Raw genomic sequence first — 288358 nt, forward strand, 5'->3', positions numbered from 1 at the left:
GAACACACCTCCATGGAAATATCTCATCAGAGTTATCACCTACAGTTGGATGGGGTGAATTTCCATGCAAACAACCTAATCCAAACATTCTAACTTAATCCCCACAAGATTGCATCAAAGAATATGGCTTTTTCTGGGGGACATAATACATTCAAAACAGCACAATCCATATTTCAGCCAACCACACAGGCAAACTGTTAACATCCATTGTAACTGCTTGAGCTACAATTATGAATGCAGAATCCCTGCTTAGTGGGCCCATATCAATAAATTCAGCCTGATCCACCTTTATTGTCCTTCCACCATTGTCCCACACCCTTAATGCCTATTCCCACATACATTTCCCTGGTTTCTGTCTATATAAATTGGAAAACTCATGCAGTTCTTTTGTGGTATATTGTACTTCCTCATGAGTCACACTATGTACCTCACCCTTCAGGGCCTGTTGAGACTTTAGTCTAGTTATAGGTCTTGAAGCAAAGACTGATGGTAAGGGTGGGTCATAAAAAGAATTAGAATTATCCCTCAAGCCATTTACCTCAGGACATCCAATTGCAGTTTCATCTCATGAAACTGGATTAATCTCTCCAGACAAAGGAGGTAGGGCTGATTCCTCAGGGGAGGTGACTATAGGTTTAGCAAGGAATTGAAGGGCTAACCATTTAGATGGAGGTTGTATGGAAGGCTCCTCAGGGCAGACTGGAGTTCAGGAAGCTGTTTACTCAAGGCAGGCTTGAGGTTAAGTATCTCTACTCAGGACAGACTGGAGGTTGGTTGGCTGTTTCCTCAGGGCAGACCACTACAGGTATATGTAACAAAGACACAGCAGAATCCAGGGTTTCAGTGAGCTCACAGCCATTATTATGAATCCATATTTCCCCATCCCAAGTTTCAGGATCCCACTCTTTTCCAATCAATACCTTTACTTTAACAGAAGACACCTTGTGAGGTTGAGATTATAGTTTTCACTGTAAATCTGCTATAGGCACAATGAGACTCTGGCTCTAGTTTTCAAAAATCTCAAATCTGCAGCCACAGGAAATAAGATTTTCTTTCAGGGCACATATAGGAACTTTTACATCTGTCAAATGCCACTTAAGTTTCAAATTTGAAGACTTTAACTCATCCCTTTCTCTTATAACTTTATCCAGCATATCCAAGACTAACCAGCCAACATCATTATACCTCTTAACTCTGCAAATATCTGTTATAGTGTCAAAAACACTGTCACCTAGAGCCTTGCTTCAAACAAGAGTATGATAAAGAGAATCAAATGGTGTTATTTTGCATATCTCCATTGCCAACTCATGTCATGGACTTTCAGTGCCATCTCAGTTATTGGAAATGGAGTCATTAGTGCCTTTGAATCCAATCAGAGTAGAAAACCGATAGTAAAAGCCCATTTTAAGATTCTATTTCTCAAGAACTACCCCCAGTACCAAGCTGTATGAGTTAGCATTCTCTAAGTAAACAATCAAAAAGTGATATCTTTAAACATAAGATTTTATAAAAGTGACACACAGCTGTGGGGATGCACAAGTCCAAATTCCATAGAGCAGGCAGCAATCTGGCAATTCTGATGAAAGTGTTTGATGAGCTCCTCAGGAATCACTTCACTGGCTAGCCAAAGAAGAACTGTGTGTCCCCTCTTTGTCTTCTTTAAAAGTCATTGTTCTAGTTTGCTAATGCTGCCAGAATACAAAACACCAGAAATTGCTTGGCTTTTATAAAGGGGGTTTATTTGGTTACAAAGTTGCAGACAATGCAATAAAGTGTCCAAGGTAAGTCATCAAAAACTGGGTAACTTCACTGGAGGATGGTCAATGGTGTCTGGAAAACCTCTGTTAGCTGGGAAGGCACGTGGCTGGTATCTCCTCCAAAGTTCTGGTTTCAAAATGGCTTTCACCCAGGATGTTCTTCTCTAGGCTGCATTTCCTCAAAAATTTCACTCTTAGTTGCTCTTGTGGTGTTTTCCCTTTCTTAGCTTCTCTGGAACAAGAGTCTTCTTTCAATGGCCATCTTCAAACTGCCTCTCATCTACAGCTACTCTCAGCTTCTGTGCATTCTTCAGTGTCCCTCTTGGCTGTAACTCCTCTTCAAAATGTCACTCTCAGCTGCACTGAGTTCCTTCTGTTTGTCAGCTCATTTATATGGCTCCAGTGATTTAATTTAGACCCACCCTGAATGGGTGGGGTAATACCTCTATGGAAATTATCCAATCAGAGTCATCACCCACTAGTTGGGCAGGGAGCATCTCCATGAAAACACTCAAAGAATTACAATCTAATCAACACTGATACATCTGCCCACACAAGACTACATCAAAGACAGTGGCATTTTGGGGGACATAATACATTCAAGCTGGCACAATCATCAACTGATTGGACTATATCCAGCTGCTTGAAGTCTCTCATTGAAATGCACTTAATTGATGTAGTCAGTCACAGTTTCAGTCAATTGACTGATGATTTAATAAACCAGTCTTCTGGTTTATTAACAGCCACAAATACCCTTGCACTAATGGCTAGGGCAGTGCTTTCTTGAGCAGAGACCTGGACACCATCACCTGACCAAGTTGACACATAAACTTAACCATCAGAAGGCCCTTCAACAAAGCATAAGGTAGCTCTGTTAGGAAGCTTTGGGGAAAGAGCCCTCTGCACCCCACACAGTCCTCTCTGCTGAGGAGTCTCAGCCCCAAAGGAGAAGAGAGAGCCAGCACAGGGTGTGGGAATTCTTAACCACCATATACAAAGTGAAATTGATGAGGTGGTTGGAGTTGCTGGTGCCAATCCCTGCAGATTCTGTCAGAAAGGCAAGGCATGGAAGGGACAATGCCTCATTTTTTATGCTCTTGCACAGAAAATGGGAGAAAGACACCTGGTCTTTTAAATGCTGCTGCTTACTCAGAAGCAATAAGGACACAGGGCAACCAGTCAGCTTGGATTCTGGGTCAGTGCCAGTGGAAGATCTCAGGGGACAATTGCTGGTGGGAACTGCCTCTGACCAATATTGTGTCACTTCTTTTGTCATTGTCCCACAGTTCTTGTATATTCTGGTGTGTTTTCTTTTTCACTTTCTTTTTCTCCCTTTGCATTTCAGTTTGGGAGGTTTCTATTGACATATTTTTCCTCAGCTATGTCCAGTATACTGATGAGGCCACAAAAGTCATTCTTCCTTTCTGTTATAGTAGTTCATGGAGAGAATGGTCATTCCTGGTTGCTTGTTTTAACAGGCATTTGACCTGGTCAGGGTAAGGCCCAATCTCAGACCCACACTCCATGAGAGTTCATTTCACAATGCCTATGTGGACCCAGTGCCCAGTCTGAGACCTGGGCAGTGGTCTCTCTCAGTGCTGAGCTCTAGGAAAAGAGATAAAACAAAATGGAATTACTAGGGCTAAGAGAATTAAAATGGAATTGGGTGACCTTTCAGGAAGTTACTCTTATGCACATCTCAGCCAGACATCACAAACCCCAAAGGTAGGCAAAACTCAAAGCAAAAATGTTTCTGAGTATATCTGGACACATGAGACAACTTCAGGATAAAGAAATCAGCAGACCATCTAACTCAAAGCACATTTGGAAAGCACCAAATATCTAACAGTCATAATTCCTCACAAGCAAATTATGTAGTCCTCTTTTTCTCTAAAAAAAGCTTGAAAGCTCCAAGTGGGGCATAGTTTGTATTGCTACTTGAGTCTGTTCTCCTTGAATTGCAATTCTAAGACCCTCAAAATATTTTTTTTGCCTTGTAGGTCAGTTTGTAATTTCTCAGTTGGCAGCTCTAGAAGCCATTATGTGATGCTTTGGGTCAGAGCCACATTACCAATGCAGAGGTGAGCATGGAGGTCCATCTGCAGATTTATGAAGTCACTCTGTGATGTGCCCAACACTTTCCTGCTCACTTGGGTCCCTTTCCTTGTCCTCCAGCAGAAAGACCTGATACCTGCTCCATGCACTCTTGACAGGATTCAGAGTTTCATTTAGTGGAAAACACACAGAGCTATGGTGGCTTTGCCTTGCCTGGAAGTGGAGCCAACCTGCATGAATAATGGGGGAAGTTTACTCACATTAGTCTTTTGGGAAATCATGCTCTTGATTATAGTCTCCAGCCTGCCACAAACTGTGACAAAGCAGAGGTTGCTCTTGCTTTTCCTTCAGGCCCCCATGAAAACACCACCTCTTCCAGGAAGAATTCTTTACCCCCACAGCTTGCCTCCCCTTCCTCAAGTATCCCCCTGACCTACCAGTCAATTCATCCTCCTCTCATGTAGTCGCCTATTGAGTGTGTTATTTTCACCATTGGGCCCTCTCCTCACACAGGTTCACATGATGCAACAAACATTCACAACCACAGATACATTCTCACACATGTGTGCAAAACTCAACTCACACACGCACATGCAACAAACACACACACAACTGGCACACATGCAACACACATACACCACATACCTATGCACACAGATGCACAAAACATATGCACACACATACTTAAAACATGCACATACACACTCACACTTACATACATTTGCTTAAAACACATGCACACTTGCACACATATGTGTGCAACATACATTCATTTACACATGCATCACACACCTTCAAGGCAGATTGAGAGCTATGTATAGGCTGAGAATATGCATGCTGATTCTTGATGTTCTGTCACACAAAGCCAGTTTACAGACTCCAACTAACAGATTTATAGAGATGTTGAATGGAAATGGGAAAGGATACTGCTGAAAAGGTGGCTGAGACCCAAACACAGGATTCTGCTCTTCAGTTGGCTCACTGTGTGAATGGGCCAGCTAATTTCCTCCTTGGCAGTCCTTGTTTCCTTAGCTTTGTTATAGATACACAGTATGTACATTATGGCCAGCAGATCACCAGTACTTTGAGGACTGCTAATAATTGTTTCAGTAAAAAAAAAACAAAAAACTTTCTGCAATAAAGAAAGTTCAGGTACCCCTAGGTCAAGGAATTGATTACTGCAGGAGTTAACAGAGCCTTTGACATGAAATTGTAGGCTGTGAATCTCCACAGGGGTGGTAGAGTTGGGAGAATGTCCAAAACTTATTTGCCATTGTAACTCTTTTCCATGAAACAACTTGGATTCTGTCCAACATGGTAAGGAAAAGGCAACATTCTAGGGTCCTTTACCTTGTCACCCTTTCATAGGTAGGTCTTATATCTTAGTTTTATTCCATGTTTCCAGCCCCTACAACAGAGTCAGAGACCCAGTTGGGGCCCAGGACATGCATATTGACCATGAGTTCAGAAAATGAGAAATGAGTAAGTTATGGAAATAGTTGGGTCCCAGGTTTGACTCAGGCAAGAGCTCATAGAAAGTGACAAATTTGGCTAATTCCTGGCTCTCATAACCCAGGCAGTGTGGAGCAGCTAGTTTGCCAGTCTGAAGAGCTGAGGAGTAGTTTCCATCTGCATGTTTGGACCTGGGTGCTGCTAAGGTCAGATTCCCATCCAGCTGAGGCTGCAACATCAGGAAGTGGGGAAGTTCCATATTGAGAAAGTCCATGGAGACCTGATGTTTCTCTGTCGTGAGACCCCAGACCTGAGTCTAGACTTTAAGAATGTGGCCAAACTAGTAGAATTTCCCTCAAAGCCACTTGTATTCACTTCTATCTCCATGAGGGCACTTGCTTGGAAACCCTTATCCAAGCACCAGAAAGGGAAAGAGGAGTCCATAGAGGCAGGGCCAAGTGGTGGTGGTGAGGTAGCCCCAACACATCTCATGCCTGAGGCCTGTGATAACAGGGGGAAGCATCTTGGTAGATGAGGCCCCTCAGCTTCTCTCACAGGCTCTTCTGAATGGGACCAGCTGAATCCCAAGAACTGACTTTTTCCAGCCATGAGAAGGCTGAACCATGTAGGGCAGAGACTCTCAGTTCCATTCTGTCCCCAGACCCAGGGCTTCAGTGGTTGGAATATGCACAGGAGTCATTCATTAACTCAGCAATGTTGGTCTTCTGACATGGCTATAAAGGGATCATTTTTCAAGGGGCTGCTATTTCTATCACCCAAGGTGGCAGGCATTTGCTTTCAATGGGTATAGTGGGCCTCACTGTGGTTTCAGTGAACACAGTGGACTAGGGAGCTCCTTTTCTGGCTGGCCCATCTCTCCTGGACAACTTCAAGGCTATTAGAGGTAAGGTGAGTCTAGTCATTGAATGCTCCATCTATTGAAGTGTGAACATGCCCATGCTCGGCAGTAAGACTGCATGTACTGAGCCCTTAAATCTTATAAGGATCCATGGGATAGGTCTTATTCTTCTTACCACTGTAAAATGGGACTCAGAGCAGAGTTCATACCAGAGTGGGATTCAAACTCAGCCCTCTGAACCTCAAGGGCTGGCCCTTAAACATGGCACTAAAACCTGCCCACCACTAACCAACTCTGCCTGCAGGACATTCCAGTGTTTTGATAGAATCACCAATAACCCACAGCAGTGGGGCATACTCATGATTTCCCTAAAATTTTAGGTCACAACTACCATTGAAAATTCCATGAAAGTAACTTTGGGCCATCTCTCCACAAAAGCCATCAGCACAGGAACCTCATTGACATGCAGGCTATGCTGTTGGGGACCACATGCACATAGCAAGGACATCCCTTCTCTGAGTCCAAGGGCTCCCCCTTAAAAGCCCTGCTCCATCAGACCATTTGCATCTAGGGAAATCCTGGCATCCTGGCAAGACCCAGTCCAGCACTGGCTCTCCCAGGAAGCACCCAGGCCTTCCTCCAGCAGTGTCCACCTCTTTTCCCCTCTCTTCCCTGTGCTGTCATGGGGATTGCCATGACATCTTCCCAAAGTTTCCACAGCTGACTCCTCCATGGATTTGTGACCCTGGATGCCTGGGATGTGTGTAAGCTGTCATTTCTATGCTGAGCCTCATTGAAGTAGGCTCAGAGTAAAATGCTGAGTGAGTGGAAGTGCTGTCCAGAGCACATTTCTGAGGACTCTGATTGATTATTCACCACTTACTCTGGAAGACTGAAACAAAAGTGGACTAAATGCATTTAGACAAGGATGGGTCCTAAGAGCACAGACTCTAACCTGAAAGGCCAAGGTGTGGAAAGTGTGGAAATCCAGCTCCCCATCCAGGTCTCCAATGTCCAGGCAACCACTCATTCATTCATTCAACAAAGGCCCACTGGGGGCCCCACAGAAGGGAGTAACAGAGATATGGCTGCCTTCTGAACTAGGAATGCAGTGATAGAAAGACAGGCCACCTAGGCAATCAATGACCTGGCCCAGCCAATGTCCCTGTCATTTGTCTCTGGGACCACCCAAGGCTGCAAGGCTCCCCAAGGCCCCAACTACCTCCAGAAACCTCCCCTTACATGTACCCTTACATGTACCATGCTTCTGCTGTTTCAATTTAAGGATCTGTGGCATGAAACTGAACTCCACAGGCATTTGTATAATTTAATCATCTTTTTCTCTTCTTGGCTGGATGTCTGCAGCTAATAATGGGTGTTAGAGTAAAGAAATAGAAAATGAAAAGGGAGCCAAGGCTGAGTTAGAAAGGAGAGAAGGATGGGAGCTGCAGGCTGAGTTATGTTCATCCCCATATGTTTCTGTTGCTCTTGAAGTTTAAAGTGCATTCTCCTGAAAGATATATTGAAGTCCTAACCCTCAGTATCTCAGAATGTGACATTATTTGGAAATAGGGTCATTGCAGATGGATTTAGTTAAGATGAGGTAAATCCAATGACAGATGTCCTTACAAGAGTGAGGCAGAGGGAAATTTGAGACACCCAAGGAGAAGATGGGAAGATGAAGACAGAGACTGGAGTGCTGTGGCCACAAGACAAGGAATGCCTGGGGCCACAGGAGCTAGAAGAGGCAAAGAAGGATCATCCCTGGAACCTTCAGAGAGAGGATGACTGGACCAATTGACACGTAGACTTTTGCCTTCTGTTCTCCAGAGTGACCGAATACATTTCTGTTGCTTTAAGCCACTGGGGTGGTGGTGATTTGCTATGGCAGACCTGGAAGTTGACACAGTTTCTCTCTGCTGCCTCTGGGGTTCCTCTTCTCAGACCCTGTGCTGCCTTGGATCATAACCCTGTGCCCATTTCCTTGACAATGGATAGAGAAGTACCCTCTGTGGCTCACTGGTGAAGTGGCATGGGGTTCTGATTGCTGGCTGTAGCACCCCACTGGGAAGGACCCCAACTGGTCATGCTCTGGGTTGTGGTTGGTGTGAAAGCTTCCCACTGGTTCACTTTCTGCTCCCATTCACCAAGGTGCATTTGAGCTAGCAGCTAGATTAAGTGGAATTTAAAGAGAAAATCTGGCTTACATTAGGTTGTCATCAATTTTTTTGCTATTCCTAAAAGTTCTTCCCATGCTGTGCATGTGAAGTATCCCTGTGGACATACATGCTGCAGTGTTCCAGGGCAGACCCCAAAGAGGGGTTGCTGGGTCTGGGTGTGCACATCCTTAATTCCACTGAGGTGAGATGGGGCAGATCTCTCCTTGAGAGGACACAGGGCTTTCACCCACTGCAGAGTGAAAGGGAAGCTCTTGAAGGTGTAGCAGTTTTACATTTTTTGGCTCTGCTATTGTTTTAGAATATGTACTTTTCTGGAAAGGAGATGAGACATCCAGATTGCTTCATCTGTGAATAGTCTCCTTATCAATTTGGTTGGGGATGATTTTTCCTTTTGTCCACATAATAATTTTTCACCAAATCTCTGTAGGTTTTTTCAATTTTATTGAGATATATTCCCATAACAAACAAACCATCCAAAGTATACAATCACTGGTGAACAACATCATCACATAGTTGTGCATACAACCCCATAATCAATTTTAGAACATTTTCATTACTCCAGAACAGAAATAAGAATAAAAAATAAAATGCAAATCCTCTTATATCCCTTATCCCCCTTATTGTTGAACCATAGTATTGGGGTAGTAAATTTGTTACTGCTGATGTAGGGATATTAAAATGTTACTGTTAAAGGAAAGGATTCAAAAATTGATTCTGGTGATGAACACACAACTGTATGATGGTGCTGTGAATAATTGATTGTACATTGTGGATGACTGTAGGGTGTGCAAATATGTCTCAATTAAAAAGTAAGTAAACAATGGTGGAGAAGTGTACTGGGATGTTTTGGATGTTCTTTGTTATTTTTTAATTTTTATTTAATTTTTTGGAGTAATGGAAAGTTTCAGTTTGATTGTCTTGATGGAAGTGCAACTCTATGACAATAATGTGAACAACTGATTGTACACTTTGAATGATTGTATGTTATGTGATTATATCTCAAAAGTTGAGTTAAATATAAATATTTATGTACAATATAATTTTAAATGTATTTAGTTCTCTTTGACAATGTCATTGCAATAAAAATTTATAAAGAGGGAAAAAGATGACTATTAACTATAGTCCATAGCTTGCAATAGCTATGCTTTTCCCCATATACACCTCTTATTCTTTTTAATTTGAAGCAGTTCATGCAAGAGCTTATTTATATTTGTAGTGTTAATCAGTGACATACATGACTTTAAACAACCACTTTCAAATTCATCTACAATCCAGCACTATTACTTATAATCCCAATAATGAGCTACAGTCACCTCTATCCATTCCCAAACATTTAAGTTCAATCTCATTAACAACTCTGTGCATACTAGGTAGCCACTTCCCCGTCTCTAGCTGCTGCCCATCACTACATATCCTATATTCTAAATTTTAAGATTCTGAGTTTACATCATCTAGTTAGTTCATATTAGTGAAGTCATAACATATCTGTCCTTTTGTGTCTAGCTTATTTCATCCAGCATTATGCCCTCAAGTTTTATCCATGTTTTTACATGATTCAGGACCTCATTCCTTATTAATGCTGCATAATATTCCACCATATCTATATAACACAATTTGTTTGTCCACTCATCTGTTGATGAACTCTTGAATTCTTTCCATCTTTTGGCAATTGTGAATAATGCTACCATGAATATTAGTGTGAAAATGTCTGTTCATGTCCCTACTTTCAGATCTTCTGGGTATATACTGAGTAGAATAGCTGAGTCATAGGACAACGGTTCTAGTTTGCTACCATTGTCAGTAATGCAACATACAAGAAACGGATTGGCTTTTATGAAATGGATTTATTAGTTCAGAAATATAATCTTTTAATTCCAGTGGCTTTTTCTTTAAGTGTCTGTGGGTTCTTACCTAACCTCTTTGGAACAAACTCTGGCTTTCATCTCTTAACTTAACATCTCCAAATGCTTTCTGTCTGCATCGTCAATCATGTATGAGATCTTTCAGCTCCTGTACCTCTCCTGGGGACAAAATCTGAATTTCCTTTTCCAGCTCCTCTTGTCTCTTTTAAAAAAAGTCTTCAGCTGATTGGATTCTTTCCTTGTGCAAGACACTACCTTAATTGATCACAGATGCAATCAACCACAAATGCAGTCAACTGAATATTCAATAAACCAGCCCTCTGGCTCATCAACCAGCCATGAAATGTTCTTGAAGTAATGGTTGGGCCAGTTCTTGCTTGACCCAGACAGCTGAGCACCATCACCTGGCCAAGTTGACATATGAAACTAGCCACTACAGCAACTCACTTGTTAGTTTTCTGAGAAACTGTCAAGCTCTCTTCCACAGTGTCTTAGCAGATTTTAAACTTAGTATTCCTCACATTTTTTGTTCAAATATCAGAAATCTCACCCAAAATTAAAAACTGTCCTTTTTTTCTGTGGTATAGAAGCATAAAGCATAAAGGTAGTTTCCATGTAAAAATACATGCCTTACCAATTCAAAACACATTTAAGCATGTGATAGGGACCAAGACTATTGGTTCCTAAGTTTATTTCTGCTTGTTTGATGGAGGTGAGATGGGGCTCTTCCCCAATATAAAGGGCAACCCAGTGTGCATTGGGATCACCCCAGAAGTTTAATGAAAATCCTGTTGGCTCATTCTGTCTCCCATGGACACAGTCTCAGTCAGTGATCCTGATAATTTTCTGTGGACTGTCCTTTGTGGGTCACAACAGAGGCCAGTCTGGAAAGGGTGGGTGAGAGACACAAAAGGCACCCATGGCATTGTTCTATTTATAGAGAATGTCCAGGATACACAAATCGAAAGAGAGAGGGCAGATTGCTTGTTGGTCAGAGATGACATGAAGGGAAAGAGGAATGATTATAATGTGTGCTTCTGGTGTGATGAATATGTTCTGGAAATAGATAGTGGGGGTGGTTGCACAATTGTATGGTGCACTTCAGATGGTTTGTTTTATGTGATGTAACTTTTACCCCAATTAGAAAACAAAGATCAAAAAGGGTGGGTGATCCAGGGTAAGTTCAAGTTCATGGCTGGGGAAAAAGTTAATGCCAGCTGAAAGAGGTGACTCTGGGTGCATGTAGATCAGCACATGACACCCCTGTGGGCATGGCCTCAACAGGGGCTTCCTTCTCAGCCACAAAAAATGAATGGGGACATGGCCTTCTGCACCCTCATGACCTCTCTGTAGCTCATGTCCTGGGCACAGTCTCAGCAAGGACATCCATGGAACCTCAGTCATATCTGCTGGAGCTCACCAGATAATCCAAATTTTCCAGTGATTAAATGTAATTTGAGAGCTTGTGTCAAACTCTGCCCTTGGATGTGGAGTGAAAGGCCCAAGCTTTGTGCTTATCACAGCATCTTCTCTGAGATGTGAGGCACATTCTTAAATGTGCCTTCCCTATTTGCCTCCATGTCTTTATTCTGATTAACCCTTGAAAGCTTGAGGGAGGCTTCCAGTGAAACTTGTTTGTGTTCCTTATAAAAGACAAGGCCATCTCTCATGACTCCAGCTGCATCAGTCAAGTTGCTGGCCACAGCAAGCCAGCAGAGGAGTGGGGCCCAGAATAGGGAAGCTTCATGGGATAGGGGGCAGTTGGCTCTTCCCAAAAAGATAGGGCTTAGTGAACCTGCAGGTGAAAGGCTTCCTATTGAAGACAGGAATTTTTTCCAGAATCATCAACCCTCTTTTCTTTAGCAGTGAGTGAAAGCAGCATGCTGGGATGTGGACTTGCAGAGACTTGGGGGTGGTGAAGTTTCTGTTCCAGGGAATTCTCTGTGGTCCAAGGGTCCCAGTCCTCCTAGGGTCCCTCCATCAGCTTTTCATTTACTCTGAGATGCTTTCCAGATGATTTCCTGGCTTATAGAACAATATCTTAGACCAGCAATGGTGAATCAATCTGTGCCTCCTTTGGGCTCTATCCCATTTCCCCAAATGTCCAAGATGAGGGGCCCTAAGCCCTCATTTAAAGATGGGGAAACTGAGGTTCTGAAAGGGGAGGGGCAAAGCCAAGACCCATAAAGCTTGAGTGGTGAGGAAGGACCAGGGCCAGCTGTCTGCTCTCTGGGGCCTTCAGGTTCCCTGCTCAGTCTGACCATAAGAGGCTAATGGATGGGGGGCCTAGGAGGAGAACAGCCCCAACTCTGACCTGGCCTGAGGGTCCCAGCTTCAGGCCCAAGTGAGCAAATCCTAGTGGGAGAACATGTCCTGCAGAGTTAGATGGTATGTGGGGGGAAAAGGGGTGCTTATTGAACAATCACACACAACCCAGCTCCTCAGCTTTTAAAATATTTGATTACATTGAGAAAATTTATCCAGTTGTATCAGGTACCGGAAATCATTGTGCAAACTGGGAGATGTAAAATTCTGTGACTGAAAAATTGCCATTCATTCATCAATAAGGTGACAGATACTGTCAAATAGCAGTGAAACTTCCTTTGCTTTCCCCACTATCTGGTCTTGGGGTCCCTGCACAAAGTCCTTTCTGATATCTGCATCATGCAAGGCCTGGCACACCTGCCATTTCTCACAGACCCATCCTCCTTTCCCTAGCCCTCCCCTCTCCTTTCCTTCTTCCCTTCACTGAATCTTTTCTTATAAAAATGACAGGGGCTTATTATAAGGAATTCAATCAATAAAACATAACAAAAGAAAAAAGTAACCCACCCAACTTTCCACAAAATGGAAATAAATCAGCATTAGCATTGATCAGAGGAACCTCTGACCAGCTCCCTTCCTACACTTATATGGCAATGGAAGAATAGAAAGTTGACAGATAGAATGAGTATTTGTAAAGATGAATTCAGATGGATATAGCAATATCCAGATGCTGTGCTAGATAAGTACCTTTGCATAAAAATACTTTGTTGAGATATATGTTACTTTTCAGTTTAACATAAATCTCATATCTTCTGGACCTCATGGAAAGTGAGGAGAGGGGTGTGGTTTTCTGTCCTGGCATTGCTGTGCAGTGCTAGAGGCTAACCTAATGGTCCCCTGACTCATGTGTGACTTTGCTCCTGCCATAGTAGCCTGAACTACTGCCTCTTTCTCTGTGAAGCTGAGTCACTTAATGAGGGCATGCTGGGACAGTCATGGACCCCTTTATGTTTCTAAGGAACACTGTGGACCCTGTGAAGACATAGCTCTTTCCTTTCAATGCTAATTTCATTGTTTCATCTGTGAAACAATTTTCCCATTTCACTTATGGGTTCTCTACATCAAAGAAAATAAATTGTCTGTATGTCAAGTGGTTTCGTCCTGTCATCCGTTCTTTTCTACCATTGTTCTAATTTGCTTGGCTTTATCTTTTATCTGTATTACTGTGATTTTCCCAAACTTTTCCTCCATCCTGCTAATTTGACTTCCAGCCATGGTCTATCATGCTGTACATAGTACATTTATGTATTCATTTTGTAGTAGTTTCCTCATAGGTAATCACCATTTCTGTGTCATTTTGGGGTTCCATCTGCAGGTCCTGAAGATGCTTCATGAAGAGTTACCCTGAGAGGATGAATCATATCTTCTTTCCTGATGCTGATGTCTTTGGGGGGTGGCAGTCATCTGGGGAGGGGCCTGGCTCCCCTTTGAGCTACTTTCGTTGGAGGTCTCAGGCTCTTCTCTGTCAAAGAACATGGGAGTATTTTCACATGATGTCTACCCATGGGGGTCATTTCTACTTGTCATGCTGAGCTCTATATGGACATTAAGAATTTCTTCATCCTGGGAAAGTCTTGGACACTGATCTCAAAGCCCATCTCATCAGCATTCCCTCTCTCTTCTTCTCCAACTCTGATCACACTTATTCTGGAGACTGATGTCATGTAGTATTGTATGTAGGATTCAATACACTGAAAACTGTAGGGAATAATAGAAAGAGAGAAAGAGAAAGCCACAGAAATAAGAAACTGAAAGCAATGAAATCCAAAAGAGAAGGGAGAGAAAAGCAGACAACCCCACATGCCTTGCCATGTGTCAGAGGAGCCAAACATTGCCAGCAGCCAGTCTTTGGGAAGAAAGCATTGCCTTGATAATGCTTTGATTGGAACATACTTCTGGCCTCAAACTCTAAGCTAATTAATTCCCATCATTTAAGCCAACCCATTTCATGGTATCTGTTTTGAACAGCCTTAGAAACTAAAACAGGTCCCATCCTCCTTATAAAGATATCATATTTTTCAAATTTGGTTTAACTATTTTCAGAGAAATAAATCTCTACAGAACCATGGAAGACCCCATTCCCCATCTCCATCACAGAGCTAACCACTTTCCTTGATTTGGTGCTTATCATTTCCAGGCATTTTATTATGATTACAAAGCTATTCATATGCAAAGAAATATAGGGGCTATCACACAGTCATGGGACCATGTCCTGGCTTCCTTACCAGCATTGTCAATACAACTGAAGTTTCCATTGTGTGCCTCCATGCCCAGTAACCACGATCCTAAAAGTTCTCCTTGTATCCATATCTAAGTATTTCTCTATGGTATATTTCTAGGAATGGAAGTGGTAGGTTGTAGTACATGCACATTTTACTAAATATTGTCAAACTGATTGCTAGAGCAGTTATAGTGATTTATATTTAAATTACCATTGAGATCTCATTGAATGGTACACTTTAAATGGAGTAGTTTATTGCACATAAATGATAACTCAACAAAGTTCAGTGAATTACAAATATAACAATGAATGTCTTTTTCCCTATATACTCATCAATATTTGGTATTATGAGCTATTAATTTGTGATAACCTAATGCTTTTGAAATGGAGCTGTATTCTTAATTAAATTTTCCTTTTTAGCTGGGTGTTTTGCTGTCTTCTCTAGTTTGTTGGCCATTCCATTTCCTTCCCATTATTAATTAAATTTTTCTTTTTAGCTGTGAGTCTGGGTGTTTTTGCTGGCTTATTGGCCTTTCCATTTCCTTCCCATGGGTTGCCCATGAACATCCCTGGTCTGTGTTGATCTGCTGTCTTTTATCCCCCTCCAATCCTAGCCAAATGTCCCAGGCTGTGTTGCTAAGTGTTAGCTGATGGTTCACAAGAGTGTTAGAATATTCCAGTTATCCTTCTAGAATCAACAACAAGAGCATTGCAAGTATCTTCTCCCCTCTGTGGTTTTTCATTACAGTTTGTTGGTGGCTTTGTCTCTCTGTTTTATTGTACAGAACTTTTAATTTTAATGTATTTATAATTATGACTTTTTGCCTGTATGGTTTGGTTCTGTATGCCATATTCAATAAATCTTCCTCAAATGAGATTACATAGGAGCTTCCCCTATATTCTCTTCTAAGTCCTTTATAATTTGGCTTCCCCATCTTCAGTGCACACAGTGGACACAGATGCACTGAGTTGGGCTCAGGCCCACATAGATGTGCCTCAGTCAACCCTTATATGTCTACAAATCTTTGCCTGCACAGACATGCATGCTTCCCCACATACAGGCCTGCATGCACCTGCAACACACAGACAGATCAATGAAAGCTTGATCTATCCATCTTCAATCTCAGTATTTCTTTGTCATCTACTGAAACAATTTTCAATAATGCATGATGTCCCTTTTTCCTTCATTATGGCATTTCCAATAAACTCCAGGACAAACCCTTGAACAATGACACTCTGGAAGAGAAGCCTCCCCATCCTTTCTCTTTGATAACTGACCCAACATTTTGGAGAGACATTTTGTGTTCTGGTTCATGGACTCTGCAATGAGCACCAGCCTCAGCACTTTCAGATTTGTTGCATTGTTCAAGCTGGTGAAATACACATGCCCCAGTGATCACATATTTTTCTGCTACCTGTCTAAGATGGATATGGTCTCATTCTCTCTCCTGGGGAATGAGCTTCACTGGAGGGAGCAAATCCATGCCAAGCAAAGGAAACTGGCATCAGCTGAGTCCCAGAGCATCTGTTTTACATCCAGAGGAGTGTTCTTTTGCAGGCTCTCATGGAATAGAAGGCTGCTCTGTAAGGTGGCAACCCCTCTGCAGCCTGAAATCTGTGGTCCCTAATTCTTCTTAAGGGTTATGGGAGCATCAGCATCTTCCTTGGTCTTCTCACAAAATAATCACCCCAGATGGGTGACTCAGAATCTCCCTGAGGTGGGAGATTACCAGAACTTTCTCTTCATCTCTGAAGAAGCATTAATTTCCTCAGAAAAGACAGAAAATGAAGAAGTGTGTTTGGCACCATAGAAAAGCAGTTGGGTTGTTTTGGCCGGGTGTTGATCCTTCAAGAAGATGGGCAAGCCCTCATGACTGCCTGCCATGATGGGACTTTAGCTCTGGATGTTTGGATGGAAGCTCCTGTTAAGTTTAGCCCTGGACCCTTAACCAATCTCCACCCTTAGGAATTTTGTGATAGAGCCACCAACCCTCACCCTGTCCTAGGAACCCTGTGGGTTTGCAATAAAACACCACCCTCACCCTTAGGATTCCTGAATATTAAAATTTTAAACATTCACACTTTCAAGCTCCTGCTTTCAAACCAGCCAATGGATACTTGCCAGCTACCCCCTTTCCCCAAAGTATCCACTGAGAAACTGCAAACTGAGACCTGCCAGCCTCCTCTTCCCTGGACAAAGAACTCCCTGCCAACCATCCTGTATAAGCCCTACTGTTACCTTGGCTTGGGGCTGTCACCATTTTCTTAGGCTTCAGCCCAGATGCACATAGCCAGACAATAAAACTCCTTTTGATTGAGTTTTTGTCTTTTCTTTTCTTGATTGAAAACCTAACAGCTCCCACTTTGGGAAGTTCTGAGAAATGTTGCAAACAAAACATAAGTAGCTGAGCTGTATAGCACAGCTACCTGATCAAATGGAATGTGGGGAGCTCAGAACTCATTAACTCCTTGAAGCCAAATATAATTGATACAGACTTGAATTAATACCCAGTTCACACATTTTTATATTTAATAATCCACATGGGAAAAATAAGACAAGTACTTTCCTCCAAAGAATGCACAGCAATAGTGTGAATGACTGAATCCTTCCAGTGTATGATATGGACCTTGAGCTCCAGCTCCTGCTGGAGGGTTGTCCTTCGGCTCTCTGAGCTTGACCTTGTGCAGACCTCCTTCTCTCCAGCCCAGACCAGTGTAAAAAGGGAGGGGCTTCATTTTCTGCCTTCCTGCTTCTGTTTTGTTCAATAGGGAAAAGAAATGCCACAGGGAAAGCTAGTATGGGCCATTAAGGAGATGAGAGTGTTTTCACTGGGGCAAGTCACGGCCAGGAGGGCCCATGAGGGCCTTTAATGGGGGACAGGTGATGTTCCAATCCTGGATCTGGACATGGGTCACATGGGTGTGCTTGGCTTGTGACAACCCACTTATGCTTTCATGAAAATTCTGTAGAAATTTTCTGAAGCTGAAGCCAAACTTGACTGGTACACACTGGTTTTCAGGGCCCATTTTATTGCCATCATTAACTTTTTCTTGACAGTTCCTCCTCTTTTCTACCTGGAAAAAGGAAACTCTCTGCAAACGCTCTGCACTGTCAATTTTTTTGTTTCTCTTTTATGTCTTTGAAGATGATAAATATAATTACTCCATATTCTTCATCTAATATTCCAACATCTAGATTTCCCAAGTTGTGGTTTTGTCACTTCACACTTATATTGCCTTAGTTCTTTTTTACCCACTCATTTTTTTATGATGTATTGGACATTATATTTCAAAACTGTAGAAATGATGTGAGACCTAGACTAAGCTCCTTCAGAGGAGACTTTATATTGCTCCTTGTAGGCCCTGTGAACATCAACATTCCAGGATCAAGTTCACCTAATTTGAAGACTTGAGCTTTTAAGAACCACTTTAACTTTTGTTTTACACATAAACCCAGAGAGCAGTCTTTCAAAGTCTTAATAAAAGCAGTGGATGATTTACCAAATTTTTCACTCTTGGTGAACCCAGACTTGGCATTCATGTCAATAAGGTCTTGATGTTGTCAAGTGAAATGGTCAGCCTCTCTGCTTAGTTTTTAATGAGACAGACAGAGGGTATAAGCAACCCTGAACACTGGCTCATATCTCTGGATTTCTGTTTTTTTCTAGAACTTGGCCAAGTAATTCCTCACTTTATTAAACAAAAACAAACAGGAAGTAAGATTTGTCATGCTTATGGGAAAAATGAAAAGAAAGAAAAGGCTTTGCTGAGATTTGTTTACTGCCACAATGGAAACCACAGTTTGTGGACATGGGACAAGGCTTCAGATAGGTAGAATACAGGCAGTGGAGGAGGCAAGATTTTACAACAACCTATGCTTAAGAAGACACCCTGACAGTCTAAGGAGAACCTTCCTGATACCTGTGCTCTGGAGTAGGAACACTGGTTTGGAGATCTTTTCTGTTACCAAATGGCAGTGTGATGATGATGCCCAACAAATTCACCTACAAACAGAATAGGTAATGACCACAGATGGGTGAGTGTCAGTGAGATGGAGGAGGGAGTGCTCTTGGTGGGTAAGGACTTCCAGGCAGGGAATTAGGCAGGGACTCACCTGGTTTGGGGACAAATGTGTAGTCACAGAAGTACCATTGTAGTGTACCCCAAATCTCATGCAAAGATTGGCTAGGCAGGGGGTGGGGAACCCAGTATCTGAGGCATGCAGAGGAGTCTAGACACAGAGAAGAGACTCTCACTCCTGTTCCTTCTGCTGGTCACCCCTTCCCTTAGCCATCAATGCCAACCCTGCTGAGGAGACTGCTTTTACTGTGCCTTTTCTGGGTATCAGGCATAGATTTTAGTCTCCTGCTTCCAACCTATATCCAAATTCTCTACTCTTGGGCAGGTAAAGGAAGAGAAATGCCTTGCTGAACCCTATTAGTTTCAGAAAGGAAATGTCAAATTTCATATGCTCACAGCAGTGCCAACAGAGGGAGCATCCATAGAATAAGCAACATCAGGAACTAATGATCCTAACAGTCTGGGAATGCTAGAAGGTCCTGGGACCTCAGGCTGAGAAGAAGAGTATTAAGGTTATGAGACAGTGCACTTTGCAGTGTAATCTGTTTGCAGAACATGGGCTTAAATAGAAAACCTCAGAAAGTGCAGATGGAAATAATGCAGAACTTTTCAATCTCAAAAGAAAACAGAAGTGTCAAATGGGAAGAATCTGATGAACATTCAAGGAAGTTGAAATGTCATGTGTTCACTGCAGTTGGCACAAACCTGAAAGGAAATGTGGTTTGTTTTGGAATAAAACTGAGAGCCCCAATAAAAACCATCATCATAAGTTCTGAATCTGCAAAAGGAGGACAGAGAGAAAGGCATGTTCAGCTTTAATTAGTTCATTTTCTTCAGGCACATCTGAGTAAACACTAATGGTTTATTCACATGAAAGTGACCAGAAGGAAGTCTCACTTCTCCTGTGGTACTAACAATTACCCAAACCAGGCACACACACAGTGTCATTCACAATCTCAGGTCAATGCTCCTTGTGCTCTGTGGTTCCCTCTGATCTGTATAAGGGATATCTCCACCTTTCCAGGCAGCTGGGGAGTGGGGCAGGGAGGGAACACTGTGGTCAGCTGGCCTTCTAGTCTCTAAAGCAATCTGAAATCCTTGGGAATGTTCCAAAATTTTATTGGTCAATCTTTTAACAGACATCTTCCCCATTTGTCTTGTGATCCCAACAGATTATTTTCCCTGAACCTTCATATTTATTTTTTTAAGGACTTCCACAAAATATGAATGTAGGAAGGGACTCATAAAGGTTTTGCTTTCCAACATGTAGTCAAGAAAAATTCAAAAATAATAAAAACCTGAAAGAATTCTACAGTTATAGCCCACAAAAGAGATTCTATCATTAACATTTGAATGTCCATGCTTTATCTCATAACTGATTGATAAAATGAACCAAATTATTTTTATTAATTTCAAATAAAGTTGCAGACATCAATAAACTGTTACCTAAATAATTCAGAATGAATATCTTTAGAGTTCAATATTTAATTTATTCATATTTTGCTTAATATTTACATTCAATGAAATACACATATCTTTAGTGATGAGTTTTAACACACATGTTCTTAGGCACCTATGTAACCAAACTCCTATCAAGATATAGACCATTAACATTACTGCCACAAATTACTCTCATGTCAATCCCTTCCTGGTCAATCCAACCTCTAATCCTACAGAGGCAACCAGTGTTCTCATTTTGTATTCCACCATGGGTAAGTTTTTCATCTTCTAGGAGTTCATATTTATCAAATATTACCTTATGATCTCTGTTTCGTAAGGCTATAACTCACTGTTAGAAAGTTGTATAACAGTGTAGTTAATTTTTAAAAATATTTTGTAATTTTCAATTATATGAATTAACACCAATTGTTTACATATTCTTCTATTGATATAAAACTGGACTGTTTCCAATTCAGGGCTAATATGAATATATATGTTGTGACCATACTTGTATCATTTCTTAGCATTCTTACAGCACTTGGAGATAAATACTGTCATTTATAGGGAGACTAAGCACCATAGGAGGAAACTTTCCCATGGCCAGACATGTTCAAGCAGACTCAGGTACATCTCTGTTATCAGTGTTTTGTGCTTTGCTATGGCCCTACTCTGGCCAAGGCCCAGAGGGAATCAGGGTTTCTCCACTTTCTTACCCTGTCTCCACTGTTTCCCCTTATGACTTTCATATTGTAGAGATTAGAGCCCAAACTCCTGTGGGATGGAAAATGGGGACAAGATTTCCTATTTCAGCTCTAGCCTGGGCTTAGGCTCTGAACAGGCTTGAGAGAGGAACTAGGTTAAATTTCTCACTTGCTTTGTAAACATTGAAACACTCTTCTCCTCTGAGCCTAAATTTCCTCATGTGCAAATAAAGGGATTACCTTCAGAATCAGGGATACATTAAGGGATGCATGGATATCATCACTCCTTTCTGCTATCTCCAGTCACTAGTTTGGACCCCTGTAGCCCCAGAGGCACCCCTCCTTGCAGACTCCAGACAAGATCCACACACTCCTTCCCACCAGTACCAGCTTCAAAGAGCCCTTCATGGTCAGAGAGGGACCAGGTACCTGGACAGGGAGCTCAAGTACCCTCTCTCCTCCTGAAGATTCTCCTAATTCCTGCTCCACCTCACCAGCCTTTTGATGGAAATGGCTCCTGGAGCACACCCACTGGTTAACTCCTCCTCCAGGTTTATCCCTTGGTATTTAGGGAGATTAAGCAGTTGTGTTTGTGTGTCTGTGTGTATAAGTGACTTTATGTGTGTGTGTGTGTGCACATTATTTTTACAAAAAACTCTCATTCATGAAGGGCCCACAGTGTTCTATGCATGATCAATGGCCTGTTATACCCCACTCATCCTTAGTAATGACAGTACATATTTCTGAGTAAACCCTGTGGGTCTGGGGAGCCTTGTTATGCTGGCTGCCTCTAATCTCTCCCTCACATTTATGGAGAAGCTGTAGAGAAGCTCCCAGGATGAGGACATTGTGCTGGTTTGGAGCAGTCATGGGTCCTAGAATGCCATTTTTGTTTATTCCAGTTTTGTGGGGTGGGAAATTTGATTAGATTATTCCATGAAGACCTGACCCCACCCACTGAAGGTGGGTCTTAATTATATCACTGGATTCCTTAAGAGAGCTGGGAACCAGCTGATTGGACATGCTGGGAGATGCAGACAGAAAGACATTTTGAGATGCTAAGCTAAGAGATGGAGCCCAGAATTTGCCCTTGAGAAGCTATGAGAAGGTTCCCAGGTGCTTAGAGAGGAATGCTTCAGGAGAACAAAGCAGAGAAATGACAGAAGATAAGAAAGACAGAAGTCCAGAGACATTTTGGAGGAAGCCATTTTGAAACCAGAACCCACAGCTGCCAACCACATATCTTCCCAGCTGACAGCTGTTCCAGATGCCTTCAGCCTTTCTTTAGTGAAGGTATCCTCTTGTTGATGCCTTAGCCTGGACACTTTTAAGACCTTAGAATTGTAAATTTGTAACCTAATAAATCACATTTATAAAAGCCAATCCATTTTTGATATTTTGCATAAAGGCAGGTTTAGTCAACCAGAACAGATGCCCAGAGCAGGTTATTGAGGGAGGTCATGTTGCCAGGACACCAGGTAAAATCTTTGCCATTGTTGAGTTCCTCCTGAGTGTTTCCCATGGGACATGGGCAGAGAGCTTAGGGGCTGAGCCAAGCACCCTATCAACTTAATGCTTGAAATTAATGTAGTTGTTCCCTCATCTGTGACCCCCTGCCTAGCACTTCACATCTAATTAAATATTGATGGGAGTAATAAACTCAGGGCCCTAAACCCTGACTGCCACTCTAGTGCTCTTTGCCCCACAGCACACTGCTCCTATAGCTCTGAGCTTGTCCTGTCCATGTGATGAGCAGCAAACAGTGCTTTTGGAGGGTTGCTCTAATATTTCCCAGTCAGTTTTGCATTTTATTTGTGAACATCTCTTGAATTTCTAAGTGTAATCCCTGACTCAAGAAGTTCCATTTAGGAAAATCTCCCATGATGTGTATTTGTGTGACAAACAGTGGGAATTCCAACACTCAAGAAGATGGGACTGCAGTTCAGCCTAGAATGTCAGGATAGAGAGGTTTAATAGTGTTCCATGGGGAACAGCATACCTAGGAAACAGGGAAAGTGCTGGGAAATAGAGGCAATGTTGGAGACGGAAGGTGAGTCCAGTTAGTGACCCTGAAAATCAAATTGAGGAATCAAGAGTTTAATGTGGAATCAAGAGGTTCCCTGGATGGGCCTCTTAGACATAATTATAGGAGGCCTTAGCCTCTTCTTTACAGCCCTAAGTTTCACAAGACCAAGCCTGAAATTGAGGGCTTGATTTATGAAGTAGTGGGTTCCTAAATTCGCTTAATATATATTCCATCCCAACATAAATGGACAGTTTCTTACATTTTCTTCACTTAGTTGTGCAATCACCATCAATCTCAAGTTTAAACAATTATCATGACATAATACACCCCAGAGCTCTTATCAGCTGCTAATTATTCATATCTAGTATTAATGTAGATTTGGTAAGGGGACTAGCTTGAAGTAAATACCTGAAACTACCAAACTCCAGCCCAGTTGCCTTGACTCTTGAAGACAGTTGTATAGCAATGTAGATTACAAGGGGTGAAAGTGTGATTGTTAAAACCTTGTGAATCGCACTCCTTTTATCCAGTGTATGGATGGATGAGTAGAAAAATGGGGACAAAAACTAAATGAAAAATAGGGTGGGATGTGGGGGATGATTCTGGTGTTATTTTATGTTTATTTTTTATTCTTATTCTGATTATTTCTGGTGTAAGGTAAATGTTCAAAATTAGATTGGGGCGATGAATTCACAACTATATGATGGTACTGTGAACAGCTGATTGTACACCATGGATGATTGTATGATATGTGAATATATCTCAATAAAACTGAGTTAAAAATTAGGCAGAAATATCCAAGTATGGAGAAGATGTGGAGAGAGATACACCTATTCAATGTTGGTAGGGAAGTAGAATGGTGCAGCCCCCCCCCCCCGGATGGGTGTTATGGTTCCACAGGTGGCTAAGTATAGGGCTGCCAAATGATCCCCCAACCCCTTTATTTGGTATATACTTGGAAGAACTGAAATCAGGGACATGAATAGATATTTGCACACTAGTGTATATGGTGGCACTGGATGGAGGTGCCTTGAGGGTTCATTGGTGAATGTGAGAGCAGATTGTGGTGCATACATACAATGGAATATTGAGCCACTTCAAGAAGGAATGAAGTTGTTAGGCACACAACTAGGTGAATAAACCTTGATAATAGTATGTTTAGTGAAATAAGCCAGAAATGAAAGGACAAATGTTGTAAGACCTCACCAATGTAAACTAAATATAATGAGCAAATGCTGAGAACTGAATTCAAGAATATAAGTTACTGGGATATAACATGGGCATATATTGGACAATTGCAGTAGTACAGAGGATTCAATAAGAATTACTGTAAAGGTTCCTACATTGTATGCTCTTATAGCAGTCATATCTATTCTTGAATTTTAACTGCTTTTTAAGAGATGTTTGTTTAGTACAATATTTATATTCTCTGTAGTACACTCTCTAATTTAACCTGTATAGTCAATTTATTTGAACAATTTAATTACATGGAAACTAGAATAGGGAATGAGATCTGGTTATTCTGTATGGGTTAACGTGATACTCCAGATACATCCCAGGGTACTTTAGGCAGAAAATTAAAAAAATAAAATATGCCAAGTTACCTTGAGGGACTGGGGAACAATGTGGAAGTATTAAGCTTCCACACTTAGAGAATCCCTGATGTTCTCACAAGCATTAGGGACTTACAATATTAAAAGCCAAGCCCTTAATTTTAATATTTGCCTTTATGAACCTTATTCTTGAAATAAAGAAGGTACACCAACTTATAATTATGTCTAAGCCACCCCCAAAGACCCTCTTTTGTTATTCAGATGTGGCCTCTCTCTCAGCTTACTCTGCAAATAAAGATACTACCCTCTCCTCTAAATAGGACGTGACTCCCAGGTTTGTAAGTCTCCATGGCAAAGTGGGACATGACACCCAGGGAGGAGTCTGTCCCTGGTATCATGGGATTGAGAATGCCTACTTGACCAAAGGGGGAAAGAACTGAAAGAATATAAAATTTCAGTGGCTATGAGTTTTCAAATAGGGTCAAGCAGTCAATTCTGGGGGTTACTGTTATGCAATATATATATATATATATATATATATATATATATATATATTATATATATATTATATATATAATATATATTCCTTTTTAGTTCCTAGTGTTTTAGAATAGCTAGAAGGAAATACATGAATCTGTTGAAATGTAATACAGTAGTCATGATTCATGTAAAACCATATAGCTTTTATCATGTGACCATGTGATTGTGAAAACCTGTTACTGACACTCCCTTTATGCAGTGTAAGGGCAGTTGAGTAGTAAAATAGAAACACACACACACACACATGCACACACACACACATATATATAAAAGGCTAATACAATAACAAAGTGCATTTTATTCCAGGTATGCAAGGGTAGTTCAACACAAATCAATTAATATAACACACCACATTAATGAATTAAAAGAGAAAAAGCACATGATCATCTTGGTTGATGCAGAAAAGTCATCTGACAAATTCAGCATACTATATTGATAAAAGAAACTTTGAAAGGTCAGAATCAAAGGAAACTTCCTCAACATGATAAAGGGCATATATGAAAAATACATGGCTAACATTGCACTCAAAAGTGAGAGACTGAAAGCTTTCCCTGTAAAATCAGGAAAAAGTCAAGAATACTCTCATCAGTGTTATTCAACATTGAATTAGAAAGGCATCTGAATCAGAAAGGTAGAAGGAAAACTTTCACTATTTGCAGATGATACACCACAGTTTTTAATTCATTCATCTGCTGATGAACCTTTGGGTTATTTCTATCTTTTGATTATTATGAGTAATGCTGCTTTAAATGTTTGTTATCAAGATTTGTATGGACCTAAATTTTCATTTCTCTTCAGGAATATACCTAGAAATGGAATTTCTGGGTCATATGGTTGTTCTATATTTGATTATTAGAGGAAATGCTATACAGTTTTCAAAAGTGTCCACATCACTTTACATTCTGAGCAGCAGTGTATATGTGTTCTGATTTCTTCACATTGTGAACAACTATATTTTATTATCTATGTTTTATTTTAGCCTTCCTAGTGAGTGTAGAGTAGCATCACATCATAGTTTTGATTTGTATTTCCTTGTTGACATAATTTGAGGCATACTTTTCTTTTCTTAGAGGCCATTTGTTAATCTTCCTTTGATAAATGTTTATTCATATTCTCTGCCAATTTGTTAATTGTCTATATATTCTAAATTCATATCCCATATCATATATATGACTTGCATAGGTCTTGTCCCATTCTGTGTGTAGTCATTTCACATTACTAATGGTCACTTCAAAGCACAAAAATTTAAATTTTTGATCATCTTAATTGTATATTTTGTTCTTTTCTTCCTCATCTTTTTGGTGTCATATCAAATAATCCTTTTCCAAATCTTTTCCAAAGGTGACAGAGATTTCTTCCTGTGCTTTTTTTGTAAGGGTTTTATAGTTTTAGTCTTACATTTAGGTCTTTGATCCATTTTGAGTTTTTATCTCTATATGTTGTGAAGTATGGGTCAAAAATCACTGTTTTGCATGTGGCTATACAATTGTTCCACAACCATTTGTTGAATAGACTATTTTTTCCTCATAGAATTGTTTTGGTTTTCTTTTCAAGCACAATTGAACATAGATTTGTGAGTTTATATTTGATTTTCAATTATACTCTGCTTTTCCTATTCATTGCATTCTCCTATTTCAATTGTCCTAACATTCATTTTTTTTTGCATTTATTTAATATACTTTGTCATTTCTTAAACTCTGAAGTTTACTGTCAACATTTTATCTTTTATGTCATTGAGTTTTATAAGTACAGGTGTTTTACAATCTCTATCTAATACATCTAACATCTAGAGTCCCTGAAATTATGATTTTCTATTGCTTTTCCTCCTTATTGCATTGTTTCCTTGTTTTTCTGGTCAGTTTTTATTGCAACTCAGAATGATCAGAAACCTAAGGTAAGATTAAAACTAGAAAACTAAGTATAGAAGGACTATTCCTCAATATGATACAGGTCATTTAAGAAAACCCCAAAGTTCATGTCAAATTCAATGGTAAAAGACTGAAAACTTTCCCTCTAAGATCAAAAAAAACACAAGGATGCCCACTGGCACCACTATTATTCAACATTTTATAGGAAATTCTAGTTAGAGTAATTAGACAAGAGAAAGAAATAAATGGGAATGAAATTGGGAAGGAAGAAGTGAAATTTTCCATATTTGCACAACCTGATCCTTTATACAGAAAATCCCCAAAATCCATAATAAATTTTCTAGAACTAATAAATTCAGCAAGGTGTCAGGGTACAAGATCACCAAGGTTAAACAGTAGTGTCTTTGCACACAATTAATGAGCAATCTGAGGAGGAAATCAAGAAAAAATCCATTTATAATTGAAACTAAAAGAATCAAATACCTAGGAATAAATTTAGACAAGGATGCAAAAGTCTTATACATGAAAAACTACAAAACTGTGCTACAAGAAATCAAAGAATATCTAGGAAATGGAAGGATATTCCTTGCCCATGGATTGGAAGACTAAATATTGTTAAAGATGACAATTGTACCCAAAATTATTTACAGATTTAACACAATACTAATTAAAATTTGAATAGCATTCTTTGCAGAGAAGGAAAAGCTAATCATCAAATTCACTTGGAATAAGTGGCCCCAAATAGACATTTTGAAAAAGAATGAAGTTGAAGGACTCAAACTTCCTGACTTTTAACCATACTACAAAGCTATGGTGCACAAAACAGCATGGTACTGGTACAAGGATAGATATATAGTCCAAAAGTATTGCATTAAGAGTTCAGAAATAGAAGGTCATAACAATTGCCAATACATTTTTCACAAGGCTGCCAAATCCACTCAATTTGGAAAGAATAATCTCTTTAACGCATGGTGCTGGGAGAAATAGATATCTCTATGCAAAAGAAAGAAGGGAACCTCTATCTCACACCATACAAAATTAACTCAAAATGGATCAAAGGACAAAATATAAGAATCAGGAATATAAAACTCCTTGGAAAAAATATTAGGAAGCATCCTTAGTATGTTGTGTTGGCAATAGTTTCTTAGATTTCACCCCAAATCACAAAAAAAAACAAAAGAAAAAAGATAAATGTGACCTTATCAAAATTTTTTTAAAAATTGTGCTTTGAAGGAGTTTATGGTGAAAATGAAAGGCAACATTATCAGTGAAAGAAATATTTTGAAAGCACATTTACTCTAAGGGATTAATATCCAGAATATATAAAGAAATCTTACAACTCAACAAAAAGATGTTTGTTACTCACCCTCCATGTGGGACATGACTTTCAGTGGAGTGAGTCTCCATGGTGATGTGGGACCTGAACCCAGGAATGAACAGGGCCCTGGCATCAAGGGAATGGAAATGCCTTCTTGACCAAAAGGGCAAAAGATATGAAACAAAGTAAGTTTACAGTGGCTAAGAGATATCAAATAATGTTGAGAGGTTATCCTGGAGGTTTCTGTTATGCAAACTCCAAATAGATATCACATATGACCACAGTAAGTCACACCATTTCCAACAGTAGTCCCCAAATTATTAGATCTCTATCTGAGATATTATAAAATATTCACTAAGGCTTATCTCTCAGAAACTTAAATCCACCAGAGTGTTCCTATGACAGACAAGTTCTAAAACCCAGAGTCAACAGCCTCTTTAAGAACAGCCCCCTACCCCGTAATGTTGACCCATCTTTCAATATGAACAAGATACAGTGGTCAATAGATAGACATCCCTGAAGATCAAGAAAGTGATTAAACAAGAGGAAGGGGTAGAAACAGACAAGATAGGTTTTAACAAAGGATTATGAATATTGAATCTTTTTTTAAAATTCAGTTTTATTGAGATATGTTCACATACAATACAACCATCCATGGCATACAATTAACTGCTCACAGTATGAATACTGAATCTTTATATGAATATATATAAAACCTTAGCATCTAAATATATATATATATTTTTATATATATATATATATTTATATATATATATTTAGATGCTAGGGTATATATATTTAGATGCTAGGGTATTAGGATAGGTAGAAGGAAATAACTGAAATGCTGGAACTGTAGCCTATAATATTTTTTGAAATTTGCTCTATAGCTACTTGATGAATTGTGCTTTGAAAGTTATCACTTTTCTGTATGTATCCTATATTTCACAATAAGGAAAGGGCTGAAACTTTGGAAATGTAACCCATAATATTCTTTGAAATTTGCTCTCTAACTACTTGTTCAATGGTACTTTGAAAATTATTGCTGTTCTGTGTATATGTTAAAGTTCACAATAAATTACAAAAATGATAGTTGTCAAAAAATTGGGGGAAGGAACCAAGATGGCAGATTAGGAGAGACAAAGCAAATTCACTTCCATGAAAAACACTAGTTAAAAGATAGAAAGTGCTCCAGAGTAGCAGTTTCAGTGTTCCACTACCTGGGCAGGGACTTCTACATCCACAGTGACTGTATACTTGGAGAAACTGAGAGACTGCATTTGGAGTTGTGTGAGTGTTTGGTCCAGATTGCTTCCAGGGAAACAGGTGCCAGAGTCACATTCAAGTGCAGAGAGGAGAAACTGAGGGACCATATTTGGAGATAATTGAGTGCTCAGTCAGGAAAGCTTCCAGAGAAATGGTAGCCGGAGTCACAGATGAGTATGGTGAGGAGAAGGTGAGCATCTGTGATTGGAGGTGGGTTGGTGTCTGACCCAGAAAGCCATGGGGGAGCTTGCAGCAGGAGCTGCAGTCAAGCATGGTGAGGCATGCCTCCCATGACCTGGGCACCTGACTCAGTATCTGGGATGGGTGATAGTCATTTGCACACCCACAGCTAAGATCCCCCAAGCCAGGGATGGGTTGCTGCCACAGGCAGATTATCAAAGAAGTGGGTAGTTTCCATGCCCCAAGTGGCTTTCTTTGCTGGCTGAGTGATGACTGTTCATTCTGCCATGGCCAAGAGCTTCTTTGAAGAAATTTGGGATTCAGCTGACTTGTGATGTTGCACACTCCTCCTCCATGGAAGCCTGCAGTGTGTGAAGCCAAGAGTCAGGGTTGCCACATGGAAGTGCCAGTAGCTGTACATCAATCCCAGGGTCTTGTGGGCCCACAAAAGAGAGGGACTCTGGGGAACCTGAGATCAAGGGTTAGATGTGTTTTGCAGCCCTAGAGTGTTCCAGCCACAACCCCAGGAATGACTTGGAGTACTGGGTCTTAGAGCCATCTTCCCTGAAAAGCTGAACAGGGAATGACCCCAACCACAGAGCTGGCAGTTCCCACTGCACAGGGAAAACTGGTGTAGTGATTGGACCTCCACATGGTTTTGTCCCCCAACTGATGCATAGAAAATTTGGGGGAGAATTGGCTTGAGGGTAATAGGTGGCTTGAGAGTGTCATTTGCTGGTAGATCAGGGAAACTGCACTCCACCAAGCTGTAGCTCTGTCAAATTATAGATAATTGTTTAAATAGGCCTGCATATCCTAAAAGAACCCTATCAAAATAAGCAAATGCCAAGAGCCAAAAACAACAAAAAATTATAAAGCATATGAAGAAATAAGAAGATATGGATAACACAAATGCCCAAATTTAAAAACCAGAGGAGGCACAGAACTTGGAACATTTAATCAAAGAAGTAATCAAAAACCTCAATATAATGGCTCAGGATATAAAGAATGTCAAGAAGACCCTTGAGGAGCATAATGAGGAATTTGCAAGAGTAAATAAAAGATAGAAGACCTCATGGAAATAAAAGAAAATGTTGACCAAATTAAAAAGATTCTTGAGACACACAACACCAGATTTGAAGAAGTAGAGCAATGAATAAGCAAATTCAAAGATATTGTGTTGGAAAGTGGAAGTACAAAAGAAAAAATGGTGAAAAAAATCTAAAAATTGGAAATGGATCTCAGAGAAATGATGGACAACATGAGGTGCATAAATATAAGAATCACTGGTTTCCAGAAAGGGAAAAGAAGGGTAAAGGACTAGGAGGAGTATACAAAGACATTGTTAGGGAAAACTTCCAAACCCTTCTAAATGACATAAATATACCTATCATAGATGACAAACAAACTCCAAATAGAATAAATCCAAATAAACCCACTCCAAGACATATTCTGATCAAATTGTCAAATGCTGAAGAGGAGAAAATTCTGCAAACAGCAAGAGGGAACAATTCACCACATACAAGGGAAGCAACATAAGACTAAATAGTGACTTCTCAGCAGCCACCATGGAGGTAAGAAGGCATTGGTATGGCATATTTAAAATGCTGAAGGAGAAAAAATGCCAACCAGGAAAACTTTATCCAGCAAATCTCTCCTCCAAATTTGAGGGAGAGCATAAAACTTTCACAGACAAACAAATGCCAAGATAATTTGCTGAGAAGAGACCAGTCATACATGAAATACTAAAGGGAGCACTAATGGCTGAGAAAAGAAACAAAGAAGAGAGAGGTCTGGAGAAGAGCACAGAAATAAAGAGTTTTAGTAGAGGTACATTAAAGGAAATAGACAGGAAAAAATAATATCTGACAAATAAAAAGCAGAGGATATGATAGCTTATTCAAGAGATGTCTTCCCAGTAATAACATTGAATGTGAAAGGGTTATACTCTCCAATTAAAGATATTGATTGGCAGAATGGATAAAAAATATGAACCATCAATATGTAGCTTACAAGAGCCTCATTTTAGACCCAGAGATACAAAGAAATTAAAAGTGAAACATGGAAAATATTTCATGCAAGCTATAGCCAAAAGAAAGCAGGGGTAGCAATATTAATCTCAGATAAACTAGACTTTAAATGCAAGGATGTCATAAGAGACAAAGAAGGATACAACATACTAATAAAAGGGTCAATTAACAAGAAGAAATAGCAATCATAAGTGTGTATACATGAAATCCAGGTGCCCCAAAGTACATGAAACAAACATTGGCAAAACTGAAGGAAGCAATAGATGTTTCCACAGTAATTATGAGACTTCAATACAACAGTTAACAAAAGTTTTCCAGGCACCATTGGCCTTTCTCCAGTGAAGTTACCCTTTTTGATGCCTTGTCTTGGAAACTTTATGGCCTTAACCCTGTAACTTTGTAACCAGATAAACCCTCTTTATAATGATCAATCCATTTCTGGTGTTTTGCAAAAGGGCAACATTAGCAAACTGGAACAGCTCTTATGATTTGTTTTTATTTCTTTGGGTTCCATGATGATGGCCCCCTCATATTCCTGATTTTCTTTATTAGTATCTTCTCTTTTTGACTGTCAGTCTAGCTAAGGGTTTGTCCATCTTGTCAATCTTTTCAAAGAACAAAGTTTTGTTTAATTTATTCTATTATTTTTTGTTTGCCAGTTCATTTATTTCTGCTTTAATCTTTGCTATTTATTTTCCTCTACATGCCTTAGGGTTATTTTGCTGACCATTCTCTAGCTTCTTCAAGTATACAATTGGGTCTTTGGTTTTAGCTCTTTCTTCTTTTTTAGTATACATGTTTAAAGCTACAAATTTCCATATATTTATGAAAATTCTGTTTCAATGGTGGTTATTGATTTCCAGTTTCATTCCATTATGATCAGAGGAAGAAATTTGAATAATTTCATCCTTTTTTAATTCTTTAGATCTGCTTTATGCTGTAGCATATGCTCTATCCTGAAGAACATCCCATGAGCACTAGAGAAGAATGAATATTTGGTGTTTGGGGATGCAACAATCTACAAAGATATCTGTTAGATCTAATTGATTTATTACATTGCTAAGGTTCTCTATTTTCCAAATAATCCTGTGGCTGGTTTTTCTATCTATAGAAGGGAGTGGTGTACTGAAGTCTCCCACTATTATTGTAGACACTTCTATTGTTCCCTTCAGCTTGGCCATTGCTTGCCTCATGTACTTTGGGGCTCACTGATTGAGTGCATAAATGCTTTTGATTGTTATTTCTTCTTGGTGGATTTTCCCACCAATTAATATATAGTGTCCTTCCTTGTATCTTATGACATCTTTGTATTTAATGTCTATTTTTATGATATTAGCATGGCTACTTCTGCTTTCTTTTGTTTACAGCTTGTGTGGAATATTTTTTTTTTCCATCCTTTCACTTTCCATCTATTTGTATTCTTTGGTCTAGGAAGAGTCTCTTTTAAGCAGCATGTTGATGGATCATACTTTTAATCTATTCTGCTACTCTGCATCTTTTAATTGGAGTGTTTACTCCATTCACATACAAAGTTATTGCTCTAAAGGCAGTTCTTGAATCATCCATCTTATCCTTTGTTTTTTATTTGTCAAATCTATATTCCCCTCTTTTTCACTTTTTATCTTTTAAGTTACCCTTACTAATACTCTACAATTTTGTGCCCATCTCCTGACCTCTCTTCTGTCTTTTTTTTTTTGACTGAGAGGGCTCTGTTAAATATTTCTTGCAGGACACATCTCTTGTGAAAAAATTCTCTCTGTATTTGTTTGTCTGTGAAAGTTTTAAAATCTCCATCACTTTTTTGACTGTTTATAAACATTTGGAATTTTATTTAAAAAAATTATAACCATGAACATTGTTACAGTTAGAGACCCTCTTGATTTTTTCACAATGATACTGAGCATGCTCACAAGGGGTTCCATTGGTTTAGCCTTAAACAACCATCTTTAAAAGAAGAAGAAAAAACAAACAATAAAACAAACTAAGCACACTACCATTTAACTTATTTTAATATTTCTTCAAAAATGGTGAAAAATACTAAAGTACAGGCAATGAATAATCATAACGTTTTTGGACAACATTATAAATATGGAACTATAAATTTAAAACATTTTCTGGTTTAAAATAAAAATCTGGTAGTCAATGCAGCTCTGCAGGGTCTCTGTGTCTAGTAGGGCTGGTCTCTGTATTCCTGATGGTGCTCGCCTTTATCCATTTTTCCAGGTCCTTCATGGCCACCTCTTCTTCCTCCCATCTCTTCCATCAAAGGTCCAGGAGGCCTCCCAGGGCCACCTCATCTTCCTCCACCAAAGCCACCTCAGTCCATGCCCCAGCCACCATGGAAGCCACCTCTGTCTCTACCACAGCCACCTCAACATTCCACCAGGACTGCCATGGGCCATGAGATCACCTCTTTCTCCCTTCATGCCACCAGGTCCACCTCTGCCATGGTTACCACCTGGAGGTGGAAAGGATGGCAGGAGGAAGCCTTCAGGCTTTGGGAACTTACACTGGTTACATTCTGTCCTCCAGGTGAAATTCTGGTTTCCACATGCCAGATTGGGGCACTGCCAGTCTCCAGCTCAGTATTGGACATTTCCTCCTCCAGATAAGTTGCCTCAAGAACCCCAGGGCCCTCTTGGGGGGAATCCTCCTCTTTCTCCTCCATGGCCCCCCATGCAACCCATTGGTCCTCCAGGACTTCCTGGCCCCCCTGGACCTCCACGAAGTAGGGGTGGCATTCTTCTACCCTCATGGGGTGGCATACCACCTTGCATGTTATTCATTGGAGGCTTCTTCCATGCAAGAGAGACTTTAAGTTTTCTCCCTTGAAAATCTTCCCCATCAAACCACTCTACAGTGGCCTTGGCAGTCAGTGGGTCCTCATATGACACTGTGGCATCACCTTTGGGCTTTCCTCTTTTCTTGTCCAGGTAGATGTGGATCATAGGTTGCCCAGGCCTCTTGTTCATCTCCACAACCCCACACTGCTTAAAGAAGTCCACCAAGTCATCTAGAGTCATGTTATCATTTAATCCTTACACATAAATTGCAGTGTTGTCAGAGTCTTCTTCTGGATCTACAGGCAGGCCTAGATCAAGATCTGGTCCTTCATCCATGGGTCCATCAAGATTATTGGTGCCACCTTGCCTTCCAGCACCCATTCCACCATGTCCTCTCCCATGCCCACCTCTGTTCATGCCTCCATGATCAAATCCCCCTCTTCCCCTGCCCCAGTTATCAAGGACACTCATGCTCTGGTTCTCTTCTGGTCCAGAAAACCCTCCAGACTCCTACCCATAAACACCCGTGCTACTAGGGTAGTCCTTTTGGAATGAATTCTTCTGCCCTTAGCTGCTGCTCTGTTGGCTATATTGACTTGGAGTCTGGTTGTAGGATCCGGTTTGGGTGGGGCTAACTAGTGGGAGGCTGCTGCCCATAGCCGCTCTGTTGACCATAGCTACTCTGCTGTCCATAGCTGCTTGGCTGCCCATAGGTGTTCTGTTGAGAATAACTGCTCTGATCATAACTAGTCAGCTGTGTAGAGGACTAGTTAGTAGGAGGATAAGATGGAGGTGCAGTGACTGGCTGCATGGGGTAGCTCCCAGGTACCTGATAATAACTGTAGTTACTCTATCCATATCCTAGGCTGGGCTGGTTGTAACCCCTGTGCTAGACTGAGGTTGACTAGCCTCACTAGGCTTGCTACCATCCTGTGGTCTTGCAGGTCTGGAGGCTACTGGCTGCTTCCCATAGGTTGGGTAAGCAGGCTGAGTGCCATATGCAGACTGAGCTGCATAGGAGTCCTGGGTTGTGGTGAACAGTAGCAGTGGAGGTATTGTAAGCACAAGTGCTGTACCCCTGGACAGGCTGGTTGTAAGCCTGGGTGGTGGTAAGAGTAGAAAAACCAGTAGGAGGCTGTCCATAAGAAAATGCATAGGCCATCTGCCCATAGTTTGCAGTGGTCTGAGCCTGGGTATAGCTGACATCTGTGGGCTGTCCATAGGTTCCATAACTTTGTTGCCCATATGCCTGGGTGGTCTGTGTGTATCCTTGAGTGGTCTGGGCAGAATATGCACTGTAGCCCTGCTGGCCTGCAGCTTGGCTGTAGGTGCTGTAATCTATGGGTGCCATTTTCTTTCCTTCCTCCTCTCTCCCTCACTTTTGAAGTACAACTTTGCTGGATAAAGAATTCTTGGCTGGCAATTTTTCTGTTTCAGGGACACCAATTATATATATATATATATAACCTTCTGCCCTCATTTCCCTGAGATCCAATTCAAATGTTTCCACCATTTTCACCATTTGTTCTTTTGTTCATGTGCATGCAATTGCCTTGTTCTCTCGTTCACTTATGCTTTCTTCTGCCCCCTTCAAATCTGCTGTTGTGTGTCTGTAGCATGTTTTTAATTTGGTCTAAAATATCATTCATTTTCATAAAATCTGCTATTTTTCTATTTATTCTTTCACATTCTTCTTTATGCTCTTCTAGAGCCTTTTTGATGTCCTTTATGTCTTTACCTAACCCATTGAAGTTGCTTTGGAGACTTGTATGTACTTCTTGAATTGGTTGTTGCAAATTCTGTGTCTCCTCTGGCTTTTTAATTGGTCATTTGGCTTAGCTGTATCTTCTTTCATCTTCATGTGCTTTGTGATTTTCTGCTGACTTCTTGTCATTCAATTATCTTGATAAGGATATTTTAGGAAATGCAAATCTATTTGGACATCCATACAATGTTTGGCAGAAGACTGATTTTCCAGAGTGCACTTTCCTGTCTTCTCATCATATGGTGCTCTTGGACCACCACTTCTTCTCAATCCTGCTTTTCCCACTGTGTTTTGTCCAGATCAAATGAAAGTCCAGCCCATGGTAGGGGGTGGGCACTATGCCCCTCTGTGGAGAATCTGCTTGAGAGCATGATCAGTGTGGTGATTCCCAGGCATCTGAGTGTATTAACATTGTGTTGTAGGCTGACAGCTTCACCTTCATCATCCATTAGCCAGATAAGAGGTGCCCTGCTTTTTGTTAGTAAGATCCCTGTGTGTTGTGCCCACCAGAGCCTCTAGGGTGGGGGAAGGGCCCTTGATGTTTCTGTATGGCTCTCTCCCTTGTCCCCAACTCTGTGCCCAGGCAGGCTGTGGGTGCCACAGTCCTCCATGGAGAAAGGGTAAAGGCAGTGGAACAGAGAATGCCTCTCTCACCTGCTAATTGATGGAGTGGTTCTGCATCCTCTCTCTTCCTGAGGGGCTAGACCCCAGTCCTCCACAAATTCATACACCCACAGTTGCCTCTCTCAGAGTTGAGGTGTAGGCACTGTGCACTGCAGCATGGTCTCTGTGTGTGACTAAGACAAGTGTATTTTTCCACTAATTCCCTCACAGAAACTTCTGGCTGTGGGAAATTCTTAATACTCTCTCAAGCACTAGGAACACATAACTTAATAAGCCAAGCTCTTGAGCATGAGTCTTGTTCTCATTGAACTTATTTCTCTAGTGGAGAATCTAAGCCTACCTATATTTATGCCTGAGTGACTTCCAGAGGACCTCTTTTGTTGCTTAGATGTGGCCTTTCTCTAAGCTCAACTCTGCAAATAAATTCATTACCATCCCCCACAACATGGGACATGATTCCCAGGGATGAGCCGAAACTTGGCATCATTGGATCAACAGTGCCCTCCTGACCAAAAGTGGGGGGAAATGCAACAAAATAAAGTTTCAGTGGCTGAGATTTCAAATAGAATCTGGAGGCTGTTCTTGAGGTTACTACTATGCAAGCTTCAGCCAGATATTGCAGGTTGCCACACTATGCTGAGCTTCAACCAACAGCATTCCTGAGAACTCTAAAGAATACCCAGGGCCTACTTATGTGATTTTATAAAGGTTTTCAGTCACTAAGTTCATTTTTCAAAAGCTTAAAACTCAGATTTTTCCTATGTCAGATAAGCCCTGATACTCAGAGATACCAGTCTCTCCATGGACAACAAACAGTTGCATCCCCTACTGCCTAATGCCAACACTTCTGTCCAAATTGAAGAAGCTATTATAGACATTGCCCAAATACCTCTGAAAATTGGGAGGATGATAAAATGTGTGGAAGGAGAAGTAACAGAGAAGATAGGATTTTTCAAATGATTGTGACTGCTGTAACATTATATGGATGTTTCTTTTTAGTCTCTGGGATATTAGAAAAGCCAGAAGGAAATAAATGAAATTTTGGAACTGTAACCCATATCATATTTTGACATTTTCTCTATAACTACTTCTTAAAACATACTTTGGAAGTTATTTTTCTGCAATATGTTATGTTTCACAACAAAAATGCTTAAAAATTAATGATAAATCTATGGCTTTGGACATACAATTACAAAGATGCAATTTGTAACATATAGCCAAAAAGGTAAGGTGTGGGGGTATAAAAAGAGTTTATGTATATACTGTTGAGATAAGTTTGATATAAAATCAAATATAATTTGTTATAGATTTCGGAGGCTAAATTTGAACCCTGTGGTAATTGTTTTAGCTTGCAAATCTGATCAAAGTAGGTACCATAAATTGATTGACTTTTCAGAGTGAGAACTTATTAGCTTACGAGCTTACAGTTTTGAGGCTGAGAAAAATTTCCAAATCAAGACATCATCAAGGTGATGCTTTCTTCCCAAAGACTGTATCCTGAAGGCCCTGGGTTCCTCTGCTACATGGCAAGGCATATGGTAGCATTTGTTGCCCTCCCAATTCTTTTTCAAATTGTGTTGCTTGCAATTACATGCTTCATTGGCTTTCTGTGTGTGTGTGTCTGTGTGTATTCATCCCATAATAAATCAGTCCAGTAAGAACATTATGACCCACACTCTTACATTAATGTAGTCATGTTCAAAAGTTCCTGTTTACAATAGGTTAGCAACCACAGAAATGGATTTGCTTTAAGAATATTATTTTCTGGTATACACAGAGTTGCAAACCACCACAGTAACAAGTAAATTATATGAAAAAATTATCCAAATAGAAATGTCAAGGAACTTAATATTGCTCAAAAATATGAATGAAGACATAAGGGAAGAACTGAAGGGCAAAAAGAACAAGGTTTACAAAGACTAACTAGCAAAATTCAGAAGAAAGTCCTCCATTATCACTAATGACTTTGCAGGTAAGTGAAATAAAATCTCCAGTCAAAAGGCAGAGATTGGTAGAATGGATAAAAAATAACCTAAATATATTTTGTCTACAAGAGACTCATCTAAAATTCAAAGATATAAGTAGGTTGAAAGTGAAAGGATGGAAACAATTCACCATTGAAGGAGCAAACAAAAGAGACCTGGGGTTGAAGTAGAATGGTGCAGCTCATCTGGAAGTAGGTTATTGGCATGTAGGACACAAGAAGGAAATATTGAGGATAAAGAGTGGAACTGTATAACTTAGTGAAAACAAGAGAGGTCAATTGTGGTGATTAAATGTACAAATAGAATGTTTTTACATGAGGGGAAAGAAATGAACATCAACTTTGCAAGATATTGAGAATGGGATGGTATTGGGGATAACTTGATCAATGCAAACTAGAGTCAACAGTTAACAGTAACATTGTAGTTTTCCTCCACTAATTGTAACAAAGGCAAAGAGCAAAGCTAAATTTCCATAAGATGGTGATATAATGGAGTAGTATGGAATTCTTTGTTGTGGTGTTATTGTTTGAACTTTTAAACATATTTTATTTTTTTCTTTTACAATTTTATTCACCATTTTTTCTCTTGATTTTTTTTAATTTTTATACTCTTCCTATTTTTTTGTGGAGGAAATGGAAATGTCCACATATAGGTTTTGTTGGTGAATGCATACCTTTGTGATTATAAAAGGAACCACTGAATGTTTATGTAGGATTGAATGTTTGAAAAATAAACAGAGTGAAACAAGAGCTGGAGAAAACATGAAGAGAGGGATGTACCTAATCATTGCTGGTGCAAAAGTAGAATAGTGCAACCCATCTGGAGGGCTGTGTGGTTTTTCCACAGGAAGCTAAGAATATGGTTGCCATATGGTCCTGCAACCCTGTTATTGGGAATAGACTTGGAGAACTGAGAGCAGGAACACAAATGGATATTTGCACACTGGTGTTATGGTGGAAATATTCATGATTTTCAATGAATGGAAGTGGCATAAGGATACATAGACTGATAAACAGAACAGTGAACAGTAGTAGTGGAATATTAAATGGCAGCAAAATGAATGAAGTTGTGGGGTATGCAGCTAGGTGAATGGACTTTGAGGACAGTGTGTTAAGTGAAATAAGCCAGAAATGAAAATACAAACATTATAATACCTCACTAATATGGACTAACTATAATTTTCAAACTCTGAAAATTGAATCTAAGAGCATAGTTTATCAAGGAAGATTTATTGTAAAGGTCCCTAGACTGTAAATCTTATGGCATACACATCTATTCATGAGTTGTAATGGTTATTTCTAAATTCTGAGATGCTGAACTTTGTATAACCTGGTTGGTCCCTGGAATTTTGAGTATCTGAGTGAAACATGAAAATCAGAGCTAGAGTCTAGCAGCTATGAATTTCAGCATTACCCATAGAGCGAATGTTATAGAAACTGAAAAAAGAGATCAGATTTCAATTTGATCAATCAAGGAAATGTAAATGGGAACATCACTACAGGACTCACTGAAATAAAAAGGACTGTAAAAGAATATTGTGAACAGCTGTACAACCACAAATTAGATAACCTAGATGAAAAAGACAAATCCCTAGAAGCAATGTACACTGACAAGAAGAAATAGAAGATCTCAACAAAACAATTAATCATAAAGAGATTGATTCAGTAATCAGAAACCTCCCAAACAGAGAACCAAGGACAAGATAGCTTCACAGGGGAATTTTACCATACATTCTAAGACTTAACACCAATCCTCATCAAGCTCTTCCAAAAATTGAAGAGAAGGGAACACTCCCTAAATTATTGAATGAGACCAACATCACCCTCATACAAAAACCAGATAAAATACTAGAAGTGATAACAAAGACCATATTTTCTATGAATATGATACAAAAATCCTCATAAAATACTAGCAACCCAATTCCAACAGCACTTTAAAAGAATTATACAGCATAGTCAACTGGGATTTATCCCAGATATACAAGTGTTGATAAGAAAGTCAAGAAATGTAATACATTACATTAACAGAACGAAGTAAAAAAAAAAACAAAAATGGATGATCATCTCAATTGGTGCAAAAAAAAGGCATTTGACTAAATCCAACACTACTTTTTGATAAAAATGCTTAATCTATGAATAGAAGGAAACTTTGTGAAAATGATTGCATGTAAGAAAACCCCACAAACAACATAATATTCAATGGTGGAAGACTGAAAGCTTTCTAAGATCAGGAACAAAACAAGGATGCCCACTGTCACTACTGCTATCCAAGATTACAATGGGAGTTCTAGCTAGTGAAATGATGCAAGAAATAGAAATAAAATAATCCAAATTGTGAAGGAAGAAGTAAGTCTTTCTGTATTTGCATAAGGCATGATCTTATATAGTGAAAATCCTTTAGAAAATCCACAAAAGCTACTATAGGTAATAAACTAATTCAGTGAAGTAGTGGGATACCAATTCAACATGGAAAAGTCAGTAGATTTCTGTACGCTCGTAACAAACAATGTTAAGAGAAATGAAAATACATTTCATTTACAGTAGCTAATTGTATCAAATATCTAAGAATAAATTTAACCAAGTTTGTAAAGGACTTGTTCACAGAAAACTACATAAAATTGCTAAAAGAAATCAAAGGAAACCTAAATCAATGGAAGGAAATTTCATGTTCATAAATTTGAAGACAAAATATTATCAAGATATAAATTATACCCAAAGATATTTACTGATGTAACACAATCCCAATCAAAATTCCAACAGCCTTCTCTGTGGAAATGGGAAAGTGATTTACAAAGTTTATATAAAAAGGTAAGGGGCCCTGAATAGCCAAAACCAATTTGAAGGAAAACAAAGTTGGAGAACTCTCATTTCCCAATTTTAAAGATTATTACAAATCCACTGTAATAAAAAGAGCATGGTATAGTCACAGCGACCCACATATCAGCCAATAGACCACTAGAATCAAATCAAGAGTTCAGAAATAAACCATCATGTCTATGGCCAATTGATTTTTTAAATTCAATTTTATTGAGATATATATACACATACCATACAATCATCCAAAGTGTATAACCAATTGTTCACAGTACCATTATATAGTTGTTCATTCATCACTACAATTTATTTTTGAGTATTTTCATTATTGCAAAAAAAAGAATAAAATTAAAAGCAAAAAAGAATACCCAAAACATATCCCACATCCCTTCCTATTATTCATGTATCTTTTGTTTCCAATTTTCTACTCATCTGTCCATACACAGGATAAAGGGGGTGTGACTCACAAGATTTTACAATCATATAGTCACACAGGACAAACTATATAGTTTACACAATCATCTTCAAGATTCAAGACTACTGGGATTTAGTTCAACAGTTTCAGGTATTTCCTTCTAGGTATTCCAACACCTTAAAAACTAAAAAGGAAATCTATATAATACATAAGAATAATCTCAGAATGTCCCCTTGACTCCATTTGAAATCTCTCTGCCACTGGCAAATTGATTTTTCACAGGTATGCTTCGCCAGTTTGAATGTATTGTCTCCCAAAATGCCATGTTCTTTGATACAATGTTGTGGACAAGATGAATTTAGTGTTGATTATGTTGGAACCTATTGATTGAGTGTCTCCATGTAGATATGACTCAATCATCTGCGGGCAAGACATTTGAATGGATAATTTCCATGGAAGTGTTACCACACCCATACAAGATGGGTCTTAATTAAATCACTGGACCCATGTAAAAGAGCTAAAAAGAGAAGGAACTCAGAGCAACTTACAGAGACATTTTGGGGAACACAACCTAGGAGAAAGCAGATGCCTAGAGAGGAGCTTCTTGGGAGAAAGCTATTTTGAAACCAGAACTCTGGAGCAGATGGCAGCCATGTGCCTTCCCAGCTAGACAGTTTTTCTGGACACAACTGGCCATCCTTGCTGGAGGTACCTGTTCTGGTTTGCTAATGCTGCCATTTGCAAAATACAAGAAATGGATTGGCTTTTATAAAGGGGGTTATTTGTTTACAATGTTACAGCATTAAGGCCATGAAGTGTTCAAGGTAAGGCATCAACAATGGGGTACCTTCACTGAAGAAAGGCCATTGGCATCTCTGTTAGCTGGGAAGGCTTGTGGCTGGCAACTGCTTGCTCCCAGGTTGTGTTTCAACTCCTCTCTCAGCACCTGTGCGTTCTTCAAAGTTTTTCTCTTAGGGGTCTCTGGTCCTCTCTTAGTTTCTCCAGAGCAAAGTGTTAGCAAAAGTCTGTTTCAATGGCCATCTTCAAAATATTTCTCTGTTGCAACTTCTCTGAAGTTCTTTTTTCTGGCTTTTATAGGGCTTAGTAATTAAACCAAGACCCAAGCTCAATGGGCAGGGCCACACCTCCATGGAAACAATCCCATCAGCAGATCACACCCTAATCATAGGAATTACTGGTTGCATCTCCATGGAAACAATCAAAAGAGTCCAACCTAATCAACACTGATATATTTACACCCACAAGATTGCATCAAAGAACATGGAGTTTTGTGGGACATAATACATCCAAACAGGCATGGTACCCTATTGTTGATGTCTTACATTGGACACTTTATGGCCTTAAGACTGGAAGTTTGTAACCAAATAATCCCCCTTTATAAAAGCCAATCCATCTCATCTGTTTTGCAAAAATGATGGCATTAGCAAACCAGAACACATGCCAAATCCACCCAATTGGAAGCAAAAGCCATTTTACCAAATGATTCTGGGGAGCCTGGATATCTATGTGTAAAAGAATTAAGGTGGAACCGTATCTCATACCATAGACAAAAGTCAACTCAAAATGAAACAATGAGCTTAATATGAACTATGCCAAAACTATAAAACTCCTCAATGAAAACAGGGAAATATCTTCAGGACTTTGTCATAGGTAAGGTTTCTTAGGAGTTACACAAAAACAGAAGAAATGATAGAAAAAATAAATAAATGAGGCACCAAAAAATTAGAATCTTTTGTTCCTCAAAAGACATCATAATGAAGGTAGAAAGATGTACCAGTTTGAATGTGTCATGTCCCCCAAAAAGCCATATTCTTTAATGCAATCTTGTGTGGGCAGACATATTGGTATTGATTTGATTGTAATTATTTGAGTGTTTCCATGGAGATGTGACTCATCCAACTGTGGGTGATAACTCTGATTAGATAATTTCCATGAATGTGTGGCCATGCCCATTCAGTGTGGGCCTTGATTAGTTCACTACAGCACTATATAGGCTCAGACAGAAGGAGCTCATAGCAAGCTGGAGCTGAGGCAGACATTTTGAAGATGGCCATTGGAAGCTGATGTGGTCATTTTGGAGAATGCCATTTTGAAATTCAACCTAGGAGCAAGAAGATGCCAGTCACATGTCTTCCCAGCTAGCAGAGGTTTTCCAGATGCCAATGGCCTTTCTCCAGTGAAGGTACCCTTTGTTGATGGACAATTTATGACCTTAAGACTGTAACTGTGTAACAAAATAAACCTTCTCTTATAAAAGCCAACCCATTTCTGGTGTTTTGCATTCTAGCAGCATTAGCAAACCAGAACAAAAGATAACATACAAAACAGGAGAAAATATTTGGAAATCACATGCTGATTGGGGTATAATATCCAGAATATATAAAGTAATTCTACAACTCAACAACCAAAGGCCAAGCAACATACTTGGGAAAAGACTTCAATAGATATTTCTTCAAAGGAAATAAGCAAATAGCCAAGAAGCTCATGAAAAGATGCTCAACATCATTAGCCTTTAGTGAAATGAATGTCAATATGATGAGATACCATTTTACACCAATTTGAATGGACATTTTTTAAAAAAAGAAAGATATGTGCTGGAGAGGTTGTGGCAATATAGTAACTTCCACTTTTGATGCTAACATTGACCCAGATTTGTCTGGTAGTATCCCCTCAAAGATGACTCAGTCAGGCCCCAAGTAAATCATCTGCTCTTGGTCCAGGTAGTATCTGAGATGGGAAGTCTCAATTATTCCTGACTCCTCAAATAACACTTTCAGTCAGAGATCCCATTCCTTTCACCAAGCCATGGACAATCATCAATGAACATCTAAAATTTACCAATTTTTCTTCAGATATGTTCTCTAGTTCATACTTCAAAGCATTCTGTACCTAAAAAGCCCTCTTAACAAATGTAAATCTAACCACATCAGGGTTTGACTTTGTCAATGGGTTCCTACTGTTATTAGAACAAGGATAATAGGAATTACAATGGCCTTAGGATATTGAAATTTCCAACCTGCTGTCCTCTTCTGTCCAGACAAGCCAAATTATCTTCTGTGCAGTCTGCTTTCATTTTGGGGAATTGCATTCTCATGTTCCCATTAAACAAATTCCAGTTCCAAGCTACTTTTCTAAGATGGCTTTACTTATCTAAATCATTAAGGTCACAGCTAATGTATTGTTCCCTCCAAAGGGTTAATCTCATATCCACAAATGAAGTCCTTTTGGACTATGTACTCAAATTAAACATATTATTACTTTAAATGATCTCTTCTACCATAACCCATGTTTCCATAGGGCAGATGGTCTAGTTGTTTTCTTTGTGAGTATGACACTGACACAGGTCTGGCTCAGAATATACCACTAAAACACATTCATTCTTAGAAACAACGTGATCTGACCATCACTTTCCCCAAGAATGTTTCAGTGTGTTGAAAAGATCAGTAAAATGAGAGGTGGGATTGATTTTTGGAAAATGGGTAAACTGGTGCAAGAATATTGTCTTTGGAAAGACAAAATAACATATATATGAGTTACATTAGAGTAACTTAAAAATTCAATACACGGTTCCCTAAAATAACTGCTATTTAATTATTACATGCTGTGAATTTTTTAGAATTTTTTATTGTTGTGTGTTCAAGAATAATTTTGTTTTAAAAAGCCAAGGTTAAAAAGTTAGTCTTTTGGGAAAAAATGTTTGTACCTCAGTTAGACATTTTTTCTTAAAGAGTTTATTCTTTTCTAGTGCAAGTGATATCCTGAGATATTTAAAAGCTAAATATATTTATTTAAATCAGCTAAAACATATCCTACTTATGGTCAACTGTGCTATAAAACCTGGATGGTTTATTCAGAGAACACCAAATATTTTAAATCTTTGTATGAAATGAGTCTTACTACTCTTTAAGGTTCATTGTGGAGGTTAAGAAAGACCTTGTAAGATAACAATAAATAAATAAATAAATAAATAAATAGGTTCGGATTAGGATTTATTTCAAAAACATATGTATTGAATGAGAGTAAATGATAAAGGGATAGATGGGGAAGTGATGAAGAGACATCTGTAAAAGGAGATTAAATTTATAATACATAATATGAAGTCCTTGAAAGAGAAGTATAGAAAGGGACAAAAGGGCAGAAATTGGATTTAGACAAGAATAGAAATAACATGTAGATTTTAGCAGCTCAGGGATCACTGATGGGTAAGAATGCAGGCATATTACAATTATTATGGCAAAGAGATGAATATTTATTCAAATTAAATAATTCATTTCATAGTGGGAGGGCATCCTGTTTGTGAAAAATGAGGGAAAATTTATAATTAGTGAGACTCAAAAGGCATGGAGATGGAGGTGGGGAAATATGACAACATAGGGAGGTGTGGAATTAGTTAGTCCCTAGAGCAACTAGTAAATAGCCAGGAACAACTAGGAAATAGTCTGGAACACTTGATGGGGGGACAACAATGACTGGACAACATCATACAACCATCAGGAATGGGTGGAATGGCTGAGATTGCCACATAGAACTGTAAGCAAATTTCCCCAAACTGCAGAGTGGCACATTTACCCACTGCAGGCTGAGTTGAAAACTTCCTATGGAAAAAAGAAGCAGTCCCTGCTGGTAGAAAGGGAATGTAGCCCAACCAAGCTCCAATTTTTGGTCTAATTAACAAATTTGCATGACTGAATAAGTGCTATGAGCAGAGATCAACCTGGAGCAAGCAGAAAAGGAAACCAGGGGTTTATTTTGGCAGAGAGAAGGCAGGGCTGATGGAGAAAATACATAAATAAATTAAAACAGAGGATTTTGAGGTCCACTGAGCTCTGAGTACTAGAAAAAGGATGTGTTCTAAGAGAAGGTGCAAATAGAACTGGGTACCAACACTGCTTCTTGCCTGGTGGACTGGAGGGTTGGGGATAGGCTCTGAAAAGCTGACCTCTTGCTTTTATCCCTTTTTCCTCTTATTTAGTTTAGCTCAATTGAGAAAGCCTCAGGCATTTTCAATTGTCAGAATTGACCCAGGCAAAGGTGGAGTTAAGATAGAGATTGAAAGGAAAAACTCAAGCGCAGGAGACAATTCCCTAAAGGGCTTACCTTACTTAAGTAAAGGGAGGAGGGGCCCAGCTCAAGTGACAACCCTCTCTCAGACAACTCAGACCCTAGGGCCTTGGGGAAAAAATCAGAAACAGCTTAACTTTGCTTCTCATAACCTCAGTCTCTGTCTGGGACAGGGTCCACTGAGGATTAAATACTCCACAACTCTTTACACTGGTGGGGAGATGTAGGCTAAAAATTGTCTCCTACTGGGCAGGATAGGAAAAGCACAGAGGCTAGAGGCCTCAGAGGAAAGTCTGACAAGCTGCTGGGTCTCACCCTCAGACCAACCTGATACTGAATACAGCCTCCTCCTGAGAACTGGGCCCATCTAGTCTGGGAAAATATGATTGGAGTAATCAAGGGAACCAGATGCCTAGACAACAAAATATTATGAGGCACACTAGGAAAAACAAAGATACAGCCCAGTCAAAGGAGCAAACTTACACTTGAACTCTGATACAGGAATCAAAACAATGACATTATCAAACAAACCTAATTTAATGCAAAAATCAAATGAAAGCATTGAGGAAAGATATGGCAAAAGAGATGAAGCCTATAAAGAAGATATTGGGCAAATATAAGAGAGAACTTGAAAGTCTGAAAAAATTGGCAGAACTTATGGGAATGGAAGGCACAATGAAAGAGGTGAAAAACACAATGGGGACATAAAACTGCAAACTTGAAGATGAAGAAGAAAGGATTCATGAACTGGAGGACATGACATTTGAAATCCTACACTCAAAAGAACAGACAGGGAAAAGAATGGAAAAAATATGAGCAGGGTCCCTGGGAATTGAATGACAATATGAAGCACATGAATATGCATGTCATGAGTGTCTCAGAGTGAGAAGAGAAGGGAAAGGGGGCAGAAAGAATAATGGAGGAAATAGTCCCTGAAAATTTCCCATCTTTTATGAAAGACATAACATTACAGATCCAAGAAGCACAATGTACCCCAAACAGAATAGATCTAGTAATCTGACTCCAAGATTATTATCCAATAATCAGACTATCAAATGTCAAAGACAAAGAGAGAATTCTGAAAGCAGCAAGAGAAAAGTGATCCATCACATACAAAGGAAGCTCAATAAGACCATGTGTGGATTTCTCATCAGAAACCATGGAGGCAAGAAGGCAATGGTATGATATATTTAATATACTTAAGGAGAAAAACTACCAACCAAGAATTCTATATCCAGCAAAACTGTCCTTCAAAACTGAGGGAGAATTTAAAATATTTTCAGACAGACACAGAGTTTGTGATACCTGCTCTACAAGAAATATTAAAGTGATCACTACAGACAGATAGAAAAAGACAGAAGAGAGAGGTTTGGAGAAGAGTGTAGAAATGAAGACTATCAGTAAGGGTAAAATTAAATACAGAGTAAAAATAAAAATAAAATAATGTATGCCATATAAAATCCAAAAGACAAAATGGTAAACACTAGATATCACATTGAGTGAAGTCAGCATGAAACAAAAGAACAGATAATGTATGGTCTCACAAATATGGACTAACATTGATGAGCAAAATTTGAGAGTTGGGAACACAGATTATCAGGAGATAGAAAGAGGATAGGGATTGGGGATTTGATGCTGAATGAGTATAGAAGGTTCAACAGGAATGATAGTATAGATCTAGAAATGGGAAGGATAGCATAATAGTGTGTGATGCTGACAGAATATTGTAAGTACTCTGAAAAAGATGAGTGTGGCTATGTTTAAAAGAGGAAGGCTAAGGGCATGCATGGCACCAGAAGGAAAGATAGAAGAAAAATATGTGGATTGTATAACTTAGACAAATTTAGAATGGTCAATGATGGTGACTAAATGTACAAACATAAGGACGTTTTTACATGAGGGAGAACAAATGAATGTCAACATTGCAAGGTGTTAAAAATTGGATGGTATAAGGAAAAAATACAGTCAATGCAAACTAGACTCTACAGTTAGTGGTAACATTGTAGGATGCTTCCATTAATTGTAAAAAGTACAATACACCAAAGCTAAATGTCTATAACTGGGGTATATCAGTGATATGGTGTTCTTCATGGTGGTGATGTTGTCTGAACATTCATTGTATTTTATTTCTATTTTTTCTTCTAGCTATTGTATTTTTTCTCCTTTTCCTCTTTCTTTGGTGAAGAGATGGAAATGTACTCATATAGATTGTGGAGGAGAATACATAATTATGTTATACTGGGAATCATTGTTCACTTAGGGTGATTGTATGGTGTGTTAATAAAACTGTTAAAAATAAACAGAGGGTTACAAGTCCTGGAGAAAATATGGAGAGACGGATTACTTATTCCCTGTTGTTAGGGCAGTAGAATGATGCAGCCCAGCAGGAGGGCAGTGTGGTTGTTCCACAGGAAGCTAACTACGTGGTTGCCATATGGTCCTTCAACCCCAATATAGGGTATATACTTGGAAAAACTTAGAGCAGTGACATGAGTGGACATTGTACACTGGTGTTTGTGGCAGTCATATTCATGATTCACAATTCATGGAGTTGACCTCAGGGTACCTCAAATGAAAAACAGAATGGTGAATTGTGGTATACAATACAATGGAATATCAACTGGTGGTATGAAAGAAATGAAGTTGTGAGCTATGCACCTAAGTTAATGGACTTTAAGGACAGTATATTGAGTGAAGTAAGACAAACATTATAACACCTCATTAAAATGGATTAACCATTATTTGCAAACTCTCAGAATTGAATCTGAGAGTACAGGTTGTCAGGGGAAGGCTTATGATAAAGGTTCCTAGATAGTAATCTCTTACAGCAGTCACTTCTGTTCATGAGTTGTAATGGTTATCTCTAAGTTCTAAGATGCTGAGCTGTTTGTGTATTATCTGGTCAGTTCCTGTAACTTTGGGTATTTGTGTGACACCTGTGACTCAGAGACTGAGCTCATCAGCTATGAATGTCAGCATTACTGTATAAAGAAAATGTTCAAAATACTGAAAAAGAGATTGGGATTCTTTAGAAATATGAATGAAATGGACTTGATTGTAACTAAGGTAAACCAGACTAGGGAAAAGGATGATACTGACTGTGTTTTAAAACCTCAGCTTCTGTGTGAGACCAAAATAAGAGATGTTTATTTGGTGCAAAATCTATACTTTCTGTGGCATGCTATATAATTTAACCTGTATGGTCAGTTTATTTAAACACCATAACTACAAGGAACTTTGAATAGGGGGTGAGATCTGGTTGGTTTGTACAGGTTAGAATGAAGCCCTGATATATTCTAGAGTAATTGGGCAGAGAATAAAAAAGAATTTGCAAAGCCCCCTTGAGGGCCTGAGAAAAATGAGGGAACATTAAACTTCCCCACCTGGGGAATTCCTGATATTCTCACAAGTACTGGGGACTAATATTGTTTTAGTCTAAGTCCTCAAAATTGGGGCTTTCCCTTATGAAACTTGTTACTTCAAAGGAGAGGTTAAGCCTACTTATAGTTGTGCCCAAGGGTCACCACCAGAGAACTTGTCTTGTTGCTCAGATGCGGCCTGTCTCTCTCTAAGCCCACATGGCAGGTAAACACACTGCCATCCCTGTATGTGGGACATGACCCCCTGGGTTGTAAATCTCCCTGATAGGAGGTTCTCTTGGGGTGACTCAGGCAAAACTGTAGGTAGGCTTAGCCTCTCCTTTGCAATAAAAATCTTCATAAGAGCAAGCCCCAGGATTCAGAGCTTGGCTTTCTAAATAGGTAGCCCCCAATGTTTGTGAGAATATCAGTGACACCTCATGTAGGGAAGTTTAATATTTCCACATTTCTACCAATTCCTCAAGGGGCATTGCAAATACTTTTTATTCTCCACCCAAATTACTCTGGGATGCATTGGGGCTTCACATTAAGCTGTACAAGCCAACCAATTTCACTCCCTATTCAAAGTTCCATGTATTTATGGTGTTTGAATAAACTGACCATACAAGTTCAAAAAAATCTCCCTAGCAATGTGGGACATGACTTCCAGAGAGAAGCCTGGACCTGGCATCATGGGATTGAGAAAGACTTCCTGACCAAAATGGGGAAGCAAAATTCAACAAAATAAAATTTCAGTGGCTGAGAGATCTCAAATGGAGTCGGTAGGCCATTCTGGAGGTTATTTTTATGCATTTTGTGGATATTCCTTTTTAGTTTTTAGTGTACTAGAATAGGTAGGAGGAAATGCCTGAACTGTTGAACTGCAATCCAGTATCATTTGTTCTTGAAGTTTATCATATAACTAAATAGCTTATATGGTGTAACTGGGTGACTGTGAAACCTTGTGGCTCACACTCCCTTTACCCAATGTATGGGCAGATGAGTAGAAAAAGGTTGACAAAAAGTAAATGAATAGTAGGGGGTTGAAAGGAGTATGAGATGTTTTGGATGTTGTATTTTTACTTTTATTTTTATTCTTTTCTTATTCTTATTTTTTTAGTAATGAAAATGGCAAAATATTGATTTTGGTGATGAATGCATAACAATGTCATGGTACTATGAATAATTGTACACTTTGGATGATTTTATTGTATGTGAATAAAACCTATCCAAATTTCATTAAGAGAAAAAGGCATGGAAGTGTTCCAAAATATTTTTGAAAGATGGAAGAATAGTTTAATTTTCAAGGCTTACTTGTATGTACGATATTTATTTTAAAATGCATTGGGAAATTTATGAGGCTTTAGTACATCAGTGCCAGTAATCTCTGTGCTGGATGAAGCCATGGAAATGGGAAAATATTCTGAGTCATCTTCAGATTGAGCCTTGATTAATACTTGTGGTTAAGGTCTCAGAGACATTGGATTTGTAGGTCTTTGTGTGTATATGTTGAAACGAGTAAGTATGGGTTAAAAAGATCAATGAAATGAGAGGTGTGGTCTAATGCTTGGGAACTGGGGTCAACTGTGGTAGGAATACTAAGTTTAAATTTCATCTTGTCATTTTCATAGTTGTGTATTCATCACCACAATCAATTTTAGAACACTTTTGTTACTAAAAAAATAAAAATAAAAATCCAAAACATCCCATCCTGGTTATTGAGCCCTATTATTGAACCCTAGCATTGGTGTGGTATATTTGAAACTCTTGATGAAGGAATATAAAAAGTATTACTGTTAACTACAGTTGATAGTCTGTAATAGGTGCATTTTTCTCATATAAAATTCTACAATCAACTCCTTGCAATGTGACACAGATTTATTCCAGTTCATGAAAGAGTTTTTTAATATTTGTACTGCCAATCATAGTCATCATCCACAAGATCCACTGTGTTTTACAGTCCTATGTTTTAACCTTTATCTTTCCTTCTAGTGACATACATGAACTTCCCCTTGCAAATCTTAAACACATATTTCAGTGCTGTTTTAATTACATTCACCATAATGTGGTACTATCATCTCATTCCACTTCCAAACATTTATATTCAACCCAGTGAAAAATTCTGCACATGTAAGCATACACTCACAATTCTCTAGCCTCATTCTATCTCCTGGAAAGCTATATTCTAGATTTTCTCTCTAGGAATTTTAATATTAATAGATCATACATTATTTGTCTTTTTGTGTGTCTCATTTATTTAACAAAACATAATGTTCTCAAAGATTGCCCATGTTGTCACAGGCTCCAGGAATTCATTCCTTCTCACTGCCACTGCTGAATAATATTCCATCACACACACACACACACACACACACACACACACACACACACACACACACACACACACACATATATATATATATACTACATTTTGTTTATTCATTCATAGGCTCATGGACAATTAGATTGTTCCATCTTTTGGCCATTGTGAAGAATGCTGTGATGAATATCTGTGGGCAAGTGTCTGTTCATGTCCTTGATTTTGGTCCCTCAGGGTATATTCTGAGTAGAGGGATCACCAGATCTTAAAGCAACTCTATACTTATCTTTCTGAAGGGCAACAAACCATCTTCAACAGTGGCTGTACAATTTTACATTCCCACGAACAGTAAATAAGTATCCTTTTTTCTCCACATCTTCTGCAACACTTTTGATTTCCTGCTTGTTTAATAGCAACAATTCTAGTAGGTGTGAAATGAAATCTCATTTACGTTTTGATTTGCATTTTCCTAATACCTAGTGAAGTTCAGCATGTTTTCATGAGCATTTTAACAATCTGTATTTCCTCTTTGGAATAATGTCTATTCCTGTCTTTTGCCCATTTTTAAATTGGGTTGTTTGCATTTATGTTGTGGAGTTATAGGAGTTCTTTATATATTCTGGATATTAAAACCTTATCGGGGGAGAACCTAAGATGGCAGCTAGGTGAGACGGCAAAAAAAACACCTCCATGAAAAATACTAGATAAAAACCAGAAGGTGACCCAGAATACCAGTTTCAGCAATGCACCAGCTGGACAAGGTCTGCTAGAACAACAGGGGCCATACACTTGGTGAAACCAGGAGTCTGCATTCTGAAATGAGTAAGCTGGCTAAAAGACCCACAGCTGTGCTGCAGTGTGCAGAAGCCAGGGGTTGGCATTTGAAGATGGACTGGTTCTTTTTTTAAAAAAGGGAAAAACCCAGGAGCAGCTGCAGTTGTGATGGTGGGAACCATGCAGTGAAGCACAGCAGGAACAGGCTGAGCCAGACTCTCAGTGTTTGGTGTGGAGGACAGCCCACTGCAGATTCCCTCAGGGTGAGGGGAGCAGAGGGGAGAGCCAGAAGGAGAAAGAAACCCCATGGCTTGCAGCTGGCCCCCAGTGGGCTGGAGACACTCCAGCCTGGGGCTGTGCCCACAGCTCAAAGCCATGCCAGTTGTCCCAGAGCTGGGAAGGAGGAACTGTGTGAGGAGGGGGTGTTGAGATGCCCCATTCAGCCATCTTTGCATCAGACTCAGAGCACCTCTGCAAGGCCTGGTGGCCTGGGGCTTCCCTTGAGGTACAGCATGCACTTGTTATGTAGCTCATCCTCCCCTCTGCAGAGGTCCTGGAAGATCACAGCTGAGAAGGGGGACCTGTTCAGAAAACCCAGGGATGCTATGTCAGTGCTGGTGGTTTGTGGGTCAGTGACAAAGAGGATCTGGGGCAGAACTGAAATGAAGGCTTAGACTCTTGCAGTGGCCTTGAATCTCTGGGAACACTTGGGGGTGTGAATATTAAAGCTGCCCTGCCTCCCTAGCCACCCAGACACATGTCCCACATTCAGGGCAGACAGCTCCAGCAACACACCCAAACTGAGTTCACCAACTGAACCCCACAAGAATCATTTCCCCACACACCACAAGGACAAAGTTGAGAAGAAATGACTTGAGTGGTATAGGTGACTTGCAGATGCCATCTGCTGGTTAGTTAGAGAAAGTGCATGCCACCAACTTGTAGTTCTGAAAAATTAGATTGGTATTTTTTTTTTTACAACTTGAAAGAAACATATCAAGCAAAGCAAATGCCAAGAGGCTAAAACAACAGAAAATCTTAATGCATATCATAAAACCAGATGATATGGGGAACCCAATTCCAAACACCCAAATCAAAAGATCACAAGAGACACAGTACTTGGCACAATTAATCAAAGAACTACAATCAAGGAATGAAAACATGGCAAAGGATATAAAGGACATGAAGAAGACCATGACTCAGGATATAAGGGACATAAGACCCTAGAAGAGCATAAAGAAGAAATTGCAAGAGTAAATAAAAAAATAGAAGATCTTATGGAAATAAAATATTGGCCAAATTAAAAAGACTCTGGATACCCATAATACAAGATTAGAGGAAGCTGAGAAATGACTCAGTGTCCTAGAATTCCACAGAACAGAAAATGAAAGAACAAAAGAAAGAATGGAGAAAAAATAAAAAAAATTGAAATGGATCTCAAGGATACAATAGTTATAAACATCCAAACTTAAGATTCATTTGTGTCCTGGAAGGGGAAGAGAAGGGTAAAGTTCTAGAAAGAGTATTCAAAGAAATTTGGGGGGAAAACTTCCTTAACCTTCTACACAATATGAATACACAAAGCATAAATGCCCAGCAAACTCCAAATAGAATAAATCCAAATAAACCCTCTCTGAGACATATTCTGATCAGACTCTCAAATACTGAAGAGATGGAGCAAGTTCTGAAAGCAGCAAGAGAAAAGCAATTCACCACATATAAAGGAAACAACATAAGACTAAGTTGTGACTACTCAGCATCCACCATGGAGAGGCAAGAAGGCAGTGGCATGACATATTTAAAATTCTGAGAGAGAAAAATTTCCAACCAAGAATACTTTATCTGGCAAAACTCTCCTTCAAATTTGAGGGAGAGCTTAAATTTTTCACAGACAAACAAATGCTGAGAGATTTTGCTAATAAAAGACCTGCCCTACTTCAGATACTAAAGGAAGCCCTACCAACAGAGAAACAAAGAAAGGAGAAAGAGATATAGAGAATTTTAACAGACATATATAGAACCTTACATCCCAAATCACCAGGACACTCATTTTTCTCTAGTGATCACAGATCTCTCTCCAAAAGGGACCATAAGCTGGAACATAAAACAAGCCTCAATAAATTAAAAAAATGAATATACTCATAGCACATTCTCCAACCACAATGGAATACAAATAAAAGTCAATAATTTTTGAATTGTAACTCTACTATTTACTTCCTACATGATGTAAAATACACAAACTCTAATGACAAATCAGTGGTTTTGAACTCAATGTAAAATATGTAATTTTAGACAACTATACAAAGGTGAGGGGATGGAGGAGTATAGGAACATAGTTTATGTGTCCTATTGAATTGAAGGTGGTATCAAAGAAAAACAAGATTGTTATGGATTTAAGAGGTTAATTTTAAGCCCCACAGTAAACACAAAGAAATTATCAGAGAATATGACCATAGAGATGAAAAGTAGAGTATTGGTTAAGAGAAATGGGGGAAGGGACAATGGGGAGTTAAGAAATGAGTGTAGGGTTGCTGTTTGAAGTGAAGGGAAATTTCTAGTAATGGATGGTGGGAAAGAGATAGCATTACAACATTCTAATGTGATTAATCCCACTAATGGAATGCTAGGGAGGGGGTGGAATGGGAAGGTTTAGGCTGTATATATGTTTCCACAATTGAGGAAAAAACAGACACTCTAAATAGGTGACAATTGAATGCCAAGGATGACCCTGGAAGGGATCTGAGGATGGAGGACAGGATGCTCAAAGGGACATAGTTGAGACATAAGGGGGAAAAAAAAGGATATATAGAATGTAAGCTTTGTATCAATGTTGAATCTCTTGTACTTCTTAGCTGCATTTAATGGGATTGCATAAAATAATATTCTTGTAAATGGGAATTGTATATGTGAATTATAGTGTTTGTTCAAGGATGTGTGCAGCTAGCTCTCATATGTTCAGAAGACAGAGCAATAGATGATGGAATGTAGATAGGGAAGGAGAGAGAGAGGGAGGGAAAGAAAGAGTGGTGTGAGAGCATGTTAAATTTGGTGGATTGGGGTATCAGGGGAGGGCGTCAGGGTATGCTGGAGTTCTGTGTATGGGGTTTGTGTTGTTTTTGCAACTGTTACTATAACTTTGAATTTATTTCAAAATAAAAGAAAACCTTATCAGATATGTGATTTCCAAATATTTTCTCCCACTGATTCAGCTGCCTTTTTTTTTTTTTTTTTTTTTTTTTTTTTTTTTTTTTTTTTTTTTTTAATCATCATTTTATTGAGATATATTCACATACCACGCAGTCATACAAAACAAATTGTACTTTCGATTGTTTACAGTACCATTACATAGTTGTACATTCATCACCTAAATCAATCCCTGACACCTTCATTAGCACACACACAAAAATAACAAGAATAATAATTAGAGTGAAAAAGAGCAATTGAAGTAAAAAAGAACACTGGGTACCTTTGTCTGTTTGTTTCCTTCCCCTACTTTTCTACACATCCATCCATAAACTAGACAAAGTGGTGTTTGGTCCTTATGGCTTTCCCAATCCCATTGTCACCCCTCATAAGCTACATTTTTATACAACTGTCTTCGAGATTCATGGGTTCTGGGTTGTAGTTTGATAGTTTCAGGTATCCACCACCAGCTACCCCAATTCTTTAGAACCTAAAAAGGGTTGTCTAAAGTGTGCATAAGAGTGCCCACCAGAGTGACCTCTCGGCTCCTTTTGGAATCTCTCTGCCACTGAAGCTTATTTCATTTCCTTTCACATCCCCCTTTTGGTCAAGAAGATGTTCTCCGTCCCACGGTGCCAGGTCTACATTCCTCCCTGGGAGTCATATTCCACGTTGCCAGGGAGATTCACTTCCCTGGGTGTCTGATCCCACGTAGGGGGGAGGGCAGTGATTTCACCTTTCAAGTTGGCTTAGCCAGAGAGAGAGGGCCACATCTGAGCAACAAAGAGGCATTCAGGAGGAGATTCTTAGGCACAAATACAGGGAGGCCTAGCCTCTCCTTTGCAGCAACCGTCTTCCCAAGGGTAAAACTTATGGTAGAGGGCTCAATCCATCAAACCACCAGTCCCCTATGTCTGTGGTCATGTTAGCAACCATGGAGGTGGGGTAGGCGAATACCCCTGCATTCTCCACAGGCTCCTCAAGGGGGCACTACATCTTTTTTTTTTTCCCTTGTTTGTCTTTTTTCTTTTTTTTTTTTTTTTTTTAACTTTCCCTTCTTTTTTCAAATCACCTGTATGAAAAAAAAGTTAAAAAGAAAACAAACATACAATAAAAGAGCATTTCAAAGAGACCATAGCAAGGGAGTAAGAAAAAGACAACTAACCTAAGATAACTGCTTAACTTCCAACATGTTCCTACTTTACCCCAAGAAAGTTACATAATATAGCAACATTTCAGTGAACTTGTTCCTACTACAACCATCAGAAATTAACAGACCATAGTCATTTCTGGGCATCCCCAGAACGTTAAATAGCTTATCTGTTCTTCCTGGATTATTGTTCCCCCTTCCTTAATTGCTCTCTACTGCTAGTTCCCCTACATTCTACATTATAAACCATTTGTTTTACATTTTTCAAAGTTCACATTAGTGGTAGCATATAATATTTCTCTTTTTGTGCCTGGCTTATTTCGCTCAGCATTATGTCTTCAAGGTTCATCCATGTTGTCATATGTTTCACCAGATCGTTCCTTCTTACTGCCGCGTAGTATTCCATCGTGTGTATATACCACATTTTATTTATCCACTCATCTGTTGAAGGACATTTGGGTTGTTTCCATCTCTTGGCAATTGTGAATAATGCTGCTATGAACATTGGCGTGCAGATATCTGTTCGTGTCACTGCTTTCCGATCTTCCGGGTATATACCGAGGAGTGCAATCGCTGGATCGAATGGTAGCTCTATATCTAGTTTTCTAAGGAACTGCCAGACTGACTTCCAGAGTGGCTGAACCATTATACAGTCCCACCAACAATGAATAAGAGTTCCAATTTCTCCACATCCCCTCCAGCATTTGTAGTTTCCTGTTTGTTTAATGGCAGCCATTCTAACCGGTGTTAGATGGTATCTCATTGTGGTCTTAATTTGCATCTCTCTAATAGCTAGTGAAGCTGAACATTTTTTCATGTGTTTCTTGGTCATTTGTATTTCCTCTTCAGAGAACTGTCTTTTCATATCTTTTGCCCATTTTATAATTGGGCTGTCTGTACTATTGTCATTGAGTTGTAGGATTTCTTTGTATATGCAAGATATCAGTCTTTTGTCAGATACATGCTTTCCAAAAATTTTTTCCCATTGAGTTGGCTGCCTCTTTACCTTTTTGAGAAATTCCTTTGAGGTGCAGAAACTTCTAAGCTTGAGGAGTTCCCATTTATCTATTTTCTCTTTTGTTGCTTGTGCTTTGGGTGTAAAGTCTAGGAAGTGGCCTCCTAATACAAGGTCTTGAAGATGTTTTCCTACATTATCTTCTAGGAGTTTTATGGTACTTTCTTTTATATTGAGATCTTTGGTCCATTTTGAGTTAATTTTTGTGTAGGGGGTGAGGTAGGGGTCCTCTTTCATTCTTTTGGATATGGATATCCAACTCTCCCAGCCCCATTTGTTGAAAAGACCATTATGGCTCAGTTCGGTGACTTTGGGGGCCTTATCAAAGATCAGTCGGCCATAGATCTGAGGGTCTATCTCTGAATTCTCAATTCGATTCCATTGATCTATATGTCTATCTTTGTGCCAGTACCATGCTGTCTTGGCAACTGTGGCTTTATAATAAGCTTCAAAGTCAGGGAGTGTAAGTCCTCCCACTTCGTTTTTCTTTTTTAGAGTGTCTTTAGCAATTCGAGGCATCTTCCCTTTCCAAATAAATTTGATAACTAGCTTTTCCAAGTCTGCAAAGTAGGTTGTTGGAATTTTGATTGGGATTGCATTGAATCTGTAGATGAGTTTGGGTAGAATTGACATCTTAATGACATTTAGCCTTCCTATCCATGAACATGGAATATTTTTCCATCTTTTAAGGTCCCCTTCTATTTCTTTTAGTAGAGTTATGTAGTTTTCTTTGTATAGGTCTTTTACATCTTTGGTTAAGTTGATTCCTAGGTACTTGATTTTTTTAGTTGCTATTGAAAATGGTATCTTTTTCTTGAGTGTCTCTTCAGTTTGTTCATTTCTAGCATATAGAAACATTACTGACTTATGTGCATTAATCTTGTATCCCGCTACTTTGCTAAATTTGTTTATTAGCTCTAGTAGGTGTATCGTTGATTTCTCAGGGTTTTCTAGATATAAGATCATATCATCAGCAAACAATGACAGTTTTACTTCTTCTTTTCCAATTTGGATGCCTTTTATTTCTTTGTCTTGCCGGATTGCCCTGGCTAGCACTTCCAGCACAATGTTGAATAACAGTGGTGACAGCGGGCATCCTTGTCTTGTTCCTGATCTTAGAGGGAAGGCTTTCAGTCTCTCACCATTGAGTACTATGCTGGCTGTGGGTTTTTCATATATGCTCTTTATCATGTTGAGGAAGTTTCCTTCAATTCCTACCTTTTGAAGTGTTTTTATCAAAAAGGGATGTTGGATTTTGTCAAATGCTTTTTCAGCATCTATTGAGATGATCAATTGATTTTTCCCTTTCGAGTTTTTAATGTGTTGTAATACATTGATTGTTTTTCTGATGTTGAACCATCCTTGCATGCCTGGAATGAACCCCACTTGGTCATGGTGTATGATTTTTTTAATGTGTCTTTGGATTCGATTTGCAAGTATTTTGTTGAGGATTTTTGCATCTATATTCATGAGGGAGATTGGCCGGTAGTTTTCCTTTTTTGTAGCATCTTTGCCTGGTTTTGGTATTAGATTGATGTTAGCTTCATAAAATGAGTTAGGTAGTGTTCCATTTTTTTCAATGTTTTGAAAGAGTTTGAGTAAGATTGGTGTCAGTTCTTTCTGGAAAGTTTGGTAGAATTCCCCTGTGAAGCCATCTGGCCCTGGGCATTTATTTGTGGGAAGATTTTTGATGACTGATTGGATCTCTTTGCTTGTGATGGGTTGGTTGAGGTCTTCTATTTCTTCTCTGGTCAGTCTAGGTTGTTCATATGTTTCCAGGAAATTGTCCATTTCTTCTACATTATCCAGTTTGTTGCCATACAGTTGTTCATAATATCCTCTTATAATTTTTTTAATTTCTTCAGGATCTGCAGTTATGTCACCTTTTTCATTCATTATTTTGTTTATATGGGTCTTCTCTCTTTTTGATTTTGTCAGTCTAGCTAGGGGCTTGTCAATCTTGTTGATCTTCTCAAAGAACCAACTTTTGGTGATATTTATCCTTTCTATTGTTTTTTTGTTCTCTATGTCATTTATTTCTGCTTTAATCCTTGTTATTTCTTTTCTTCTACTTGGTTTAGGATTGGTTTGCTGTTCATTTTCTAGCTTCTTCAGTTGATCCATTAGTTCTTTGATTTTGGCTCTTTCTTCCTTTTTAATATATGCGTTTAGTGCTATAAATTTCCCCCTTAGCACTGCTTTTGCTGCATCCCATAGGTTTTGGTATGTTGTGTTCTCATTTTCATTCGTCTCTATATATTTAGCAATTTCTCTTGCTATTTCTTCTTTAACCCACTGATTGTTTAGAAGTGTGTTGTTTAACCTCCAGGTATTTGTGAATTTTCTAAGTCTCTGATGGTTATTGACTTCTAATTGTATTCCATTGTGGTCAGAGAATGTGCTTTGAATAATTTCAATCTTTTTAAATTTATTGAGGCTTGTTTTATGTCCCAGCATATGATCTATTCTGGAGAAAGTTCCGTGAGCACTAGAAAAGTATGTGTATCCTGGTGATTTGGGATGTAATGTCCTGTAGATGTCTGTTAAATCTAATTCATTTATCAGATTGTTTAGGTTTTCAATTTCCTTATTGGTCTTCTGTCTGGTTGATCTATCTATAGGAGAGAGTGATGTGTTGAAGTCTCCCACAATTATTGTGGAAACATCAATTGCTTCCTTTAGTTTTGCCAATGTTTCTCTCATGTATTTTGTGGCACCTTGATTGGGTGCATAGACATTTACGATTGTTATTTCTTCTTGCTGAATTGCCCCTTTTATTAGTATGTAGTGGCCTTCTTTGTCTCTCAAAACATCCCTGCATTTGAAGTCTATTTTATCTGAGATTAATATTGCTACACCTGCTTTCTTTTGGCTGTAGCTTGCATGAAATATTTTTTTCCATCCTTTCACTTTCAATTTCTTTGTGTCCCTGTGTCTAAGATGAGTCTCTTGTATGCAACATATTGATGGTTCATTTTTTTTGATCCATTCTGCGAATCTATATCTTTTAATTGGGGAGTTTAATCCATTTACATTCAACGTTAAAACCGTGAAGGCATTTCTTGAATCGGCCATCTTATCCTTTGGATTATGTTTGTCATATTTTTCCCTCTCTCTATTAATATCCTTTATTGTACCCATACCGAATCTCTTTAGTACTGAACCTTTCTCCAAGTCTCTCTGTCCTGTCTTTGTTTCTCTGTCTGTAGGGCTCCCTTTAGTATCTCCAGTAGGGCAGGTCTCTTGTTAGCAAATTCTCTCAGCATTTCTTTGTCTGTGAAAAATTTAAGCTCTCCCTCAAATTTGAAGGAGAGCTTTGCTGGATAAAGTATTCTTGGCTGGAAATTCCTCTCTCTCAGAATTTTAAATATATCGTGCCATTGCCTTCTCGCCTCCATGGTGGCTGCTGAGTAGTCACTACTTAGTCTTATGCTGTTTCCTTTGTATGTGGTGAATTGCTTTTCTCTTGCTGCTTTCAGAACTTGCTCCTTCTCTTCTATGTTTGACAGTGTGATCAGTATATGTCTCGGAGTGGGTTTTTTTGGATTTATTCTATTTGGAGTTCGCTGAGCATTTATGATTTGTGTATTTATGTTGTTTAGAAGATTTGGGAAGTTTTCCCCAACAATTTCTTTGAATACTCTTCCTAGACCTTTACCCTTTTCTTCCCCTTCTGGGACACCAATGAGTCTTATATTCGGACGCTTCATATTATCTATCATATCCCTGAGGTCCATTTCGAGTTTTTCAATTTTTTTCCCCATTCTTTCTTTTATGCTTTCATTTTCCATTCTGTCATCTTCCAGGTCACTGATTCGTTGTTCAACTTCCTCTAGTCTTGTACTATGAGTGTCCAGAATCTTTTTAATTTGGTCAACAGTTTCTTTAATTTCCATAAGATCATCCATTTTTTTATTTAGTCTTGCAATGTCTTCTTTATGCTCTTCTAGGGTCTTCTTGATTTCCTTCATATCCCGTACTAGGGTCTCATTGTTCATCTTTAGTTCTTTGAGTAGCTGCTCTAGGTGTGTCTCTTCTGGTCTTTTGATTTGGGTGCTTGGGCTTGGGTTATCCATATCGTCTGGTTTTTTCATATGCTTTATAATTTTCTGTTGTTTTTGGCCTCGTGGCATTTGCTGTCCTTGATAGGGTTCTTTTAGGGTTTGTAGACCAGTTGAAGTCCTTATCTCTAATTTATCAGATCTACAGCTTCGTGGAGTACACTTTCTCTAACTAACCAGCAGGTGGCGTCCACGAGCCACCTGTTCTCCACAAGCCAGATCTCCCCTGCTTAGCCTTTTTGGTGAGTGGGGGAGTGAGTCTTGTGGGGCCCAATTGGTGTCCCAAGCTTGCGTGTGTAGTTGGTGTTGCCTGCCCTGTATGTGGGGCGTGTTTCTGGGCAGTCGGGGAGGGGGGGTGGCCCTAACAATCAAATCTCCCTGATGATCCTAGAGTTTTAAAGCTACTGCAATAGTCTAATCCTTCAGTTCAGTCCTGCCACAGTTTGTCTCTGCCACTGACCCACAAGTCTTTGGTATTGGCGTATGGCTCCTGAGACTTGCAAGTGGGCCCCTCTTCCAGGCTGTGCACCCCGGGTCCTCTGTTGAGGGATGACTGTGCTATGTCACAGGTGAGTGCCGTCCCCCCAGGGCAGTTCTGGGCTGCTGGGCTGTGTTGGGAGGCTCCCAGTCTGCTCAAATGATGGCTGAATGGGGCTCTGTTAATTCACACTGCTCCCCCTTCCCAGCTCTGGGACATTCAGCTGAGGTTGCAGGGAAGGCTAATGTCCACGCCCAGTTTTGTGGTGTGTGCCTGTTATTTGAAGCACTTCCGTCACACTGGGTTGTCTGGGGCAGCTCTGGGCTATGGGGCTGGCGATGGGCAGGAGTGTTTCCTGTCCACCAGGATGGTGGCTGTGAGCGGACACCCCCCTTTTCTTGGGAAGTTGTGTTGTTTAGTGAATTTTCTCAGCCACTGGATTATTGCCTTTTGTCTCAGAGCTCTCTTATTTCTGCTCTTGACTTGACGTGCCCAAATTTCAATTCTTTGAAGCTTTCGGTATTGAGCTTCTTAGAGTAATTGTTTTAGAAAAAGCAAAAAGGATTTAAAAAAAAAAAAAAAAAAAAAAAAAAAAAAAAAAAAAAAAAAACGGCCCTCCTCAGAGATCTAATGGGTTATTGAAATGCTAATAGACAAAGCAACCAGGGCCATTAAGGAAAGGTGCCCTGGGCAGAGAGATCAGCCTTGCTTCGGGATTTGCATATGCGCCTCAAGGCCTGATCTCCGCCCTTCCCCTTTCTGTGTTCACCAGAACTCCAAAAATCCTCTGCTTTTACTTTGGAGCTTCTCGTGTTGTTTTCCTTCTATGCCCGTCTCCTCTCTGCTGGGCTGGCTGCTCTCAGAGTCTCTGGTGTCTGGCCTCAGTCTATCTATGGTTGGAGTTTGAATCAGTAGAATGAGTTTCCGATGAGAGCAGCCACTGCAATTCTCCCTTCTCCTTCCTGGAGCTGACAGCCCCTCCTCCCCCGGGACTGAGCCTGGCAGGGAGGGGCGCGGGTCCCCTGGCCGCAAAAACTTACAGATTTCGCTGATCTCAGCAGTTCCACGTTTTCATGAGTGTTGTATGAAGTATGCCCAAAGACAGATTGCTCTGTGGTGTCCAGTCCACGCAGTTCCTGGCTTTTTACCTACTTTCCTGGAGGAGTAACTAAAACATACAGCTCACCAGTCTGCCATCTTGCCCCGCCTCTCAGCTGCCTTTTAAGCCTTCTTACACACTTATTTGAAGCATAGACATGCTCAATTTTAAGTATATCCCATTTTTGTCGCTTTTGTTCCATTACTTGGTGATTGGGTTTTAGGTCTAACAAACAGCCATCTATCACTTAATCTTGAAGAAGCTTCCATACATTTTCTTATGGGAGTTTTATGGTCCTGGATCTAATGTTTAAGTCCTTGATTCATTTTGAGTTAATTTTTGTACAGGATGTGAGATAGACATTCTCTTTCATTACTTTGGATATGAATGGCCAGTTCTCCCAACACCATATATTGAAGAGACCCTTCAGACCTAGTTGATTGGACTTAATATGCTTGTCTAAAATCAATTGAACATATATGTGAGTGTCTATTTATGAACTTTTAATTTGATTCCATTGACAAATATGTCTATCTTTATACCAGTGGCATGCTATTTTGACCTTTGTAGCTTTATAATTTGCTTTCAAGTCAGGAAGTGTGAAACTTCCAATTTCATTCTTTTTCAAGATATTTTTAGATTTTCAAGACCTTGTACCATTCCAAGTAAATTTGATAATTAGCTTTTCCATTACTCCAAAGTTGGCTGTTGAAATTTTAATTGATATTGCATTGAATCTGTGGATCAATTTGGGTAGAATTGACATCATAATGATATTTAACCTTCCAATCCATGGAATGTTCTTTCATGTATTTTGGCCTTCTTTGGTTTCTTTTATCTAATTTATCTGTTTTATAATTTTCTGAATATAAGTCCTTTACATCCTTGGTTAAATTTATTCTTAGATATTTGATCCTTTTATTTGCTTTTGCAAATGGAAGTTTTTTATTGTCTTCTTGAATAAATAATTACTTGTGGATAGAAACATTACTGATTTTTATATGTTGATCTTGTATTCCACAATTTTGCTGAAATCATTTATTAACTCTAGTAGCTTTGTCACTGTTTTTCTCAGAAATTTCTAAATATAGGATCATTTTGTCTACAAAATTGAACATTTTACTTCTTCCTTTCTATTTGGATGACTTATATTTCTTTCCTAATTTCTCTAGAGAGAACTTTTAATATTTGGCAACAATGGAGACAATGGCATCTTTGTCTTGTTCCTGATGTTAGCGGGAAATTTTTCTGTTTCACTGTTGAATATAATGTTCGCTGTGAGGTTTTCTTATATGCCCCTATAATGTTGAGAAAGTTTATTTTGATTCATATATTTTGGGGTGTTTTTATCAAGAAAGTATCCTGAATTTTGTCATATGCCTTTTCTGCATCAATGGATGTGAGCTTGTGTTTTTATCCTTTTTTTAAAAAAATTGGACAATGTGTTTATAATTTGATTTTTTAAATTTTATTTTGAAGTACATTCAAACTTACAGGAACAGTTGCAAAAACAATATAAACCCCATACACAGAACACCAGCATACCCGGACCTCCCTCCCCCAATACCCCAATCCACCAATTTTTACATTCTGTCACACCACCATTTCTTTCTTTCCCTCCCTTCCTCCATCTGTCCCTCCCTATCATCCATCATCTATTACTCTGTCTTCTGAACATATGAGAGCAAGCTGAACACATCCTTGAACAAACACTATAATTCACCTATACATTTCCCATGAACAAGAACATTCTTTTATGCAATCCCATTAAGTGCAGCTAAGTTCAAGAAATTCAACATTGATACAAAGTTTGCATTCTATATTTCCTTTTTATTAAATTTTATGTCCCATCTATATCCCTTTGAGCCTCCTCACCTCCTTCCTCAGATCCCATCCAGGACCATCCTTGGCATTTAATTGTCATCTATTTAGACTGTCTTTTCTTTTTTTCTATTGTGGAAACATACATACAGCCTAAATCTTCCCATTCCAACCCTTCCCTAGCACCCCATTAGTGGGATTAATCACTTTTAGAAGGTTGCAATGCTATCACCTTCCCATCATCCATTACTAGAAACTTCCCTTCACCCCAAACAGAAACCCTACACTCATTTGTTATTGACTCCCCATTGCCCCTTCCCCCAATTCTCATAACCCATATTCTACTTTTCATCTCTATGGTCATATTCTCTGATACTTTCTTTGTACTTACCATGGGGCTTATGTTTAACCTCTTAAATCTATAACAATCTTGTTTTTCTTTGAGACCAACTTAACTTCAATAGGTCACATAAACTATGTTCCAATACTCCTTCATTTCCTCACCTTTATGTAAATCTTATCAAAAATTATATATTTTACATTGAGTCCAAAACCATTGATTTATCATTACAGTTTATGTATTTTAGATCCTGTAGGAAGTAAATAGTGGAGTTACAAATAAAAAATACAGTAGTATTTGTATTTATATTAACCATGTGATCTATACTGGAAATATTTACTTCTTCATGTAGTTTCAGTCAATTGTGTAGTGTCCCTTCCTTTCAATCTGCTCAACTCCCTTTCACATTTCTTATAGGACTGATCTACTGGTGATGAAGTCCCTCAGCTTTTGATTATCTGGGAATGTTTTAATCTCCCCCTCATTTTTACCCTCCAGGTGTTTGTGAGTTCTCCAAGTCTCTGATGGTTATTGACTTCTATTTGTATTCCATTGTGGTCAGAGACTTAAAAATTTATTCAGGCTTGTTGTATGTCCCAGCATACAGTCCATTCTGGAGAAAGATCCATGATCATTAGAGAAGAATGTGTTTCCCAGTGACATGGAATGTAATGTTCTGTATATGTCTGTTAAATTTCTCTATATCTCTTTCTCCTTTCTTTGTTTCTCTGTTGGTAGGGCTCCCTTTAGTATCTGAAGTAGGGCAGGTCTTTTATTAGCAAAATCTCTCAGCATTTGTTTGTCTGTGAAAAATTTAAGATCTCCCTCAAATTTGAAGGAGAGTTTTCCTGGATAAAGTATTCTTGGTAGGAAATTTTCCTCTCTCAGAATTTTAAATATGTCATGCCACTGCCTTCTCACCTCCATGGTGGCTACTGTGTAGTCATTACTTAGTCTTATGTTGTTTCCTTTGTATGTGGTGAATTGCTTTTCTCTTGCTTCTTTCAGAAATTGCTCCTTCTCTTCAGTATTTGACAGTCTGATCAGAAAATGCCTTGGAGTGGGTTTATTTGGATTTATTCTATTTGGAGTTCACTGGGCATTTATACTTTGTGTGTTTATATTGTGTAGAAGGTTTGGGAAGTTTTCCCCAACAATTTCTTTAATACTCTTTCTAGACCTTTACCTTTCTCTTTCCCTTCTGGGACACCAGTGAGCCTTAAATTTGGATGTTTTATTTTATCTATCATATCCCTGAGATCCGTTTTGATTTTTTTGACTTTTTTTCCCATCCTTTCTTTTGTTCTTTCATTTTCTGTTCTGTGGTCCTCTAGGACACTGAGTCATTGTTCAACTTCATCTAATCTTGTATCATGAGTATCCAGGGTCTTTTTAATTGGGCCAACAGTTTCTTTTGTTTCCATAAAATCTTCTATTTTTTTATTTACTCTTTCCATTTCTTCTTTATGCTCTTCTAGGGTCTTCTTTATGTCCTTTATATCCTGTGCCATGCTCTCATTTGACTTTAGCTCTTTGATTAATTGCACCAAGTACTGTGTCTCTTCTGATCTTTTGATTTGGGTGTTTGGGATTGGCTTCTCCATATCATCTGGTTTTATCATATGCTTTAAGATTTTCTGTTGTTTTTGGCATCTTGGCATTTGCTTTACTTGATACATTTCTTTCAAGTTATAAAAAATACCAACCTCTAATTTTTCAGATCTACAGCTTGATGGCATACCCTTTCTCTAACAAACCAGCAGATGGCATCTGCAAGTCACCTATTCCCCTCAAGTCAGTTCTCCCAAACTTTGTCTTTGTGTTGTGTGGGGATCTGATTCTTGTGGGGTTCAATTGATGCATTATGTTTGGGTGTGTTGGAGCTGTCTGCCCTGAATGTGGGGTGTGTGTCTGGGTGGTTAGGGAGTCAGGGTAGCTTTAATAATCAAACCTCCCAGGTGTTCCTGGAGATTCAAGGCTGTTGCAAGGGTCTAAGCCTTCATTTCAGCCTTGCCACAGATTGTCTCTGCTGCTGACCCACAATCCTTGGTATCGGCATAGGGTCCCTGGGATTTCTGAGCAGGTCCCCTTTCTTGTCCATGCTCTTCCAAGACCTCTGCTGAGGGAAGGCTGTGCTACATCACAAGTGCATGCCATCCCTCAAGGGAAGCCCCAGGCTGCCTGGCCATGCAGGGATGCTCTCAGCCTGATGCAAAGATGGCTAAATGGGGTGTGTCAACCCCCCTTTTTCACACAGCTCCACCTTCCCAGCCCTGGGACAGCTAGCTGTGGGTGCACCAAAGGCCACTATCCATGACTGATATTGTGGCATGTGTGCGGTGCTGTGGGATACACTTCCAGTCACACTGAGTTTCCTGGTGCAGCTCTGGGCTGTGTGTCCAGCCCCAGGCAGGAATGTCCCCAGCCCACTGGGGAGACTGCAGCAAGGATCTCAGTTTCTTTCTCCTTTTGGTTCCCCTCTGCCACCCTGGCCCTGAGGCAATCAGCAGCAGGCTATCCTCCACACCAGACACTGAGAGGTTGGCACAGCCCACTCCTGCCATGCTTCACTGCACGGTTCTTAACTCTCATAACTGTAGCTGCTCCTATTTTTTTTTGTTTTTAAAGAACTAGTCTGTCTCCAACTGCCAACCCCCAGTTTCCCCACACTGCAACATGGCCACCAGAATTTCAGCTGGCTGACTCACCCATTTCAGAATACAGACTCCTGGTTTCACCAAATGCATGGTCCCTGTGGATTTAGCAGGCTTTGTCCAGCTGGTGCATCACTGGAACAGGTGTTCTGGGTCACTTTCTGATGTTTATCTTGTATTTTTCATGGGGGTGTTTTTTCACCTTGTCTCACCTAGCTGTCATCTTAATTTCTTAGTTTTATCCTTTTTATTCATTAATATGGTGTGATATATAAAATGATTTTGTTGTGTTGAACCATGCTTGTCTACCTGGAATAAAACCTGCTTGGTCATGATGTGTAATTCTTTTATTGTGTTGTTGAATTCAATTTGCAAGTATGTTTTTGAGGATTTTGCATCTATATTAGAGACATTGGTCTGTAATTTTCTTTCTTGAAGTATCTTTATTAGGCTTTACTATTAGGGTGATTTTGGCTACATAGAATGAGCTAGGTAGTGTTCCCTCTTCAATTTTTGATAATATTTTGAGCAGTATTGGTATCAATTCTTCTTGGAATGATTGGCAAAATTCACTTCTGAAGCCATCTGGTCTGGGGCTTTTTTGGGAGAAGTTTTTAATGAATGACTCAATCTCTTTACTTGTGTGCTTTTGTTTTTTTTTTTTTTTTTTGAGGTTTTCTATTTCTTCTTGAGTCAGTGTAGGTTGTTTGAGTGTTTCTAGGAAATTAGCCATTTCATCTAAGTTGATTAGTTTGCTGGCCTACAGTTGATCATAGTATCCTATTATGATCTTTAATATTTCTATGGGGTTCTCAGCAATGATCCCCCTCTCATTTCTGATTTTGTTTATTTGCATCTGCTCTCTTTTTGTCTTTGACATTCTAGCTAAGTTTTGTCACTTTTATTGATCTAATAAAACAAATTCTGGCTTTATTCTCTCTATGGATTTTTTGGTTCTCAATTTCATTTAGTTCCACTGCCTTAGGACAACCTACACCTGTAACTGAATTTGATGACTTTGTACTTACCTATATTGTGATGGAATGAATGTAGCTTTGAGTTTGGAAAGACTTATCTTCCTCAGATCCATGGGGAGGGGCATAGGATGTGTTGGTTTTAAACTTTTATGGACCCCAGAGGAGCCATGATCTTATATTCCAATCTTGTTGGGTAAAATGTTTTCATTGAATGTTTCCACAGAGATGTGACCCTCCCAACTGTGGTTGAGATCTTTGATTAGGTCATTTTCATGGTGGTGTGACCCCATTCATTCCAGACAGGTCTTAGTTAGATCACTGGAGTCCTTTATGAAAGCTCACAGAGAGAAGGAGGTCAGAGAAGCTCAGAGAGACATTTTGGAAAGAAGCTAAGATATGTAATCCAGATTGCCCCCAGGAGAAGCTAAGATCCAACACAGACACAGACACTTGGAGATGCTGAGAGAAATGCCCTGGGAGAACAGGCAAAGATTCACAGATGCTGAGAGAGAAAAGCTAAGAGAGACAGAAGCCCAGAGACATTTTGGAGAAAGCCATCTTGAAACCAGGAGCAAAGTACAAGCAGATACCATCCACGTGCCTTCACAGATGACAGAAGTGTTTCAGATGACTTTAGTCTTTCTTCAGTGAAGGTATCCTCTTGTTTATGTCTTAGTTTGGACACTTTTATGGACTTTGAACTGTAAATTTGTAAACTAATAAATCCCCTTTATAAAAACAAATCCATAATTGCAACTTTAGCAACCTGGAACATCCACTCTATTCTTTGTCATTTCTTTCCTCCTGTTTGCTTTAGGATTATTTTTCTGTTCCATTTCTAGTTTGCCCAGGTGTCCAATTAGGTCTTTGATTTTTAGCATTTTCTTGGTTTTTAATATAGGCATTTAGTGCTATATATTTATCTCTCAGCACTGCCTTCACTGCATCCCTTATTTAGATATGTTGTTTCCTCATTTTCAATCATCTTGAGATATTTACCTTCTCTTGCAATTTCTCCTTTGACCTTCTGATTGTTTAAGGGCTTGTCATTTAACCTCCATATATTTGTGAGTTTTCCACTTCTACAGATGTTATTGATTTCCAACTATATTCCATTCTGATAAAAGAAATGCCTTGTAACATGTCAATATTTTTAGTTTATTAAGACATGGTTTTTGCCTCAGCATGTGTTCTATACTGGAGAATATTCCATGAGCACTTGTGAAGATTATATTTACTGTTCTTTGGGGTAAAGTGTTCTATATATATTTTTTTACTTTGAAATAAATTCAAAGTTACATGAATAGTTGTAAAAACAATACTAGCCCCATACACAGAATTTCATCATACCCTGACCCTCCTCTCCTGATAGCTCACTGCACCAACTTTAACATGCTGTCACATCACTATTTCTTTCCCTGCCTCCCTCCTTATCTATCATCCGTCATATTTCTCTGTCTTCTAAACATATGAGAGATCACTGCACACCTCCTTGAATATACACTATAATACATGTATGTACTTCCCATGAACAAGAACATTCTTTTATGTAATTCCATTAAGCAAAGCTAAGAGGTATAAGACATTCAACAATGATACAATGCTTACATTCTATATTTCCTTTTCCTTATGTCTCAACTGTGTCCCTTCTAGCCACCTGTCCTCCACCTTCCAATCCCATCCAATTTCATCCTTAACATTCAACTGTAGTCTAGACTGTTTTTTTCTCTTTTTTCAATTGTGGAAACATAGATACAGCCTAAATCTTCCCATTCCACCCCTCCTTAGCCTTCCATTAGTGGGATTAATCACATTTAGAATGATGTTATGCTCTTTCCCAACATCCATTACTAGAAATTTCCCTTCACCTCAAACAGCAACCCTACACTCCTTTCTTAACTCCCCATTGCCCCTTCCCCCATTTCTCTTAACACAAACTCTACTTTTCATCTCTATGGTTATATTCTCTGATAATTTCTTTGTGTTTACTGTGGGGCTTAAAATTAACCTCTTAAATCCCTATCAATCTTGTTTTTCTTTTATATCATCTTCACTTCAATAGGGCACATAAACTATGTTCCTATACTTCTTCATTCCCCTACCTTTATATACTTGTGTAAAATTACATATTTTACATTGAGTTCAAAACCACTGATTTGTCCTTAGAGTTTGTGTATTCTTTATCATGTAGAAAGTAAATAGTGTAGTTATAGATCAAAAATTATTGACTTCTATTTGTATTCCATTGTGTTTGGAGAATGATCTTTGAGTATATTCAATTTTTTTTTTTTTTTAATTTCTTGAGGCTTGTTTTATGTCCCAGCTTATGGTCCCTTCTGGAGAAATATCTGTGATCACTAGAGAAAAATGAGTGTCCTGGTGAATTGGGATGTAAGGTACTATATATGTCTGTTAAAATTCTCCTTTCTTTGTCTCTCTGTTGGTAGGGCTTCCTTTAGAATCTGAAGTAGGGCAGGTCTTTTATTGGCAAACTCTCTCAGCATTTGTTTGTCTGTGAAAAATTTAAGCTCTTCCTCAAATTTGAAGGAGAGTTTTACTGGATAAAGTATTCTTGGTTGGAAATTTTTCTCTCTCAGAATTTTAAATACGTCATGCCACTGCCTTCTCACTTCCATAGTGGCCACTGAGTAGTCACTACTTAGTCTTATATTGTTTCTTTTGTATGTGGTGAATTGCTTTTCCCTTGCTGCTGTCAGAACTTGCTCCTTCTCTTCAGTATTTGAGAGTTGTGGAAAGCCGCCTCCCGAATCGGGCCTAGCGTATGCGCTGCAGCCTGCTCTAGAGTTACCCCCGCCCATCGAGTGAGCCAAGATGGCGCCTGCATCCTGTTTCCGCATAGTGACGCATGTATCCGCCACCCGCTCCTACCAATCGAAATCCTGTATACGCGATACTAGCCTAGAAGCTTATTGGTTGTTAATTGTGTATAAAAGGTCTTACCCGGACGGGGTAGGGTGAGACAGCCCACAAGGAGCCGTGCCTGACGGCCACATCGAGGCTGCTCTCCCACGAGGCGCCGTGCCCCGTGTGGGAACCAGTAACACAGAATGTTCATCTAGCTGTAGTAAAGGGCTTGCTTTCACAACTGCCGTGTGGTTCGAGTCGTGATTCATGACCAGGTTAGTTCGCGCAGTCTGCATCTCTCTCTCTCCTTCCCTGTTTCCCCTCGCCGGCCGGGAACCGGGGACCGAGCGGGGCAGCGCCGGACAAGTGGTGGCCCGTACGGGGAAGCTCCTCCTCCTGCCTCGCTCTCGACGGTCCCTCTGTGAGGAGAGCAGCGCTGCGCGTCGAGCTTACGGCGGACTTCCCGCGCCTGATCAAAGCGAGAAGGTGAGTGCGTCTTATTACATGATAGTTAGGGCCCGTGGGTTTTCAGGTGACCCCGGGGGACTCGGAAGAGCTCTCCGAGTGACTGAAGTATAGTGCCGACTGCAATCATGGGGCAGTCCGGAAGTTCACCTCTCTTAGCTCCCTTAAAGAACCTTTTGAAACAACGGGGTATCTCGGTCAGGAAAAGCTCCCTTCAGCGTTTTCTTGATGATGTTGATACTTTTGCCCCTTGGTTTGCCTGCACCGGCAGCCTTAGCCTACCCTCTTGGATGAAGCTCGGTCGCGACATAGACCGAGCGCGCCAGACGGGCGTGTGTATGGACCCGATTCTAGTACCCATATGGGAGACCGTCCGTGCGGTCCTTGAACTAGAATCGGCTACCGGCCTAAGCCCGTCCTCTGTCTTGCAAGAAGCACGGTGTGCGCTCCAAGAAACCCAGTCAGTTTCGTCAGCGGACGGCTCCTGTAAGGGCAAACCGCCGGAGTCCAGTGACTCTGACTCAGAGTCAGATAGCGATACTGACGAGAAGGCGGAAGCATCCCCGCTAATTGAGTGGGAGGAGCCTCCCGCCACACCCGTGCGGCCTTCCGCCCCGCCAATGTCTACCGCTGCACCCCCAGGGACACCCCAGCTCCCAACTGACGCCTTGGGCGGTCCCACCAAAGGACCTTGCCGAGAGCTCCCTCTAGTGGCCATGCCCAGTAAATGTAATTATCCTTTGCTGCCAGACCCGGAAACCCCGATGGGTCGGTCAGGGGAGGGGCAACCTTTGCCGTACCCCCCGCCCGAGTACACAGGCCCTCAGGACCCTTTGCCATTAGGTAGTGGTGGGAGACATTTCTGGAGATGGAACCCTTTCACAACATTTAGACCTTTTGGCATGCTGGGTGGCTACCAGCCACTTGAGCCGCAGCCAGTCTCAGAAATGTACCCGGTTATTATCAATCCCCAAGGTGGCAATCGGCACGAATCATATGATTACAAACTATTGAGGGAATTGAGGCAGGCCGTCCATCAGTATGGCCCCAATGCCCCTTATACCTTGAACATGATCGAGAACCTCTCTGCTCTAAATCATACACCCGCAGATATTTTTCAGCTAGCCCGTGCTTGCTTGCCGTCAGGCCGATTCATAGATTGGAAAGCATGGTTTGAGGAGTTAGCTGAAGAGCAGGCCGCAAGGAATGCGGCGGGGAGACGTGGCGGGTGGAATGCTGACATGCTGTTGGGGAGAGGCGCCCATGCCCAGAACCAAACGGGTTTCCCACAAGAGGTCTATGCCCAGATCTTCCGCTGTTTTGTGGGTGCCTGGAAAAAGCTAACAGGTGAGGGAGAGGCTCAGGCCTCACTCAGCAATATACACCAAGGCCCCACAGAACCATTTGCGGATTTTGTAGCCAGGATGCAAACCGCAGCTGAGAGAATCTTCTCAGATCCAGGAGTAGCAGAGACTGTGGTTAAGCAAATGATTTTTGAGCAGTGCAACAAGGAGTGCAAAGTTATCCTGGCACAAAACAGAGCAAAAAATTTGACAGAGTGGGTCAGGCTCTGTAGAGATGCTGGCAGCCCTTTAACTAATGCAGGTCTAGCTGCCATGCTAGCCAGCTCCCTACAGGTGGCTACAAAAAGCCCGAGAACCTTAGGGGCAAAGTCTAACGGGTGCTATGGCTGTGGCCAATCAGGGCACTTTAAGAGAGATTGTCCCAATAGACGTCAACCCCCTGCCACTCAACGGTTTGGCGAACCAGGTGTAGCAACCAGGCCGTGTGGCCGTTGCCACAAAGGCCCCCACCGCGCAGAAGACTGTAAATCGGTTTTCGATGCGCAGGGTAGACGCCTCTCTGGCCGCCCCGAGCAGATTCCAAAAAACGGGAAGAGGGGGTCCGCCCTTTCGACAGACCCCCTTGCATGCCATTCGACAACACAGGATCCGATCAAATTCGTGCGTCCCCCGGCTCAGCAGGACTGGACCTCTGTGCCACCTCCAGACTCGTACTAACCCCCTCCATGGGTGTCCAGTTAGTAGGGACCTCCTTCAAGGGGCCCTTACCGGCTGGTACTGTAGGGCTCATATTGGGAAGAGCATCCACGGCCCTGAAAGGATTAACAGTTATACCAGGACTTGTAGATTCAGATTTCACAGGCCGTGCCCAAGTTATGGTTCAATCTCAGCGGGGCACCTTAGTCATTGCAGAAGGTGATAAGCTGGCGCAGCTCCTGCTCTTACCCAGCTTACATGCAGTCTTTCCAAGCAGAATCAGACAGAGAGGGGAAAAAGGGTTCGGATCCAGTGGAGCGATTTTTGAGGGACTCCATATGTCCCTGGAGTCTCGACCTATGCTAACCATTAAGGTGCAAGGCAGATCTTTCTTGGGCCTGCTCGATACAGGGGCCGATCGGTCTATCATAAGACAACAAGAATGGCCCCCCACCTGGCCAACGAGCAGGGCGGAAGAGCCCATTAGAGGAATAGGCCAAATTTCAGCGCCCATGCTCAGTGCAGCTGCCCTTCATTGGGCCGATGAAGAAGGACACCAAGGCAGTTTCCAGCCTTATGTATTAGCCCTGCCTGTGTCTTTGTGGGGAAGAGACATTCTGACCCAAATGGACGTTACTTTAATTAGCGGCTACTCCCCAACCTCTAAGCGACTGCTAAAAGAAATGGGGTATACCCCCGGCAAGGGTTTAGGAGCTTCACTGCACGGACGTGCGGAGCCTATACAAGCTGCCCCCAAGTCTGACAGACGAGGCTTGGGTTTTTCATAGGGGCCACTGAGGAGAGATTCCCACCCACACCTATAAAACTAAAATGGAAAACCGAGGCTCCGGTGTGGGTGCCTCAGTGGCCCTTGACACAGGAAAAACTTGCAGCGTTGCACGCCCTAGTATCAGAACAACTAGAAAAGGGCCATATCGCCCCTTCCACGTCACCGTGGAACACCCCTATATTCGTAATAAAAAAGAAATCTGGTAAATGGAGACTGCTACATGATCTAAGAGCTATTAACGATTGCATGGAGCCTTTAGGGCCCGTTCAGATGGGACTGCCCCTCCTCTCGGCATTACCGGAGCACTGGTCGATTTTCATCATAGATCTGAAAGATTGCTTCTTTTCTATTCCGCTCCACCCTGAAGACACCCCTAAGTTTGCCTTTACTGTGCCCTCTAGTAATCAAGAGGAGCCCTGTCAACGCTTTGAATGGACAGTCCTGCCCCAAGGCATGGCTAATAGTCCTACCATGTGCCAGCTGTATGTCGCTGCGAAGCTAGCTAGCACTCGGCAGCAGTTCCCTCAAGTGAAAATCATCCATTATATGGATGACATTCTCTTAGCCCATAGAGACACAGATCTTCTTAAAACAGTTTTGTCACATTTAGTCCTTAGTCTTAGAGAAGCTAACCTAGAGATTGCCCCTGAAAAAATCCAAATGACTGACATTACCACTTTCCTGGGGGCGAAAGTTGCACCCACTCATGTTTCCCCCCAAAAGGTGTCTCTCAGGCTAGACAATATACACACTCTCAATGATCTACAAAAACTCATGGGGGATATCAATTGGATCCGTCCATACCTAAAAATACCCAATGTCAAACTAACACCTTTGTTCGACCTGTTGAAGGGGGATTCTAATATAAACTCACCTCGAAGCTTCACTCCAGAGGCAAGGCGAGCACTATGCCAGGTGGAACAGGCGCTCAGTGGCGCTGCATTGAAGAGAATAGACCCTGATGAGCCTTTTGAAGCCTGCGTGCTGCCGACAGAATTACAGCCCACTGCGGTACTGTGGCAGCGGGGGCCGCTGCTCTGGGTCCACCCTGGAGTTTCCCCCAAAAAAGTCCTAGAGCACTATCCTACAGCGGTTGCAGACTTGGCCCTAGAATGCATTAAAAGGGCTGTGCAGCATTTCGGTCAGCAGCCCAAAAATCTCAGGGTGCCTTATTCTTCCCAGCAGCTTGAGATACTCACCGGATGCATAGATCAATGGGCCATTCTCCGGTGTACATTTCTTGGTCCCATTAACAATCAGTTCCCTAAGGCTCCTCTCTTGCAGTTTGTCACCCAGCACCCAGTGATTTTTCCCAAAGTAACCTCTCCTAGGCCACTAGCAGGCGCCCCCACCGTATACACGGACGGCTCCAGCTCTGGAACAGGGGCGTATTGTGTGGAGGGGGACACTCCTAAAACAGTGCTCTTCCCACCACAAAAGCCTCAATGGGTAGAACTGCAGGTTATCATTGCAGTCCTGGAAAGCCTTTCCGAGCCCTTAAATGTCGTCTCGGATTCTGCTTATGTTGTGAACTCTGTACAAATTTTAGAAACGGTGGGCATTGTTAAACATTCCTCTACAGTAAGGACGTTCTTTGCCAAACTACAGGAGGTTATATGGACCAGGCAACACCCTTTTTACATAACCCATATTAGAGCCCACACAGGTTTGCCTGGCCCTATGGCCCAGAGGAACCATAGCGCAGATGTAGCCACTCGACAGCTGCACATCTTTCCGACGCTGGTACCGTATCAACAAGCCCGAGAATTCCATGCCAAGTTTCACATCAATGCAGGTACCCTAGCTAAGCGGTTCAGCATACCACGTGCAGCTGCTCGAGATATTGTCCGAGCCTGCAACAATTGTGCAGAGCAGAGAGCAGTCCCCTCGGTTGGGGTCAACCCTAGGGGTCTCACCCCAGGGGATACTTGGCAGATGGATGTCACTCATCATTCAGAGTATGGTAAGATCAAGTACTTACATGTGTCGGTGGACACATGCTCCCAAGTTTTATTTGCCTCTGCTGAACCAGGAGAAAGAGTCTCCCACGTCATTGCACACTGCCTTGCTGCATGGGCAGCTTGGGGTAAGCCAAAGACGTTAAAGACGGATAACGGGCCTGCCTACACTAGTAAATCCTTCCAAAAATTTTGTGACAACATGGATGTCCAATTAAAACATGGCATCCCCTATAACCCTCAGGGGCAAGGAATCATTGAAAGAGCGCACAGATCTCTCAAAGACTTGCTTAAAAAACAGAAAGAGGGTATAGGCCACGGCCTGTCCCCAAAAGCTCGACTGTCTGTAGCCTTGCTCACATATAATTTTTTAAATGAAAATTCACAAGGAATGACACCTGCCCTGCAACACACCACCCCGAGTCCTCCACATAGAGGTCTAGTCCGTTGGAAGGATGTCCTGTCGGGGCAGTGGAAAGGCCCTGACCCGGTGCTCAGCTGGGCCAGAGGCTCTGTTTGTGTTTTTCCCCAGGAACCAGGACGTCAACCAGTGTGGGTTCCGGAAAGACTGGTGAGAACCGTGACATCACCTGAAGAAGCCAAGGAACAGCTGTCAGAAACGCCAACGAATATACAACCTAAACCATTAGACCAAGCCTCCGACCCTGCTGATGATGGCGACGACCGACAAGACGATAATAGTAGGACTGACCACCCCGCGGTTGCCCAAAAAGAGGATCGGTAACTCTGTTCTTTGCTCTCCTATAGCAATCCTTCTAATCTGCCTTTTTCTTTTTAGTGGAACTATATTTCCTCCACAAGCTTCAACGAGTCCTTCCCCCTCACCAATGACACACTGATCCTCTCTTTTGCTAACCTCTCTGTCAAGGTTGTCAACACCACAGTTGCGGCGAATGCTACTTGTGAAACTGGTAATGGCGAGTTAAGTAAGGGAGTCTTGCTTGAATTTCTTAACGTTACAGGGAAGAGCCGCCAGTCTTGTGAAGGGATCTTGAGTAAAAAGGAGACTCAAAGGTGCCTTTTCCTTCCAGGGCTTGCTCCTACAGTCTGCAACCGTTCCAAAGACCCGGATGCCTCGCCGCCCCGCTATCCTAGTGTATCGCCCAAGTTATGTCTGGCTCCCCGTCAAGGCAACCGACTGGGTTGGCCCTGTTTCTCAAGTTGTTTCACTTAACAATATCCCCTTCTCTAAGTCTAGGCGTCCAAGAGGCATAAAAGAATGGCTATCGAATGCTGCCAGTGTAGCTTCCTCTTTGTTTGTCCCAACGATCGGGCAGGCTGTGCTACAAGCATGGACAGATCGGCAGCTCGCCATAACGATGGAAACGGTAAATGGCTTGGTCAACCTTACCCGAGACGTGCTACGCCGCCACAATCAGATGCTGAACTTAAATTTCCAGGCCATTCAGAAACTCCAAGCGGAGATAGATGAACTTGGACTGGAAATAGATGGACTCTGGAGAGTGCTTCAGCAAACATGTGACACCCGGTGGCTTACGGTTAAACTCTGTGTCACTCCTGTCAGGGCCAACGTGACCGGAAGCATTTCCAGAGTCTCTGATTGGCTGAAAAGGTCATATTTTCCTGAATTTGTTAATCTCTCCCAACAGGTGGAATCTAGTTTAGACACAATTGGGGGGATCAAGTTAAAACCCGTTAAAGTCGATCTCTCCGGGTTAGGCGAGGTTCTACAGAAACTATTGCACAGTGTTTCTTCCTGGTTCTCTTGGCCCAATTTAACTAATTGGATCCTCATTGCAGTGGGATTATTGGTGGGATTAGTCGTTGTTAAATGTTTGCTAGAACGCCTGTTTCAAGCGCAGCAGCAATTGCGTGTTACCACTATGATGGCTATGACTCCCACCTCTGTTACCCCCGATAGTGACCGATTTATTAACCATACCCCTTCCTGGTCGCCTCAGGTGGGGCGCTTTGGAGCAAAATTTGTAGCGAATCGCATGGCTGTTTCTCGGGTGTAAAAGGCGACACCAGTAGTCATAATTTTGTCTCAGGTGGGTCTCTAGGGCAGAGTCCTAGTTGTGGCCAGACTGGACCCTAGCCATTGCACAGAGACACCTAGTGACACCCCCGACTCTGGTTACTGCTGTTCCTGCCCCCGTCGTTGTTCCCCAGTTGCCAGGCAAAGCACTGCAGGGAGAGTCACGTTGCTTCCAGCTTACGGACTCTCCGGTCTCCATATGACGTGAGCATTCTGGTTGGTGCTAGAGGCTCCGCCGCTGGATGGCTGAGGCCTAGTCCAGACTCCCCAAAGCACCAAAGAGGTTGTGAACCATTTGGGTTCACGGGAGCACGCTCATCACTGGAGACACTGGGTCAAAAATAAATAAGAAAGGGGGAGATGTGGAAAGCCGCCTCCCGAATCGGGCCTAGCGTATGCGCTGCAGCCTGCTCTAGAGTTACCCCCGCCCATCGAGTGAGCCAAGATGGCGCCTGCATCCTGTTTCCGCATAGTGACGCATGTATCCGCCACCCGCTCCTACCAATCGAAATCCTGTATACGCGATACTAGCCTAGAAGCTTATTGGTTGTTAATTGTGTATAAAAGGTCTTACCCGGACGGGGTAGGGTGAGACAGCCCACAAGGAGCCGTGCCTGACGGCCACATCGAGGCTGCTCTCCCACGAGGCGCCGTGCCCCGTGTGGGAACCAGTAACACAGAATGTTCATCTAGCTGTAGTAAAGGGCTTGCTTTCACAACTGCCGTGTGGTTCGAGTCGTGATTCATGACCAGGTTAGTTCGCGCAGTCTGCATCTCTCTCTCTCCTTCCCTGTTTCCCCTCGCCGGCCGGGAACCGGGGACCGAGCGGGGCAGCGCCGGACAGAGAGTCTGATCAGAATATGTCTCAGAGTGGGTTTATTTGGATTCATTCTATTTGGAGTTTGCTGGGCATTTATGCTTTGTGTGTTTATATTGTGTAGAAGGTTGGGGAAGTTTTCCCCAACAATTTCTTTGAATACTCTTTCTAGACCTTTACCCTTCTCTCCCCTTCTGGGACACCAATAAGTCTTAAGTTTGGATGTTTTACTTTATCTATCATATCCCTGAAATCCATTGCAATTTTTTCAATTTTTTCTCCATTCTTTCTTTTTTTCTTTCATTTTCTGATCTGTGGATTTCTAGGACACTGAGATTTTGTTCAGCTTCCTCTAATCTTTTATTGTGAATATCTGGAGTCTTTTTAATTTGGCCAACAGTTTCTTTTATTTCAATAAGATCTTCTATTTTTTTATTTACTCTTGCTATGTCTTCTTTATGCTCTTCTAGGGTCTTCTTTATGGTGCTTATATCCTGGGCCATGGTCCTCTTGATGTCTTTTAAATCCTTTGCCATGTTTTCATTATTTGATTGTAGTTCTTTAATTAATTTTGTGAGGTATAACATTTCCTCCAAAACCTTGATTTGTGTGTTTCGAGCTGGATTCTCCATATCATCTGTTTTTTCATATGCATTAAGATTTTCTGTTGTTTTTGGCCTCTTGGCATTTGTTGTGCTTGATAGGGTTCTTTCAAGTTGCATCAAAAAAAAAAAAAAGGATATTGTTCTAATTTTTCAGAGACACAGTTTGGTGACATACACTTCCTCTAACTAACCAGCAGATGGCATCTGTGAGTCACCTATATTCCTCAAGTCAGTTCTGAACTTTTTTCCCACAGAGTATGGGGAAATGATTCCCATGTGTTCAGTTGGAGAACTCAGCCTGGGTGTGCCGCTGGAGCCATCCACCCTGGATGTGGGGCACGTGCACATGTGGCCAGGGAGGAAGGGCAGTTCTCTCTCAGTGTCCCACAAACCACCGGACTCAGCGCAGCACCCCTGGGCTCTCAGAGTGGATCCACCCTCCCAGCCGCGATCCTCCCTCAGCCGAGAGAAAATGCTGTGGTATGTCATCAGTGTGTGCCGTCCCCCAAGAGAAGCCCTGGGCTGCCGGGCCCCACCGCAGGGCTCTCAGCTCATTTCAGAATGCAGAATATGTGAGGCTGTCTTTACTGCAATTCCTTGTGGGCTGAGAACAGCTGAGGTTTTCTCCACAGAGAGAGAGCAAGAGTTAGAAAGACTCCCAGGTTTGCCCATCAGCCAGATATAGCACCCAATCCTCTGGGCTCCCTATCCTACAAATCTCCCTGGTCAGTTGTCACCAAAAACCTCTGTCTGCTTGTTGAGGATTTGCTGTCTGTATTGAGCAGTTAATATTAAAACCTCACTTGGAGCTGGGCTGAGAAAGTGCAAGGTGTGATTTCCGTGAGGGAGAGGCTCTCGGCTCTAGGTCCTTGGCTCTCAGCAAGGGTCCACAGTTTTACTTACAGATTTTATGGTGTGATCTCAGGCATTCCTCCCAATTCATGTCAGTGGATGTTGAGTGTACAGTCATGTTTGTCTCCCAACTGTTATTCCAGGTTATTTACTGTTTTTTTGTTCATTTATGAATTGTTCTGGGGGAGACTAAGTCTTCCACTTCTTTCTATGCCGCCATCTTCCAGAATCTGTTCTATATATTTTTGATAGGTCTCATTCATATATAATATTATTTAGATTCTTTGTTTCATTATTGATCCTCTGTTTAAATGTTCTATCTATTGAACAGACTAGTGTGTGAAGTTTCCCACTATTGTTGTAGAGACATCTACTATTACTCATTTCTGTTTTGCCAGTGTTTGCATCACACATTTTGGGGCACCTTCATTTGTTGTGTAGATATCATGATTGTTATTTCTTCTTGCTTTTTTTGTCCCTTTATTAATATATAATATCTTTCTTTGTCTAATATTTTTTAATTTAGTGTATATTTTGTCTTATATTATTAGAGCTATCCAAGCTTTTATTCTCTCCTATTTTTTGGTTACTGCTTTCATGGAATATTATTTTCATCCTTTAATTTTCCACCTATTTGTGTCTTTGGGTCTAAAATGATACAAAATGAGTCTTATTAAACAGCCTATAGATGGATCATTTTTTAAAAAATGAATTATGCCAATTTGTGAATTTTGATTGGGGAGTTCAATCCAATAACATTCATTGTTATTACTGTAAGTGAAGTACTTAATTCTACCACTTAACCCTTTGACATTAAATTGTCATTTCTGTTTTTCTCTTTTTATCCTTTCAGTTACCATTACTGATATTCTTCTTTTCTATGCTTTCCTCCAAGCCTCTCTATACTTTTTCCAATTGTCAATACTCCCTTTGGTATTTTTTGTAGGGCAGATATCTTGTTAACCAACTCTCCCAGCTTCCAATTATCTATGGATTTTTAAGCTCTAAGTAATTTTTGAAGGACAGCCTTGCTGGATAGAAAATTTTGGGCTGTAAATTTTTCTTTTTAGTATCTTAAATATATTGTAATAAGCCATTCTCATCTCTATGCCTTCTGATGAGAAATCAGCACTTAGTCTTATTTGGTTTCCCTTTATGTGATGAATTGCATTTCTCTTGCAGCTTTCAGATCTCTCTCTTTGTATTTGGCATTTGATATTCTGATTAGTATGCCTCACAGTCAACATTTCAGGATTTATTCTGATTGGAGTACATTGTGCTTCTAGAATATGTACATTTATGGCTTTCATAAGAGTTGGAAAATTTTTGGTCATTATTTCCTCGAATATACTCCCTGGACTGTTTCTCTACTCTTCTCCTTCTGGGACACCCAAGACATATATATTTGTGAGCTTCATGCTGGCATTCTCTTCCCTGAGACCTGCTCAACTTTTTCCATTCTTTTCTCTATCTGTTCTTTTTCTGTAAGATTTCAGATATTCTGTCTTCTAGTTCACTCTTCCTTTGTTCTGTCTGTTCAAATATTCTGTTGCCTGCCTCTAGTGTATTTTAATCTCTTCCATTGTGCCTTTAATTCACATAATCTGTTTTTGTGTGTGCTTTCAAATTATTCTTTATGCCCACCTAGTGTCTTCTTAATATCCTTTATCTCTTTTGCCATACTTTCTTTCACAGTCTTGAATTGATTTAAGAGATTTGTTTGAACATCACAGATTAGTTGTTTCAAATCTAATGTCTCACATAGGGTGGCCTACCTCACCAGTGGGGGATGTTCACCAGCCTCTGCTTCATGGAGAGACATACTCACAAATCTTCACCACTGTTTACCAGTCTCTCCCTTCCACTCTTCTCTTGTGTTTTATGGGGTTCTTCTGGTAGCTGGAGAACAGAAACAGATGTTTTAGGCAGTTTCTGGCTGTCAAATAGCTTCCCTGGAGGACAAACCAAATCCTAGGGATTCCTATTCCACCATCTTGGCTTACTCCTCAGATGAATATCACCTACAAGCAATTTTCATAGGACTTTGTATTAAGCACTGTTTCTAAAATTATTTAAGGATTTTGGGATGCTGTGATGGAATGAATGTATTTTTCATATATAAAGAGCATGTCTTTTGTGGGTCCAGATTGTGCAGTTTGGTGATATTGAAGCTATATGCACCCCAGATAAATGTGTTCTGCAATTTAATCCATTCTTCTTGGTGGGAACCCCTTGTAAATAGGAACTTTTGATAAAGTTATTTCAGTTAAGTTGTAGACCACCTCATCCTAGATGGGTCTTAATTCTTATTAATGAAGCCCTTTATAAGAGAATGAAATTCAGACAGAGAGAAAGCCATGGAAACAAGAAGCTGAAAGTCAATGTAATCCAGAAGAAAATAGAGAGGTCAGAAGAAGTCACCATGTGAATTGCCATAAAACAGAGGTGTTAAGGACAAAGAATCACCAGCATTCATTCACAACCACAAGCATATTGGAAGAAAGCACTGCCTTGATTTTGTCTTGATTTGGACTTTTTCCTATCCTCAAATGTGAGCAAATTCCCATTGTTTAACTTGACCAAATTAATGGTATTCACTCGAACAGCCTGAAAAATTAAAATATGGTCTCTTTTTTTTTTTTTTTCAAATTCAACTGAATTTTATTGGAGTCAAGTCACATGGGTGTAGAGGAAATAGCAGGTAGAAAGTCCCTAGAGGAATGATGAGCTCTGGGAATCTTCATTCAGCATTTTTCTTCAAGGGAACTGTAGACTGGATTTGGACAACCTGGGCATTTTACATCACAAGGGTGGAACCATGATCACTACTGCAGAATTTCCATCTACTTTCACAGACCGCAAGCTGCTCAACATCTCTGGCTGTGCCTGGTGCCCTATGTGAGGCTGGATGCTGTTGCTGAAGGAACTTGCAATGCCTGACTGCTTCACCAAGAGCCACAATGCCCTGAGGGAATTTGGTCCCAGAAGATAGGAAGTCTCCCCCCATCTCTAACAGCAGCTGTGTTCAGGGAACCACTCCTTTAGGGAGCAGGTGCCCTATGGGGTTCAGCCCTGGCTCTGAGAGCAAAGCCATATATGATCAGGCAACAAATACTCTATAAAGTCTCCTTCCCCACTTAAATTTTAAAAGTACACAAGACTATAATGTCTAACAGGTAATGTAGTTTTATTCAGACAAACCTAGGCTCTAGTTTCCTACCCATGATACTGGAACACAGTAAATGTTTCATTAACAAATTAGCTGTGCCAGTGGTTAGGAAGGAATTTAAGAAAAATAGGACCCATTCTCAACTGCAATAACATTGATAAAAATGAGATGGGATTAAAATGTCAATACAAAGGCCCCTTCATCAAGGACAGACAAATACCTTTGTCAGTGAGCTCAACATAATTCAAATATATGGCCCTTACTATGTGCTGTTAAACTTTACAAATATGATGTACACAGTACCTATTCTTGTGACAAGTAAACCAAAAGAACACTCTAGGTGGTCTCTGTGGAAGGAGAGATCACCACTAGGACAACCAGGCCACCACCAGTTGTACATTTATTTGATTTGGCCTTCCAGGCCCATGACAGCTGTCACTAGGAAGGTGAAATCCCCTCTGTGAAAAATCAGAATCTAGTTTATCATCAATCCTGTAGAATTTCCATGCCAGCTTGTACTTCACTGGTTTCATGAGTAAAACTAACAGAACCCAATTATGTAAAATGAAGACATAGGTAGAAAACACTTCAAAACATTATCATGATAGGTAAAGCTGTAGACAACTTAAATGCTCTTTATACTTTTAAAAATGCTTTTGATACTTCAGTGACACAAGCAATTTCTCTTTACACTTTAGAGATGTTGAGGATTACATAAGAATATATGTAATATGCAACACTTAGAACATGGTATTACCCGAAATATAATGGCCAGGATTTATTTTCTACATGCAATATGCATTTCCTTAATCATCAAAAGTCATCCTAACAATATCTCATTTGTACACCAATATTCACAGCATTATTCACAATACCCACAAGGCAGAAACAACCCAAGTGTCTACCAACATATGAATGGATAAACAAACATACACAATGGAATATCATTCTGCTATAAAAAGAAATGGTCTGGTACAAGCTACAACATGGATGGAACCTTGAAGACTTCATGTTGCGTGAAATGAGCCAGACACAGACAGACAAATACTATGACTCCACTTATATATGTACACCCCATTTCTGATCCTATAACCCTGAACTACAGGTCAGTTAATGAAGGTGCTGTGCTGCAAGCAATCAGACTTCACTGTCACCAGATTTACTGCCCCAGTTACTTCTCTGGTTAGCTTTGCAAACCAAGAAGGCTTTAGAAAGCACAGAAACATCTTAAGCTAGGCGACCCTAAGCACCAAGCAAGGAAAGACAAGCTCCTATGGACCAACATGACTTTCAGATTCTGAACACTGGACATACAGTCAAATCAGGCCATGTGCCTTTTAAAAGAGTTTTATTAAAGGTCTTTACAAAGCAACATTGAGGCTCCAGATCCAAATGCCAATGAAACCCATTTATGCAGTAGGGACTGGCTGGGGCATGGCAGGTGGCTCTGGCTTCCCACCCTTTTGTTCTGAGATGGGAGTGGTGGGCAGGATCTCATCTTTAGGTTCCACGATGCTCACGTGGTCAGGCAGTGGCTTCTTAGGACCAATCTTACCACTTGGGTCCCAGGGCAGCATGATCTTCACTTTGATGCCCAGTACACCCTGTCTGAGCAGCACATGGCGCACAGCGGTATCAACATAGTAGTTAACGGGGTCCCCACTGTGGATCATCAGGCCATCCACAAACTTCATGGATTTAGCCCTCTGTCCTCGGAGTTTCCCAGACACTACAACCTCGCAGCTTTTGGCCCCAATCTCCATGATGAACCGCAGCACACCATAGCAGGCCCTCCGCACAGCAAGCCCTCCTAGGAGTTTGTAACGCAGGGACTCTGCCTGGGCAATGGCACAGAGACCTCTTGTGGCCACCTTTTCAGCATAAAGCTCTACATTGCCCTCAGGGAATCCAAACCTCTTCTGAACTACAGTGGTCAATTCTCGGATCCGCCGGCCTTTCTCACTGAGAACATTCTGGATCCTGGTGGCCAGAATAATGATTTCTGTCCTTGTTGGTGTAACTCGAACCTCAACTCCAGAATAGCCATCTTCAGCTAGCTCCCGAGTGAGAAATTCATTCAGTTCAGCTTTGAAGATGCCATCAGCGACAAACTTCCTCTTCTTGGAAATCTGCACCGCCATCTTGCCAATATGGTCTCTTTTTGATAGGTCTGGGAAAACACTTTGTGGCAGTTAGAAGATGTTAATCTTTCAGGGGTTTACTCATGACCCAAGTAAATGTCCTTTTGTTTATCAAGTTATAGCATGTCCTTTGATCCTTTGTGTCCTTTCTATACAAGTTAGGCAGGTAAATATATGGAATTCTATTGACAAGGAGTTTTTTTTAGTCTTAGGAAAGCAAAAAATCAATATAGTGAAAACACATTAGGGAATTTTAAATTTCTTATATCTTGAGTGTGCAAAAATAAGATGGGGCTTCAGTGAAACCTTGAGGCATGGCACTCCAGGTAGACTGTTGGCCTTTCCTGGTAAAGAACACCAAACAGATATTTAATATCCAGATGAGCAGCAATTCTGAAAAAGCCAAAACAAATATCAATAATGTTATATCACCTGTTGTTTGTTGGAATTTGGATCGGTGATGTATTGGTGTTAAGACTACAGGATGACCATGGGTGACTATTTTATTAATTACTCTGTGAATTTGCACAAAATGATATCCTCATGCATTAGGATTTTTGACAAGTAGTATGGGGTTATTACATGGGCTAAGGAATAGTAAGAGTGTTATTTATTAATCCTTCAACAATTGGAGCCAGTCAAGATATTGCTTCTGGCTTAGGGTATTGGGACAATTTACATAAAGGTTTAGAAAGGTCAATTTGTATCTCATAGGATCAGCAGTTTTGATATTTCCCACATCAGTGGTGTTACCTGTCTAAAGAAATTTTGGTAATTCAGAAATTAATTTCTCAAGAGAGTCTGAAATGACTAATAAATTTTTGTAAAGGAAGATTAATTGCATTTGTTCTATGCCTATAGCCACTGGGTGATATTGAATTTCTAACAATATATCTTCAAGTATAAAATCTAATTTACAATTCTGTTTTGTGAGAAGATCTCTTCCTAAAAGATTTATTAGAGATGTCTTACAAAACAGTAAGTAGTGTTCATTGTTTGGGGTTCCTTTTGTTGTGGTGAGTGCTTTGGATAATGGCCATTTTGGATTTTTTTTGACTAAATGCAGCACTGATAAATAATATATAATTACTCTGCAGGAGAGATTGTGAACTTGTGCTAGGGTTTATTGTTCACATGGTTATCCCAGAGTCAATTTAAAAGGAACAAGATATTCCACTAACAGCAGTTGTTTCTACCTATGAATTCACCCTATTTGGGGCTTGTATATGAGATTTCTACTGTAGAATTGGGTGTTATGAATATTGGGATGATAGATTTAAGTGAAGGAAGATATTGCTTATGTAGAGAGTATAGAGGGAGAATAAAAGGAAGGGCTGGGAACAAATGAGGCTTTCCTACATTTAATGTTTGAGATAGAATTTTGAAACTCCCAGAAAGAGGAGGCAGAAGAGTTGTAGGAAAACCAGAAAGTGCAGTGATGTAAGAGACTAGGGAAGGACAGTTCCTAGAGAGAATCATTGAATTTGTTGAGGAATCATGTAAGATGAAGAAGCATCCAGGGAATTTAGATATATCTAGAAAATTTTCCTATCAATATTAGTGAGTTTTAAGTGTAGAATCTGTAAACCATATCAGGGCTATGTTCCATGGTACACACACTCATTAGAGAGTACTAAACCTAGTCAGGTCTTTATTCAGTGAAATACACCCTATTTACTCTGATTTGAATTACAAGATCATTAAAATTTTAAACCCTCATAAATTTTTGGTGGGCAAAAGAGACAAATCCATTGTGAAAGGTCATTTTAAACTACTTTTGTTCAATAAATATTTTTATTTAACTCTGTTCCAGGAAATTTATCAACCCTGGAGATAGAAAAGGGAACAAGGCACATAGGATCTCTACAGATAAAGAGCTGGAATTCCTTGGAGGAAATCTGGAATTAAAAATAAAGTGAGATATATAATTATGAAGTCTAAAGGAAGATGTTGGCGTAAGGATAGGTAGAACTCACTCCTCCACCAAAAGTACCTAGAGAACAAGCAGAAAGTATCCAAAGTGGAAGTTCTGGGTCTTGGACCAAGGAAGGACCATTGCAACATATGGGGAAGAGCTGAATGAAGAACCAGAGAAACAATGAGAAATTGCAGTGAGTGAATTCAACTGCAGCACCTGGCACCCATTCTCCCTTCCCAGGGCCAGCAGCTGTGGAATGACTTGATTCTGTCCAGCTGGTGAGAAGCAGTGCAGTACTGGTCCAACTACTGGCCAGAGAAGTCAACTTTCTTGGTCCTGCAGTCTAAATCCTTTCCACATGGAAGCTCAGGAGCTGGCAATGTCATTAGTTCCACAGAGAGAATGATTTCCATCAGGGTTCCCTGCACGCAGCCCACCCTGGGTCTGTGTATATCTTTTTCTCATCTGGCAGGTTGCAGTGGGCTAGGAGAGACAGGGAGGCCCTACTTTTGTAAAAATGGGGGACATTGTGCAGACTTTTCAAACTGCTGATCAAAGATTGTGATCCTCTGGTACCCACAGCCTTGAATATTTACACAGAGAAATTCAGGATGCTCATAACTCCACTATTTCCACAGAGAAGTCTCAGTGAGTGACTAAACTCCACTGCAGCCACATGTGTCCATCCCCCAGCTCTGAGCCTGGAAGACCTAATTGTACCTGGTTTTCACCCAGTGGGCTGAACAGCCTGGGAGAGCTAGAGAGTCTTCCCCTCAGGAAAAGAAGGTGAAAAAGGACAGACCTGACTCAACTGAAGTAGAAGAGTGGGAGCCCACAGCCTTGGACCCCTCTAGACAGGTGCCCACAGAATTGTATGTCTTTTGTCCCCACCCTCCATAGAAAAAGAGGGTTCAGAGTTATAAAAAATAACTTACCTTTGTATGGATGTGGGGAATATGTCACTGAAGAGAACCATCTGCTGGGAAGGCTGGGAAAATGCAGTCTGAGAAGATATGTCCCGACTCTTTCTTCAGTGCCCCTGTATTGGACAATGATCCTGGATAAGTTGTGAAATACTAATGAACCAATTGCCAAAGGAACCTTCAACATTAACCAAATATGCCATTATATCTTAGATGAGAGGGAAACAACTTTCAAAATAATCTTATCAACATTATCAGATGCCCAGAAACAAGCAAAAATTTACAAGGCTCATTAAGAAACAAGATGTGGCCAAGCCAAATGATTAAATTGGAATGTCAGTGGAAATACAGAATTTGGAACAACTAATCAAAGATGCAAATGAATTTGCTAAATATCTTCAATGAGTTGGTTAAAGAGATAAAGGATATTAAGAAGACACTAGGAAGAGAACCTAAGGTGGTGGTGAGGTGAGACAGGACAAAAAAACACCCCCATGAAAAAATACTAGATAAAAACCAGAAAGTGACCCAGAATACTGGTATCAGCAATGCACCAGCTGTACAAGGTCTGCTAGTACCACAGGGGCCATATACTTGGTGAAAATGGGAGTCTGCATTCTGAAACAAGTGAGTAAGCTGGCTGGAAAACCCACAGCCACACTGCAGTTTGGGGAAGCCAGTGGTTGGCATTTGGAGATGGACTGGGTCTTTAAAAAAAAAAAGGCAAAAACCCAAGAATGGCTGCAGTTGTGACAGTGGGAACCATGCAGTAAAACAGCACAAGAGGGCTGAGCTGGCCTCTTGGTGTCTGGCCTGGAGGATAGCCCACTGCAGATACCCTCAGGGACAGGGGAGTGGAGGGGAGAGCTGAAAGCAGAAAGAAACCCCACAGCTTGCAGCTGGCTCCCTGGAGGGCTGGATAAACTTCTTCCCAGGGCCATGCCCATGGCCCAGAGCCCCACCAGTTGTCCCAGAGCTGGGAAGGAGGAACTGTGTGAGGAGGGGGGTTGAGATCCCCTGTTTGGCCATCTTTGCATCAGGCTGAGAACACCCCTGCATGGCCTGGTGGCCTGGAGCTTCCCTTGAGGGATGGTGTGCACTCGTGATGTAGCACAGCATTACCTTAGCAGAGGTCCTGGAAGACCACAGCTGAGAAAGGGGGCCCACTCAGAAAACCCAGGGATGCTACACCAAGTCTGGTGGTTTGTGAGTCAGTGAGATAAAGGGTCTGGGGCTGAACTGAAATGAAGGCTTAGACTCTTGAAGCAGCCTTGAATCTCCAGGAACCTGGGGGGTTTGAATATTAAAGCTGCTCTTCCTCCCTGGTGACCTGGACACACACCCTATATTCAGGGCAGTCGGCTCCAGGAACACACCCAAACTGAGTTCACCATCTGAACCCTACAGGAATCATTTCCCCACACACCACAGGGACAAAGTGGAAGAGAACTGACTTGAGGGGTATAGGTGACTTGTGGATGCCATCTGCTGGTCAGTTAGAGAAAGTGTATGCCACCAACTTGTAGTTCTGAAAAATCAGATTATCTTTTTTTTACAACTTGAAAGAACCCTATCAAGCAAAGCAAATGCCAAGAGGCCAAAAACAACAGAAAATATTAATGCATATGATAAAACCAGATGATATGGAGAAGCCAATTCCAAACTCCCAAATCAAAATACCACAAGAGACACAGTACTTGGCACAATTAATCAAAGAACTACAATTGAGGAATGAAAACATGGCAAAGGATTTAAAGGACATAAAGAAGACCATGGCCCAGGATATAAGTGACATAAAGAAGACCCTAGAAGAGTATAAAGAAGACATTGCAAGAGTAAATAAAACAATAGAAGATCTTATGGAAACAAAAGAAACTGTTGGCCAAATTAAAAAGACTCTGGATACTCACAATACAAGATTAGAGGAAGTTGAACAATGACTCAGTGTCCTAGAAGTCCACAGAACAGAAAATGAAAGAACAAAAGAAAGAATGGAGAAAAAAATTGAAAAAATCAAAATGGATCTCAGGGATATGATAGATAAAATAAAACATCCAAACTTAAGACTCATTGGTGTCCCAGAAGGGGAAGAGAAGGGTAAAGGTCTAGAAAGAGTATTCAAAGAAATTATTGAGGAAAACTTTCCCAACCTTCTACACAATATAAATACACAAAGCATAAATGCCTAGCAAACTTGAAATAGAATAATCCAAATAAACCCACTCTGAGACATATTCAGATCAGACTCTCAAATACTGAAGAGAAGGAGCATATTCTGAAAGCAACAAGAGAAAAGCAATTCACCACATATAAAGGAAACAACATAAGACTAAGTTGTGACTACTCAGCAGCCACCATGGAGGTGACAAAGCAGTGACATGACATATTTAAAATTCTGAGAGAGAAAACTTTCCTGCCAAGAATACTTTATCCAGCAAAACTCTCCTTCAAATTTGAGGGAGAGCCTAAGTTTTTCACAGACAAACAAATGCTGAGAGACTTTGCCAATAAAAGACCTGCCCTACTTCAGATACTAAAGGAAGCCCTACCAACAGAGAAACAAAGAAAGGAGAAAGAGATATAGAGAATTTTAATAGACATATATAGAACCTTACATCCCAAATCATCAGGACACACATTTTTCTCTGGTGATTACAGATCTTTCTTCAGAAGGGACCATAAACTGCAACATAAAACAAGCCTCAAGAAATTAAAAAAAAAAAAATGAATATACTGAAAGCACATTCTCCAACCACAATGGAATACAAATAGAAGTTAATAATCTTTGAATTGTAACTCCACTATTTGCTTCCTACATGATATAAAATACACAAACTCTAATGACAAATCAGTGGTTTTGAACTCAATGTAAAATATGTAATTTTAGACAACTATGTAAAAGTGGGGGAATGGAGGATTATAGGAGCATAGTTTATGTGTCCTATTGAAGTGAAGGTGGTATCAAAGAAAAACAATATTGATATGTATTTAAGAGGTTAATTTTAAGCCCCACAGTAAACACAAAGAAATTATCAGAGAATATGACCATAGAGATGAAAAGTAGAGTATTGGTTAAGAGAAATGGGAGAAGGGGCAATGGGGAGTTAAGAAATGAGTGTAGGGTTGCTGTATGAAGTGAAGGGAAATTTCTAGTAATGGATGGTGGGAAAGAGCATTACAATATTTTAAATGTGATTAATCCCACTAATGGAATGCTAGGGAGGGGGTGGAATGGGAAGATTTAGGCTGTATATATGTTTCCACAATTGAAAAAAATAAAAAAGACTGTCTAAGTATACGACAATTGAATGCCAAGGATGAACCTGGATGGGATTGGAGGATGAAGGACAGGAGGGTCAAAGGGACACAGTTGAGACATAAGGTAAAGGAAATATAGAATGTAAGCTTTGTATCATTGTTGAATTTCTTGTACTTCTTAGCTGTGCTTAATGGGATTGCATAAAAGAATGTCCTTGTTCATGGGGAGTGTATATGTGAATTATAGTCTATGTTCAAGGATGTGTGCAGCTAGCTCTCATATGTTCAGAAGACAGAGCAATAGATGATGGATGATAGGGAGGGAGGGAGGGAAAGAAATAGTGATGTGACACCATGTTAAAGTTGGTGGATTGGGGTATTGGGGGAGGGGGTCAGGGTATGCTGGCGTTCCGTGTATGGGGTTTGTATTGTTTTTGCAACTGTTCCTATAACTATGAATTTATTTCAAAATAAAAAAAACATAAAAAGAAGACACTAGGAAAGCATAAGGAAGAATTTGAAAGAATATGTAGAAAAAGAGCAGAACTTACAGAAATGAAAATTGCTGCAGATGAAATTAAGAATATACTGGAAACACACAACAGCTGATTTGAAGAGACAGAAGAAAGATCAATGAACTAGGGGCAGAGAATTTGAATTTGAACATGCTCAGGATCAAAGAAAGAGAAAAAAATTGAAGAATTTGAGCTGCGTCTCAGGGAAATGATTGTCAAATGCACAAATATATGCATTATAGCTATCTCAGAAGGAGAGGAGAAGGGTAAAGGACCAGGAAGAAGATCTGAGCAAATAATTGCAGAAAATTTCCCAACCTTCATGAAAGACATAAATATGCAAATAAAGAGAGTTCAACATACTCCAAATAAATTGGATTAGACCCAGTCCAACACACATGATAATCAGACTTTCAAATGCCAAAGAGGAGAGAATCCTGAAATCAGCAAGAGAGAAGAAATTCACCACATATAAGGGTAGCCACTTAAGGCTAAGTGCTACTTATCAGCTTACAACATTAAGAGAAGAAGGCAGTAGTACAATATATTTGAGATACTGAAAGAGAAAAATTGTTAGCCATGAATTATTTATCCTGCAAATCTATACTTCAAAAGCCAGGGAGAGTTTAAAATATTAAACGATAATCAAGAGCTGAAAGAGTTTGCTAAAAAGAGACTTACTGAACAAGAAATACAGGACCTCCTTAGAAGGAGCTCTCCTGGTTGCAAAAAAGAATACAGGAGAGAAAGGCTTGGAGTAGAGTAAAGAAATAATGGTTATCAGTAAGGGTAATTAAAGGATGAAAAGAGAGGTAAAAATGGTTTTCACAAATAAAAGTCAAAGTATAAAATGTTTGAAGTAAGGATGGCTTTTACAGTTTTAATATTGAATATTAGTAGATTAAACAGCCCAATCAAAAGTAAAAGATTGGCAGAATGGATGAACAAAATAAGAACCACTTCTATCTCTATTCAAGAGACACATTTTATACCCAAAGATAGAAATAGGTTGAAAATGAAAGGATGGGAAAAGATATTCCATGCAACTCATAATTACAACACAAAAAACTGGGGTAGCTATAGTAATATCAGACAAAGCAGACTTTAAATGCAAAAATGGTATAAGATAAAGAAGAACACTGTTTATTAATTAAAGGAAAAATTCACCAAGAAGAAATAACAATCATAATATCTATGGTCCTTATCAAGACGCCCAAAGGACATTAGGAAAACACTGGCAATATTTAATGAGCAATAGATGCTTCTATAATGATTGTGGGAGACTTCAACACATCACTCTCTCCAACAGACAGAACATTTAAAAAGAGGATCAATACAGATACAAAGAACTTGAATAATAAGATAAATTAACTAGACCTAAGAGATACATAGAACCTCATATCATTTCCCTGGGACCCAGCTCAAATTCTTCACATGAAGCTAAGCATGGGGTTGCCATATTGTCCTGCAACCCCATTATTTGGTATATACTTGGAAGAAATGAGAGCAGGGAATCAAATGGATATTTGCACACTTGTGTTTATGGCAGCAGTGTCCATGATTCACAATGGATGGAGGTGTCTTAAGTGTACATCAACTGAATGGTGAACTGTGGTGTATACATAAAATGGAATGTTGAGCAGCTGCAAGAAGAAATGAAGTTGTGAAGTATGCAACTAGGTAAATGGACCTTGAGGTCAGTATGTTGCATGAAATGATTCAGGATATATATTGTTCTCATCTGCTCATGGAACATTCTTCAGGATAGACCATAGGCTGGAGCACAAAAACAGGTTTTAATAAATTTAAAAAGCTTGAAATTATACACATCACTTCCTCTCAATATGATAGAATGAACCTGAAGATCAATAATAAATGGAGAACAAGAAAATACACAACTTTGTGGAGCTTAAAAAACATGCTCTTAAACAATCAGTGGGTCTAAGAAGAAATTACAAGAGAAATCAATAAATTATCTAGAGATTAATGAAAACTAGAATACAGCCTATCAAAACTTATAGATGCTGTGAATGCTGGGCTAAGAGGGTAATTTACAGCCCCAAATTCCTATATTGAAATAGAAGAAAGAGTTAAAACAAAAATCCTAAATGAACAACTGGAGAAACCAAAGGAAGAACAGCAAACTAACCCAAAAGAAGCAAAAGGGAAGAAACAAAATTATACTGGAAATAAAAGAAATGGATAGTAACAACAACAAAAAACAGTAGAATCAATAAAACCAACAGTTGGTTCTTTGAGAAGATCAATAAAATTGACAAACCTTAGCTAGACTTACAAAGAAAAAAGAGAGAAGATGCAAGCAAACAAAAATAAAAAAATGAGAGAGAGGACATTACCACAGATGCTGAAGAAATAAAAAACTTCATAAGTGATGATCAGCTGTATGCTAATAAATCAGAAATCTTAGATAAAATAGACAGTTTCCTAGAAACATGCAAAGAACCTACAGACCTGAGAAAAAAATAGAAGACCACAACAAACTAAACACAAGTAAGGAGATTGAATCAGTCATCAAAAATATTCCCACATGGTTTCACATTAAGCTAAGCCTGGGGTTGTCATATTGTCCTGCAACCCCATTATTTGGTATATACTTGGAGGAACTGAGAGCAGGGAATCAAATGGATATTTGCACACTTGTGTTTATGGCAGCAGTGTTCATGATTCGCAATGGTTGGAGGTGGCCTAAGTGTACAACAACTGTATGGTGAACTGTGGTGTATACATAAAATGGAATGTTGAGCAGCTGCAAGAAGAAATGAAGCTGTGAAGTATGCAACTAGGTAAATGGACCTTGAGGTCAGTATGTTGCATGAAATAATTCAGAAATGAAAAGACAGACATTACAGCACCTCACTAATATTGACTTACTGTAATGTGCAAACTCTGAGAATTGAGTTCTGAGAGCACAGGTTCAATTCAGGGGGAGGCTTACTGCAATGGTTCCTAAACTGTAAGTTCTCACAGCAGTTTTCTCTATTCCTGAGTTGTAATGGTTATTTATAGATTCTGAGATGCTGAGCTCTTCTGTATAACCTGGTTGGTTCCTGGAGCTTCAGATATCTTTGTGACACCTGAGACTCAGAGTTAGAGTTTGGTGGCTATTAATGTAAACACTACCCCATAAAGAAAATGTTAAACTGAAAAAGAGATCAGACTTCAATTAGAGATATGAACAAAATGGTCTTGGTTAGGACTAAGATAAATCAGACTAAAGGGTAGAGGATATATTGACTGTGTTTGAAAACTTCAGCTTCTGTGTGAGACCAAATGTGGAGAGGTTTATTTTGTGGAAAATCTTAATTTTCTTTATCACACTACATACTTTAACTTGTATGGTCAGTTTATTCAGACACAATAATTCTATGGAACCTTGAATAGGGAGTGAGATCTGGTTTGATTTTACAGGGTGGTGTGAAGCCAGGATATATCCCAGAGTAATTTGGGCAGAAGATAAAGTATTTGAAAAGCCCCCTTTGAGATTCTGGAGGAAAATGTGTAAATATTAAATTTTACCCACCTGGGGAATTCCTTATATTCTCACAATATTGGGTACTGCCAAGTTAGTAGGCCCAGCCCTCGATCTTGGGGCTTGCCCTTACTAAGACTGTTACTGCAAAGGAGAGGCTAAACTTCTTATAATTGTTCCTAAGAGTCACACCCAGGTAACCTCCCTTCTTGCTCAGATGTGGCCTCTCTGTCTAAGCCAACCCTGCAGGTGGATTTTCTCCTTTCCCCATTATGTGGGACATTACTCCCAGGGGTGTAAATCTCCCTGGCAACATGGGACATGATTCCTTGGTGTGGGACTGGAACCAACATCACAGGATTGAAGAAGCCTTCTTGACCAAAATGGGGAAGAGAAATGAAACAAAGTAAAGTTTCAGGTTCTGAGGGATTAAAACTTCAAAGAGGCCATTCTGTAGGTAATTCTTATGCATTATATAGATATCCATTTTAATGTATTAAAAGAGCTAGAAGGAAATACCTGAAACAGTTGAACTGCCACCCCGTATTCTTGGTTGTTGAACATGAATGTACACTATATTGCTTATATGATATGAACATGTGATTGTAGAAAACCTTGTGGCTCCCATTCCCTTTATCCAGTGTATAGACAGCTGAATAGAAAAATGGGGATAAAAAAGTAAATGAATAGATTTTTTTGAATTCCGGGGCGTATGGTTCGAGTTCGTAGCTGGCCTCACCTCAGTGAAGCTGGGCAAGAGGAGTGAGGAATAAAAAGCTCAAGGATTTGGGAGTCTGGCTGAACCACCTGCAGAATGACCTTGGAACTAAGAAACAGCCCATTCAGCCATCATTTCAGCAGACTGGGAGACTCCCTACACAGCCCAGCAGCCCAGAACTGCCCTGGGGGGACGGCACTCACCTGTGATATAGCACAGTCATCCCTCAACAGAGGACCCGGGGTGCACAGCCTGGAAGAGGGGCCCACTTGCAAGTCTCAGGAGCCATACACCAAAACCAAGGACTTGTGGGTCAGTGGCAGAGACAAACTGTGGCAGGACTGAACTGAAGGATTAGACTATTGCAGCAGCTTTAAAACTCTAGGATCACCAGGGAGATTGCATTGTTAGAGCCACCCCCCCTCACTGACTGCCCAGAAACATGACCAATATACAGGGCAGGCAACACCAATTACACACGCAAGCTTGGTACACCAATTGGACCCCACAAGACTCACTCCCCCACTTACCAAAAAGGCTAAGCAGGGGAGAACTGGCTTGTGGAGAACAGGTGGCTCGTGGACGCCACCTGTTGGTTAGTTAGAGAAAGTGTACTCCACGAAGCTGTAGATCTGATAAATTAGAGATAAGGACTTCAATTGGTCTACAAATCCTAAAAGAACCCTATCAAGTTCAGCAAATTCCAAGAGGCCAAAAACAACAGAAAATTATAAAGCATATGAAAAAAACAGACAATATGGATAACCCAAGCCCAAGCACCCAAATCAAAAGATCAGAAGAGACACAGCAGCTAGAGCAGCTACTCAAAGAACTAAAGATGAACAATGAGACCATAGTACGGGATACAAACGAGATCAAGAAGACACTAGAAGAGCATAAAGAAGACATTGCAAGACTAAATAAAAAAATGGATGATCTTATGGAAATTAAAGAAATTGTTGACCAAATTAAAAAGATTCTGGACACTCATAGTACAACACTAGAGGAAGTTGAACAACGAATCAGTGACCTGGAAGATGACAGAATGGAAAATGAAAGCACAAAAGAAAGAATGGGGAAAAAAATTGAAAAAATTGAAATGGACCTCAGGGATATGATAGATAATATGAAACGTCCAAATATAAGACTCATTGGTGTCCCAGAAGGGGAAGAAAAGGGTAAAGGTCTAGGAAGAGTATTCAAAGAAATTGTTGGGGAAAACTTCCCAAATCTTCTAAACAACATAAATACACAAATCATAAATGCTCAGCGAACTCCAAATAGAATAAATCCAAATAAACCCACACCGAGACATATTCTGATCACACTGTCAAACACAGAAGAGAAGGAGCAAGTTCTGAAAGCAGCAAGAGAAAAGCAATTCACCACATACAAAGGAAACAGCATAAGACTAAGTAGTGACTAATCAGCAGCCACCATGGAGGCGAGAAGGCAGTGGCACGATATATTTAAAATTCTGAGTGAGAAAAATTTCCAGCCAAGAATACTTTATCCAGCAAAGCTCTCCTTCAAATTTGAGGGAGAGCTTAAATTTTTCACAGACAAACAAATGCTGAGAGAATTTGCTAACAAGAGACCTGCCCTACTGGAGATACTAAAGGGAGCCCTACAGACAGAGAAACAAAGAAAGGACAGAGAGACCTGGAGAAAGGTTCAGTACTAAAGAGATTCGGTATGGGTACAATAAAGGATATTAATAGAGAGAGGGGAAAAATATGACAATCGTAAACCAAAGGATAAGATGGCTGATTCAAGAAATGCCTTCATGGTTATAACGTTGAATGTAAATGCATTAAACTCTCCAATTAAAAGATATAGATTCGCAGAATGGATAAAAAAAAATGAACCATCAATATGTTGCATACAAGAGACTCATCTTAGACACAGGGACATAAAGAAACTGAAAGTGAAAGGATGGAAAAAATATTTCATGCAAGCTACAGCCAAAAGAAAGCAGGTGTAGCAATATTAATCTCAGATAAAATAGACTTTAAATGCAGGGATGTTTTGAGAGACAAAGAAGGCCACTACATACTAATAAAAGGGGCAATTCAACAAGAAGAAATAACAATCGTAAATGTCTATGCACCCAATCAAGGTACCACAAAATACATGAGAGAAACACTGGCAAAACTAAAGGAAGCAATTGATGTTTCCACAATAATTGTGGGAGACTTCAACACATCACTCTCTCCTATAGATAGATCAACCAGACAGAAGACCAATAAGGAAATTGAAAACCTAAACAATCTGATAAATGAATTAGATTTAACAGACATATATAGAACATTACATCCCAAATCACCAGGATACACATACTTTTCTAGTGCTCACGGGACTTTCTCCAGAATAGATCATATGCTGGGACATAAAACAAGCCTCAATAAATTTAAAAAGATTGAAATTTTTCAAAGCACATTCTCTGACCACAATGGAATACAATTAGAAGTCAATAACCATCAGAGACTTAGAAAATTCACAAATACCTGGAGGTTAAACAACACACTCCTAAACAATCAGTGGGTTAAAGAAGAAATAGCAAGAGAAATTGCTAAATATATAGAGACGAATGAAAATGAGAACACAACATACCAAAACCTATGGGATGCAGCAAAAGCAGTACTGAGGGGGAAATTTATAGCACTAAACGCATATATTAAAAAGGAAGAAAGAGCCAAAATCAAAGAACTAATGGATCAAATGAAGAAGCTAGAAAATGAACAGCAAACCAATCCTAAACCAAGTAGAAGAAAAGAAATAACAAGGATTAAAGCAGAAATAAATGACATAGAGAACAAAAAAACAATAGAGAGGATAAATATCACCAAAAGTTGGTTCTTTGAGATCAACAAGATTGACAAGCCCCTAGCTAGACTGACAAAATCAAAAAGACAGAAGACCCATATAAACAAAATAATGAATGAAAAAGGTGACGTAACTGCAGATCGTGAAGAAATTAAAAAAATTATAAGAGGATACTATGAACAACTGTATGGCAACAAACTGGATAATGTAGAGGAAATGGACAATTTCCTGGAAACATATGAACAACCTAGACTGACCAGAGAAGAAATAGAAGACCTCAACCAACCCATCACAAGCAAAGAGATCCAATCAGTCATCAAAAATCTTCCCACGAATAAATGCCCAGGGCCAGATGGCTTCACAGGGGAATTCTACCAAACTTTCCAGAAAGAACTGACACCAATCTTACTCAAACTCTTTCAAAACATTGAAGAAAATGGAGCACTAACTAACTCATTTTATGAAGCTAACATCAATCTAATACCAAAACCAGGCAAAGATGCTTCAAAAAAGGAAAACTACTGGCCAATCTCCCTAATGAACATAGATGCAAAAATCCTCAACAAAATACTTGCAAATCGAATCCAAAGACACATTAAAAAAATCATACACCATGACCAAGTGGGGTTCATTCCAGGCATGCAAGGATGGTTCAACATAAGAAAATCAATCAATGTATTACAACACATTAACAAGTCAAAAGGGAAAAATCAATTGATCATCTCAATAGATGCTGAAAAAGCATTTGACAAAATCCAACATCCGTTTTTGATAAAAACACTTCAAAAGGTAGGAATTGAAGGAAACTTCCTCAACATGATAAAGAGCATATATGAAAAACCCACAGCCAGCATAGTACTCAATGGTGAGAGACTGAAAGCCTTCCCTCTAAGATCAGGAACAAGACAAGGATGCCCGCTGTCACCACTGTTATTCAACATTGTGCTGGAAGTGCTAGCCAGGGCAATCCGGCAAGACAAAGAAATAAAAGGCATCCAAATTGGAAAAGAAGAAGTAAAACTGTCATTGTTTGCAGATGATATGATCTTATATCTAGAAAACCCTGAGAAATCGACGATACAGCTATTAGAGCTAATAAACAAATTTAGCAAAGTAGCGGGACACAACATTAATGCACATAAGTCAGTAATGTTTCTATATGCTAGAAATGAACAAACTGAAGAGACACTCAAGAAAAAGATACCATTTTCAATAGAAACTAAAAAAATCAAGTACCTAGGAATCAAGTTAACCAAAGATGTAAAAGACCTATACAAAGAAAACTACATAACTCTACTAAAAGAAATAGAAGGGGACCTTAAAAGATGGAAAAATATGCCATGTTCATGGATAGGAAGGCTAAATGTCATTAAGATGTCAATTCTACCCAAACTCATCTACAGATTCAATGCAATCCCAATCAAAATTCCAACAACCTACTTTGCAGACTTGGAAAAGCTAGTTATCAAATTTATTTGGAAAGGGAAGATGCCTCGAAGTGCTAAAGACACTCTAAAAAAGAAAAACGAAGTGGGAGGACTTACACTCCCTGACTTTGAAGCTTATTATAAAGCCACAGTTGCCAAAACAGCATGGTACTGGCACAAAGATAGACATATAGATCAATGGAATCGAATTGAGAATTCGGAGATAGACCCTCAGATCTATGGCTGACTGATCTTTGATAAGGCCCCCAAAGTCACCGAACTGAGCCATAATGGTCTTTTCAACAAATGGGGCTGGGAGAGTTGGATATCCATATCCAAAAGAATGAAAGAGGACCCCTACCTCACCCCCTACACAAAAATTAACTCAAAATGGACCAAAGATCTCAATATAAAAAGAAAGTACCATAAAACTCCTAGAAGATAATGTAGGAAAACATCTTCAAGACCTTGTATTAGGAGGCCACTTCCTAGACTTTACACCCAAAGCACAAGCAACAAAAGAGAAAATAGATAAATGGGAACTCCTCAAGCTTAGAAGTTTCTGCACCTCAAAGGAATTTCTCAAAAAGGTAAAGAGGCAGCCAACTCAATGGGAAAAAATTTTTGGAAACCATGTATCTGACAAAAGACTGATATCTTGCATATATAAAGAAATCCTACAACTCAATGACAATAGTACAGACAGCCCAATTATAAAATGGGCAAAAGATGTGAAAAGACAGTTCTCTGAAGAGGAAATACAAATGGCCAAGAAACACATGAAAAAATGTTCAGCTTCACTAGCTATTAGAGAGATACAAATTAAGACCATAATGAGATACCATCTAACACCGGTTAGAATGGCTGCCATTAAACAAACAGGAAACTACAAATGCTGGAGGGGATGTGGAGAAATTGGAACTCTTATTGATTGTTGGTGGGACTGTACAATGGTTCAGCCACTCTGGAAGTCAGTCTGGCAGTTCCTTAGAAAACTAGATATAGAGTTACCATTCGATCCAGCGATTGCATTTCTTGGTATATACCCGGAAGATCGGGAGGCAGTGACACAAACAGATATCTGCACACCAATGTTCATAGTAGCATTACTCACAATTGCCAAGAGATGGAAACAACCCAAATGTCCTTCAACAGATGAGTGGATAAATATAATGTGGTATATACACACGATGGAATACTACGCGGCAGTAAGAAGGAATGATCTCGTGAAACATATGACAACGTGGATGAACCTTGAAGACATAATGCTGAGCGAAATAAGCCAGGCACAAAAAGAGAAATATTATATGCTACCACTAATGTGAACTTTGAAAAATGTAAAACAAATGGTTTATAATATAGAATGTAGGGGAACTAGCAATAGAGAGCAATTAAGGAAGGGGGAACAATAATCCAAGGAGAACAGATAAGCTATTTAACGTTCTGGGGATGCCCAGGAATGACTATGGTCTGTTAATTTCTGATGGATATAGTAGGAACAAGTTCACAGAAATGTTGCTATATTAGGTAACTTTCTTGGGGTAAAGTAGGAACATGTTGGAAGTTAAGCAGTTATCTTAGGTTAGTTGTCTTTTTCTTACTTCCTTCTTATGGTCTCTTTGAAATGTTCTTTTATTGTATGTTTATTTTCTTTTTAACTATTTTTTCATACGGTTGATTTAAAAAAGAAGGGAAAGTTAAAAAAATAAAAAAGAAAAACAAGGAAAAAAAGATGTAGTGCCCCCTTGAGGAGCCTGTGGAGAATGCAGGGGTATTCGCCTGCTCCACCTTGATGGTTGCTAACGTGACCACAGACATAGGGGACTGGTGGTTTGATGGGTTGAGCCCTCTACCATAGGTTTTACCCTTGGGAAGACCGTTGTTGTAAAGGAGAGGCTAGGCCTCCCTATGGTTGTGCCTAAGAGCCTCCTCCCGAATGCCTCTTTGTTGCTCAGATGTGGCCCTCTCTCTCTGGCTAAGCCAACTTGAAGGGTGAAATCACTGCCCTCCCCGCTACGTGGGATCGGACACCCAGGGGCGTGAATCTCCCTGGCAACGTGGAATATGACTCCGGGGAGGAATGTAGACCCGGCATCGTGGGACGGAGAACATTTTCTTGACCAAAAGGGGGATGTGAAAGGAAATGAAATAAGCTTCAGTAGCAGAGAGATTCCAAAAGGAGCCGAGAGGTCACTCTGGTGGGCACTCTTATGCACACTTTAGACAACCCTTTTTAGGTTCTAAAGAATTGGGGTAGCTGGTGTTGGATACCTGAAACTATCAAACTACAACCCAGAACCCATGAATCTCGAAGACAGTTGTATAAAAATGTAGCTTATGAGGGGTGACAATGGGATTGGGAAAGCCAGAAGGACCACACTCCACTTTGTCTAGTTTATGGATGGATGAGTAGAAAAATAGGGGAAGGAAACAAACAGACAAAGGTACCCAGTGTTTTTTTTTTACTTCAATTGCTCTTTTTCACTCTAATTATTATTCTTGTGTGTGCTAATGAAGGTGTCATGGATTGATTTAGGTGATGAATGTACAACTATGTAATGGTACTGTGAACAATCGAATGTACGATTTGTTTTGTAAGACTGCATGGTATGTGAATATATCTCAATAAAATGAAGATAAAAAGAAAAAAAAAGCAAATGAATAATAAGAGGCAGGTGAGATGATTTTTTTAGCTGTTCTTTTCTACTTTTATTTTTATTTTTATTATTAATTTTGGGGGAAGCAATGAAAATGTTCAAAAATAGACAATGGTGATCAATGCATATCTATGTGATGATACTCTGAGGAATTGATTGTACACTTTTGGTGATTGTATGGTATGTGACTACATCTCAATAAAATTGCAAGGAAAAAACACTTCCCAAAAAGGAAAGTCCAGGTCCAGATGGCCTCAAAGGTGAAATTTACCAAGCATTCTCAGAAGAGTTAAGCACTATTCCTGCTCAAACTCATCCAAGAAATTGAAGAAGAGGGAACACTACTGAGCTCATTCTATGAAGCCAACACCACCCTAATACCACAGCCTGCTAAGGATACTACAAGACATGGAAACCAAAGACAAATCTCTCTAACAAATATAGATGAAAAAATCCTCAGCAAAATACTTGCACATTGAATCCAGCAACATATTAGAAATGACAAAGCATAGTTCATTTCAGGTATGCAAGGTGGTTCAACACAAGAAAATCAATTAATGTAATATACCATATTAACAAATCAAAAGGGAAAACACACATGATCATCTAGATTGATGCAGGAAATGCATTTGACCAAATCCAGTATCCTTTTGTGATAAAAACATTTCAAAAGGCAGAAAGCAAAGGAAATTTCCTCAAATTGTTAAAGGGAATATATAAAAAATCCACAGCTAACATTATGCTCAATGGTGAGAGACTGAAAGCTTTCCCTCTAACACTGGGAATAAGGCAAGGATGTCCACAGTCACCACTGTTATTCCACATTATGCTAGAAGTTCTAGCTATACCAGTTAGGCAAGGAAAATAAATAAAAGACATGCAAACTGAAAAGGAAGAAGTACAATTATCATCATTTGCAGGCCAAATGATCCTGTATTTAAGAGATCCCCCCAAAATTATGACAAAGCTATTTGAGTTAATAAATGAGTTCAGCAAAGTGGCAGGATAAAAGTTCATGATGCAAGAATTAGTAGGTCTCTATTCTTTAGTAATAATCCTTCAAAGAAGGTAATAAAAAATTCCATTTACAATAGCAACTAAAAGAATTAGATACCTAGGAATAAACTTAACTAATGATGTAAAGGACCTGTACACAGAAAACAACAAAACTTTGCTAAAAGAAATCAGAGAAGACTTGTATAAATGAATAAGTATCCTGTGTTCATGGATTGGAACACTAAATATGATTAAGATGTCAATTCTAAACCAAATTGATCTACAAATTCAATGCATTATGAATAACAATCCCAGTAGCTTACTTGAAAGAAATGGAAAAGCTAATTATCAAACTTATTTGGAATGGTAAGGGGCCCTTGTGATGGATGAGTTCCTGTGTCAACCTGGCCAGGTGATGGTGTTCAGGTGTCTGGTCAAGCAAGCACTGGCCTAAACATTACTGCAAGGACATTGTGGCTGGTTAATAAACCAGAAGCTGGTTTATTGGACCATCGGTCAATTAGCTGAATCTGTGCCTTCTTACATCAACAAATGGTGTGCCTTCCAGAATGTGACAATTCAACCAGCTGTATTTAATCCAATCAGTTGAAGATCTTATTTTGTTTGCTTTTCTTTTTAAATTAAATTCAGTTTTATTGAAATATACTCACATACCATACAGTCATCACTGGTGTAAAATCAACTGTTCATAGTACCATCATACAGTTATGCATTCATCACCCCAATCTAATTTTTAACATTTTCCTTACACCAGAAAGAATCAGAATAAGAAAAAAAAAGAAGTAAAAAAGAACACCCAAATCATCCTCTCAATCCCACCCTAAATTTCATTTAGTTTTTGCCCCTATTTTTCTACTCACCCATCCATACACTGGATAAAGGGAGTGCAATTCACAAGGTTTTCAAAATCACACTGTCACCCCTTGTAAGCTACATTGTTATTATTCATCTTCAAGAGTCCAGGCTACTGGGTTGGGGTTTGATATGTTCAGGTATTTTCTTCTAGCTATTCCGATACATTAAAACCTAAAAAGTGTTATCTATATAGTGCATAAGCATGTCCACAAGAGTGACCTCTTGACTCCATTTGAAATCTCTCAGCCACTTAAACTTTATTTCATTTAATTTGGCATTCCCCTTTTGGTCAAGATGTTCTCAACCCCATGATGCTGGTTCCAGATTCATATCCTGCATTGCCAGGGAGATTCATACCCCTGGGAGTCAGATCCCACATAGGGGGGAAGGCAATGAGTTCACCTGCCCAGTTGGCTTAGATAGAGAGAGAGGGTCACATCTAAGTAACAAAGAGGTACTCGGGGAGACACTTAGGTACAATCATATGGAGGTTTAGCCTCTCTTTTGCAGCAATGAGCTTCATAAGGGCAAGTCCCATTGTAGAGGGCTTAGCACATCAAACCACCATCCTCAATGTTTATCAGAACATCAGCAACACTCCAGGTGAGGAAGTCCAACACTTCAGCAATTTTGCCAAGCTCCTCAGGGGGTCCTTGCATATATAGTTTTATTCTCCACCCACCTCACTTTGGGATATGTCACTATTTCACTCTAACCTATACAAACCTACCATATCTCACTTCCTATTCAAAGTTCTGTGTAATTGTGGTGTTTCAACAAACTGACTGTAGAAGTTATATTGTTTAGAAAATATATATCCTGCACCAAATGGACATCTCTTCCCTTTGTCTCACATGGAAGTTGAAGTTTTAGCAGACAATCACTTTCATATTTCCCCTAGTCTTAACCAGATCTGCTTCATTCATATTTATAATTGAAGTCTGGGCACTTTTTCAGTTTTTCTTTTAACAGTTGCTGTATGCACTAATACTGACATTCATATCTTCCAAGCTCTAGCTCTGAGTTTCAGATATCATACAGATATCCAAGTTTTCAGAGACCAATCAGGTTATTCACAAAGGGATCAGCATCTCAGAATCTGGATACTGCCATTACAATTCGAGAATAGATTTGACTGCTGTAAGATCTCATGATCTAGGGACCATTACAATAATTGTTCTCCTGTTAGGCTGTGCTGTAAGATTTAATTCTGAGTTTACACATTGTGGTTAATCCATATTGGTGAGGCATTATAGTGTTTGACTTTGTTTCTGGCATACTTCACTCAAAATACTGTGTAGAGAATCCATTAATCTCATTGTGTGTCTCACAGCTTCACTCCTTCTCATAGTTGCTCCATATTCCATTGTGTATATACACCACAGTTGACTATGCTTTTCCTCAGTCGATGTACCATCAGGCCACCTCCACCTTTTGCAAATCATGAATACTGCCTCCATAAACACCAGTGTGCAAATGACCATTCATGCCTTTGCTCTCAGATCTTCCAATTATATATCCCATAATGAGGTTGCAGGACCTTATGGCCCCCACATACTTAGCTTCTTGTGGAATCACCACAGTGACCTCCAGAAAGGCTACACCATTCTGCCTCCTCATCAACAGTAGATAGGTACATCCCTCTCACCATGTTTTCTCCAGCACTTTTACCCCTATTTATATTTTTTCCTACATTTTTATACACAAATTCACATACTACACATTTATCCACAGTGTACAGTTAGCTGTTCATGGTATGATCATAAAGTCATACTTTTATCACCACAATCAGCAGTTGAACATAATTATTACTACAAAAAGCTTGTGTTTTTTTAGAAAATAATAAAAAAGATAATAGAAAAATAAAATGTCATTAATACATTGTAATAGTAAGGACAGAAAACAACACCACTTCCAAGAATCCCATATCCCTCCCTTATATCCCCCTCTCATATATGTTTAACTTTGGAATATTGCCTTTGTTACATTTAATGGAAGGATATTACAATGTTACTTTTGACCATAGACTCCAGTTATTTTTATTATGTTTTTTTCCCAAATACCATCCCTTTTCAAAACTCTGCATGCTTGACGTTCGTTTGTTCTCTCACATGTAAAAAACATTTTTATATTTGTACATTTAGTAAGTCATTGGCCACGCCAGTTTTTACCAAGTTATACAGTCCCAGTCTTCATCATCTATCTTTACGTTTGGTGTCATACATTCCCCTATCCCACTTCTTTCAGCTTTACTCAAAGACATCTTTGTTCAGTGTACTTACAATATTGTGTTACCATCACACAATATTGTGCTATCTATTTCTGTATCTAGTCAATCAATCCTGCTGAACATTCAGTAGTCCTTCAGTATCAATGCCTGATTTCTATCCTCTTTCTATCTCCTGGTAGCCTGTGTTATCACCATCTAACTCTCAAAGTTTGCTCATTAATGTTGGATCATATTAGTGAGACCATACAATATTTGTCCTTTTGTTTCTGGCTAACATCAGTCAACATAATGCCCTCAAAATTCATCCAAGTTATTTTATGTTCTATGTCTTTGTTCTACTTATACCTGCATAATATTCAGTCATGTGTATTTACCACAGTTTGTTTATCCACTCATCCATTGATGGACATTTGGGCTGTTTCCATCTCTTGGCAATCATTAATAATGCCACAATAAACATCAGTTTACAAATGTCCATTTGTGTCTTAACCTTCAGTTCCTCTAAGTATATACCTAGCAATGGAATAGCTGGGTCATATGGAAAATCTATACTCAGCTTCCTGAAGAATTTCCACACTGTCTTCCAGAGTGGTTACACCATTCTACATTCCCACTGACAATGAATAAATGTGCCTCTTTCTCCACATCCTCTCCAGCACTTGTAATTTTCTGTTTTGGAGATAATGACCATTATGGTAGGTGTGAGATGATATCTCATTGTGGTTTTGATTTCCATTTCCATAGCAGCCAGTGAAGTTCAGCTTTATTTCATGTTTTTGAGTCTTTTGTATTTCCTCTTCAGAAAAGTGTCTGTGTGTCTTTTGCCCAATTTTAAATTGGATTGTTTCGCTTTCTGTTCTTTTATATATTCAGGTTTCCAAATATCATCTCGTATTGCATAGGCTGCCTTTATATTTTTCTGGCAACTTCCTTTGATGTTACAAAAGTGTTTAATTTTGAGGAGTTCCCTTTTGTCTATTTGTTCTTTGGTTGCTCTTGCCTTGGGTGTGAGTTCTAGGAAACCATCTCCTATCCCAAGATCTTTAAGATATTGCCCTACATTTTCTTCTACGTCTTATGGTCTTAGCACTAATGTTTAGGCCTTTGACCCATTTTGAGATACTTTTTGTTTAAGGTGTGAGATAGGAGTCCTCTTTCATTCTTTTGGAAATGGATATCCAGTTCTCCAAACACCATTTATTGATGAGGTTGCTCTGTCCCAGTTGCTTTGGCTTGACTGCCTTATCAAAGATCAATTGTCCATTGATGTGAGGGTCTATTTCTGAACACTCAATTTGATTCCATTGTTCTGCAAGTCTATCCTTATGCCAGTAACATGCTGTTTTGACCACTGTAGATTTGTAATATGTTTCAAAGTCTGGTAGTATGAGACATCCCATTTTGTTCCTCTTTCTCAAGATATTTTTCACTATTTGGTGCACCTTGTCCTTCCAAATATATTTGGTTATGCGTTTTTCTATTTCTGTGGAGTAACTTGTTGGGATTTTAATTGGTATTGCATTGAATGTATAAATCAGTTTAGGTAGAGTTGACATCTTACTTATATTTAGTCTTCCAATCCATAAACACAGTATGTTGTTCCTTTATTTTTAGGTCCTGTTTGATTTCTTTAGCAGTTTCTTGTAATTTTATTTCTATAGGTCTTTTGTGACCTTCATTAAGTTTATTCCTAAAAACTTGATTCTTCTGGTTGCTATCATAAAGGGAATTTTTATTGATTTCTTCCTCTTGTGGCACATTACCTGTATATAAGAACACTACACAATTTTTTGTGTTGATCTATGCTGCAACTTTACTGTTTTCTTTGATTAGCTCTAAAAGCTTTTCTGTAGATTTTTCTGGATTTTCTATGTATAGAGTCAGCTCATCTGCAAAGAGTGAAAGTTTTACTTCTTCCTCTCCAATTTGGATGCCATTTATTTCTTCTTCTTGCCTAATTGCTCTAGCTAGAACTTCCAGCAAAATGTTGAATAACAGTGGTGACAGTGGGGATCCCTGTCTTGTTCCTGATTTAGAGGGATAGATTTCAGTCTCTTCCCATTGATTACAATATTAGCCATCAGTTTTTCATATATTGCCTTTATCATATTGAGAAAATTGCCTTTTTTTTTCTATGCTTTGAAGTGTTTTCATAAAGAAAGAATGATGAATTTTCTCAAATTCCTTTTCTGCATTGAGCTGGATGATCATGTGGTTCTTCTGCTTTGATTTATTGTTGTGGTATAATACATTAACTGATTTACTTGTGTTGAACTAGCCTTGCATATCTGGTATAAACCCCACTTGGTCATGGTGTATAATTCTTTTAATTGCTGCTGGATTCAATTTGTATTTTGTTGAGGATTTTGCATCTATATTCATTAAAGAGTTTGGTCTATAATTTTCTTTTTTTGTAGTATCTTTGATTTTGGCATTAGGATGATGTTGGCTTCATAGAATGATTTGGGTAGCTTTCCATCCTGTTCAATCTTTTGAAGAGTTTGAGCAGGACTGGTGTGAATTCTTTCTTGAATGCTTGGTAGAATTCACAGATGAAGCCATCTAGTCCTGGGCTTTTCTTTCATGGGAGCTTTTTGATAACTGACACAATCACTTTACTTATGGTTGGTTTGCTGAGGTCATCTATTTCTTCTTGGGTCAATGTTGGTTGTTTATGCTTTTCTAAGAAGCTGTCCATTTTATGTAATTTGCCTATTTTATTAGCATATATTTGCTCATGGTATCTTCTCATTATCACTTTATTTCTGCAGGGTCAGTAGTTATGTTTCCTCTCACATTTCTGATTGCATTTATTTGCATCTGCTCTCTTTTTTGCTTTTGTTAGCCTCGCTACAGGTCCATCAATTTTATTGATTTTCTTGAATAACCAGCTTCTGTTTTTGTTGATTCTCTCTATTGCTTTCCTGTTTCAGTTTCATTTATTTCTGCTCTAATCTTTCTTATTTCTTTCTTTCTGTTTGCTTTGGGGTTAGTTTGCTGTTCTTTCTCTAGTTTCTCCAGGTGGACAGTTAATTGCTCAAATTTTGCTCTCTAATCTTTTTCAATATAAGCATTTAGGGCAAAAGACTTCCCTCTCAGCACCTTCTTTACTGTGTCCCATACGTTTTGATATGTTGTGCTTCCATTGTCATTTGTCTTATGGTGTTTACTTGTTTCTCTTGTAATTTCTTCCTTTACCCACTGGTTTTCAGAGTGTGCTGTTTAGTCTCCATATATTTGTGAATTTTACCATCTTCTGATGATTATTTTTTCCAACTTCATTCCATTGTGATCTGAAAAAAGTATTTTTATACTATCAACATTTTTCAATTTTTTGAAACTTGCTTTGTGACACAGCATGTGGTCAATCCTAGAGAATGTTCCATGAACACTTAAGAAAAACTTGAATCCTGCTGTTGTGAGGTGTAGTGTTCTATAAATATCTAACTCTAGTTAATTTATCATACAATTCAACATCTCCATTTCCTTATTGATCCTCTGTCTAGATGTTCTATCCATTGATGAGAGTGGTGTATTGAGGTCTCCAACTATTATCGTAGAGCTGTCTACTTCTTTTAGTGATCTCAGTGTTTTCCTCATGAAATTTGGGGCACCCTGGCTTGGTGTATACATATTTATGATTGTTATGTTTTCTTGATGAATTGACCCTTTTTTTAATATAAAGTGTCCTTTTTTTGTCTCTTTTGTTTTACTTTTGTAGTCTAATTTGTCTGATATTAATATAGCTTCTCCCAATTTTTCTGGTTGCTGTTTGCATGAAATACCTTTCTCCAGACTTTCACTTTCAGCCTATTTTTGTCCTTGTGTCTAAAGTGAGTTTCTTGCAGACAGAATATAGATGGGTCCTGTTTTTTAATCCATTTCTGAGTGTGTGTCTTTTTATTTGGGAGTTTCATCCATTAACATTTAGTGTTATTATTATAAGGACAAGACTTTCTTCTACCATTTTGTCTTTTGGATTTTATATGTCATGTCTTGTTTGTTCCTCACTGTTTTTTTAACCTTCTTGATAATCTTCATTTCCACACTCTTCTCCAAACTTCTTCCTACTGCCTTTTCCTATCAGCCTGTAGCACTCTCTTTAGAGTATTTTGTAGCACCAATCTCATATTCACAAACTCTTTCAGCATCTCTTTCTCTGAAAATATTTAAACACCTCCCTCATTTTTGAAGGGCAGTTTTGCTGGATATAGAATTATTTGTTGGCAGTTCTTCTCTTTCAGTATCTTAAATATATCATACCACTGTCTTCTCACCTCCATGGTTTCTGTGGAAAAATCTGTACATAGTCTTATTGAGCTTCCCTTGTATGTGATGCATTGCTTTTCTCTTGCTATTTTCCAAATTCTCTCTTTCTCTTTGACAATGGACAATCTGATCAGTAAGTGACTTGGAATAGATCTATTGGGGTCTATTCTGTTTGGGTTGCACTATACTTCTTGAATCTGTAATGCTCTGGCTTTCATAAGAATTGTTAAATTTTCAGTGATTATTTCTTCTATTACACTTTCTGCCCCTTTTCCCCTCTCTTCTCCCTCTGGAACACCCATAACACATGTATTTCTGTACTTCATGTTGTCACTCAGCTCCCTAAGACCCTGTATGTGTTTTTCCCTTCTTTTCACCCTCTGTTTTTTTTGTGTATATGAATTCAAATGTCTGGGCTTCCAATTCACTGATCCTTTGTTCTGCCTACCCCAATCTGTTTTATCCCTCCATTGTCTTTTTCATCTCCTCCATTATGCCCTTCATTCACATAAGTTCTGCCATTTGTTTTCTCAAGTTTATGACTTCTTCTCTTTGGTCATCTAGTGTTTTCCTTATGTCCTTCATCTCTTTTGCTATATATTTCCTCAGTTCATTGACTTGATTTTTGAATTTATTTAGGAGATTTGTTTTGACATTTTAAATTAGTTATTCCTTCAGTTCATTGAATTGATTTAACATTTGTTGCCTCAACTCCTGTACCACTGTTGAACTATTAGTTTGTTCCTTTGACTGGTCCATATTTTGTGTTTTCAAATATGGCTCATTATCTTGAGCTGTCTAGGCATCTGACTTTCTTGATTAGCTTATTCTGGAGCTTGTTTTCACTCTTTTACCTAGGGTTTTCTTATTGGTTGGCTTTGTTCTCTAAACTTTGGTGTTTAGTTCAGCTTATTCTAGGCCTCTAACTTAGGTTCTATTTAGTTTATTGGAGTTTTTCACTTCTTGTTTTTCTGTTCCTTGCCCTGCCTCTTGGTAACATTTTTGTGAGAGGGCCTCCTCATATATGGTTGACCCCAGTCCAAGTCTAGAAAGGCCTGGATATCATGAGGAAGATATGGAGTTTCCTTGAGAATGTGACTCTAGTGTAAGACCTCTGGAGTTGGTGCTTTTCCTATCCTTTCCAGCAGGTGGCACTTGCTAGCCTGCAGTTCCCCCACCAGTGTAAGGAGGTGGAGTGCCTTTAATTCCTTGCAGACTTTGAGCCTGTTGGGAACATGGCTGACTGAAGCTGGAATGTGAATTCCAGTTCCTTTGGTCTGAGTTCCCAGAAGGAGGGCTGCCAATTGAACTAGACCTCCCCACACTATCCCAATCCTTGGAAATCTAGCTGTCTCCAAGGGGCATTATTCACTTCTGCCCTCTCATCTTTGGGGCAACTCCACCTTAATTCTTGGGTCAGCCTGAGTTGCCAATTATGGCTGGGGTGGGGACTGTCTTCAAAAGTGAATCTGAAATTCAAAGGTGTTCTGGGTACTCTGTCTCCCCCCTAGACCAGCCTAGACCTTCAACTGGGCTGTCTGATAGAAAATAATGACATATATTACTTTTAAATTAAAAAAAAAGAAAAGAAAAAAGAAAAAAAAAAAAGAAGTCCCTTTTAAAAGCCTTTCCCCAGCCTGGACATTTTGTCAGTGTCAGAATAGAGCATTTAAAGATTCACTTTGGGCTATTGTCTGATAATTACTCTCCATCAGCTTCAAATCTGCCACATCAGGGGCTATTGAAGTGCAAAAATGAAAGGAGTCAATGAGAAAGGAGAAGGGACAAAATGTAAGAGAATAAAAAGGTTTTTGGAGGGCAAGGGTATGGGTGCCTCCATTATTGTGCCACCTCTTCTGAGAACCCAGATATTCTTAAGCCCCCAGCTCCAAAAATTTGTTAATTACTACATTAACTAATTCTGCAGTTGAGGTTAGGTTGCATTCCCCTTCTTGCCATCAGCAGATGGTTGTTTTATTTCCTTTCAGGTTGCCACCTGCAAGACAGTCCATGAGGTTGGGTGGGGAAGGGTGTCAGATGCCTGGTTGGGGAGACTTACAAGTTCACTGGGAACTTGGCTTTTACTCTGGTTCCAAACTTGTGCACAATGTGTGACTGGTCACTGGAGACTCTGAAAACACTGATTCATACAGTTCCTTGGTAATTACAAGCTGCCCTAGAGGAGAGACCAAATTCCATGCCTCACCACTCTGCCATTTTGCCCCAACCCTCAGCTGAAGACTCTTAAGGGAGAAAGAGGGAGAATTGCACTTCTTCTTCAGGTAGCCAGTGAAGAATTTAATAAGGAGTTCATTGAACACCTTCATCAGATTTGCCAGATCATTCCCAGCCCTACAAAATTTGGACTCATGCATCCTGCCCTAAGGAATTAGGACTTGTGCATCCCCACAGTTGTGTTAGACACTTTTATAAAATCTTATGTTTACAAATATCTCTTACTGTCTCTGTTTCCCTAGAGAACCCTAACTAATAGAGTGATAAAATGCAGAAATGTAAGACATGTTTTTAATGAGAAGGAACAGATGAATAATGACTTTGCAAGGTGTTGAAATTGGATGGTACAGGGAGAAAATACAATCAGTGCAAACTAAAGTCTATAGTTAACAGTAACATAGTAAGATGCTTCCATTAATTCTAACAAAAGGCAGTACACCAAACTAAATGTCTGTAAGAGGGAGATATGAGGGAGTGGTATGGGATTATTGGCATTTTGTTGTTTTCTGAGCTATTAATCATATTTTATTTTACTTTTATTTTCCTTCTATCTTCTGTGTATTTATTCTTTTTTTCATTAGTTACAGTCTCTAGTTTATGCTGATTGCATCCCTCCCCCAATGCCTCCCCATTTTTAACACCTTGCAAGGTTGACATTTACTTGTTCTCCCTCAAAACAACATATTTGTACATTTTATCACAATTGTTGAATACTCTAGATTTCACCAAGTTACACAGTCCCAGTCTTTCTTTCCTCCTTTCTTGTGGTGTCTCACATGCTCCCCACCTTCCTCTCTCATCCATATTCATAGTTATCTTTGTTCAGTGTACTTACATTGTTGTGCTACCATCTCCCAAAATTGTGTTCCAAACCACGCACTCCTGTCTTCTATCACCCTGTAGTGCTCCCTTTAGTATTTCCTGTAGGGCAGGTGTCTTGTTCACAAAGTCTCTCATTGTCTGTTTGTCAGAAAATATTTTGAGCTCTCCCTCATATTTGAAGGACAGCTTTGCTGGATATAGTATTCTTGGTTGGTGGTTTTTCTCTTTCAGTATCTTAAATATATCACACCACTTCCTTCTTGCCTCCATGGTTTCTGCTGAGAGATCTGCACATAGTCTTTGTGATGGTTGGGTTCATGTGTCAACTTGGCTAGGTGGCCCAGCTGTCTGGTCAAGCCGGCACTGGCCTGACAATTGCTGTGAGGATATTTGAGGCTGGTTAATAAACCAACGGGCTGGTTTGTTGGATCATCAGTCAACTGACTGCAGCTGACTGATGACTCATCAAGGGGCATGCTTCCACAATGAGAGAATGCAATTGGCTGGATTTGGTCCAGGTGATCAGCTGGTTTGTTGGATCATCAGTCAATTGACTGTGGCTGACTGATGACTCATCAAGGGGTGTGCCTTCCACAATGAGAGAATGCAATTGGCTGGATTTGGTCTGGGTGATCAGTTGGAGGCTTATAAGCTGGATGATTAGAGAACCTTCACTGCTTCTTTGGTTGCTCAGTGAAGCATTTCCTGGGAGCTCGTCAAAGTTGCTGGTTCATTTCCTGAGGAGTTCGTCAAAGTTGTCAGTTCGTTTCCCGAGGAATTCGTCGGACGTCTTCCTTGGAGTTGACAGTTTGTTGACGGCTCTGCAGAATTTGGACTCTTGCGTGCCCGCAGTTGCATGAGTCACTTTTACAATCTGATAATCAGAGACATCTCTCATTGATTCTGTTTCCCAGGAGAACCCTAACTAATACAGTCTTATTAAGCTTCCTTTGTATGTAATGGATCACTTTTCTCTTGCTGCTTTCAGGATTCTCTCTTTGTCTTTGACATTTGCTAATCTGATTATTAAGTGTCTTGGTGTAGGCCTATTCATATCTCTTCTGTTTGGAGGAAGCTGCACTTCTTGGATCTGTAATTTTATATCTTTCATAAGAGATGGGAAATTTTCATTAATTATTTCCTCTATTATTGCTTCTGCCCCCTTTCCCTTCTCTTCTCCTTCTGGGACACCAATGATACGTACATTATTGTACTTTGTTTCATCCTTGAGTTCCTGGAGACATTGCTCATATTTTTTCATTCTTTTCTTCATCTGCTCCTTTGTGTGTAGGCTTTCAGGTGTTTTGTTCTCCAGTTCCTGAGTGTTTTCTTCTGCCTCTTGAGATCTGCTATTGTATGTTGCCATTGTGTCTTTCATTTCTTGTGTTGTGCCTTTCATTTCCATAGATTCTACTAGTTGTTTTCTTGAACTTTTGATTTTTGCCATATATATGCCCAGTGTTTCCTTTACAGCCTCCATCTCTTTTGCAATATCATCTCTAAACTTTTTGATTTGATTTAGCATTAGTTTAAATTCCTGTATCTCAGTTGAAGTGTACATTTGTTCCTTTGACTGGGCTATAACTTTGTTTTTCTTAGTGTAGGTTGTAATTTTCTGTTGTCTAGGCATGGTTTCCTTGGTTATCCAAATCAGGTTTTCCCAGACCAGAACAGGCTCAGGTCCCAGAGGGAAGAAATATTCAGTATCTGATTTCCCTGTGGGTGTGTCTTAGAAAATTGCTGCACCCTTTGATGCCTCAGGTCACTGTGCTTTTCTGCCCAACAGGTGATGCCTGTTAGCCTGTAATTCTTGACTGGTGTGAGGAGGTATGGCCGTGTTCCCCCAGGCTCTGGGGTCTGGTTCTGAATGGAAAGGGCCCCACCCCTTTCCTCCTAGAGAAGACAGACCCCCCAGGTGGAGGTCATTAGCATTTCAATGGGCTCACTCTCTGCTTGTGCTGTCTCCACCCTTCCCCAAGTCACAGCCCTGGAAACTGATTATGACTGGGGCTTTCTCCACTGAGCTGAAAAAGAAACAGATAGTCCCCTTCAGACCCAGTCCAAGGCAACCCCCTGGCTCTCCAAGGTCAGTCATCACCCAAAGCCTCTGTCTGTTTTTTGGGGATTCGTACCTGTAGTGAGCAGTTCACAGTCGATACTTAAAACTCCAGTTGGAGCTCAGCTGAGCTATATTTGCTTGTTGGGGAGAGCTTCTCTCTGGCACCATGAGGATTTGCAGCTCAGGCTATGGGGGAGGGGGTCTCATGACTTGGATCCACAGGTTTTACTTACAGATTTTATTCAGGTTGGTGTATGATGAGTGGATGGTCTTGTTTGTCCCCTCACAGTTATTCTGGATTATTTACTAGTTGTTTCTGTTTTTTTTTGTAGCTGTTCCAGGGGCTGTGTATTTATTCTTTTTGTTCTCCTATTCTTTCTTTGTAGAACAAATGGAAATATCCTCATATTGATTGTGGTGGTGAATGCATAACTATGTGATTATACTAGGAACCATGGTTCATTTAGGATGCAATGTATGGTATGTGAATTAAACTGTTTAAAAAAATAAACCGAGGGATGCAAGTGCTGGAGAAAATGTGGAGAGGGGTGTACTTATTCCCTGTTGGTGAGCAAGTATAATGTTTCAGCCTGTCTGGAATGCATTGTGGTGGTTCCACAAGAAGTTAAGAATGGGGTTGCCATAGGGTCATTCAATCCTGTTATTGGGTATGTACTTAGAAGAACTGTGAGCAGGGACATGACTGGACATTTGCACACACTGGAGTTTATGGCAGTACTATTTATTATTTTTAAAGGATGTAGGTGGCCTAAGGGTACATTGAAAAATGGGATGGTGAACTGTGGTGTATATGTAGAATCAAATATTAAGCAGCTGCAAGAAGGAATGAAGTAGTGAATTATGCAGCTACATTAATGGAACTTGAAAGCAGTATGTTGAGTGAAATAAGCCATAATTGAAAAGGCAAACATTATAATGCTTCACTAATATGATCTAAGTATAAAGTGCAAACCCTGAGTATAGAATCTGCGAGCACACTTATCAGGGGCAGTCTTGTTGTAAAAGACAGTAGATTGTAAGCTCTTACAACAGTCACATCTATCCATGAGTTGTAATTGTTATTTCTAAATTCTGAGATACTGAGCTCTTTGTGTATGACCTACTCAGTCTCTGGAACTTTGGGAAATTTTGTAACATCTGAGATTCAGTGCCAGAAATTGGCAGCTATAAATGTCAGCATTGCCCCATAGAGAAACTGTTTAAAAAAGCTGAAAAAGAGATCAGACTTCAATTAGATATATGTACAAAATGGACTTGGGTGGAACTAAGGTAAATCAGACTAAAAGGTAAAGAACGATATTGGCTGTTTCAAAACTTAAAATTCTATGTGACACCAAAAGAAGAGAGGTTTATTTGGTGCAATATCTATATTTTCTGTAGCACACACTATAATTAAATTGTATGGTCAGTTATAAAAACAGCATAATTATATGGAACTTTGATAGGGTGAGAGATCTGGCTTTTTGGACATGATAGCATGAAGCCACAATATGCCCTAGAGTAATTTGGGAAGAGAATAAAAGTCTATTTGCAAAGCCCTTTTGGGGACTGGGAGAAAATGTGGAAACATTAAACTTCAGCATGCAGCAAACTCCTAATATTCTCACAAGCATTACAGACTACCAGTTTGGTAGGCTGAGCTCTTGACTTTGGGGGTTGCACTTATGAAGCTTGATACTGCAATGGAGAGGCTAAGCTCATTTATAATTTTCCCTGTGTCACCTCCAGAAGACCCTTTTGTTGCTCAGATGTGACCACTCTCTCTAAGACAACTCTTCAGGTAAACTCACTGCCCTCTCCCTTACATGGCTCCCAAGGGTGTAAATTTCCCTGGCAATGTAGGACATGACTCTTGGTGTTGAGCATGGACCTGCCATCATAGGGTTCAGAAAGACTTCTGGACCAAAAGAAAGATAAATGAAACAAAATACACTTTCAATGGCTGAGAAATTTCAAGTAGTGTTGAGATGTCATTCTGGAGGTTATTCTTATGCATTATATAAATATCCCTTTTTAGTTTTTATTGTATTAGTATAGCTAGACAGGTATACTTGAAAGTGTTGAATTACAACCCAATCAATTAGCCTTGATTCTTGAAAGTGATCATATAACTACATAGCTTACATGGTGTGACTCTGTAATTGTGAAAATATTGTAGCTCACACTCTCTTTATCCTTTGTATGGACATATCAGTATACAAATTGGGACAAAAAGTAAATGAATAATAGGGGGTATGAGGTGTATGTGATGTTTGGGTGTTTTTATTTTACTGCTATTTTTATTTTTATTCTTATTATTTTTATTTGTTGGAGTATTGAAAATGTTCAAAAATTGATTGTGGTCATGAATGCACAACTATATAATGATGCTATGAACAACTGATTGTATAATTTGGATAATTGTATGGTATTGAATATATCTAAGTAAAATTACTTTTAAAAATCTTAAGCTTAATGCTGACTAACAGATGTCTGCTTTATTGAAGCCTCTAGGGGTCCAAAATATTACAGGATTGGCATGAAGAAATATCCCATGGCCTATAGTATTCAGGCAGTTCAACAATTACCAGATCTGTGCAGAGATGGGGAAGGCAAAGGTAAATCAATGTAATCAAAATAAGGTTTCTTTTCTGAGTGGTCACAACCCATCAATAAATAGAGTTATGTTCATGAATCTCTTGATATCCATCTGATACAGAAGTATCCTAAATAACATGGTTGAGTGACCTGTGTCTTATATAAGCCAGAGGAAGAAACAAGGGTAAGAAAACACATAGCTCAGCAACTATCTTATAACTGAAGGGACTCGTGAAATTTGCCATCACCTTGAAGACCCATAACTATGGGAGAATAATTCTAGGGAGATTCAGAAAAGAAAGACCTGAGAAGAAGGTCTGTGTTTCCTAGTATCTGGAGTTCTACTTTCAATAGTCAGTTGTGTATTGCTTTCTCTGATCTCTATGAGTATCTTCATGGTTTCAGTATCAGATTCATTTAACATCAACCTGGAATACAAATAAATAAAAATAAAGTTTCCTTTGTCTCTGATTATTGTTTTGAAGAGATTAATATCAAACTCTAAGAACCAGTAGGTCCCATGTATTAGGTCTCACAGAGCATGGCCACCTTTCATAATGTTATGGTACAAAGTAGAAGTCCATATTGATTTGAAAGGGGAATAAATGGTGTTAGGAAAAAAAACAACCCCAAAACACTAGTGTCCACATGTCTCTTGACTAGCAAGGTAATATAAGCTGAGACTCATGTTAAATAAATATATGATCTATGTTTTTCCTACATGATGGTGGTTATTTGAAGCCATGAATATGAAGTTCTATCTGAGAATTTTTAAAAAGTGTAAACAGACAAATGGATAATCAAAAGGTCATATATCCATAAAATGGATTATTTGGCTATAAAATGCCAGAAATTCTGATCCATCCTGTAACATGGATGAACCTTGAAGACATCATGCTGAGTGAAATTAGCCAATCACAAAAGGACAAATACATTGTAATTTCAATTATAAAATACATAAGAAAAGAAAATTCAGTAACAGAAAGTAGAATAGAGGTTACCTGTGGTTGTGGTAAGTGGGGGTGGAGCAGAGATTTGGATTAATGGGTATGGAGTTGGGGTGATAAAAGTTTTGGTATTGGAAGGAGGTGATGGTAGCACATTATGAACATATTTAATGCCACTGCATTGGACACTTAAGGTTAAAATGGCAAGTTATATTCTATTTGCTACCACAATAAAAACAAAGAGGGGTCCCTATACTAGGAAGCCTCATGGTTCTTTGTAGCCATGGTAACAAGGAAATACAACTCAATAACAACATGCTCCATTGAACAAACATATGACAGCCCGTGATAGAATCACATCCTGAGAATATGGCTCTAAAGCTGATGCCAGGGATCTGTAACAAACACAACCCAAGAACAAAGTCTTTCCCCAAAGCACAATTTGAGGTCAGCAATTTGATTTTCTGACAGAGATTGCATCTGATCACCATAGCTCTCCTCACTAACAAAGCCATCAATCCAGCTTTTTGGCTTTAGATTGCATCATAGTCTCATTATTTGACTTGTGTTATCCACCAAAGCAACAGAGAGAATTGATGGCAGAATTATCTGATGTTCAAAACCAGAGGATGAAAGTCAGATGATAGTGACAGGTACTGCTAGGAATTGAATCATGCCACCCACAGAAGACATGTTCAAGTCTTAATCTGTATTCCTGTAAGTCCTTGTCCAGCTTCTTCTGGACTTTTTCACAACCCAGCTAAAGCCTGATGTTGGGGAGTGACATGCCCAAATCTTAATCACTATTCCTGTGAATTGGAACCCATTTGCAAACAGGACTTTTTGAAAATGTTATCAGTTAACTAGTGGTCAAACTGAGTCAGGGTGGATTTTTAATTGACATTACTGGAGGACTTGATAAGAGAGGAAATGTGAAAAGAGAAGTCAGAAGTCAGAGAAGGCCACAGGAGGAGACCAGGACATAACCATGTGATGGAGGCTGGCCATCATAAGAATGCTATGAGATCCTGTTCAAAGCCTGGCCTTCCTAAAACCATGGGTTGGGATTTCAGCTTCTCAAACTGTGAGCCAGTAAGTTCTCATTCTTTAAGCCAATACTTACTGTGGTGTTTATCACAGCAGCCTGGAAATTACGAACAGTGCCTATGGCAAATTCCTGTGATTTGTATTCCCTCAGAGCTTATTACTGAGGAAGTCTGTGGGGACAAGAAGGATCATGCCTGAAAGTCTGGAGGGGGAAATTTGAAGCCCCAAGGCCTTGCAGAGCATCTTTATTCCATTATGCCCCAAGTTATTCTGGTCCAGATGCAGATTGATCTGGCTCTTTTTGTGGTGAGAGCCGAGAAGCGTTCACTGCAACTGAAAGGATTGAAGGAAGATCTTCCCAGCCTGTTGGGGAAACAATTAATTCATTAGTGCAACAAATGTCAGATAGTATTCTATATATCAGGCACACACTTGTGTGCTAGGAAACCCAGCAATGGTCAACAGAAGCTTCTGTCCTCTGAGCTCATCCTAGAAACAGGGAACAGTAGCACATATATTTTTTAAAGTAGAAGGAAGGGATGAAGGGCAAGCTGTAAAGGAAATAGCAGGGGGTGAAATTGATGTCAGTAGAAGAAGACATGAAGTAGGTGAAGGGAAAGACCCACTGAGATATCTGGTATACAAACTCAGAAGGTAGATAAATAGCCTGTGCAAAGGCCCTGAGGTTTTATAGGCTCCACATGAAACAGATTATCAAGGCAGCCAGCTTTGAGAGAGTGTCCCAGGGAGGGTGGTAAGAGATGAGGTCACAGGAAAGAAGGTGCCAGATAAAACAAGGACTTTGGGCCATTGAAAATTTAGGGTTTTACTTGGAGTGAGATGGGGAACCACTGAGGGCTTAGAGCAGAGAGAGATGATATGAGTTCACTTACATCTTAGAAGTTATTCTTGGTTGAAAGATGGTATGGGAACAAAGAAAGTAGGATGACAGACACATTTGCATTCTATACAACAATGCAGGTGTTACCAATGGAGGAGGTGAGAGGAAAATCTAGATACACAGGGCTTTGAAATGGATTTGGCTTGAGGTGTCAAAGGAAAAGGCAAAAAAGATGACACATCAAGGATTCTGTTCTGAGTAAATAAGATCATCTTTATTTTGACATGTGGCAGGAGTAGGTTTATGTGGGGAAATGTTCAATTCATCTTCGGACAAGCATTTTGTAATGCCCATCAGAACTCCAAGGAGAAGTGTCATGATAGATGCTGGATGAGTGTAGAACATAGTAGAAAATATTCTTCCATTGGAGTAGGTGAAATGGCCAAAGACAGATAAATAGAAAATGGTGAAACTTCTCAATGGGCATCTGTGTATTACATATAAGATAAGGGAATAGGTCATGTGTCCAAGTTTGTTCCAGGATCTAGATTAGAATGCATCTCTCAAATGCTTAGCATAGTGCCTGGCACAACACCATGTAATGTGGGCACATATTTCATTATCACAGTCATGTTTTGAGATAGATGCAATTAATTTTATTTCCTAGGTTGTATAATGAGATTATATCCCTAGAAAGTAACAGCTGACTAGATAGAGGGTAGCCATCCTTCTCCATACTATTAGAGCTTGTAAATCAGAGGACCTTTATCCCCATTAATATCTCTGTTTCCTGAGAACACATTCATACTATGAGTTGTAGGAACCAGTGGTTCCCTAGCAGTGATTCTGTGTAGTTGCCTACTCAATCCTCAACTCCATTAGTGCACTGCAAGTTGAAATAACTCTGACAGCTTTAAAAATAGCAATACCTTGTCTCACCTCTGGAGACTCTGATTTATCTGAGATTTTCAAAGATACAAATATTTTTGCTGTATGGTTTGGATTGATACCTACAATTCCATCATACTCTCTTGCACTGCACAGTCTGAGGAAAGAACTATCCTGAGAGTCCTTTGTGAGTACCTGATGGATGACCCCTAACTCGCATAGGATTTGTAAGACAGAATGGCATCAGAGGCCATTTTCCTGCTTACAGAGGCAAAGATGCCTGGTGTAGTAACCAATTTCTACCTCTCTGAGTGTTGGAGTTTGGGGTAGCAGCTACTGCTTCTTGATGGTTGTGTCCATGATGCATTACAGGATTACAATTTTTCACAGGGTCATATTGATATCCTAGAATAGAACCTATTCCTTCTGCCATCCCAATGGGTTAAGGGCACTAAATTTGCTATTCAAATTCTTACTTCAGTCCAGTAATTCTGGTATAAATTAGTCCCATATCCAGGTGACTTAAACTTGGCTTTTGTTGGAGAAGTTTTGAGAAATGATTGTAACAGACTTCCATTATGTTGCAGTGCCACAGCCTAGAAGTTACCCAAATGGGAAAAGAAATCTGGTAGTTCTTCCTGACTTGGTGCCTCAACTCCAAAACCTCCCAGCCTCAATCCAAGAACTTTAAAAGTTTAGAAATGGAGACAGGATAATAAATCATGGGGTGCTGTGGTACAGGGTATTGGCACCACACAAAGATGTCCATGTACAGATCCTCAAAAATTGTGAATGTTACTTTAAATGGTAAAAGGGATTTTTCATGTGACTTAGTTAATGATCTTGAGAACAGGAGATTATAGTGGATTATCTGGATGGAACCAATGTCATAAAAGTTGTGCTTATAAATGAGAGGCAGTAGTTTGAGAGCCAGAGAAAGAGTTGTGATGATGGAATCACAGATGAGAAAGAGATTGGAAGTTGCTACATAGCTGCCTTTGAGGATGGTGGAAAGGGCCATGGGCCAAGGAATGGAGGTGTCCTCTACAACCAGGTAATGGCAAGGAAATATTCTGCACTAGATCCTCCAGAAGGAATGCAGCCATGCTGACACCTCAATTTTTACCCAGAGAGAACAATTTTGAACTTCTGACCTCTGTATTATATTATAACCAACTTGTGTTAAGTCACCATATTTATGGTAATTTCTTGTTGCAGCAATAGGTAACTAATAGTGGTTGTATATATTATTCCTACACTATTTGTGTGACAGAGGATTTTAACCATGCCTTCTCCCTTCCAATCAAAGAAATGAACATTTTTCTCACCTTCTAAATCCAATTGATAGTGGCAGGCTTGGCTCTGATCCAGAAAAATCCGGGACTGTGTCTTAGATATCAACTATCCAAATACATAGAATATAAGTGGCATTTTCTGTAACTTTTTTTTATTCCCCTCTGCAGGAGAACTTTATTAGAGTTCTGCTGATAAAATTAAATTCAGGAAAAAAAAATTAAATTCAGGAAATGCATGATGCCTTAAGATATCAATGGCTGGGTGGTAGACAGAATAACAGTACCCCAAGGATATCCACATTCTAATCCCTGTAGCCTGTGTCACCTTCTGTGACCAAAGGGACTTTGAAGATATAAGTAGGGCTAGGATCTTGAGATGTGGAGATTACCTTGAATTATCCTGGAGAGTCCAATTTATTATAATTACAAAAGCCCTTAGAGGTATAATAATGGATTTACCAGTTTTTGTTAGCTTTGGAAGTGGAGCAAGAGGATCATGAGCTAAGGAGTGTTGCAACCTTTAGAAACTGCAAACCACCCTCCATTTAAAGCCAACAAGAAATAAGTATATTAGCCCTCTTGTAGCAAGGAATTCAATTCTGCCAACAGCCTGATTGAGCAGGGAAATGGACTCCTGGCTCCATTTCTGTGTCTCACCTTGGTTTTAGCCTGGTGAGACCTATGTTGGATTTCTGACCTATACAACTGTATGAAAATTGGTGTTAAATCATTAAGTTAGTGGAAATTTGGTACTTCACCAATAAAAATCAAATACAACTCTTTTTTTAGTTTTAACAAACTAAGTGATATTATAGGTTTGGGTTTCCATAAAAGCCTTCTGTGATATGACCATACCCTAGGAAAAAATGTTCATGTGATACATCTAGGGGAGTGGGACAACAGGCAACCCAAAGCACAACACATGGCAACTGAGGCAATAGGATCAGAAAGGACATAAGGCATGGAAAACTGGCTGGTGGGCAGCCTACAAAAATAGAGGTCAATGAACATCATCTTCCCCTGCATGGCTTGATAACTTCTAAGTTTATAGAAACACATTCTGCTGGGTTGATAGAGGATATTCCAAAGGAAGCTTAAGTCAAGCTTTGAGAATTTAGTGAAATGGAGGCCTAGATTAAAAAAATTAATTGAAGTTTGGAAGGAAAGAACTTCATCCAAATTTCCTGGGAGTCACAACTTCCAAAGAGATGCAAACCTGGTGTTTATTGTCTTAGACCCAGTTTTGTCACCTGAAATCAGGGGAGAAAAGTACACATCTCAGCCATGAGGATTAAATGAAATCAAATTTGGCAAGACCATAGAATGATGCCTGGCACACATTGGGAGCTTAGTAAGTGTAAACCATAATTATTTTGATTTTGTTTACATGCTTTGGTTGGCAATATAATAATTCAAGTTTAATTTGAATATAGGACTAGCAGGTGATATTCCCTATAGAAGTCCACATTATTTTAATTTGGGGGAATTTAAGAGAGGGTGAGTGTGCCAGTTTGAATGTATTTTGTCCCCCCAAATCCATTAGCTTTAATGTAGTCTTGTGTGGGCAGACCTATCAGTGTTAATTCAATTGTAATTCTTTGGGTGTTTCCATGGAGATGTGCCCAACCCAACCAAGGGTAATGACTCTGATTGGATAATTTCCATGGAGGTGTTATCCCCCCCCCATTCAGGGAGGGTCTAAATTAAATCACTGGAGCCATATAAATGAACTGACAAACAGAGGGAACTTAGTGCAGCTGAGAGCAACATTTTGAAGAGGAGCTACAGCTGAGAGGGACACTTTGAAGAAGGCACAGAAGATGAGAGTAGCTGCCAATAGGAGACAGTTTGAGGATAGCTATTGAAAGCAAACACTTGCTTTGGAGAAGCTAAGAGAGGACAAATGACCCAAGTGCAACTAAGAGTGATATTTTTGAGGAGCTGAAGCCTAGAAAGGAATGTCCAGGGAGAAAGCCATTTTGAAACCAGAACTTGGAGCAGATGCCAGCCACATGCCTTCCCAGATAACAGAGGTTTTCTGGATGCCATTGGTCATCTTCCAGTGAAGGTACCCAATTGTTGATGCATTACCTTGGACACTTTATTGCCTTAAGCCTGTAACTCTGTAACCAAATAAACCCTCTTTTATAAAAGCAAATCCATTTCTGCTGTTTTGTATTCCAGCAGCATTAGCAAACTAGAACAGTGAGAAATCAATTGTTTCCCTCTACTTATTTCCTACTGTAAAGTTAATACTCTAAATTTTAATTGGGCAAATGACTTCCAGATACTGAATTCATTAAGGTATATCTTAGGGTAAAATTAGTTTCTAGGAAAAGCATTTATAAAGTTAACTCTCAGGAGGATATATTACAAGTGACAAGTGCCCTGGAATTATCAACAAAAAAAAATGGAATTTCTGAGTAGTAAAATGAGCACACACCATTTTTTGTTATTATTGTCTTAACTACCATTTTAGTATTAAAAGGATTATGTTAAACTTGTTACCAAGTAACTCCATTTATTCTCAACTTCAGGTAGAGTTTACATAATAGTTGAAAGAATGCAGGTTAAGAATAAGATCTGGAAACTGTCTACACTCTGCAAATTCTTAGAGAGTTTTGACATTGCTTCCTTTATTTTTTTCTAGCTTTCCTCTTCCCAGGTTTATTGAGATTGAACTACTTACAAGCTTCAAAACTTGGGGTATTTAAAGGAATTCAGTGCTCTTATATCTGTACTACTTGGATCCAGGATGTGTATTTGCATTTGTGTACATGTATACACTTGTGTGCTTGTGTACACACACTAAAGTGGCCAGCAGTTATGTACACAAGGCTCTGTAGCAGTCTGGGTAACTTAATCCCTCACACAGAAATTTCACCCCTTCATCCCTGAGGTCATTCTTGGCCAAGCACAGGTGTGTCAGCCTCTGAATGAAAATGAGAGCAGAAATGAGATCCTCACAGCAGGCTTCTCTGAGATGACACTCTTTCAACCTGCAGATGCATCAAACAAATGGAAACATGGTGACAGAATTTCCAAAGTCCAGACCTCTTGGCTGCCCCCAATTTTAGAAAGCCCTCAGGTAACATCCTTCTTGTTTGTTTCCCTATCTCCTGAGTGTTAGTGAACACAGGCATGAAGGAACAGAAAGGAAAGGATAGGATGCATGGGTCATCTGCCTGGTATCAGGCATGAAGGAACAGAAAGGAAAGGGCAGGATGCATGGGTCATCTGCCTGGTATCAGACATGTGCATGGAAAGCACATCCTTATATCAGTAGGGGTTGCCATGTGGGTGTCCTAGTGCATTGCCTAGGCCAGGTTTTACCACTAACCATCTCTCCACTGCCCCAGAACTAAAACTGAAATCCTCCATAGGAAGAGGGAAGGGACTTACAACTTCTGCAGGGAGCACTTTGGGTGGTTCAAAGTCATATAGAACAAGTTCACACACTCAACCAAGAGCTCATTGGATGTGAGGTCCAGATATGTCAGGGACTGGCTGATTTTGAGGGTTGAGGGAAAATCAGCCAATTGCTGAGTGGTGGCTGAACAAGACTCCAAACTTCAGGAGATATGGACATAAGCCATTCTCAAGACTCCATACACTGTAGGAATGTCTCTCAGTTTTATATTTTGCTCACTCTGTTATCTGTTACACCTTGGCAGGAATTATTTTGAGCCATGGTTCTCAAAGTGTGGTCCTTGGACCATCTGTATCAGCATTATCTGGGATCCAGATGAAACAAAATTCTCAGCTCTCATTTATACATACTGACTCAAACTCAGGATGTAGAGTCCAGTGTTCTATGTTTTGAGATCTCCTACAATCATCTGTATGACATGTAAAAAGATTCCTGGGTCATAGTCCAATAATTTAACTCAGAAGATCTGGGATGGGGCTCAAGTGTTGCTTTTTCACAAGTTCCCAGGTGAATTTGCTGCTGCCACTGATCTGGAGACTAGAAATTGAGAAATACTTAGAAGTCCCATAAAGTATATCATGAAACATGGCACACATTTTATTCCTGGAGACATCATATGCTAAAGAAATGTCAATGGAATGTTATAGATAACATCATGGCTTCTACAGTGATGGTTTCTCTTAAAACTTTGCTTTCTTTTTATCAATTCTGCCATTTCCTATGTATAAAATACTGGGCAAGATTCTTAACTTCATTCAAGCCTCAATTTGTCCAACTGAAATTTGGGAATAAGTTGTGCCCTCATGTTTTGTGGTTAAATTTCATGTTTCCAACCAAGTGCCAACTGAAGTACCTGCACCTAGATAAAATTCACTAAAACCCTGCTAAAAACACTTAAACACTAAACTATAATGGGAACACAATTGAAGTAAAGAATCTTATTGCAAGGTAGAATGCTAGCTGCTTCAAGTAAAATAAGCAGAAATAACTTACACAAAGTCTCCTTCCCATTTTGAGTCTCAATTTATACAATGAGAAACACATTAGTGATCAAAATTTTAAAGTCACAGAGAGTTTCCCCCCAGTTTAATGCTCACAGGAAAAAGGAAATTCTCATTGATAGTATTCATAAGGAGGGGAGCACATGTGTTTGCCCTTATTTCATTCAATCCTCAAGTCCTTATGAGGGGTGTATTATATCTTTTAGCTAATGTAGTAAATACCTGTTAAAAAATCAAGTGTGGCATCAGTAGAGGCACAGCCATAATTTGACACCAAATTGTGTGAAACTGTGTTTCTACTACCACCCTAGTAGAGTTAAGTGAAAGGCAATGGAACCACATGAATGATCATCTCCAAGCCAACAAATGGTGAACTTCCCTAAGGGAAGTCTCTCAAATCCCATCTTCTGGGCAATGAGCAACTGGATGCTCATGAAGGGTCCATTCCTGGAAGGATGAGGCCAGGGGCTGCTATCTTGAAGCATGATGTAGGAAACATGAGCTATAAAGACACTCTACTTGATAGAAAATGACAACCTGATTCTGGAATTTTCATTGGACTAAGGGATGTTGTGCATGATTTTCTGGGTTGTTCACTGTTCAAGGCCTGTGGTGACCAAACTCAGGTTCATATTCTATTTTGGATGTAATTTGTGCAATCAGAATAATGAACCCTTTTGCTAATTTACACAGAAGTCCTATAGAGGCTTGTGGCTGGTGTGTTTGATGAATTTTTGATGATGGTGAGATATACCTGAGATATTGAAGGTTACATTTTGGGTTCCCAAGACCTCAGGCAATGGAGAAAGCATATCATTCTGGTCATTGCTTTGAACAGTCAAATGAGTCAGATTCTCTTGACCCCTGAAAGCATGGCAGAAGTTCTGATAAGCATCCATGGGGAGCTATTTCTGAGGCTAGGGAAAGGAAAACAAAGTAGATTTTGAGCTTCTGTACTGAAAGTGTTTGCAAATAGCAACAAAGCACTGCAGTATGTATAATCTTTATAAGATATGAGAGGCTCTAATTTTTTTAGTCATCCAAACTTTTGCAAAAGGAAAATGAAACATAGCCATCATTTAAAGTAAAAGCTGTTCTATGGCTTTTTGGAAAAGGCAAGGAAAGGAAGCCTTGCCAATGGGCCCATTTCATGAATGCTGTTTTCTGCAGAATATTTTATGACTCCTAGGAATTCTCTTGCACTTAAAATCAGGATCACATTGCAAACATAACCCTAAGTAGACAAGAGCTTGTGTTTCTCTATATCAAGGAAGAAAAATACAAGAGGATACCTGCAGCATGTGGATGTCTCAAAGTGAATTGCATTGATGTCTAAGCTTACTTTGATGAGTCAATTGTGTTTAATTCCACCTGTCCCACCAATGTAACCTCAAAGGCTTTTCCCAACACATTACCTACACAAAAATTACATTCATGAAGACAACATAAAATGTTGGCTTATATGTACAAGCCCACTTTGTTCTGAAAGTAAGTGTTTAAGTTTGTAATAAATTTATTCTGATTTTTCTCAGTCCCACCTTCCTTACCAACTTCAAATTTTTTTGTGGTCATTTTCAGATACAGATATACCCAATTCAAGTGAAAGTTCCCTTTTACTACTCAGTCTTCAGGTTTCCCAGCATGTTTTCTACATCTCTCTATATTGGTGCTTCACAACTACATGTGAGGTTGTATTCTAAGGAACATTAGAAAATGAGTGGAGACATTTTTTTCTTTGTCACAAATGGGGTGGAGTGGGGAGGAGGTGTTGCTATTGATATCTAATGGGCAGAGTCCAGGAATACTGATTAAACATCTTATGATGCCTGGGACAGCTACCACAACAGACTGTCCAATCCAAGATGTCAATAGAGGTTGAGAATCACCAAAATACACAATGCTATGGCTGTCATAAGTGTATGAAAACTGTCCCCAGTTTTGCTAGCTTTATGGAGTTTTATGAACAGACCATAATTATGATGACATCACTTTACGTAATTCTCCCATTGAAAAATTTCAGGACAGGAACCTTTTGAGTTCCTTGTGTCCTGAGAATCTCGTGGGAGACCAGACAAGGGGCTTGAATATTGCCCCAATATTCAAAATAAAATGAATTTGGTCATCTCTTAGGAAATTGAATCTAGGCATTTGCTTCTGCTTACACCACCTTCTGGAGATTATGGCTGGGAGGGGTTATTTATTCACAAAGAATTCTCACTGATGAGTTACTAAGGAAGCTTTCACTAACATCCAGAAATAACAGATTATTGTTTGTAGCAAACATGGAGCAAAGGCCCATCCCAAAATGAAGGATGTGTTGACAATTCTGGGACCTGCCAGGAAGAGATGAAGGGGAAAGTTTGCCAAGTATTGCTGGAGAGAAAGCCAACATTTGTCCATCATGGTGAAAGCATTTAAGGTTGCTCTGGACATACACCTCTAATAAATAGGTATAACACTTTCACTTGAATGATTCACTCATTTAGCACTATAATGGGTCAACCCATTGTGCCAGATATATCATGGAAGAAAGAACTTATACTTCTTGCAACAAAGTTCTGAGGGTTAGAATAAGTTAATATTTTAAGCACATCAATCATAAATTTTGAGATCAATATACATAATCAATAGGGGATAATTGAAAACCTCACAGTATATCCATTCACATTATATTTGGCCATCTCTCAAGCTGTTTTACAAGTATAGTTGTTGACCTAAAATTGTATCCACTAAAACCTGAGATAATATGATGTAGTTATATATTCATATACACAGACCACTCAAAACTATTTGCTTTCTTCTTGTGGTTAGTAATGAGGGGGTAGAAATTGGATGACCCATTGTTGCTTAAATTTGTCAGTCTTGTCTTAGTTATCTATATATCTAAAGTATCTTCATAATCAGAATAAATTATTTTGATTTTCAGGAAAATGGTGAGGGCACTTGAAACTACAATATGTCAGAAAGTTAAAATGGATTTTACATGTTGACTAGAGAGTACTCCCTGAATGGCTTCCATGGAAGAAAAAGTACAAGTGTTGAAAGAAAAAAAATAGATATGATAAGTTAAATATAATAATAGTGAGTAGAATACAATTGAAAGCAGCAGCTAATATTAAACTTTTATATGCAAAGCACTTTGAAAAATTTGAGAATTATAAATACATTTACAACATACAAGCTGATCTATGCATTATAGCAACTTGGAGATGATGAAATAGAGGCACAGAAAGGATCTACATCACTTCACACCTGGTAGCAGAGATAATTTAAAGTCAGAGAATCTGATTCCAGAATCTATGCTCCTTTCCCACCATCTTCTATTTTCCAGCTTGTAATTGAGTTAAGCATATTTCAAACCAAAGTAATCAGTCTCCAGAGACTGAGATTTTTATCTTAACCAATAATCAAACCACTACTTCCAGCCCTGCCTCTAACTCTTTAGACCCTTTGACATTGGCCATTTAGCTACTCTAATTTCAGATGGATGACAGCTCCTCCTCCTGCAAAAGGACAAGAAGAATACACAAGACAATGTGTGAGAAACTCTCAGGAAGGCAATAAATGGAAGGGTAATTTGAGTCACTGTGAAACTCTCTATCACACTTAAAAGACCTCAGAGAAGAAATGAATCATCTCTAAATGCAGTTTCCTTAGTAGTACTGCTTTAGCAGCAAGGCTATACAAACTAGAAATTTCATGACTTGAGCTACAAAAAGAAAATCAGATGGAGCTTAGACTTGCCTAGCTCTGGAGTTTCATCTGGTATTAACACTAGGACTTAACTTTGGATTTACTAGTGGAGATTTGTTCAACCAAAGCTGCATTTTCAAAATAAATAGTTTTACTGTAAATCTTTGGGCAACATATGGAAGAAAGAGCTGTTAACCAAGAATTTGTGACTTTACAAGGAGCTTGATTTCAATGCTCTGAGGAAATGTTATCAAAGAAAATTCAGGGTTAATGTTAGCAAAATCTTATCACAAGAAATAATCAAGTCACTATCATAGCACACCACTCCCTCTGACTTTGCCCTGAAGAAACAATTTAATGAGGAAACTTCATGATTTAACCATTTGGGAGTCAGAGTCCAAGAAGGCTACAGGCCTGCCAAAAAGGGTAGATCAGAAGGGAAACTGACAAAGGACACACAAAAGAAGTTTTCATGAAAAACATGAGCTTACATTAAAAAACAGAATTACCATGTAAACCTAAAGATATCCACACTATTTATTCCTTTCTTCCCAGGCAGGAGCTCAGCACTGGGCAACCAAACTACAGTTAATTAACTGGCATTCAACACTGGCACCAGTGTTGTTTTAAGCATACCAAAAGTAATAAACAAATAAAGGAGACTATTGGGACTTGGATGCCTTGATGACAGAGGCAAACTTATTGGTACAATTTCCTCTTCATTCTAAATATTGCTCAGGTAACTCTCCCTAAGAAGGAAAGTTTAGATCAGGTGCTCTGATTGGGTGAGAGAAGAAGAAATCTATCAGGATATGCAAGAAAGGGAAGTCTTTGTATTTCTGGTAATCCTCAAGGAACAGAAATTTTTACACTAAACTATGATGGACCTCATATTTCCCAATGGTAACTCAAGTTAACAACACTTTAGAGAGGAGAGGGACCTTGAAGGGAGGTTAATAGAGTATGAAAAAGACCTCTACCAGGAAAAAGAGAGTATTTTATTCTGGCATGATAAATATCCATAAGTATTTCAGATAAGTACCTTGAGTAGTTGAGTTAATCAGATTTGTAGGTATGATGGGAAACAGTATATATCACCATAAGGTAATTTGGGGGCGGGGGATGATGACAGGACTTTAAAGCCAATAGACCTGATGTCTTATCCCAGTGAAACAAGTTTCTGAAGCCAATATCTTCACCTGAACATGGGAGAGCACAAGTTCTTAGTGGCTACCAGATTAGAAGCAGTATGTTGAAACTGTATGAGTTCAATGGATGTTCCTTGCACCTACACCAAGAATCCCAAAGGCACATAAATGGCTGGGGCCATCTCAATTCCAAAATCTGCCATGTGAGGATTCTGGGAAGAGACTCTCCACACTCTTGGGTGAGGTTGTAGCTATTGAGAACTTTTACAAAAAAATGTGCAACCTGAAACAGTTTGAGGCTATTACAAAAACAGTTCAGCTAAAAAGAAAAGGAGTCAGTTCTCAAAACAAGGTCTGGTTCCAAGCAACCATTGCTAATCATTACATCATGGCTCCCACCTTGATTGTTAAGCAGGCAGGAATCCCAGCAAGAGGGACAATTCTGCCATGCAGACACAGGGAACAGGATACTCAGGCTTCTCCCTTTGGAAAGTGACAGGAGGAAGATGACAGGAGAAGGAGAATGAATGGTGTTCTTTCCTCTTAACTTAAGAGTTTGATTCCAATGCTGTATCTAAATCCAGAAATATTCCTTTTTCTACATACAGTGAAATTTACTGCAAATTTTGAGAATGCTAAGGTAGAGTGAAGAATGTATGCCATCCATTTTATTTTTCAAATATGGGTAAATATCCATAATGTGGACCATTACGTCCCTTCACACACTCTTCTTCCTGACATTCATAGAGACAGTAAAATAACTTCATCATGTCCATCATTGAAAAGAAGAGTCTTTTTCTCATTGGATTTTCCTTTGCATTTCAGCAATTCCTGTTTGACCATCATTGACATCTGGCAGTTGAATGTTGTTTCCATCTCCTTGAATCTCTTTTTATTCAACAGGCCAAACAATAATTATCTCACATGGGTCATCTGGGTTCCTTTAATGATCCTTCCTTAGAGAGCAATTTCTCCACATTCCCAATATCCCACCTGCAGTTTTTCCCATCTTCTTCCTTCTTGCACCCCAAAACACAAAGCAGGAACACAAGAAACTGCTGGACATTGAGGTGGATGAAGAAGTAACAGCCTGCAGAGTCCTTGCCTCTCTAAAGGATACTCTTGCCCACAAAGGGACAGAGTTCACCTTCCTCCACCTCAAGAATCCTGAGGCCTTCTCTATCATACAACAATGCCTGTGTCCAAATGCCCTGGGAAGCCAGGAGACATGGAGACTTCACTGGGGTTTGGAGGTACTGATGGGGTAAGGTGACATGTGCAGGTGTGAACTGGATGCAGAGTAATGGAGGGAAAGTGATGTAGAGGTCTGGCAAGTCAGGGTGATGTCCTCTCCACTCTCCATCTGCAGTTTCAGACAGGAGCAGATGATCCAGATACCAGGGGAACCAAGCCCTTGTTGAACAAGTCTGCAATGCTCCTTAACAGGTTGAAAGCTTGCAGGGCTTGATCTGCATCTTTGAAGTGTTTCAAGACATATGTCTTCCTGTTGAACTCAAAGAACCTTCAATTTCTACAATGGGTGGCTTTTTGAACAACAGCCAGATGTCTCTAAGAGCACAAGACCCCATGGTGATTAGTAGAGTTGCCTTGGGGAACACTTGACTCTTTAGCAAAATACCCAAGAGGATGCACACTGGTTTCTGTATCTTCCAGTCAACACATATATCATTAATAACTACCCCATTGGGTAAGCTCATCAAAGCCAACAATGATGAACAGGAATTTCTGTAGTGAGGTAGGATGTCTGTAATGGTATCTCGATGTTCAGTCCAGGCCTTGGAAATCAGCTCAGCAAAAGTGCATGTCCCCACGTGGTTGAATTCTTTGTAGCAGAGAGAGAAAGTATATTTTGAATGTCTGTCTGAGATTGTCCTCTATCCAGTCCAGCATCAGTTTCTTGGCCAGAGTCATTCCACCTAAAGCAGCAGACTCTTGCAGCACCACCATGTCTGTAAAAGTCTCTTCAAATATTTTAGAATTACAGAATAGGATCAGCCTCTCATAAGCCTCAATTTTAACACCAAGCTTACTCCAGGAAGACATGATACACATGGCTTTTGTCTTTGAAAACTCTCTTTTGCTCCTCCTAAGATTTTGACATATTCTCCCGGTACTTCTGAAAGCTCTGAAAAATACAAAATATAGTGAGCTTGATGCAAAAATAGTTGTCTTTCCATTATCAGAAGTCTGATAATGCAGGTTCCAATAAGAGTCCAGGGTGTAATCTGAAATCTTTGTTCACATTATGTGCTGGGAAATATATTAGCAATTTTCAGTGTTCAATGACAGGCAGATGAAACACTAGATCATGCTTCTATAGAGTCATAGAAAGAAGAACTTTAGCCAAACTAGTCATTTAACTTTCCACTGATTTCAAAAAATGTCAGGATCCAGGAAGTAGATCACTCACCATAATGTCATATATTGCTGGTCAAATATTTGAGTAAATATATTGGCATTGTACCTGTCTAAAATGCTATACAACCTAAGTACATACCCAAGAGAAATGAGACTATGTCAACACAAAAACCTGCATGTGAGAGTTCAGAGTGGCATTCTTCCCTAGTGACAAGAAGTAGAAACAATCCAAGTATAAATCAACTGGTAAATGAACCCACCAAACGTGGCATAGCCATTCAATGGAAAAGTTTTCACAATAAAAAGGAATAAATTGGTGATACATGAGTTTTAGGAAAATTATGTTACATGAAAAACACCAGAGTTCAGATCCAAAGTCTATAGGGATAAAGAAATTTAGTGGTTGCCTGGGGGCTGCAGGATGGGGATAGGAAGTGATCAAAAGTGAACACAATCAAGATTTTTGGGTGGGAGAAGTGTAAATTTGGACAGTGGTGACTACTCTTCAACTAAGTTTACTAAAGTGAGTGTAATTTATGTCATGTAATTTGTACTTCAATAAAGCTATTTAAAAATACTATACTATAATTTGATACTGGCAACTAAGTCAGCTCAGTCAAGTCACCTACCTGCAATAGGTTTCAGATATGTCATGTGAGTTGATATTAAACTTCTCTGAGTATGTGAAATTGCAAAAATCTAAACTTTATACAACATACACCTAAGAACGGAGTTCTTACAATGTCCAATATCCAGTTTGCTTCCTATTCATGTGGGAGGGATGTATCCTCCATGGGATAATTGGTGTATTACAAGTACTGAAGAAAGTTAGCTTGAAGAGAGAGTGTTTCCAAGAGGAATGGGAGAGGCAGCTAGAATGTATTCACTTTACTTTAAATATCCAATATTCAAATAACCTAATACAAACCTTGCAATTCTTTCTGTAAATGAAGTTGAATTTCTTCCTCATTTGAATTTCTTAGTTCTGTGTTCCATGTTGTCTCTGAAGAAAAAGAGGATTTATTACAGATTTGTCACAATAGTAGTACTGAAACATCTCTCCTGGTTAAGATGGCCAAAGTTCATCCTTTGGGATACAATAGTTAAGTCAAGATTTTGTAAAAACTTTACAGGTACTGGAGATAAAATAGAAGTGTGTCAGGGCATGATCACAGGCTTACATGACCATTTTGGGGAGTGAGTCTCTGTGCAGTTCATAATATTTTTTTTTAGAAATGGACACACTCTAATATGCACACTGTCTTCTTTCCTTTGGGCATCAGAAAAGTTTTATGGATTAAGTCCCAGAATTCTGACAAGGCAGATGATGTTACATTGTCCTGCAAAAAAAGATGGAGTCATAATGGAAATGGTATTTTAAGTTGGACTTGTGCAATAATGAGGGTAACTCTATCCTTTGAAGAAGTATCCAAGAAGCTATTGGATATAAGCATCCAAAGTTCACAAAAAATGCTGTTCCTAAGATATCATTTGGGAAGTCTTCAGAATATATGTAAAGATTCTGAGTGATGTCAGCCAGGACCAGTATGCTGAGAAAAGGGCCAGTCATCCATTTTGAAGATTAGGCAGAAGAAAAAGAAAGCCAAATAACCTGGTGAAGAATGATCATATACAAGTGATAGAATGAGGACAGCAATGGCTCTGAGCTCAGGATGAGATTTTAAATGAAGTGATAACCAATAGTAGTTTACTCAGAATATATATTGAATATTCACTTTGTGACAGGCATGCTTTCCTTAGAATGTTGTCAAGTATCATATCTAATTGACTGTCAGCTTACATGTGATGTTTAGTTCACCATAATAGGACATGTTTTATATATGGCTAAAATTAATCAGATCAACTGTTGTTAATGTATACATGATAGTGTTTTGGGGTGCATTTTCCAAGTCATATTCAACTTACTATTTCCTTGATCTTAGTCATATTTTCCAAATACATTAATGATATTCAGAATGTTGACAGTAATTGGCCCAAAAATCATTTTGGCAAGGGGTTGAGGAGTTGTTGGACTTACTCTGAAAAGGGCAAGTTAGTAAACATCTTCAGCTTTTTGGTCCACATGTCTGCAATAATTGTCCAACTCTGCCATCATAACACAAAAGCAGCCACTGAAAATATGTAAGCAAGTGGGCATGGCTGCATTCAAATAATCATTTATGTAGACTGAAATTTGAATTCCACATAAATTTCACATGTGTAAAATATTTTTTCAACTATTTAGAAAGGTAAAAATGACTCAATTTTTGGGAAGTGCAAAACAGGTGTTACACCAGCTTTGGCTGGGGGCTACAGATTGTTGACTTCTGCTTTAGGTCACTGTAAAATCCAGCATATCTGGATTTAAGCATGCAAAGTCTCACCCTTCCACATGTGTATGTGTATACAGATTTCTTGTATAAATACTGCCTTATTTTAGCTTTTTACATCTTACTACTGCCCAACTGGATGACAGACTACTCAGAAGAAATGAGATCTCATAGTTATTTGCATTCCAAATAAATTAGTTTTCCAGTGCTGCCATGACAAATACCACATATGGGGATGACTTAAACAACAAAAATTTACTGGTTCAAATTTTTAGAGGCAAGCAGTCTGAAATCAAGTCATGGGGATGGTCCTGCTTTCTCCCTGAATTCTGCAGAATTCAGGTGCTGGATTGCTATAATCCTTTGGGTTCCTTGGCTTGTGTCTCTGCTCTATCTTGTGAGGATGTCATGAATCTCCCCCTGTAGCTTCTCTTCTGTTTTCTGCTGACTTCTGACTTCTTCCTGTGGCCTTCTCTTTATAAGACCTCCAGTGATATTGGTTATGATCCACCCTGATGCAGTTGTCACACCTTGGCAAATAACATATTCCAAAAGTCCTATTTACAAGTGGATTCATGTCACCAGAGAATGGGTTAAGATTTAAGAATGTGTTTTGTTGAAGCATAAAATTAAGTCTATCAAACAAATGCTCATACTGTCTTTTCTAATTAAAACTCCTCAGGTTCCAAAATATAACATTAAAAAATTATATAAGATGACTTACCTAGTGATGGAGGCCTGTTTATTCAAAAGCTCTTTCTGAAAAGGGGGAAGTGGAAGAAGTTTCCACTTTTCAGAGACCAGCTCTGGTAAATATACCACTTTCTGGGTTTCATTTTTGCTCTTTTCACATTTGAATATGGACATGCAATCTACAGCCTAAACCCTGATTTTAAGGGGCAGGTGAGGCAGAATAATGTATGAACTAAACTATAGGTGGAATAAAATGGGGGGAGTAGGCATAAATGGGGATCAAGGTAGGAAGTAATGCAGCTTTAAATATCCTTGCTGAAGAACATGAGAAAAAAATTCCCTAGAGCAGTGCTATCCAAGATAAATAGTATAACACCTGAAAAAGCAAGCCACCTATGTAATATTTGTGGTCACATTATATAAGGCAAAAAGGTGCAACTTAATTTTATTTAACCTTCTTTATTTAAAATGTTATGCAACATTAAATAGAATTAATAATCTAGTACACAAAACAATGTAATCAAGAGCTGGTGCACATTTTGTCCTCACAACACTCCTCAGTTCTAACTAAACATGCTGAATGCTCAGTAGTCACTGGGATAAGTGGCTTCCATGGTAGAAGACAATGCCCTAGAGCATTTCTCACCTGTGCATAACCATTACCATCACTGATGAAGCTTTTAGAAAACTCATGCTTGTGTGGAACCTTTGACCATTTAGTTAAATTGGTATCTCTGTTGAGGTGTCCAGGGCACCAGGGTATTTAAAACTCCCAGGAGATTCCAGAACACAGCAAATGCAACAATGAGTGAGAGAAGACAGTGGATCTCTAGTGGGGGTGATTTTGATCACTAGGGGCATATGTCAATTTCTAATGACACTTTTGGTTAGTAAAACTGGGGTTGTGGGGTTTAGGGATGGCTACTGGCACCTAGTAGATGGAGACCAGGGATGCTGCTAAGCATCCTACATTACACAGGAGGGTCCCAGAGCAAAGTGTCATCCATCCCAAGATCTACACAGACATGCAGTTAGAGAACACATATAAAAAAAAGATAGAGGTTTGAACCTCTCATTGATAAAGAATTTTATAGGAAATAGAAGTAGGAATTGAAAACAGAGGGTATAGTAATTTAACATCTTGGAGGATATTTGAAGGGATGGGATCAGGAATCCATATCACATACAGACTCTTGAACAGGAGAAGGGGCATAAGTAGAATATAAGATCTGGGAGAGATGCATCAGAATCTATGAAGATCCAGCATTTGTGCTCAGAACAGGTCAACTCTACAAGGCAAAGGGATGTCTTCTATATTTCTAAAATCCAGGAGACTACTATTCATTCCTCCTGGGTCCCAGTGTGGACTACTTTTTGCTTACCTGTCAGTTCATCCTTTGTCTTCTTGGAAAGATCAATTTAGCTCATTTTGTCAAAAGCCTGGATAGCCACCATCCTGATAGCTGGATAAGAAGAAAATATTCAATATAATTCTTTAGCTGGCAAATGGTTAGTATAGTCTTCAATAGCCAATAGAGGAAAAAAACTGTTTATTAAGATCACTTCATTCAAGAAGCTTTAAGTTATTCTGACCATGAAAAGCCCTTGTTAAAATAACTTGCTGTGGCTCTAATCTCAACAACAAAAACATTCTCTGCTCCAAGGAACTTTCCCAGCATTGCCTGCAGTAAGATATGAGGGATGTAACCATATGGTCTCATAATCAGGACCTTGAAAAGCAAGCCTGAATGAGGGGAGGACCTGAAGATAACAAGGAAATGCTGACCAAGCAGCTGTCTCTCTTCTATTATTTTTTCCTTTCTGCTTTCTTCTGGCTTCTGGCCATTTCTTTGTCTGTTGGGGGTTATAAAAGCCCAAATAATTCTTCTCACTCTGAACTGGTCTTGGAAAGCTTTTCTTTTCCCCTCCAGTTTCTTGTTGATGCATCTTCAATAAACTCACCTTCTCACCAAAGCAAAGAAACTTGTTTCTGTTTGATGTGGGATCAAGTGGGCCTAACTATTTAAAACCATGTTTTCTAATGGTAACAATTGGTGACTCTGAAGGGACCCCTGCTGCCTTTAGTGCAGACCTGATCCATGTTTCATTGGCTGTGAGGATCCCCTGGACCCCTCAGCTCTGTGCATAGCAGCTACCCAGAAATTTTTGCTGCAGGACATAGACTGGAGGGTCCAGGTGGATGTGCCTGCCACAGATGGACACCAGGTGCATCTGGGTGAAGGTGACTTTGAAACCCAGACTTTCCCTGTGCTGGTAATTGTATGATTTTTGTTCATTGTGTTCACTTTGCTTACCTTTGTTTCAATTAGTCTATTGTGTAATAAGGCTAATTGAGTTGATCCAGGGGTCATACATGCAGACACAGTGGGTTTGAGGCCCACTATCTGTGGCCCCAGATTTGTGTTTCTTCTTTTGAATTTTATTCAGTTTGCACAGTTTGCATTTGTGTGGGGATGCACTTGTATTTCAGGAGCTCCTACTCTGATGTTTTGTCTTGATGATTTCTGTTGGTATTACTCAGCCATGGGAAACTCTCAAAGTGTGCTGGCTACATCTCCCTTGGGAGCTATTTTTAATTATTGGTCTAAATTTGGAGACTGTCATTAAAAAATTGTTAGTACATTACTGCAACTCGGTGTGGCCAAAATATCAATTAAGTAAAGGGGCAGAATGACCAGAAAATGGGATTCTGACCTTCAGGTAATTATCCAATTAAAATGTATTATAAGAACAAAAAGTTATTATATTTAATAAAAAACACAAATGAGTGGCAGCTGCAGTCAGCTGGCCTTTATGTGTGGTATGGCTAGCTATAGCAGACTGTCTCAAGAAAGACAGAGAAATCTGCATGCTAAAGGAAAAGTTACACTTAAAAAAATATGCAGACTTCCACCTCTGCTTTAATATCAGGCCTTCCAGAGCAATTAGGTAAGAGAAATAATGATGCAGATGTGCTGGCCTGTCAGTTTTTTAAATTAAGAAATCACAAAAAGGACCTGGCCAAAGGGGTCCTTGCAAAAACCTGAAATTGCTGGGAAGACATCAGAAGTAACTAATACAGCTTAAAAATCAGCAAAAGTGTAAATTGTCAAAACAGTGTCACAGGATATCTCTACTGAGGAATCTGATAATGAGAACTTTGACTCCCTCTCTCTTTAGAGATCAGACAGCTGAGGAGCCTTGTTGATCTCATATACCAACTAATGGTTTTTGTTCTGATGGAGAAGAACCAGTTATTCCTTCTTATATAGAAGCATATTTAACAGAATTTCACCCTAAAGCACTCAAGTACAATTTCCAAATAATAGAAAGTAAAAAGTCTTACTATAATAACTGGGGCAAATGATTCATATCCTTCAAGTCCTGTATTAGAAGTTTGTACTTCAGGAGAAGCTAAACTGTTGAAAGCTATGAATATTTTCAGAAAAGCCAAAGACCCCTCTCAACCTTATTTGACAAAGAGAACATATAACCATCATGTCCTCTGTGTAAAAAAAAAAAAAGAAAAGAAAAGAAAAGAAAAGAAAACAGATTAGGGCTGTAGCTGTTATTTCAATCATAAGTAAATCATGAGTAATTTAACAAGGCTAAATATGGTCTTAATCAAATGTATACTTATCAACATGATGCAATGGTTAAACTAATTATAAAATGAAATTAAGAAAATGATATTAATAATTTACATATAGCTAAAATAATCCCTCTTCTAAATTTTAGTTTTTATATGACTAGTGTTATATTGCTCTTACAGAAGTCATAGCTTAATTATTAGAAATACTTTCAGTAAAGTTTTACAAACATTCAGGGTTAAGTTTGAATCTCTGATAACACTGTGAATATCCTTCTTTAGTTTTGACTCACTGGTGGTTCACCACCTGTATTTCATCACTCATGGTTCAAAAATATAAAATATGACTTAAATTAAACATACCATAAATCAAGGCTCTATAAATACTCTATAACTTAGGAGGGGTCTTCTAATCTCATATCCACCTACATCCTGAAGAGACAGAAGTCCCTAAGCTTTTTAAGTATCAATTTATTTTTGCATTGTAAACTTGTTCTTTTTAACTCAAATGCTCCTTCAGTGATATGTGTTAAATTTGAATTCTTGTATTAAGCACTCTTTACTTTTAAATTATTGTCTGTCCCTATACTCTTATTTGAATGGGAGGTTACTTAATGAAACCCAAACTGGCTGAACCATGACTTGATAAGGCTCAAGCCTTTTCTAAGGAAAACCATAGGTTTGAGGTGTGAAAAACAAACCCATAAAACTAGCACAAAGTCCATTTAACAGCCTTGTTTGGCCAGTAAATAAAACTATGTTTACTCATTTTATATTAAATGAAACTTTGTGAATGTATAAAAATATTTCTTGTTTTATAAGCTATCCATGCCTCAAATAAATGTATCTATCAATTACTTGGTAACCACTGTGGTAAACCTAGAGCATATGGAGAAAACTTAGTGTCTTCACTTCCACTTATTGTCAAACCTCAAATATCTAACTGTATTAAGTTGGCACACTGCATTAAAAAATAAGAGAATACTTTGCCAGGTAACTAATTAAATTGGGAAAACTTCTCATAATTACAAAACAAAGGCTTTAGCCCATATCCTCCTAAAATGTCCCACACCTACTGAGAAAGCTGCCTTATAATACATAAAAATGTGGGCATAGAGAAGCAGCCATGGGGTGGCAAATAGCAAAAAAATTAAATATCCCTCTCAAATACTCTGATTTAATAGTTGTTTTACAAGATTGTAAAGCTTATTCATGGCTTCACTCTTGTTCAGTAATATAGTAATAGACATAGAGAGAGCCCATATGCCTGTAAAGAATTTAACAAAACTAAGAAAAATATACTTTCATGAATTTCAAAATTCATGCAAAGTTAAATCATTATGTGTGTTTTTTAGGAGGGACAATGTAATACCTATACATTCCATTAATCCTTATCAAAAGACTGTTTATTACTGTTTCAGGATGCATTAACTAAAGTGTTTTAATTATTTTAGCATTTTTCTAACAAGTTTGAATCTAATGGTAATTGTATGTTGTTAAATGTTTGCTTGAAAACAATTTCCAAAAGCATTTTAGTAACTTTTAATATGAAATATAAAAAAGTGCTTTTATTTAAAAAAAGTTTCCTTGGATTATTAAGGTGTTATTTCTTAGTAAGAAGTTATGAAAATGTTTTCTTGAATAATCAATGTAAAAGGCAGAAAATCTGTTTTATCAAAATAACTTCTTGCACTTCATGTTAACATTATTATGTCCTTGGTTGTTAAAAACATTGTCTTCCCAAGGATCAGTGAACTGGAAGACAGGTCATTCGAATTCATACACACAAAAGAACAGATGGTGAAAAAAATGGAAAAATATGAGCAGGGTCTTAGGGAGCTGAGTGAGAACATGAAACGCACAAATATATGTGTTATGGGTATCCCAGAAGGAGAAGAGAGGGGAAAAGGGGCAGAAAGAGTAATAGAAGACATATTCACTGAAAATTTCCCAACTCTTATAAAAGACAGAAAATTAGGGATTCAAGAAGTACAACGTACCCCAAATAGAATAGATCCCAATAGACCTACTCCAAGACACTTACTGGTCAGATTGTCCAATGTCAAAGACAAAGAAAGGATTCTGAAAGCAGCAAGAGAAAAGCAATCCATCACATACAAGGGAAGGTCTATAAGACTATGTACAGATTTCTCTGCAGAAACCATGGAGGCAAGAAGACAGTGGCATGATATATTTAAGATACTGAAAGAGAAAAACTGCCAACCAAGAATTCTATATCCAGCAAAACTTTCCTTCAAAAATGAGGGAGAGATTAAAACATTTTCAGACAAACAGACACTGAGAGAGTTTGTGAATAAGAGACCGGCACTACAAGAAATACTAAAGGGAGTGCTACAGGCTGATAGGAAAAGACAGGAGACAGAGAGTTGGAGAAGAGTGCAGAAATGAAGATTATCAGGAAAGGTAAAAGGAGAGGAAAAAATAAGATATGACATATAAATTCCAAAAAACAAAATGGTAGTAGAAAGTACTGCCCTTACAGTAATAACACTAAATGTAAATGGATTAAACTCCCCAATAAAAAGACACAGACTGGCAGAATGGATTAAAAAACAGGACCCATCTATATGCTGTCTACAAGAAACCCACTTTAGACACAAGGACAAACATAGACTGAAAGTGAAAAGTTGGAAAAAGATATTTCATGCAAACAACAACCAGAAAAAAGCGGGATTAGCTATATTAATATCAGACAAGTTAGACTTCAAAAGTGAAACAATTAAAAGAGACAAAGAAGGACACTATATATTAATAAAAGGGTCAATTCATCAAGAAAACATAACAGTCATAAATATTTATGCACCAAACCAGAATGCCCCAAAACTCATGAGGCAAACACTGCGATCACTGAAAGGAGAAATAGATACCTCTACAATAATAGTTGGAGACTTCAATACACCACTCTCATCAATGGATAGAACATCTAGACAGAGGATCACTAAAGAAACAGAGATGTTGAATTGTATGATAAATGAACTAGACTTGACAGACATTTATAGAACACTACATCCAACAACAGCAGGATACACTTTTTTCTCAAGTGCTCATGGAACATTCTCTAGGATAGACCACATGTTGGGTCACAAAGCAAGTCTCAACAAATTTAAAAATATTGATATTATACAAAACATTTTCTCAGACCACAATGGAATGAAGTTGGAAATAAATAAAAGGCAGAAGGTCATAAAATTCACAAACATATGGAGGCTAAACAGCACCCTCCTAGAAAACCAGTGGGTAAAGGAAGAAATTACAAGAGAAATTAGTAAATACCTTGAGGCAAATGACAATGAAAACACAACTTATCAAAACTTATGGGATGCAGCAAAGGCGGTGCTGAGAGGGAAATTTATTGCCCTAAATGCCTATATTAAAAGAGAAGAGAGAGCCAAAATTGAAGAGTTAACTGCTCACCTGGAGGAATTAGAGAAAGAACAGCAAACTAACCCCAAAGCAAGCAGAAGGGAAGAAATAACAAAGATCAGAGCAGAAATAAATGCAATTGAGAACAGGAAAACAATACAGAGAATCAACAAAACCAGAAGTTGGTTCTTTGAGAAAATCAATAAAATCGATGGACCACTGGCTAGGCTAACAAAAAAAAAAAAAAGAGAGAGCAGATGCAAATAAATGCAATCAGAAATGGGAAAGGAAATATAACTACTGACCCTGTAGAAATTAAGGAGATAATGAGAAGATACTATGAGCAACTATATGCTAATAAACTAGACAACTTAGATGAAATGGACAACTTCCTAGAAAAGCATAAACAACCAACATTAACTCAAGAAGAAATAGATGACCTCAACAAACCAATCACAAGTAAAGAGATTGAGTCAGTCATCAAAGAGCTCCTAAAAAGGAAAAGCCCAGGACCAGATGGTTTCACATGTGAATTCTACCAAGCATTTGAGAATGAATCAGTACCAATCCTGCTCAATCTCTTCAAAAAAATTGAAGAAGAGGGAAAGCTACCTAACTCTTTCTATGAAGCCATCATCACCCTAATACCAAAACCAGGCAAAGATACTACAAAAAAAGAAAATTATAGACCAATTTCTTTAATGAATATAGATGCAAAAATCCTCAACAAAATACTCGCAAATCAAATCCAGCAGCACATTAAAAGAATTATACACCACAACCAGGTGGGATTTATTCCAGGTATGCAAGGCTGGTTCAACACAAGAAAATCAATTAATGTAATACACCACATCAATAAATCAAAGCAGAAGAACCACATGATCATCTCAATTGATGCAGAAAAGGCATTTGACAAAATTCAACATCCTTTCCTGATGAAAACACTTCAAAGGATAGGAATAGAAGGGAACTTTTTCAATATGATAAAGGCAATATATGAAAAACCCACAGCTAACATCACACTCAATGAGAAGAGACTGAAAGCTTTTCCTCTAAGATCAGGAACAAGACAGGGATGCCCACTATCACCATTGTTGTTCAACATTGTGCTGGAAGTTCTAGCTAGAGCAATTAGGCAAGAAAAAGAAATAAAAGGCATCCAAATTGGAGAGGAAGAAGTAAAACTTTCACTATTTGCAGATGACATGATTCTATATGTAGGAAATCCAGAAAAATCTACAGCAAAGCTACTAGAACTAGTCAATGAATACAGCAAAGTAGCAGGCTACAAGATCAACATGTAAAAATCTGTAGTGTTCCTATACACAAGTAATGTGCAACAAGAGGAGGAAATCAAGAAAAAAATCCCATTTACAATAGCAACAAAAAGAATCAAGTATTTAGGAATAAACTTAACCAAGGACACAAAAGACATTTACATAGAAAACTATAAGAAACTGCTAAAAGAAATTGAACAAGACCTGAAAAAATGGAAGAACATACCATGTTCATGGATTGGAAGACTAAATATAGTTAAGATGGCAATTGTACCTAAACTGATTTACAGATTCAATGCAATACCAATTCAAATCCCAACAACTTACTTTACAGAAATAGAAAAACCAATAACTAAATTTATTTGGAAGGGTAAGGTGCCCCGAATAGCCAAAAATGTCTTGAGAAAGAGGAATGAAATGGGAGGTCTCACACTACCTGACTTTGAAGCATATTACAAAGCTACAGTGCTCAAAACAGCATGGTACTGGCATAAGGACAGATATACTGATCAATGGAATCGAATTGAGTGTTCAGAAGTAGACCCTTACATCTATGGACAACTGATCTTTGATAAGGCAGTGAAGCCGAAGCAACTGGGAAAGAGCAGCCTGTTCAATAAATGGTGTTTGGAGAACTGGATATCCATTTCCAAAAGAATGAAAGAGGATGTCCATCTCACACCTTATACCAAAATTAATTCAAAGTGGATCAAAGACCTAAACATTAGCACCAAGACCATAAAACTCTTAGAAGAAAATGTAGGGCAATATCTTAAAGATCTTGTGAAAGGAGGTGGTTTCTTAGACCTTGGGTCTAAGACACCCAAGGCACGAGCAACCAAAGAACAAATAGACAAATGGGATCTCCTCAAAATTAAACACTTTTGTACATCAAAGGACTTTGTCAGAAAAGTAAAAAGGCAACCTACATAATGGGAGATGATATTTGGAAACTACATATCAGATAAGGGTTTAATATCCCAAATATATAAAGGAATCCTGCATCTCAATAACAGAAAGACAAACAATCCAATTAAAAAATGGGCAAAAGACATGAACAGACATTTTTCTGAAGAGGAAATACAAATGGCTCAAAAGCATACGAAAAAATGCTCAACTTCACTGGCTATTAAGGAAATGCAAATCAAAACCACAATGAGATATCATCTCACACCTACCAGAATGGCCATTATCCAAAAAACAGAAAATGACAAGTGCTGGAGAGGATGTGGAGAAAGAGGCACACTTATTCATTGTTGGTAGGAATGCAGAATGGTGCAACCACTCTGGAAGACAGTATGGAGGTTCCTCAGGAAGCTAAATATAGATTTGCCATATGACCCAGCTATTCCATTGCTGGGTATATACTCAGAGGAACTGAAACTTAAGACACAAACAGACATTTGTAAACCAATGTTTATTGCAGCATTATTCACAATTGCCAAGAGATGGAAACAGCCCAAATGTCCATCAAAGGACGAGTGGATAAACAAACTGTGGTATATACACATGATGGAATATTATGCAGCTGTAAGACAGAACAAAGACATGGATCATGTAATAATGTGGATGAACCTTGAGGACATTATGTTGAGTGAAGTTAGCCAGAAACAAAAGGACAGATTCTGTATGGTCTCACTAATATGAACAGACATTAATGAACAAACTTTGGGAGTTAAAAGCTGACAACACAGGTGACCAGGAGATAGAAAGAAGGCAGAGATCAGCCATTTGATGCTGAAGGACTACAGAATGTTTAGGATTGATTGCACAGATCCAGAAATAGATAGCATAATACTGTGTGATGGTAGCATGGTATTGTAAGTACACTGAACAAAGATGTCTGTGAGTAAAGCTGAAAGAGGTGGGATAGGAGAATGTATGACACCAGAGGTAAAGATACATGATAAAGACTGGGACTGTATAACGTGGCAAAAACTGGAGTGGCCAATGACTGTTACTAAATATACAAATATAAAAATGTTTTTGCATGTGGGAAAGCAAATGAATGTCAACCATGTAGAAATTTGAAAAACGGATGGTATTCAGGAAAAAACATAATCAAAGCAAACTGGAGTCTATGGTCAACAGTAACATTGTAATATACCTCCATTAAATGTAACAAAGGCAATATGCCAATGCTAAATGTATATGAGAGGGGGATATAGGGGAGTAATATGGGATTCTTGGTAGTGGTGTTATTTGCTGTCCTTAGTAGTATATTGTATTGTATGACATGTTATTTTTCTTTTTATCATTTTTTCTTATTGCTAAAAAAAAAAACAATTTTTCTTGTAGTAATCAATATGTTCAAGTGCTGATTGTGGTGATAAATGTACAACTTTATGATGATACCATGAACAACTGATTGTACACTGTGGATAAATGTATGGTATGTGAATATAACTCTATAAAATTGTAGGAAAATATATATATAGGAATAAAAGTGTTGGAGAAAACATGGTGAGAGGGATGATGCCTCACCAATATGGACTAACTACAATGTGTAAACTCAGAATTGAATCTTAGAACATAGCCTAACATGGACACAATAATTGTAATAGTCCCTAGATTGTAAGCTCTTACAGCAGTCAACTCTATTCCTGAATTGTAATGCCTATCTCTAAACTCTGACATGCTGATCCCTAAATGTATAACCTGATTGGTCTCTGGAACAATGCATATCTCTGAGACACCTGAAACTCAGAGCTAGAGCTCGGCAGATATGAATGTCAGTATTAGTGCATACAGCCACTGTCAAAAAAAAAAAAGCTGAAAAAGAGCCCAGACTTCAACTAGTGATATGAATGAAGCAGGTCTGGTTAAGACCAGGGCAAGCCAGGCCAAAGGATAAAGGTTGAAACTGATTGTGTTTTAAAGCTTCAACTTTCATATGAGACCAAGGGAATAGATATCTATTTGGTACAGGATCTAAATTTTCTAAATGGTACAACTCTACAGTCGATTTGTTCAAACACCACAATTGCATGGAACTTTGAATACGGAGTGAGATACAGCAGGTTAGTATAGGCTGGAGTGAAATAGTGACACATCCTAGAGTAATTTGGGCAGATAATAAAAAATATATTTACAGCCTCCCCCTCCCCAGCCCCGAGGATCTGGGGAAAGGTGCGGATGTCTTGGACATCCTCACCTGGACTGGTGTTGATGTTGTCACAAACATTGGGACTGGCGGTTTGATGTGCTGAGCCCTCGAGCATGGGACTTGCCCTTATGAAGTTCATTACCACAAAGGAGAGTCTAAAGTTGTATGTAATGGTGCCTAAGAGTCTCTCCCTGAGTACCTCTTTGTTGCTCAGATGTGGCCCTCTCTCTCTCTAACTGAGCCATCTCGACAGGTGAACTCGCTGCCCTCCCCCCTACGTGGGACCCGACTCCCAGGGGTGTAAATCTCCCTGGCAACGCAGAGTATGACTCCCGGGGATGAATGTGGATCTGGCATCGTGGGACTGAGAGTATCTTCTTGACCAAAAGGGGGATGCAAAATGAGACGAAATAGTTTCAGTGGCTGAGAGATTCCAAATGGAGTCGAGAGGTCACTCTGGTGGACATTCTTATGCACTATATAGATAACACCTCTTAGGCTTTAATGTATTGGAATAGCTAGAAGTAAATACCTGAAACTATCAAACTCCAACCCAGCAGTCTGGACTCCTGAAGACAATTATATAATAATGTAGATTACAAGGGGTGACAGTGTGATTATGAAGACCTTGTGTATCACACCCCCTTTATCTAGTATATGGATGAGTGGAGGAATGGGGATAAAAACTAAAGGACAAATGGGGTGGGATGGGGGGATGATTTGGGTGTTCTTTTTTCACCTTTATTTTTTATTCTTGTTCTGGTTATTTCTGATGTAAGGGAAATGTTCAGAGATAGAGTGTGGTGATGAACGCATAACTATGTTATCATACTGTGGACAGTGGATTGTATATCATGGATGATTGTATGGTGTGTGAATGTATTTCAATAAAACTAAATTTAATTTAAAAAAAAAAAACATTGTCTTCCCACTTTTAAATGGTCTAAGTCTTTTTCTTAACTTTAGTTAAATAAAAAAAAAAATACTCTCAAACTTGATAACTTTTAACGTTTTGCTTTCTCAAGATCAAGCCCTAAAGAATATCTTTTTACTCCCAACAGTTACAAAGAATTTGTTCATTCATCTTGGGAAAAAATGAAGCGCTAAAAATGATTAAATTCATGTAATATGCTATAAGTTGCAGAAAAATATTTAGACAATTAAAAAATTAAAAACTTCTAACCTTTTGATTACTGATCTGCATAACATCAAACAATATATAGTACTGTTAGTTATGATTTCAGTTATTTTTGAAGTGTTATCTGTCACAAAAACAGCCAAATTTCCTTGTGAGTCACATTGTTTTACTCTGATGCTTCTCTGAATGTGCTTGCAGTTAGCTACAAGTCAGAGCTTCATCTTCAACAACAGACAGACTTTTAAAAAGCAAGGCAAGCATATAAATTATGTTATACACATTGTCTAACATAACCCTAGTAAAAATGCAAAGATAAATTAGACCTCTGTTTTAATTGAAGTGGTTTCATGTTTAAACCAAGCTCCTAGTACTGTGCCTGCATGCTCTCTCCCCATTGGAGATATTGGTGAGACCCATTTCTGTGGTCCCTAGAATTATAAGGGGGTCAACCACATCACATGGACATGCTCCAGGAGTAGATGGGCACATGCTGTTACTGAAAACACCTTTTACTACAGACACCTTTGCCTCTGCCTCCCAGAAAAAACTCGATCACTTTGGCTTTTCAGTGGACACTGCCTCCAGAACTGGTGTTGCTGCATGGTGCCAGAGGGTGCTGTGAAAGAGTCTGATAGAACCCTGGAGCCCACCGTCCTGTTTCCCAGAGGACCAATGATGCTCTGCTACAACTACAAAAAAGGTACCTTCCAGAGCTATAATTGCCAATGTGATGTGGTTAAAACCTAAAAACATAATTAACCCTCAGGCCCACTCCTATGAGGGGACAGCATGTATAGTATTGTAAGCTTAACACCCAATGCAGCTCAGGACAAAACCTGAGCATTCTTTAGCATTAAGTGCTACACATATATATGAAATGAATATACCAATGTCTCTTCAATATTAAATCATATGCAAGATGATAATAAATCATGTTAAAATTGTAGTAAATGATGCATTTTCTGAGTGGTTAATGAATTTACCATGAAATAGAAAATAGCCCTTATTAACATGGTTTACATTCTGCTTGTCAATTGTTTGTCTTGTTGCCTGTGAGTTTATGTCCAGAGCATCTTCCAGATTAATATAAGAACCTCTTCACCCTTGCTCGGCAGGAAGCAGTTACAAGAGAGACCTCTGCCCATTTTTCCTTTTACAAGAAATGCTCACAAGATACCATTTCTTAAGAATAAGAAAATGTCTCATAAAAAGGGGGGATTTGACAGATGGATAAGTAGAAAATATTCAACATAATTTTTTAGCTGGAAAATGGTTAGTATAGTCTTCAATAGCTAATAGAGGGGAAAAAAAACTGCTTATTAAGATCACTTTACTCAAGAAGCTTTAAGTTATTCTGACCATGAAAGACCCTTATTAAAATAACTTGCTGTTGCTCTAATCTCTGCTCCCAGAAACTTTCCCAGCATTACCTGCAGTAAGATATGAGGGATGTAACCATATGGTTTCATAATCAGGATCTTGAAAAACAAGCCTGAATGAGGAGAGAATCTGAAGATAACAAGGAAATGCTGACCAAATAGCTCTCTCTCTTCTACTATTTTTTCCTTTGTGCTTTCTTCTGGCTTCTGGCCATTTCTTTCTCTGTTTGGGGTTATAAAAGCCCAAATAATTCTTCTCACTCTGAACTGGTCTTGGAAAGCTTTTTATTTCCCCTCCAGTTCCTTGTTGATGCATTTTCAATAAACTCACCTTCTCATCAAAGCAAAGAGACTTGTTTCTCTGTTTGATGTGAGATCAGGTGGGCCTATTTAGAACCGTGTTTTCTAATGGTAACAAATGTAGGGGACCTAGAGATAGACAGCAACTAGTGAAGGGGGAATGATAGTCTAATAAAAACAGATGAGTTGTGGAAGTTAATCTACATGTTATGGGAATGCTCAGGAATGACTATGGTTTGTTAATTTTCTTGGGGTAGGGTAGGAACTTGGTGGAAGCAATGTAGTTATTTTAGGTTATTTGTTTTTCTCTTTCCTTTTTTTTGTTTGAAATGTACTTTTTTAATTTTTGATAAATAAAGTTTAGAATAAAAGTTAAAATGGTGATTTTCTAATTCTGTAATTCCTCCTACAGATAGAGTATTGTTCTGTAAGGAAGAGCTTAAATTAAGATAAATAAACCATCATTACCTTAAAAATAAAACTCTGATATTTTTGACCAAAAAGAAAAAAAAAACTTCATCTCCAACAGCACTAGAAACCCAGTGCTGGGACTACCGGGCAACTAGAGATCACTCCACCAAACAACCACAGAAGGTATGTTCCTCTGAGGTGCTTAGGAAACACCCTCCAAGAGAGACCTGATGCTGGCCCAGAAAACAAACCTGGATCCATATACATGGAGAGAAACCACACGGAGAATGTCCTCTGGTCACCATGGAATGAAAGCAGGAATCCATCTTTAAAAGTCCAAAAATGATAAACAGGTAGACATGAAGCAGCACACTCTAAATAACTAACGTGTCAAATGAGAAGGACAAAACCATTTGAAAGGTACCACCACGAGGACACAACCACCAAAAACGCAAGGGGGTGGGGATGAACTTAAAGCATGGCTTACAGGGATATTTATGGAGGCCAATGCCCGGATCCAGAAGGTATCCAGCTCAGAACAAAGGCCTAATCTTACACCCCAAGGCAATGGAATAAGTAGAACAAACGAAACCCCAAACCAAGCACAGGACTAAGTAGAACAAACAGCGTGGGGGGAAAATAGCGTAGAAAATAAAGGATACTCGTGGGGGCTTACCTGAAAGGATAAAAGAAACAGACATTTATCGACATTGAGAAAAACAGGAAGACGACTCCATGACCACAGTCAGAAATGAAAATGGACACACCAACAACAACTTTAGAGAAATAAAAAACTCACAAAGAAATGTGACGGGCAACTTTATGTCAGCAAAGTAGATCACTGAGATGAAATGGAAAGATTCTTAGAAAGACACAAATTACTGAAACCGCAGGTAGACGAACCAGAAAATCTGAAGAAATCAGTGCTCAGAAGGACATTCAAAACCCGTGAAAGGAACTCCAGGCTGGCCCGAGTGGCAAAATGGCTCCCGGCAAGGCAGGCACACAAAGGAAAGCAGGAGTGCCCCACCCTACAGCGGTCAGACTTCAGGAGGGCGCAGCCCGGAGAGTGAGAGTTACAGGAAATACAACCCAAAACAAACCAGAAAGAGGCCTAAGCCCTGAAATGTCCGTTTCTGATGAGTCTTCTGTCGCCACATTTCCAATGTGTCTAGGAGAGACCTCATATGATAACCGCCATTTCCTGTTATTTGTAAATTGATGATGATGATGATGGTGATGACGACGAGTTCCCAACAACTCCGAAAGCTTCAGAACAGCTTCTCTGAGGTGACCCCCTTTAAGAGATACTCACAGAAAAATTTTTTACAGGTAAATCCGTGTCCCCAGCTTACCGGGCAGCATTACACAACCACGGGTCTTCTTACCAGCTCCTATGGACCCAGGGAAGCTCTGGCAGGACACGACGAGGACGCACTTCGATCAGAGACCCTGGCTTCCCAGGCACAGGCAGCTACACGACAGGGAGGCACACAGCACTTTCCCTGGAGGGCCCTCGCCTCCTCCCCCTGCATATCCACGTCATAGTACCCGCCCCTCCAGGAAGTGTTACTCTTATAACTATTCTAATTAAACATCGTCACCTTGCAGTGGATTCTACTATTACTTTCTGTATCATAGTTACAGTCGCTTTAAGAGGTTACTTTGAGCAAATATAAACCCTGACAATTGTATATATAAAATCATACCTGGCCCCCTCTCTGCCCTTCCCTCCGACCTGGAGACAAACTTTTATTTCTACGTGCGAGTCTCCGTGGACTTCCGAGGCGACAAGGCGGAAAGTTGGTGGGCAGGAAGTGGGGGACCGCTCTGGGCGGGTGGTCACCAGTGAGGGAGTCAAGCGGGGAGTCATCTGGCGTGGGGGGCCAGCACTATGTCATAGACGTCCCGTCGTGACATCCCGGGAGCCTCAGCCACAGACTGGCCTGGAGAGTCGGAGCGGGATAAAAGCCCGGGATGTGGGGCTGATGTGGACGGTGGGGTCTAGGCGCAGGGAGGGTGCTCCCCGGCGGACTGCTTCTAGGCCGATGCCTCCTTCCCGACTCCCCTAAACTCTGACCCTGCTGAGGAGGGCCGCTTGGACCTGCCCCTTCTCTGGGGACTGGGGGCCCAGAAGCAGGTTTTTGTTCCCCACCCAGATCCACTTTCCCTACCCGCGGGGCAACTTAAAAAACGGGCAAAGGAACACCAAGCAAAGCCCCGTAGGGGTCGGAAAGGAGGTACCACAATCCACTTGCTCAGTGACCAGAGGAAGCAGTTTAGCAGAATGAGGAGATGTGGGGAATTCAAAATTCAGGATTTTGGAGCTGCCCTAGAAGAAGATTTAGCCACTAGATGGCAGTAACGCACAAGATATTCTTTGGGTGGCGGCGTTGACAGTTTTGTCATCCAGTTCTTGGGAAACTGCTCCATTTCACTGCCTTTTCTAGAACACTGTCTTTGTGATGCCTGTACCGTCATGTGAAGAGTCTGACCACCCTGACACCACCATGTTGGAGGCACCACGGGCAGGTGACTCATTGACTGTCCCAGCAGATCCCAGTCTTCCCTTCATGTTTTCCGAGGTGGCTGAGTGAACCAGTCAGGGCTTATGAAACCTGACGTCACACCACCGGAACTCCATCAAGGGTCTCCAGTGGAGACCACGGAGGACAGAAGAACCACTTAAGTGAACTTCTGTATTCCTCTAAGCACGATGGGGAAGATCGGTTATTGTACACCTTATGTATTTATACATAATACATTTGTATTATGTACGATTTATTTTGTATTATGTATAATGTATACAATAAACTTAATAATAAAATTATTAATAAATTAATAATAAAATAGCAAAATTAATGATATATGAAGTTCATTATTAATAATTCATATTTTATCGTTTTGATATTTTATTCTATTCTATTTATTTATATTTTATTAATATCTATTATTAATTTATTATTTGTTATTTATTAACAAAAATTAAATTTTATTATTATAAATAATAAACTAATAATAAATTAATTAAATAATGTAAAATTTACTTTGTATTATGTATAATTTACTTTCTATTTTTGTAACTGTCCTGAAAGTTTGAAAGTATTTCAAAATAAAATGTTAAAAAGAAAATAAAGCAGGATGCAAACATTATACCCCTTGAAAACAATACTTCCATGTGCATTTACTACAAAAAAAGGTATTCACTTATTACCTCAAGTGCAGTTTTCAAGTTCAAGAAATTTAACATTGATATAAAGCTTACATTCTATATCCCAATTTTTCTTATGACTCTCCCCTCCAATCAGGCTCCCACCTGCCGGGGGCATTCACACACTCCAAGCTACATCTGAGAGTCACCAAGGCCAGTGGGCCTAGGGAATCCTCAGTGGCCTGGAGTTCCTCCACTTTCACCTCCTGGGCCCAGGAGTGATCTCCTCCATAGTCAACTCCCCCTTCAGATGAACAGAACATTGACTTCCAAGAACATACCAAGAAATGAGGGATTTTCTCTTCAGCATTCAAGAAACTGAGGCTCTGTAAAGAGACTTTCATTTTACCCAAGTGGATGCAATCAAACTACATTTCTCAAGTTAATATTTGTTTACTTATGTATTAAGATATGTCAATTTTTCTATTTTATTCTCACTGTTTTAGAGGCCAGAATCGCAAAATCGAGTCATGGGGAAGGTCACATATTTTCCTGAATTCTGCAAAATTCTGGATCTGGATTGCCTCAATCCTTGTAGTTTCTTGTCTTGTGTCTCTTCTCTATCTTGTGGTGATGCCTTGAATCTCCCCCTGTAGCTGCTCTTCTGTTTCCTACTGACTTCTGGTTTCTTTTTGTGGCCTTCTCTTTATAAGACCTCCAGTGATATGGGTTATGACCCATCATGATACAGTTGTCACACCTTGGCTAATAACATCTTCCATGTTCCTATTTACATGTGGATTCATACCAGCAGAGAATGGATTAAGATTTAAGAATATGTGTATTGTGGGGGCATATGATTCAATCTACCAAACAAATGTTCATAATGTCTTTTCTAATTAAAAGTCCTTGAGTTCCAAAATATCACATTAAAAAATTATATGAGTTGACTTACTTAGTGATGGAGGCCTGTTTATCCAAAGCTGCTTCTGAAAAGGAGGAAGTGGAAGAAGTTTCCACTTTTCAGAGCCCAGCCCTGGTAAGTGTACCACTTTCTGGGTTTCACTTTGCTATTTTCATATTTGAATCTGGACATGCAAGCTACAGCCTAAAATCCTGATTTTAAGGGACAGGTGAGGGAAACTAAGCTAAGAACTGATCAATAGCTAGAATAAAATTGGGGCAGTATGGGGAAAGGGGGAAGGAGGTTGGAAGTAGAGCAGCTTTAAATATCCTTGCTGAAAACATGAGAAAAAATACTCTATAGAGCAGTGCTGTCCAAGGTAAATATTTTGTCAGCTGAAAAAGCAAGCCAACTATGTAATTTATAGTGGCCACATTATATTAGTTAAAAATGGGCAACTTTAATTTTATTTAACCTACTTTACATAAAATGTTACCCAACATGTAATATAATTAATAATCTAGTACAGAAAACAATGTAGTCAAGAGCTGGTGCATACTTTGTCCTCGCAGCACTCCTCAGTTCTATCTATCCATGTTGAGTGCTCAGTAGCCACTGGGATTAGTGGTGTCCATAGTAGATGACATAGCTCTAGAGCATTTCTGACCTGTGTGTAACCATTAGCACCACTGATGAAGCTTTCAGAAATCTTGTGCTTGGGTGGAACAATAGATCATTTAGTTAAATTGGTATCTCTGGTGAGGAGCCCAGGACACCAGTATATTTAAAGCTCCCCAGGAGATTCCAGAATGCAGCAAATATGAGAATGAGTGATAGAAGACAGTGGATCTCTAGTGGGGTGATTTTTATCACAAGGAGATATGTGTCAATGTCTAGTGACATTTTTGTTAGTAAAACTGGTGGTGTGGGTTTTAGGGGATGGCTACTGGCACCTAGTGGGTGGAGGCCAGGGATGCTGCTAAACAGTCTACATTGCACAGGAGGGCCCCAGGGCAAAGCATCTTCCATCCCAGGATCTACACAGGCATGCTGTTGGAAAACACATAAATAAAAGATAGAGGTTTGAAGTTCTCTGTGTTAAAGAATTTTATAGGAAATAGAAGTAGGAATTGAAAACAGAGGGTATAATAATTTAACATCTTGAAAGACATTTGAAGGCATAGGATCATGAATCCATAGCACATAAATTGTCATGAAGAGGAGAAGGAGCATAAGTAGAGTATAAGAACTGAGAGAGATACCACCAGAATCTGTGAAAATCTAGCATTTGTATTCAAGAACAAGTCAACTCTAAAAGGCTCAGTGATGTTTCCTCTATTTCTAAAATCTGGGAGCTACTATTCCTCCCTCCTCATTCCCAGTGTGGACTAGTTCCTGCTTAGCACTCAGTTCATCCTTTGCCCTCTTGGAAAGATTGAGTCAGCTCATTTTGTCAAAAGCCTGGATGGCCACCATCCCTAACCTGTAGCTGGGGCAGTTGTTAGTAAGGATTTCTGTCATTTGCTTCCCATCAGCCTCTTCCAGCTCCATATATGGGGTCTGCTGAAGCTCATGTGGCAGGAGAAGAATGCTCAGTAGAGATTTGACTTTGCCCAACTCTTCCTGGTCAAGCTGCTCCAGAAGAGGCTGCAGGTTAAAATCCAGCTATGCAGAAGATTTCATCTTGTCTCTGGTGTGAGATCTTAGGTTTCAACCTCAAGGAAGAATTAAGTGAAGAAATAGAAAATGAGTTAGTCAATTGGCACATTTACCAGAAACAGGGTTACTCTCACTGCCTAACCAGCTCTTTAAAGGCCATCCTCTGCAATAGACATAAAATTTACGTAGAATTGTCTATGTGCTTGCTTTCAGTGGTCCACCTTTTTATTAAACATTTTATTGTAACATATTCAGCTCAGAATTTCCTACTTAAACCACATTCATGTGTATAATTCAGAGGCATTTGTTACATTCACAATGTTGTGTCACCATCACCATCATCTATTACCAGAACTTTGTCACCTCAAATGGAAAGTCTGAACACATTAAGAAATAACTCCCCATTCCACTGCTCTGGTAATCTGTAATCTACTTTCTGCCTCCAAGTTTGTTAATTCTAGGCACCCAGTAAGTGATCTTATACTTTGAGAATCTTCAGCCCTTCTGAGAACAGGAAAGCCCTCTGAAGGGAAGTAACAAGTTAGCCCAGAATTTCCTGAATCTAGCAGATCCATTAGCCTTCAGTAAATTTCAGGCACAAATGAGATAATGAAATCTACTGATTTCAGTTCTAGATAACAGATTGCCATTTGGTTATTTTAGGAAGTTATGGAGTTTGGTACTAACCAAGGGTGTGCAATTGGAAAATATTTACAGATGCAAACAATGCAATTGAGCAGCCCTCCTATGAAATTTACTTTTGGTTAAAAGAGATATTTCCTGATATAGGATAAGTTCATGGGAATAAACTCTTTCTGACAACACATGTGGAAATTGATGCTCTGTCTAATTAACAGCTCAGTAATTGAGCCAGATGTACTTACTCTGAATTTCAAGTTGTGAATGAAGCAAATGTTAGGGGTCTCTGAGAATTCATTTCTAAAAAAAAAAAAACAAACAAAAAAAAAAACAACAACAAAAAAAAAACATGCCAAGAAGGGTTTTAAACTGAAGTTATAGCTGCAAATCTGGGTAAGAGCCCAGCCCACTCAGGCATATTTTCAAGATGAAATGAGTGAAGCACAGAGAGGCTTATTGAAGTGCCTGAAACACAGCAGGGTCTATGACAGCATTCAGCTGATGTAATTCACACCCATATTGTTTATGCATAGTATATACATATATATGGGTGTGAGGGGGCAGGCATTTCACAAAATACTTCAGTAAAAAGTAAATGACAAGAAGACATGCAGACATGAGGACAGAATAAGCAGATAAGTAGGAAAGCTATTTTGTATCACATGATCAGGGCTGTTACCTCAGAGGGAATATCATTTGAACCAAACCTAAAGAATGAAGAGAAACTAGTTGTGGGAACTCATGGGGGATAATGATAGCTGGATAAGTAGAAAATACTCAGTATAATTCTTCAGCTGGAAAATGGTTAGTATAGTCTTCAATAGCCAATAGAGGAAAAAAAACTGTTTATTAAGATCATTTCACTCAAGCAGGTTTAAGTTATTCTGACCATGAAAAACCCTTGTTAAAATAACTTGCTGTTGCTCTAATCTCAATATCAAAAACTTATTCTCTGTTTCCAGGAAATTTCCCAGCATTGCCTGCAGTAAGATATGAGGGATGTAACCATTTGGTCTCATAAGCAGGACCTTGAAAAGCAAGCCTGAATGAGGGGAGGACCTGAAGATAACAAGAAGATGCTGACCAAACAGCTTTCTCTCTTATATTGATTTTCCTTTCTGCTTTATTCTAGCTTCTAGCCATTTCTTTGTCTGTTTGAGGTTATAAAAGCCCAAATAATTCTTCTCACTTTGAACTGGGCTTGAAAGGTTTTTCTTTCCTCCAGTTCCTTGTTGATGCATCTTCAATACACTCACCTTCTCACCAAAGAAAGAGACTTGTTTCTGTGTTTGATGTGGGATCAGGTGGGCATAACTACCTGGAATCAGGTTTTCTACTGGTAACAATTGGCAACTCAGATGGGATCCCTGCTGCCTTCAGCACAGCCCTGATTCATTTCCCATTCACTGTGGGGCTCACTTGGACCTCTTGGCTCTGTGCCTAGCAGCTGCTCAGGAATTTTTCCTGGAGGACAAAAACTGGAGTGTCCAGGAGGATGCACCTGTCACTGATGGACACCAGGCACATCTGGATGAAGGTGACTTTGCAATTGAGACTTTCCCTGTGCTGGGTAAGTGTGTGATCTTTTGTTTGTTGTGTTCACTTTCCTTTCTTTTGCATCAATTAGTCTATTGTGCAATAAGACTAATTGAGTTGATCCAGGTGTCATGTATGCAGACTCAGTGGGTTTGAGCCCCACTATCTGTGACCCCAGATTTGTGGCTCTCCTTTTGAATTTTGTACAATTTGCACAGTTTGCATTTGTGTGGGAAACCAGTTGTATTTTAGGAGATCCTACCCCAGTGTTTTGTCTTGGTGATTTCTGTTGGTATTGTCCAGCCATGGGAAACTCTCAAAGTGTGCTAGCTACATCTCTCTTGGGAACTATTCTTAATAATTGGTCTAGATTTGGAGAGTGTCATTAAAAAATTGTTGATACAATTTTGCAACTCTAAGTGTCCACAATACAAATTAAGGAAAGGGCAGAATGACCAGAAGAGGTGATTCTGACCTTCAGGTAATTATCCAACTAAAAATGTATTACAAGAACAAAAAATTATGACATTTACTAAACATAACACATGAGCTGTAGCTTCAGTCAGCTGACCTTTATGTGTGGTATGGCTAGCTATAGCAGACTGTCTCAAGAAAGACAGAGAAATCTGTAAGTTAAAGGAAAAGTTAGAGTTAAAAAAATTATGCAGACTTCCACCTCTACTTTAATATCAGGCCTTCCAGAGCAATTATTTGAGAGAAATAATGATGTAGATGTGCTGGCCTGCCAGTTTTAAAATTAAGAAGTCAGAGAAAGGAACTGAAATTGCTAGGAAGGACATCAAAAGAAACAAATACAATTTAAAAATCCACAAAAGTGCAATTTGTCAAACCAGTGTCACAGGATAATATCTCTACTGAGAAATCTGATAATGAGAACTTTGACTCCCTCTCTCTATAGTGATCAGACAGCTGAGGAGCCTTGTTGCTGTCATATACCAATTAATGATTTTGTTCTGATGGTGAAGAACCAGTTATTCCTTCTAATATAGAAGAATAATTAACAGAATTTCACCCCAGAACACTCAAGTACAATTTCCAAATAATAGAAAGTAAAAAGTCTTACTATAATAACTGAGACAAATGATTCATACCCTTCAAGTCCTATATTAGAAGTTTGTACTTGAGGAGAAGCTAAACAGTTGAAAGCTGTGAATATTTTCAGAAAAGCCAAAAGCCCCTCTCAACCTTATTTGATAAAGATAACATGTAACCATGTTGTCCTCTGTGTAAAAAAAGCAAAGAAAATAGAATAGGGCTGTAGCTGTCATTTTAATCATAAATAAATCATGTGTAATGTAGCAAGGGTAAATGCAGTCTTAATGAAATGTATACTTACCAACATGATGCAATGGTTAAACTAATTACAAAAAAATTAAAAAATATGCTAATAAGTTAAATATAAGTAAAAATAATCTCTCTTCTATATATTAGTTTTTCTATAAGTAAAAGGTATACTATTGCTCTTACAGAAGTCATAGCTTAATTAGTAGGAATATTTTCAATAAAGTTTTGCAGATATTCAAGGTTAAGTTTGAATCTCTGATAACACTGTGAATACCATCTTTTAGTTTTGTCTCACCAGTGGTTCACTACCTGTATTTCATCACTCATGGTTCAAACATACAGAATAAGATTTAAATTAAACATACCCTAAACCAAAGCTTTATAAATACTCTGTAACTTAGGAGGAGTCTTCTAATCTCATATCCACCTACATCCTAAAGGATCAGAGTCCCCAGGCTTGGTAATATATCAATTTATTTTTGCATTGTAAACTTGTTCCTTTTACTGAAGTGCTCCTTCAATAATATGTGTTAAATTTGAATTCTTGTATTAAGAACTCTACTTTTAAAACTATTGTTTGTCCATATACTCTTATTTGAATGGGAGGTTACTTAATGAAATACAAACTGGCTGAATCACAACCTGATAAGGCTCAGGCCTTTTCTAATGGAAACCATAGTTTTGAGGCATAAAAAAACAAACCCATGACACTAGCAAAAGGTCCCTTTAACAGCCTTGTTTGGCCAGTAAATAAAACTAGGTTTACTCATTTCATATTAGATGAAACTTTGTGAATGTATAAAAACATTATTTGTTTTCTAAGCTATCCATACCTCAAATAGATGTATCCATCAATTACTTGGCAATCACTATGGCAAACCTAGAGTATATGGAGAAAACTTAGTGTCTTCACTTCAACTTTCATCAAACCTCAAATATTTAACAATATTAAGTTGGCACACTACATTTAAAAATTGATAAGAGAATACTTTGCCAGGTAATGAATTTAATTAGCAAAACTTCTCCTAATAACCACAAAGCAAAGGCGTTAGCCCATATCCTCCTAAAATGTCCCACACCTGCTGAGGAAGCTTCCTTATAGCACATAAAAAGGTGAGCATAGAGGAGCAGCCGTGGAATGGCAAATAACAAAAACATTAAAAATCTCTCTCAAATACTCTGGTTTAATAATTGTTATACAAGCTTGTAAAGCTTATTCGTGGCTTCACCCTTGTTCAGTAATATACTAATAGTCATATACATAGAGCCAATATGCCTGTAAAGAATTTAACAAAACTAAGAAAACAAAATACTTTCATGAATTTCAAAATTCATGCAAAATTAAATCATTGTATTTGTTTTTTAGGGGGAACAATATAACACCTCTACATTCCATTAATCCTTTCCAAAAAAATTGTTTATCACTGTTTCAGGATGCATTAACTAATGTGTTTTAATTACTTAGCAATATTCTAACAAGTTTAAATCTAATGGTAATTGTATGTTGTAAGATGTTTGCTTGAAAACAATTTCCAAAATCATTTTAGTAATTTTAATATGAAATTTTAAAAAATGTGCTTTTATTAAAAAAGTTTCCTAAGATTATTGAGGTATTATTTTTTAGTAAGTGGTTATAAAAAATGTTTTCCTGAATAATCAATGTAAAAGGCAGAAAGTCCATTTTATCAAAATAACTTATTGCAGTTTATGTTGATTTCATCATGTCCTTGGTTGCTTAAAAATATTCTCACTTTTAAAAAAGCTGTCTTTTTCTTAACTTTAGTTAAATAAACAAATACTGTTTCAAACCTGATAACTTTTAACATTTTGCTTTCTCAAGGTCAAACCCTAAAGAATATCTTTTTATTCCTAACAGTTGCAAAGAATTTGTTCATTCACCTTGGAAAAAAATGAAGTGCTAAAGAAGATTAAATTCATGTAATATGTTATAAATTGCAGAAGAAATGTTTAGACAATGTTATAAAAATTAAAAACTTCTATTCTTCTTTTAGTTACTGATTTGCAAAATACCAAACAACAATATAGTACTGCTAGTTATTTCAGTTATTTTTAGTGTTATCTGTCAAAGAAACAGCAAAATTTCCTTGTAAGTTACATTGTTTTACTCTAATGCTTTTCTGAAAGTGCTTGCAGTTAGCTACAAGTCAGAGCATCATCTTCAACAAGAAGGAAAGACTTTTAAAAAGAAGCAAGGCAAGTATATAAATTATGTTCTACCCATTATCTAACATAACCCTACTAAAAATGTAAAGAAAAATTAGACCTCTATCTTAATCAAAGTACTTGCATGTTTAAACCAAGCTCCTTGTACTGTGCCTTCATGCTCCCTCTGCATCAGAGTTATTGGTGAGACCCATTTCTATGGTCCCTAGAACTATAAGGATGTGAACCACATCACATGGACATGCTCCAGGAGTAGATGGGAATATGCTGTTACTGAAAACACCTTTTACTACAGACACCTTTGCCTCTGACTACTAGAAAAAAATCTCAATCACTTTAGCTTTTCAGTGCACACTGCCTCCAGACTGGTTCTGCTTCATAGTGCCAGAGGGTGCTGTGAAACAGTCCAATGGAACCCTGAAGCCCACCATCCTGTTTCTCAGAAGACCAATGATGCTGCACTACAACAACTGTACAAAGAAGATACCCTCCAGGGCTATAATTGCCAATGTGATGTGGTTGAAACCTAAAAACATAATTAACATGAAGTTCTGCTCCTATGAGGGGACAACATGTATGGTATTGTAAGCTTGACACCCAATGCAGCTCAGGAAAAACAAAACTTGAGCATTCATTAGCATTAAGTGCTACACTTATACACCAAATGAATATAACAATGTCTCTTCAATATAAAATCATATGCAAGATAATAATAATCATGTTAAAATTGTAGCAAACTGGATGCATTTTCTAAGTAGTTAATGAATTTACTATGAAATAGAAAATAGCCCTTATTAGCATGGTTTATATTCTGCTTGCCATTTGTTTGTCTTATTGTTGCCTGTATTGTATCTGTGAGTTTATGTCCAGAACATCTTCCAAATCAATATAAGAACCTCTTCACCCTTGCTCAGCAAGAAGCAGTTACAAGAAGAAAGACCTCTGCCAACTTTCCCTTTTATAGGAGATGCTCACAGAATAACATTTCTTAAGAATAAGAAAATGTCTCACAAAAGGGGGGGATTTGATAGCTGGATAAGTAGAAAATATTCAATATAATTCTTTAGCTGGAAAATGGTAGTATACTCTTCAATAGCCAATAAAGGATAAAAACTGTTTATTAAGATCACTTCACTCAGGCAGCTTTAAGTTATTCTGACCATGGAAAGCCCTTGTTAAAATAACTTGCTGTTGCTCTAATCTCAACAACAAAAACTTATTCTCTGCTCTCAGGAACTTTCCCAGCATTGTGTGTAGTAAGATATGAGGGAAGTTACCATATGGTCTCACAATCAGGACCTTGAAAAACAAGCCTGAATGAGAGGAGGACCTAAAGATAACAAGAAGACGTTGACCAAACAGCTTTCTGTCTTCTATTTTTTTCCTTTCTGCTTTCTTCTGGCTTCTAGCCATTTCTTTGTGTGAGGTTATAAAATCCCAAGTAATTCTTCTCACTTTGAACTGGGCTTGAAAGGTTTCTCTTTCTTCCATTTCTTTGTTGATGTATTTACAATAAACTCAACTTCTCACCAAAGAAAGAGACTTGTTTCTCTGTTTGATGTGGGATCAGGTGGGCCTGACTACCTGGAACTGGGTTTTGTACCAGTAAGAATAAGAATTCTGAACAGAATGAACCACAAGTATCAAGGCCCAGAGGTTTAAGTAACTTCAGCATGTTTGTGGCAAAGAATAAACCTGCATTGATTGGGGCAGATGAACACAGGATCAGAGATTGGATCCTGAGGCAGTTAAGGGTTTAATTAGGACTTGGTTTTATGCCAAATACATCAGGAGGCTCATCCAAGGTTTACAGTGGTGGTAACTCATGAACCTATATACAGTCAGAAGCACATTTTCTCTCAAAGATCAGGGAGATATGAGCATAGGGGAGCTGAAACAGGGAACACAGTTATGAATCTGTATTCCTCCAAGTGAGAATGATACCAGCTAAATGCTGTCATAGACCCAGCTATATTTCAGGCACTGCAATAAGCTCCTCTGTGTTTCACTCATTTGTTCTTGAAAATATGCCCAAATGCTACATTCTCCCCACTTCAGATATTTCTCCTGAAGTATCACAGAAGCTAAATAAGTTGTCCAAGGTCACACGGCCAGAAGGCAGCAGAACCAGGACCAAATAATTCCAGAGTCTATATTTTACTCATTATATCTTGATGTCAATTTGCATGCAGCTGTGGAGAAAGAATTGAATTCAATTCAACAGTTGAGAGAGAATAAAATTATTTTTCTGGTTGATTAGCTAGAGGGTGCAGGGAAGGAAAAGGGTAAATGAGAAATGAGGAAGCAGCCATGAACCAGCACCCAGGAAAACCATGGGTGGGTTTTCCCTTGTGGCCTTCACAGGAAAGATGTGTTTGGTGTAGGATTAAGATAAGAAGCCCTCCCTACCACTGGGTTCCTCAGGCACATGCCCACACTACTTCCTTTTTTTTTTAACTTTCATCAAACTCATTCACAAAGATTTCTCCTAACCATGTTTCAGCTAAGAGAAGCCACAGGATATGGCTGGCCATTGAAGTTAGCCAAATTCTTCTTGGTGGGTCATTTGATTAAAAAGAGGAGGAGACAGCAGAGTGCCCTTAGATCCTTGCCCCTTTACCCTCCCTGCCATGTAGAAGCAATAATGGAGAACACCTTCTTTTGCGACCCTGGCATTTAAAGCCACATAAGGGCAGTAGAGTAACAAGAGAAAAGCTGGATCCTGCCATACCTGCATGTACACAGACCTTGATGGGATGTCCAGGATTTACCTGTTGATTTCATCTGAAGATGCTCCATAGGTGAAATCTGTAGAGAATATCATATGCTAAAAATGTGACTGCCATCCCAACTTCCTCAAGTACCACACCTGATGTTCTAGTTTGCTAATGCTGCCATTAAGCAAAATACCAGAAATGGATTGGATTTTATAAAAGAGGTTTATTTGGTTACAAAGTTACAATCTTAATGTCATAAAGTGCCCAAGGTAAAGCATCAGCCATCAGGTACCTTCACTGGATGATGGTCAATGGCATCCAGAAAACCTGTTATCTGGGAAGGCACATGGCTGACATCTTTCCATCCTTTCTCCAGGGATGTTCCTCTCTAGGCTGCGGTTCCTCAAAAATGTCACTCTTAGTTGCTCTTGGGGCATTTTTCCTCTCTTAGCTTCTCTGGAGCAAAAGTCTGTTTTCAACCACCATTTTCAAACTGTCAGTCATCTGCAGTTCCTCTTCTCTTCTCTTGTGCATTCTTTGAAGTGCCCCTCTTTGCTGTAGCAAGCTTGCTCCTACTATTTGAGATTATATAGTGCTCCAGTAAACTAATCAAGGCTCATGCTGAATGGGTGGGGCCACATCTCCATGGAAATCATCCAATGAAAGTTCCTACCCACAGTTCAGTGGTCACATCTCCATGGAAACATCCAATCAATAGCCTGTAACCCAGTCAACACCAATACATTTCCTGCCCACACAAGACTGCATCAAAGATAATGGTGTTTTAGGGGACATAATACATCCAAACTAGCACACCTGCCATAAGCCATGCCTGCCCTATGCAATGCCAAATATTCTATTATTGTGGTGTTAGTAATTTTTTATTGAGAAGCCAATGTTTATGTAAGCTTTGTCTTCATTTTTAAGGCAAAATTTGTAAAAAGTTACCTGTTAACCACTCTAAAGGATACAAGTGATGGGCATTCACTACATTCACAATGTAAGACCAATCTATTTAGTTCCAGAATATTTTCTTCACCTGCAAAGGAGTCTCTGCATTCATTAAATGCTCACCCCTCTCCTCAACCCCCTTTCCCTGGCCCCTAGCAACCACTAGCCTGTTTCCTGTCTCTATGGAATTACCTTTTTTGGAAACTTCATATAAATGGATTCTAACATCATAAGCAAAAAATACTTGAAGATATGTCAAAGAGTTTATGTAATAACTAAAACCACCTAACACTTTAAATTCCCTGTGAGCCTCCTAAAGTTTTATGCAGACATCATAGAAAGGACATTTTTCCAATGATGTTCTTCCCCAGATTAAAAATGCATCTGTGACTCTGTTGCCCCTTTCCTCTCTCCTCAGAGGGAAAGAACTACTGCTCAAATGTCCTTTTCTTCTGGTTCATGACATCTTTCTTGCTTCTATGGTCTTCTTAAAGTTGAGTTCAGGTTACATTTACCAGCATATTTCTTTGCTCCTTAAGTTTTAAACATAGATTTCTTAGCACCCTTCCAGAGTGATCAGGGTTTCTCAACCTGGTTTGCATGTGACAATCCCCTGGGAGGCTCTCAGAAGTCTGAATGCCAAATTACATTCACCCATCAGGAAATCCCTCAGCCCTGGGCAGACTGTGATTTATGGCAATCATACACCCAGTCAAATTGCATTAAGATCTCTGGAGAGGGAGTCCAAACAAGGGTATTCTAAGCCCCCATCTGATTCCAATGTGCAATCAAGCTTGAGAACCAATGATAGCCCATTGTAGAGATAACCAAAATAAGATCTCTGGGAAAAAAGTCATTTACCTGGGATACTTTGACTTTCAGAACTCAGTTTACCTTCATGTTTCAAGAAAGACATGCTACAAAATGGAAAGTAACCAAATTCATCATATATATTTTTAAAAATCCATTTACATGAATCATCCAGTATAGGCAAGTGCATAGATGCAGAAAACACAATGATGGTTGCCAGGGACTTGGGGAGAGGAGAGGGGATGGACTATTTAATGGATACTGCATCTCCCTTTGGTGAAATGATTATGTTCTGGAACTTGGTAGAGGTGCTGGCTGAACAATATCATGACTGTATTAAATGCCACCAAGTTGTTCAAGTATAAAATGTCAGTCATTATCTTATATTATGTGGATATTACTTCACAAATGTAAAAAGAATCATGGTACTTAAAAAAGAAGTAGTACCTACAAAAAATTCATACATCTGGGAAAGTTTGCATGAAGAGGACACAATTTTTAAAAATTCCATTGTTAACACTCATTAAGAATTTTCATCCTCAAAGCTGACAGAAAGTACATGACTGTCACTCTAATGCGACAAGTTATGTACATCTCACCTTGAACATTGTGCTATTACATTCCAACCCCAAAGGTTTAATCTTTGATTTTTGAATTATAAAGCACTTATGGCACTGAGCACAATGCCTAATTTCTCCCCATCTGTAACCCTTTGTGGCATAAGCTCTTCAAAATAAACATGTTCATTTTGGACAATTCTAACCCAACTTGCATTTGGTTTCCACTTCTGTTTGCTCTCTGCATGACCTTGAGAATGTCATTCAAAATGATATATGGCATGCTTGGAAAGGAGGGCAAAAAGTAAAACTAAGTCAAGGGATGTTTAATGACTTTGTGAAGGCTATTAATGCCTCCAAATTCTGCATTTAAGTGGTCAAAATGGCACATTTTATGGAATTTATATTTAACCCACAAAAAAGTTCAAACTGAGAGAACAGGATGGTGACAGACAGGATGCAAATATTTACATATATATGAAAATATAATATGTGTGAACCAGTACATGAAGCCCCTTAAAAAAGAATCTTCCCAGATTACCATCCAACCATAATACAGCTCCAGGCAAAATTACAATGGTTACAATAATTTATCAAACAATGCTAACTCTGGGAAACTGTAAGGTTAACAGTTGGATTAGAAATATTAATGGGAGGCAGTAGACCTACTCCAGCTACAACCAAATACCTCAATATACCTTAAAAACAAAAACAGAAAACTTTCCTGTATAAAAATATTTATGGCACATAAACCCAAAACAGGCTTTGTTTATAGAATTGTACATGAGATTTCTGATAAAATAAGGATTAGTCAATCAGTTCTGCACAGTTCAGCCAAAACCAGGTAAGACATTTAGACATAACCTCAGAATATGAGCCTGTGCATTTCAATTGGCATGAATAAGAAATATTTGAATTGGAAATAGTAGCAGAGACATCTTAAATGAGACAAGTTGAGGCAAAGTATTAACTGAGTAAAGTGTGCACATTACAAATCTAAAAACTGATTTATCTAAATAAGTAGTTTCCTTCAGATTTCTCTCTTCCCATTTTAAAAGGAAACTTTTAAGATGGCAGATTTCCCTTGCCCCATGGGGCTTTTATGCTGGCCATGTGTCCAGCATTTAATTAAGCCTTTCTTGTAAGGGTTAAATGTGGTAGAATAGAACTTTTTTGGCTGGAAAAATAGATTACAAGACCCTTAGCATTACTTGAAAATCTCAAATAGCAAACCTCATCACTAAATAAGCATTTCTTATATGAACATACCTATCACATTTCTTTGTAACTAAGGCAAATAAGCATCTTAGTAACAATAAGTAAACAAAATTAATCATAGAATTATTAAGGTCTCTAATTCTCATGTGTGTGTCACAGCAGTCTGCACCACCACAAAGTCTATCTGTCTCTGCACCCAGGGAGAAAAGAAGTTGGCCAATGGGAGGCCTGGAATGCACCTGACTTCAGGGAGCTGGGAATAGTTGTTTCCTGAAGACCCTGGCTGGGTCAGGGTTCCTTCCACTACCTCCTGGGCATCCCACAATTCTGGCACTCTCCTTCTCTACATAAGGTCCAAATGGCAAACCTCATTATTTAACAAGTATTAAATATATGAATATGCATATCACATTTTTAAAATAAATGAAGCAAACACCCTAGCAACAAGTAAAAAATTTAATCATTGAAGTAATTTTTAAAAATCTTAATTGTCGACAGAGAAGCTCTCTCCCAGCAAGTGAATACAGCTCAGCTGTGCTCCAACTGGGGTTTTAAGTAGCGAGTGTGAACTGCTCACTACAGGTACGCAGCCCCAAAAAACAGACAGAGGCTTTGGGTGATGACTGACCTGGGATAGCCGGAGGGTTGCCTTGGACTGGGTCTGAAGGGGACTATCTGTTTCTTTTTTGGCTCAGTGGAGAAAGCCCCAGTCATTTTCAGTTTCCAGGGCTGTGAAGCGAAGAAGGGTGGAGACAGCACAAGCAGAGAGCGAGACCATTGAAATGCTAATGACCTCCACCTGAGGGGTCTGTCTTCTCTAGGAGGAAAGGGGTGGGGCCCTTTCCATTCAGAAGCAGACCCCAGAGCCTGGGGGAACACGGCCATACCTCCTCACACCAGTCAAGAATTATAGGCTAACAGGCATCACCTGCTGGGCAGAAAAGCACAGTGACCCGAGGCATCAAAGCGTGGAGCAACTTTCTAAGACACACCTGCAGGGAAACCAGGTACTGAATATTTCTTCCCTCTGGGACCTGAGCCTGTTCTGGTCTGAGAAAACCCGATTTGGATAACCAAGGAAACCATGCCTAGACAACAGAAAATTACAACCTACACTAAGAAAAACAAAGTTATGGCCCAGTCAAAGGAACAAATGTACACTTCAACTGAGATACAGGAATTTAAACAACTAATGCTAAACCAATTCAAAAAGTTTAGAGAAGATATTACAAAAGAGATAGAGGCTGTAAAGGAAGCACTGGACATGTATATGGCAGAAATCAAAAGTTCAAAAAACCTGCTAGTAGAATCTATGGAAATGAAAGACACAACACAAGAGATGAAAGACACAATGGAAACATACAGCAGCAGATCTCAAGAGGCAGAAGAAAACACTAAGGAACTGGAGAACAAAACACCTGAAAGCCTACACGCAAAGGAGCAGATGGAGAAAAGAATGAAAAAATATGAGCAACGTCTCCAGGAACTCAAGGATGAAACAAAGTACAATAATGTATGTATCATTGGTGTCCCAGAAGAAGAAGAGAGGGAAAGGGGGCAGAAGCAATAATAGGGGAAATAATTAATGAAAATTTCCCATCTCTTATGAAAGACATAAAATTACAGATCCAAGAAGCGCAGCATACTCCAAACAGAAGAGATATGAAGAGGCCTATGCCAAGACACTTAATAATCAGATTATCAAATGTCAAAGACAAAGAGAGAATCCTGAAAGCAGCAAGAGAAAAGCAATCCATTACATACAAAGGAAGCTTAATAAGACTATGTGCGGATCTCTCAGCAGAAACCATGGAGGCAAGAAGGAAGTGGTGTGATATATTTAAAATGCTGAAAGAAAAAAATCACCAACCAAGAATCCTGTATCCAGCAAAGCTGTCCTTCAAATATGAGGGAGAGCTCAAAATATTTTCTGACAAACAGACAATGAGAGACTTTGTGAACAAGACACCTGCCCTACAGGAAATACTAAAGGGAGCACTACAGGGTGATAGAAGACAGGAGTGTGTGGTTTGGAACACAATTTTGGAAGATGGTAGAACAACAATGTAAGTACACTGAACAAAGGTAACTATGAATATGGTTGAGAGAGAAAGATGGGGAGCATGTGAGACACTACAAGAACAGAGGAAAGATAACGACTGGGACTGTGTAACTTGGTGAAATCTAGAGTATTCAACAATTGTGATAAAATGTACAAATATGTTCTTTTACAAGGGAGAACAAGCAAATGTCAACCTTGCAAGGTGTTAAAAATGGGGAGGCATTGGGGGAGAGATGCAATCAGGATAAACTAGAGACTGTAACTAATAGAATCATTGTATTATGCTTCCTTTAATGTAACAAAGGTGATATACCAAGGTGAATGCAGATAAGAGGGGGTATAGGGGAGGCATGTTAGACACTTGACATTGGTGGTATTGTCTGATTCTTTATTCTACTTTGATTTAAGGTTATTTTTCCTTTTGCTGCTTCCTAGCTGTCATTTTTTTTGTTTCCTCTTTCTTTTGCCTCTCTATCTTCTTTGACTCTCCCTCCTGCCTTGTGGAAGAAATGTAGATGCTCTTGCTTAGTATGAGCAGAATGTTCAGTTAGGATGAACTTAAATGTTTGGAAATGAACAGGGGTGTTGGCAGCAAGATGTGAGAATAACTAACAGAACCGAATGGTGTGTGAATGAGGTGGAAAGGGGAAGCTCAGAGTCATATATGTCACCAGAAGGAAAGTTGGAGGTCAAAAGATGGAAATGTGTAAAACTGAATCCTATGGTGGGCAACGTCCATGATCAACTGTACAAATACTAGAAATCACTTCATGAACCAGAACAAATGTATGACAATACATTTAGAAGTTAATAATAGAGGGGCATATAGGGAAGAACTATATACCTATTACAAACTATATACTACAGTTAGTAGTATTTCAACATTTTTTCATAAATAGTAACAAACATACTATATCAATACTAGGAGTCAACAATTGAGGGGGGGTGGTTAGGGATAGGGGAGGTTTAGAGTTTCCTTTTCTTTTTTTCTTTTTTCATCTTTCACTTTATTTCTTGTCTGGAGTAATGAAAAGTTTCTAAAAATTGAACAAAAATTAAGTGTGATGGATGCACAGCTGTATGAGGGTACCCAGGGGCAAGTGATTGGACACTTTGGATCTTTGGATAATTGTATGGTATCTGAACAATCTCAATAAAAATGAAAAAAAAAATCTTAATTGTCTCTCTGCCTTCATTTTTCTTCCAATTGCCAATCAGGTATACCTGAAGTTACCTGTGTTCTTTGTATAAAACAAAGCCCTGTTGTAATCTTTTGAGGATGATTCCTCTTAAAGATGGAAAAAGGAGGCTAAATATTTGCCCATTTTATCCAGATTCCAAGCATTGAAGTCAAGATTTGCATCAACAGTCTTATCCCAAAATCTGTATTGTTAAGCCCTCTGCTAATTGATTCAAATGAGTGTATCCTAACATGTAATCATGAACAAAATCAGGAAAATTTTAAAGAGAAAAGTCAATTGATTGAAGTGCTCTGTCAAGCTAGGGAACAGATTAAAATGGGTTAAGAGCTGATAGGTTTTTAAGGCTGGTGATAACTGTAAAATACTCATTTAGAAGATGGCAGACTGGTGAGCTGTAAGTTTTAGTTACTCCTCCAGGAAAGTAGGTAAAAAGCCAGGAACTGCGTGGACTGGACACCACAGAGCAATCTGACTTTGGGCATACTTCATACAACACTCATGAAAACGTGGAACTGCTGAGATCAGCGAAATCTGTAAGTTTTTGAGGCCAGGGGACCCGCGCCCCTCCCTGCCAGGCTCAGTCCCGTGGGAGGAGGGGCTGTCAGCTCCGGGAAGGAGAAGGGAGAACTGCAGTGGCTGCTCTTATGGGAAACTCATTCTACTGATTCAAACTCCAACCATAGATAGGCTGAGACCAGACACCAGAGACTCTGAGAGCAGCCAGCCCAGCAGAGAGGAGACAGGCATAGAAAAAAAAACAACACGAAAAACTCCAAAATAAAAGCGGAAGATTTTTGGAGTTCTGGTGAACATAGAAGGGGGAAGGGCAGAGCTCAAGCCCGAGCTCAGGCCCTGAGGCGCATATGCAAATCCCGAAGAAAAGCTGATCTCTCTGCCCTGTGGACCTTTCCTTAATGACCCTGGCTGCTTTGTCTATTAGCATTTCAATAACCCATTAGATCTCTGAGGAGGGCCGTTTTTTTTTTTTTTTTTTTTTCTTAAATCCTTTTTTCTTTTTCTAAAACAATTACTCTAAGAAGCCCAATACAGAAAGCTTCAAAGAATTGCAATTTGGGCACGTCAAGTCAAGAGCAGAACTAAGAGAGCTCTGAGACAAAAGGAAATAATCCAGTGGCTGAGAAAATTCAATAAACAACACAACTTCCCAAGAAAAGGGGGGTGTCCGCTCACAGCCACCATCCTGGTGGACAGGAAACACTCCTGCCCATCGCCAGCCCCATAGCCCAGAGCTGCCCCAGACAACCCAGTGTGACGGAAGTGCTTCAAATAACAGGCACACTTCACAAAACTGGGCATGGACATTAGCCTTCCCTGCAACCTCAGCTGAATGTCCCAGAGCTGGGAAGGTGGAGCAGTGTGAATTAACAAAGCCCCATTCAGCCATCATTTGAGCAGACTGGGAGCCTCCCTACACAGCCCAGCAGCCCAGAACTGCCCTGGGGGGACGGCACTCACCTGTGACATAGCACAGTCATCCCTCAACAGAGGACCCGGGGTGCACAGCCTGGAAGAGGGGCCCACTTGCAAGTCTCAGGAGCCATACGCCAATACCAAAGACTTGTGGGTCAGTGGCAGAGACAAACTGTGGCAGGACTGAACTGAAGGATTAGACTATTGCAGCAGCTTTAAAACTCTAGGATCATCAGGGAGATTTGATTGTTAGGGCCACCCCCCCTCCCCGACTGCCCAGAAACACGCCCCACATACAGGGCAGGCAACACCAACTACACACGCAAGCTTGGTACACCAATTGGGCCCCACAAGACTCACTCCCCCACTCACCAAAAAGGCTAAGCAGGGGAGAACTGGCTTGTGGAGAACAGGTGGCTCGTGGACGCCACCTGCTGGTTAGTTAGAGAAAGTGTACTCCACGAAGCTGTAGATCTGATAAATTAGAGATAAGGACTTCAGTAGGTCTACAAACCCTAAAAGAACCCTATCAAGTTCAGCAAATGCCACGAGGCCAAAAACAACAGAAAATTATAAAGCATATGAAAAAACCAGACGATATGGATAACCCAAGCCTAAGCACCCAAATCAAAAGACCAGAAGAGACACAGCACCTAGAGCAGCTACTCAAAGAACTAAAGATGAACAATGAGACCATAGTACGGGATATGAAGGAAATCAAGAAGACCCTAGAAGAGCATAAAGAAGACATTGCAAGACTAAATAAAAAAATGGATGATCTTATGGAAATTAAAGAAACTGTTGACCAAATTAAAAAGATTCTGGACACTCATAGTACAAGACTAGAGGAAGTTGAACAACGAATCAGTGACCTGGAAGATGACAGAATGGAAAATGAAAGCATAAAAGAAAGAATGGGGAAAAAAATTGAAAAACTCGAAATGGACCTCAGGGATATGATAGATAATATGAAACGTCCAAATATAAGACTCATTGGTGTCCCAGAAGGGGAAGAAAAGGGTAAAGGTCTAGGAAGAGTATTCAAAGAAATTGTTGGGGAAAACTTCCCAAATCTTCTAAACAACATAAATACACAAATCATAAATGCTCAGCGAACTCCAAATAGAATAAATCCAAAAAAACCCACTCCGAGACATATACTGATCACACTGTCAAACATAGAAGAGAAGGAGCAAGTTCTGAAAGCAGCAAGAGAAAAGCAATTCACCACATACAAAGGAAACAGCATAAGACTAAGTAGTGACTACTCAGCAGCCACCATGGAGGCAAGAAGGCAGTGGCACGATATATTTAAAATTCTGAGTGAGAGGAATTTCCAGCCAAGAATACTTTATCCAGCAAAGCTCTCCTTCAAATTTGAGGGAGAGCTTAAATTTTTCACAGACAAAGAAATGCTGAGAGAATTTGCTAACAAGAGACCTGCCCTACTGGAGATACTAAAGGGAGCCCTACAGACAGAGAAACAAAGACAGGACAGAGAGACTTGGAGAAAGGTTCAGTACTAAAGAGATTCGGTATGGGTATAATAAAGGATATTAATAGAGAGAGGGGAAAAATATGGCAAACATAAACCAAAGGATAAGATGGCCGATTCAAGAAATGCCTTCATGGTTTTAACGTTGAATGTAAATGGATTAAACTCCCCAATTAAAAGATATAGATTCGCAGAATGGATCAAAAAAAATGAACCATCAATATGTTGCATACAAGAGACTCATCTTAGACACAGGGACACAAAGAAACTGAAAGGGAAAGGATGGAAAAAAATATTTCATGCAAGCTACAGCCAAAAGAAAGCAGGTGTAGCAATATTAATCTCAGATAAAATAGACTTCAAATGCAGGGATGTTTTGAGAGACAAAGAAGGCCACTACATACTAATAAAAGGGGCAATTCAGCAAGAAGAAATAACAATCGTAAATGTCTATGCACCCAATCAAGGTGCCACAAAATACATGAGAGAAACACTGGCAAAACTAAAGGAAGCAATTGATGTTTCCACAATAATTGTGGGAGACTTCAACACATCACTCTCTCCTATAGATAGATCAACCAGACAGAAGACCAATAAGGAAATTGAAAACCTAAACAATCTGATAAATGAATTAGATTTAACAGACATCTACAGGACATTACATCCCAAATCACCAGGATACACATACTTTTCTAGTGCTCACGGAACTTTCTCCAGAATAGATCATATGCTGGGACATAAAACAAGCCTCGATAAATTTAAAAAGATTGAAATTATTCAAAGCACATTCTCTGACCACAATGGAATACAATTAGAAGTCAATAACCATCAGAGACTTAGAAAATTCACAAATACCTGGAGGTTAAACAACTCACTCCTAAACAATCAGTGGGTTAAAGAAGAAATAGCAAGAGAAATTGCTAAATATATAGAGACGAATGAAAATGAGAACACAACATACCAAAACCTATGGGATGCAGCAAAAGCAGTGCTAAGGGGGAAATTTATAGCACTAAACGCATATATTAAAAAGGAAGAAAGAACCAAAATCAAAGAACTAATGGATCAACTGAAGAAGCTAGAAAATGAACAGCAAACCAATCCCAAACCAAGTACAAGAAAAGAAATAAAAAGGATTAAAGCAGAAATAAATGACATAGAGAACAAAAAAACAATAGAGAGGATAAATATCACCAAAAGTTGGTTCTTTGAGAAGATCAACAAGATTGACAAGCCCCTAGCTAGACTGACAAAATCAAAAAGAGAGAAGACCCATATAAACAAAATAATGAATGAAAAAGGTGACATAACTGCAGATCCTGAAGAAATTAAAAAAATTATAAGAGGATATTATGAACAACTGTATGGCAACAAACTGGATAACGTAGAAGAAATGGACAATTTCCTGGAAACATATGAACAACCTAGACTGACCAGAGAAGAAATAGAAGACCTCAACCAACCCATCACAAGCAAAGAGATCCAATCAGTCATCAAAAATCTTCCCACAAATAAATGCCCAGGGCCAGATGGCTTCACAGGGGAATTCTACCAAACTTTCCAGAAAGAACTGACACCAATCTTACTCAAACTCTTTCAAAACATTGAAAAAAATGGAACACTACCTAACTCATTTTATGAAGCTAACATCAATCTAATACCAAAACCAGGCAAAGATGCTACAAAAAAGGAAAACTACCGGCCAATCTCCCTAATGAATATAGATGCAAAAATCCTCAACAAAATACTTGCAAATCGAATCCAAAGACACATTAAAAAAATCATACACCATGACCAAGTGGGGTTCATTCCAGGCATGCAAGGATGGTTCAACATAAGAAAAACAATCAATGTATTACAACACATTAACAAGTCAAAAGGGAAAAATCAATTGATCATCTCAATAGATGCTGAAAAAGCATTTGACAAAATCCAACATCCGTTTTTGATAAAAACACTTCAAAAGGTAGGAATTGAAGGAAACTTCCTCAACATGATAAAGAGCATATATGAAAAACCCACAGCCAGCATAGTACTCAATGGTGAGAGACTGAAAGCCTTCCCTCTAAGATCAGGAACAAGACAAGGATGCCCGCTGTCACCACTGTTATTCAACATTGTGCTGGAAGTGCTAGCCAGGGCAATCCGGCAAGACAAAGAAATAAAAGGCATCCAAATTGGAAAAGAAGAAGTAAAACTGTCATTGTTTGCAGATGATATGATCTTATATCTAGAAAACCCTGAGAAATCAACGATACACCTACTAGAGCTAATAAACAAATTTAGCAAAGTAGCAGGATACAAGATTAATGCACATAAGTCAGTAATGTTTCTATATGCTAGAAATGAACAAACTGAAGAGACACTCAAGAAAAAGATACCATTTTCAATAGCAACTAAAAAATCAAGTACCTAGGAATAAACTTAACCAAAGATGTAAAAGACCTATACAAAGAAAACTACATAACTCTACTAAAAGAAATAGAAGGGGACCTTAAAAGATGGAAAAATATTCCATGTTCATGGATAGGAAGGCTAAATGTCATTAAGATGTCAATTCTACCCAAACTCATCTACAGATTCAATGCAATCCCAATCAAAATTCCAACAACCTACTTTGCAGACTTGGAAAAGCTAGTTATCAAATTTATTTGGAAAGGGAAGAAGCCTCGAATTGCTAAAGACACTCTAAAAAAGAAAAACGAAGTGGGAGGACTTACACTCCCTGACTTTGAAGCTTATTATAAAGCCACAGTTGCCAAAACAGCATGGTACTGGCACAAAGATAGACATATAGATCAATGGAATCGAATTGAGAATTCAGAGATAGACCCTCAGATCTATGGCCGACTGATCTTTGATAAGGCCCCCAAAGTCACCGAACTGAGCCATAATGATCTTTTCAACAAATGGGGCTGGGAGAGTTGGATATCCATATCCAAAAGAATGAAAGAGGAACCCTACCTCACCCCCTACACAAAAATTAACTCAAAATGGACAAAAGATCTCAATATAAAAGAAAGTACCATAAAACTCCTAGAAGATAATGTAGGAAAACATCTTCAAGATCTTGTATTAGGAGGCCACTTCCTAGACTTTACACCCAAAGCACAAGCAACAAAAGAGAAAATAGATAAATGGGAACTCCTCAAGCTTAGAAGTTTCTGCACCTCAAAGGAATTTCTCAAAAAGGTAAAGAGGCAGCCAACTCAATGGGAAAAAATTTTTGGAAACCATGTATCTGACAAAAGACTGATATCTTGCATATACAAAGAAATCCTACAACTCAATGACAATAGTACAGACAGCCCAATTATAAAATGGGCAAAAGATATGAAAAGACACTTCTCTGAAGAGGAAATACAAATGGCCAAGAAACACATGAAAAAATGTTCAGCTTCACTAGCTATTAGAGAGATGCAAATTAAGACCACAATGAGATACCATCTAACACCGGTTAGAATGGCTGCCATTAAACAAACAGGAAACTACAAATGCTGGAGGGGATGTGGAGAAATTGGAACACTTATTCATTGTTGGTGGGACTGTATAATGGTTCAGCCACTCTGGAAGTCAGTCTGGCAGTTCCTTAGAAAACTAGATATAGAGCTACCATTCGATCCAGCAATTGCAATTCTCGGTATATACCCGGAAGATCGGAAAGCAGTGACACGAACAGATATCTGCACGCCAATGTTCATAGCAGCATTATTCACAATTGCCAAGAGATGGAAACAACCCAAATGTCCTTCAACAGATGAGTGGATAAATAAAATGTGGTATATACACACGATGGAATACTACGCGGCAGTAAGAAGGAACGATCTGGTGAAACATATGACAACATGGATGAACCTTGAAGACATAATGCTGAGCGAAATAAGCCAGGCACAAAAAGAGAAATATTATATGCTACCACTAATGTGAACTTTGAAAAATGTAAAACAAATGGGTTATAATGTAGAATGTAGGGGAACTAGCAGTAGAGAGCAATTAAGGAAGGGGGAACAATAATCCAAGAAGAACAGATAAGCTATTTAACGTTCTGGGGATGCCCAGAAATGACTATGGTCTGTTAATTTCTGATGGATGTGGTAGGAACAAGTTCACTGAAATGTTGCTATATTATGTAACTTTCTTGGGGTAAAGTAGGAACATGTTGGAAGTTAAGCAGTTATCGTAGGTTAGTTGTCTTTTTCTTACTCCCTTGTTATGGTCTCTTTGAAATGTTCTTTTATTGTATGTTTGTTTTCTTTTTAACTTTTTTTTTCATACAGTTGATTTAAAAAAGAAGGGAAAGTTAAAAAAAAAAAAAAAGAAAAAAGACAAACAAGGAAAAAAAAAAAAAGAAAAGATGTAGTGCCCCCTTGAGGAGCCTGTGGAGAATGCAGGGGTATTCGCCTACCCCACCTCCATGGTTGCTAACATGACCACAGACATAGGGGACTGGTGGTTTGATGGGTTGAGCCCTCTACCATAAGTTTTACCCTTGGGAAGACGGTTGCTGCAAAGGAGAGGCTAGGCCTCCCTATATTTGTGCCTAAGAGTCTCCTCCTGAATGCCTCTTTGTTGCTCAGATGTGGCCCTCTCTCTCTGGCTAAGCCAACTTGAAAGGTGAAATCACTGCCCTCCCCCCTACGTGGGACCAGACACCCAGGGGAGTGAATCTCCCTGGCAACGTGGAATATGACTCCCGGAGAGGAATGTAGACCCAGCATCGTGGGATGGAGAACATCTTCTTGACCAAAAGGGGGATGTGAAAGGAAATGAAATAAGCTTCAGTGGCAGAGAGATTCCAAAACGAGCCGAGAGATCACTCTGGTGGGCACTCTTACGCACACTTTAGACAACCTTTTTTAGGTTCTAAAGAATTGGGGTAGCTGGTGGTGGATACCTGAAACTATTAAACTACAACCCAGAACCCATGAATCTCGAAGACAGTTGTATAAAAATGTAGCTTATGAGGGGTGACAATGGGATTGGGAATGCCATAAGGACCAAACTCCACTTTGTCTAGTTTATGGATGGATGTGTAGAAAAGTAGGGGAAGGAAACAAACAGACAAAGGTACCCAGTGTTCTTTTTTACTTCAATTGCTCTTTTTCACTCTAATTATTATTCTTGTTATCTTTGTGGGTGTGCTAATGAAGGTGTCAGGGATTGATTTAGGTGATGAATGTACAACTATGTAATGGTACTGTAAACAATCGAAAGTACAATTTGTTTTGTATGACTGCGTGGTATGTGAATATATCTCAATAAAATGATGATTAAAAAAAAATAATAAAATAAAAATAAAAAGGATGGGGAAGGCAAAAAAAAAATACTCATTTATACATGCAACTGGTAATAAGTGGAGCAAGGAAAAGAATTTACATGGAAAGAGTAAATTTATTTCAAGCAGAGAATGGTGTGATTATCTCTCACTGTAGTGGGAAATCCAGAATACATCTCTTTACTTTCTGCATTTAACTAGCATGCATTTTATTTGTATACAGCAATATTTAAAGGAAGAAACTCTCAATCATGTTATGGGGGCCAACCAGCAGAGGACCAATCAATATCCTTTCTATTAAGCAGATAAAATATTAAGAGCAATTTTTGGAAAATGGTGAAATTAAAACCAGACTTCAGTGGATTAACAACATACATGACATACACTGACTTGGAGATGAGCATAGAATGCTATTTCTAGAGGCAGAACTAAGAAGATGAAAAGATTAGTCACCAACTCAGATGGCCAACACATTACCCCATTGACTATCAAGGATCTCCCCACTGCTTAAGTTTTCTGGGATAATGTGAGATTTTCATGCATAAAACTTGCTGCTGTGCACTGTTCTCACTTAGGCTGAGCTTGCCCAACTCACATTCACATTCTAGTCTTGGGAAAGTCACTCAGTCTCTATCAGTGTCCTTCACCATGAGCAGATGAATCATCAAGTGGTGATGGGGTGGGTAGGATGGACAAGGTAGAGACAAAAATGAAATGAGATGGGGTGAAGGGAATTTTTGTGTAGTGTAAGGAAAGTGTTCTTAAAAGTTACTGATGGGAAGCTAAGAGAAAAAGACATCATGGCCCACAAACCTTTTATAAATTCTTAGGCGTGGGAAAAAAGGACAAACAGTGAAACACATAATAGTATAGGACAGAAAGCCAATATCTGGTTCTATACATGGAATTGGTTATAGAAACATAATATGGGTCACCTAATTGCAATGTAACCAGCTAGCATTATGGTTTCCCCAATGAAAAACACTCTTTTTAAAAGCCAAACACTCTCTATATAATAACAATGTGGTAAAACAGAAAGATGAAGATACAAGTGTAGATTGGACCTGGAAGCACTTAGCTCTGTGGTTCACTCAGGAGATGATGCAAACCATCTTCAAGATTCTTGGTGACCTCCACACCCCTGTGAACATGGCGCCACACACAATATGGAGCATGCAGTTCATCATCTGCAGCCTGTGCACAGCCTCAGCACCTGCCATGTCCTGCCCACCATGGCCTTGGAGTCTGGGGATGGGCACTGTTTGGATGCTGTGCTCCAGCCCTGCTCTGCTCTCAGTATAGAAAGTCACAGACAAACATGAATGGATAACAACAGAAAATGGTATTGGAACAGTGGGAATCAGCAATTTTTCACAGGAAACTTTGGGAGATGTTGTTTACTGTAGTCTTCCTGAGGTTGGGACAAAATTGAACAAACAAGAGAAGTTTGGTGCTATGGAAAGTGTGAAAACTGCTAGTGAACTTTATTCTCCTCTACCAGGAGAAATAACAGAAATTAATGAAGCTCTTGCAGAAAATCCAGGACTAGTCAACAAATCTTGTTATGAAGATGGTTGGTTGATCAAGAAGACAGAGTAATCCTTCAGAATTTGATGAACTAATGAGTGAAGAAGCATATGAGAAATATAAAAAATCTATTGAAGAGTGAAAATGGAACCCCTAAATAAACTAGTCTGAAACAGTATAATCCAGCAATACTTTAAATCACTGGTGTAAAAATTTATAATAACAAATTTTAGCAATACCATAGGAAAACAGATACTACCTGTTCAACTATGCTATTGAAATAAAATACCCCTTAACTTTCTAATGATAGCAGATAAACACAATTTGCATCTTTTCATATCACCCAGTGATTTAGACCAGGATCTGGTTATTGTTTTCAGAATCCATGAAATTATCAGAAGTAAAAGTACTTGTAAAAATTATGTAATTCACAGATAAGTTTGTTGTCATAAGCCTTACATAATATTGTAATTTGCTTACTTCAGTCCCTGCATTTGGGTCAAAATACTTAATGATATATTCACTGGAAATAACTGGGAGTGGATTTAAGTTTTCATTTGTTGTACAGTGTCAGGTGAGAAACAGTATTATCTTAACTTTTCAGTAGACCACATTTGCTGGTGCTATTTTCCTACAATGAAGCAACAGCCATACAGCAGAATAAGACACCCTTCAATAACAAAAAAAAAAAAAAAAAATTCAACTTCTCCATTAAAAAAAAGATTCTTGGTGAAAACCTAGGTAAAATTAGAGGAGGATGTAAAGACAGTGGCTTGTTTCCATATAGATAGGAAAATGCAAACACATGACTTTGAAATCTCCCAGTGGTATTACAAGACCTTCTGTTTCCCCCTGCTTCTTGTCATGCATTTGGAATTCCCACTATTCCATGTTTAACTGGTTGAAATTGCCACATTGGCATGCTGTGGAGACTCACTGGGAATGTAGTGACCCACACCACCATTGCTTTTATTTCTCTCCAAAGCAGAATAAGCAGAGAAAGTGAAAAATAGAGTAAGTGAATTGAGATGCTTAAGGCAGAAAAATGATGAGCTTAGAGAACACTTGAAATTGAACAATTGAGCCTTGTCTCATTCAAAACAGATGTGAATGGTTTTAACTTTAGAGAAGGTATAAAATGTAAGGATGACAATTGGTGCAGGTAAGCACATAAGACAAAAGCCCAGGAACTAAACTAGGATGATTCTAAGAAGCATTGTCTACCAGTGAACAAGAGAAAGTCTAAGGGGAGGGTGTGAATTAGAGCCCCAAATTAAAGATCTCTTCATGGCTTCATGTATTTGCAGTGTCTGGTCTATTTGGTTTTCCTCGGAATTCCCTATGTTTCCACATATAGTCTAAATTCCCCAAGGGAAGGGAAATAAAGACATAGCTCTAGGATCATTTTATCCACTCAAAACTATCTTTGAGTCTCTAGATCTAGGTGTTTGCAACCTTCTTTAACAGAGAACCACCAATGACTAAGAAGTCAATCAGCCCCTTCTTACAGATGAAAAGACCTGAGATTGCACAAGAGGGAAAGGAGTGGTTCAAAATTTTAAGGGGTCATTATCAGAAACTCCCCTCCAAGTCTGTTTAGACTTTTTTACAAAAAGGAACTTGACTTGAAACCTCAGTAATCCTTTAAGACCTTTTATACAAACTTTCAAAGACAGAGAGAAGGCATTCTACTAAAAATACTCAACTAACAGATAAACAAAAAGAATAGGGAAATGAAGTAGGGAAGAAAGCTGCTGCTCACCACCACTGTACTTGGTCCTCCTTCCCAGTTATGAGGGTTATTAAGTATAGAAAACTTCAGCATTAGAGGGTTTTTCTTTCTGACATGATGTGTGGTTGGATTCTGGATGCCAATACTTTCACTTAGACCTTTCTTCACCACCATGATTACTGATAGGTGGAGACAATTTCCTCAAACTGATTTTCCCATACTCTCTGCCAAATGAGTAGCAAACTGGACTGTGCATTAAACTCACCTGGGGCATCATTTACATTAAACTCACCTGTGCCTCCTCCGCAGAGATTCTGATTTATTGGCCAGATCAGGGCTGCCCAGACATTGGGGTTCTTTAAAGCTTCCTGATGATTGTAACTCCAGCCAAGATTGAGAATCACTTTACAGGGGGTCTTTATTTCTTTATGCTGCTTTGAACAACTGCCTGCAGTCCTTTCCTTTCAGTCTGAAGAACTCCCTTTGGCTGGTCTAGTAATGAATCTTCCTCAGCATTTGCTTTTAAACATCTTAATCTTTTCCTCTTTTTTGATCTTTAAGGTTAGATGGATGCTTTAATATTCATCTTTGGGCTTAAGGGAAAAAAGACAGTTCTGTACTGCATTTCATATCTCTTAAAAATAGAAGTGTTTAGCAGGTCAAGTCTATTCAATTACAATATGAAACTTCTTACACCAGGATTTGCTTTGAAAAAATAGTCTACAACTATACAAATTATAACATACATAACAATGGCACTTAAGCACAGGGAAAACTTTAAAATTAAACTGAACCTTTAAAATTAAGTTATAGTATAAAAAACAGTCTTACATTCAGCAAATTCATACTAAAATATTCTATTTTTGCAGGATAAAAGCCAACAAAATTTTACATATGTTACAAGTTTATTATATGTGTTCACATGGCTCTATCTTCTCTATGTTCATAAGACTTTCATGCTGTAAAATTCCCCACTTAATGCCTACTTCTACTGGGATAATTTGAGATGAGCTCACTGTCAATAGCTGGTGCAGTCCTAGAATATGGAAAACATATTTTGAAAGCTACTCAGTGACCACCAAATAATGTTCCTGTAAAACTGGCTTGGGTGCCCTTGTTGGCAGACACCTATCCACTGGACATAAGAACAGGGTCATTGGTGTGTACTATACCTCATTCTAATAAGCTCCTAGTATCATTTCCACATGAACCTCTGTAAAACTTACTAAAATATTCTTTACTATTTATTTGTTAGGGAAAATTCACATTTTCTCTTGGTGGTGCACAAGGTTGTTAGCAGGTTTTGCATGTGGTGGAGAGAGATATAACATTTCAGTTCCCCTGTCAAGAAATGTAAATAAGATCCAAGAACAGCTTAATGGACAGAAGACCAAGGACAAGAATTCCCAGATGAAGATTGTTCATAAGAAAAAAAGAAAGAGGACATGGTTATAACAAATCAAGAGCTGTATGTCAGGCCATGAAAGATGGGGGGAATAACAAAGTATGTTTTTCAAATGATCAAAACTGGAACCCCAGTTTATCAAGTTACAGCTTACTTTTAAAGTCTCAAACTTGTGAGAAATCTGCTGGAGCTGCCATCACCAAATATCCTCCATAAACCATCAAGCCAGTGAGTTTCTATTTCCTTTAATCCTTCTGATAAGGAAATAATGACATTTCAGCTTAAAACCTTACTTAAGGGGGGTGGGGCAAGATGGCAGACTGGTGAGCTGTATGTTTTAGCTACTCCTCCAGGAAAGTAGGTAGAAAGCCAGGAACTGCGTGGACTGGACACCATAGAGCAATCTGACTTTGGGCATACTTCATACAACACTCATGAAAATGTGGAACTGCTGAGATCAGCAAAATCTGTAAGCTTTGTGGCCAGGGGACCCACATCCCTCCCTGCTAGGCTCAGTCCTGTGGGAGGAGTGGCTGTCAGCTCCAGGTAGGAGAAGGGAGAACTGCAGTGGCAGCCCTTATCAGAAACTCATTCTACTGATCCAAACTCCAACCATAGATAGACTGAGACCAGACACCAGAGAATCTGAGAGCAGCCAGCCCAGCAGAGAGGAGACAGGCATAGAAAAAAACAACACAAAAAACCCCAAAATAAAAGTGGAGGATTTTTGGAGTTCTGGTGAACAAAGCTCAGGCCCTGAGGCTCATATGCAAATCCCAAAGAAAAGCTGATCTCTCTGCCCTGTGGACCTTTCCTTAATGGCCCTAATTTCTTTCTCTCTTAGCATTTCAATAACCCATTAGATCTGTGAGGAGGGCCCTTTTTTTTTTTTTTAATCCTTTTTTCTTTTTCTAAAACAATTACTCTAAGAAGCCCAATACAGAAAGCCTCAAAGACTTGCAATTTGGGCAGGTCAAGACAAGAGCAGAACTAAGAGAGCTCTGAGACAAAAGGCAATAATCCAGTGGCTGAGAAAATTCACTAAACACCACAACTTCCCAAGAAAAGGGGGGTGTCTGCTCACAGCCATCATCCTGGTGGACAGGAAACACTCCTGCCCATCACCAGCCCCTTAGACCAGAGCTACCACAGACAACCCAGTGTGACAGAAGTGCTTCAAATAACAGGCACACACCAGAAAACTGGGCTTGGACATTAGCCTTCCCTGCAACCTCAGCTGATTGTCCCAGAGTTGGGAAGGTGGAGCAGTGTAAATTAACAAAGCCCCATTCAGCCATCATTTCAGCAGACTGGGAGCCTCCTTACACAGCCCTGCAGCCCAGAACTGCCCTGGGGGGATGGCACTCACATGTGACATAGCACAGTCATCCCTCAACAGAGGACCAGGGGGTGCACGGCCTGGAAGAGGGACCCACTCGCAACTCTCAGGAGCAATACGCTAATACCAAGAACTTGTGGGTCAGTGGCAGAGACAAACAGTGGCAGGACTGAACTGAAGGATTAGACTATTGCAGCAGCTTTAAAACTCCAGGATCACCAGGCAGATTTGATTGTTAGAGCCACCCCCCCTCCCTGACTGCCCAGAAACACACCCCATATACAGGATGGGCAACACCAACTACACATAAAAGGTGGGTGTATCAATTGGACCCCACAAGACTCACTCCCCAACTCACCACAAAGGCAAAGCAGGGGAGAACTGGCTTGAGAACAGGTGGCTCGTGGATGCCACCTGCTGGTTAGTTGGAGAACGTGTATTCCACGAAGCTGTAGATCTGATAAATTAGAGATAAGGACTTCAATTGGTCTACAAATCCTAAAAGAATCCTATAAAGTTAAGCAAATGCCAAGAGGCCAAAAACAACAGAAAATTATAAAGCATATGAAAAAACCAGATGATATGGATAACCCAAGCCCAAGTACCCAAATCAAAATATCAGAAGAGACACAGCACCTAGAGCAGCTACTCAAAGAACTAAAGATGAACAATGAGACCATAGCATGGGATACAAAGGATATCAAGAAGACCTTAGAAGAGCATAAAGAAGACATTGCAAGACTAAATAAAAAAATAGATGATCTTATGGAAATTAAACAAACTGTTGACCAAATTAAAAAGATTCTGGACACTCATAGTACAAGACTAGAGGAAGTTGAACAATGAATCAGTGACCTGGAAGATGACAGTATGGAAAATGAAAGCATAAAAGAAAGAATGGGGGAAAAATGGAAAAAATCAAAAAGGACCTCAGGGATATGATAGATAATACAAAACTTCCAAATATAAGATTCATTGGTGTTTCAGAAGGGGAAGAAAAGGGTAAAGGTCTAGGAAGAGTATTCAAAGAAATTGTTGGGGAAAACTTCCCAAATCTTCTAAACAACATAAATACACAAATCATAAATGACCAGCGAACACCAAATAGAATAAATCCAAAGAAACCCACTCCGAGACATATACTGATCACACTGTCAAACACAGAAGAGAAGGAGCAAGTTCTGAAAGCAGCAAGAGAAAAGCAATTCACCACATACAAAGGAAACAGCATAAGACTAAGTAGTGACTACTCAGCAGCCACCATGGAGGCAAGAAGGCAGTGGCATGATACATTTAAAATTCTGAGTGAGAAAAATTTCCAACCAAGAATACTTTATCCAGCAAAGCTCTCATTCAAATTTGAGGGAGAGCTTAAATTTTTCACTGACAAACAAATGCTGAGAGAATTTGCCAGCAAGACACCTGCCCTGCTGGAGATACTAAAGGGAGCCCTACAGACAGAGAAACAAAGAAAGGACAGAGAGACTTGGAGAAAGGTTCAGTACTAAAGAGATTCAGTATGGGTACAATAATGGATATTAATAGAGAGAGTGGAAAAATATATATGACAAACATAAACTAAAGGATAAGATGGCTGATTCAAGAAATGCCTTCATGGTTATAACGTTGAATGTAAATGGATTAAACTCCCAAACTAAAAGATATAGATTTGCAGAATGTATTATAAAAAAAAAAATGAACCATCAATATGTTGCATACAAGAGACTCATCTTAGACACAGGGACACAAAGAAATTGAAAGTGAAGGATGGAAAAAAGTATTTCACGCAAGCTACAGTCAAAAGAAAGCAGAGGTAGCAATATTAATCTCAGATAAAGTAGACTTTAAATGCAGGGACGTTTTGAGAGACAAAGAAGGCCACTACATACTAATAAAAGGGGCAATTCAACAAGAAGAAATAACAATCGTAAATGTCTATGCACCCAATCAAGGTGCCACAAAATACATGAGAGAAACACTGGCAAAACTAAAGGAAGCAATTGATGTTTCCACAATAATTGTGGGAGACTTCAACACATCACTCTCTCCTATAGATAGAACAAGCAGACAGAAGACCAATAAGGAAATTGAAAATCTAAACAATCTGATAAATGAATTAGATTTAACAGACATATACAGAACATTACATCCCAAATCACCAGGATACACATACTTCTCTAGTGCTCACGGAACTTTCTCCAGAATAGATCATAGGCTGGTACATAAAACAAGCCTCAATAAATATAAAAAGATGGAAATTATTCAAAGCACATTCTCTGACCACAATGGAATACAATTAGAAGTCAATAACCATCAGAGACTTAGAAAATTCACAAATACCTGGAGGTTAAACAACACACTACTAAACAATCAGTGGGTTAAAGAAGAAATAGCAAGAGAAATTGCTAAATATATAGAGATGAATGAAAATGAGAACACAACATACCAAAACCTATGAGATGCAGCAAAAGCAGTACTGAGGGGAAATTTATAGCATGAAATGCATATACTAAAAAGGAAGAAAAAGCCCAAATCAATGAACTAATGGATCATCTGAAGAAGCTAGAAAATGAACAGCAAACCAATCCTAAACCAAGCAGAAGAAAAGAAATAACAAGGAATAAGGCAGTAATAAATGACATAGGGAACAAAAAAACAATAGAGAGGATAAATATCATCAAAAGTTGGTTCTTTGAGAACATCAACAAGATTGACAAGCCCCTAGCTAGACTGCCAAAATCAAAAAGACAGAAGACCCATATAAACAAAATAATGAATGAAAAAGGTGACATAACTGCAGATCCTGAAGAAATTAAAAAAAATTATACGAGGATACTATGAACAACTGTATGGCAACAAACTGGATAATGTAGAGGAAATGGACAATTTCCTGGAAACATATGAACAGCTTAGACTGACCAGAGAAGAAATAGAAGACCTCAATCAACCCATCACAAGCAAAGAGATCCAATCAGTCATCAAAAATTTTCCCACAAATAAACACCCAGGGACAGATGGCTTCACAGGGGAATTCTACCAAACTTTCCAGAAAGAACTGACACCAATCTTACTCAAATTCTTTCAAAACATTGAAGAAAATGGAGCACTACCTAACTCATTTTATGAAGCTAACATCAATCTAATACCAAAACCAGGCAAAGATGCTACAAAAAAGGAAAACTACCGACCAATCTCCCTAATGAATATAGATGCAAAAATCCTCAACAAAATACTTGCAAATCAAATCCAGAGACACATTAGAAAAATCAAACACCATGACCAAGCGGGGTTCATTCCAAGCATGCAAGGATGGTTCAACATAAGAAAATCAATCAATGTATTACAACACATTAACAATTTGAAAGGGAAAAATCAAATGATCATCTCAATAGATGCTGAAAAAGCATTTGACAAGATCCAACATCCGTTTTTGATAAAAACACTTCAAAAGGTAGGAATTGAAGGAAACTTCCTCAATATGATAAAGAGCATATATGAAAAACCCACAGCTAGCATAGTACTCAATGGTGAGAGACTGAAAGCCTTCCCTCTAAGATCAGGAACAAGATAAGGATGCCCACTGTCACCACTGTTATTCAACATTGTGCTAGAAGTGCTAGCCAGGGCAATCCGGCAAGACAAAGAAATAAAAGGCATCCAAATTGGAAAAGAAGAAGTAAAACTGTCATTGTTTGCAGATGATATGACCCTATATCTGGAAAACCCTGAGAAATTGATGATACAGCTACTAGAGCTAATAAACAAACTTAGCAAAGTAGCGGGATACAAGATTAATGCACAGAAGTCAATAATGTTTCTATATGCTAGAAATGAACAAAGTGAAGGGACACTCAAGACAAAGATACCATTTTCAATAGCAACTAAAACAATCAAGTACCTAGGAATAAACTTAACCAAAGATGTAAAAGACCTATACAAAGAAAACTACATAACTCTACTAGAAGAAATAGAATGGGGCATTAAAAGATGGAAAAATATTCCATGTTCATGGATAGGAAGGCTAAATGTCATTAAGATGTCAATTCTACCCAAACTCATCTACAGATTCAATGCAATCCCAATCAAAATTCCAACAACCTACTTTGCAGACTTGGAAAAGCTAGTTATCAAATTTATTTGGAAAGGGAAGATGCCTCGAAGTGCTAAAGACACTCTAAAAAAGAAAAACGAAGTGGGAGGACTTACACTCCCTGACTTTGAAGCTTATTATAAAGCCACAGTTGCCAAAACAGCATGGTACTGGCACAAAGATAGACATATAGATCAATGGAATTGAATTGAGAATTCAGAGATAGACCCCCAGATCTATGGCTGACTGATCTTTGATAAGGCCCCCAAAGTCACTGAACCGAGTCATAATGGTCTTTTCAACAAATGGGGCTGGGAGAGTTGGATATCCATATCCAAAAGAATGAAAGAGGATCCCTACCTCACCCCCTACACAAAAATTAACTCAAAATGGATGAAAGATCTCAATATAAAAGAAAGTACCATAAAACTCCTAGAAGATAATGTAGGAAAACATCTTCAAGACCTTGCATTAGGTGGCCACTTCCTAGACTTTACACCCAAAGCACAAGCAATAAAAGAAAAAATAGATAAATGGGAACTCCTCAAGCTTAGAAGTTTCTGTACCTCAACGGAATTTTTCAAAAAGATAAAGAGGCAGTCAACTCAATGGGAAAAAATTTTGGAAACCATGTATCTGACAAAAGACTGATATCTTGCATATATAAAGAAATCCTACAACTCAATGACAATAGTACAGACAGCCCAATTATAAAATGGGCAAAAGATATGAAAAGACAGTTCTCTGAAGAGGAAATACAAATGGACAAGAAACACATGAAAAAATGTTCAGCTTCACTAGCTATTAGAGAGATGCAAATTAAGACCACAATGAGATACCACCTCACACCGATTAGAATGGCTGCCATTAAACAAACAGGAAACTACAAATGCTGGAGGGGATGTGGAGAAATTGGAACTCTTACTCATTGTTGGTGGGACTGTATAATGGTTCAGCCACTCTGGAAGTCAGTCTGGCAGTTCCTTAGAAAAATAGTTATAGAGCTACCATTCGATCCAGCGATTGCACTTCTCGATATATACCCAGAAGATCGGAAAGCAGTGACACGAACAGATATCTGCACACCAATGTTCATAGCAGCATTATTCACAATTGCCAAGAGATGGAAACAACCCAAATGTCCTTCAACAAATGAGTGGATAAATAAAATGTGGTATATACACATGATGGAATACTACACGGCAGTAAGAAGGAACGATCTCGTGAAACATATGACAACATGGATGAACCTTGAAGACATAATGCTGAGCGAAATAAGCCAGGCACAAAAAGAGAAATATTATATGCTACCACTAATGTGAACTTTGAAAAATGTAGAACAAATGGTTTATAATGTAGAATGTAGGGGAACTAGCAATAGAGAGGAATTAAGGAAGGGGGAACAATAATCCAAGAAGAACAGATAAGCTATTTAACGTTCTGGGGATGCCCAGGAATGACTATGGTCTGTTAATTTCTGATGGGTATAGTAGGAACAAGTTCACAGAAATGTTGCTATGTTAGGTAACTTTCTTGGGGTAAAGAAGGAACATGTTGGAAGTAAAGCAGTTATCTTAGGTTAGTTGTCTTTTTCTTATTCCCTCGTTATGGTCTCTTTGAAATGTTCTTTTATTGTATGTTTTTTTTTTAATTTTTTTAATTTTTTTCATACAGTTGATTTAAAAAAAAGTTAAAAAAAAAACAAGGAAAAAAATATGTAGAGCCCCCTTGAGGAGCCTGTGGAGAGTGCAGGGGTGTTGGCCTGCCCCACCTCGATGGTTGCTAGCATGGCCACAGACATAGGGGACTGGTGGTTTGACGGGTTGAGCCCTCTACCATAGGATTTACCCTTGGGAAGACGGTTGCTGCAGAGGAGAGGCTAGGCCTCCCTATAATTGTGCCTAAGAGCTCCTCTTAAATGCATCTTTGTTGCTCAGATGTGGCCCTCTCCCTCTAGCTAAGCCAACTTGAAAGGTGAAATCACTGCCCTCCCCTCTACATGGGATCAGACACCCAGGAGAGTGAATCTCCCTGGCAATGTGGAATATGACTCCTGGGGAGGAATGTAGACCCAGCATCATGGGATGGAGAACATCTTCTTGACCAAAAGGGGGATGTGAAAGGAAATGAAATAAGCTTCAGTTTCAGAGAGATTCCAAAAGGAGCCGAGAGATCACTCTGTTGGGCACTCTTATGCCCAATTTAGACAACCCTTTTTAGGTTCTGGAGAATTGGGGTAGCTGGTGGTGGATACCTGAAACTGTCAGGCTACAACCCAGAACCCATGAATCTCGAAGACAATTGTATAAAAATGTAGCTTATGAGGGGTGATGGTGGGATTGGGAAAGCCATAAGGTCCACACTCCACTTTGCCTAGTTTATGGATGGATGATTGGAAAAATGAGGGAAGGAAATGGACGAACAGGCAGACAAGGGTACCCAGTGTTCTTTTTTACTTCAATTGCTCTTTTTCACTTTGATTATTATTCTTGTTGTTTTTGGGTGTGTGCTAATGAAGGTGTCAGGGATTGATTTGGGTGATGAATGTGCAACTATGTGGTGGTGCTGTGAACAATCAAATGTATGATTTGTTTTGTATGACTGAGTGGTATGTGAATATATCTCAATAAAATGAAGATTAAAAAAAACTTAAAGTACCAGTATAATAAGAAATTCCTAATGTTTAAATTTAGGCGTCACATTTAAGACTAGTTGTCAGTTGGTCTGAAAAACAAATTCATTAGGGAATTAATCTACTAGTGTGAAACTGCAAATGTAGAAAATATTTTTAGACTTTGTCTTACTTGTTTTATGTGTTGTGGAAACTATGAGGCAATGGTAGAATCAGTGCAACTTAAAATAAATTGTTAATGATTGAATTTGATATTAACTCTTCTTAAGTGAATGACTCAAGTGAAACAATTCAACTTTAGATTTGGAGAATGACAAAATCTTTTTATAATGATTAGGGAAACTACTAACTTAAAATTATCACTCATCAATCAGTGGATTTACTTGTTGAAAGCCAGTCTATCAGATTACAAATACCTAGCTAAGGCATAGAATGACTGAGAGCTAGATGATCACTTGAAAGTTGGATGTCATATAAACATATGAACAAAAAATATAACAACCTGATTCAATGCCAAGAGAAAATGTGAATTATCCCTAATGAATAGTTAAGTAAATTTTAAAAAGTTTTACAGTGGTTCATGTGGAAAGGGTAACAGTGGCTTATTAGAATGAGGCACAGTACACCTGAGGGCCCTGTTACATTCAGTTTGTAGGTGTCTGTCAACAAAGTCTTCCAAACCATATTTTATGGGAACATTGGTGATCACTGACTAGCTTTCAAAATATGTTTTCCATATTCTAGCACTGCAGAAGCTATTGACAGTGATCTCGCCTCAAATGATCCCTGTAGAGGTTGGCGCTATGTGGGGAATTGTATAATGTGAAAATTTTATGAACATAAGGAAGAGCCATTTGAATACATGTAATAAACTTGTAGAATATGTAAAATTTTGTTTGCCTTTATCGTACAAAAATAGAACACTTTAGTATCAATTAGCTGAATTTAAGACCTTGAACTGTTTTCATACTATAGCTTAATTTTAAAGGTTCAGATTAATTTTAAAGTTTGCACAAGTGTTAAAGACCCAGTGTATGTATGTTATCATTGGTATGGTTTTAAATTATTTTTCAAAGTAAATCCTAATGTAAGAAGTTTTTTATTATAATTGAAAAATGTAAGCTGCTAAACACTTTCTATTTTAAGGATGTGAAATGCAGTACAGAACTGTTTTAGTTTCTCTTAAGCTGAAAGATGAATAGAAATGTTCCCTCCAACATTAAAGATCTAAACAGGGAGAGTTTAAGAAGATAACAGACCAAAGCTGAGAGATTTTCATTATTAGACCTGCCAAAGGGAGTTCTTCAGACTGAAAGGAAAAGACCCCAGGCCATGGTTCAAAGCAGCATAAATAATCAAAGACCTCCAGTAAAATGGTTCTCAATTTTGGCTGTAATTACAATCACTTGGGGAGCTTTAAAGAACCCCAATATCTGGGCAGCCCTGATCTGACCAGTGAATCAGAATAGCTGGGGAGGAGACACAGGTGAGTTCAACATAAATTATGTCCCAGGTGAGTTTAATGTTCAGTCCAGGTTGATGCTTATTTGTCTGGGAGTATGGGAAAATCAGGTTGAGGAAATTGTCTCCACCTGTCAGTAACAATGGTGGGTGAAGGATTGGGACCCAAGAGCCAATCACAGAGCTTGGCAGAAATAGAAACCATCATATTGAAGCTTGTCTATGCCTGAAGCCCTCACAGCCAGGAAGGAGGACCAGGTACATGGGGAGGTGAGAAGCAGCTTGCTTCCCTACTTCATTTCTCTATTCTGTTTGCTTAGCTTTTAGATGAGTATTTTTTTTTTCATCTTTTATACTGGTTGATTTAATTATCACAAAAATGTCAGAGCTGTAATGAGTGGGTTAAATATGACAAGGCTGATAAGTAACCTCAGATTTCAATAACATGTAAAAAACCCTGGTGAATAAATACAATTTCCCACATCAAACAAGTAAACACACATCACTGTCTCCAGGATAAAGGGTTTGGTGACAATATCCCAATTAAAGTAAAAGAGATTCTCAGAAGTGACTTTCTCATCAACAAACTACTCAATTTTATGATGAGAAACAGTAAGTATAAATCTGGCAGAAGGCAACTTGGCTATTGTCTGGATCCCTCACACCTTCAGGTGCTGACTTACACACAGCTCCTACCTTCTCTCTTATTTTCATGATGAGATGTTCAAGGCCAGCTCTGTGCTTTGCTTTCTCAAATCTCTTGCATCAAGGCTCAGCTTTTCCCATCATCGCTGTTATTTAAAACTTGTACTTCCAGTTTCAGCTTGAATAGATGTACAAATAATTAAATAATTTGGGGATTATCTCTTGTTTTCTTTATTAGTCAGAGGACATCTCGGTAGATGGAGTGGAAGGAGCAAGAAAAGAAAAGAAGTGAGGATTTTGCCAAGGTTTTGGCTTAAGCAACAGGGTGAAGGGGTGGTGCTGCTGTGCCCATGCCTGAACAGGAACAGAGAAGCCAAAAATAAGAAGGAAAAGCTCTGACTCTCAATATTTCCACATCACTCTTCCTTCAGAGGCCAACAGCAGAGGTGGCTCAGGAAAGAACAGGCCATCTCAAGTATCAGAATCCACAATGATAATTCCACCATGAGTATTTTCAGTAGAATTCCTTCTTTCTTTCTTTGAAAGTTTGTATGTAAGATCTTAAAGGATTACTGAGGTTTCAAGTCAAGCTCCTCTTTGTACAAAAGATGAAACAGACTTGCAAGGGAGCCTCTGATAATGACTACTTATATAACTTTTAACAGCTCATTTTCCTCTCATGCAATATCATGTCTTTTCATTTGTAAGAAGCAGCTGATTGACATCAGTGTTTCTGTGACTTAATTTTTCAAATACCTGGATCTAGAGACTCAAAGATAGTTTTGACTGATAAAATGAACCTAATGTCCTTATTTCTCTTCCCTTGGGGGATTTAGGCTATACATGGAGGCTTAGATATTTCTGAGGAAAACCAAGTAGACAGGATACTGCAACTATGTGGACTCATGGGCCACTCTATAATTACTGTCTGTATTACACACCCTCCTCTTAGCTTTTTTCTTTTTCATTGATAGATAAAGCCTCTTAGAATCATTCTAGTTCAGATCCTGGGCTTGACTCTTATGTGCTTATCTGCACCAATTGTTGTCCTTACACATTTCACCTTCTCTAAAGTTAAAGCCATTCACCTATGTTCTGACTAAGACCAGGCTCAATCAATTGTAAAATTTCAAGTATTCTCTAAGGTCAACATTTTTCTCCCTTAAGAACCTTCAATTCACTGACCCCATTTTTCACTTACTCTGCTTATTCTGCTTTGGAGAGAAATCAAAGCAATGGTGGTGTGGTTCATCACACTCCCAGTGAGTCTCCACAGCTCACCAATGTGGCAATTTCAACCAGTTAAACATGAATGGTGGGAATTCCAATTGCATGACAAGAGGCAGGGGGAAGCAGAAGGTCTTGTAAAACTACTGGAAGGTTTCAAAGGCATGTGTTTGCATTTTTCTATTTACATGGATACAAACTGCTTTCTTTGCCTCCTCCTCTAATTTCACCCATGTTTCCACCAAGAATCTTGAAGATGATTTGCCTCATCTCCTGGCTGATCCACAGAGCTATCCATTTCCATGTCCAATCTATAATGGTATATTTCTGTTTTACCAGGTTGTTATAATATGGAGAGTGTTTTGACTTTTAAGAAGAGTGTTTTCCTTGGGGAAACCTTAATGCTAGCTGGTCATTTTGCAGTTAGGTGAACCATATTATGTTTCTATAACCATAAACATATATAGAACCAGGTATTGGATTTCTGTCCTATACTACTCTTAGGTCTGAGTCTTGGACACTCCCACCTCCATTTCTTTTGATGTAAAGCCAAGCCATCTGTTGCTGTCTCCCCTTGCAGCTTCCACCCTTCCACTCACTACATCTCTGTCCTCACTAAGCTTATTGCTGCTACCCCTGCTTCCTTTCCTATTTTGCACCACAACTTTACTGCCTTTGTCAAAAGTCCATCACCCCTCCCTTCCTTTCCCACACTTCACACCACAAGTTACTCTCTCCATTTCTTATATCTCCTGTTAGAATCTGAAAGCAAGGCACTGCCAAAAGTTACAAGATAAATTACTGTAATTCCCTATGGCCCAACTCCACATATCTTACATGTCCAAAACACTGTAAACTTCTGGTGGACAAAAGGCCATATAAATAGGGAATCCCACCACCCATCTGTGTGGTTCTTGAGCAATTTTCCCTGCTTGCTCATGGCCATCCTGCAGCTTATCACAGTTAACTCTAATAAACATTTTGATGTCTGATGTTTGACTTTGTCCCTTGTCTTTCAGACCAAAACTGTCTTACAACTACTATGTGTTTCATTGTTCTTGTTCTTTTTATCCAATCCTGTTCATTCTTATCTGAGGATTAATAAAATACTGTTAGGTCACCATGTTTGTTTCTCTTAGCTCCCCATCAGTAAGTTTTATGAACACTCTTCTCATAGCACCCACGTAAAAATTCCCTTCACTTCTCTCTACGTTCATTTTTGTCTCTCCCTTGTCCCTCCTCCCAACCCCATCACCATTTGATGTTCACTTCAGTTCATGGTGGAGGATGTTGACAGAGACTGAGAGACCTTCCTAAGCCACTGGAATGTGAATGTGAGTTGGGCAAATTCTGCCTAAGTGAGAACAGTGCACAATGACAAGTTTTGTGCATGAAAATCTCACATTATCCAGAAAACATTAGCAGTGGGGTGATCCTTGATAGTCAAAGGGATAATGTGTTAGCTATCTGAGCTGGTAACTTATCTTTTATTCTTTTTAGTTGTGTTTCTAGGAATAGCTTTCTATGCTCATCTTCAAGTCAGTATATGTCATGTATGTTTTCAATCCTTTGCAGTCTGGATTTTACCCCACCATTTTCCAAAAATTGCTCTTAATATCTTATATGCTAAATATAAAGGATATTGTATGGTACTCCCCTGGAAGGCCTCCATAATATGATCAAAACTTTCTTCCATTAAATATTTCTGTATACAAATAAAATGTATGGTAGTTAAATATTTCTGTATACAGATAAAATGCATGTAGCTCCCACTACATTGAGAGCTGAACATACCATTGCCTGTATGAAATAAATATACTCTTTCCATGTAAATTCTTTTCCTGGCTGCAACTGTAACCAAGTTGAATGCATAATGGAGTATTCTACAGTGATCACCAGCCTTAAAATCCTATATTGACCCATTTTAAACAGTCCCCTAGCTTGACAGAACACTTTTCAATTAACTTTTCTGTTTAAAATTTTCCTGATTTTGTTCATGATTACATTTTAGGATGCACTTGTTTGAATCCATTAACATGCAGTTTAAGATTACAGCTTTTGGAATAAGACTGCATTCGTTTAAATATTGACTTCAATGCTTGACATCTTTATGAAATGCACAAGTATTTAGCCTCCCTTTTGCCAACTTCTAAAAGGAATCATCCTTACATTATTACAATAAGGCTTTGTTTTATACAAACAACAGGGGTAAATTCAGGTATGGATGATTGGCAATTGGAAGAAAAATAGAGGCAAAAAATTAATATTTTCAAAAATTACTGCTATGGTTAATTTTGTTGTTGCTAGGGTGCTTATTTCCTCATTTATTTAAAAAAATTTGTAGATATAATCATATATGTAACACTTGTTATATAATGAGGTTCACCATTTGGACCTTATATAGAGCAGAAGAGTACAAGAATTTTGGGAGGCATGTGAGGGAGGGGCCAAAATTCTGACCCAGCCAGGGTCTCCAGGCAACACCACCCCCCTAGCTCCCTGAAGTCAGGTGCATTCCCAGCTTCCCATTGGCTAACTTCTTTCCTTTGTATAAAGAGGCAGAGAGACTTTATGGCAGTGCAGGCTACTGTGACACATGCATGAGAATTAAAAACCTTTGTAATTATATGATTAATTTTGTTTATTATTGTTACTAGGGTGCTTATTTGCCTTAATTATAAAATAAATGAGTTAGGTATGTTCATACAAGAAACACTTATTTAATAATGATGTTTGCCACTTGAGATTCTCACCAAATGCTAAGTGTCTTGCAACCTATTGTTCCCATAAAAGATGTTCTACTTTACCTCATTTAACCCTTATGACAAAGGCTTAATTAAATGCTGGACATATGATTGCCATAAAAGCCCCATGTGGGAAGAGAAAGCTGCCATCAAAAAGTTTTCTTTTAAAATGGGAGGAGAGAAATCTGAAGGAACCTACTTATTTAGATAAACCAGCTTTTAAGTTTATAATGTGCACACTTTACTCATTTTAGCCCTTTGCCTCAACTTGTCTTTTTAAGATGTCTCTGCTACTATTTCCAAATTCAAATATTTCTCATTGGTGCCAATTGAAATGCATAGGCTCATATTCTGAGGTTATGTCTAAATGTCTTGGTCTTGGCTAAACTGTGCAGAACTGATTGACTAAACCTTATTTTATCAGAGATCTCATGTTGTACAATTCTATAAACAAAGTCTGTTTTGGGCTTAAGGGCCATAAATATTTTTATACAGGAAGGTTTTCTGTTTTTGTTTTTAAGGTATATTGGGGTATCTGGTTGTAGCAGGAATAGGTCTACTGCCTCCCATTCATATTTCTAATCCAACTGTTTACCTTACAGTTTCACAGAATTAAGGTTGTTTGATAAATTACTGTAACCACTGTGATTTTTCCTGGAGCTGTGTTATGGTTGGATGGTAATCTGGGAAGCAGATTCTTTTAATAAGAGGCTTCCTGTACTGGTTCACACATATTTGTTTTTCATATATATCTAAATATTTGCATCTTGTCAGTCACCATCCTGTCCCCTCAGTTTGAACTTTTTTGTGGGTTAAATATAAATAGCATAAAATTTTCCATTTTGATCACTTAAGTGCACAATTTGGAGGCATTAATAACCTTCACAAAGTCATGCAACCATCCCTTGACTTAGTTTTATTTTTGCCATCCTTTCCAACCATGCCATATGTCTTTTTGAATGATGTTCTTAAGGTCATGCAGTGAGCAAACAGAAGTGGAAACTGAATGCAAGTTGGGTTAGAATTGTCCAAAATGAACACATGTATTTTGGAGAGCTTATGCTATGAAGAGTTACTGGTGGGGGGAAATTAGGCACTGTGCACAGTGCTGTAAATAGTTTCTAATTCAAATATCAAAAAGCAACCCTATGGGGGAGGAATATAATAGCACAATCTTCAAGGTGATGTGTATATGCCTTTAAGATTTTGAGTGACAGTCATATACCTTCTGTCAGCTTTTGAGGCTGAAATTTCCTAATGGGAGTTAACAATGGAATTTTAAAAAAACTGAGTCCTCTTTATGCAAACTTTCCCAGATGTATGAATTTTTGTAGGTACTACTTCTTTTTGTAGGTACCACTTCTTTTTTACATTTGTGAAGTGAAATCCACATAATGTAAAATAACAAATAATATTTTATACTTGTATAACTTGGTGGCATTTAATTCAGTCCTGATATTTGCAGCCAAAGCAACTCTACCAACTTGCAAAATGTATTCATCTCTCTAATGGGAGACACTGTAGCCATTAAACAGCCAGTCCCCACTCCTTTTCCCCAGCCCCTGGCAAGTCAGTCTGTTTTCTGTATCTATGGACTTTCCTATACTCATATAAATTTTATCTTTCTATAAAATATGTGATGACTTTAGGTGACCTTCCATTTTGAAACTTATCTTTCTTGAAACATGAGGGTAAACTGAGTTCTGAAAGTCAAATTGTCCCAGGAAGTTGGCTTTTTCCCCAGAGAACATATGTTCTCAATGGGCTATCATTGGCTCTCAAGCTTGATTGCACATTGGAATCACCTAGGGTGCTTAGATGACACATGTCTAGACTCCATCTCCAGAGATCCTGAGGTGATTTGTCTAGATTGCCATCAATCACAGTCTACCCAGAGCTGAGGAATTTCCTGAAATGGTGACCATAACAGAGCATTAGCACTTCTGAAATTTCTCCATGGGATTGTCACGTGCAACATTGATTGATGTCCCCTGAACACACTGGAATGGTGTTAAGAAACCTAGGGCAAAACTTAAAGAGCAAAGAAAATGTTGGTAAATGTAACTGCAAATCAACTCTAAGAGGATCACAGAAGCAGGAAGGATTTCATAAACCAGAAGAAAAATCGAAACATTGAGGACCTTTGAGCAGGGCTTCTTTGCCTCTGTGGAGGGAGGAAAGGGGCAACAGAGTCACAGTTGCCTGTTAATCTGAGGAAGAACACTCATAAAAATGCCCTTTCTACTAGATCTGTATAAAACTTTAAGAGGCTCACAGGGACCTAAAAGTGTTAGGTGGTTTTAGCTACTACATTTGATCTTTAAAAATTTTCAGGTATGTTTTCATATGATGTGAGAATCATTTATATGAAGTTTCCAGAAGAGGTAATTCCATAGAGACAGAAAGGAGGCTAGTGGTTGCTAGGGGCCTGGGAAAAGGGAATGAGGAGTGAGGAGTGAAAACTTAATGGGTGTAGGGTCTCCTTTGTAGGTGATGAAATGTACTGGAACTAAATAGATTGGTTGTACAACATTGGGAATGTAGTAAATGTCCATCAGATGTATACTTCAGAATGGTTAATAGTTAACTTTTCATGAACTTTACATTAAAAATGAAGAAAAAGCTTAGAAAACTGTAGGCTGCTCAATAAAATGTACTTAAAACCACAATAATAGAATTGGAAGCATTGCATAGGGCAGGCATGACATATGGCAGGTGTGGTGTTTGAGGAAGTAGGGATGACAGTCATGTTTTTGGCATAGGATATTATCTACAGATTTCACATATGGGGCAGCTTCAGCTGAATTCAGCAGGTAAATCCTGGACTTCACATTGAAATCTGGGTACACACAGGTGTGGTGGGATCCAGTTTTTCTCTTACTGTTCTACTGCCCTTATGTGGCTTTAAATGTCAGGGCCACAAGAATGTTCTCTGGGATTGCTTCTATATGACAGGCAGCATGAAGGGGCAAGGATCTAAGGGCATTCTGCTGTCTCCTCCTCTTTTTAATCAGATGCCCCACCAAGAATTATCTGGCTAATATCAATGGCCAGCTATCCTGTGGCTTCCCTTAGCTGCAACATGGCTAGGGAGAAATCTTTGTGAATGTAGTTTGAAGAAAGTTAAAAGGCAAGTAGTGTGGGCATGTGCCTGAGGAACACAGTGAAAGGGAGGGTTTCTAAACTCAATCCTACACTAAACACATCCTCCCTGTGAAGGCCACAGGGGAAGAGCTCACCACAAATAGTCACCTGGTTCATGGGTGCCTGTTCCTTTATCATTTACACTTTCTCCTTCTCTTCACCCTCTAACCAATCAACCAGAAAAAAAAATTGTATTCTCTCTCAACTGTTGAATTGAGTTCAAGTCTTTCTCCACAACTACACTCAAATTGCCATCATAATATAATGAGTAAAATGTAGACTCTGGAACTATTCCTTGTTCTGCTGCCTTCTGGCCATGTGACATGAGACAACTTATTTAGCTTCTGTGATACTTCACTAAGAATATCTGAAGTAGGGAGACTTAGCACTTGGGCATATTTTCATGTTTGGTCTGTTCTGGAATCTCCTGGGGAGCTTTATATATGCTGGTGTCCTGGACCCCTCACCAGAGACACCAATTTAACAAAACTGTCTAGTGTTTCACACCAGCATAAGATTTCTGAAAGTTTCATCAGTGATGCTAATGGTTATACACAGGTGAGGAATGCTATGGTATTTACTGTGGAAGCCACTAATCCCAGTGGCTACTGAGCATTCAACATGTTTATTTAGAACTGAGGAAGGCTGTGAGGTCACAATATGCATGAGCTCTCAACTACATTGTTTTCTGTACTAGATTATTAATTCTATTATATATTGGATAGCATTTTAAATGAAGTAGGTTAAATAAAATTAAAGTTACACCCTTCTAACTTATATAATGTAGTCACTAAAAGTTACAGAGGTGGCTTGCTTTTTGAGTTGGCATAGTATTTATCTTGGACAGCTCTGCTCTATGAAGTATTTTTTTCTCATGTTCTTCAGCAAGGATATTTAAAGCTGTTTCCTAACTCCTTCCCCCATTTATCCCTACTCCCCCATTTTATGCCAGCTATGGATCAGCTCTTGCTTAATTTCCCTCACCTGCCCCTTAAAATCAGGGTTTTAGACTCTAGCTTGCACCTCCATATTCAAATGTGAAAACAGCAAAATGAACCCAGAGAATTGTACATTTACCAGGGCTGAAATCTGAAAAGTGGAAACATCGTCTACTTCCACTTTTCAGAAGCAGCTTTTGAATAAACAGGCCTCCATCACTAGGTAAGTCTCTCATATAATTTTTTAATGTGATAATTTGGAACTCAAAGGGTTTTAATGAGAAATGACACTATAAGCATTTGTTTGTTAGACTGAATCTTATGCCCCAACAAAACACATATTCTTAAATCATAATCCATTCTGTAGATTGTGAATCCACTTGAAAATAGGACCTTTAGAAGTTGTTATTAGCCAAGTTGTGACAACTGAATCAGGGTGGATCTTAACCCATATCTCTGGAGCTCTTATAAAGCGAAGGCCACAGGGAGATGTCAGAAGTCAGCAGAAAACAGAAGAGCAGCTACAGGAGGAGATTAATGACATTATCACAAGATAGAGCAGAGACACAAGCAAAGGAACCCTAAGGATTGTAGCAACCCAGAACCAGAATTTGGCAGAATTCAGGGAGAAAGCATGACCTTCCTTATGCCTTTATTTCAGACTTCTAGCCTCTTAAACTGTAAGCCAGTAAATTCTTGTTGTTCAAGTCACCCTCCTATGTGGTATTTGTCATGGCATCACTGGAAAACTAATTTATTTGGAATGCAAATAAATATGAGACTTTATATCTCCTGAGGAGTCTATCATCCAGCTGGGTATTAGTAAGATGTGAAAAGCTAAATTAACACAGTATTTATAAAAGAAATCAGTATACAGATACACATGTGGAAGGGTGAGACCTTACATGCTTAAATCTGGGTATGCTGGAATTTGCAGTGACCCAAAGCAGGAATCAACAATCTGCAGCCCTCTAGCCAAATCTGGTGTACAACATGTTTTGCACATCCCACAAGTTGTGTCACTTTTAAAATGAAAAGAACATTTTACACATGTGAAATGTGTGTGGAATTCAAATTTCAATGTCCATAAATGTTTACTTGAATGCAACCTTGCCCACTGCCTACATATTTTCTGTGGGTGCATTTGTGTTATGATGGCAGAGTTGAACAAATATGCCAGGCAGTATGGTCCACAAATCTGAAGATATTTACTATCTGTCCCTTTGCAGTATAAGTCCACCAACTCCTCAACCCCTTGACAAAAGGATTTTTGGATTAGTGACTGTCAACATTCTTGATATCATTAATATCTTGGAAATATGACTAAGATCAATGAAAGAGTAAATCAAGGATGACTTGGAAAATGCACCTCAAAATACTACCATTTATATATTAACTACAGTTGATCTGATTAATTTTACCCATATATAAAACATGTCCTATGATGGTGAACTGAATGTCACATGTAAATTGACAGTCAAATAGATTTGATTATTGGCAACATTCTAAGGAAAGAGTGCCTGTCACAAAGTGATTATTCAATATGTATTCTGAGTAAACTACTACTGGAAAGTTCTTCATCTAAAATCTCATCCTTATTTTCCAGCCATTGCTGCCCTCATTATATCACTTTTATATGATCATTTTTCCCCAGGTTGTTTGGGTTTCTTTTTCTTCTGCCTAGTCTTCAAAATGGATGACTGGAACTTTTATCAACATATTCATCCTGGCTGATATCACTTAGAATCGTTACATATATTCTAAAGGCTTCCCAAATGCTATCTTAGGATCAGCATTTTTCATGAACTTTGGATGTTTATATCCAATTGCTTCCTGGATACGTCTTCAAAGGGTAGACTTACCCTCATCATTACACAAGTCCAACTTGAAATACTACTCCCATTATGACTCCAGCTGTGTTTTTGCAGTACAGTGTAATTTTATCTGCCTTCTCAGAAATCTGATACTTAATCCATGAAGCTTTTTTGATGCCCGCAAGAAAGAACACTGTGTGCATATTAGAATGTGTCCATTTCTCACAAAATATATTATGAACTACATAGAGATTCACTCCTCAAAAAAGGCATGTAAGCCAGCCATCATGGTATCTATAAAGTTTTTACACAATCCTGACTTAAGTATTGTATACCAATGGATGAACTTTAGTTACCTTAACCAGGAGCGATGCTTCACTAATACCACTGTGACAAATCCATAAAAAACCCTCTTTCTCTTCAGGGACAATGTGGAATACAGAATCAAAAGATTGAAATGAGTAAGAAATTCAACTTCATTTAGAAAAAGAAAAGCAAGTTTGGTATTAGGTTATTGCAACATTGGATGTTTTAAATGAACCCATTCTAGCTGCCTTCTCCCATTCCTCTTGAAAACACTCTACCTCTGTTCAACCTAACTTTCCCCAGTACTTATAATAAACCAATTATCTCATGGAGAATACTTTCCTTCCACATGAATAGGAAGCAAACTGGACATTGGACAGCATCAGAACTCAGATCTTAGTAGTATGTTGTATAAAGCTTAGATTTTTGCATTTTCACATACACAGACAAGCTTAATATAAATTCACATGACATATCTGAAACCTATTGCAGGCAGATGAATTGACTGAGCTGACAGTGGCCAATAAAGAATTATAGTCTAGTATTTATAAATAGCTTTATTGAAGTATGATTTACATGCCATAAATTACACTCACTTTAGTAAATTTAGTTGAACACTAGACACCATGGTCCAAATTTACACTCCTGTCACCCAAAAATCTTGATTGTGCCCACTGTTGATCACTTCCTGTCCCCATCCTGCAACCCCTAGGTGACCATTAAAGTACTTTATCTCTGCAGACTTTGGGTCTGACCTTTGGATTCTTTTACTTAAAAGAATATTCCTAAAATTTATGTTTTTTTTGCATGTGTCATGGATTTATTACTTTTTATTGTGAAAACTTTGACTGTATGGCTATACCACATTTGTTGGGTTCATTTACCAGTTGATTCATAATTGTATTGTTTCTAATTTTTGTCAGCAGGGAACAATGACACTCTTAACACTCACACACAAGTTTTGTGTAGACATGTTCTCATTTCTCTCGGGTAGATACTTAGGTTGCACAGAATTTTAGACAGGTAGAATGCCAATATATTCACTCAAATATTTGAGAAGCAATATATGACATTTTTGTGAGTGATCTACTTCCTGCACTCCTGGCATTTTTTCAAACTGCTGGAAAGTTAAATGAGTAGTTTGGCTAAAGTTGTTCTTTTTATGGCTCTATAAAAGCATGATCTAGGGTTTCCTCTGCCTGTTATTGAAAACTGAAAACTGCCAATATACTTCCCAGCACATAATGTGAACAAAGAATTCAGATTACACTCTGGACTCTCATTGTAACCTGCATTATCAGGCTTTTGATAATGGAATTACAATTATTTTTGCATCAAGCTCACTATATTTTGTATATTTCAGAGCTTTCACAAGTACAGGGAGAATATGTCAAAATCTTGGGAGGAGCAAAAGAGAGTTTGCAAAGACAAAACCAAGGTGTGTATCATGTCTTCTTGGAGTAAGCTTGGTGTTGAAGTGGTTCTTTATAAGCTCTTCCTTTTTCTCTTTATTACTTAACATGAAGTTTCTTTTTCCTAATGAATAAGTGACTATAACTTTTCCATCCCCTTCCTCCTTTAATGAATGTAGACATCATAAATACAGAAGTATATTGAGGAAGAAGTTCTGGTAAACTGGAAGAAAAATTTTGGCCTGGAGCTAGTGAGCATTTCCCTATTGTCACCCAGGGATATGAGAGGCTGATCACATTCGGTTATCCTAAAATGCTTGAAGGTAGTTTTCCATACACAGTGGTGCTGCAAGAGTCTGCTGGTTTAGGGAAGGCCATGCTTGCCAAGAAGTTGATGCTGGACTGGCAGAGGACAATCTCAGACAGACATCCAAATATACTTACTATCTCTGCTAAAAAGAATTCAATGAGATGGGGACATGAACTTTTGCTGAGCTGATTTCCAAAGCCTGGGCTGAACTGCAAGATACCATTACAGGCATCCTAACCCCACCACAGAAAGTCTGATCATCATTGATTGATTTGATGAGCTCACATTCCCCATTGTAGCAGTTATTAATGATATATGAAGTGACTGGAAGATACAGAATCCAGTGTGCATCCTCTTAGGTAGTTTGCTAAAGAGACAAGTGTTCTCCAAGGCAACTCTACTGATCACCATGAAGCCCTGAGTTCTGACACAGCTCCAGCTGTTGTAAAAGAAGCCACTCATCATAGAAATTGAGGGGTTCTCTGAGTTTGACTGGAAAGCATATTTCTTGAAACACTTCAAAGATGCAGATTAAGCCCTGCAAGATTTCAACCTGGTGAGGAGCAATGCAGACAAGTTCAACAAGGGTTTGGTTCCTGTGGTGTCTGGATCATCTGCTCCTACCTGAAAGTTCAGAAGGAGAATGGAGAGGATATCATACTGACTTGCCAGACCTCCACATCACTCTTTCTCCATTATCTCTGCATCCAGTTCACACCTGCACATGTTACCTTCTCCCATCAGTACCTCCAAAGCCCAGTGAAGTCTCCTTGTCCCCTGACTTGCCAGGGCATTTGGACACAGGCTTTGGTGTTTGATGGAGGAAGACTCAGGAGTCTTGGGGAGGAGGAGGGTGAACTCTGTCCCTTCATGGACAAGAATACCCTTCAGATGGGAAAAGACTCTGAAGGAGGCTACTTTTTCAACCACCTCAGTGTCCAGCAGTTACTTGTAGCCATGTTTTAAGTTTTGCTGAGCAAGGAAGAACAATATGTGGAGACCTGCAGATGGGATATGGGAATGTGGAGAATGCCAGCCTGACCCAAGTGGGATACTTCTTGTTTTGACCTATTGAACAAAAAGTGATTCAAGGAAATGGAAACAACTTTCAACTGCCAGATATCAATGGTGGTCAAACAGGAATTGCTGAAATGCAAAGGAAAGTCCAATGAGAATAAACAGTTCTCCTCAGTGAGGGAAATGAAGGAGTTATTTTAATGTCTCTATAAAACTCAGGAAGAAGTGTGTGAAGGATGTAATGGTCCACACTAAAGAAATGTGCCTGTGTTTAAAAAATAAAATAGATGTCATACATTCTTCATTCTGCCTACAGCATTGTCAAAATTTGCAAAAAATTTCCCTGCATGTAGAAAAAGGTATATTTCTGGAGAATGGTACAGTATCGGAATCAAACCCTCAAGTTAAGAGGAAAGAATACCATTCACTCTCCTAGTTCTCCTGTCTTCAGCCTCCTGCCACTTTCCAATAGGAAGAAGCTGGAGTATCCTATTCCCTGTGTCTTGATGTCAGAATTGTCCCTCTTGCTGGGATTCCTGCCTGCCTAACACTCAAAGTAGGAGCCATGATGTAATGATTAGCAGTGTTTGCTTGGAACCAGACCTTGTTTTGAGAACTGACTCCCTTTATTTTGAACTGACCTGTTTTTGCAAATGCCTCAACCAGTTTCAAGTTGCATATTTTTGTCAAATTTCTAATAGCTACAATCTCACCTATGAATGTGAGGATCTCTTCCCAGGATGCTCACACTGCAGATTTTGGAACTTACATGGTCCCAGTCATTTATGTGTCTTTGGGATTCTTGATTTAGCTTCAGAGAAGAGCCACTGAACTCATACAGTTCCCACATACTGCTTCTAATCAGGTAGTTACTAAGATCTTGTTCTCTCCCATGTTCTGGTGAAGATATTGGCTTCAGAAACATGCTTCACTGGGATAAGGTATTATGTCTTTTGGCTTTTAAAGTCCTTTCATCAACCTCCAAAATCAACTTATGGTGATACATACTGTTTCTCATCATACCTACAAATCTGATCAACTCCCCTCTTCCTCAAGGTACATATCTGAAATACTTATGCATATTTATTGTGCCAGAATAAAATATTCCCTCTTTCCTTATAGAGGTCTCCTTTTTTCATACTCCATTAACCTCCTCTCAAGTCTCTCTTCTCTTGCTAAAGGGTTGTTAACTGGAGTTACCCTTGGGAAATATCAGGTCCATCAAAGTTTAGTGTAAAAATTTCTCTTCCTTCAGATTACCAGAAATCCAAAGACTCTTCCCTTTCTTGCATATCCTGATAGATTTCTTCTTCTATCACCCAAGCAGAGTACCTTATCTATATTGTTCCTCTTGGGAGAGTTAGCTAAGCAATATTTAGAATGAAGAAGAACTTGTACCAATAATTTCCACACTCTAACATCAAATCACATAAGTCCCAATAGTATCATTTGTTTATTACTTTTGACATGGTTAAAACAACACTGGTGCCAGAGTTCAATGCCAGTTAATTAACTGTAGTTTGGTTGCTTGGTGCAGAGCTCCTGCCTGGGAATAAAGGAACAAATAGTGTGGATGCCTTTAGGTTTATTTGGTAATTCTGTTTTTTTAGTGCAATCTCATCTTTTTCATGAAAGCTTCCTTTGTTCACCCTTTTTCAGTTTCCCTTCTGATCTATACTTTTTGGCATACCCATACCCTTTTTAGACTCTGATACCCAAACGGTTAAATCATGAGTTTTCCTCATTAATTTTTCTCTTTAGTGGCAAAGTCAGAAGGAGTGGTGTGCTGGGTTAGTGACTTATTTATCCTCTTTTGATCAGATTTTGCTAATACTAAATTGTCTTTGATAACATTTCCCCAGAGCACTGAAACCAAGTTCTTTGTAAAGTCACAAATTCTGGGTTAATAGTTCTTTCCTCCATATGTTTTCTAAAGATTTACAGTAAAATGACTCATTTTGAACATTTGGCTTTGATTGCACAAAGCTCCACTGGTAAAATAAAATGTAAAGCCTAGTTTTAATACAAGATGATACTCCAGAGCTAAGGAAGTCTAAGTTCTATCTGATTTTCTTTTCCTAGCTAAAGTCTTGAAATTTCTAGTTTGTTTAGCCTTGCTGCCAAAGCAGCACTACTAATGAAACTGCCTGCCTTTAGCAATGGTTCATTTCTTGTCTGAGGTCTTCTAAGTGTGATAGAGGATTTCACAGTGACTCAAATTACCCTTCTATTTAGTCCTTTCCTGAGAGTTTCTCAAACCTGGTCTTATATAATCTTCTTGCCCTTTTGCAGGATGAGGGGTTGTCATCCCTCTGAAGTTACACAAGCTGAATGGCCAGTGTCAAAGGATCTAAAGTGTTAGAGGCATGGCTGGAAATAATGTTTTGATTATTGGTTAGGATAAAAATCTCAGTATCTGGAGACTGATTACCTTGGTTTCAAATTCACTTAACTCAATAACAAGCTGGGAGATAGAAGATGTGGGAAGGTAGCATAGATGTTGGAATCAGATTCTCTGAATTTAAATTCTGTCTCTGCTACCAGCTGTGTAGTGATTTAGATCATTTCTGTGCCTCTATTTCATTTCCAAGTTGCTGTAATGCATAGTTCAGCTTGTATGTTGGAAATGTATTTATAATGCTAAAATTGTACAAAGTGCTTTGCATATAAAAGTTTAATATTAGCTACTGCTTTCAGCTGCATTCTACTCACTATCATTACATTTAACTAACCATATCTACATTTTCCTTTAACATTTGTACTTTTTCTTCCATGAAAAATATTCAGATAGTACTCTCTAGTCAACATGTAAAATCCATATTAACTTTCTGACATGTGCCAATTTGAATGTATTATGACCCCCAAAATGCCATTATCTTTGATGTAATCTTGTGTGGGCAGATGTATCAGTGTTAATTATATTGTAATTCTTTGAGGGTTTCCATGGAGATATGACCAACCCAACTGTGGGTGATCACTCTGATTGGAGAGTTTCCATGGAGGGGTGGCCCCACTCATTCAGCATCAGCCTTGATTAGTTTACTAGAGCACTATAGAAGCTCAGACAGAAGGAGCAAGCTAGCTACAGCCAAGAGGAACACTTTGAAGAATGTACATAAGCTGAGAGCGTAGCTGAAGATGAGAGAGAGTTTGAAGATGGCCATTGAAAGCAGACTCTTGCTCTGGAGAAGCTAAGTGAGGGCAAACACCCCAAGAGCAACTAAGAGTGACAGTTTTTAAGAATTGCAGCATAGAGAGGGATGACCTGGGAGAAAGCCATTTTGAAACCAGAACTTTGGAGCAGATGCCAGCCATGTGCCTTCTCAGCTAACAGAGGTTTTTGGGACACCATTGGCCATCTTCCAGTGAATGTACCCAATTTTTAATGCATTACCTTGGATAATTGGTGGCCTTAGGACTGTAACTGTGTAACCAAATAAACCACATTTTATAAAGCCAAACCATTTCTGCTGTTTTACATTCCAGCAGCATTAGCAAACCAGAACACATGTTATGGCTTCAAGTGCCCTCACCATTTTCCTGAAAACCAAACAATTTATTCTTATTATGAAGATACTTTAGACATATAGAAACTAAAGCAAGACTGACAAATTTAAAGAAACCATGATTCAACCAAAGAATTTCTACCCCCCATACTAACCACAAGAATAAAGAAAATATTTTTGCATGGTCTGTGTACATGAATATATGACTACATCATATTATCTCAGGTTTTAGTGTATATAATTTTTGGTCAACAACTATACTTGTAAATCAGCTTGAGAAATGCCCAATAAAATGTGAATGGATATACTGATAGGTTTTAAAATATCTCATATTGTTGAGAGGTCACTCTGGTGGACATTCTTATGCACTATATAGATAACACCTCTTAGGTTTTAATGTATTGGAATAGCTAGAAGTAAATACCTGAAACTACCAAACTCCAACCCAGTAGTCTGGACTCCTGAAGACAATTATATAATAATGTAGATTACAAGGGGTGACAGTGTGATTTTGAAGACATTGTGGATCACACCCCCTTTATCTAGTGTATGGATGAATAGAAAAATGGGGATAAAAACTAAAGGACAAATGGGGTGGGATGGGGGGATGATTTGGGTGTTCTTTTTTTCACTTTTATTTTTTATTCTTGTTCTGGTTCTTTCTGATGTAAGGAAAATGTTCAGAGATAGATTGTGGTGATGAACGCATAACTATGTTATCATACTGTGGACAGTGGATTGTATACCATGGATGATTGTATGGTGTGTGAATGTATTTCAACAAAACAGAATTTAATAAAAAAATCTCATATTGATTATGTATACTGAACCCAAACTTTTATCAAAGATGTGCTTAGAATTTTAACATATTCTAATCCTCAGTCCTTTGTTGCAAGAAGTATAAGTTCTTTCTTCCACGATATATCTGGCACAATGCATTGGCCCATACTAGTGCTAAATGAGTGAATCATCCAACTTAAAGGGTTATACCTATTTATTAGAGGTTTAAGTACAGAGCAACCCTAAATGCTTTCACCATGACGGATAAATATTGGCTTTCTCTCCAGCAATACTCAGCAAACTTCCCCTTCATCTCTTCCCTGCAGGTCCCAGAATGATCAATACACCATTCCTTTCTGGATGGACCTTTGCTCCATGTTTGGTGCAAACAATAATATGTTATTTCTGGATGTCAGTGAAAGCTTTCTTTGTGACTCTCAGTGAGAACTCTTTGTGAATAAATAATAACCTCTCCCCCATAATCTCCAGAAGGTGGTGTAAATAGAGGCAAATCCCTAGATTCAATTCCCTAAGGCATGACCAAACTCCTTGCATTTTTAACATTGGAGCAATATTTGAGTGTCTTGTCTGGACTCCTGCCAGATTCTCAGGACACAGGAACTCAGATGGTTCCTGTCCTGAAATTTTTCAGGGGGAGAATTATATAAATTAATGCAATCATGAATATGGTTTGTCCACAAAACTCCATAAAGCTACCAAAATTTTGGGAGCAGATTTCATACTCTTATGATAGCCATAAAAACTAAAGGACAAATGGGGTGGGATGGAGGGATGATTTGGGTGTTGTTGATACTCAACCTCTATTGACATCTTCATTTGGGTAGTTTGTGGTAGGAGCTGTCCCATGCATTATAAGATGTTTAATCAATATTCCTGGACTCTGCCCATTAGATATTGATAGCAACACCTCCTCCCCACCCCACACTATCTGTGACAAAAAAGAAATGTCTCCACTCATTGTCTAATATTCCTTAGAATACTAACTCACATGTAGTTGAGAAGCACCAATGTAGGGATATGGAGAATGCATGCTGAGCAAACCTGAAGACTGAGTAGTAAAAGGGAGATTTCACTTGAATTGGGTGTATCTGTGTCTGAAAATAACCACAGAAAATAGTTGAAGTTGGTAAGGAATTGTGGGTCATAGAAAAACCAGAATGAGATAATTACAAACTTAAATACTTACTTTCAGACCAAAGTGGGTTTTGTCCACAAAAGCCAACAATTCATGTGGTTTTCATGGATGTAGTCTTTGTGTAGGTAATGTGCTGAAAAAAGCCTTTGAGTTTGCATTGGTGGGACAGGTGGAACTAAGCACAATTGACTCATGAAAGTTAGCTTAGATATCAATGAAATTCAGTTTAGTTGAGACATTCTCTTGCTGCAGGTATCCTCATATTTTTCTTCTTTGATGTAGAGAAACACAAGCTCATGTCTACTTAGGGATATGTTTGCCATGTGATCCTGATAATAAGTGCAAGAGAATTCCTAGGAGTCATAAAATATTCTGCAGGAAACAGTGTTCATGAAATTGACCCATTGGTAAGACTTCAGGGAAAAGAGATATTCCATTCCTTGTCTTTTCCAAAAAGGCACAGAACAGATTTTATTTTAAATGAGTGCTTTTGTTTTATTTTCCTTTTGCAAAAGTTTGAGATGCCAAAATTATTAGAGCTTCTCATATCTCATAAAGATTAAACATACTACAGCCCTTTGTTTCTATTTGCACAAAGTTTATGCACAGAAGTTCAAATTCTCAATTGTTGTCCTTTTCCTAGCCTCAGAATCTCACTTCTGGATGCTTATCAGGACTTTTGCCATGCTTTCAGGGGTAAAGAATGTCTGACTCTTCTGACTCTTCAAGGCAATGACCAGAATGACAAGTAGCCCCATTGCCTGAGGTCTTAGGCACCCAAAATATAAACTTCAATATCTCGGGTGTAACTCACCATCACCAAAAATTCATCATTCAAACAGACCTGCCACAAGCTTATGTAGTACTTCCGTGTGAATTAGCAAAATGATCTTTTATTCTGATTGCACAAAGTATATCCCAAATAGAATGTGGACCTGAGTTTAGTCACCACAGATCTTGAACAGGGAACAACCCAGACAAACATCTCTCAGTCCAATGAAAATTCCAGAATCTCTGTGTCATCTTCTATCAAGTACAGTTTGTTTATAGTTCATGTTTCCCACATCATGATTCAGGATAGCAGCTCCTGGCATTACAGTTCCAGAAATGGACCCTTCAGAAGAATCCAGTTTCCCATTGCCAGTAGTCTTGGAACTTGAGGTAACTCCCTTATGGATGTTCTCCATTTGGTGTCTTGGAGATGATCATTCATGGGGATCCATTGTCTCCCACTTAACTCTACTAGAGTGTAGCAGAAACAGAGTTTGAGAAAATTTGGTGTCAAATTGTGGTTCTGTCTGTACTGATACCACTTTTGGCTGTTTAACATGTCTTTACATCATCAGTGAAAAGACATAACACACCCCTTATAAGGACTTGAGGACTGAATGAAATAAGGGCAAACACATGTGCTTCCCTCCTTATGAACACCATCAATGAGTATTTTCCTTTTCCTGTGAGGATTAAACAGGGGGGAAATATTCTGTGACCTTAAAGTTTTGATCACTAATGTGTTTCTCATTGTATAAATTGAGGCTCAAAATGGGAAGGAGACATTGTGTAAGTTATTTCTGCTTATTTTATTTGAAGCAGCTAGCATTCTATCTTGCAATAAGATTCCTTACTTCAGTTGTGTTCCCATTATAGTTTAGGGTTTACATGTTTTCAGCAGGGTTTTAGTGAATTTAGTACTGCAGGTACTCCAGTTGGCACTTGGTTGGAATCACAAAATTTAACCACAAAACATGAGGGCACAACTTATTCCCAAATTTCAGTTGGACAAATTGAGGCTTGAATGAAGTTAAGAATCTTGCCCAGTATTTTATACATAGGAAATGGCAGAGTTGGTAAAAAGAAAACAAAGTTTTAAGAGAAACCATCACTGTAGAAGCCATGATGTTGTCTATAATGTTACATTGACATTTCATTAGCACATGATTTCTCCAGGGATAAAATATATGCCATGTTGCCTCATATACTTTATGGGACATCTAAGTGTTCCTAAATTTCTAGTCTCCAAATCAGTGGCAGCAGCAAATTCACCTGGGAACTTGTGAAAAAGGAACACTTGAACCCCATCCCAGATCTTCTGGATCAAATTATTGGAGTATGACCCAGGAATCTTTTTACATATCATACAGATGATTGTAGGGCATCTTAAAACATAGATCACTGGACTCTACATCCAGAGTTTGAGTCAGTATGTCTAAAGTGAGAGCTGAGAATTTTTATTTTCATCTTGAACCCAGATAATGCTGATACAGATGGTCCAAGGACCACAATTTGAGAACAATGCCTCAGAATAACTCCAGGAAAGGTGTAACAGATAACAGAGTGGGCAAGATATAAAACTAGGAGTCATTCCTACAGGATCTGGATTCTTGAGAATGGCTTTTGTCTTTATCTCCTGAAGGTTGGAATGTTGCTCAGCCACCACTCAGCAATGTTCTGATTTTTTCTCAACCCTCAAAATCAACCAGTCCCTGACATACCTGAACCTTACATCCAATGAGCTCTTGGACGAGGGTGTGAAGTTGTATATGATTTTGAGCAACCCAAAGTGCTCCCTGCAGAAGTTGTAAATCTCTTCTCTCTTCCTATGGAGCATCTCACTTTTAGTTCTGGGGCTGTGGAGAGATGGGCAGTGGTAAATCCTGGACTAGGCAATGCACTAGGCTACCAACATGGCAACCCCTACTGATATAAGAATGTCATTTCCATGCACATGTCTGGTACCAGGCAGATGACTCATGCATCCTGCCATTTTCTTGCTGTTCCTTCATGCCTGTGTTCACTAGCAGTCAAGACACAGGGAAACTATTAAGAAGGGTGGTACCTGAAGCCCTCTACATTTGGGGCAACCATGAGGACTGAACATCGGAAATTCTGTCACATTTCCATTGTGTGATTCATATGCAGGTTGGAAGGGTGTTATCTCATACAAGCCTGCAGTGAGGATTTCATTTCTTCTTTCATTGTCCAAAAGAGGCTGACACACCTATACTTGGCCAAGAATGACCTCAGGGATGAAGTTGTGAAACTTCTGTGTGAGGGATTATGTTACCCAGACTGCTACAGTCCCAGGTGTAATTACCTTCTGGCTGCCTTAGTATGTGTACACAAACACACAAGTGTATACATGTACACAAATGCACACACACACCCTGTGATCCAAGTATTAAAGATATAAGAGCACTTAATTTCTTTAAATACACCACATATGAGGCTTGTAAGTAGGTCAGTCTCAGTAGTCCTGGGAAGAGGAAGATGGAAAAAAAATAAAGGAAGCAATGCCAAACTCTGTAAGCATTTGCAGAGTTTATCTGTTTTCCTGATCTGATTCTTAACCAGTGTCATGTAAACTCTACCTAAAGTTGAGAATAAATGGAGTTACTTGGCAACAAACTTAACATAATCCTCTTGTCAATACTAAAATTGTAGTTAAGACCATAATAAAAAAATGGTGCTGTACTCCTTGTTTATATTCAGAGATTCCATTTAGTGTTGTCACCTGTAAAATATCCTCCTGAGACTGAAATGTAAATGCTTTGCCTAGTAAATAGTTTTAACCTAAGATATATCTTAATGAATCCAGTGTCTGGAATTGCTTGCCTAATTAAATTTTAGAGTATTAAGTTTATAGTAGGAAATAAGTGGAGGGAAAGTATTGATTTCTTATCCTCTCTTAAATTCCCCCAAATTAAAACAATGTGGACTACTAAAGGGAATATCACCTGGTAATCCTATGTTCTAATTAAATTTGAATTATTATGTTGCCTTTCAAAGCATTTAAACAAAATCAAAATAATGATGGTTGTTCTAGTTTGCTAATGCTGCCAGAATGCAAAACACCAGAGATGGATTGGCTTTTATTAAAGGGATTTTATTTGGTTACACAGTTACAGTCTTAAGGCCATAAAGTGTCCAAGGTAACACATCAACAATCAGGTACCTTCACTGGAGGATGGCCAATGGTGTCCAGAAACCTCTGTTAGCAGGGAAGGCATGTGGCTGGCATGTGCTCCAAAGTTCTGATTTCAAAATGGCTTTCTCCCAGAACATTCCTCTCTAGGCTGCAGTTCTTCAAAAATGTCACTCTTAGTTGCACTTGGGGTATTTGTCCTCTCTTAGCTTCTCTGAAGCAAGAGTCTGCTTTCAATGGCCATCTTCAAACTGTCCCTCATCTGCAGCTCCTGTGCTTTCTTCAAAGTGTCCCTCTTGGCTGTAGCTCCTCTTCAAGATGTCACTCTCAGCTTCAGCTGCACTGAGTTCCCTCTGTTCATCAGCTCATTTATATGGCTCCACTGATCAAGGCCCACCCTGAATGGGTGGGGTCATGCCTCCATGGAAATATCTTGTCAGAGTTATCAACTACAGTTGGGTAGGTCACATTTCCATGCAAACAACCTAATCCAAATGTTCCAACTTAATCCCCACTAACATGTCTGTCCCACAAGATTGCATCAGAGAATATGGCTTTTTCTGGGGGACATAATACATTCAAACCAGCACAATGGTTGACACTTACTAAGCACCTAATGGGTACCAGGCATCATGCTATGGTTTTGCCAAATATGATTTCATTTAATCCTCACAGTTAAGATATGTAATTTTCTCCACTTATTTCAGGTGATAAAACTGGGTCTAAGACAGTAGAATTCACCAAGTTTGCATCTCTTTGGAAGGCATGACTCCCAGGAAATTTAGATCAAGTTCTTTTCTTTCCAAACCTCAACTATTATTTTTTAATCTAGGCCTCCATTCTCAAAGCTTGACTTAAGTCTCCTTTGGGCCATCCTCTATTATCACAGCATTGAGTGTGTTTCTATAAATGTAGATGTTATCATGCCATGCAGTGAAAGGTGATGTTCATTTCACTCTATTTTTTAGGTTGTTTAGCAGCCAGTATCTGTGCCTCAAATCCTTTCTGACCCTATGACCTCATCTGCCATGTGCTGTGCTTGGATGCCAGTGGTCCCACTCCCCTAGATGTATCACATGAACACTATCTTCTAGGATCTGGCCACATCACAAGAGGCTTTTGTGGAAACCCAACCTATACTATCACTTAATTTGTTAAAACTAAAAAGGGGTTTTTAGTTTTCTATTAGTGCAGTAATAAATTTCCACTAATTTAATGACTTAGCACCAATCTATCTTACAGTTGTTTAGGTCAGAAATCCAACATAGGTCTCACCAGGCTAAAACTAAGGGGAGACAAAGAAATGGAGCCAGGAGTCCATTTCCTTGCTCAATCAGTCTGTTGGCAGAATTTTATTCCTTGCCATTATAGGACTAAGGTCCATATTTCTTGTTGGCTATTAACTGAGGGTGGTTCACAGCTTCTAAATGTTGCAACAGTAGTTAGCTCATGATCCTCTTGCTCCATTTCTCAAAGCCAGCAACAGCTGTTAGGGCCTTTACTATACCTCTAAGGGCTTTTGTAATTATAATGTATTGGATCCTCCAGGATAATCCAGGGTAATTTCCCCATCTCAAGATTCTTAGCCCTAATTATACCTTCAAAGTCCCTTTGGTCACAGGTGACATGGGCTACAAGGATTAGGATGTGGACATGTTTGGGGGACTGTTATTCTGTCTACCACAACAGGCATTTATATCTTAAGGCATCATATATTTTCTGAACTTAATTTGATCAGTGGAACTCTAATAAAGTTCTCCTGAAGAGGAGTAGGAAAAAAGCAGTTACAGGAAAATGACACTTTTATTCTATGTATTTGGATAATTGATAGCTAATGATACAGTCCCTGATATTTCTGGATCAGAGTCAAACCTTCCACTTTCTAGCAGTTGGATTAGGAGCTGAGATAAATGTTCACTTCTCTGATTGGAAGAGAGCATGCATGATTAAAATCCTCTGTCCCATAAACAGGTAGGAATAATATATACCACCCCTATTCGTTACCTATTGCTGCAATAAGAGACTGCCATAAATGTGGTGACTTAAAAAAAGTTGGTTATAATATAATTATGGAGGTCAGAAGTTCAAAACATTTCTCTCTGGGTAAAAATTAAGCATTCCTTCTGGAGGTTCTAGTGGAGAATGTTTCTTTGCCATTAACTGCTTGTAGAGGCCACCTTCATTCCTTGGCCCATGCCCTTTACTCCATCCTCAAAGACAGCAATATATCATCTTCCAATCTCTTTCTCATCTGTGATTCAATCATCACAACTCCTTTGGCTCTTAACTCCCTGTCTCTCTTTTATAAGGACAAGTTTTAAGACATTGGTTCCACCAAGAAAATCCAGGATAATGTCCCCTTCTCAAGATCCTTAACTCGGTCATATGAAAAAAAAAAAAAAAACCCTTTTACCATTTAAAGTAACATTCACAGTTTCTGAGGATCAGGACATGGATATCTTTGGGTGGGGCCAATATCCTATACCACATCACCCCATGATTTATTATCCTGTCTCCACTTCTAAACCTTTTCAAAGTTCTTGGATTGAGGCTGGAAAGCTTTGGAGTTGGAGCATCAAGTCAGGAAGAACTAAAAAGTTTCTTTTTCCTTTTGGATAACTTCTAGGCTGTGGTGCTGCAACATAATGGAAGCCGGTTACAATCATCCTCAAAGCTTCTCCAACAAAAGTCAAGGTTAACTCATTTGGATATGTGACTGAGATACATCAGAATTACTGGACTGACATCTCTGTGCAAGGCTCTGAAGAACACATTCTGTAACCTGAAATATCTATTGTAAGTTAGTCTCTTAAACTTTAAATCTGTACCTGAAATGATATGTGAGTACAGCAGATCCCTCCAACTGCAATTCAGAAAGAATTTAAACAGACAATTAAATGTCCTTAACCCATTGAGATGGCAGAAATAATAGGTTCTATTCTGGGTTATCAATAGGTCCCAGTGAAAACCTTTAAGGCTGTAATGCATCATCAACAGGACCATCAAGAAACAGTTGCTGCTCCACAAACTCCAACACTCAGAGAGGTAGGAATTGGTTACTGCACCAGATATCTTTGTCTCTGTGAGAAGAAAAGTGTCCTCTGACTCCATTCTGTCTTAAAAATCCTGTGTGACTGAGGCGGGGCAAGATGGCAGACTGGTGAGCTGTATGTTTTAGTTACTCCTCCAGGAAAGTAGGTAGAAAGCCAGGAACTGCGTGGACTGGACACCACAGAGCAATCTGACCTTGGGCATACTTCATACAACACTCATGAAAACGTGGAACTGCTGAGATCAGTGAAATCTGTAAGTTTTTGCGGCCAGGGGACCAACGCCCCTCCCTGCCAGGCTCAGTCCCGTGGGAGGAGGGGCTGTCAGCTCCGGGAAGGAGAAGGGAGAACTGCAGTGGCAGCCCTTATCAGAAACTCATTCTACTGATCCAAACTCCAACCATAGATAGACTGAGACCAGACACCAGAGAATCTGAGAGCAGCCAGACCAGCAGAGAGGAGACAGGCATAGAAAAAAAGCAACACGAAAAACTCCAAAATAAAAGCGGAGGATTTTTGGAGTTCTGGTGAACATAGAAAGGGGAAGGGCAGAGCCCAGGCCCGAGCTCAGGCCCTGAGGCGCATATGCAAATCCTGAAGAAAAGCTGATCTCTCTGCCCTGTGGACCTTTCCTTAATGGCCCTGGTTGCTTTGTCTCTTAGCATTTCAATAACCCATTAGATCTCTGAGGAGGGCCCTTTTTTTTTTAATCCTTTTTTCTTTTTCTAAAACAATTACTCTAAGAAGCCCAATACACAAAGCCTTGCAATTTGGGCAGGCCAAGTCAAGAGCAGAACTAGGAGAGCTCTGAGACAAAAGGCAATAATCCAGTGGCTGAGAAAATTCACTACACACCACAACTTCCCAAGAAAAGGGGGGTGTCTGCTCACAGCCATCATCCTGGTGGACAGGAAACACTCCTGCCCATTGCCAGCCCCATAGCCCAGAACTGCCCCAGACAACCCAGTGTGATGGAAATGCATCAAATAACAGGCACACACCACAAAACTGGGCGTGGACATTAGCCTTCCCTGCAACCTCAGCTGATTGTCCCAGAGTTGGGAAGGTAGAGCAGTGTGAATTAACAAAGCCCCATTCAGCCATCATTTCAGCAGACTGGGAGCCTCCCTACACAGCCCAGCAGCCCACAACTGCCCTGGGGGGATGGCACTCACCTGTGACATAGCACAGTCATCCCTCAACAGAGGACCCGGGGTGCACGGCCTGGAAGAGGGGCCCACTTGGAAGTCTCAGGAGCCATACGCCAATACCAAGGACTTGTGGGTCAGTGGCAGAGACAAACTGTGGCAGGACTGAACTGAAGGATTAGACTATTGCAGCAGCTTTAAAACCCTAGGATCACTAGGGAGATTTGATTGTTAGAGCCACCCCCGCCTCCCTGACTGCCCAGAAACACGCCCCATATACAGGGCAGGCAACACCAACTACACACGCAAGCTTGGTACACCAATTGGACCCCACAAGACTCACTCCCCCACTCACCAAAAAGGCTAAGCAGGGGAGAACTGGCTTGTGGAGAACAGGTGGCTCGTGCACGACACCTGCTGGTTAGTTAGGGAAAGTGTACTCCATGAAGCTGTAGACCTGATAAATTAGAGATAAGGACTTCAATTGGTCTACAAATCCTAAAAGAACCCTATCAAGTTCAGCAAATGCCACGAGGCCAAAAACAACAGAAAATTATAAAGCATATGAAAAAACCAGACGATATGGATAACCCAAGCCCAAGCACCCAAAAAAAAGATCAGAAGAGACACAGCACCTAGAGCAGCTACTCAAAGAACTAAAGATAAACAATGAGACCATAGTACAGGAGACAAAGGAAATCAAGAAGACCCTAGAAGAGCATAAAGAAGACATTGCAAGACTAAATAAAAAAATGGATGATCTTATGGAAATTAAAGAAACTGTTGACCAAATTAAAAAGATTCTGGACACTCAGAGTACAAGACTAGAGGAAGTTGAACAATGAATCAGTGACCTCGAAGATGACAGAATGGAAAATGAAAGCATAAAAGAAAGAATGGGGAAAAAAATTGAAAAAATCGAAATGGACCTCAGGGATATGATAGATAATATGAAACGTCCAAATATAAGACTCATTGGTGTCCCAGAAGGGGAAGAAAAGGGTAAAGGTCTAGGAAGAGTATTCAAAGAAATTGTTGGGGAAAACTTCCCAAATCTTCTAAACAACATAAATACACAAATCATAAATGCTCAGCGAACCCCAAATAGAATAAATCCAAATAAACCCACTCCGAGACATATACTGATCACACTGTCAAACACAGAAGAGAAGGAGCAAGTTCTGAAAGCAGCAAGAGAAAAGCAATTCACCACATACAAAGGAAACAGCATAAGACTAAGTAGTGACTACTCAGCAGCCACCATAGAGGCGAGAAGGCAGTGGCACGATATATTTAAAATTCTGAGTGAGAAAAATTTCCAGCCAAGAATACTTTATCCAGCAAAGCTCTCCTTCAAGTTTGAGGGAGAGCTTAAATTATTCACAGACAAACAAATGCTGAGAGAATTTGCTAACAAGAGACCTGCCCTACTGGAAATACTAAAGGGAGCCCCACAGACAGAGAAACAAAAAAGGACAGAGAGACTTGGAGAAAGGTTCAGTACTAAAGAGATTCGGTATGGGTACAATAAAGGATATTAATAGACAGAGGGGAAAAATATGACAAACATAAACCAAAGGATAAGATGGCTGATTCAAGAAATGCCTTCATGGTTATAACGTTGAATGTCAATGGATTAAACTCCCCAATTAAAAGATATAGATTCGCAGAATGGATCAAAAAAATGAACCATCAATATGTTGCATACAAGAGACTCATCTTAGACACAGGGACACAAAGAAACTGAAAGGGAAAGGATGGAAAAAAATATTTCATGCAAGCTACAACCAAAAGAAAGCAGGTGTAGCAATATTAATCTCAGATAAAATAGACTTCAAATGCAGGGATGTTTTGAGAGACAAAGAAGGCCACTACGTACTAATAAAAGGGGCAATTCAACAAGAAGAAATAACAATCATAATTGTCTATGCACCCAACCAAGGTGCCACAAAATACATGAGAGAAACACTGGCAAAACTAAAGGAAGCAATTGATGTTTCCGCAATAATTGTGGGAGACTTCAACACATCACTCTCTCCTATAGATAGATCAACCAGACAGAAGACCAATAAGGAAATTGAAAACCTAAACAATCTGGTAAATGAATTAGATTTAACAGACATATACAGGACATTACATCCCAAATCACCACGATACACATAATTTTCTAGTGCTCATGGAACTTTCTCCAGAATAGATCATATGCTGGGACATAAAACAAGCCTCAATAAATTTAAAAAGATTAAAATTATTCAAAGCACATTCTCTGACCACAATGGAATACAATTAGAAGTCAATAACTATCAGAGACTTAGAAAATTCACAAATACCTGGAGGTTAAACAACACACTCTTAAACAATCAGTGGGTTAAAGAAGAAATAGCAAGAGAAATTGCTAAATATATAGAGACGAATGAAAATGAGAACACAACATACCAAAACTTATGGGATGCAGCAAAAGCAGTGCTAAGGGGGAAATTTATAGCACTAAATGCATATATTAAAAAGGAAGAAAGAGCCAAAATCAAAGAACTAATGGATCAACTGAAGAAGCTAGAAAATGAACAGCAAACCAATCCTAAACCAAGTACAAGAAAAGAAATAACAAGGATTAAAGCAGAAATAAATGACATAGAGAACAAAAAAACAATAGAGAGGATAAATATCACCAAAAGTTGGTTCTTTGAGAAGATCAACAAGATTGACAAGCCCCTAGCTAGACTGACAAAATCAAAAAGAGAGAAGACCCATATAAACAAACTAATGAATGAAAAAGGTGACATAACTGCAGATCCTGAAGAAATTAAAAAAATTATAAGAGGATACTATGAACAACTGTATGGCAACAAAGTGGATAATGTAGAGGAAATGGACAATTTCCTGGAAACATATGAACAACCTAGACTGACCAGAGAAGAAATAGAAGACCTCAACCAACCCATCACAAGCAAAGAGATCCAATCAGTCATCAAAAATCTTCCCACAAATAAATGCCCAGGGCCAGATGGCTTCACAGGGGAATTCTACCAAACTTTCCAGAAAGAACTGACACCAATCTTACTCAAACTCTTTCAAAACATTGAAGAAAATGGAACACTACCTAACTCATTTTATGAAGCTAACATCAATCTAATACCAAAACCAGGCAAAGATGCTACAAAAAAGGAAAACTACCGGCCAATATCCCTAATGAATATAGATGCAAAAATCCTCAACAAAATACTTGCAAATCGAATCCAAAGACACATTAAAAAAATCATACACCATGACCAAGTGGGGTTTATTCCAGGCATGCAAGGATGGTTCAACATAAGAAAATCAATCAATGTATTACAACACATTAACAAGTCAAAAGAGAAAAATCAATTGATCATCTCAATAGATGCTGAAAAAGCATTTGACAAAATCCAACATCCATTTCTGATAAAAACACTTCAAAAGGTAGGAATTGAAGGAAACTTCCTCAACATGATAAAGAGCATATATGAAAAACCCACAGCCAGCATAGTACTCAATGGTGAGAGACTGAAAGCCTTCCCTCTAAGATCAGGAACAAGATAAGGATGCCCGCTGTCACCACTGTTATTCAACATTGTGCTGGAAGTGCTAGCCAGGGCAATCCGGCAAGACAAAGAAATAAAAGGCATCCAAATAGGAAAAGAAGAAGTAAAACTGTCATTGTTTGCAGATGATATGATCTTATATCTAGAAAACCCTGAGAAATCGACGATACAGCTACTAGAGCTAATAAACAAATTTAGCAAAGTAGCAGGATACAAGGTTAATGCACATAAGTCAGTAATGTTTCTATATGCTAGAAATGAACAAACTGAAGAGACACTCAAGAAAAAGATACCATTTTCAATAGCAACTAAAAAAATCAAGTACCTAGGAATAAACTTAACCAAAGATGTAAAAGACCTATACAAAGAAAACTACATAACTCTATTAAAAGAAATAGAAGGGGACCTTAAAAGATGGAAAAATATTCCATGTTCATGGATAGGAAGACTAAATGTCATTAAGATGTCAATTCTACCCAAACTCATCTACAGATTCAATGCAATCCCAATCAAAATTCCAACAACCTACTTTGCAGACTTGGAAAAGCTAGTTATCAAATTTCTTTGGAAAGGGAAGATGCCTCGAATTGCTAAAGACACTCTAAAAAAGAAAAACGAAGTGGGAGGACTTACACTCCCTGACTTTGAAGCTTATTATAAAGCCACAGTTGCCAAAACAGCATGGTACTGGCACAAAGATAGACATATAGATCAATGGGATCGAATTGAGAATTCAGAGATAGACCCTCAGATCTATGGCCGACTGATCTTTGATAAGGCCCCCAAAGTCACTGAACTGAGTCATAATGGTCTTTTCAACAAATGGGGCTGGGAGAGTTGGATATCCATATCCAAAAGAATGAAAGAGGACCCCTACCTCACACCCTACACAAAAATTAACTCAAAATGGACCAAAGATCTCAATATAAAAGAAAGTACCATAAATCTCCTAGAAGATAATGTAGGAAAACATCTTCAAGACCTTGTATTAGGCGGCCACTTCCTAGACTTTGCACCCAAAGCACAAGCAACAAAAGAGAAAATAGATAAATGGGAACTCCTCAAGCTTAGAAGTTTCTGCACCTCAAAGGAATTTCTCAAAACGGTAAAGAGGCAGCCAACTCAATGGGAAAAAATTTTTGGAAACCATGTATCTGACAAAAGACTGATATCTTGCATATATATAGAAATCCTACAACTCAATGACAATAGTACAGTCGGTGCAATGATAAAATGGGCAAAAGATATGAAAAGACAGTTCTCTGAAGAGGAAATACAAATGGCCAAGAAACACATGAAAAAATGTTCAGCTTCACTAGCTATTAGAAAGATGCAAATTAAGACCACAATGAGATACCATCTAACACCGGTTAGAATGGCTGCCATTAAACAAACAGGAAACTACAAATGCTGGAGGGGATGTGGAGAAATTGGAAGTCTTATTCATTGTTAGTGGGACTGTATAATGGTTCAGCCACTCTGGAAGTCAGTCTGGCAGTTCCTTAGAAAACTAGATATAGAGTTACCATTCGACCCAGCGATTGCACTTCACGGTATATACCCGGAAGATCGGAAAGCAGTGACACGAACAGATATCTGCACGCCAATGTTCATAGCAGCATTAATCACAATTGCCAAGAGATGGAAACAACCCAAATGTCCTTCAACAGATGAGTGGATAAATAAAATGTGGTATATACACACAATGGAATACTACGCGGCAGTAAGAAGGAACGATCTCGTGAAACATATGACAACATGGATGAACCTTGAAGACATAATGCTGAGCGAAATAAGCTAGGCACAAAAAGAGAAATATTATATGCTACCACTAATGTGAACTTTGAAAAATGTAAAACAAATGGTTTATAATGTAGAATGTAGGGGAACTAGCAATAGAGAGGAATTAAGGAAGGGGGAACAATAATCCAAGAAGAACAGATAAGCTATTTAACGTTCTGGGGATGCCCAGGAATGACTATGGTCTGTTAATTTCTGATGGATATAGTGGGAACAAGTTCACAGAAATGTTGCTATATTAGGTAACTTTCTTGGGGTAAAGTAGGAAGATGTTGGAAGTTAAGCAGTTATCTTAGGTGAGTTGTCTTTTTCTTACTCCCTTGTTATGGTCTCTTTGAAATGTTCTTTTATTGTATGTTTGTTTTCTTTTTAACTTTTTTTTCATACAGTTGATTTAAAAAAGAAGTGAAAGTTAAAAAAAAAAAAAAAAAAGAAAAACAAGGAAAAAAAAAAGATGTAGTGTCCCCTTGAGGAGCCTGTGGAGAATGCAGGGGTATTCGCCTGCTCCACCTCCATGGTTGCTAACATGACCACAGACATAGGGGACTGGTGGTTTGATGGGTTGAGCCCTCTACCACAGGTTTTACCCTTGGGAAGACGGTTGCTGCAAAGGAGAGGCTAGGCCTCCCTATGGTTGTGCCTAAGAGCCTCCTCCCGAATGCCTCTTTGTTGCTCAGATGTGGCCCTGTCTCTCTAGCTAAGCCAACTTGAAAGGTGAAATCACTGCCCTCCCCCCTACGTGGGATCAGACACCCAGGGGGGTGAATCTCCCTGGCAACGTGGAATATGATTCCCGGGGAGGAATGTAGACCTGGCATCGTGGGACGGAGAACATCTTTTTGACCAAAAGGGGGATGTGAAAGGAAATGAAATAAGCTTCAGTGGCAGAGAGATTCCAAAAGGAGCCGAGAGGTCACTTTGGTGGGCACTCTTATGCACACTTTAGACAACCCTTTTTAGGTTCTAAAGAATTGGGGTAGCTGGTGGTGGATACCTGAAACTGTCAAACTACAACCCAGAACCCATGAATCTCGAAGACAGTTGTATAAAAATGTAGCTCATGAGGGGTGACAATGGGATTGGGAAAGCCATAAGGACCACACTCCACTTTGTCTAGTTTATGGATGGATGAGTAGAAAAATAGGGGAAGGAAACAAACAGACAAAGGTACCCAGTGTTCTTTTTTACTTCAATTGCTCTTTTTCACTCTAATTATTATTCTTGTTATTTTTGTGTGTGTGCTAATGAAGGTGTCAGGGATTGATTTGGGTGATGAATGTACCACTATGTAATGGTACTGTGAACAATCGAAAGTACGATTTGTTTTGTATGACTGCGTGGTATGTGAATATATCTCAATAAAATGAAGATTTAAAAAAAAAATCCTGTGTGACTTAGTGTTCACCTCTCAGGTACTCACAAAGGGCTCTCAAGATAGTTCATACCCCAGCCTGTGCAGTGCAAGAGAGTATGATGGAATTGTAGATATCAACCCAAATTGTACAGTAGAAATGTTTATATCTTTGAAAATCTCAGATCAATCAAATCAGAGTCTCCAGAGATGAAACAAGGCATCACTATTTTTAAAGCTCTCAGAGTAGTTGCAAATTGAAGTGCACTAATGGTGTTGAGGGTTGAGTAGGCAACTAATCAGAATCACAGGTAAGGAAACATTGGTTCCTATAACTCATAGTATGAACCTCTTCTCAGGAAAACAGAGATCTTAATATGATTAAAGTTCCTCTGATTCACAAGCTCAGGTGGGATGGGGAAGGATGGCTACCCTCTATCTAGTCAGCTGTTATTTTCTAGGGGTACAAACTCATTATACACTCTAGGAAATAAAGTTAATTGCATTGATCTCAAAAACTGACTGTGATAATGAAATATGTACCCTCATCACATGGCTCTGTGCCAGGCCCTATGCTAAACATTTGAGAGATGTATTCTAATCTAGATCCTGGAGAAAACTTGAACACGTGACCTATTCCTTTATTTCATATGTAATACACACACACACACACACACACACACATTGAGAAATTTTACCACCTTCTACTTATCTGTCTTTGGCCATTTCACCTGCTCCACATGGAAGAAAGCTTACTCTGTCCTGCACTCATCCAGCATCTAACATATCACTTCCACTTAGAGTTCTGATGGACATTTGAAAATGCTTGTACAAAACTGAATTTGTCTTTTCCCCACATAAATCTGCTACTGCTGCATCTCAAAATAAAAGATGATCTTATTTACTCAGAACAGAATCCTTGATGTATCATCTTTTTTACCTTTTCCTTTTCAAACCTCAAGCCAAATCCATTTCAAAGCCCTGTGTATCTAGAGTTTCCTCATACATCTTCCATAGGTAACAGCTGCATTGTTGTATAGAATACAAATGTCTGTTGTCCTACCTTCTTTGTTCCCATACCATTTTTCACCAAGAATAACTTCTGAGGTGTAAGTCAACTCGTGTCATCTCTCTCTTCTTAAATCCACCAGTGGCTCCCCATCTCACTCCTAGTAAAATCCAAAATTTGCAGTGACCTAAAGACCTTGTTGGATCTGGCACCTTCTTTCCTATGTCCTCATCTCTTACCATCCTTTCTGGTTCACTCTTTCAAAGCTGGCTGTCTTGATAATCTGTTTCATGTGAATCCTATAGAATCTCAGGGCCTTTGAACAGGCTGTTTCTCTACCAAGTGAGATCATACTCTGGATATCTCAGTGATTCTTTACCTTCACATCCTTCACATCTTTTTAATCTGTCATTAATTGCACCCCCTATTATTTCCTTTACCACTTGCTTTTCATCCCTTTCTTCTACTTAAAATAATGTATGTGCTACTGTTCCCTGTTTCTGGAATAAGTTCAGAGGACAGAAGCTTCTGTTGGCCACTGCTGGGTTTCACAGCACTCAAGAGTGTGCATGGCATATAGAATATTATCTGGCATTTGTTCAACAATGAATTAATTTGTTTCTCCAACAGGCTGTGAAGATCTTCCTTCAAACCTTTCAGTTGCATTGAACTCTCCTCTGCTCTCAGCACCAAGAGCTTTTTCTATCTGGTTCTGTGCCAGAATAACTTGGGGCATAATGGAATAAAGATTCTGTTCAAGGCCTTGAGACTTCAAACTTGCCTGCTTCGGACTTTAGGTGTGATCCTCCTTGTCCCTAAGTTCTTCCTCACTAATAAGCTCTGGGAGAATACAAATCACAGGAATTTGCCATAGGCGCATTTTGTAATTTCCAGGCTGCTGTGATAAACACCACACAAATTGTTGGCTAAAAGAATGAGAACATACCGGCCCACAGTTTGAGACACTGAAATCCCAATCCATTGTGTCAGCAAAGCCATGCTTTGGACAAAATATTGTAGCATTCATTTCATGGCAAGCCTCTATCACGTGGCTATGTCCTGGTCTCCTCCTGTGGCCTTCTCTGACTTCTGACTCCTCTCTCCTTCCACATTTCCTCTCTTATAAAATCCTCCAGTAATGTCAATTTAAAACCAACTCTGACTCAGTTTGGCCACAAGTTAACTAACAATATTTCCAAAAGACCTGTTTGCAACTGGTTTCCTATTCACTGGAATAGAGATTAAGTTTTAGGCATGTCACTCCCCAACATCAGGCTTTAGCTGGGTTGTGGAAAGGTCCAGGAGGAGCTGGACAGTGACCCACAGGAATGCAGATTAAGACTTGAACATATCTTTTGGGGGGGCATGATTCAACTCCCAGCAGTACCTGCCACTAACATCCAACTTTCATCCACTGGTTTTGTACATCAAATAATTCTTCCATCAATTCTCTGTTGCTTTTGTGTGTAACAAAAGTCAAAGAATGGGACCACCATGCAATCTAAAGCCAAAAATCTGGATTGATGGCTTATAAAGTGAGTTGAGGTATAAAGGTCAGATGTAATCTCTGTCAGAAAATCAGATTGCTGACCTCAAATGGTGCTTTGGGGCAAGACTTTTTTCTTGGGTGTGTTGGTTACAGAGGACTGGCAGATTGACATCAGCTTTAGAACCATGTTCTCAGAATGTGAATCTTTCACTGGCTGTCATATACTCATTCAATGGAGCAAGTTGATATTGAGTTTGTATTTCCTTGTTACCATGTCTACAAAGAACGATGAGGTTTCCTAGTATGGGGGACATCTTTGTTTTTACTGTGATAACAAAATAGAATATATCTTGGCATTTTAACCATTAAATGTACAATGCAGTGGCACTAGTTATGTTCATAATGTTGTGTCATGTACACCTCCTTCCAACACCCAAACCTTTATCACCCCAAACTGTGTGCTCATTAATAAAAAACTCCCCTTCACCCAGTCATCACAGCCTCAGGTAACTTTAATCTACTTTCTGTCTCTGAATTTTCTAAAGTTAGAATTTCATAAGTGAAATATAAAGTATTTGTCCTTATGTGATTGGCTTATTTCACTCAGCACGATGCCTTCAAGGTTCATCCATGTTGCAGCATGGATCAAAACCTCAGGCCTTTTATAGCCAAATAATCCATTATATGGATATATCACCTTTTCCTTATCCATTTGTCTGTTTAAACATTTCAATAATTCTCAGATGGAAGGTAGTATCCATGACATAAAATAACCAACATCATGTAGAAAAAACATAGATCATATATAGATTCACCATGAGCATCAAATTACACTACTGTGTGGGTTGGGATATATTACGCCCCCAAAATTATCTTTGAGACAGTCTTGTGTGGACAGGAAATGTGTTGGTGTTTATTGGGATGGAGACTTTTGATTGGATGTTTCTGTGGAGATGTGATCATTCAACTCTGGGTGAGATCTTTCACTGGATAATTTCCATGAAGTTGTGGCCCCACCCATTCAGAATGGGCCTTGATTAGTTTACTGGAGCACTACATATGCTCAGACAGGAGGAGCAAGTTTGCTACACCCAAAAGGAACACTTTGAAGAATGCACAGGAGCCAAAAGAGGAGTTGCAGATGAGAGACAGTTTGAAGACAGCCATTGAAAGCAGACTTTTGCTCCAGAGAAGCTAAGAGAGGAAAAATACCCCAATGGCAACTGAGTGACATTTTTGAGGAACTGAAGTCTAGAGAGGAACATCCTGGAAGAAAGTCATTTTGAAACCAGAACTTTGGAGCAGATGCCAGCCACATGCCTTCCCAGCTAACAGAGGTTTTCTGGACACCATTGGTCATCCTCCAGTGAAGGTACCTAATTGTTGATGACTTACATTGGACACTATGGCCTTAAGACTGTAGCTTTGTAACCAAATAAACCCTCTTTATAAAAGCTGATCCAAGGGGGATTCTGGGAAGGTGATGGCATAGAAAGAGATGGAAGACTTAGTCTCCCCCAGAACAATTCATAAATGAACAAAAAACCAGCAAATAACCTGGAATGGTAGCAGGGAGACAAACGTGACAGTATGCTCAACATCCACCGACATGAATTGGGAGGAATGCCCGAGATCACAGCATAAAATCTGTAAGTAAAATTGTGGACCCGCGCTGAGAGCCAAGAACCTAGAGCTGGGAGCCCGTCCCTCATGGCAGCCACACCGTGCACTTTCTCAGCCCAGCCCCAAGTGAGGTTTTAGTGATAACTGCTCAATACAGACAGCGAATCCTCAACAAGCAGACACAGGCTTTTGGTGACGGCTGACCTTGGGAGAATTGGGAGAAATATTCTGTCTCTTGCTCTCTCTCTGTGGAGAAAACCTTGGCTTCTCTCAGCCCACAAGGCATTGCAGTGGAGACAGCCTCACACATTCTGCATTCTGAGACAAGCTGAGAGCCCCGTGGCACAGCCAAGTGGCCCAGGGCTTCCCTTGAGGGATGGCGCACACTGATGATGTAGCTAGGCATTTCCCTTAGCTGAGGGAGGATCACGGCTGGGAGAGGGGATCTGCTCAGAGAACCCTGAGGTGCTATGCCAAGTCCAGTGGTTTATGGGACACCAAGAGAGAGCTGCCCTTCCTCCCTGGCCACCTGTGCACACGCCCCACATTCAGGTTGGGCGACTCAAGTGGCGTGCCCAGGCTGAGCTCTCCAACTGAACATACAAGAATCATTTCCCCAAACTACGTGAGGAAAAAAGGTTGAGAACTGACTGGGGGGTTATAGGTGGTTCACAGACGCCATCTACTGGTTACTTAGAGAAAGTGTACATCACCAAACTGTGTCTCTGAAAAATTAGATCGATATCCTTCTTTTTTTGACACAACTTGAAAGAACCCTATCAAGCAAAACAAATGCCAAGAGGCCAAAAACAACAGAAAATCTTAATGCATATGATAAAACCAGGTGATATGGAGAATCCAGCTCCAAACACACAAATAAAGATTTTGGAAGAAACGTTATTCCTCGTAAAATTAATTAAAGAGGTACAATCAAAGAATGAAAGCATGGCAAAGGATTTAAAGGACATCAAGAGGACCATGGCCCAGGATATAAATGCCATAAAGAAGACCCTAGAAGAACATAAAGAAGACATTGCAAGAGTAAATAAAAAAAATAGAAGATCTTATGGAAATGAAAGAAACTGTTGGTCAAATTAAAAGGACTCTGGATATTCACAATACAAGACTAGAGGAAGCTGAACAACATCTCAATGTCCTAGAAATCCACAGAATAGAAAATGAAAGAACAAAAGAAAGAATGGAGAAAAAAATGAAAAAATCACAATGGATCTCAGGGATACGATAGATAAAATAAAACATCCAAACTTAAGACTCATTGGTGTCCCAGAAGGGGAAGAGAAGGGTAAAGGTCTAGAAAGAGTATTCAAAGAAATTTTGGGGAAAAACTTCCCCATCCTTCTACACAATATAAGCACACAAAGCATAAATGCCCAGTGAACTCCAAATAGAATAAATCCAAATAAACTCACTCCAAGACATATTCTGATCAGACTCTCAAATACTGAAGAGAAGGAGCAAGTTCTGAAAGCAGCAAGAGAAAAGCAATTCACCACATACAAAGGAAACAATATAAGACTAAGTAGTGACTACTCAGTGGCCACTATGGAGGTGAGAAGGCAGTGGCATGCCATATTTAAAATTCTGAGAGAGAAAAATTTCCAGCCAAGAATACTTTATCCAGCAAAACTCTCCTTCAAATTTGAGGGAGAGCTTAAATTTTCACAGACAAACAAATGCTGAGAGACTTTGCCAATAAAAGACCTGCCCTACCTCAGATTCTAAAGGAAGCCCTACCAACAGAGAGACAAAGAAAAGAGAAAGAGATATAGAGAATTTTAACAGACATATATAGTACCTTGCATCCCAAATCACCAGGACATTCATTTTTCTCTAGTTATCACAGATCTTTCCCCAGAAGGGACCATAAGCTGAGACATAAAACAAGCCTCAAGAAATAAAAAAAAAAAAAAAAAAATGAATATACTCAAAGAACATTCACCAAACACAATGGAATACAAATAGAAGTCAATAATTTTTGAATTATAACTCCACTATTTGCTTCCTACATGATAAAAAAATACACAAACTCTAAGGACAAATCAATGGTTTTGAACTCAATGCAAAATATGTAGTTTTAGACAACTATATAAAGGTGGGCGAGTGAAGGAGTATAGGAACACAGTTTATGTGCCCTATTGAAGTGAAGGTGGTATCAAAGAAAAACAAGATTGATAGGGATTTAAGAGGTTAATTTTAAGCCCCACAGTAAACACAAAGAAATTATCAGAGAATGTAACCATACAGATGAAAAGTAGAGCCTGGATTAAGAGAAATGGGGGAAGGGGCAATGGAAAGTTAAGAAAGGAGTCTAGGGTTGCTGTTTGAGGTGAAGGGAAATTTCTGGTAATGGATGGTGGGAAAGAGGATAACATCATTCTAAATGTGATTAATCCCACTAATGGAAGGCTAGGAAAAGGGTGGAATGGGAAGATTTAGGCTGTATATATGTTTCCACAATTGAAAAAAGAAAAAAAAAAGACTAACTAGACTACAATTGAATGCTAAAAATGAACTTGGATGGGATTGGAGGGTGGAGGACAGGTGGCTCGAAGGGACACAGTTGAGACATAAGGAAAACAAAATATAGAATGTAAGCATTGTATCATTGTTAAATCTCTTATACTTCTTAGCTGTGCTTAATGGAATTACATAAAAGAATGTTCTTGCTCATGGGGAGTACATACATGAATTATAGTGGATGTTCAAGGATGTGTGCAGCTAACTCTCATATATTCAGGAGACAGAGAAATATATGATGGATGATAGAAAGGGATGAAGGGAGGGAGGGAGGGAAAGAAATAGTGATGTGACAGCATGTTAAATTTGGTGGATTGAGCTATTGGGGGAGGGGGGTCAGGGTATGATGGAATTCTGTGTATGGGGCTAGTATTGTTTTTGCAAATATTCATGTAACTTTGAATTTATTTCAAAATAAAATTTAAAAAATAAATAGGTAAATAAAAAGTTTTAGAAGAAAAAAAACTGATCCACTTCTGGTGTTTTGCATCCTGGCAGCATTAGCAAACTAGTACAGATTTTGGTACCAGAAAAGTAGGGTTGTGCTGAGTTTGCAAATACTAAACATGTTGGAATAGTTTTTTAAATGGATAAGGGGAAGATGCTGGAAGAATTGTGAGTAGCTTGATAGAAAAGGCCTAGACTGCTTTGAAGAGACTGCTGGTAGAAATTTGGACTCTAAAGATACTTATAAGGCCCTGAGCACAAATGATGAATGTGTTGTTGCAAACTAGAAGGAAGGTGACCCTAGTTTTAAAGTGGCAGAGAATTTGGCAAAATTGAGCCCTGGTATAGTATGGAAGGCAGAATTTGAATGTGACAACCAGGAATATTTAGCTGATGAGATCTCCAAGCAAAATATACAAGGGGTAGCCTGCAGCTTATAGTAAAATGTGAGAGGACAGAGATAAACTTAGAACTGAACCCTTGGATACAAAGAAACTGGAAACTGATAATTTGGAGAATTCTGGGTTTCCAAAAAGTGAGACCACAGAAGCTACAGGCCAATATGAGGATTTAACCAATCATGGAACACAGCCACCATTTCAGTACCAGAAAGGATTGAAGATGGAATTATCCAGAAAGGATTTGTGGGAAGTCTTATTGTCTGATGGCATTGACCCCTATATGCTTCCTGCAAAGCCAAGAGAATTTTTCCAAGATCTTTACAGACAGAACCACTGCTGGTCTGGACTTGAAGTAACAGAAAAGGAACAAATTGAAGGAAAAATTTCTTCAAAGCCAGAGCCATGAGGTTGAGGTCTGGAGTCAAGAGGCCTTGGGCTGGGAGAGCAGAGTGGCCCACATGCATGGAAAGGGTGAGTTTGCCCCAGAGATCAAGGGTGGGCCTTCTGCCTCAATGCTCCAGAAGAGTTCTGCCACCCCAGGCCCCAAAGAGTGTGGAGCACATCCCAGGAAATTGGGGATAGCCTGGCCACCACTCCACTGTTAAGAGAGGGTAAAGCCTTTGCCCCAGAAAGGCAAAGTCTGTGTGACACCCTGATATTTGAGGATGGTGGAGCTGAGAAGTTGGCTTCCCCAATGTGTGGATATGTTGGAGCACTCACTCTAGCATTTGGAAAGAAAAGGGCTGCCTTTGGAAAGGGTTGGATTCCTGCTCTCTCAAGCCCCAAGGAATACAAAGTTTTTCTGTTAATGAGTCTCAGACTTTGAAATCTAATGGAGTTTTCCCAGTAGGTTTTAGGAATTGTTTTGTTCCTGTTAAACCTGTTTTCATTTCAGTTTCTCCTTAAGGCAAAGGGAAGGTGTGTCAGTTTGAATATATTTTGTCCCCTAAATGCCATTATCTTTGATGTAATCTTGTGTGAGCAGAGGTTATCAGTGTTGATTAGATTGTAATTCTTTGAGTGTTTCTTTGGAATACACCACACCCAGCTGTGGGTGATGATTCTGATTGGATAATTTCCATGGAGGTGTTGCTCTGCCCATTCGGGGTAGGTCTAAGTTGATCAGTGGAGCCATATAAATGAGCTGACATAACAGAAGGAACTCAGTACAGCTGAGAGTGACATTTTGAAGAGGAGCCACAGCCAAGAAGGACACTTTGAAGAAAGCACAGGAGCTGCAGATGAAAAACAGTCTGAAGATGGCTGTTGAAAGCAGACTCTTGCTCTGGAAAAGCTAAGAGAGGACAAATACCCCAAGTGCAGCTAACAGTGACATTTTTGAGGAACTGCAGCCTAGACAGGAACTGGGAGAAAGCCATTTTGAAACCAGAACTTTGGAGCAGATGCCAGCCATGTGCCTTCCCAGCTAACAGAGGTTTTCCAGACACCATTGGCCATCCTCCAGTGAAGGTACCTGATTGCTGATGTGTTACCTTGGACACTTTATGGGCCTTAAGACTGTAACTGCATAACCAAATAAACCCCCTTTTATAAAAGCCAATCCATCTCTGGTGTTTTGCATTCCATCAGCATTAGCAAACTAGAACAGAAGGTTTACCCTATGACTGTCCCTCCTTTGTATATTGGAAGCACATAACTTGTTCTAAGATTTACAGGTCCACAATCAGAGGGGAATTTTGCTTTTGGACAATCCATGCCTTTAACTGATTTAATGGGATCTTGTACTTAACTTTTGTTACCAAAATGATTTAAGATTTTGTGTTATTGTGATGGGATGCATGTATTTTGTATATGGGAAGATCATGTCATTTTGGGGTCCAGGGGGTGGATTGTGTGGGTATGGATGTATTATGCCCTCAAAATGACATTATTTTTGATGCCATCTTGTGTGGGCAGGAAATATATTGGTGTTGATTGGGTTGGAGACTTTGGATGTTTCTGTGGAGATATGATCATTCAACTCTGGGTGAGATCTCTCATTGGATAATTTCCATGGAGTTTTGGCCTCACCCAATTAGCATGGCCTTTGATTAGTTTACTGGAGCACTGTATCAGCACAGGCAGAAGAAGCAAGTTTGATACAACCAAGAGGAACACTTTGAAGGATGCACAGGAGCTGAAAGAGGAGATGCAGATGAGAGACTGTTTGAAGATGGCCATTGATAGCAGACTTTTGCTGAAGAGAAGCTAAGAGAGGAAAAATGTCCCAATGACAACTGAGTGACATTTTTGTGGAACCAAAGCATAGGGAGGAATGTTCTGGGACAAAGCCATTTTGAAACCAGAACTCTGGAGCAGACACCAGCCATGTGCCTTCTCAGGTAACAGAGGTTTTCCAGAAGCCATTGGCCATCCTCCAGTGAAGGTACCCAATTGTTGATGACTTACATTGGACATTTTATGGCCTTAAGTCTGTAGCTCTGAAACCAAATAAACCCCCTTTATAAAAGCCAATCCATTTCTGGTGTATCACATTCTGGCAGCACTAGAAAACTAGTACAGTTACTTTGCTAGTCAAGAGACATGTGGGCACTAATGTTTCTGGGTTGTTTTTTTTCCTATCATCTTCTATTCCTCTTTCAAATCAATATGGGATTCTACTTTGTAACATAGCATTATCAAAGATGGCACTGCTCTGTGGACCCCTAAAACATGAGACTGACAGGTACCTGGAGTTTGAAATTAATTTCCTGAAAACAACAATCAGAAACACAGGAAACTATTTTTATTTATTTGTACCACAGGTTGATGATAAATGAATCTGATACTGAAATCCTGAGGATGCTGAAAGAGATCAGAAAAAGCAATGCACAACTGATTATTGAAAGTGGAAATCCAGATACCAAGAAATACAGACATTTGTCTCAAGACTTTCTTTTCTAAATCTCCCTAGAATCATTCTGCCACAGAGTTATGGGTCTTCATGGTGATGGCAAATTTCACAAGACCCTTCAGTCATAAGATAGATGCTGAGCTATATGTTATCTTAGCCTTGTTTCTTTCTCTGCCTTATATAAGACACAGGTCACTCAACCATGTTATTTGGGACACTTCTGTATTGGATGGATGTCAAGAGAAGCAAATGTAAAAGTATTTATGAATGAAAGTCTATTTGTCAATAGGTTGTGACAACTCAGAAAAGAAACCTTATTTTGATCACACTGATTCATCTTTATCCTTCCCATCTCTGCCCACATCTTGTAATTGTTGACTTGCCTGAGCAGTATAGCTCATGGGAGATTTCTTCATGTGAACCCTATAATATTTTGGACCCCTAGCTGCTTCAATGAAGCAGACATCAGTTAGTCAGCATTCAGCTTTTTTTTTTTAAACTATTTTATACAGATGTATTCAATACCATATGATCATCCAAAGTATACAATAAACTATTCATAGTATCAGTATATTGTGCATTCATGAGCTGCTAACAGTTCTTCCTTGTATATACCCAATTACAGGGTTGAAGGACCATATGACAACCCCATATTTAACTTCCTGTGAAAGCACCACACTGCATTCCAGATAGGCTGCAACATTATATTTCCCCACCAGCAGAGAATAGGTGCATCCATCTCTCCACATTTTCCCCAACACCTGTATTCCTCTGTTTATTTTTGAAACAGTTTTATTCACAAACCATACAATCCATCCAAAGTAAACCATGATTACTAGCATAGTCACATAATTATGCATTCACTACCACAATCAATATGAGGACATTTCCTTTTCTTCCACAAAGAAAGAGGAATAGGTGAATACAAAGAATAAGTACATAGAAGATAGAAGAAAATAAAATAAAATATAATTAAAAGGTCAGATATCAACAAAAATACCAAGAATCCCATATCACACCCTCACATCCCCCTTTTACAGACAGTTTGGTGTACTGTCTTTGTTACAATTCATGGAAGTAACTTACAATGTTACTGTTAACTATAGACTCTAGTTTGTACTGATTGTATTTCCCCCTGTACCATCCAATTTTCAAATCCTTCCAAAGTTGACATTCATCTGTTCCCTCTCATTAAAAAGTCCTATATTTCTACATTTAATCACTCTGTTAGGGTTCTCTAGGGAAACAGAACCAATAAGAGATATCTGGAAATATAAGATTTTGTAAGTGTCTAACACAACTGTGGGGATGCAAGTGTCAAAATTCCATAGGGCAGAATGCATGAGTCCAAATTCTGTAGAGTGGCAGTGATCTGACAACTCTGTTGAAGGTGTTTGATGAACCCCTTAGGAAATGCTTCACTGGCTAGCTGAAGTAGAAGTGTAATTCTCTCTATTTCTCCCTTAAAAGTCTTCAACTGAGGGGTAGGGCAAGATGGCAGAATGGTGAGGAATGGAATTAAGTCTCTCTTCTAGGTCAGCTGGTAATTACCCAGGAACTGTATGAAACAGTAATTTCAGGGTGTCCAGTAAACAATCATACATCACACACAAGTTTGGAACTATAGGAAAGCAAAGATTGCAGCAAACTTTGTAAGTCCATCTGACCAGTTTTCTGGAATGCCTCCCCACCCAGACCCCATGGACTGTCTTGTAGGTGGCCCCTGAAAGGAAAAAAAAAAAAAAAAAGATCTCCTGGGGGCAAGAAGGGGGACTCAAACTAGCCTCAACTGCAGAATTAATTAGCAAATTAACTGATTTTTGGAGCTTGGGGGACTAAAGAAATGCTGGACTCTGAGAAGGGGTGGCACATAAAAGTGGGCACCCATTCCCTGGCTCCAAAAAAGCATTTTTTCTCCTACATTTTGTCCCTTCTCCTTTCTCACTGACTCCTTATATTTTGGGGCTTCAATAGCCCTGGCAGGGGTGGAACTGAAGCTTTGGGAGAGCAATTATCACACAAGTGCCTCTTTAAATGCTCTATTCTGACACTGACAAATCTTCCAGGCTGGGGAAAGGCTTTCAAAAGGGAATCCTTTTTTTTCTTTTTTCTTTTCTTTTTTTTTTAATTTAAAAGTAACATATATGGTTATTTTCTATCAGAGAGCCCAGGTTGAAGGCCTAGCTGATCTAGAGGACAGAGTACCCAGAACTTCTTTGATTTTTTGGATACACTTCTGAAGAATGTCTTCACCCCAGTCTCTAATTGACATCTCAGTCTGACCAAGGAATTAAGCTGCATCTGCCCTAAAGATGAGAGGGGAGAAGGGAATAGTACCCTTATAAGACAGCTGGATTTCCTAGTAACGGGAGACTGGAGGGAGGTCCAGCTCAATTGGCAGCCCTCCTCCTGGTAACTCAGACCCCAGGGCTCAAAATCACATTCCAGCTTCAGTCAGCCATGCCCCAGACAGGCTCAGAGTCTGCAGGGATTTAAAGGGACTCCACCTCCTTACACTGGTGGGGGAACTGCAGGATGGCAAGAGCCATCTGCTGGACTGGATAGGAAAAGCACCAATGTGAAAGGCCTCACAGGGGAATCTCATTCTCAGGGAAACTCCATATCCTCCTCATGAGACCTGGGACTCACTTCACTGGGAAAACCTGGCAGGGGTTGACCATATCTGAGGAGATCCTCTCCCACAAAAGCTACATAGAGGCAGGGCAAGAAACAGAAAAACAAGAAGTGAAAAACAAACATCAACTAAATAAAACCCGAGTTAGAGGCCTAGAATAAGCTGAACTAAGCACCAAAGTTTAGTGTACAAAGCCAACCAACAAGAAAACCCTATGTAAAAGAGTGAAAATGAGCTCCAAAATAAACTAATCAAGAAAGTCAAATGCCTAGACAGCTCAAGATAATGAGCCATAGTAGGAAACATGAAAATATGTACCTGACAAAGGAACAAATTAATAGTTCAACTGAGATACAGGAGTTTAGGAAACTAATGCAAAATAAATTCAATGAACTGAAGGAAGAACTAATTAAATATGTTCAAACAAATCTCCTAAATCAATTTAAAAACAGTCAAAGAACTGAGGGAAGATACGGCATAAAAGAGGAAGGATATAAGGAAGATACTGGATGACCATAAGGAAGAATGCATAAACTTGAAGAAATAAATAGCAGAACTTATGGGAATGAAAGGTACAATGGAAGAGATGAAAAAGACAATGGAGGGATACAACAGTAGATTAGAGCAGGCAAAAAAAAAAAAAAGGATCAGTGAATTGGAAGATCATACATCTGAATTTATCCACACAAAAGAACAGGTGAATCCAACAACCTACTTTGCAGACTTGGAAAAGCTAGTTATCAAATTTCTTTGGAAAGGGAAGATGCCTCGAATTGCTAAAGACACTCTAAAAAAGGAAAACGAAGTGGGAGGACTTACACTCCCTGACTTTGAAGCTTATTATAAAGCCACAGTTGCCAAAACAGCATGGTACTGGCACAAAGATAGACATATAGATCAATGGAATTGAATTGAGAATTCAGAGATAGACTCTCAGATCTATGGCCGACTGATCTTTGATAAGGCCCCCAAAGTCACTGAACTGAGTCATAATGGTCTTTTCAACAAATGGGGCTGGGAGAGTTGGATATCCATATCCAAAAGAATGAAAGAGGACCCCTACCTCACACCCTACACAAAAATTAACTCAAAATGGACCAAAGATCTCAATACAAAAGAAAGTACCATAAAACTCCTAGAAGATAATGTAGGAAAACATCTGCAAACCTTGTATTAGGCGGCCACTTCCTAGACTTTACACCCAAAGCACAAGCAACAAAAGAGAAAATAGATAAATGGGAACTCCTCAAGCTTAGAAGTTTCTGCACCTCAAAGGAATTTCTCAAAAAGGTAAAGAGGCAGCCAACTCAATGGGAAAAAATTTTTGGAAACCATGTATCTGACAAAAGACTGATATCTTGCATATATAAAGAAATCCTACAACTCAATGACAATAGTACAGACAGCCCAAATATAAAATGGGCAAAAGATATGAAAAGACAGTTCTCTGAAGAGGAAATACAAATGGCCAAGAAACACATGAAAAAATGTTCAGCTTCACTAGCTATTAGAGAGATGCAAATTAAGACCACAATGAGATACCATCTAACACCGGTTAGAATGGCTGCCATTAAACAAACAGGAAACTACAAATGCTGGAGGGGATGTGGAGAAATTGGAACTCTTATTCATTGTTGGTGGGACTGTATAATGGTTCAGCCACTCTGGAAGTCAGTCTGACAGTTCCTTAGAAAACTAGATACAGAGTTACCATTCGATCCAGCGATTGCACTTCTCGGTATATACCCGGAAGATCGGAAAGCAGTGACACGAACAGATATCTGCACGCCAATGTTCATAGCAGCATTATTCACAATTGCCAACAGATGGAAACAACCCAAATGTCCTTCAACAGATGAGTGGATAAATAAAATGTGGTATATACACACGATGGAATACTACGCGGCAGTAAGAAGGAACGATCTCGTGAAACATATGACAACATGGATGAACCTTGAAGACATAATGCTGAGTGAAATAAGCCAGGCACAAAAAGAGAAATATTATATGCTACCACTAATGTGAACTTTGAAAAATGTAAAACAAATGGTTTATAATGTAGAATGTAGGGGAACTAGCAATAGAGAGGAATTAAGGAAGGGGGAACAATAATCCAAGAAGAACAGATAAGCTATTTAACATTCTGGGGATGCCCAGGAATGACTATGGTCTGTTAATTTCTGATGGATATAGTAGGAACAAGTTCACAGAAATGTTGCTATATTATGTAACTGTCTTGGGGTAAAGTAGGAACATGTTGGAAGTTAAGCAGTTATCTTAGGTTAGTTGTCTTTTTCTTACTCCCTTGTTATGGTCTCTTTGAAATGTTCTTTTATTGTACGTTTGTTTTCTTTTTAACTTTTTTTTCATACAGTTGATTTAAAAAAGAAGGGAAAGTTAAAAAAAAAAAAAGAAAAACAAGGAAAAAAAGATGTAGTGCCCCCTTGAGGAGCCTGTGGAGAATGCAGGGGTATTCACCTACCCCACCTCGATGGTTGCTAACATGACCACAGACATAGGGGACTGGTGGTTTGATGGGTTGAGCCCTCTACCATAGGTTTTACCCTTGGGAAGACGGTTGCTGCAAAGGAGAGGCTAGGCCTCCCTATGGTTGTGCCTAAGAGCCTCCTCCTTTGTTGCTCAGATGTGGCCCTCTCTCTCTGGCTAAGCCAACTTGAAAGGTGAAATCACTGCCCTCCCCCCTATGTGGGATCAGACACCCAGGGGAGTGAATCTCCCTGGCAACGTGGAATATGACTCCCGGGGAGGAATGTAGACCCGGCATCGTGGGACGGAGAACATCTTCTTGACCAAAAGGGGGATGTGAAAGGAAATGAAATAAGCTTCAGTGGCAGAGAGATTCCAAAAGGAGCCGAGAGGTCACTCTGGTGGGCACTCTTATGCACACTTTAGACAACCCTTTTTAGGTTCCAAAGAATTGGGGTAGCTGGTGGTGGATACCTGAAACTATCAAACTACAACCCAGAACCCATGAATCTCGAAGACAGTTGTATAAAAATGTAGCTTATGAGGGGTGACAATGGGATTGGGAAAGCCATAAGGACCACACTCCACTTTGTCTAGTTTATGGATGGATGAGTAGAAAAATAGGGGAAGGAAACAAACAGACAAAGGTACCCAGTGTTCTTTTTTACTTCAATTGCTCTTTTTCACTCTAATTATTATTCTTGTTATTTTTGTGTGTGTGCTAATGAAGGTGTCAGGGTTTAATTTAGGTGATGAATGTACAACTATGTAATGGTACTGTAAACAATCGAAAGTACGATTTGTTTTGTATGACTGCGTGGTATGTGAATATATCTCAATAAAATGAAGATAAAAAAAAGGAACAGGTGAAGAAGAGAATTTAAAAATTTGAAACAAGTCTATGGTCAACATGAACATTGTAATATGCTTCCATTTAATGTAACAAGGCAATATACCAAAGATAATTGTTTATTAGGGGGGATATAAGGGAGGGATATGGGATTCTTGGTAGTGGTACTGTTTTTTGTCCTTACTGTTATATTGTATTGTATGACATTTTTATTTTTCTTTTTATTACCTTTTTTATTATTCACTAAAAAGCTTTTCCATATTTATCAATAGTTCACTTGCTGGCTGTAGTGATAAATTTACAACTATGTTATGAAAGCATGAACAAGTGACTGCACACTGTGTATAATGATATCATATGTGACTATATCTCTATAAAATTGTAGGAAAGATATAAATAGAGGTAAAAGTGCTGGAGAAAACATGGTGAGAGGGATGTACCTAGTAACTTTATGAGGAGGCAGGATAGTGCAGCCTTTCTGGAGGTCGGTGTGGTGGTTCCACAAGAAGCTAAGTATGTGGGGTCCATAAAGTCCTGCAACATCATTATTGGATATATACTTGGAAGATCTGAGAGCAGAGACATGAATGGACATCTGCACACTGGTGTTTCTGGAAGCAATATTCCTGATTTACAATGGGTGGAAAAGGCTAAGGGTACATTGACTGAGGAACAGAATGGGGATCTGTGGTGCATGCATACAATGGAATATTGAGCAACTACAGAGAAGGAGTGAAGCTGTGAGAAATGCAATGAGGTGACTGGATCCTGTAAACAGCATTTTGAATGAAGTATGCCATAAACAAAGGCAAACATTATAATTCCTCACCAATATGGAATAGCTACAATGTGTAAACTCAGAATTGAATCTTCGAGCACATCCTAACAGGGGAACAATTTTTGTAATGGTCCCTAGATTGTAAGCTCTTACAGCAGGCAAATATATTCTTGAATTGTAATAGCAATATCCAAACTCTGAGATGCTGATCCCTTTGTGTATAACCTGATAGGTCTGTGGAACATTGAGTACCTGTGTGACACATGAATCTCAGAACTAGAGCTCAGCATACAGAAACTGTTAAAAAAAAAAAAAAAAGAAGAAGAAGAAGAAGCTGAAAAAGTCCAGAATTCAATTAGAAATATGAATGAAGCAGACCTGGTTAAGACTAGGGCAAATAGGGCCAAAGGGTAAAGATTGAAACTGGCTGAGTGTTACAACTACAGTTTCCATGTGAGACCAAGGGAAGAGATGTTTATTTGGTGCAGGATCTATATTTTGTAAACCTTATAACTTCCTTAGTCAATTTGTACAATTACCACACTTACATGGAACTTTGAGGAGGAAGTGAGATATGGTAGGTTTGTATAGGTTAGAGTGAAATAGTAACACATCCCAAAATAATTTGGGCAGAGAATAAAAATATACATTCAGGGTCCCCTGGGGAGCTAAGGGAAAATGCAGTAGTGCTGGACTTCCTCACTTGGATTGTTGCTGATGTTCTCACAAATATTGAGGACAGGAAGCTTGGTATGCCTAGCCCTCTATCTTGGGATTTGCCATTATGAAGATTGTTACTGTAAATGAGAGGTTAAATCTGCTTGTGATTGTGCCTAAGAATCTCCCCCTGAGTACCTCTTTTTTGCTGAAATTTGGCTCTCTCTCTCTAGATAAGGCACCTTGCCAGGTGAACTCACTCCCCTCCCCCCTATATGGGACCTGACAACCAGGGGTGGAAATCTCCCTGACAACACATGATGTCACTCAAGAGGATGAGACTGAACCAGGCATCATGGGATTGAGACCACCCTCTTGCCCAAAAGTGGGATGCAAGATGAAATGAAGTGAAGCTTCAGTGGCTGGGAGACTTCAAATGGAGTCAAGAGTTCACTCTGGTGGACATTCTTACACACTATATAAACAACCTTCTTTAGGTATTAGTGTATTGGAATAGCTAGAAGCAAAGACCTGAAACTATCAAATTACAACCCAGTAGTCTTGACTCTTGAAGATGAGTGTATAACAATGTAGCTTACAAGGGGTGATAGTGTGATTGTGAAAACCTTGTGGGTTGCACTCCCTTTATCCAGTGTATGGATGGATGAGTAGAAAAATGGGGACAAAAACTAAATGAAAATTGGGGTGGGATGGGAGGAAGATTTCAGTGTTCTTTTTTACTTTTATTTTTTATTCTTTTTCTGATTTTTTCTGGTGTAAGGAAAATATTCAAAAATTGATTGGTGTGATGAAGGCATAACTATATGCTAGTAATGTTAACAGTTGATTGTACAACGTGGATGATTGTATGGTATGTGAATATATTGCAATAAAACTGAATTTAATTACAAAATCACAACTGGAGGTTGGTAGAGCTACATTCTATTTCTCCATGCAGAGACTGCTGCCTTTTCCCACAGAGAAGTTTTGCAACTCAGGCAACAATACCAATGGAGAAGGGGCACCACTCCACAGTTTGGAGAGAGTTGCTTACAATTCTATGCTGCAATCTCAGCCAATTCAGCCATTCTGACTGTTGTATTGTGTTTTCCAGTCATGGATGTCCTTGCTTCAGTTGTTCCAGGCTATTTTCTAGTTGTTCCTGGCTATTTCCTGGTTGCTGTAGGGGATGAACTAAATTCCACACTTCCCTATGCTCTCATATTGCCCCACCTCCATCTCCATACTTTTTGTGTCTCACTAATTATAAATTGCCCCTCATTTTTCTCAAACAGGATGTCCTTCCTCTATGAAAATAATTGTTTGAATAAATATTCATCCCATTGCCATGAAAATTACAACTATGCGAGCATTCTTCCCTATCAGTGATCCCTGAGCTGCTAAAAACTACATGTTACCTCTATTCTTGTCTAAATCCAATTTCTGCCACTTTGTCCCTTTCTATGCTTCTCTCTCAAGGACTTTATATTATGTATTATAAATTTAATCTCCTTTTGCAGCAACCTCTCCATCACTCCATCACTTCCCCATCCATCCCCTTATCATTTACACTCTTTCAATATACATGTTCTTGAAATAAATCCTTATCTAAACCATTTTATTTCTTGTTGCTATACAAGGTTTTTCTTATGCTCCACAATGAACCTGAAAGAGCAGTATGACTCAGTTCATACAAAGAATTAAAATATTTGGTGTCCTTTGAAAAAATGATCCAGGGTTTTAAATTTATTTGTCCATAAGTAGGATACATTTTAGCTGATTTTTAAAAAAAGTTCATATTTTACTATCTTGGAAAATTACTTGCATTACAAATGAAAAAACTATTTTATAAAAAAATAGCATCTCACTGAGCTACACATATTTTTTCCAAAAAAGTAACTTTTTAACATTGCCTTTTTTAAAACAAAATTATTCTTGAAAATAATATAAAATTATTCTTGAAAATACACTGTTCTAAAATTCTCACTGCATATAATAATTGAATAAAATTTATTTTAGGGAACCGTGTATTGAAATTTTATTTTACTGTAATGTAATTCATATATGTTATTTTGCTTTTCCAAAGACAATGTTCTTTCCCCAGTTTACCCCATTTGTGAAACATCATCCCCACCTCTCATTTTACTGATCTTTTCAACCCACTGAAACATTCTTGAGGAAAGTGAAGGTCACATTGTTTCCAAAAATGAATGTGTTTTACTGGTCTATTCTGAGCCAGACCTGTGCCAGTGTCATATTCACAAATAAAACTGTTAGATCATCTGCCCTATGGAGACATGGGTTATGGTGGAAGAGATCATTTAAAGTAATAATACATTTAATTTGTGTACATATTCCCAAAGGATTTCATTTGTGGATATGAGATAATCTCTTTGGAAGGAACAGCTATGTTAGCTGTGACCTTAATGACATAGATAAGCAGTCATCTTCGAAAATTTTCTTGGGGTTGAAATTTGTTTAGTGGGAACATGAGAATGCAATTCCCCCAAAATGAAAGCATACTTCACAGGAGGTAATTTGCCTGGTCTGGATGGAAGAGGAGAGCAGGATGGAAATGTCATTATCCTAAGGCCATGGTAATTCATATCATCCTTGTTTGAATGCCAGTAGGAACACATTGACAAAATCAAGCTGTGATGTGGCTAGATTTACATTTGTTAACAGGTCTTTTTATGTACAGTATGCTTTAAAGTGTGAACCAGAGAACACATCTGAAGAAAAATTGGTAAATTTTAATTGTCCATTGATGACTGTCTGTGGCTTGGTGAAAGGAATGGCATCACTGACCCAAACAATTATTTGATGAGTCAGGGAAATTGATTATTCCCTTGTCAGATACTACCTGGACCAAGAGCTGATGATTTACTTGGGGCCTGACTGAGTCAGCTTTAAGGGAATACAACTAGATGAATCTGGGTCTCTTTTAACATAAAAAATGAAAGTGTTACTATGTTTCCACATCCTCTTCAACACATATCTTTCTATTTTGTGAAAAAATGTGCATTCAAATTCATGTAAAATGGTATCTCATTGTATTGACCTTCATCTCTCTAGTGGCTAATGATGTTGGGCATCTTTTCATGGGCTTCTTGGCCACTTGTTTATTTTCTTTGGAGAAATGTCTATTGAAGTCTTTTCTCCATTTTAATTGGGTTGTATGGTCTTTGGTGGTTGGGTTGTACAATTACTTTATATAATCTGGATATTACAACCTAATCAGTATGTTGTTTCCAAATATTTTCTCCTGTTTTGTAGGTTGTCTTTTTACCTTCATTGTGATGTCCTTTGAGAGACAAAAGATTTTAGTTTTTTATGTCTCATTTATCTAATTTTTCTTTTGTTGCTTCTGTTTTTGTGTATATCCCAAGAAAACATTACCTAAGACAAAGTCCTGAAGATATTTCCCTGTTTTCCTTGAGGAGATTTATAGATTTGGCATAGCTCATATTAAGCTTTTTGTTCTATTTTGAGTTGACTATTGTGTATGATATGAGGTAGGGCTCCACCTTCATTCTTTTGGATGTGGATATCCAGTTTCCCAGAATCATTTGGTAAAACAGCTACTCCTTCCAACTGGGTTGGTTTAGCATCTGTTCCAGTTTGCTAATTCTGCCATTTTGCAAAACACCAAAAATGGATTGGCTTTTATAAAGGGTGTTTATTTGGTTACAAAGTTACAGTCTTAAGGTCATGGAGTATCCAAGGTAAGTCATTAACAATTTTGTACCTTCACTGGAGGATGGCCAATGGTATCTGGAAAATCTCTGTTAGCTGGGAAGGCACATGTCTGGTGACTGCTACAGAGTTTTGGTTTCCTAATGGCCTTCTCCCAGGACATTCTTCACTAGGCTGCAACTCCTCAAATATGTCACTCTTAGTTGCTGTTGGGGCATTTCTCCTCTCTTAGCTCCTCCAGAGCTTATCACCTGGCTGCCTGAAGGACACCTGTGTACCTATGGTGGTTCTGCTTCAAAGTCCATCTCCAAAATATTGTTCTGTAAGCTTCAGCTCCTCTCTCACCCCCTGTGCATTCTTCAGAGTGTCCCCCTTGGCTGTAGCAAGCTTGCTCCTTCTGTCTGAGCTTATATAGTGCTCCAGTAAACTTATCAAGGCCCATGCTGAAAGTGTAGGGCCACATCTCCATGGAAATTATCCAATGAAAGATCTTACCCACAGTCAAGTGATCACATCTCCTTGGAAACATTCAATCAAAAATCTTCAACCCAATCAACATCAATATGTTTCTTGCCCACACAAGACTGAGTCAAAGATAAGGGCATTTTGGGGGACATAATACATCCAAACCCACAAATTCCCCCCTGGACCCCAAAATGACATGATCTTTCCATATGCAAAATGCATTCATGCCATCACAATATCACCGAAACTTAAATCATTTCAGGTAACAACAGTAAAATACAAGATCCCATCAGAATCAGTTACAGACATGGTTTGTCCTAAAGCATAATTAACCTCTAGCTGTGGACCTGTGAAACTTAGAATAAGTTATGTACTGCCAATATTCAAAGGAGGGACATTCATAGGATAAACATTTCCATTGCCATAGGGAGAAACAGAAAGGAAAACAATGCTAAGAGGATGAAAACAGTTCCTAAAACCTGCAGGGCAAACTCCATTACATTTCAAAGTCTGAGAGTCATTTTCAGAATGACATTTTATCCTTAGAGCTCAAGAGAGTGGGAGTCTAACCCTTCCTAAGGGCCTTTGCAGCTGCCATTTTCTCTTCAACTGCTGGGGAGAGTTCTCCCACATATCCACACATTGAAGAGACTACCTTCTTAGCCCCACCATCCTCAAATATCAGGGCAGAATCCAGATTCTCTTCCATATCTGGGGCACATGCTCAACCCCTTCAGAACAGTGGGGAGGCAGGCAGGCTCTCCCCAAACCCCAGGGAATGTGTTCCACCCTCTCTGAGGTCTGGGGTGACAGCACTCTTCTTGAACATCAAAGTGGAGGCCACCTCTGAACTCAGGGGAAACTCACCCTTTCCAAGCATGTGGGTCACTCCACTCACCCTACCCAATAACTCTTGACTCCAGGCCTCAACTTCCATAGCTCTGACTTTGAAGAAATTTTTCCTTCAACTAGTTCCTTGTCTGTATCTTCCAGTCCAGACTGGCAGCAGCTCCGTCTATAAAGATTTCACAAAATTCATGTTGACTTCACATGAAGCACACAAGGGTTAAAGCTGTCAGACAATGGGACTTTCCACAAACCCTTTCTGGATAACTCCACCTCCAATCTTGTTTTGTTCTGAAATGGCAGTTGGGTTCCAGGTTTGGTTAAATCCTCATGTGGGGCTGTAACTTCTGATGTTCCACCCCCTGGAAGCCTGGAATTTTCCAAACCATGGGTTTCTGGTTTCTTTGAACTCAAGAGTTCAGTTCTAAGTTTATCTCTGTCTGCTTACATTTTACTATAACCTGCAAGGAGAAGCCACATTATATCCACAACTTCTAGTTTTGAAATCTCATCAGCCAGGTATCCCAGCTCATCACTCTCAAATTCTTTCTTCTATTTGACACCAGGACTCAATTTTGCCAAATTCTCTGCCACTTTTAATCAAGGGTCTCCTTTCTTCCAGTTGACAATGACACATTCATAATTTCTGCTAAAGTCCTCCTCAGAAGTATCTTTAGAGTCCATATTTCAACAAACATTCTCTTCAGAGAAGTTTGGGCCCTTTCTATCAAGCTCCTCAGTATTCTTACAGAATCTTCCCCTTATCAATTTAATAAGCCATTCCAAAATGTTTGGTATTTGCAATCTCAGCAGCACCCCACTTCTCTGGTACCAAAATCTGTTCCAGTTTGCTAATGTTGCTGGAATGCAAAACACCTGAGATGGATTGGCTTTTAGAAAGGGTGTTTATTTGGTTACACAGTTACAGTCTTAAGGCCATAAAGTCTTCAAGGTAAGGCATTAACAATCAGGTACCTTCACTGTAAGATGGCCAGTGGTGACCAGAAAACTCTGTTAGATGGGAAGGAACGTGGCTGATGCCTGCTCTTGAGTTTTGGTTTGGAAATGGCTTTCTCTCAGGACATTCCTCCCTTGGCTGAAGCTCCTTGGAGCAAACTTTCAGCTACAATCTCCAAAGCATCAGCAAAACTCTGCTGCCAATGACCATCTTCAAAATGTCTCTATAAGTTGCAGCTCCTCTCTCAGCTCCCGTGCATTCTTCAAAGTGTCCTTCTTGGCTGTAGCTAGCCATGAGCTCATTCTGTCTGAGTTTTATAGGGCTCTATTGAATTAACCAAGGCACACACTGACTGGGTGGGGTCACACTTCCATGGAAATTATCTAATCAGAGTTATCAGCTACTGTTGGGTGGGCTGAATCTCCATGGAAACACTCAGAGTATTACAATCTAATCAATACTAATACATCTCCCCACACAAGATTGCATCAAAGATAATGGCATTTTGGGGGACATAATACATTCAAACTGGCACACTGATTATGTTTATTCAAGTTATGCATTCTGTAAATGGGGAAATAACCAACAAATAGGTCCAGGTTCCCCCTGGACCCTCTGTGAGAAACTGTGTAAAACTCCATTGATCACCTGACCTCCATAAGTCTCTATTCTGACCAGTGGGCCAGAGAGACAGTTTGGGTTTCCTGGAATTAATGTCGTGTCTTATCTAGTGTCTAATAAATCCCTAAATATCTGATCATTTCTTTTTCCCCAATGCAGAGTTACCCTGGTAAAAATCTGTAAGTCCCCTTGGGGAAGGTTGGGAGGAATGTTAACAATATAAATTTCTGGCAGTATAACATGGTCCTTCCTCAAGTGTACTTTGACTTCCTCTCATTCAAGGGGCTCTTGGTCTGTGAACTGTCTCAAGTCTGGGAATTGATTAAGGGGCCATGAATCTCTGTTTTTGTACTCTTGACCTAGAATTTTATTTATACAGATAAAACAAAATTTAGTAGACTTCCCATTGATTTTACTTCTATGTACACCATGATCTACTAGCCAATGTCATATGTCTCTTCAATTCAGATTATTTTGACTGCTTCATTGAGTCTGCTGTCCATTATGCAGCCACACCCACATGGTCTTTGGCAATTAACTGCTGCAACTTGGATTCTGCCAACTCAACATCTGAATATCCCTATTGTGTTTATGGATCCCAACTCAGTGACATCAGTTCCCACAGAAATAGCTGACATACAGTGAAGAGTGACTACAGAGTTATTCAGGGATGAATAGCTGTAAGGAGAATTTACTCCTCACAGTCCTTGTAAAAGTGTGTCCTCTGGACATTCTTAACTTGTGTGAGCAGGTGTTCCATGATAGATTCACTCTAACATTCCAATCTCTCTAAGCCTTTGGATCCCCTCCTCTACATTATACCAGGGTAGTTCTCATATTTTGACCCCTGGTAATGTTGGACACCTTTTGATCTATGTTTCACCCAACCACCCAAACATTTAATGCCCTTTCTAACCCCTGGAGTTACAACATTTAATGCAGTAGCTCTGCTTAGTGGGCACATATCAATAAATTCAGCCTGATACAACTTTCTATTCCTTTCCCCAGTATCCCACACCTGTAATATCTATTCCCACATATGGTCCTCTGATTTCTGTCTATATAGATTGGGAAACTTATGCAGTTCTTTTGATGTATGGCATACTTTCTCATGGGTCACACATAGTATCTCAAATTTTGGGGGCTTTTAGAACTTTAGTCTAGTTATAGGTATTGAAGGAAAGAGTAGTGGGTGTTGTGGGTCATGAAATTAATTAGAAGTATCCATCAAGCCAATTACCTCTATGCATTCCATTGCAAGTTAATCTGGTGAAACAGGATTAATCTCTCCAGAGATAGGAGTGAGGACTTTTTCCCCAGGGGAGTTGATTACAGGTTTAGCAGGCACTGAAGAGTTAACCTCTTTAGGTGGAGATTGCATGGTGGGCTCCTAGGGGCAGACTGGAAGTCAGGAAACTGTCTCCTCAGAGAAGACTGTGGATTTACTGTCTCTTACCTCAGGGAAGCTAGAGGTGGGGGTCAATTTCCTCAGGAAAAACCTTGTGGATTGCACTACCTTTATCTAGTGTATGGATGGATGAGTAGAAAACTGGGGACAAAATCCGAAAAACAAAGGGTGGGATGGGGGATGATTTAAGTGGTCTTTTTTACTTCTATTTTTTTTCTTATTCTGTTTCTTTCTGATGTAAGGCAAATGTTCAAAAATAGATTGGAGTGATAAATGCATGATTATATGATGGTACTGTGAACAGTTGATTGTGCACCATGGATGATTGTATGGTATGTGAATATATTTCAATAAAACTGAATTTAATTTTTAAAACAATTTCCTCAGGGCAGACCATTAAAGGTATATGTTGCAAAGACTCAGCAGAATCCTGGGTTCTAAGGTCACCCATTATAATCAACCCACATGCCCCAACCCAATTTCAGGATCCTATTATTAACCTATCATTGGCATTATTTTAACAGCAGGCACCTGAGAGATTGAGCTTTTAGTTTACATTTTAAATCTCCTACTCACAGAATGAGACCCTGGTTCTGGTTTTCAGGATCTCAAGTGTGCAGTCACAGAAATAAGATTAGAAGACTTTACATCTTTCAGGCAGCATTTAAGTTGCAAATTTGAAATGTTCAACTTTTCACTTTCTCTTATAATTGTAACCCATGTATCTAAGAACAATGAGCCAACATCATTATACCTAAACATTATGCCTAAACAGCAAAAAAATCAGAAGCCACACCAGGAAACTCAAAGATATATCCAAAAGGAACAAACTAGTACCATAATTGAGACACAGAAAAAAAGTCAGAGGAACAAACACCTCAATCTCAAGGGTCAAAACTACTACCTAGAGACAGAAGATGGCAGCATACAGATAAGTGGAAGTTAGTTCATGTCCCCAGAGCAACTATAAACAACCAGGAACAACTAGTAAAAGATCTGGAATAACTGCTGGGAGATGACTGTGACTGTCCACACATTGTGCAACAATCTGGATTGGGAGGAACACCCAAAATCACAGCATAAAATCTGTAAGTAAAAACTGCAGACCTGAGCTTCCCTCATGGCAGCCTGAACTGCAAAACCTCACTGTGATAGAGAGAAGTACTCTTTGAACAAGTGCATATACCTCAGCCCAGCTCCAACTGGGGTTTTAATGTTAACTGCCCAATACAAACTATGAATCCTCAACAAGCAGACAGAGGCTTTTGGTAATGACTGACCTTGGAGAGCCAGGGGATGTGTCTGTCTTGGGACAGGGAGCCCAAAATATTGGATGATATCTCTGGCCAACATGTGAACCTGGGGGCCATAGTCTGACCCTAAAAGAGGTCTATTTGTCCCTCTCTCTCTCAATGTGGGCAGCTCAGTGGAGAAAGTCTCAGCCATTTTCAGCTTGCAGTCCTCTGCAGTAGAGAAAGCTTCAACCATTTGAAAATTGCAGCACTCTGACCAAGATAAGGGTGGAGATAGCAGAGTCAGAGAAAAAAAGAATCTATGTGCAAATGAACTCTCTCTAGGGGGCATATCTTCCCTAAGAGGATGAAGGTTGTGCCAGGCTCTACTACCCACCTTCCATTCAGAACCAGACCCAAGAGCCTGGGGGAAAACAGCTATGGACCACACCTCCTTACACCAGTCTGCAGTGAAAGGCTTATGGGTGCCACCTGCTGGAGAGAAAAGCACAGGTGTGTACATCTTCTAAGACACACCATCAGGGAAACTAGATACTGAATATTTCTTCCTTCTGTGGTCTGATCCTATTCTGGTCTGGGAAAAACTGATTAGGGTAACCAAGGAAACAAGATGCCTAGATATCAGAAAACTACAATCTACTGTAAGAAAAATGGAGTTATGGCCCAGTCAAAGAAACAAACTTACACTTCAACTGAGATACAGGAATTTAAACAATTAATGCTAAATCAATTCAAAAAGTATAGGGAAGATATGGCAACAGAGATAAAGGGTATAAAGAAAACACTGAGCATACATAAGGCAGAAATTGAATGTTTGAAAAAACAACTGATAGAATCTATGGAAATGAAAGGCACAGCACAAGAGACAAAAGACACAATGGAAACATGCAACAGCATGCAACAGCAGATCTCAAGAGACAGAAGAAAACACTCAGGAACTGCAGAACAAGACAATTGAAAGCCTACACACAAAAGAACAAATAGAGAAAAGAGTGGAAAAATATGAGCAACATCTCTGGGAACTTAAGGACAAAATGAAATGCAGAAATGTACATGTCATGGGTGTCCCAGAAATAGAAGAGAAGGGAAAAGGGGCTGAAGCAATAATAGAGGAAATAATCAATGAAAATTTCCCATCTCTAATGAAAGACATAAAATTACACATCCAGGAAGCACAGTATACCCTAAACAGAATAGATCTAAATAGGCCTATGCCAAGACACTTAATAACCAGATTATCAAACATCAAAGACAAAGAGAGAATATTGAAAGTAGCAAGAGAAAAATGGTCCATCACATGCAAAGGAAACTTAATAAAACTATGCAGACTTCTCAGCAGAAACCATGAAGGCAAGAAGGAAGTTGTGTGATATATTTAAGATACTGAAAGAGAAAAACCCCCAGCCAAGAATCCTATACCCAGCAAAACTCTCCTTCAAACATGAGGGAGAGTTTAAAATATTCTCTGACAAAAAGCCAATGACAGAGTTTGTGAACAAGATACCTGCTCTTCAGGAAATACTAAAGGGAACACTACAGACAGATAGGAAAAGAGAGGAGTGAGAGGTTTGGAACACAATTTTGGGTGACGGTAGCACAGCAATGTAAGTACACTGAACAAAGGTAACTATGAATATGGCTGAAAGAGGAAGGTTAGGAACATGTGGCACACTGGAAGAACAGATGAAAGATAAAGACTGGGATGATATAACTCAGTGAAACCTAGAGTGTTCAATAATTGTGATAAAATGAACAAACATGTTTTCTTCATGAAGGAGAACAAATGAATATCAACTTTGCAAAGTGTTAAAAATGGGGAGGTATTGAGGGAAAAATACAATCAATGTAAACTAGAGACTGCAATTAGCAGAAACATTGTATTGTGTGTTCTTTGATGTGACAAATGCAATATGTCAAGGCTAAGTTCATATAGGAGGGGGTCATAGGGGAGGGATGTGGGACTCTTGGCATTGGTGATGTTGTCAGACTTTATTATACTTTAGTTTATGGTTATCTTTCCTCTTGCTGTTTCCTAGCTGTCATGTTTTCTTTTCTCTCTTTTTTCTTTTTCTTTTGCCTCTCTGCCTTCTCTGACTCTTCATCTTGCTTTGTGGGAGAAGTGGAGATGTCCTTGGGTAGATGGTGGTGAGGGTGGTGAACACATAAATATGTGACTACACTGGGAACCATCAATTGTCTACCTAGGATGAATTGTATGAAATGTGAACAAAATCATCTTATAAAAAAGATGGGTTGATGAAGAAACTTTGAGGGCAAGATACTGGGTGAAATTGGCCAGACACATAAGGACAAATATTGCAGGGTCTCACTGAAAGGAACTAATTATAATGTGTGAACTCATAGACATGAAACATGAGATGCCAGGATACAGAGAGAGGCTGGAGAATGGGGAGAAGTTGTTTATTATTAGCAGAGTGTTCAACTACGTTGATCTTAAATATTTGGAAATGAACAGAGGTGATGGTAGCACATTGTGAGGATAACTAACAGTGCTGAATGGCATTTGAATATGATGGAAGAAGGAAGCTCAGAGTCATGTGTGTCTCCAGAGGGAAAGTTGGAGGTGGAAAGATGGAGATGTATGGAACAGTGAACCTTGTGATGGGCAGTGTCCATGATTAACTATATGGGCATTGGTGGTCTCTTCCATAGGATTTAACAAATGTGTGACATTATAACTAGAAGAAGATAATGGAGGGATATATGGAAAAATATATATACCTATTGCAAACTACATACTACAGTTAGTAGTATTTCAATGTTCTTTCATAAACAGTAACAAATGTACTATACCAATACTATCAGTCAACAAGGGAGGGGGTGGTTAGGGGTATGGGAAGATTGGAGTCTCCTTTTTATGTCTTTATTTCTTTTCTGGAGTAATGAAAATATTCTAAAAATTGAAACAAAATTAAATGTGGTGATAGATGCACAGCTGTATGATGGTACTGGGGGCAATTGATTGTAAACTTTTGATAATTGTATGGTATGTGAACAATCACAATTTTTAAAATGTGATAATAATTAAAACTACTACCTAAAGCAGAAGCTGCAGAGAAGTGCTTGGTTCATTCCCTCATTTCCTGGCTTCCTTCACCTTCTTCTGGGACCATGTTTATGGCTGCAGGCAAATATGGAAAATGCTCAAGGTATTAACCAAACATGACTGAGAAGTCTCCTCCAGCTGAGATGGGAACTGAGAATATCATTCAACCAGTGACTCATGGACAACAATGGCAACTCCTTTTTCATGAGGAAAGCATTGATTTTGGTGGAGATGAATTTGGGTATGAAGAGAATGAGACTATATCAGAAGATTCTAATAATTTCACTGATAAGCTTAATGAACACATGATGGAGAGTGTCCTCATATCTGACTCTCCTAATAATAGTGAAGATGATGTGGGTGACCTCGTTGTTAGTAGGAGGTTGTAGAGTCTGTGGAAGACAAAGGTGATCACAGATTGGAAAATACCATTGATAAAGAGGAAACTGATACTCTGAGTAATGACAGTGAACCTGATCATCATGATACATCTAAGGATGTCTCTGACATGACCTCTGATAGCAGAGTCTCTTTGAAAGAAGACCCAACACGAGAAGCAATTAAAGGCATGCCCATATTTGAAAATGAAGATGCATTGGACTCAACCCCAAGTGATGAAAAACTAATCCAGAAGAACAAGTATCAGAAATATCTTTTAGTCCATCTTCTAAAGATGAGCCTATCCCCATGTGTACCATATTCAGCCAATCAAATACAACTAATTCCCAGCCTCATTTGTTTCCTCATCATAGTTTTGAGTCTCAGATGGTAAAATCTTCTAGTTTCAGCAGTTCAAGTGAAACATCAGCCAGTACACCTCCTCAGAGAGTTCAGCCAAGTCACAGACTGAGTAAATTTTTTGGAGAGATGACCAATTTGAATTCTTTGGCTTCAGACTTCCTTGATTCATTTACTACTTCCACTTCATTTCTATCAGTAATCCTAATGCAGGCTCTTTAGTTCTAGAAAAATTGTGTTCATTCACTACTCCTGTAGGAGATAAATCCCCTGATTCTCTGATCCTTCTTATTCTGCAGGTACGGAAAGATCTGAATCAGGTGTTTCTACAGCTTCTGCAGAAATTCCTTAGTCTCCAAAAACATTTTCACAGATACAGGCTGTATTTGCATGAAGAAATGACCCCTTTGCCACATCCCTGAACATGAGTGAAATGAACTGGAGAAATGATGCATGGCTTCCTAGCAAAGGAACCAGGAATATTTTTACTTCATTAAGCTACCCAAAATATAGGAGAGTCTTCCAGGCTTAAAGTTTGACAACATTCAGGGAGATGCAGTTAAAGACTTAATGCTTCACTTCCTGGGTGAACAACCTGCAGCAAAAAGACAATTCTTAAAGGACAACTCAGTAGAACAATCTTTTGTTGGATTGAAACAGCTATTTAACAGCAAAAGCTGGAGAGCAGTGGTTGACCAGTGTGGATGCCTCCTTACAGTCCATGGTCAAGGCTATAGCAAGAGTGGGCTTCCCACAAGTCATATGACAGATTCATTGCAGTTTGGTTTGTGAGACTGGCACTACTGGTGAAGTTGGGCCTTTTCCAGAATGCTGAAATGGTATTTGAACTCTGGAAATCTAGATAAGCCAGATGTTTATTATGAATAGTATCCTCATGTATATCCTGGGTGTAGGAGCTCAATGGTTCTTTCCTCAAGGCAAATCTTATATGCAGAGCTTCAGCAGTATCTGGGAAATCTTCAGAAGTCACGTGACTGTGCAGAGTGAAAACAAGCTGCAGCAAGATCATAACAAATTTGGAACAAGGCTCTGCAGAAGAGGGGAGCATGAATAACATTACACAAGAGGACAGACAAGCATCTATTCAGCTGAGGTGGTCATATCTGTGTCAGATGATGTACTCGATGGAAATCTGCCTGCTAATAATGAAGGACTACATGCTTGCTGTGAATGCATATCATTCCATTATCAAATACTACCCAGAGCAAGAGCTTCAGCTGTTGAGTGGAACTGGATGATTATCCTTCAGATTGCAGGAAAAAAATAGATGAAAAGTATTTTCAAGATGTTGAGAAAGTCACACAGAAATTGGATGGACTACATTGTAAAATAATGGTTTTAATGAACAGAGCTTTCCTTTGCCTTGGTCAGAATAACTGCAAAAGTCCACAAATTCTTCACAGAAATTTTAAGGATTTAACCAACAACTGCCATGCTAACAACAATGCTGCCATGCATCTGCTTTTTCTGGGGAAACTGAAAGATTCCCTCTGGCAGCTGGAAGCAATGGTTCAACAGGACCCTTAGTGCTACCTGCATGAGAGTGTGCTTTTCAATCTGACAACCATGTATGAGCTGGAGTCATCCTGGTGTATGGAGAAGAAGCAGTCTCTGCTAAAGAAGGGGACAGCTCTAACATACAGTGTCTCAAGATAACCTAGATGATTTAATTGTGTCAAGTCCCTTCCTGAATGAGTAGGGGTTTTGTAAACTGTATATTTTGGAGCTAATATATTAATGTGACTGTGATTCAATAATATCTCTTTCATTTCTTTTAAAAAATATTATTACCTAAAGATGTTCAAATAAATCTTCTAAATCAAATGAGTTGAAAGAAAATGTGACAAAAGTGATGAAGTCTATAAAGAAGACAATGGATGACCATAAGGAAGAATTTGCAAGCTTGCAAAAACAAATGACAGAACTTATGGGAATAAAATTCACAATACATGAGATGAAAAATACAATGGAGACATGTAACAGCAGACTTGCAGAAGCAGAAAGAAGGATGACCAAAATGGAGGACAGAACACCCGAAATGCTGCACACAAAAGAAATAGGGAAAATAAAGCTAAAATATGAGCAGGGGCTCAGGGAACTGACTGAAAACATGAAGCACATGAATATACAAGGAGTGCTACCAACACAGAGACAAAGAAAACTGAGAGAGATATGGAGAAAATTTCAGTACTAAAGAGATTCAGTATGGGTACACTAAAGGACATAAGAGAGAGAGGGAAAAAGTATATTCGACAAACATAAAACAAAGGATAAGATGGCTGATTCAAGAAATGCGTTCACAGTAATAGTGTTGAATGTAAATGGAATAAACTCCCCAATTAAAATATATAGATTTGCATAATTGATCAAAAAATATGAACCATCAATATGTTGCATACAAGAGATTCATCTTAGACACAGGGAAACAAAGAAATTGAGAGTGAAAGGATTGAAAAAATATTTCATGCAAGCTACAGCCAAAAGAAAGCAGGAATAGCAATATTAATCTCAGATAAAATAGACTTTAAATGCAAGGATGTTGTGAGAGACAAAGAAGGCCACTACATACTAATAAAAGGGGCAAGTCAACAAGAAGAAATAACAATTATAAACATTTATGCACCCAATCAAGGTGCCACAAAATACATGAGAGAAACACTTGCAAAACTAAAGGAGTCAATTGATATTTCCGCAATAATTGTGGAAGATTTCAACACATCACTCTCCCCTATAGATGGATCAACTAGACAGAAGACCAATAAGGAAATTGAAAATCTAAACAATCTGATAAATGAATAGGACTTAGACATATATAGAACATTGCATCCCAAATCACCAGAATACATATTCTTCTCTAGTGCTCACAGAACTTTCTCCAAAATAGGCCATAAGCTGGGACAGGAAACAAGCCTCAATAAGTTTAAAATATTGAAGTTATTCACAGCACATTCTCCGACCAAAATGGAATACAATTAGAAGTCAATAACTATCAGAGACAGAAAATTCACAAATACATGGAGGTTAAACAACACACCCCTAAACAATCAGTGGGTTAAAAAAGAAATAGCAAGAGAAATTGCTAAATATATAGAGATGAAAGAAAATGAGAACACAGCCTACTAAAACCTATGCGATGCAGCAAAAGCAGTAATGAGAGGGAAATTTATAGCAACAAATGCCTACATCAAAAAGGATGCCAAAATCAAAGAACTAATGGAGCAACTGAAGAACCTAGAAAATGAACAGCAAACCAATTCTAAACCAAGTAAAAGAAAAGAAATAACAAGGATTAAAGCAGAAATAAATGACATAGAGAATAAAAAAGAGAGTAAATAACACCAAAAATTTGTTCTTTGAGAAGATCAACAAGATTGACAAGCCCCTAGCTAAACTGACAAAATCAAAAGGAGAGAAGACCCATATCAACAAAATAATGAGTGAGAAAGGTGACATTACTGCAGATCACAACAAAATTTAAAAAATTATAAAAGTATGCTATGGGGGCGGGGCAAGATGGTGGACTGGTGAGCTGTATGTTTTAGTTACTCCTCCAGGAAAGTAGGCAGAAAGCCAGGAACTGCGTGGACTGGACACCACAGAGCAATCTGACTTTGGGCATACTTCACACAACACTCATGAAAACGTGGAACTGCTGAGATCAGCAAAATCTGTAAGTTTTTGTGGCCAGGGGACCCGCGCCCCTCCCTGCCAGGCTCAGTCCCGTGGGAGGAGGGGCTGTCAGCTCCGGGAAGGAGAAGGGAGAACTGCAGTGGCAGCCCTTATCGGAAACTCATTCTACTGATCCAAACTCCAACCATAGATAGACGGAGACCAGACACCAGAGAATCTGAGAGCAGCCAGCCCAGCAGAGAGGAGACAGGCATAGAAAAAAACAACACAAAAAACTCCAAAATAAAAGCGGAGGATTTTTGGAGTTCTGGTGAACATAGAAAGGGGAAGGGCAGAGCTCAGGCTCCGAGGTGCATATGCAAATCCCGAAGAAAAGCTGATCTCTCTGCCCTGTGGATCTTTCCTTAATGGCCCTGGTTGCTTTGTCTCTTAGCATTTCAATAACCCATTAGATCTCTGAGGAGGGCCCTTTTTTTTTTTTTTAATCCTTTTTTCTTTTTCTAAAACAATTACTCTAAGAAGCCCAATACAGAAAGCTTCAAAGACTTGTAATTTGGGCAGGTCAACTCAAGTGCAGAACTAAGAGAGCTCTGAGACAAAAGGCAATAATCCAGTGGCTGAGAAAATTCACTAAACACCACAACTTCCCAAGAAAAGGGGGGTGTCCGCTCACAGCCATCATCCTGGTGGACAGGAAACACTCCTGCCCATCGCCAGCCCCATAGCCCAGAGCTGCCCCAGACAACCCAGTGTGACGGAAGTGCTTCAAATGACAGGCACATACCACAAAACTGGGTGTGGACATTAGCCTTCCCTGCAACCTCAGGTGATTGCCCCAGAGTTGGGAAGGTGGAGCAGTGTGAATTAACAAAGCCCCATTCAGCCATCATTTCAGCAGACTGGGAGCCTCCCTACACAGACCAGCAGCCCAGAACTGCCCTGGGGGACGGCACTCACCTGTGACATAGCACAGTCATCCCTCAACAGAGGACCCGGGGTGCACAGCCTGGAAGAGGGGCCCACTTGTAAGTCTCAGGAGCCATACGCCAATACAAAGGACTTGTGGGTCATTGGCAGAGACAAACTGTGGCAGGACTGAACTGAAGGATTAGACTATTGCAGCAGCTTTAAAACTCTAGGATCACCAGGGAGATTTGATTGTTAGAGCCACCCCCCCTCCCTGACTGCCCAGAAACTCACCACATATACAGGGCAGGCAACACCAACTACACATGCAAGCTTGGTACACCAATTGGACTCCACAAGACTCACTCCCCCACTCACCAAAAAGGCTAAGCAAGGGAGAACTGGCTTGTGGAGAAGAGGTGGCTCCAGGACGCCACCTGCTGGTTAGTTAGAGAAAGTGTGCTCCACGAAGCTGTAGATCTTATAAATTAGAGATAAGGACTTCAATTGGTCTACAAATCCTAAAAGAACCCTATCAAGTTCAGCAAATGCCACGAGGCCAAAAACAACAGAAAATTATAAAGCATTATGAAAAAACCAGACGATATGGATAACCCAAGCCCAAGCACCCAAACCAAAAGATCAGAAGAGACACAGCACCTAGAGCAGCTACTCAAAGAACTAAAGATGAACAATGAGACCATAGTACAGGAGACAAAGGAAATCAAGAAGACCCTAGAAGAGCATAAAGAAGACATTGCAAGACTAAATAAAAAAATGGATGATCTTATGGAAATTAAAGAAACTGTTGACCAAATTAAAAAGATTCTGGACACTCATAGTACAAGACTAGAGGAAGTTGAACAACGAATCAGTGACCTCGAAGATGACAGAATGGAAAATGAAAGCATAAAAGAAAGAATGGGGAAAAAGATTGAAAAAATCGAAATGGACCTCAGGGATATGATAGATAATATGAAACGTCCGAATATAAGACTCATTGGTGTCCCAGAAGGGGAAGAAAAGGGTAAAGGTCTAGGAAGAGTATTCAAAGAAATTGTTGGGGAAAACTTCCCAAATCTTCTAAACAACATAAATACACAAATCATAAATGCTCAGCGAACCCCAAATAGAATAAATCCAAATAAACCCACTCTGAGACATATGCTGATCACACTGTCAAACACAGAAGAGAAGGAGCAAGTTCTGAAAGCAGCAAGAGAAAAGCAATTCACCACATACAAAGGAAACAGCATAAGACTAAGTAGTGACTACTCAGCAGCCACCATGGAGGCGAGAAGGCAGTGGCATGATATATTTAAAATTCTGAGTGAGAAAAATTTCCAGCCAAGAATACTTTATCCAGCAAAGCTCTCCTTCAAATTTGACGGAGAGCTTAAATTTTTCACAGACAAACAAATGCTGAGAGAATTTGCTAACAAGAGACCTGCCCTACTGGAGGTACTAAAGGGAGCCCTACAGACAGAAACAAAGAAAGGACAGAGAGACTTGGAGAAAGGTTCAGTACTAAAGAGATTTGGTATGGGTACAATAAAGGATATTAATAGACAGAGGGGAAAAATATGACAAACATAAACCAAAGGATAAGATGGCTGATTCAAGAAATGCCTTCACGGTTATAACATTGAATGTCAATGGATTAAACTCCCCAATTAAAAGATATAGATTCGCGGAATGGATCAAAAAAAATGAACCATCAATATGTTGCATACAAGAGACTCATCTTAGTCACAGGGACACAAAGAAACTGAAAGTGAAAGGATGGAAAAAAATATTTCATGCAAGCTACAACCAAAAGAAAGCAGGTGTAGCAATATTAATCTCAGATAAAATAGACTTCAAATGCAGGGATGTTTTGAGAGACAAAGAAGGCCACTACATACTAATAAAAGGGGCAATTCAGCAAGAAGAAATAACAATCGTAAATGTCTATGCACCCAATCAAGGTGCCACAAAATACATGAGAGAAACACTGGCAAAACTAAAGGAAGCAATTGATGTTTCCACAATAATTGTGGGAGACTTCAACACATCACTCTCTCCTATAGATAGATCAACCAGACAGAAGACCAATAAGGAAATTGAAAACCTAAACAATCTGATAAATGAATTAGATTTAACAGACATATACAGGACATTACATCCCAAATCACCAGGTTACACATACTTTTCTAGTGCTCACGGAACTTTCTCCAGAATAGATCATATGCTGGGATATAAAACAAGCCTCAATAAATTTAAAAAGATTGAAATTATTCAAAGCACATTCTCTGACCACAATGGAATACAATTAGAAGTCAATAACCATCAGAGACTTAGAAAATTCACAAATACCTGGAGGTTAAACAACACACTCCTAAACAATCAGTGGGTTAAAGAAGAAATAGCAAGAGAAATTGCTAAATATATAGAGATGAATGAAAATGAGAACACAACATACCAAAACCTATGGGATGCAGCAAAAGCAGTGCTAAGGGGGAAATTTATAGCACTAAACGCATATATTAAAAAGGAAGAAAGAGCCAAAATCAAAGAACTAATGGATCAACTGAAGAAGCTAGAAAATGAACAGCAAACCAATCCTAAACCAAGTAGAAGAAAAGAAATAACAAGGATTAAAGCAGAAATAAATGACATAGAGAACAAAAAAACAATAGAGAGGATAAATATCACCAAAAGTTGGTTCTTTGAGAAGATCAACAAGATCGACAAGCCCCTAGCTAGACTGACAAAATCAAAAAGAGAGAAGACCCATATAAACAAAATAATGAATGAAAAAGGTGACATAACTGCAGATCCTGAAGAAATTAAAAAAATTATAAGAGGATATTATGAACAACTGTATGGCAACAAACTGGATAATGTAGAAGAAATGGACAATTTCCTGGAAACATATGCACAACCTAGACTGACCAGAGAAGAAATAGAAGACCTCAACCAACCCATCACAAGCAAAGAGATCCAATCAGTCATCAAAAATCTTCCCACGAATAAATGCCCAGGGCCAGATGGCTTCACAGGGGAATTCAACCAAACTTTCCAGAAAGAACTGACACCAATCTTACTCAAACTCTTTCAAAACATTGAAGAAAATGGAACACTACCTAACTCATTTTATGAAGCTAACATCACTCTAATACCAAAACCAGGCATAGATGCTACAAAAAAGGAAAACTACTGGCCAATCTCCCTAATGAATATAGATGCAAAAATCCTCAACAAAATACTTGCAAATCGAATCCAAAGACACATTATAAAAATCATACACCATGACCAAGTGGGGTTCATTCCAGGCATGCAAGGATGGTTCAACATAAGAAAATCAATCAATGTATTACAACACATTAACAAGTCAAAAGGGAAAAATCAATTGATCATCTCAATAGATGCTGAAAAAGCATTTGACAGAATCCAACATCCCTTTTTGATAAAAACACTTCAAAAGGTAGGAATTGAAGGAAACTTCCTCAACATGATAAAGAGCATATATGAAAAACCCACAGCCAGCATAGTACTCAATGGTGAGAGACTGAAAGCCTTCCCTCTAAGATCAGGAACAAGACAAGGATGCCCGCTGTCACCACTGTTATTCAACATTGTGCTGGAAGTGCTAGCCAGGGCAATCCGGCAAGACAAAGAAATAAAAGGCATCCAAATTGGAAAAGAAGAAGTAAAACTGTCATTGTTTGCAGATGATATGATCTTATATCTAGAAAACCCTGAGAAATCAATGATACAGCTACTAGAGCTAATAAACAAATTTAGCAAAGTAGCGGGATACAAGATTAATGCACATAAGTCAGTAATGTTTCTATATGCTAGAAATGAACAAACTGAAGAGACACTCAAGAAAAAGATACCATTTTCAATAACAACTAAAAAAATCAAGTACCTAGGAATAAACTTAACCAAAGATGTAAAAGACCTATACAAAGAAAACTACATAACTCTACTAAAAGAAATAGAAGGGGACCTTAAAAGATGGAAAAATATTCCATGTTCATGGATAGGAAGGCTAAATGTCATTAAGATGTCAATTCTACCCAAACTCATCTACAGATTCAATGCATTCCCAATCAAAATTCCAACAACCTACTTTGCAGACTTGGAAAAGCTAGTTATCAAATTTCTTTGGAAAGGGAAGATGCCTCTAATTGCTAAAGACACTCTAAAAAAGGAAAACGAAGTGGGAGGACTTACACTCCCTGACTTTGAAGCTTATTATAAAGCCACAGTTGCCAAAACAGCATGGTACTGGCACAAAGATAGACATATAGATCAATGGAATCGAATTGAGAATTCGGAGATAGACCCTCAGATCTATGGCCGACTGATCTTTGATAAGGCCCCCAAAGTCACTGAACTGAGTCATAATGGTCTTTTCAACAAATGGGGCTGGGAGAGTTGGATATCCATATCCAAAAGAATGAAAGAGGACCCCTACCTCACACCCTACACAAAAATTAACTCAAAATGGACCAAAGATCTCAATATAAAAGAAAGTACCATAAAACTCCTAGAAGATAATGTAGGAAAACATCTTCAAGACCTTGTATTAGGCGGCCCCTTCCTAGACTTTACACCCAAAGCACAAGCAACAAAAGAGAAAATAGATAAATGGGAACTCCTCAAGCTTAGAAGTTTCTGCACCTCAAAGGAATTTCTCAAAAAGGTAAAGAGGCAGCCAACTCAATGGGAAAAAAATTTTGGAAACCATGTATCTGACAAAAGACTGATATCTTGCATATATAAAGAAATCCTACAACTCAATGACAATAGTACAGACAGCCCAATTATAAAATGGGCAAAAGATATGAAAAGACAGTTCTCTGAAGAGGACATACAAATGGCCAAGAAACACATGAAAAAATGTTCAGCTTCACTAGCTATTAGAGAGATGCAAATTAAGACCACAATGAGATACCATCTAACACAGATTAGAATGGCTGTCATTAAACAAACAGGAAACTACAAATGCTGGAGGGGATGTGGAGAAATTGGAACTCTTATTCATTGTTGGTGGGACTGTATAATGGTTCAGCCACTCTGGAAGTCAGTCTGGCAGTTCCTTAGAAAACTAGATACAGAGTTACCATTCGATCCAGCGATTGCACTTCTCGGTATATACCCGGAAGATCGGAAAGCAGTGACACGAACAGATATCTGCACGCCAATGTTCATAGCAGCATTATTCACAATTGCCAACAGATGGAAACAACCCAAATGTCCTTCAACAGATGAGTGGATAAATAAAATGTGGTATATGCACACGATGGAATACTACGCGGCAGTAAGAAGGATCGATCTCGTGAAACATATGACAACATGGATGAACTTTGAAGATATAAAGCCGAGTGAAATAAACCAGGCACCAAAAGAGAAATACTATATGCTACCACTAATGTGAACATTGAAAAATGTAAAATAAATGGTTTATAATGTAGAATGTAGGGGAACTATTAATAGAGAGATTAATGAATGGGGAACAATAACCCAATAAGAACAGATAAGCTATAGCAGGTAAATTTAACATTCTGGGAATGCCCAGGAATGACTATGGTTTGTTAATTTCTGGTGGGTATGGTAGGAATAAGTTCACAGTAATGTTGCTATATTAAGTTGTTTTCTTGGGGTAGAGTAGGAACATGTTGCAAATAAAGTAGTTATTCTAGGTTAGTTGTATTTCTCTTACTCTCTTGTTATGGTTTCTTTGAAATTTTTTTATCATACATTTTTTTAAATTTTTATATAGTTAATAGTTAATTTTACAAAAAGAGTTATTAAAAAATAATGAAAAAAAATATGCAGAGCCCCCCTGAGGAGCTGGCATAGAAAGCAGGGGTGATGGGCTTCCCTATCTTGATGGCTGCTGATGTGCTCACAGATATTGGGGACTGGTGGTTTGATAGGCTGAGCCCTCTACCATGGGACATGCACTTGGGTAGACTGTTGCTGCAAAGGAAAGGCTAGTTCTGTCTATATTTGTGCTGAAGTGTCTCCTCCTGAATGTCTCTTTGTTGCTCAGATGTGGCCTTCTCTCTCTAGCTAAGCCAACTTGGCAGGTGAAATCACTGCCTTGCTCCTACATGGGATCTGACACCCAGGGGAGTAAATCTCCCTGGCAACATGGCATATGACTCCCAAGGAGGAAACTAGACCCAGCATTATGGGATGGGGAATGTCTTGTTGACCAAAAGGGTGATGTGAAAGGAAATGAAATAATCTTCAGTGGCAGAGAGATTCCAAAAAGAGCTAAGATGTCACTCTGTTGGGCACTCTTATGCACAATATAGACAACCCATTTTAGGTTCTAATGAATTGGAATAGCTAGCAGTAAATACCTGAAACTATCAAACTACAACCCAGAACCCTTGAATCTTGAAGATGATTGTATAAAAATGTAGCTTATGAGGAGTGACAATGTGATTGGGAAAGCCATATGGACCACACTCCCCTTTGTCCAGTGTATGGATGGACAAGTAGGAAAAGGGGGCAAAAAAAGCACTTGTGTTCTTTCTTACTTTAATTGTTCTTTTTCACTTTGTTATTCTGTGCGATAATGAAAATGTTCAAAAATTAATTAATTAATTTTGCATGCTTAGGAAGAAATCTTTGGATTAGTTGTTTCCATGGAGATGTGACCCACCCAATTGTGGATAATAAATTTTATGGTATGTGAATATAACTCAATGAAATTGAATTTAAATAGAGATGACTGGCCTGTAACCCTCAAAAATGTCAACATGAAGAAAGACAGAGAAAGGGTGATAAATGTTTCAGATAAAAAGAAGCCAAAGATGCATGACATTGACATGACATCTGTTCCAGTTTCCTAATGCTGCCATTATGCAAAAAAAAAAAAAAAAAAAAAGCCAGAAAAGTATTGGATTTTGTAAAGGGTGGTTATTTGGTTACAAAGTTGCACTCTTAAGACCATGAAGATTCCAAGGTAAGGCATCAATAATAGGGTACCTTCACTGCAGAAAGGCCATTGGCACCCAGGAAATCTCTGTTGGCTGGGAAGGCACATGGCTGTCATCTGCTTGCTCCCAGGTTGAATTCCAAAATGCTATTCTCCAAAATGTCAGGGTCAGATTTTTATGGCCATCTTCAAAATGTCTCTCTAAATTGCAGTGGTGAGCTCCTTCTGTCTGATCTCCTTTAAGTCTCTAGTAAACTAATCAAGACCCAGGCTGAATGGGTAGGTACGCACCTCCATGGAAATAATCTAATTAAAGTTATTATCCACAATTGGGTGGGTCAAATCTCCATGGAAACAACCTAATCCAAAGATTCCATCCTAATCAACATTAATATATCTGCCCCCACAAGATTGCATGAAAGAACATGGAAGAACATCTAAATTCAACACATGATCCTAGATTGGGCCAGGAACCAGAAAATGAAAATTCCTATAAAATACATTACTGGTATCACAGGATAAAATCTCTACTGAGAAATCTGAAAATGAGGATGCTGACTCCTTCTCTTTATGCTGCTCTCATAGATCACCTGATGTTTTCTGTTCTGATAGTGAAGAACCAGTTATTCCTTCTGATATAGAAGCATATTTAACAGAACTTTTACCTAAAAACACTCAGGTACAATTTCCAAATGATAAAAAGTGGAAAAGCCTTACTATAATAACTGGGACAGATAATTCATATCCTTCAAGTCCCATATTAGAATATTATACTGAAGGAGAAGCTAAACAGTTAAAAGAACTGTTTCTTTTTAAGAAAGCAAAAGGCCCTCTCAACTTTCTTAGCTATAGATAACTTGTAATTACCTGTTCCTCTGTGAAAACAACATGGACCACAGCTGTTACTTTAATCATAGAGAAGTTGCAAATAATGTACCAAGGTTTAATCAGTCCTAATCAAATGTATGTTTGTTAATATGATGTAATGGCTAAACTAATCATAGAATGAAATGAAAAACTCTATTAACAAGTTAGAGACAAGTAATGGTAATCTCTTTTCTAATTTTTAGACTTTATATAATTAAAAGTATGTTATATTGCTCTTACATAAATCATAGCTTAATTAGTAAAAATATTGTCAGTATGGTTTTACAGGCATTCAAGTCTAAGTTTCTGATAACATGGACAACCTCCTTTGATCGTGAACCACTCATGGATCAAGAGACTTCACTTCATGGGTCATTCATGTTCATGAAGCATCATTTAATGTAAAAACAGAATATGACAATTAAAAATCCTCTACATCAAGAGGCTATAAAATTTCTGTAACTCAAACAAGGGGGTGCTCTCTGATCTTATAACCAGCTGTATCTGGAGGACTGGGGGTCCCAGGCTTGGTAAAATATTAATTGATTCTTACATTGTAAACCTGTTCCTTTTACCTTAAGTGCTCCTTTAGTAAAAATGTGTTAAAGGTGAAAAAAAAAAAAAAAAGAAACAATTACAGATTTTGATTTTCTGTATTTTTTCATGTTCTAAATTTCATTTTTTCTCCATTAATCTTTCTTATTTCATTGCTTCTGTTTGCTTTTGGATTAATTTGATGTTCCTTCTCTAGTTTCTCCAGGTGAGAAATACAGTCCTCTATTTTTGTCTTTCTTTTTTGTTATTATGTGTGTTTAGCACAATAAATTTCCCTCTCAACACTGCCTTTGCTGCATCCCATAAGTTTTTTTTTTTTAATCTTCATTTTATTGAGATATATTCACATACCACACAGTCATACAAAACAAATCGTACTTTCGATTGTTTACAGTACCATTACATAGTGGTACATTCATCACCCAAATCAATCCCTGACACCTTCATTAGCACACACACAAAAATAACAAGAATAATAATTAGAGTGAAAAAGAGCAATTGAAGTAAAAAAGAACACTGGGTACGTCTGTCTGTTTCCTTCCCTTGTTTTTCTACTCATCCATCCATAAACTAGACAAAGTGGAGTGTGGTCCCTATGGCTTTCCCAATCCCATTGTCACCCCTCATCAGCTACATTTTTATACAACTCTCTTTGAGATTCATGGGTTCTGGGTTGCAGTTTGACAGCTTCAGGTATCCACCACCAGCTACCCCAATTCTTTAGAACCTAAAAAGGGTTGTCTAAAGTGTGCATAAGAGTGCCCACCAGAGTGACCTCTCGGCTCCTTTTGGAATCTCTCTGCCACTGAAGCTTATTTCATTTCCTTTCACATCCCCCTTTTGGTCAAGAAGATGTTCTCCGTCCCACGATGCCAGGTCTACATTCCTCCCCGGGAGTCATATTCCACGTTGCCAGGGAGATGCACTCCCCTGGGTGTCTGATCCCATGTAGGGGGGAGGGCAGTGATTTCACCTTTCAAGTTGGCTTAGCTAGAGAGACAGGGCCACATCTGAGCAACAAAGAGGCATTTGGGAGGAGGCTCTTAGGCACAACCATAGTGAGGCCTAGACTCTCCTTTGCAGCAACCGCCTTCCCAAGGGTAAAGCCTGTGGTAGAGGGCTCAACCCATCAAACCACCAGTCCCCTATGTCTGTGGTCATGTTATCAACCATGGAGGTGGGGTAGGCGAATACCCCTGCATTCTCCACAGGCTCCTCAAGGGGGCACTACATCTTTTTTTTTCCTTCTTTTTCTTTTTTTTTTTTTAACTTTCCCTTCTTTTTTAAATCAACTGTATGAAAAAAAAGTTAAAACGAAAACAAACATACAATAAAAGAACATTTCAAAGAGACCATAACAAGGGAGTAAGAAAAAGACAACTAATCTCAGATAACTGTTTAACTTCCAACATGTTCCTACTTTACCCCAAGAAAGTTACCTAATATAGCAACATTTCTGTGAACTTGCTCCTAATATATCCATCAGAAATTAACAGACCATAGTCATTCCTGGGCATCCCCAGAACGTTAAATAGCTTATCTGTTCTTCTTGGATTATTGTTCCCCCTTCCTTAATTCCTCTCTATTGCTAGTTCCCCTACATTCTACATTATAAACCATTTGTTTTACATTTTTCAAAGTTCACATTAGTGGTAGCATATAATATTTCTCTTTTTGTGCCTGGCTTATTTCGCTCAGCATTATGTCTTCAAGGTTCATCCATGTTGTCATATGTTTCACGAGATCATTCCTTCTTACTGCCGCATAGTATTCCATCGTGTGTATATACCACATTTTATTTATCCACTCATCTGTTGAAGGACATTTGGGTTGTTTCCATCTCTTGGCAATTGTGAATAATGCTGCTATGAACATTGGCGTGCAGATATCTGTTCGTGTCACTCCTTTCCGATCTTCCGGGTATATACCGAGAAGTGCAATCGCTGGATCGAATGGTAACTCTGTATCTAGTTTTCTAAGGAACTGCCAGACTGACTTCCAGAGTGGCTGAACCATTATACAGTCCCACCAACAATGAATAAGAGTTCCAATTTCTCCACATCCCCTCCAGCATTTGTAGTTTCCTGTTTGTTTAATGGCAGCCATTCTAACCGGTGTTAGATGGTATCTCATTTTGGTCTTAATTTGCATCTCTCTAATAGCTAGTGAAGCTGAACATTTTTTCATGTGTTTCTTGGCCATTTGTATGTCCTCTTCAGAGAACTGTCTTTTCATACCTTTTGCCCATTTTATAATTGGGCTGTCTGTACTATTGTCATTGAGTTGTAGGATTTCTTTATATATGCAAGATATCAGTCTTTTGTCAGATACATGGTTTCCAAAAATTTTTTCCCATTGAGTTGGCTGCCTCTTTACCTTTTTGAGAAATTCCTTTGAGGTGCAGAAACTTCTAAGCTTGAGGAGTTCCCATTTATCTACTTTCTCTTTTGTTGCTTGTGCTTTGGGTGTATAGTCTAGGAAGTGGCCGCCTAATACAAGGTCTTGAAGATGTTTTCCTACATTATCTTCTAGGAGTTTTATGGTACTTTCTTTTATATTGAGATCTTTCATCCATTTTGAGTTAATTTTTGTGTAGGGTGTGAGGTAGGGGTCCTCTTTCATTCTTTTGGATATGGATATCCAACTCTCCCAGCCCCATTTGTTGAAAAGACCATTATGACTCAGTTCAGTGACTTTGGGGGCCTTATCAAAGATCAGTCGGCCATAGATCTGAGGGTCTATCTCCGAATTCTCAATTCGATTCCATTGATCTATATGTCTATCTTTGTGCCAGTACCATGCTGTTTTGGCAACTGTGGCTTTATAATAAGCTTCAAAGTCAGGGAGTGTAAGTCCTCCCACTTCATTTTTCTTTTTCAGAGTATCCTTAGCAATTCAAGGCATCTTCCCTTTCCAAATAAATTTGATAACTAGCTTTTCCAAGTCTGCAAAGTAGGTTGTTGGAATTTTGATTGGGATTGCATTGAATCTGTAGATGAGTTTGGGTAGAATTGACATCTTAATGACATTTAGTCTTCCTATCCATGAACATGGAATATTTTTCCATCTTTTAAGGTCCCCTTCTATTTCTTTTAGTAGAGTTATGTAGTTTTCTTTGTATAGGTCTTTTACATCTTTGGTTAAGTTTATTCCTAGGTACTTGATTTTTTTAGTTGCTATTGAAAATGGTATCTTTTTCTTGAGTGTCTCTTCAGTTTGTTCATTTCTAGCATATAGAAACATTACTGACTTATGTGCATTAACCTTGTATCCTCCTACTTTGCTAAATTTGTTTATTAGCTCTAGAAGCTATATCATCGATTTCTCAGGGTTTTCTACATATGAGATCATATCATCTGCAAACAATGATAGTTTTACTTCTTCTTTTCCAATTTGGATGCCTTTTATTTCTTTGTCTTGCCGGATTGCCCTGGCTAGCACTTCCAGCACAATGTTGAATAACAGTGGTGACAGCGGGCATCCTTGTCTTGTTCTTGATCTTAGAGGGAAGGCTTTCAGTCTCTCACCATTGAGTACTATGCTGGCTGTGGGTTTTTCATATATGCTCTTTATCATGTTGAGGAAGTTTCCTTCAATTCCTACCTTTTGAAGTGTTTTTATCAAAAAGGGATGTTGGATTCTGTCAAATGCTTTTTCAGCATCTATTGAGATGATCAATTGATTTTTCCCTTTTGACTTGTTAATGTGTTGTAATACACTGATTGATTTTCTTATGTTGAACCATCCTTGCATGCCTGGAATAAACCCCACTTGGTCATGGTGTATGATTTTTTTAATGTGTCTTTGGATTCGATTTGCAAGTATTTTGTTGAGGATTTTTGCATCTATATTCATTAGGGAGATTGGCCGGTAGTTTCCCTTTTTTGTAGCATCTTTGTCTGGTTTTGGTATTAGATTGATGTTAGCTTCATAAAATGAGTTAGGTAGTGTTCCATTTTCTTCAATGTTTTGAAAGAGTTTGAGTAAAATTGGTGTCATTTCTTTCTGGATTGTTTGGTAGAATTCCCCTGTGAAGCCATCTGGCCCTGGGCATTTATTCGTGGGAAGATTTTTGATGACTGCTTGGATCTCTTTGCTTGTGATGGGTTGGTTGAGGTCTTCTATTTCTTCTCTGGTCAGTCTAGGTTGTTCATATGTTTCCAGGAAATTGTCCATTTCCTCTACATTATCCACTTTGTTGCCATACAGTTGTTCATAGTATCCTCTTATAATTTTTTTAATTTCTTCAGGATCTGCAGTTATGTCACCTTTTTCATTCATTATTTTGTTTATATGGGTCTTCTCTCTTTTTGATTTTGTCAGTCTAGCTAGGGGCTTGTCGATCTTGTTGATCTTCTCAAAGAACCAACTTTTGGTGATATTTATCCTCTCTATTGTTTTTTTGTTCTCTATGTCATTTATTTCTGCTTTAATCCTTGTTATTTCTTTTCTTCTACTTGGTTTAGGATTGGTTTGCTGTTCATTTTCTAGCTTCTTCAGTTGATCCATTAGTTCTTTGATTTTGGCTCTTTCTTCCTTTTTAATATATGCGTTTAGTGCTATAAATTTCCCCCTTAGCACTGCTTTTGCTGCATCCCATAGCTTTTGGTATGTTGTGTTCTCATTTTCATTCGTCTCTATATATTTAGCAATTTCTCTTGCTATTTCTTCTTTAACCCACTGATTGTTTAGGAGTGTGTTGTTTAACCTCCAGGTATTTGTGAATTTTCTAAGTCTCTGATGGTTATTGACTTCTAATTGTATTCCATTGTGGTCAGAGAATGTGCTTTGAATAATTTCAATCTTTTTAAATTTATTGAGGCTTGTTTTATGTCCCAGCATATGATCTATTCTGGAGAAAGTTCCGTGAGCACTAGAAAAGTATGTGTAACCTGGTGATTTGGGATGTAATGTCCTGTATATGTCTGTTAAATCTAATTCATTTATCAGATTGTTTAGGTTTTCAATTTCCTTATTGGTCTTCTGTCTGGTTGATCTATCTATAGGAGAGAGTGATGTGTTGAAGTCTCCCACAATTATTGTGGAAACATCAATTGCTTCCTTTAGTTTTGCCAGTGTTTCTCTCATGTATTTTGTGGCACCTTGATTGGGTGCATAGACATTTACGATTGTTATTTCTTCTTGCTGAATTGCCCCTTTTATTAGTATGTAGTGGCCTTCTTTGTCTCTCAAAACATCCCTGCATTTGAAGTCTATTTTATCTGAGATTAATATTGCTACACCTGCTTTCTTTTGGTTGTAGCTTGCATGAAATATTTTTTTCCATCCTTTCACTTTCAGTTTCTTTGTGTCCCTGTGACTAAGATGAGTCTCTTGTATGCAACATATTGATGGTTCATTTTTTTTGATCCATTCCGCGAATCTATATCTTTTAATTGGGGAGTTTAATCCATTGACATTCAATGTTATAACCGTGAAGGCATTTCTTGAATCAGCCATCTTATCCTTTGGTTTATGTTTGTCATATTTTTCTCCTCTGTCTATTAATATCCTTTATTGTACCCATACCAAATCTCTTTAGTACTGAACCTTTCTCCAAGTCTCTCTGTCCTTTCTTTGTTTCTGTCTGTAGGGCTCCCTTTAGTACCTCCAGTAGGGCAGGTCTCTTGTTAGCAAATTCTCTCAGCATTTGTTTGTCTGTGAAAAATTTAAGCTCTCCATCAAATTTGAAGGAGAGCTTTGCTGGATAAAGTATTCTTGGCTGGAAATTTTTCTCACTCAGAATTTTAAATATATCGTGCCACTGCCTTCTCGCCTCCATGGTGGCTGCTGAGTAGTCACTACTTAGTCTTATGCTGTTTCCTTTGTATGTGGTGAATTGCTTTTCTCTTGCTGCTTTCAGAACTTGCTCCTTCTCTTCTGTGTTTGACAGTGTGATCAGCATATGTCTCAGAGTGGGTTTATTTGGATTTATTCTATTTGGGGTTCGCTGAGCATTTATGATTTGTGTATTTACGTTGTTTAGAAGATTTGGGAAGTTTTCCCCAACAATTTCTTTGAATACTCTTCCTAGACCTTTACCCTTTTCTTCCCCTTCTGGGACACCAATGAGTCTTATATTCGGACGTTTCATATTATCTATCATATCCCTGAGGTCCATTTCAATTTTTTCAATCTTTTTCCCCATTCTTTCTTTTATGCTTTCATTTTCCATTCTGTCATCTTCGAGGTCACTGATTCGTTGTTCAACTTCCTCTAGTCTTGTACTATGAGTGTCCAGAATCTTTTTAATTTGGTCAACAGTTTCTTTAATTTCCATAAGATCATCCATTTTTTTATTTAGTCTTGCAATGTCTTCTTTATGCTCTTCTAGGGTCTTCTTGATTTCCTTTGTCTCCTGTACTATGGTCTCATTGTTCATCTTTAGTTCTTTGAGTAGCTGCTCTAGGTGCTGTGTCTCTTCTGATCTTTTGGTTTGGGTGCTTGGGCTTGGGTTATCCATATCGTCTGGTTTTTTCATAATGCTTTATAATTTTCTGTTGTTTTTGGCCTCGTGGCATTTGCTGAACTTGATAGGGTTCTTTTAGGATTTGTAGACCAATTGAAGTCCTTATCTCTAATTTATAAGATCTACAGCTTCATGGAGCACACTTTCTCTAACTAACCAGCAGGTGGCGTCCTGGAGCCACCTCTTCTCCACAAGCCAGTTCTCCCTTGCTTAGCCTTTTTGGTGAGTGGGGGAGTGAGTCTTGTGGAGTCCAATTGGTGTACCAAGCTTGCATGTGTAGTTGGTGTTGCCTGCCCTGTATATGTGGTGTGTTTCTGGGCAGTCAGGGAGGGGGGGTGGCTCTAACAATCAAATCTCCCTGGTGATCCTAGAGTTTTAAAGCTGCTGCAATAGTGTAATCCTTCAGTTCAGTCCTGCCACAGTTTGTCTCTGCCACTGACCCACAAGTCCTTGGTATTGGCGTATGGCTCCTGAGACTTGCAAGTGGGCCCCTCTTCCAGGCCGTGCACCCTGGGTCCTCTGTTGAGGGATGACTGTGCTATGTCACAGGTGAGTGCCATCCCCCCAGGGCAGTTCTGGGCTGCTGGTCTGTGTAGGGAGGCTCCCAGTCTGCTGAAATGATGGCTGAATGGGGCTTTGTTAATTCACACTGCTCTACCTTCCCAACTCCGGGACAATCAGCTGAGGTTGCAGGGAAGGCTAATGTCCACGCCCAGTTTTGTGGTGTGTGCCTGTTATTTGAAGCACTTCCGTCACACTGGGTTGTCTGGGGCAGCTCTGGGCTGTGGGGCTGGTGATGGGCAAGAGTGTTTCCTGTCCCCCAGGATGATGGCTGTGAGCAGACACCCCCCTTTTCTTGGGAAGTTGTGGTGTGTAGTGAATTTTCTCAGCCACTGGATTATTGCCTTTTGTCTCAGAGCTCTCCTAGTTCTGCTCTTGACTTGACCTGCCCAAATTTTAAGTCTTTGAAGCTTTCTGTATTGGTCTTCTTAGAGTAATTGTTTTAGAAAAAGAAAAGATTAAAAAAAAAAAAAAAGGACCCTCCTCAGAGATCTAATGGGTTATTGAAATGCTAAGAGACAAAGCAACCAGGGCCATTAAGGAAAGGTCCACAGGGCAGAGAGATCAGCTTTTCTTCGGGATTTGCATATGCGCCTCAGGGCCTGAGCTAGGGCTTGAGCTCTGCCCTTCCCCTTTCTATGTTCCCCAGAACTCCAAAAATCCTGCGCTTTTATTTTGGAGTTTTTCATGTTGTTTTTTTTCTATGCCTGTCTCCTCTCTGCTGGGCTGGCTGCTCTCAGATTCTCTGGTGTCTGGTCTCCGTCTATCTATGGTTGGAGTATGGATCAGCAGAATGGGTTTCCGATAAGGGCTGCCACTGCAGTTCTCCTTTCTCCTTCCCTGAGCTGACAGCCCCTCCTCCCACGGGACTGAGCCTAGCAGGGAGGGGCGCTGGTCCCCTGGCCGCAAAAACTTACAGATTTCGCTGATCTCAACAGTTCCACGTTTTAATGAGTGTTGTATGAAGTATGCCCAAAGTCAGATTGCTCTGTGGTGTCCAGTCCACGCAGTTCCTGGCTTTCTACCTACTTTCCTGGAGGAGTAACTAAAACATACAGCTCACCAGTCTGCCATCTTGCCCCGCCTCCCCATCCCATAAGTTTTTATATTTTGTTTACTCAATTTCATTTTCCTCAAGAGGTTTACTAATTTCTCCTGTAATTTCTTCCTTGACATATGTGCCAGTTTGAATATATAATCTCCCCCATGTTCTTTGATTAAATCTTGTGGGTTCAGGCTTATCAGTCATTTGACTAGGATAGAAACTTTTGCTTGAATGTTTCCATGGAGATGGGTCCCACACAACTATGGGTGAGAACTCTGGTTAAATTATTTCCATCAAGGTGTGGCCATGCCCATTCAGGGTGGGTCATCTTAGTTCACTGGGGTATTTAAGAGAGAAGCCAAGAGCCAACACAGACACTGATGCTTGCTGACATTGATGACTGGAGATGCTTGGAGATGTAAACAGAAAGATGCTGGGAGATGCTAAGCTAGAGATGTAGCCCAGAGTTTGCACTGGAGAATCTAAGAGAGGACCCCCAGATGCTTAGAAAGAAATGTCCTGGAAGAAAGGAGCAAGGATGCACAGGAGCTGAGAGGGGCTGAAAAACTACCTTGGGAACAAAGGACAAACAGACAACAGTCATGAGACTTCCAGGCTGATAGAGGTGCCCCAGGTGACATTAGTCATTCTTCAGTGAAGGTACCGTCTTCTTGATTCCTTAATATGGACACTTCCATGGCCTTAGAACTGTAAATTTGAAACCAAATAAATTCCCTTTATAAATGTCAATCCATTTCTGGTATTTTGAATAATGGCAGCATTAGCAACCCAGAACAACCACTGTTTGGTTAATAGTGTGTTGTTTAGCCTTAATATATTTGTAAATTTCCCAGTGTCCAACCTGTTGTGGATTTCAAACTTCATTCCTTTATGATTCAAGAAATTCTTTTGCATAATTTTGAACTTTTAAATTTATTGAGATTTGCTATGTGTCCCAAGATTTGGTCTATCCTTAATTATGATCCATGAGCACTTAAGAAAAAGTGTAACCTGCTGTTTTGGGGTGCAATGTTCTGTAAATATCTGTTAAGTCATTTGTTCATTATACTATTCAAAATCAGTTACCTTATTGATCTTTTTTCTAGTTGTTCTATCTGAGAGTGGTGAAATGAAGTCTCCAACTACAATTTTAGAGATGTCTTCTTCTCTCTTCAGTTGTCAGTATTTACCTCATGTGTTTTGGGGCCCTTGGATTTTTACATAAATATTTATGTTTGTTATGTCTTCTTGGTGAATTGCTCCTTTTATTAATACAGTGTGCTTCTTTGTCTCTTTTAATTGCTTTCCATTTGAAGTCAATTTTTTCTGATATTAGTATCACACTCCTGCTCTTTTCTGATTGTTGTTTGCATGCAATATCTTTTCCCAGCCTTTCACTTTCAATTTATGTTTGTCCTTGTTTCTAAAGTGTGTCTCTTGTTGACAGTATATAGATGGATTCTGTTTCCTAACTGATTCTGAGAGCCTATGACTTCAGTTGAGTGGTTTAATCCTTTAATATGTAATGTTATTGCTCTAAAGGCAAGACTTCTATCATATTTCCTTTGGATTTTATATGTCATATCTTATGTTTCCCCTCTATTTTACCCATATTGACAATCTTCCTATCTACACTTTTTCCCTAAATTCTCTCTCCTGTCTTTTCCTATTTGCCTGTAGTGTTCACTTTAAAATTTTTTGTAGAGTCAGTCTCTTGTTCACAAGCTTTCTCAGTGGCTTTGACTGAAAATGTTTTAAAAACTTTCATTGTAAGTGGTGGATTTCTTTTCTCTTTATGCTTTCAGAATTCTCTATTGTCTTTGACATTTGGAAATCTGTTTTATAAGTGTCTTGAAGTCAGTCTATTTGGATGTATGCTGCATTTCTTGTATCTGTAATTTTAAGTATTTCCTAAGAGTTGGTAAATTTTCAGTTATTATTTCATCCATTATTCTCTCTTCCCCTTTTCCTTTCTCTTCTCCTTCTGAGACACCCATAACCCATATACTCATGTGCTTGATGGGGTCATTCAGTGAGACTCTCCTCATATTTTTCCATTATTTTCCCTATCTATACTTTTGAGTACAACACACAAACACAGATAGACCCTGAGCAAAAAGGAATCTGGGGTTCCTCCTGTCAGAGAGGATTCAGGGCTAAAGAAAAAAAGTGTATGTATATATTAATAACTAAATAAAAGCAAAGGCTTTTGGAGATGACTAAGCAGTGGTATGATATATTTAAGATACTGTAGGAGAGGAACTACCAGCCAAGCATTCTATATCCAGTGAAGCTGTCCTTCAAAAATGAGGGAGAGATTAAAACATTCTCAGACAGGTAGACACTGAGAGAATTTGTCAACAAGATACCTTTTCTACAGGAAATATTAAGGGAGTACTACAGACAGATAGGAAAAAACAGGAGAGAGAGGTTTGGAGGAAAATATTGAGTGATGGTAACACAATGATGTAGGTAAAGTGAACATAGACAACTTTGAGTAAGGTTGAGAGAGGAAGGTTATGGGTAGGTGGAATGACAGAGGGAAGGACAAAAGATAAAGACTGAGACTACATAACTTAGTGAAGCCTAGAGTGGTTAATGATTATGATTAAATGTAGAAATATGCTTTTACCTAAGGGAGAAAAATGAATGTCAGATTTGCAAAGTGTTAAAATGGGGTAGTATTGGAGAAAAAAATACAATCAATGTAAACTAGAGTTTATAGTTAATGGTAACATTATAAAATGATTCCATGAATTGTAACAAAGGCAATATATCAAAGCTAAATGTCTACAAGGGGGGGATATAAGGAAGGGGTATGGGGATTCTTGGTGTTGGTGTTGTCTGACTTTCTTATTGTATTTTATTTTAATTTTGTTTTTCATTTGTTCTTTTTTAGTTGTTACATTTTCTTTCTTTTTTTCTTTTCTTTTTACTTGTTTCTGTCTCTTCCTCTTTGTGGAAGAAATAGAAATGTCCATATATAGAGTGTTGGTGAATGCATAACTATGTGATTATACAGGGAACCATTGATTGTTTACTTAGGAGGGAATGCATGGTTTGTGAATAAAACCATCTAAGAAACAAACAGAGGAATACAAATGCTGGAGAAAATGTGGAGAAAGGGATATAACTAATCACCATTTGTGGGGAAGTAGAATGGTGCAGCACATCTGGAGGGCAGTGTGTTGTTTCCACAGGAATGTAAGCATGGAGTTCCCATATGGCCCTGCAACTTGGCTA

The 288358-nt window shown here is 39.1% G+C and overlaps 2 protein-coding genes, 1 long non-coding RNA gene and 4 pseudogenes across 3 annotated transcripts; 3 read left to right on the forward strand and 4 right to left on the reverse strand.

Annotated features, from left to right (window-relative positions):
- Positions 1-29214: 29214 nt before the first annotated feature.
- LOC119533101 lies at positions 29215-158056 on the reverse strand. Its single transcript, XM_037835211.1, has 4 exons — positions 157922-158056; positions 157572-157657; positions 90944-91047; positions 29215-30042 (listed from the first exon to the last, which is right to left on the reverse strand). The coding sequence occupies exons 1-4, from the start codon at positions 158054-158056 to the stop codon at positions 29576-29578; spliced, it is 792 nt and encodes a 263-aa protein (XP_037691139.1). The 3' UTR covers positions 29215-29575.
- LOC119532530 lies at positions 33475-35844 on the reverse strand (annotated as a pseudogene).
- Positions 86419-88123, reverse strand: LOC119532531 (40S ribosomal protein S3-like). Its single transcript, XM_037834995.1, has one exon. The coding sequence runs from the start codon at positions 88088-88090 to the stop codon at positions 87359-87361; it is 732 nt and encodes a 243-aa protein (XP_037690923.1). The 5' UTR covers positions 88091-88123; the 3' UTR covers positions 86419-87358.
- On the reverse strand, positions 136027-157532 carry LOC119532533. Its single transcript, XR_005216565.1, has 5 exons — positions 156435-157532; positions 144946-145104; positions 142982-143062; positions 139505-139579; positions 136027-138343 (listed from the first exon to the last, which is right to left on the reverse strand). It is a non-coding gene; the product is annotated as an uncharacterized LOC119532533 (long non-coding RNA).
- Positions 158057-186428: 28372 nt separating the features above from the next.
- On the forward strand, positions 186429-186948 carry LOC119530843 (annotated as a pseudogene).
- A 1004-nt stretch (positions 186949-187952) lies between these two features.
- LOC119533102 lies at positions 187953-212971 on the forward strand (annotated as a pseudogene).
- Positions 212972-263496: 50525 nt separating this feature from the next.
- LOC119533103 lies at positions 263497-265800 on the forward strand (annotated as a pseudogene).
- The last annotated feature ends 22558 nt before the right edge of the window (positions 265801-288358 follow it).

The sequence above is a fragment of the Choloepus didactylus genome, chromosome 4 (genome assembly GCF_015220235.1).
Source record: "Choloepus didactylus isolate mChoDid1 chromosome 4, mChoDid1.pri, whole genome shotgun sequence".
NCBI lineage: Eukaryota > Metazoa > Chordata > Mammalia > Pilosa > Megalonychidae > Choloepus > Choloepus didactylus.

Coding starts and splice junctions, on each gene's coding strand:
- LOC119532531 (XM_037834995.1), bottom strand. CDS start 88,090: ATGGCGGTGCAGATTTCCAAGAAGAGGAAGTTTGTCGCTGATGGCATC.
- LOC119533101 (XM_037835211.1), bottom strand. CDS start 158,056: ATGACTCCCCGCTTGACTCCCTCACTGGTGACCACCCGCCCAGAGCGG. Junction 157,658..157,921: donor AAATAAAAGTTTGTCTCCAG/GTCGGAGGGAAG, acceptor CCTGTCGTGTAG/CTGCCTGTGCCTGGGAAGCC. Junction 91,048..157,571: donor CCCTGGGTCCATAGGAGCTG/GTAAGAAGACCC, acceptor TGTCCAATACAG/GGGCACTGAAGAAAGAGTCG.